Genomic DNA, 288,358 nt, shown 5'->3' with positions numbered 1-288,358 from the left:
TCTTGGAGACCAGCTGACTACAAGAAGCATTCATCTCTCCAGTCTTGGATACCCAGGTAGGCTGCTGGCCTGATTGGGAATGTCTACTTTTGGAATTCACTATTGTTCACATATGCAAACCATATTTCCATCTAGCTGTTCTATCAGTAATTAAAAGATGTCCACTTCAATTTATCCAGATCATCTCAAGACTCAACAACAACAACAACAAAATAGATTGTGTGTATTTATCAGTGTGCATCACCCTCTATCAATTTATTCCGTGAAACCTTACAAAAATCAGGGAAGAAGGACTGGAAAGATGACTTAGTCATTAAAGAACTCACCACACAAATGAGAGGACCTGAGTTCAAATCTCCGGTACCCATATAACAAGCCAAGCATGGCAGCATATACCCATGATTCTAACACTGAGGGGGGACAGAAAAAAGGACCCCTAGAGCTGAGTCAGTGAGCTGGTTCAGAGAGTGGCCCTGTCTCAGAAACAGAGTAGAAAGTTACTGAGGAAGACAGCCAACAACATCAACCTCTGGCCTCTACTCATGTGCACACATGGTCTCCACACATGTGTGTGTACAAATACGTATGTGCATACAAACACACAAATGAAGAAAGGAAAAGATTTGCTATGTGGTTAATGCATGTTGGTGATTTGGAAAAATGTTAAAAGTCAGTTAAATCTAATATTGGACTAACTTCCTATGGTTTACACGTCCATCTTTCTCTGTTTTTGTCTCTCTTACTGTTGCCTGGCTTCGGCTACCGTCTTCTTTCCATATTTACTTTGCTCCACCCTACTCCGTGCAAACGTTTAATTAATTTCCACGTGCCAAACCAAGGATGTAGCGCTCCAAGGTGACTAACGCAGAGCATGGTGGGGGTGGCTAACACACGTCGCTAATGTGTGTTGTATGACTCAGGACACTTCCAGAGGAGCAGGTGGGAAGTGTGGAAATACTTGTGCTCAAGAGTTTTAGGTCAACTTGACACCAGCTGAAGTCATCTGAGAGAAAGGATCCTTGATTAAGAAAATGCCTTCCTAAGATCAGGATGTAGGTGACCCGTAAGGCATTTTCTTCATTGGTGATGGGGACAGGGAGGGGCAGCCCATTACGGCCACCCCTAGGCCAGTGGTCTTGGGTTGTATAAGAAAGCAGGCTGAGCAAGCCGTGAAACGCAAGCCAAGAAGCAATACCCCCTCACTCCTCTATAGTCTCTCTATCAGCTCATGGTCTTCAGCGTCCTGTCCCAACTTCCTCTGATGATGATCTGCGATGTGGAAGAGTAAGGTGAATAAATAAACCCTCTCCAGCCAAGATCACTTTTGCTCATGGCGTTCCTTCACAGCAACAGTGACCCTAAGTCAGAATCCAAGTGTGACGTCTAATCTGGGCAGGGCAAGTCAGAAAAGGCTCCTTAAAGATGTAAGCCCGGAAGCATCTTAAAAAAAAAAAAAAAAAAAACCAGAAAGGACCGGAGAGATGACTGAGAGTTAAGAGCACTAGGTGCTCTTCCTGAGGACCCGGGTCCAGTTCTCAGAACCCACACAGCAGCTCACACATTTGTAACTCCAACCCCAGGGGGTCTGCGTCAAGTAAAACACCTATACACACTAAAATAATAATAATAATAATAATAATAATAATAATAATAATAATAATAAAAATAAATAAATAAAAAGTCTGTACTTTCAGCCAGGCAGTGGTGGTGCACGCCTTTAATCCCAGCACTTGGGAGGCGGTGGCAGGGGTATCTCTGTGAGTTCGAGGCCAACCTAGTCTACAGAGCAAGTTTCAGGACAGGCTCCAAAGCTACACAGAGTAATCCTGCCTCAGAAAAAAAAAAAAAAGAACAGAAAAGTAGCTAAATACATTTGTGAGCTAATTTTCATATTTCATACTTTCTCATTTGTTGCTTTCATCGGTTGTCAGAATCTACTTCTTGTGGCGCGGTAAGCACAAAACCATTTCCGCCTGTGAGTGTCTTTGGAAGCCTTGTGTCCAGCCCGACTGTGGCCCAAAGTAATAAGTGAATTAACACACCAACGACCAACGCAAAGCCAGAAAGTGCAATGTCTTGTTCCTCTGTGGAACCTGGTAGGCATTTCTGAGTGCTTCTTGCAGGTTCCAGAGGAGTTGAGCTTCTGCCGCCTAACACAGAGAGATCTGGAACAACAGTGTCAGTCTACATTAGTCTCTTTTCTTCCTGTCTTACAGTGCTATGCTCAGCTAGAAGATATTCTGTCGGCTCCCTAACCTCCTCCGTGTGCTCTATGTTCAAGAGAACCCGAACAAAAACACCAGGCTGTAGTAAGGAGGTTGCTTGTTCGTTCCCGACTGCTCAGCACCGAAATAACCACACAGATACTGTATTAATTAAATTACTGCTTGGCCCATTAGCTCTAGCTTCTTATTGGCTAACTCTTACTAATTATTAATTTACTAATTACTTATTTAACCCATTTCTATTAATCTATGTATTGCCATGTGGCTATGGCTTACCAGGTAAAGTTCTGTCTGGCTCCAGCGGGGCTACATGGCTTCTCTCTGCCTCTGCCTCTGCCTCTGCCTCCTTTCTCCCAGAATTCAGTTTAGTTTTCCCTGCCTAGCTCTATTTCCTGCGCAGGCCCAAGACAGTTTCTTTATTAACCAGTGGTATTCACAGCATACAGAGGGGAATCCCACATCACCAGGCATCCAGAAATAAAGAGGAATGGGTCCTCTGAATGAGACGTGAATGCTATTACAAACGTGAACCTGTACGTCAATCGTACCAGCTGGAAGTGTCTCAATCATTTCCAATCTCCGTTGACTTTTTGCTTCCTGTATGATTTACAGAATAAAATGAGCAACCTTGTGTTATCGCTCAAGCTTAGAAACTGAGCAAAACCATTGCTTGAAAAACTCATTCTGTGTCCAGCCGCTTCCATCCTCTTAGGGGCATTTTGTGTTGCTTGCTTTATTATAGCAAAGCACTATAGGATAGCAACATAAATATGTCTCTCTAAATGTCTGTAGTTTTGTCTTTTTCTCTTGTTGTTCTCAGCTTGACACGCCGGAAGAGGCGTGGGGGACATGGGACACACAGGAAGCGTGAGGAGCTGCCCCCATTGGTTTGGCCTGTGTTCATGTCTGTCGGGCATTTCTTGATTGCTAATCCATGTAGGAGAGCCAAGTACAGGTTGGGCCATGTCATCCTTGGGCAGGAGGGCTAAGGAAGGTCCGGAAGCTCTGGAAGGTGGCTAAGCCCAAGCCTGGGAACAAGCGAGTAAGCAGTGTTTCCACCGTGGTTTCTGCTTCATGCTCCTGTCTGAATTCCTGCCTGGGCTTCTCCTGGTAAACTGTAATCTGGCTTTGGTCAGTGCTTATCACAGCAACAAAAAGCAAACTTGAACACTGAGCACCGGTGGTCCAATTTCTCTACGGAAGCTTGTTTCCACCGCAGCCTAGTGTAGGAACATAAGACTCTAGCCATTGTATTTTTGAGGCCCATAGAGGCTGCTGGTGTCCGCTACTTTGCAGTTAGAGAGGATGCTATGAGCATCTCTGCTCATCTTGTCCATAGCATGTACAAAAGCTGCACTGCATGGGAATACTGGGTTACCGGTGTGCGTGATCAGCTGTGACTTGTGATACCAAGCCGCTGCACCGACTACCAGCCCCACTGAAACTGTGCTACATCGTCGTTGACATTTGGGGTTATCTGATTCCTTGTTTTGCTAGTACAGGAGAGGTTTAATTTCGTTCCATTGCCATTTTGTTTCCCTTTTCCCTGATGACTGAACAAATTCACTTAAAAATTTACTCAGTCTGTGCTTTTTTGTGTGTGACATTGAGGGTTTTGTTATTCGTAAGCATTGTTTCCCTTTTATTTGGATTTTTGTTCTTTCAACAAAATTGCTCTTCCCACACAGCTTCTATATCTGTTGCCAATAGTTTTTGCTAGGCACTTAGTCTTCTTGGTAAGGTAAACAATGGCTTAAAAATATTTTTTTCTACTTGTTTTTATTACTTGGAAATGCAATTCAACTTTTACACATGAGTTTTTGGAACCAGCAATTTTTTTTAAAAAAAATTCTAAGTCCGAAAGTTTGTCTAGAGATCTAAATTCTCCACACAGAAAACTGCATTGTGTGCAAACCGCTCTTTCTTCTGACCGCTGTTGTTTCTGCTTATCTTCCGTTTCAAATCTTCTCGCACTGTCTCGTATCTCTGCTTAGCACTGTGAGCAACTATGTTGTAAAACAGATGATGCAGCAAATTCCGTGATAGTGTTTGAGTCTTGTTTCTGGTCTTCAAGAGACTTCCCCTTAACTATGTGGTTTGCGAGAGATGGTTTGTAGAAGCATAAAGAAGATTAAGCCAGCCCCTCATAGGCAGAGTTTACAAAGAATTTCCAGAATAGGAAATTAGGTTTTATTTAAAATTGTTCTCCATCTACCTATGCTCCCCTAAACTGTTGGGATAATGTATATATTTGTAATGTTAAAACAATAATAGTATAGATTCCCCCTGAACATATATTTGTAATGTTAAACCAATCTTGTGTTTCAGAGAAAAAAAAAAAGCTTAGTTAGTTAAAACATTGGTAGGCTTCTTCGTTGTTTTTAGAATTTTCCCGTTCATATTTATGGATGAGGATTATTTTTTCATTTTGTGCTTGATTTATTTTTAATCTGGGCATTTCAGTGGCCTTACCCTCTGGAAATGTGTAAGTATTGAACTTATGACCCTTAGATTGTCTTATTACTCTTTGCCTGCTTAGCCTGTTATCTGTTGGAATAATTACAGTTCTTTGATGAGCATTGGATTTTCCCTCTCACTGAGATTAGTGTGTTTCACGTTGTCAGTGAATACGGAACCTGCATGTTTATTCTGCCCTGTTATATTGTGTGTTTTTTTTTTATTTATTGCACTTGAATGCTAAAATATACCAAAAAGGTTTTCTGGGAACAATGTTCTTCTTTTTGGGGGGATAGCTTTTAAATTTTGCTTGACTTTTATTAAGATGGCTGAGCTTTCTCCTCTTCCTTCTTGAGAACATTTATTTCTACCTATTTCGTTTATGTTTCAAGTTTCAGCTATAAAATTGTTCACTAGCTTTGTGGGAGCATGTTAGGAATTGTATGCTTTTTTTTTATGAATCGGCTTTACCTTTTTAAAGTTGTCTTTTTTTATTCTAACTACTTTAAAATGAAAATCTTCGTTTATCCATTCAGTTATTTATTTGGAGGGGGCAGCAGTCATAGTTCGCGGGTGGAAGACAGAGGATGATTCGTGAGGAATTTGTTCTCTCTTTCTATGATGTGCATGTGTCCCAGGGGTTGAATTCAGACACCAGGCTTGGTGGCAAGCACCTTTCCTTACTGAGCCAACGTTCTGGTCTCATACATAAAATTTTTAAACAGCTTTATTGATATATTACGACAGGTGACAAACTGCACAGTTTTAAATTATATAACTCAGTAAATTTTGGCATGTGTGTATATACCCATAAAACTACCACTAAGGTAGCAAACATAGCCATCCCTTGCCAGGTTTTTCTCTGGTTCCCTAAGGGGCCACTTAAGAATTGCCCTGGTGAACTGTGGGTTTCTATATCGGCTGGTGGGATGGCTATTTCTGCCACTTTGTAAACTTGGGGGCATTGCCAATATCCCCTTTTCTGCCCTTGGATTGTTTCTTCACACCATATTCTAGGCGCTCTGTGTAGCTCTGTGGGTTCTGTGCTCTGCTGTGCAAACTCCAGTAGGTTGGTGTGCTTGGATCCCCAGCTCTGTATCCTCAGGGAGAAACAGTTACTCTGCAAGATAGAAGAACCCGCTGGACCCTGCCTTGTTCCCTCTCCCCTCAGCCAAGAGCTGCAGACATGTAAGATGAGGAAGCTTACATGTTTTTGTTATTAATTTTCCACTTCTGAGGAGTCACTGTCTTTCCTTCTGATGCCTGATGTCTTGCAAATTATTATTTCATCTATGTTTGTCTTTAAATAAATGTATTAGTTGTTCTGGGCTTGTCTCATTAATCCTTTCAAGCAACCACTATTTGATGACCTTTTCTATTATATATTTTTGGTTCTATTAATTCATTCTCCCTATTTTTGCATTATTTATTATTAATTCCGTTTTCTAGTAATATAACACCATACCTTCATTTTCCTCTGTAAGCGTTTAAGAAAATAAAAATAAGTTAATCTCTTGGTAACTCTTGAGCTACAGTCAATTAGGTTGTTTTCCATTGTTGATGTTTTAGTAATTTTGAAATTATATCCTGACTTTTTTCTTTGATCCACAAATTTCTAGAAATATTTAATATCTAAGTACATTTCTAGCTTTTATTATTAATCTCTAACTTAGAGAAAAATCATCCTGAAGATATTGTTGTTGGCTCATCAGCCACACACATGCATTGGAAGCTTACAGTCTGTAATTTGTAGTAAAACGCACTACTCATGGGACAATCACTGCAATCAGAATAACAAAGGGACTCATCACCCTCCGATTTCTCACGCCTTTTATCCTCTCCGCCCAATATTTCATCCACTCAGAGGGTTAGCTCATGTCGATAACTGTTCAGATAATGATAATCTGGTAGTAACTGAAAAACTCAGACTCGAAATATATCAGATATGAGAGCAATTTTGTAACTCGCTTAACAAAGACTCTTGAGGGAGATGACTTCAGAGGCACTGGCTTCAGTCCCTCCAAGACTATCGAGGTCTTGGCCGCCGCTCTACCCTGCTGTCTTTCCACCTTCTAGGTTAGTTGCTCCTCTAGTTGTAGGGAAGCTACCCTTTCTCCCAGTTTCCATGAGATAAGAAGCCACCCAACAGCGAAAGATGCCACTCACCTGTGTGCTCTTAAGAGCAGGGGCAGATTTTATGAATGTCCCCAGTAGATGAGAGGTCATCTTATTTAAGCCCACTAGGCTTGTGTCTTACCCTTACACCACGCCATTCAAGACTAAGAAATATCAGCTCCACTTCTCCTCTCCCAGAGCTGGAGTTGGGGAGATCATGTTATGAAAGAAAAGGTTCAGGTCACAGAGGAAGAAGGAAAGGATGAGATATTTGCAGTATGAAAGCCATTCAAAATAACACTATTCAAAGAAGAGCCATAAAAAAAAAAACCCTCCAGCCCTGAGATCGCATAGCTTATTGTATGTGCTGGGGGGGTCTTTGTAGGGTCACTTATATAATGGAACCATATGAAAGCTTGTCTTTTTAAGTGATGGGTTCCAGAGTTACCAAGGGCAAGAATTAGCATCTCCCTAAAAACCCGACAGCATTTAAACTCATCTTCAACATGATATGTTCAAGGGAAATTATTAGCCAAGTCATTACTCAACTTTAAGTACACCCTCTAACAGAAGAGAGCTGAGAGTGGTCATTTATTTCAGCTTTATTGAAATATTAGCCTCCTCCCAAATTAATTATCTTTATTGAGTTTTTAGATAGTAAAAAATTGCATTCCATTCCATCAGCCAGCTCCAGCCTTTTATCAAATTAAAGGGCAGAGATGCCTTACTTCTCTTGAAACATTTTGTGCACCGTGTTATAACTGTGAGAGACTGCATAATATTGCGATTGCAAAGTAATTAATCCACTCTGGGAACCTCTGGAGCTATCTTTCTCCCTCTCTAGTAGACACTGGAGGGGACACTCTGGGGTTAAACATTTCCATAAAGGCAATGTATAGCCTTATACTTCTGCCTATAAATCATCTGCCAGGGGGTGAAGTGGTTTCCATGGCAAGTAGAGAAGAGGAAAACGGCAGGATATTGCCTTGGCTTTCTTCCTAAGATTCAGATTTTAAAAGACAATGGAAAAAACTTGATGGATAAATGGGCGGCCCAAAAGTAGCAGAGATAGATGCTGAGCGGCCCAAAGGGATGCCTGTTCTACTTCCAATATGCTTAGTGCTGTGCTAAACCCTCTGTAAATGTCTCTCTTCCAATAACCCTTGTGGACTGACAATATTACCCCAGTTTCACAGATGAAGAACACAGTTTCAATGAAGGGTGGAGAAAGGTTTAGTCACTTGGCCAGAAGTATACTATTAGAAAGTGAGGCTTCCTGATGGGATGGTATCTCAGGTTTGGTCTGAAGCTTACACCTTAACGCAAGCATGATGGGTCATATCTACCCAAATTTAAGCAACTTTTCCATGTCTCTTCTACAGTTCTTGACTTGGTATTTCTTCCTTACATACTTGAAAAGCTCAAAAGTTGCAGAACCTTTGCTTTAAATCTCATATCCACTTATGAGTGAGCAGATGTCGTGTTTGTCTTTCTGGGTCTGGGTTGTCTCACTCAGGATGATTTTTTTTCAAGTCCCATCCATTTGCCTGCAAATTTCATGATGTCATTGTTTTCTTCCACCGAGAAACAACACTCCACTGTGTAAAGGCACCACATTTTCTTTATCCGTTCTTCAGCTGAGGGGCATCTAGGTTGTTTCCAGGTTCTGGCTATTACAAATAATGCTGCCATGCAAAAAGCTGAACAAATGTCCTTGTGGTATGATTGAGCATCCTTTGGGTATATATCCAAGAGTGGTATCATTGGGTCTTGAGCTAGATTGATTCCCAAATTCCTGAGAAACCACCATACTGATTTCCAAAGTGGCTGTACAAGCTTGCATTCCCACCAGCAGTGGAGGAGTGTTCCCCTTTCTCCACATTCTCTCCAACATAGGCTGTCATTACAATTTTTGATCTTAGTCATTCTGAGAGGTGTAAGATGATATCTTGGAGTCATTTTGATTTGCATTTCCCTGATAGCTAAGGATGTTAAACACTTCTTTAAGTGTACCTTCGCCATTCGAGATTCTTCTGTTTAGACTTCTCTGTTTAAATCTGTGGACATTAGACAGCAAAGGATAACCAGATTGTAATTCTCAGCCCCAGAGAAGCTAGGTAACAAGGAGGACCCTAAAAGAGATGTATGAATCTCCCTGGGAAGAGGAAATAGATGAGATAGATATCCTGGGTAAAGTGGAGGTAGGGAGAAGTAGAGGGAAGGGGATGGGAATATAAGGAATTAGGATGGTCGAGTTGGGGGTGACGCAGAGGGAGAGAATAATGAAAGAGATATCTTGATAGAGGGAACCATTATGGGGTTAGAGAGAAACCTGGCGCCAGGGAAACTCCCAAGAATCCACAAGGATGACCCCAGCTAAGACTCCTAGCAATAGTGGAGAGGGTGCCTGAACTGGCCTTCCCCTGTAATCAGACTGATGACTACCCTAATTCATTATGGATTCATCCAGTACCTGATAGAAGCAGATGCAGATATTCATAGTCAAGCACTGGGCCATGTTCTGGGAGTCCAGTTGAAGAAAGGGATGAGGGATCATATGAGCAAGTGGAGGAGCGGTCAAGATCATGATGGGGAACCAGAGACAGCTGACCTGAGCTTGTGGGAGCTCATGGGCTTTGGACCAACAGCTAGGGAGCCGACATGGGGTTGACCTAAGCCCTCTGCATCTGGGTGACAGTTGTGTAGCTTGGTCTTTCGTGGGCTCCCCTGGCAGTGGGACCAGGACCTGTCCCTGATGAATAAGCTGGCTCTTTGGAGCCTATTCCTTATGGTGGGATGCCTTGTTAGGACTTGATGCTGGCGGGGGGCGGGGGGTTGGTCCTGCCTCAACTTGATGTGCCATGCTTTGTTGATTCCCATGGGAACCCTTACCCCCCTCTGAATGGAGATGGGGAAGAGTGGATGGGGGAGTGGGATGGAAGGAAGGGGAGGGGAGGGAGTTGAAAACTGTGGTTGGTATGTAAAATAAATAAAAAATGATGAATTAAAAAATTTTCAGAATCAATCATTAACACCTCTTGCCTTCTTAATTCTAGAGCTGTGGCTCTCACCATGTTATCTTCAAACCAGTAGTGACAGCATCACCAGGAAACTCGCTAGGAATGCAAGGGTCTTATTTTACCCAAGACCTTCTGCAGAGGAAACCCCTGTAAGGGACCAGATCTCTATCATAAAGCTCTCCAGGTGGTTCTGGTAAAAGACTGTTCTAGCAGGCACGTCTAACCATCTTGAGCTTGTCACACGACACTGTCACCTACAAAGTTCATGCTGGAGAACTGCACTATCAAGTCACACGTGCACGAAATCCCACCAGAAATTCTCAGAATGTTTTTAACTATGTTTGTGGTTTTATATTGGGTCACATTCAGAGCTGCCCTTAGCCATACACATCCCATGAGCTCTGGATTGGATACGCTCAGAGCCGAGCATCGGGATTGGATACGCTTAGAGCTGAGCATCGGGATTGGATACGCTCAGAGCCGAGCATCGGGATTGGATACGCTCAGAGCCGAGCATCTGGATTGGACAATGCCCACAGCAGAGCATCCGGAGGACAATGCTCACAGCAGAGCATCTGTCTGTAGTGCAGCCCTCAGGGTAGCTATGGCCTACGCCTCAGTCACCTCTGAGCCTTGTTTGGCTTCTTTTGAGTGAGTTTCAGAGCCCTTGTTGCTACGCCTGTTGCTGCAGACCCAAGGATTTCTGCAGTCAACAGTTATTGCGACCATTTCTTCTCTCATTTCCATTTTTGCATAGCTTCTGGTTTTCGGCCCTTGTTCTATTTTTTTCCTCTTTCTTTTTTTGAATTTTCCCTGTGCACACCGTGCTGTGCATGACACATTGTCCTAATGCCTTTTCCTTCCCTGCACACTCTCTATTAATTACTCCTCCAGAAAATGTCGTTTTGGCCACAACGACAACAAAAAAGTACTAGCTTCTTGGCGGTATCAAAAGGAAGATTCTTCCATTAAAAACAATTCCTAAAAATCACAAAAACTATCTTTTTTTAAAAATATGTTTTCTTTCCTAAAATCAAGAATCACTGGATTTCTCAATAAAAATGCCTTGAGGATGGATCACATACAGTGAATGTGTAGCCAGTATAAAAGTGATGCTCCCCCCGAGGTCCTCACCCACTTTTCAAATCTTGTAGTAGATTTTTAGTGGCATTTAATACATTCACCTAGTGATGCAACTGTCACTATCTGCCATCTCCACATCTCTCCTCAACTTGTAGAACTAAAACTTCGACCTCATTAAGTCATAACTCTCTCTTTCCTCCTCCCCAGTTCCTTTGGAACCACGGTCCGGGAATGGAGTTGAAATCCCCAGCGGCACCTACCTGCTGAAGTTTTCCAGGTTCCAAGCGTTGTGCCAAGAGCACAGTAGTAGAAATAGGGAGGGTTTATAGAGAAAGACACTGTCTAGAACGGGAGCGGGTAGTGAGGTAGAAGGGAGGCCCAGGAAGTTTTGTAGGTTGCTTTCATAGAACCTGCTTCTCCAGGGTCTTTGGGGCTTCTCCTTGCTTGCTGTGCTTGCTGTAAGAAGCCCAGGTGGGGAAGAGCCTCCCTCCAATCATCTCTCTCAGCCAACTGGCTGCTTTCATATGCTAATCTTGCTGCTCTCTCCAGTCCCTACTTAGACACAATGCTTTCTTGTCTTATAAATACACTCTGTGTACCTCACCCTGCAATTTTGTCCTCTCTGGGGTTTTCTTTTTTTTGCCACTTTGCATATTCATTAGGGTTCAAGCGTGTAGAATGTGTCGGAATTTCCTTCCTGTCTGTGCACATTTGTGTGGGTGTTTAGGTACCCGCTTTCCTTAGCTCTTCGTACTCAGAACGGATTCATACGCAAAGCCAACTCCTGGTCACTTGGGTCACATACCTTCTGCCTGTTGTAGTTGTGCTGTGGTGAACCCGGATGTAAGATATTTTTGTGAGGCTCGTCATTTAGTTTTACGTGTCTTTTAGCACTGTCAACTAGGGAGCACTTAGATTAGAGAGCTACAGATAAGGACAGGGAACGGGCTGGTGCAAGGAGCATGTGGGTGTGTAATAGCCCCACTTCCTGTCAGCGCATGGCCAGCTCCTCTGATCCTGGAGTTCTGCGGTTATTTTCATGTTGTTCCTTAGGCTCAGCTTCTCTTTCTTCCATCCAGACTTGGCATCTCTGCTTGTTGGGTTTTGCTCCTCTTTCTGCTTTCCTTGACTCAATTTTGACAATGTTGTACCCAGATTGCGGAGTCTCTCCAAAACCAACGAGGAGACCGAGTCCTTTATGGAAAAGCAAAGAGCCTTTATTCCTACACGGGTTTGCAAATTTGTCTCTCCATGGTGGGAGAGCTCTGAGCTCAGTTGGGGTTGGGGTCTTATAGTAGCCAAGATGAGGGTGAGGGATTTCTAAGGTTCAGGACCCCCGGATTGGCTGACATTTGTCTAGGAGTGTCCTGGTGGGAAGTGATGGGTGTGTGCTGGCAGGGATCCTATCTACAACAATTAGAATGTTAGAAATTTCCTTTGCCTGGGTGGTCTCAGTTTGTGGTCTTTATTGGAACCAGGTATTGCCTCAGGGTAAACTAGAGACTCGGGCCTCTGCTGAGTTTGTCATGGCTGGGTCCTACAGACAACTTGTTCCCTCTTCAAATCATGGCACCTGTTGTATCCTTACTTTTGTATTCTCTCCACTAACTGTTTGAAGGGATTCATCTCAACACTAATTACATGAAGAGGAAGAAGAGAAAAGAAAGAAAAGAGAAGGATCTGTAGGAGCCAGCCATGATAAGCTAAATAAAAACAGACCACCCAAAGGAAGTTCTTTACTTCCAACCATTATCACCTGCCAGAGTAGGACTCAGCCATCAATAAATTTAATGGAGAGCCGGGCGGTGGTGGCGCACGCCTTTAATCCCAGCACTCGGGAGGCAGAGGCAGGCGGATCTCTGTGAGTTCGAGACCAGCCTGGTCTACAAGAGCTAGTTCCAGGACAGGCTCCAAAGCCACAGAGAAACCCTGTCTCGAAAAACCAAAAAAAAAAAAAAAAAATAAAAAAAAAAATAAATTTAATGGAGGCCTGAGTCTCTGTAGTTTACCCTGAAGCAATACCTGGTTGCAGGAAGAACCATAAACTAAGATTACTGGAGCACCACCCAAGAATGGACCATCCAAAGAAAATGCCTAACGTTCCAACCACTATAGATAGGATCACCTGCCAACACACACTCACCAGGACACCCCTAGACACATGTCAGCCAATCAGGGGTCCTGAACCTCAGAAACCCCTCACCCCCACCTTTATTACTCTAACTGAGCTCGGGGCTCTCCGTTTATTCCAATACGTTGGGCATGCGGAGAGACTGAGTTTGTAAACTTGCATAAAATAAAGGCTGTTTGCTTTTACATACAGCACACAGTCTCCTTGTTGGCTTTTGGGGGACTTCGTGGATTTGGGCATAAGAGATCCATCGCCATTCTTCTAGATAGTCATTATCTAGAACACAGAAGTTGGAAATCCTAGAACGGAACTAGCAGACATAAGCACCAACCTGCACGTACCTTTTGCCTAAGCCTCTCTCATGGGATCCACCCACAAGATGCAGGAAAAGAAATAACAGATTGAAAAATCAGGCTAACCCCTCCCTAGCGAGACTCCCTGCTGGCTCCTCTCTCCTCAAGGACAAATGGTTATTAGTCACGAAAGTCTCCAGAAGGAGTTCTTGGAGCCTTTCTGGTGTGACTCATTGAATTCAGGTTCTAAAGAACAGATCCAAAAACCGGGGTGCGCCTTCTGTGTGCTCTGCCCTTTGTAATGCTCCATGGAATCTCCATGGCTTTCAGGTCTCGGAGGCTTTGAAGCAGAACCCTGGCGGCAGGCAAGGGCTGAGCCATGAAGCTTGTACATGTTCAAGAACAGCTGTGGTTTCTGTCTGACGCAGGCCTCTCAGTAGCAGAAAGAAAAAGCAGCCACCAAACAGAAGTGCTCAGGACAGCTACATTTTTTTGGTCCTTGGCCCAATGAGTTCAAGACTTGTAGAAACTGTGGGCTTTGTCAAAATATGCTTCCCTCATGCACTGGCCCTTAGAAGTAACTGCACTAGCTGCCTAGTACTCCGATGGAGAGAAAATATACTCCTATCTCCTCTCAGACGTCACATGTTAAATCAAAATTTTTGAATATCAGTTTCATGCAACAACCAGGCTTTGCCCGAAAGATGATACCCTTTGTGCCAGTGAGATTCTTGATTTGTCCTTTCTCTTCTGGTACCGGAACAATGGCTTTTGCATTCTAGTGACAAGCACTAGTCTTCCTAAATAGGCCAATGCCATGATGTCATGAATGACGCTCAGCTCTGTTTTTTCTTAGAGTATATGCATATGGGGGTTGTATGTTCATGTGGGTGCATATGTGTATCTGGGCACATGCATGTGTGTGTGTAGGTCAGAGGTCAATCTCGGGTTATTTTTTTTAGGAACCGTCCACCTTGCTTTGTGAGACAGAGGTTTTCATTGGCCTGTTAGGATAGCCTGACTGTCAGGAAGTGCCAGGACCCCCCTGTGTCTGTCTGCCCAGGGCTAGAAACACAAAAGCACTACTTGCCAAGTTTTTTTATTTTATTTTATTTTATTTTATTTTTATTATGTGGATTTTCATAGTAACAAGAAGTATTTTTTGAGGGGGGTGGTCACTATAATATAGCCAGTATTTTACACAGAGCTCTGTAATCGTTTAAACAACCCATGATATGATTTTTCTTCCAATTGTGTGGATTAAGAAATTGAGGTTGGAAGTGATTGACTCCCCAAATCATAAAAATAGAACATCAGCCATAATGACAGAGCCAGGCCTCCTCCCATCACAGTTAGATGTAAACAATCATTTGGAAGTCTGAATTTCTTGGAAAGCCCCTCTGCTTCTGACAGGACAGAAGGAACCAGCATTAGGAAGCTCGTCAGGAAATTGTCTCCTCCTACTTTCTCTTTTATCGGATTCCACAGATCTGAATTTATGCTGAGGTCTTTGATCCACTTGGACTTGAGTTTTGTGCAGGGCGATAGATATGGATCTATTTGCGTTCTTCTACAAGTTAACATCCAGTTATGCCAGCACCATTTGTTGAAGATGCTTTCTTTTTTCCATTGAATAATTTTGGCTTCTTTGTCAAAAACCAGGTGTTCATGGGTGTGTGGATTTATATCTGGGTCTTTTATTTGATTCCATTGATGCACCTGTCTGTTTTTATGCTAACACCATGGTGTTTTTATTAGTAGAGCTCTGTAGCAGAACTTGAGATCAGGAATGGCGGCACCTCCAGCAGTTCTTTTATTGTATGGGATTGTTTCAGCTATCCTTGTTTTTTTTTTGTTTTTTTTTTTTTTTTTTTTTTTCTGTATGAAGTTAAGTATTGTTCTTTCAAGATCTGTAAGGAATTGTGTTGGAATTTTGATAGGGATTGTGTTGAATCTGCCGATTGCTTTTGGTAAGATGGTTATTTTTACTATGTTCATCCTGCTGATCCGTGAGCGTGGGAGATATGTCCATCTGATGATATCTTTTCCTATTCCTTTCTTCAGAGACTTGACGTTCTTCTCATACAGGTCTTTCACTTGCTTGATTAGAGGTACCCCAAGATACATTGCCTGTGGCTATTGTGAAGGTTTTTGTTTCCCTTATTTCTTTCTTTGCCCTCTTATTGTTTGTATATAAAAGAGATAACAATTTTTTTTAGTTAATCATGTATCCAGCCACTACCCTAAAGGTGTTTATCAGCTATAGTGGTTCCCTGGTAGAAGTTTTGGGGGTCGCTTATGTATACTATCATGTAATCTTCAAATAGCTTTCATCCAGCAAGCAGTGGGGACAGATGTGGAGACCCAGAGTCAAACATTTGGCTGACTCGGGGAATCTGCTAAAGAGAGGGAGGAAGAACTATAGGAGCCAGAGGGACCAAGGACATCACAAGAAAACCCACAGAAACAATAACCTGGCTCATAGGAACTCAGAGTCTGAACCAACAACCAGGGAGCCTGCATGGAACTGACCTAGGCCCTCAACACACGTGTGACAGTTGTGGAGCTTGGTCTACTTCTGGGACTCCGAACAGCGGAGCAGGGGCTAACACGCTGGCTGACTCTTGAGAACCTATTCTTTATACTGGGTTGCCTTGTCCAGCCTGAATACAAGGGGAGATGCTTAGTCTTTCTGCAGCTGGATGTAGCTTGCTTTGTTGATACCCATGGGAAAGCCTGCCCCTTTCTGAGCAGAAACAGAGGAGGAGTAGATGAGGGGGCTGCAGAGAGGAGGGGTGGAAGTGGGAGAGGAGGCGGGAAGGGCAAATGTGGTTGGGATGTTTTATATATATATATATATATATATATATATATATACACACACACACACACACACACACACACACACACACACACACACACACACACATATATATATATGGTGACTAATCAGTGAAACAGCAATCTTTCTTACACGAGATAATTTGCTTTCAACCTTCTCAAAGTTGTGGCTCAAGCAGACATATATCCTTCAAGGGTAAAGAAAAATCTTTAATAACACTGTAATTTTAAAGTATATTTCCCCCTCTGTGGAGTCAGCACTTAAGAGATGCTGTACTTGAAGAATTTCGTAGGTGAGACATTTCGGCTTTCAATTCAGCGCAAGATTAGCTCTCTGGGGCTATTGTGTGACTACTAATGGCCGCCACTATGGTCTTGGCCCTCTAAGAGGTACCAAGACTGAAAATGAATTTAATGCATTTATATTGCCTTAAATTTCCATAGAGGGAGTTTTTATACCCACACGTGTTTTACTATGTGTCATAAGCACATTATATAATTATTTATAGTGGGTCTATGAATAAAGTTAGTCATAATATAACATCAAACAGTATCATGATATTTCATTTATTCTCAGTGATATATAGGACTTGGATTAAATTCACCACATTTAGCCAAACTTTGAATTATAAGCCTAAAATTTTGTTGCAAATATCCCTGCTGGTCAGGTTCCTTAATATAAATTCATATTGGCTAAAATTAACAGTGATAGAAAAAATATTGACTCCAGAAGGCTGAATTATTTATTTCCCGGTTCAGGGGCTAACAATCATGACCAATTTTTGCAAACCTAATCCATGCATATTTCTGTAAATAGAATTATATCGGATCACAGTTACCTCAGTCAGTTGTGATGTATTGTTCTCTTTACGCTATAATGGCAGAGAAGATTATCTGTTAATAAAAAAAAGTATGACTCACATGGCCAGAAATATTTACTACCTGCCCCTGTATGGGTACTGCTGATCTCTGACTTAGTTCACCTCGGTGAGACTAGAGGTAAGTTCCCAAGTCTGGATTCTTCAACATCACTTCCATAGACTTCAAGTTCAGTGCTTTGCTGGAATATGTGAACATATGCTTTAACCCAATCTCACATCCTGCATGCCTTCTCCCTCTCGGGGCAAGAACATGCTTGTTCCATACACTGTTAGTGTCCCCTTGTAACACAACCATATGTTAGCGGTACTCTTTTTAATGCCAAGTCTTTGATGTTAGCTAAGCTAATTTTCTCAACTCATATTCTGTTCCCAAGTCTTTTTCAAAAACTTTAAGTACTGAGAGTTGTGTATAATATATCATTTATCTTGGCTAAGAAGCTATTTTTTTAAATATTACAAATCTTTACACTTTGTTGCGGGAGCACCTTCTGCTCCTTCAGCCAATAGCCGCTGAGATACCAGCCCATTGGGGCGTGGTCTCTCTTTTTAAAAATGCAGCCGCTTCCCTCCGCTCACTCTCTGGCTTCCGGCTCCGCCTCTGATGACTAGGCTCCCTTCCTGATTGTGCAGAGGGCTGTTGTCTGGGACGGTGATCTGTAAGTTTTTTCCCCTTTAAATAAATAACCATTCGATTAATCATAATTCCAAACTGGTGTGGGATTGTTTGTGATTTACGCCATCAACACTTCATAGCAAGAGGCTCCAAAATCTAGGGAAAGCCTTTAATGAAACTATAGAGGGTTACCTAAGTAAATTAAGAGATTAATTCGATATACTTGTGGAACATTTCCAATTACTTTCTTTACTGGGGCTTAGGTATAAAAAATGACCAGGTTTCTCATATAGCACAGGCCTTTGCAAAGCTTGGATTGTTTGGAGGGAACACATACATAAACAAATATAGATACACAAAAGGCAACAAATCAGGATTGCCTTCATTCTTTCCCACTAGGGATATACCTGAATTCCATTATTTTTATCTGATATTAAAACCTCTTCAATTTTATTTCCATTAAACATGTTTCTATTGTGTATGCCACGGCCCACAAAAACCTCCGGTTTCACTTAAAAATTTTTTTTAATAGAGGAATACTGCTGTATAAAATACATAACAATCCTGGATAATGAAACTATGCTAAACCAGGCTTTTGACAATGACAAAATCTATTTTTGGCATCGTAATTTTTAGCCATGGTAGGTATGCATCTGTGGAACAAGGGTGATGTTGTAATAGTATTTTGCCCATGTGAACAGAAATCTAATTATTTTTTTGGTTCAGTGTTTCTCCTTTTTCCTCATCTCTTTAAACATTTCGTATCAGGAGTTTTTTTAATCCTTTTATTATAAATTCCCATGGCTTTCTTATATTATTCCCAAGAAATATGAATTTTGAGATTAAACAGTGCATGCATTGGATGGGGGTGAGAGCACACAGTTACGTCAGGCTTTCTGCTCACGGGTTCCTCTTCCCACTCAGGGAGTCTAGCTCTCCCTACAAGCAAACCAAGCTGCCACCCCAAAGATTCTATTGATTTGCCCCCCTTTCGCTGCGAGAGGCAGCATGGACAGAGCTGAGTGTTGGTTCCCAAGGCTCGGGATGAGCCGCCTTGAATTGTGTGGCACCAGGGCTGCACGGGCGGAGGAGGGTAATCAGCTTGAAAAGCCTTATTTTGTTTTTGATGGTCTCCTCTCTGTTTCCATGGAAACCAAGCGGGCAGCCACAGAGTTGCCAGCATTTTCTTGTTTTCTTTAAAGCTCTAAAGAATCAAAGGAAAGGTGAGGTTCTGTGGTTATAACTGTGCAACATGACTTCTTTTCAAATAAATTTTAGACAAATATATGTTGGTCGCCTTCTGCATAGGAGGTTTGGGGGTGGGGCGTGAATTATGAGTGGCGGGCAGGAGAACGCTTTAACCCAACTGAGTAGACTACGGTGAGTTTCTAAGACCTGGTCTCTTGTACAGTGGATTCCTTTTTCATTTAAGAAATTGAGAAATAAAGCTGATCTTTAAAGCCTGTAATAAAGCGTTAAAGCTAGCATAATTTAGTGAGACAAATTTGAGGAACGATTCGATTTCCACACCAGGCAGGATTCCCTTTCTCTTCCTGAGCATAAAGTGAGAGAGCCATGGGGGGCTGCCTTGTGCTGAGGGGTCTGTCTTTGCCTCCTGCTCATAAGAGTAAAAAGGGCTTTCGAACCCAAGAGGTTTTCTAAGAACTTGATGTACCGATAAATTTAATAAGTATCGTATTTGGGGGTGACTGTTGAATGATTACAATGTGATCTCCTTTCTTATGGAAATTCACATTAATAGAAGCTTAAAGGCTTTAGCAGGGGCTGAGGCTGAAGCTCAGTCAGTCCTGGTCAATGCAGTACTCGAAGCTCTGGGCTCTGGCAGCTGCACCTCTTAAAATGGAGTAGGGTGGCCTACGCCTGTGGTCCCTGTACTCAGGAGGTGTGAGAGTCATGAGTTCAAGTCATCCTTGGAGCTCAAGGTTAGCCTGAAACACGGAGACCCAGTCTCAAACGGAAACAGACAAAATAAGAAAAAATAAGAAACAAAATAAAAAATAAGAAAAAATATCCCAACTTGAATACATTTAAAACATGTCCAATAAGCTTTTAGAAATAATTGATCGGATTAATGTTACCCAGAAGAAGGGGAGAACGCATGCACCAGAATGGAAAGTTCTAGAACTCCAGTCTCTGATCCTGTGCTCCTGATGTGTCTGCTAAGACAGCAGATGAAGAAACTTCATAACTCTGACCAGCTCGTCGCTTATTGCAACCCAGGCTGCACACTGAAAGACACCAACACTGGAAGGCCATTCATGCCCGCGAAGGGGGCTCGGATGACCACACCTGAGGAGACTGGAAAGCAACCACGCATCTCCCTTTCAGAAAAATCGTCAGAACTAAGCATCTTCTGAGAACGGTTTTCGCAGTCTCCCGCTAGGCTGAACTGGGGGAAACTCATTTATCTTGAGCCGCAGCCACCTCGCTACCCATGAACTCAGTCCCTCGGCGATTCAGTGAGCACGCCTTCAGCCCGACCATAGCGCTGTGTACGGACCACGTTCTTCTCTGGGATCCGCTTTCCTCACCTCAGTTAAATATTTCCTCTTCTGAGCTCCAGTGCTCCGTGTTCATGTCTATAATACTTGACCGTGGCGGTGGTGGTAAGGTGGGTGTGAGCGTGTGTGTGTGTGTGTGTGTGTGTGTGTGTGTGTGTGTGTGAGAGAGAGCTTGTGTGCGCATGCGCATATGCTGGGCAGAAGTTGACTTAAGGTGCCTTCCTCGGTTGCTCTCCACCTTTCTTTTGAGATGAGGTTTTCATTGAGCCCGAGTTTCCACAACCAGCTGGACCGCCGGACCACCAAGGCCCAGGGATTCTCCTGTCTCTGCCTCCCCAGTGCAGGGATTACAGGTGTGCTCTACTGTACCCCAGGCCCCACCCCAATAACATTGGTGCTGGGGATCCAAACTTGGGTAGTCATGCTTGCGTAGCAAGTATTCTACTTCCCGAGTCACTTTGGGGGTTTGCTTCGTTATAATAATGACTCTTTCTTATTTATCTCTTATCTCGGTCCCCATTACAAAGGTTGGCACAAATAGTCCATTAAATGTTTTGTGATCGCATAGACTCTACTTTTGTTTTTGCCTTGATGAAAGGCATACTGCAAACCAAGAAATCTATCTTAGCTGGGGAGCAATAGAGCAGAACATTACTGTTGAGGTCTTCACTATTGATCAGGTCTTTATTCATTACAGTTCATTGTTCAAAGCAGTCAGAGTATTTTATCACAGCAACAAAATTAAATAAGACGACGCCCATGGTGCCGTCCAGTCTCCTTATAACCAGGAAATTCACCTCTCAAATGTCAATAGGATCAAGTTTCACGAGGTACCAGCAGAGATTAGTGCGCCGCAAAACACATATGCCCATAAACTTCTAATACGATACAGCACATTACAGAGAACATATCAATAGATGCCATGAACCAGTTTTAACGTATGTGTAATGTAAATTTGGTTATATTGATAATAGTGATAAGAGATTTTTGTTTATTTTGTTTTTTCAATGTTGAGAATCAAATCCTAAGACTAAAATATCCTGGGCAAAGGGCTGGAGAAATGGCTCAGAGGTTAAGAGCATTGCCTGCTCTTCCAAAGGTCCTGAGTTCAATTCCCAGCAACCACATGGTGGCTCACAACCATCTGTAATGAGGTCTGGTGCCCTCTACTGGCCTGCAGGCATACATGTAGGCAGACTATTGTATACATAATAAATAAATAAATATTAAAAAAATACCCTGGGCAAGTGTTCTACAACTAAGTCACACCCCCAGTCCTAAAATGGTTTTAATTTTTAAAAGTTAATAATTTTCGAAAGTAGGGAAACATAAAAATAAACCTTAGACCAATATTCATTTGCCACTTCTGCTCCTACCAAGAAGTAAACAATGTTATTCTTATATTCCTTGAAGACATTTTATGCCTTTTTACAGTTGGAAACGTACTATAATTTTGTTTCTTACCTTTCTGCTTAGCGTTGTCCACGATCAAATCCTTTAAAGCATCCTTTTAACAGCTGCATAATATTTCCAGAGTGTAAATGTAGCAGGCTCACTATCATTAGATCTGCATGTGTGGTACTTTGAATGTTTTCTATATCGTAAAGCTGAGGTTTTGGATTATTCCCTGAGGAGAGATTCCCAGACCAGTGGCTTTCGTGCTACCAAATCTGTGCGGTGTGTCTCAGGCCCTTTGTGGTCTCTGATCCTGAGGGCTGACTATGGTTTCCCAGCTTCCTGGAACAGTGCTCTGCAGCTCCTTCTTCCTCTCTGCCAGCCTTCTATTGTGTTCCTGAAGTGAAGACTTCAGTCTCTGTGTAAACTCCACAGATGCTAGCTGAACCTCGAAGCCTCAATTGCTACCCAGAAGTTCTTCGGATGCTTTGCCAAAGGTTCTGAGGACTTGAACTCTGTTCCTATGAGACTCATTGCTTTCTGAAAAGGCCAATTAAAATTACTCACAAAACAGCCTGTTTCCCCCCTGAACGGCCTTGCTTCTGATTTTCCTATTTCTGTATATGGTACTGAGTGTTTCTAGGGCTCATCCATGGAGTCATCTCTAATTTTCCCCACCTGGTGTAACAGTGATCTATTGAATCAATAATTCTCCAGATTTCTTCTACTTTGTCCCATTTTAAAAGTATGTTTTCAATATCATCTTTGCATGGGGTATTGTTACTTTTCTTGAAAGGAAAACAAATTAAGGTATTTTAAAATTATTATGAAAATATCAATTTTAGAAAAAAGTGGCAGATGTATAAAAACTGACACATTAAAAATAGTTAAATATTTTCTTTTGTGCTGCTCTTAAGTTGGTGGTCTGTTCTCTACCTACAAGATATGGGCTACATCACCTTTTTTTTTGCTTTTTTTTTTTTTTTTTTTCGAGACAGGGTTTCCCTGAAGTTTTGGAGCCTGTCCTGGAACTAGCTCTTGTAGACCAGGCTGGTCTCGAACTCAGAGATCCACCTGCCTCTGCCTCCCGAGTGCTGGGATTAAAGGCGTGCGCCACCACCGCCCGGCACCACCTTTTTATCTTTTACATTTTTATTGTTTTTTATTCTCTTGTACTGAAAACTATTAATTCTCAATAGCAATTTATTTATTTATTTATTTATTTATTTATTTATTTTGGTTTTTTCGAGACAGGGTTTCTCTGCAGCTTTTTTGGAGCCTGTCCTGGAGCTAGCTCTTGTAGACCAGGCTGTCAATAGCAATTTATTATATTTGTTTTATCCTATAATATAAAGAGAATAATCCTCAAATAACAAAACAAATTTGTTTTTCCTTTTGTCTTTAGACTGTATAGCACTAATGTAATGATATACATTACAATCATTTGTAATCTGTGTCTGCAATCATTTGAGATAAATGTGTTTTGGGTACATACGTTTGGAAAGAGGTATGCTTTAGCTATAAACTTTAGGGAGTTGGGTTAATTGCCTCAATTAACTATTAAATTGTATGTTTGCTTTTGAATTATTTTATTTTTGCACCTAGCAAGGCAGCTCCATGGTTGACGGCACTTGTTCCTCTATCGGAGGACCCTAGTTTTGTTCCTAGTGCTCACATGGTGGCTCACATCTATCTCTCACTCTCCTTCCAGATGATTTAATTCCTTTGTCTGACACCTACAGGCCCCAGGCATGCGTGTGGTACACATGCACGCATGCAGAAAAACACTCATCCATAGAAAATAAATACATTTAAAGTTTTTTTTTTTAAAAAAAATATTTTACCACACATTGTACTTGTGTAAAACGGGTTGTTTACGTTATCTGATCCAGTTGGTAATATTTCTGAAAATCTAGCATATTCTATTCTCAACAACACCATTTAAAAGAAATTCCCAAGTTGATGGTTAATCTTGCTTACTTGTTGAGACTTAGAATTACCTTGGAGTCAAATATCTGTGATGTATTTTCTAGACTCAGTTAACTGTAGATGGGGAGCCCATCATAACATCCAGCTCAAAGAAAAAGGAGAAAGGGGACTGATCACCGGCCGTTGTCTCTCTGCTTACGGACTGTGGATGCAGCAAGATTAGCTGCTTCAAGCTCTTGTTGCTATGACTTCCAAGCCATAACAGACTGTACCTTGGAACTGTGAGGCAAAATAACCCTCTCCCTTTAAAAAGCTGCCTTTGTTAGGGTATTTCTGTCGTAATGACAACTAATATAGAAGACTGGTACCAGGAGTGGGGGGGGTTGCAGCTGTCGTAACATGATAACATGAACATGTGGTTCTTAGGACTTTGGAAAGGAGAGATTTGTCAGAGAAATGTGTAAGAGTTTGGAACTGCCGGGCGGCGGTGGCGCACGCCTTTAATCCCAGCACTCGGGAGGCAGAGGCAGGCGGATCTCTGTGAGTTCGAGACCAGCCTGGTCTACAAGAGCTAGTTCCAGGACAGGCTCCAAAGCCACAGAGAAACCCTGTCTCGAAAAACCAAAAAAAAAAAAAAAAAAAAAAAAGAGTTTGGAACTTTGGGTTAGGAAGGACTCTTTGATGAGGCAAAAAGAACTTAATGGGCCATTGTGGTGGGAGTTAGAAGGCCACAGGGAGAAAGATGGGGCTAGTGGAGTTCTGACTTCTGAGGCATCAGAGGACATCAGGAACTCTGTTGGAAACAAGGGTAGCAGACGTTCATGTTAGACAAAGAACATAGATGCATTCTGCGTGTGTCCCAAGGAAGTCCAGTGAAGTGGAATATAAACATAATTGATTAGCCAGGCATGCTGGAATTCACCTTGAATCTTAGCACTCAGAAAGCAAAGGCAGGCAGATCTCTAGGAGTTCAAGGGCAGCCTGGTCTATACAGCAAGTTCCAGTCCAATCAGGGTTGCAGAGTGACACCCTGTCTCAAAACAATAACAATAACAACCCCCAAACCACCAGCATCACTAGCAAAGCAAAGCAACAAATTTTTTAATTTGTTTGGCAGAGGAAATTTCAAGGCAGTTTAGCATTCAGCCTGTTATCACATTTACCTAGGTCAACAGTTAAAAAAAAAAAAAGAGCAACAGGTGGGAAGAATTTTTTTAATGCATAATTTGTAAAGAGAGAGAGAGAGAGAGAGAGAGAGAGAGAGAGAGAGAGAGAGAGAGAGAGAGAGAGAGAGAGATTGGGCAAGTTTAAGTTGTAGTAAGACAAACACTAAAAACAAGGCTTAATTGTCCAAGAGAAATCATATGCTCTTCGCTTGGACAATAGACAAACGCCACGAGGGCCAGGCTCCCCCCATCTTAGGCTCCATCCAGCTTTTGATGCAAAGCAAAATTTCATTTGAAAGCAGAGCCTAAGCTGAGAATGCCACTGGAGGGGGTCCTCGCTTCTGGAAAGCAACTACCTAAGGAGGCCCTATGGTTAGCAAGAATAGGCTGCTCTAGCTGCGGTCCAAGAAGGGAAGTCTCCACCTTGAGCTGGCAGTAGAACTTAGAAATGTTATCTATATGGCACTATATGGGTAGGCATGTAAGAGGCAAGATTAAGGAGATCATGGACTCTCATACCATACTTTCAGAGAGCAACTGAGCCTAGGCAATACTGCAGGGTTGGAGGTATTGGGACCATTTGGAGTCCTGGCCTTCAGCTGCTCTTCCCTGCTAGAGATCTTTACTTTCCTTCTGATTTGAGTTACTGAAAGCTGTGTCAAAGTTGTTTACCAGCTCTGCTTCACGAGCACGTGTTGCCTTGGCCTTGAGGATCAGAGGATAAGGTTTCCACCTGTTGGCCCACCTGACTGTTGGGTATATAAGCCTCCATGGGGGCTATTGAATAAAGGGCTTCTTACCAGTGACTAAAGGTCCGAGTCTCTGTCTCTCTGTCTCTGTGTGTCTTTGTGTGTTTCAACCTGCAGCCCCTTGCCCGAAGCTCATGAACTGTATGGTAGCACATGGAGCGCAGACAGGCGTTGTGTGCTGCAGGAGGTCCTGAGACGCTGTTGTCTGAAACTATGAAAGTGAAGTCCAAGCTGCAGCGGAGACCCTAGGATGTGGGAGATGCCGGAATCATGGAAGTCTGTCGAAGACGCCGGGTGTGGAGTGGAGCTGATGAGAGAGGTTGTGAGGCTGGAGAGATGGCTCCGAGCTTAAGAGCATTTTCTTCTCTTGCAGAGGACCTGGGTTCAGTTCCCAGCACCTCTGTGACAATTGACAACTGTCTGTAACTCCAAAGGAGCTCCACTTCTGGAGGATCCCGTGTCTTCTGGTCTCCGGCACTACATGCGTATATGCAGGCAAAACATTCATACACAAAATTAAGAGAGAAAACTTCTAAAGGGACTCTTTGTGTTCTGCAGGCAGCACAGTGGAAGGGGCAGGATACCTGGGCCCTTTAGAGCCCAGATGATTTCACTATGAGCTCCAGATGCCTGACACGGAGGTGCAAAATAAGACCTTTGCTCTGTGGGGATTTGGTCTGCTTTGGTATGATCTTTCCTTGTTCTCCCTTTTGGAAAGAGGATGTTCACTCTGTGCCATTGTAAGTAACAAAGTTTCTGTTTTATAGGGGTTCACAGCTAAGGGATTGCCCTAGTCTCAGAAAAGACACTTTTGAGTAGTATTGGGGCTGTCAAAGATTATGGGGACGTTTGAAGTTGAACTAAACACACCTACATTATGAGATGGCCGGGATCTTATGGGAATGCGAGGTGGAAGGTACTTGTTTTAAAGTCTAATTGTCGAGGTGTCAAGCTGACAAGGAGTGGCGTTGTGAAGGTTAATTTTGCCACCTGGCTGGAATTTAGAATCACCTTGGAGACACATCTTTGGACACATCTAGGAGTGGTTTTCTAGATTAAGTTATCTAAAGTGGGAAAACCCACAGTAACTTCCCAACTGGTTAAAAAACGAAAAAGGGAGCTGGGCTCTAGTGTTCATCTCTCTTTGCTTCTTGTCTGTAGATGCAATCTGTCAATCCCCTGCCTCAGGTCCTGCTGCCATAAATCCCCCGCCATGACAGGCCATGAAACTGTGAACTAAATCAAACCCTTTAAGTTCCTTGTGCAAGGATACTGTCACACTGTAAGACAAGTATCTACTACACTGAGTGTGCACAGCACACCATCAGAAACATACATGGCATGCCTTAAATTCGTATTAGTTAACCATTAACCCCGCTAGTTAATATTACCCAGGGTTCCCTCACATGTTATTCTGGCCCTTTCAAATCTACCTCCGTGTGTCAAAACAGCTTACCTGTCCATTTCCCCGTTCCTTTCTTCGCAAATATCCCATATCCTGTAGCTAACGGTATTTGCCTGGCCTTGTGAGTGTCTCTGTGTACGGTAAAAAAATATCTAGCCTATCATTTTTAACTTTGATCATAGCTTCTTAGTGTGAATAGGAGGGTTTTGTTTAAGATAAACAATAAGCTGCTTTTCAGTGATAAAATTCTTTGATTTCATGTATCATAGACTGATTTTCTAGCATATATTCTAAGAAAATTGGCTAAGTAAAATGAAATTGAGTCAACGCCAAAAATTATTCTAAGTAAAATCCTGAAGTTAGCAACACACACACACACACACAGCGTTTTGAAGCTGTTATAGGTATTGCAAACGGGTTTGTCCTGCCTTTAAAAAACCCCCTCCTTTGTGTAAAAACAAAGTGAAATCCTTCAAAATGAATTGTCAGGAGAGAGAGAGAGAAAGCTTGGATAAAATCTCCTTCTAACGCCAATATAGAACCGATCCCCCAGAGACATGGGGGATCCAGAGGGCTCCAGTTAGTGTCAACCTCATCCTGCAGAAACCAGCTGGGACGTCCATGCTGGTGGGCATTTTCGTAGTGTCTTTTAAAGACCACCCCTCGCGTGACTTAGACTTCCACCAAGAACAGGGTTTCCTCTGGGTCTTGGTTTAATGAGCCGGTGCTTTCAAGTGTTATTACCTAACGGGGCCCCAAGTTGGTGGTCTAAAAGGCCGGGTGAAAGCGATTTGTCTCCTCCCGAGTCAAGCTAACTGGTCCAAGAAGGCTTGGGATGAGACGGCGGAGACCCGAGGCGGTTCGAAATTGAACAGGAAAGGATTTTTTAAAAAACTGTTTCAGGGAAAGATGTCTGCGATGTGACAGCCACTGGACAAGCTTTTAATGTGCTGCCCGCCTGCCTTGGCCAGTCAACACTGGGTCATAAACATTCTCTGCACTCCGGGGCGTTATCCTTGGCCCTGGCCAATGGCTTTGATACCCACCCGGTCCATCCCCCTCCTGCCTCTGGGATCCCGCGCTCCCACCCTCCCTCCCTCCCTTCCTCCCTCCCTCCCTCCCTCCCCACCCCATTTCCCTTTTCCCTCGCCCCCTCCCGTTTCTCTCCAGCCCAGCCCACCCCGCTTTCCCACTCCATCTCTCCGGGCGCACGTTCGCGCTCCCGCTGCAAACGCCTCCTCCGTGGGCGGCGCCGCGGGCTGGCGGCGCGCAGGCGCGCTGAGCGGCGGGCGAAGGGGAGGGGCTGCTGGCGCGCTCCGCGCAGGCGCGTGCAGCTCTGCTGGGCACGGCTTGGCACGGACGGCTTTTCCCTGGCTGGGTCTGGGCGGCTGGGCTTGGACGGCCGTGGAGGCGCTCAGCTGCACCATGTTCCTGCACTCAGTCAACCTCTGGAACCTGACGTTCTATGTCTTCATGGTGCTTCTGGCCACCCTGGGGCTGTGGGATGTCTTCTTCGACTTCGAGGAGAACAAGTGCAGCATGAGCTACATGTTTGAGTACCCCGAGTACCAGGTACGGCCCTCCCTCACCTGCTCCTCGCCCGCTCCCCTCGGGCTCAGCCCGAACGATCCCGGGTCGGAGCCCTCCGGGCACTTGCAGCCAGTCTCCTGTCTCGTGCCGGGTAGGGCGTCCTGTGCTCGCCTCTGGGGCCCCTCGCCCCCCATTCCTGCTCTCCCAGACCCGGGACCCCGACTTCTGACCCGCTGGACAGTGCATCTCTCTCATCCCCGGAGAGCCATCCCCGGTCCTCCTCCTATACTGTCCCTAAACCCAATCCTCCGATACTCCTTTGCTTGCATGGAGATGAATTCTCTTCGCGCCCAGTGATGGACATGTCAGATTTTGCTTTTCTGGAAAGAAACCCCGTGTCTGCAGAGTTGCCAGGGCTGATCTAAAAAGAGGCTCCAGGGTTTTACCTCTGGGTGAAGTGAAAGGCTGCCCTGATGAATAATTAAACTGAACACTGTTTAGTTCCCTCCTGTGGAGATTTTTGCGGATCCACCTGTTCTGTAGGTTCTGAGTCCGTGGGTGTGTGTACCTGTTTTCGCAAGCCTCTGAACAGCCGGTGACTTGCACTGTCTATTAAGATACCTGTTAAAATCAGTTGCATGCGCACTCAATTTCGTGCTGCTATTTTGCTTTCTCACTGGGTTTAACAGGCTCTGCCTCCCCTCTCACCGCCCCCACCTCTTCCGTTTCAATTTGAATGCTTTCAATTAATTGCTTCATTTGTTCTGTGTAGTAGAATCTAGAATTTCATTCATGACCAGCTGTAGAAAGAGATGACAGATTACACAGCTGCTGGGGTGGGGGATTTCCCTCCGATGATATTTTGTTAAGGTTTCTAAACGAACCTCTTAATTTTGGAATATCTATTATAAAACTCCTATAAAATATACACAATAGATTTTGATAACGTGCGTTCTTAGTATACTTCTAAGATGATTGAAGATTTTCCTGTAGGATGAAGAATGAACATCAGGATTGCTTCTGTGTTTAGGTCCTTACAGAGGCCTGTTTGATACCTCTCTTATTTACATTTAGAAGGTGAGGTTTAATTTGCCGAGGATCATCCTTTTCCATGGATATTTTCTAGGAAGAGAGTTCTTACCTTGATTTTGCATCCGTGGCTATGAGGGAATGAGAACACTGGATTTCAGATGCTCTTGGAGATTTTAACAAGTTAGTGCTAATTCCAAAGCCAATAAACTGATATGTTGGTTTCTGTGCATTCGTATCTTAGTAGTTAAATTTCATTTTATTGCCTAGCCTTTAATAATTTGGAAACTCTCAGTAGACTGAAGTAGGTCACTTTAGTCCCTGTATTAAATGCAGACTTTGGTTAAAATGCAATTATTTTGGAACAAGAGCCTTCCATTTATTATTGACTCTATTTTAATATTTTCAGTAGTAGAAACGCCTTCCTTCCTGTTGGGCACAAAGCATATGGACCTCACAGATGCATCGCCTGCCTCGTGAAATTGACTAGAAAGAGAAAATTAGTGTCTCTCACACACACGAGCTGTTGGGCCTTTGGTTGAGTACTGAGTATTTCGTTCGTTTGGTTTGATTGCCTTTTCCGAGTCTGACACATTAATTTCTGAGTGCAGTAATCCCAGTGGCACACATTTTTAGCAGACGATTGTTTTTTTCCTTTTCCTTTGAATGAGTTGAATTATTTTACAAACAGAATTAAGAAGTACCTATAGAAATGAGCCCTTTGGAATAAATAATGAAATTTTTTAAGATAATCGAGCTCATTCAGTTAACAGCCAAATGGTTTTCATAGGATAGCTTATATGTCGCCAGTAGTTTATAGATTGCCTTTTGAAGCAGCGTTTTCTGCACCTTTCTGATTGTTCACGGTTGGTGTCCCTTGGTGGGCATGTCCTCCTCATTGCGTTTTCGTCTTTCTTGAGGCCTTTTCTTTCTTTTAAAAACATTGCTTATTTGTATCTTTCTTCGTCATCGGAAAATGATCAGTGGCATTCCTTCTTTCCTTCAAGTGAGAGAGGAATTTGGAACTCTGCAAAAAATGAACTTTTGAGTTTAACATTGTTCATTATCTATACAGAGAAACTCTGTCTCAAAAAAGGAAAAAAAAAATGGTTTCTTTCCTGTAATTTCCTGGGTGCTCTGATTTGGAGTTCCTCGGTCAGAGCTTAAGTCTACCACGTCACTTAAAGCTTCCTGCCTTATAATGCCAGCAGGGCCACACTGTTGTCTGGCTGTACGTAATTTTAGGCTAACTGTAGAATTTGAGAAGAAACAGCCGAGTTCTTTTCTCTCACTGGGCTCTGTTTGTGGATGCGACCTAATGATTGCTCTCTGAAAGGAAATGCTGATGCGGAAAACATAAATCACATTTAAAAATAACACGTGCTGGTGTTTAGACAGTCATTTATTGAATGACTGGGTATACTTGGCATGAGGGAATTTGTGATAGAAGCCCCTATCCCTGTCATGTTTATATTTTAACAAAAAGAAGAGACAGGAATCTAAAAACGAGTTATAAATGTAACAAGAGTCTATGTACGAGACTCTTTGGAGAAGAGAGAGTATCCTTGTTTGTACTGGGTTTTCAAAGGCTTTTGAAAAGATGAGAATTGAGGGGCTGAAGAGATGGCTCAGAGGCGAGGCCCTTGCGGCTCTTGCAGAGAGCCCGGGAATAGTTCCTAGAACCCACATGATGTCTTACAACCATACTTAGCTCCAGTTCCCGGGGGTGCGACACCCTCTTCTGGCTCCATGGTACCATGCAGGCAAAACGTAAAATATGAAAACTAAATGAATTGGTGGCAGGCTATGAATTTGGTCATATAGGTCTATGGTTAGGATACAGTGGAAGGAAGGCAGGCATCAGAACATATTATCTGGTCAACATTTATAATACTACTGATGTTGAGGGGAGAAAATAATCTATAAACATATTCGCCTGGGGGGCTGGAGAGATGGCTCAGCGGTTAAGAGCATTGCCTGCTCTTCCAAAAGTCCTGAGTTCAATTCCCAGCAACCACATGGTGGCTTACAATCATCTGCAATGAGGTCTGGTGCCCTCTTCTGGCCTGCAGGCATACACACAGACAGAATATTGTATACATAATAAATAAATATTTAAAAAATATTCACCTGTATGTATCCAAAATATTTGGCAGTACACATAAGTTGATTAACGTTGGTTGTCGTCTGGGATGGGGGAACTGGATAGCTGCAGGGCATTGAGTAAGAGACATTCTTTTTATTGCCTGTCCTTTCAAAATTGAAAAAAAAAAAACAAATATATTAAACCCAAATTTTAAAACATGGCCTGTATAAGTTATAAGAATGAGGCAGATGTCAGAATCAAATTTTAAAAGCTCCCTCCTCTGAAGTATTTATGCTTTGTGTGTACAGTATGGAAACACATGGGGTATGTGTTTTATCAAGAAATTTTGGTAGCAGTATGGACTGGATTGTAGTGGAGAGATTCTGACAAGAAGAAAGGCCTGTCTGAAAGGTTTTATTATGTCTAGGTGTTTTAGCCCGTTCTTTATCAAACAGGAGTCCCTAGTACTGCTCTTAGGAGTAGCCACCGCCAAGGGCTGAGAGCGCCTAGGAAGAGCTTCAAAGTTGCATTTATTTTGATACATACTTTTTCCTTTTTGGTTATATCATGACTATCAAACTTTTATCATTTTTCTTTACAGATGAAAGATAGACGCGCGTGCGCGCGCACACACACACTCACACACACACATACACTATAAAATAAGGCCTCTGTCTCCTTAAGGCAGCATCCTTTAGCAGGTGAGGGGTTGTTAGGACGCTTGTCTTTTGGAAGGGGTGTAAGTTGGTGATGCAGACTGTATGTGAGGGGGCAGTAAAGGCACGGCCGACAGCAGGGTCGGCATCCCGGATGTAATACGTCATGTGAAGGGTCGCCGGTCTTCATTAAAGGGCGCTTGTGGGTGAGAGTCTGCTTGTTTTAAACTGTCCATATAAGATGATTTATCCTGGAGCCTTTTAGCTGGTTTCTCTATGCTTCCTTTTTCTCCTCGGCATCCCTTCTGTGGGTTCACACATCGTCAGGCGCTTTCGCTGCCTCTTGTCTTCTGGACACTCACTTGCACTCTGCCTGCCTGATGTCGTTTTGCCATTTGCCTACCGTTCTTGCTTCCCTTTCTGCTCCCCACTGTTGACTCCCCATCTCCCTACCTTCCCCCACCTGTATGTTTTTAATATATAGTTAATTTTTCATATTAATATTTTTATAACAAAATTGCCCTTAAAATAATATGCTGTTAAATATGCCAATATATCTTACCTGCTTTTCGTCTTTATTTCTTTTTAGATATATTTGGTAGTTTCTTGTTTTCTGAATTAATATTCAGCTTAACTCAAACTTTGTCTTGTAGATGGAGCGGTGGGCTGCGTCCGGCCACCCGGCTAGCTTTACCCAAATAATTACACGGAAACTGTATTCATTTAAACACTGCCTGGCCCATTAGTTTCAGCCTCTTATTGGTTAATTCTCACGTCTTCCTTTAACCCATATTTAGTAATCTGTGTAGCACCACGAGGTGGTCGCTTACCAGGAGAGATCTTAACCTGCCTCTGTCTTGGAGAGGAGAAGCATGGCGACTCACTATGGCGACTGCCTGAAGCGTCTGCCTCACTGCCTTCTTCCCAGCATCCTGTTCTGTTTACTCCGCCTACCTAATTTTCTGTCCTGTTAAAGGGCCAATGCAGTTTCTTTATTAACCAATGAAAGTAACACATAGACAGATGACCCACCTACATCATTGTCTACTAAACTAGAAAGTAATGATCTATTATGCATGTGCCATTGCATCAAATTGTGTCCTTATTTGGGAGCAGTTCAGGAATTATTTCTTCATTCTGTTATATTTTCTTTTTGCTTGGTTTGTATGCCATTAAATAAAATAGCGCATCATTTTGTTTTTACTTGCACTCTGCATAAATTATTGGAACTAATTTGACTTCAAGTACCAGTGTGCTTATACAGCAAATAGCGTTGGCTTTTCTGTATTTGGTGTGTTGGAGAAGGCAATTGAAAGTGCTCATCCCTTAAGTAATAGGCACATAGCAGTCCTGTAGATGCCTCTGGGGTGTGGTTGGCCCAGATTATGGTAATATCCTCAAAGGAATAGTCTGGCATCTACACAAGTGATTAGATTTCTTTTTTGGAATTTTTCAGCAGCAGTATTAACATTTACAGGTTTTGAAATTTATATGGTAAAATAGTTCATCAAGTTACGTATATGTTTGACATTGCTAGATTATTGATGTATTGATACTGCTTAAATCTATGATTCAGTATAATTGTTGTTTTTGAAAGTGGCACACTTTTTTAAACTTTATTTTCATTGTATGTGCACTGGTGTTTTGCCTGCATGTCTGTGTGAGGATGACAGATCTCCTGGAACTGGAGTTACAGACAGTTGCAAGCTGCCATGTGGGTGCTGGGAATTGAACCTGGGTCCTCTGGAAGAGCAGTCAGTGCTCTTAACCGCGGAGCCATCTCTCCAGCGCCTAATGACTTGTTGTTAATAATTTCTGTTATTAAAAAGAGAAAGAAAGGAAACACCAGGTAGGATGATGTACGCCTGTCATTCCCAACACTCGCTAGGGAACACGGGGGTAGCACGGTAGCGAGTCAGGACAGCTGAGCCTACGTAGTGATAACCAGCCTCAAAGGGGGGTGGGATCAGAAGAGCTTACACTTTGCAACATCTTTGATGAACAGTCTTCTGGAAGAGATGCTAATTCAGTGGTCAGAGGACTGTTCATCTCTTGATCAAGACTTCGTTGTCAGGTTCAGGTAATTTTGTTAAAACGCTGAGAGGTTTCATTGTCAAGTCAACTTCCTGGGGCTGTGGAAATGGTTGCTCAGATGAAGGGCTTGCCTTGCCATCACGAGGGAGGCTGGAGCTCATCCACAGCACAGATACATAGCTGGACGGGGTCGTCTGTGTTTGTAATCCCAGCGCCGGGGAAGCAGAGGTAGGCCAGGCAGTCTAGCTGAATCTGTGACCTCCAGGTTCAGGTGGAGAACAGTTGAGGAAGATACCCGATGTTGACCTCTGGCTTCCACGCGCACGTGCACACACACAAGAATGAATGTGCAGTACGTAGGGGCCTGAGTAAAAGGAGATACTTTAGAAAGGAGTATAAAATTACAAAATGAATTGATTTGATCGTGGAAAGCGTTTACCATCTTTTTTTGGGGGGGGGGGGAGTTTGAGACAGGGTTTCTCTGGCTTTGGAGCCTGTCCTGGAACTAGCTCTTGTAGACCAGGCTGGCCTCGAACTCACAGAGATCCGTCTGCCCCTGCCTCCTGAGTGCTGGGATTAAAGGCGTGTGCCACCGCCGCCCGGCCTTATACCATCGTTTTAAAGTATAATTAATAACTGACTCTAAATAACATGCATTCCCAATTATGCTTATGTGAAACTTTCTGACGTATACCAGTGACATATAGCCATTGTCAGGCATTGTTTAGACTGATGGGCATGTGCTAGAATGTCAACCATACGTGTTTGAAGTTTACACCATTCAAGATCCACATAATTTAAGAGAAATCTCCTGCTTGAAACACGGCAAGGAGAACTTGCTTTGTGCATCGAGTGTGCTTAATATTGTTGCTAATCTTTTTCTGTCGCACGATTTCAAAATTCTGTAGTTTACGTTTGCATTGAATCTGAGTTGTATTAACAAAAGTGATTAAAGTGGACTTATTTATTACTTCCTTTCTGTAGAAAATCGAACTGCCGAAGAAGCTGACAAAACGCTATCCATCCTACGAGCTCTATCTGTATGGAGAAGGGTCGTACGCCGAAGAGCACAAAGTCCTCCCTTTGACAGGAATTCCTGTTCTCTTCCTTCCTGGTAATGCTGGCAGCTACAAGCAAGGTAGGTGCTGGAAGAGCAGAGTTAACACTGTGAAATTCAGACTTCGGAGGGTGTGTGTCCTGCCTGAATCAAGCAGGGATAGAGAAAAAGCTTGTCCCGATACCTCCTGGGAGAGCCACTGGAAAACACACAGTGAAATACAAAGACAAGAAGAGATGAAGACCGCTTAGGATGAGAAGAGGCAGATGGGACCAGGCAGGGTGCATAGATTAGCCAGGTATTCAGGACGAGCAGAAGAAAGGCTCACATTGGAAAAGAAGTTACAGAGAGTGGAACCTGAAACATTCAGTAGGGAGAACAGTACCTTACATTGCGCTGAATGAGCCTAGATCAGTGTCTTTCCCAGGGTGGAGGCCTGTCGCAGTATGGAGGGGTTACAGAATGGCGGGGAGAAAGAAGTGATGTGTTCAGGCTCCAAATTCAGCGTTGGCTTAGAGAATGTCAGGAGTTTCTGACCTAACAGGCAGACATCCCAATCTGTAAGTCATTACACACAGAGTCTGTGTTGGTTCTTACGAACATTCCAGGAATTGTTAAATAATGAACCCACAATCGTTTCAGCATGTATAGCGATTCCTTATTTTTTTTTTTTTTATATACAAAACACTTGTGGCCTATTGGTCCTGAGCCAGGGAGTATTCTAGGTATTGATGGTCCCAAGTAGAACAAGACAGCAAGTCCCTCCATCTTCTTAAGGGAAGACAGCCACCAGTGGAGGTTTCAGTAATATTATTAAAAGCTACAAGAAATAAATCCATAAATCACTGAAGGTGGCAGACGGTACGTAATAGGAAGGAGACCTGTTTAGATGAGGGGGTTCAGGAAAGGCTGTGGCGGGGAGATGGTGTTTGAGGGGAGCTTGAGCAGTACTGTTTGTGGGGAAGTTCCTGATGCAAGAATATGTCCGGTGCCCTGAAGGTCACAGGACTAGAGAAGAACGGGACGAGTTGGGGAGGTCGCTATGACCTGTATAAGATCTGCAAAGACTGAATGTTTATTTGAGAGGGGTGTGAAACAGGTGCTTTGGGTAAGAAACGATGTGATCTGATTTTTGTTGTTAGCTGTCACGCTTGAAGTGATGCACTTTAAGTTATTACAAAGTGAACTTACAGAGGACTAAAGCCTCAGCGGAGAAGTGGAAACTTGCCAGCAGCACCCTGCAAACCCTGTGTGTTCCTTCATGACTAAAGCTTTCCCCTTACACACACACACGCACACACACACCACGCACACACACACCACGCACACACACACCACGCACACACACACCACGCACACACACACCACGCACACACACACCACGCACACACACACTACGCACACACACACCACGCACACACACCACGCACACACACACACCACGCACACACACACACCACGCACACACACACACCACGCACATACACACCACGCACATACACACCACGCACACACACACCACGCACACACACACGCACACACACTTCCACAATTCTGGTTTTAAGGTAGCAATTTTCATAAACTTTCTTTATAGTCTTAATCCCTAAGTGTGAATCCCTAGTATACTCTATTGGTTTGCAGGTGTTCTTAATCTTTATAATATATAATCTGAGCTATTGAGAAGCTTTAAATAAATAACCCTATCATGAATAAAAACAACTTACTTCAGTGTGGTACACAGTAACCATATTACCTTAGAAGCTCAGCTGCTAACTGTTAGCATTTCCTGTATGAAGACCCTGATCTCAGATCCCAGTAAACCCCCACCTCGCCCCAAAAGCTCAGCCTTTAATCCCAACAGCGGCAGGCAGATCTGAGTTCGAGGCCAGCCTGGTCTACAGAGCGAGTTCTGGGACAGCCAGGGCCACACTGAAAAACCCTGTCTCGGAGACAAAAAACAACAAAGCAAAACAAAGTAAAGCCTCTCAGAACAAGGTGGGAGGAATTCGGGGTATCTCGTACAGTGAGCTCTCTCCTCCCCGCTCCGCTCCAGTCCGCTCCATCGGCTCCATTGCGCTGAGAAAAGCGGAGGACATTGACTTCAAGTACCACTTCGACTTCTTCAGTGTGAACTTCAACGAGGAGCTGGTGGCACTGTACGGCGGGAGTCTTCAGAAGCAGACCAAGTTCGTGCATGAATGCATCAAAACAATCCTCAAACTGTACAAGGTAGGCGATAGAGATGCAGATCAGCAGTGTAGTCTTCTTCTTTTAGGGATGCATTTGATTTTAAATAGTGTATTTGTTTATATTGTGGAAGGTGAAGCAATACAAAAATGGCAGTACTTTTTTTTTTTTTTAAATGTGGTGTCTTCAATCCAGTGCTACTTTAAAGATCTAAGTTGAATTTACAGTTTCCTGGTTTATTGAGAGATAAGCTGGAGGGCCAGTGAGGCGACTTAGGGGGTAAAGGCCCCGGCTGCCCAGCATGATGGCCTCTCTTCAGTCCCTGGAGCCCACATGTTTGAAGACAAGAAACTGCCCCCTCCCCAGGTTGTCCCCTGAGTCACATGTGTGCACATACCACACAACGAATCGAAAACTAGAATGACTACATTACTATCTGTTCAATAAATATTAGGGAAAGGCATTTCATCAGGGGTCAATGTAGACGTTTTTAGAGACTTTGAGTTTCATCTTCAGGTCCTGGCCCTACAAAAAGACATTTCATAACTGTAAAAGGGCCGATGCATCCAGGAAACAAAGCAATCACTTGTATGCCTCCAATCCTTCCGGATTCACAAAGCCAAATCCAGTAGAACCAAGGAAAGAAATTATCATTATTAGCACAGTTAGTATGAGTGATTTCACCACGAATTCTCCCAATTTCTGATAGAAGAGTTCTGTAAAACTCTGGATTTGAACACTTCACCACCTTGGCTGCATGTTTATTAGTAATAATAGAATGCTGTGCTCAGCAACTATAGAAACATTCTCTTTCAGGGCACAGTGACCATTTACTAAGGTGTCTTCTGTGCCAGGCCATATATGGGTCACGGGTATTAATAATCCTCAAAGTACTAAAACTATGCAATGTAGTATATTTTCTGAAAATAGCAAGTTAAATTAAAAGTAAAAAAAAAAAAGTCTAAAAAAATTCTTCTAGCCAGGTGATGGCGCACACCTTTAATCTCAGTACTCAGAAGGCAAAGGCAGGGGGTTCTCTGTGAGTCTGAGGTCAGCCTGGTCTACAAAGCAAGTTCCAGGATAGCCATGGCCGTTATACAGAGAAACCCTGTCTTGAAAAACCAAATTAAAAAAACAAAAAAAAACTTCTATTACTGCTAGATTACCCAACATTTCAAAAAAGGTGAAATTTGAAGATACTATGAGATGAACTAAAATGAAAATACATATCAGAATTTATAACATTTTTATGTGCACAAAATCGTCAAATAATAAAAAAGAATTTATAAGATTGGGTAATTGTGGGGCTGGAGAGATGGTTCAGTGGTTAAGAGCATTGCCTGCTCTTCCGAAGGTCCTGAGTTCAATTCCCAGCAACCACATGGTGACTCACAACCCTCTGTAATGAGGTCTGGTGCCCTCTTCTAGCCTGCAGAAGAATATTGTATACATAATAAAAAATATATTTTTTAAAAAAAATGATTGGGTAATTGTTAAAAAGAAATACTGCTTTTGAATGCTTCTAAAGTAAGGTTTCAAGTCCGTGACTGAAGGCTGTAGCCTTTGTAAGCCAGAGAGAAAAGAAAGTTACCAAAGCAGGTAGAGTAAGGAGTCATGATGAAAGTGAAAATTAAAGAAATATAAAACAAGCCGGGCGGTGGTGGCGCATGCCTTTAATCCCAGCACTTGGGAGGCAGAGGCAGGCGGATCTCTGTGAGTTCGAGACCAACCTGGTCTACAAGAGCTAGTTCCAGGACAGTCTCTAAAGCTGCAGAGAAACCCTGTCTCAAAAAACCAAAAAATAAATAAATAAATAAATAAAACAACAGAAAAACTCACTTCTGCCAATGGTTGATTCTTCAGAAAGATCAACAGCTTGGTAAATTATGGCTAGACTGACTTGAAAAATGAGAAAACAAAATGAGAAAAAAATGAAAAATGCTTTCAGGAACTAGTGATGGTGTGTTTCTACAGGGTCTACCCCTGCAAAGAGGACAGTGAAGGGATATGCACACTTTGATGACTGTAAATAACATAAATTAAGAAGCTGACATAAGAAGAAACAGAAAATCTGGTTAGCCCTGTATCTGTCAGGTGTGTGTGTTTCTAATGGAAAATCTTGCCACTAAGAAAAACCTAGGGCAAAATGACTTTCAGTGAAATTCTAGTCCTTATTTAAGAAATAACAATTATTGATCTCAAAACAACAGCAAAATCAGCTTTCAGAAGAATAGAGGAAGAAACAGACTCATTGAACGGATAAAGTACAGGTATGGAAAGACTATTCTGGGCAGAGAAAACCTCATTAATCACAAGAGTCTAAGTAAATATATCCATGTAGAAAACAAAAATGTGGCTGGGGTGGTCAGATAGATTGTAAAGACACGTAGACAATTTTAATGTTTCCCCCCTTTTATCTAGGGTGGTAAAACCACTGGGCAGTGACACGTTCTTACTTCAATTTTAGTAGGACGATTTCATTCTGGTTATTTTCAAGGATAAACTAGAGGGAAATAAGGGTGGAGACAGGGAGACCAGAGAGAATCCTTGTTGCAGTCTCTCACACAAGGGCTAATAGTGCTTTAAATTTACTGGGGAGTTAGGCAGATGGGTACAGTATCAGAGGTGGAGGCAGCAAACTTGTCTGGCAGATTGCAGGTGAAATTTCCGTATGAAGGAGAAAGAAGAGTTAATGATTCCAAGTTTTTTGTTTGGCTAACTGGAGGGACTGAATTGCCTTGGACAGGAAGAAGGAAAAGGCTTGGGGGTGATAAAGTCTAATTTAAGATAGACTGAGTGTGAGATCCATGAGATATTACCAGTACAGCAATTACACAACAGGAGTTCAAGGCGAGGACTCCAGTGGAGATTAGCTAGCTGGTGGGTGGTTAACTGAAGGTAGATGTATTTACAGCCAGGGGAGTAGATCACATTAGTGTGGCCAATGAGAGAGAGAGAGAGAAGAGAGAGAGAGAGAGAGAGAGAGAGAGAGAGAATCTCAAAGAACCGATCACAAGCCATTAAGAGGTGGGGAAAGAGAAAGGAGGGCAGCACCGAAGACTGAAAGTGACCACCTGGTGCAGAGGTAGGTCAGCCCTCAGCATGAAGAACACTAGGAACCCCAAAGCCATCCCCAGGCAGGCTGGCTTGCTAGTGGGGTTCACAGGACCTCAGCTTACAGCAGACTTGGGACTGTCACACAGGGAAGGGACACAGAACGCATGAGGAAAAGCTCACAGGAAGAAATCGGAAGAAGACAGGTGGGAGCGACGGGGCAGGGGACACAGTCAGACTTCATTCCTCCATCAACAGAAAGAGTGAGAAAGGTTGCCTAGGACGGGCGCAGTCAGAGACGCAGTGCCCCAAGGTTTTATCGAGAGCTAATTTTGGATCTGTCTGCTTAACACAGACCAGAGTTCTATCTAGCCTGGAGGACAACAGGTGTTCATCATAAGCTGTATTGCTTGCATCGTGGGCACTGTGAACTGTCTAAAGAGTGACAAGAGTCCTCCCGAAATATAAGGTCCCAGGAGGATAGCAACACCAGGCCTTCCAGGTCAGCTCTGTTTCGTGCAGCGACTGAAGGAAAGACAGATGTGGAGGACCAGTGTTGCGGGAGACATGTCTACAGCTTAGTAGGAAGATTAAGGAGCGCGGCTGACATGAGCTTGTTTGTCTTTGTGATGGTCTCGCTATGTAGTTCTGGCTGGCCTCGAACTCACTAAGTAGACCAGGCTGGCCTCGAACTCACAGAGATCCGCTTGCCTCTGCCTCCTGAGTGCTTGAATTAAAGATGTGTACCACCACACCTGATAATAAAGATGATATTGCTTTTTAAAAGTAATTAACTTTAGGTATGTGGATTTTTTTATCTGCTTGTATGTCTGTGTAGCATGTGTGTGCCTGGTGCCTCTGCAGGCCAGAAGGAGGGCACTGGATCCCCTAGGACTAGAGTTACAGACTGTTGTCTTCATCCACCATGTGGGCGATGACAGCTGAACCCCAGTCCTCTGAAGAACCAGTGAGAGTAACCTCTGAGACATCTCTCCAACCCCAGCAAAGATTATTTGTAAGGCGATACTTTTTAAAAGAGTTACATAACCCGTGGATAAATGTTTAAGGCGCTGCTTTATTTTTTAAATTCAAGTGCACTGTAGAGAAATAATTTAAAGAGACCCATATGATGGTGTATTGCTTCAACAGCTATAATTGTCTTTTAAAACTATTTTCAGTTTCATTTATTTCTTATACATTATATATTCCTTATATATCCTTATATATTATATATATATTCCTTATATAAAACAATATTCTATTCTATACTAAATATACTTCAGATTGTATGCTACCTAGCAAATGAATACAAACGCGATTCACTAAATCAAGAACTCCAGTTTCAGTTCAGAAAAATCATAACTAAAAGTATAACTGTTAAAAGTAATACAACCCAAAAGAGGATTTGCTTGTTGTTTAGAACTGTGTGAAGACAGATTTTTCTGTCTTTTGAGGGATATTCCTCTGGTTTATGGTTGCTACTATACTGCTCACACGCAAGTGGAAGTACTAAGTAGTTTTCCTATGATACTAAGAATTCTATCAGGGCTGGAGAGATGGCTCAGTGGTTAAGAGCATTGCCTGCTCTTCCAAAGGTCCTGAGTTCAATTCCCGGTAACCACATGGTGACTCACAACCATCTGTAATGGGGTCTGGTGCCCTCTTCTGGCCTGCAGGCATGCACCAGACAGAATATTGTATACATAATAAATAAATAAATAAATATTTAAAAAAATTCTATCATGGTGATTTTTTTTTCTTTCTCCCTTCCTTTCCTTTTTCAAATAGGGTCAAGAATTTGCTCCCACAAGTGTGACAATCATTGGTCATTCTATGGGTGGCCTCGTTGCCAGAGCATTGCTTACGCTGAAAAACTTTAAGCAAGATCTGATCAATCTTCTGGTCACCCAGGCCACCCCTCACGTGGCCCCCGTGATGCCCTTAGACCGTTTCATCACGGGTGAGTACGAGCACCTTCAAACCTCCCTCCTCCTGTCAGGGTGAAGCTAGTTCCTGAGAGTTTAATCCATGTGCAAGGCTGTCCAGTTACACACCAGCATTTCCGTTCTCAGTGTCGCTCATGTCTTTCAATCTAGGCTTATTATTGAGGATGGCATTGATTTCTCTTTCCGGCCGGTTAATGTGTGTTTGCTAAGCCCTAGGTTCTAGAACTCCTACTTTGTTTTTCTTGGGAACGATTCTTTTTTTTTTTTTTTTAAGAGTTACTTGTTTGAAACTTGCCGTATCAGATTCTCACGGTAATAAAATTAAGAGATTTGTGATTAAAATTGTTTAAATCCTTGTGCTGCTGCTACTAATGTTGACTGAGTATCCATTTAGGGAAAGAATCAAAAACTGAAAGTCAGGTTTGTTGCTACCCTTTCTGTTGCACTTTGCAATAGAGATGAGCCGTGTAGTTAAGTTAAAAATGATTCCAGATACACTTAAAATAGTAAGTCAGCAGGAGTCAGTTTGATATTATGTCATTTAGCAGCAGATTAGTAGGCAGTCCCTTAGGGACTGTGACCTACCTATCTAGCCGTAGGTTTTCCAGCCCAGTAATAGTATAAAGTACGGCTTTCATCTTGTGGAGCAGGATTTAAAATTTTATCAATAAGTTATTGGTTACTCCCATGGTGTCCCTGCCACTATTGTACCAGTGAGCCTGTCTTTCCAGGGCCATCATCTCTATAGCTTTCAGGGGTCATAGCTGGGGGTGGTTGATAATGACTTTCTCCTCTGAGAGTTTGTATAGCATCTTGTAGCTTTATTAGAGACAGCCAGCAGGGACAAAGCTTCCAGGTGTGTATCAGCTTGATTTCCCCATGTTCTATGACTGAATAGTGTGGCCTCTTCAGCAGTAGGACCTTTAAAAAATTTTAAGTTCTTCTCTCATATTTTACATCCCCTCTCCCCAGTTTCTCCATCTTACCTCCCCTCTCCCACAGATCCACACCTGCTCTGCCTCCCCTCAGGAAAGAGGAGGCCCCCAGGGACATCAACCAAGTACCACATAACATTCTCGAATAAGACCAGATACAGACGATCCCATCAAGGCAGGATACGGCAACCTAGGAGGAGGAAATAGGTCCCATAAGTAGAGAGAGGAGTCAGAGACAGCCATGCTTCTACTGTTAGGAATCCTACAAGAACACCAAGCTACTCAGCTATAACATATATGCAGAGGACCTAGGTCAGATCCTATAGGCTCCCCGATCTCTGCAGTGAGTCCCTGTCAGTTGATTCTGTGGGCCATGTTCTTGTGATGTCCCTGACCCCTCTGGCTCCTCCTATCCTTCCTCCCCCTCCTCCACAGGACTCCCCATGCTTTGCCTAATGTTTGGCTGTGGGACTCTACATCTGTTCCATCAGTTGATGCTGAAGTGGTTCTGATCTCTTTGATGAGGGTTCTGCTAGGCTCTGGTCCCAGAACACTCTGCAGGCGGTACAAACTGTAGATCAAAGGTTTTGTCGCTGGGCTTATATTCCAAATCCTCCACTTGAGGTCTTGCCTGTTACAGAAGATGGCCAGTTCAGACTCTGTTTCCCATTGCCAGGAGGCTTTGATAGAGTTACTCGAAGATTCCATGGAGTTTTTCATTGCGCTTACTTTCCATGTTGCTTCCCAGATGCTACCCAATTCTAGTCATTTCTCCCAGTATTTTCTGCCTCTCAGTAGTAGGCTATTGATGGCAAATGGAGCCTTGTATTTGCTTACACACCAGCACTTGGGAAGCAGATGCAGTTGAATCTCTGTGAGTTCAAGGCCAGCCTGCTCTACAGAGCGAGTTCCAGGACAGCCAGGGCTGTTAGAGAACCCTGTCTCAAAAAAAAGAAAACCCAAAACCTAAACAAAAGCAAAAACAAGCAAACAAACAAACAAAATCACACCCTTGAACTATATCTGCATCCCCCGAAGAAGAAATGTATTTTCAGTACTGTCAGGCTTGAATCATTGATAACAATGATCACCTTTGAAAGGGATTCCTAAGCTTAGGATGCTTTTCCTGAGTTAGAGGAAGCCCAGTCTCTTTCAACTTTCTGGTTTCTTATTTCTTTAAATCAGAATTAGAATGGAAAAAGTATTTAAGTAGTGAAGGGTTTCATGTTTTTGAGAGGTACATATGACTTCCAGAAACAGACGGCCCCTTTTATACTTGGTAGAAATACTACCTTTAAACGCAAAAGTGGTCCTGCCCTGGGCCTGCTCTTCCAGGGTCATCTCTGACCACACCCCCTCCTCACAGGGACGGGATGCACACACCAAACAGCCTTTCTCCTCGTGGCTCATGCTCCTATGCTCAGATCATGATTCCGGAAATGAAACCTCTTGGTTGACCGTTTATTTTCTTTTGGAGAGTGTTCATGTAGCCCCCTTACAATCCTGATCTTCCTGCCTCCTCATGGCTGGGTTTACCAGTTTGCAGCACCATGCCCGGCTCCTGTGTGCCAAGCTCTTTCCAGGGCCGGCGTTGGCCTCTTACATGTCTTTATTGTAAGAGCGGTGCACACGAGCCCACAGTGAACTATGACAACATGTGGGTCTTTGGTGGAGCTCGGATATTCGTACAAGGTTCTTGAGATGTCAGATAGAATTAGCTTGGGAAGAGAGAGAGAAGGTACCACAGCAGTGGGACCCATGGTCTGCTTTTGTGTGTTCTCACAATCTAGGGCTAACTTTGAAGACTCTGAGAATCCTTAATTTAACTCCACATGATGTCATCTCAATGGTCTGTCAAGGAAAGCATAGAAAATACTTCATGTAGTGGCTTCATAACTGTTTTTGGTTTTAATATTTAGACTTTAATACTTAGTTTCATTGATATTTTCCCAGGTCCTCTAGATGTCAGAGTTCAGTAGACTTGGTGATGTCTCAGATAAATACTGTTGAGATCTTTAATGAGGAGGGCTTTACGTACCAAATGTTTGAAGGCATGAATGGGATCTGATGGAGTTTGATGCGGAGAAAAAGAAATTAGGGCTCTGTTTCCTGATTTCAGTTTAGTGATCCACAGACTTCCTAGCTTTAGTAGATACAGTGAAAATCTGCCTGGAAGCCCCTCACTTTAAATTTGCTGCTAACTTTAACAGGTGGAACCCTAAGCCTGAGATTTTCTTCAGAAGTGGGATCCTAAAATTCATATGTCGCTGTTATGATAGGTTGTATCATAGGAGCTTACATAGTGATGTGGGGTGACGCTTGTCCAACACAGGGTTGCTAAGCCTTGAAAGACTGGGCACTTCTGTGACCAGGAGAAGTGAATGTCTTCTTTTTTTGAAGACTACTTTATTGAGGGTAATTCGTATGCAGAATGCACATATTTAATGTATACAGTATGGTGGGAGTGAACAGGGCTTCTATCATGGCTCTAGTGTCGTGGATGTCTACAACTCTTCTTTGAAGGAACTCAAGGGTTTCTTTGTTATGGTGTTGGATGGTGCCCGTCTTGTTGGCTGCAGAGACGTGTTTGCATGTGAACTTACTGAAAACTGGTTCAGTGTGGCCTTTCTCTTTACTGACACCTTCGGTAACTCTCGGTATGTGCACTTCAACTCATTGCAGATGTGGATTTTTATGCTCTGACTTGTACGCAAAGCTAATAATTTTTTTCCTCCAAATATGGGAATGTGAATAATATCATTTATAGACCAAACAGCTTAAACAAAAATTCAGATAAAATGTTAGTATTGTGAGTATGGCTGCATGAAATGGCTTAGTTTTCAGTGTTCCCCTTTCATTTCCTTCCAGAGTTCTATATGACTGTAAACAACTATTGGATTTTAAATGCTCGGCATATAAATCTGACTACGCTTTCCATAGCTGGAGGATTCCGGGATTACCAAGTTCGTTCAGGACTGACTTTTCTGCCAAAATTAAGCCATCAGACCAGTGCCTTATCTGTCGTGGTAACTATCTTAAAGGTTCTATCTAGTAATATAGTAGACACAGTGGAACGTCAGAAGGGAAGCAGTGTATCCATGCTCGTAAAGGGGCGCCAGGTGGGTGGAGCAAGTGTGCACGGCGCGCACATGAGCGGATGTGGGAGGAAATTCGAATGAAGATGGAGGTGTTGAAAAGCAGACGCATGGATGCTTCTGCCCGAGAAAGTAAAAAGGACGTGAGAAACCTTGAAAATCAATGAAAGTAATAGGCTCCAAAGTAAGACCCTATCCATTAATCAGAGGTGTAACCGTAAGAATGTATGGACCAAACACAGGGGACTCCAGTTACGTCTGTGTGATGTAACTGTATTGCTAATAGAATGGCCGACACATCCCATCCTCCTAATGCTAGCTTTGAGTAAAGATTTACCAACTGCCAGTAAAAGAACGCTCTTGGATAGTTGACGTACAAATAGAACCCCGATTAACTTGCTGATTATTAATTACCCTTCCCTGCCAGGCCGTTGAGTGCTTGATCTTTAATTAGGATACTTAACCTTTGGAATGTGGGCTGAAGTTTCCTTCAGCACTTCTTAGACATGTAAGCATGACGTCGGCGGTGAAGATCTGCACTGCAGAGGCACGCACAGCCTCTCTAGAGGGGCCGCCTGTCCCCCGTGCTTTGGGGCGATGGTGGTAGGAAGTCTCGTCTCTGAGTTGTTCTGTGTAACTTCCCTGCTGTTGTCTTGCTGTTTGTCCGTTAGTGAGCTGCTAACCGAATCCTTCGTTGCCTTATCCAGAGGAGGAATTAGGATGCAGGTCTATCCTTATCATTTTCTTCTAACTGGAAACATTAGGATCCAGCCAGGATAGTTGTCGTGGTAATCAATCATTCTCTCAGACGTCATTATTAGTGGCGCGATTCTTGGTTTTGATGTCTGAGTATTTCAGACAGATGTTTGCCGGGACTCCTCAGAATACCCAGTGTCGCTCCTCGGTAAACGTGTGATGAAGTCTTATGAAATCAGACATATCTTCCTCGCCATCGTTGACCCACAGCATGGCGTTAGCACGCTGCACGCTGATGCTTGTCTGTGGAAGAACGTTGCTCATTTGATCCCGCATGCGTCCGCTGACGTATGAGTGTGTGTCCCTGTCTGCTCTAATCTCTTTAATAATGTGTGGCTGTCGCTCTTTCTGTATTCTCTGATGAAAAGATTTTACTAACAGATTTCCCCACAGGTGTCTGTCTGTAGAACTCTTTTATTTTTTAACTCTCAAATGCGTCGTAATTTCTCACATGTTTACAAGTCTGATATTAAAGTCAATTAAGGAGTGACAGTTTCTCAGTGCTTGTCACAGGAGTGGTCGAGTTACTTTATAGTCATGGACTACAAAAATGATAAGAAGTTAAGACTGATTGTGTTCCGTTGCTATAATATATTATAGATAATAGTATCATCAATACAAATGGCCTTTTGCTGCATAGAGCAGTGTGTGTTTTCTGATTCAGGGACCTAGGCTTATGCCAGACACCCCATCTGCAATGCTTTACTTCCCAGTTTTCGTTAGTCATCACTGGTCAACCAGAGAGAGAGGAATCAGCACAGGGAAGGGCGCCCGTGGCTTCTCCCGCCCGTGGCTTCTCCCGCCCGTGGCTTCTCCCGCCCGTGGCTTCTCCCGCCCGTGGCTTCTCCCGCCCGTGGCTTCTCCCGCCCGTGGCTTCTCCCGCCCGTGGCTTCTCCCGCCCGTGGCTTCTCCCGCCCGTGGCTTCTCCCGCCCGTGGCTTCTCCCGCCCGTGGCTTCTCCCGCCCGTGGCTTCTCCCGCCCGTGGCTTCTCCCGCCCGTGGCTTCTCCCGCCCGTGGCTTCTCCCGCCCGTGGCTTCTCCCGCCCGTGGCTTCTCCCGCCCGTGGCTTCTCCCGCCCGTGGCTTCTCCCGCCCGTGGCTTCTCCCGCCCGTGGCTTCTGTTCACCATGAAAGGAAATGCTATTGTGTCTTAAAAAAGAGAGGCCGAGGGATTAAGCCATGTTATTTGCTGTAGAGCAGAATAAATGCCTTTTAGTGTACAATTAATGGTTCCATGAGCAACCACCCTTATAAAATGCCTGCATTTTTTATTAATTTCATTCATTAACAGTTTCATAAGTGAATATGATGTATTCTGATGACTCCCCTGGCCTCTTATCGCCCTCCCACTCCTACCGACCTCCTTCCCCACAAATCTCTACCCCATATTCATGCCTTGTGTGTGATTTGTGCCCCACAAGGGCTGTCTGTGTGACCACAAGTCTGAGTCTATCCATTGGAGCCCAGTGGTCTTCCTGTAGGCACACAACGGAATGCCTCGTCCAGAATCTGTCAGTAGTCAATGACTAAGCAGTAGGGCTAGGGCCCCGTGAGCTTCTTCTCCATCCATAGCTGACTGTCAGCAGGGCTGGTCTTGTCAGTAGCCACAGCTTGCACTGGCTGTGTCCTGCCTAGAAGGTGGCTTTTCACAGATGTTCCCCCTGAGTGGGGCTCCCGTGTTCTTCCTGCCCTTCTTCTGCAGTGTTCTCTGGGCCTGAGAGGGATGTTTGTGGTGCCTTTACCAAGCCAAACAAAATTGTAGGAGGAGGCCACTAGTTTGTTGCGGATGCTTAGCCCCGAAATAATCGCACAGAAACTGTATTGATTGAATCACTGCTTGGCCCATAGCTCTAGCTTCTTACTGGCTCTTACATATTAATTTAACCCATTTCTATTTATCTGTGTATCACTACGTGGCAGTGGCTTACTGGGTAAAATTCCTTCCAGCTCTGGCAGGGCTTACATGGCTTCTCTCTGAATCACCACCTCCTTCCTCCCAGCATTCAATTTAGTTTTCCCCACCTACCTCTATTCTACCCCATCAGGCCAAGCCAGTTTTCTTGATTCATTAATGGTAATCACAGCATATAGAGGGGAATTCCACATCAGAAGATAAAGCACATTTATTCACTTGATAATGGTAAATGCTACCTACCAGGTTGAGCTATTATTCTGCTCAGTGGCCAGTAAAATCTTAGAACCACAGAGCACTCTGGTGTCAGATTTTTTAGTAATTTATGAGCAGTAGTTCCTAAATATATAAAGTGTCTATAAACCCATCAATAAGAGGGGTGGGATGATTAAGAGTTATAGAGTATGAAAATGATGAATCTCTTATGCAAATGTGGAAATGTCATAATCAAACTCCTTACTTGTAGTTAATCCATATAATAAATTATACATATATGCATATGTAGTTAATACATATAATAAATACTACATGCTAATATTTTTCAGCACACCCCTGCTTATCAAGCCATATCTCAGAGCCCCCCAAGTAGCAGTTCAGTCAAAACTAAAACCCTGAACTATCTATTGGAACATCTACATTCATGTAAAAGTAAAAATTTTACTTAATAACTTTAATAAGATTCTTTATTAAAGGAATATTAAGCTCAAGTTTTTAATTGTGCCTTTAAAATGTTAGATATTAAAACCTCAATATAGGCTCTTTGGATATATTAATTTTTAAAAGGTAATATAAGTTTGAGAACCAGAAATAACATATACGGGGTGATATTATGCATGGAATAATATATTAGGATCACCTTTTATAAAAAAAATAGATCATTTTAATTAAAGACGTATAGTGAAACTTTTAACACATGTTTCTAAATATTAGTGTATGAGAGATCCAGCGAATTGTAATGTACTTGAATTTCTTTTCTTTTCCTTTTAGAGCTCAGCAGTGCCTAAGACCTGGGTCTCCACAGACCATCTCTCCATCGTGTGGTACGTTATAACTTACACTGGTGGTTTGTCGTATTCCTTCGTTCTCACTAATGCAGTCTTTGGTTTATTTTTTTGACCCATAATTAAGTCCCAGAGTGAAAAGATTAATAGAGGTTCGAGCTCAACACTCGGCTCTTGCTTGTTGGACCTGACAATCCGTAACATCGTCTTCTGAAACACAATTAACATCACTCCCAATGGCACCAACATCAAATACTAAACTTTAGGGTTTGTCTTAGCTTGGCAGAGTCAGATGTCCCCCCGAGAGGACAGTCAGAGCTCCCAGACAATCACTGCGCTCTGATACAGTTTTGTGATGGCTGCTGTGGAGAACAATGGAAACCAACCAGAAATCAGATCTCTCCCTAATAGTAGAAACGTAAGAGGTTACATGTGGGTCTCTAGCTCCTTGCGCTCTGGCCGTCAGATTCTCTTCTGTCCTCCTCTGTCTGGACGAGCCGCAGTCTTCCAGGGTCCACACAGGGCAGGCGTTGTAGGGTGGCGCAGGCCTCATGTGTGCCTGGAGCTGGAAGTCACGTGGGCAGGGCAGCAAAAGGCCGTTTTCCTGTCAGGCATCCAGAAAGATTTCATTTGCTTTGCTTCTATAGGTTAACCTTGATATATACACACTTAGTAGGAGTGACTTGTTGCGTGCCTTCTTAGTGCACAGCATTAAAGCAATAGAACATAATCCATTAATTGATAGAATTGTGCGTACTTGCATCAAGACTGGCAGTTGGTGGCTTCTGGGAGAGGGAGAGTCGCTTGTCTTTGGCGGTAGGGTGACCAGTAGAATTCCCGTTCCCTTAGGGTTTACCCGTCCTAATGCATGGGTGGGTGGGACTGATTGGGTTTAGGGAGTTAAAAGAAATGAATTAAATTTAAGAAGAGGACATGAAGTTGAGATGGAGAGATGATGTGGGGGGTTGTAGGGAGAACTGGGGAGGAAACAAGGGGTAGATATGACCAAAGGTATAAAATTCTCACAAAAGAAGATTCAATAATTTCTAACATAGATTTTGTCTTCCGCTGTGCCACCTCAGTAGCACTGAGATAAGGCCAGTGTTTTATGAACATTGTATCCGTAACACTTCCTTTCCGTTCTAGGTGTAAGCAGTTACAGTTGACCACAATCCGAGCCTTCTTCGATCTCATCGATGCCGATACCAAGCAAGTAGGTGTTTTGAAACTGAAAGCGTGTTTTAGCGAAGTGAAAGCTTTAGTTAGCGCTCACAGATTCCATCCATTTTAGCATGGATACTAACAGAATCCTTGTATCAAGCGAATTAGTTCTGAAATAGAAATGTCTTTATTCCTTCTGATGTAATGCATAGACCATTCATTCAGGAAATGGTGAAAATAAAGACCAGAACGGCAGCTGACTCCTCTTAGCTCTATGCACAGGTCAGAAGTTGGATGTGTCTCACTCCAGCTCCCATTTCTAATTTAAGAGAAATATTTATGACAGACTAATGGGTTTTCTTAGTAACATGTGAGAGCATCCTAATCTATCCTATTAGGTACTCTTGAATGCCTTTTAAAGTTATCTTCGGCGTATTGGTAAGATCAGAATGCATGCCGTTCTCAGTAACTCACTCACCAGAGAATCAGCTGTGTACTGGCCCGGGTCAAGCCATTTCTGTCCTGAGATCTCCGTTCCACCCAGGTTTCAGAGAATCAGCTGTGTACGGCCCCAAGTTGAGCCATTTGTCCTGAGATCTCCATTCCACCGAGGTTTCAGAGAATCAGCTGTGTACGGCCCCAGGTTGAGCCATTTCTGTCCTGAGATCTCCGTTCCACCGAGGTTTCCGAGTTATCCAGTTAACAGAGCCCGGGGATCACCCGCCGAACCCTGTACAGGAAATCGTGTCGACTTCAGCGTGATTAAGGGCCTTGGGTTCACCAGCTTCAGTTTCTGCTGTGAGCTGGGAAGAAGCTGGGGCTTCTCATCTTCAGCTGCCTTCCCCTGGGTCATTTTACAGTAAATACCTGTTCTGTGGGAATGGTTTTGAGAGCCACGGCTCTGGCTTCATCCTCCTTCTGGAGAAAACATGAGCTTTTGAGGTCTGTTTGATTGTGACAGAGCATTGTAGCCCCAAATCTTAATAACTGTGTGACTTTAGGAAAATGTCTATTTTTCTGTGCCTTGGTTTCTTACAAAAAGGCAGCTAAGTACTGTCAGCGTTTTTGTGAGGATGAGTGTTGATGCCATGCTGTTTTAGGACAGTGCCTGGTCCAGAGGAGAGTAAATGCTGCCTCTTCATTACTTGAAGCCGTGCTTCACCAAACCATCCTGCTGTAAACGATGCAGACTATGTTAATGTTCTTTCTAGATAACTCAGAAACCTAAGAAGAAGTTGTCGGTGTTGAATCACCACTTCATAAGACACCCAGCGAAGCAGTTTGAGGAAAAGCCATCCATAATTTCTGACCTCACAGGTTTGTGATGGTGACTTTTAACGTGGATCTTTTCACTGTTGTTTCCGATACGCGTGCTGTTATGCACAGCTGTTAGTATTTGGGAAACTGGGATGCTTCAAGTATCCTGGTCCTATTATTTACCAATTTTTCTCTGTCGTGGTACTAGCAAGTTCTTGGTTTGAAAGGGAAACATAAGGAAGCAAATTGTTAAGATACTGATTAAAATTTGCGCTGGAAATAAGTTGATAAATTAAAGGTTTTAGAGTTGCACGCCCTTGTTTTCCGGATAGTCACCAAAAGCAAGAGCTGTGCTATTTATAACGTATTTGTTTCTCAGTATCGTTTACTACCCAGCCTTCTGAGTTACCAGCACTTCATTTGCTTGGCAAATGTGCTCATGTTCTTCTCACTCCAGCAGTTTCCTTGGGGAAAGCGATCCTCATTTCCTTCTGTTGAGAGGTCAAAGTCAAAGACTCTGATAGGAATGCTTGTTCGTGTTAAGCACAAAGAACATGTTTCTGGATCTCATCTTTCAAAGTAGCCGATATTCAGGGAACCACGTGTTTGTTATTGCTAATAAGTATTTATCAGAATTCAAAAAAAGAACAATTTTAATGTGGAAGTAATTTCATATGCAAGTAACTACATTTTCTTTCCATTAAGGGTCACCCACGTGGGTTCCAGTGAAAGCAGCCAAATGGTCCTACGTGGCTCATAATGTAGGTATTCTGTCATTGTTTCTGTCCAGACTGATTCTTAGATTTATCTTTAAAATTTAAAATTTTTTTTTAAATTGCATTTTCCCACGATTTACTAAGAATACCTTAATAATACCAAATCTGTTCAAGTTCCCTATTTTATCATAAATTTGGACCCGTTTTTCTTTGTTTTTCAATTTATTTAGCTAAGCACCTAATGAGGCGCTATATCACTGTTGTTTGATATGTTTGATATTCCTCTTCAGTATATTTTCCACTCCTTTATTTTCTTTGGAATTTATTAATAAGGTTTCTGTTACTTCTTATGATGGGATTTCATCCTGGCTTGATTTTGCTGACTACATTTCTGTTGTCATTCAATATATTCCTCCCAGCCCTTCATAAGGTTTAGTAATTGGATCTAAATGTTTGATATATTCCATTTTTTTTATTAGAACTGTTTTGCTTTTCCTAGGCTCTCTTTTGGAGATCTGAGCAGTTGGTAGGGAATGTCTGAACTAATTACTGTAGGAGGATACAGAATCGACGATATCCTGTTTCTCTTCCGTTTATTGATTAGGACACTGATCAGAGAAGTTTCCCTTTACTAAACTTTTCGAAAGTAAGACAAACCCCACAGGAAAGAACGATCCGTGCCTGACTTTTGGCTTCTACCTTGTGTGCGCTGACTGTTAGTCTAGTGGTTGCCCTGTTAGCATTCCTCGTGGGTGACCGAGGCTAGCACACGCATGTAAATATGCTTGCATTCGTTCAGTTTATTGATTTTAAAGTTGTTCTTTGCCTGACAAGCTGAAGCCATTTCAGGTATGGCTCTTTATCTTTTCAGTACAGCTACTTAGAGGTACTTTCTGTTAGCGCCCTCGTTCCCCAGTGTGGCAGAATGTTTCAGCTCAGTTTTTGCCTCTCCCCTTCTGGGGCTTGAATTTGGTGTTTATTTAAGGAATTGTTTTATATAGGAAACAGTACCTGCAGACCGTGGCCTGGCTTTTGGTTCCTAGGTTGTTACTTATGGACCTTTTCAGTAACCAGAATGATTGAGGATTCAAATATCACAGCCATGCATGTGGTGCACGCAACACCCTTAATCCCAGGGAGGCAGAGGCAGGAGAATTACTGAAAGTCTGAGGCCAGCATGATTCACATGGCAAATCAAATCCTGGACCAGCCATTGGTATAAAAATGAAACCCTGTCTCAAAAACAAGACAACATAAACAGTAAACAAAAGGTAAATCATCACACACACACACACACACACACACACACACACACACACAGGAATGCATTAACCCTGGTGCTTCCCTGACAGTTCTGGACTACTAAGTTTTTACTTAATCTTTTCCCTCCTTATTCTTTACCTCCCATTCCCAACCAATGGGTTCTTAGTAATAGCAATAATATATAATTTATTCCCATTACCATAAGTTCTTGAATGATGAAATTATTTGCTCACTGTAGTTATTGTTTTCTCTCATTTTCAGAACTCTGATAAGATTTATTTTGCATTTCCTCTCGCGAATCACAGGAAGAGCCACACTCATGCCTACTGCCAGAGTACCATGTTGGTAAGATGCTTGGTACCGTCCTCCTTTCGTTTCCAGCTAGGAGGTGTGTTAGTTATCTCCGTTGTCACCGTGATAAAGTACCTGAGAGAGGCAGCTTAATAAGGAAGAGTTTGTATTTGCCTATGGTTTCAGTGGGTACCATCCATCATATTGTGGAAGGCGAGGCAGCCCATGGCAGTAGAAGGTAATGAGATCCCCTCCTATCCCAGCAAACTAGGATCAGAACTGGGAGCAGAAATGAGGCTGGACTGTAGCTCTCAATGCCTGCCCCACACCATCCTGCCTCTTCCAGCCAGGCCTCACCTCCTAAGATTCCACAAAGTGTTCAAATACAAGCCTCTAGGGAACGGCTCATACTCCAGCCATAGCTGGAGGTCAGCATTATGTCAAGGAAAATGCTTGTCAGATTGCAGCTCACACATCTGAGTGGTTAGGGGGTTGTTTTCTGTATTTTAGTGTCTACGGGTGTGTTGGCTTAACTGAGAATAGCCCCTGTAGATGCATATATTTGAATACTTTGTCCCCAGTTGGTAGAACTGTTTGGGAAGGATGAGGAGGCGTGGCCCTGTTGGAGAAGATATGTCATGGGGTGGACTTTGAGTTTTTAAAAACTCATGCCATTCCCAGTTGGTGCTTTCTACCTGGGCGTGTAGATGGAGCTGTGAGCTCTTGGCTACTGTTCCAGCATCTTGCCTGCCTGCCATGGTCCCCTCCATGGTGGTCACGGGCGCTAGCACTCGGGAACCGTGACCCCCACGTGAAACGCTTTCTTCCATAAGTTGCTTTGGTCATGGTGTTGTCACATCAGTAGAAAAGTAACTAGGTTGATTATTAATTACCATAAGATAATATGTAATTTAAACCTTTATTTTATTTGTTTTTTGTAGAACTTGTAAGCCTATATAAAAGTAGGGAGAAAATATGATAAAGAATTATTTTGTAAGAAGAACACAATTTGGGGCAATTACCAGTTCTGCCATTCTGACTTTATTTATTCCTGACTTCTAAGTGCTGGGATCGTGAACCGACCTGCAGCTCTGGCCTGTCCTCCTGCTTCCGAATGTCTGTCTCTGGTTCATGCTTGCTTTTGTTAGGGTGTAGATTACCGTGTGTAACTACAGCATGGATACTGTGAGACTGGACATTGGGGGCAGCGGTTAGGAACACTTAGGTCATGGGCTGCATAGATGCCCGAGGCCAGCTTGCTCATCTGCTCGATCCAAGTTAGTTGCCAACTCTTGGCCTACCCTCGACCTGTGTGTCTTTTAAAAGCACATTGGATGCTTCTTAGTCATAAACCACTACTTTGTTTTCCATGATCCTAACCATTGATGTTCCTATATGTTATATATATATATCGGTGTGTATTTGAGATGCTTGTTTTATAGCATTGTTTTCTATTATTAACCAACAGGACACAAATAGTTGGATTTTTGGCTGTATAAACAGCACATCCATGTGGTAAGTTTTTGGACCACTTGTTCATTTTTTTCTCAACACAAACAGTGCTCAGAAATTACAGTTTCAGAAAAGGTATATGTGTGTGTGTATACATGCGTGCATATATGCACGTGTACACACACACACACACACACTATTTTTTCTCTTTGATTTTTGAGATAAGGTCCCATTCTGTAGCCCAGGCTATCCTGGAACTTATTCTGGCTGACTGTTATTCTCCTGCAACAGCTTCCCCAGTGCTGAGATTATAGACATGAACCACAGCAAATGGCACTTGATATGCTCATTATATGATCGTTTTTGCTGCTGTATCAAATTGTAATTTTTATATTTTAAATTTTGATGATAGTATGTGTTCATGTGTTATATATCTCATGTGTGTGCATATATGATGTGTGTGTTTGTGCTCTGGGCGTGTGCGTATGCACTTGTGTGTATGCAGTGTGTGCTCGTGCATGTGTGTACTGCGTGCATGTGTATATATGTGTGTTCATGTGCTCTGTGTGTGCAAATGTGTGTGCGCGTGTGCATGAGTACACACGCCATGGCATATGTATAAAGTTCAGGCTGTCAAGCTCGCCCTGCAAGTGCTTTTTCCCACTGACTCATCTCCCTGGTTTGTTTTGTTTTTTTGCTAAGGGAGCTTTATGAACTTGTATACAGACTCTACACTCATTGCAACCACACAGTCTCTCACTTCCAGGGCTGCAGATCTTTTTGTCTTTGCTCTGAAGTTTCTTTACAAATTATAATACCTGAATATTTGCCCTCTAACTATACCTTCATATTTATTTCAAAGCCGGCAAGGGGTTGATTTATCATGGAAAGCTGAACTGCTGCCAACAATCAAGGTAAATGATAGCCTTAGAATTTTATATTTTGGTTAAAAAAAATTAGTTGGTAGACCTTTTAGAATTGGCTCTTTAAAGAAGTCATAGGAGTCCTTTCTTTGGAACTGTATCTGATGAGGCGTGGCAAACAATTAGCTATGTTTTGTTTATCTTTCTTGATTAAAAACTGTAAATTGAGAACTTGCTGAACCGGTTGTAATGTCATTTACTGAAGGAGTCAGACAATTTTAAATTCCTTTTTTTTTTTTATTGAGAATATGCTTAAACAGTTTTTTCTTAAACTATAAACCGGTCAGTGCGTTCTATTAAGAATTCATGTGGGTGTAAGGACCTTGCAATGGGCGGTGAGATTTCAAAGAGACACGGAATAATTTTCTAGAGTGCACCACATTGTGGTCAGGTGGCTGGGTAACTCTTGTATCTAGTTCTCCAGGGTGACAAATCACAGCCTGGATTTACTTCATCGTTGTTAGTGATTTCCTTAAGTGACTTCAGTTAGCAAGTCTTTTTATTTTTCTTCTTCTTCCTCTTTAACAAATACTAATTTTTTATATTCTCAAAATAAATTGCAGGAAACACAAAATAAACCTGTAATTTGATGAATAATGTCAGCTCTAATTTCCAAACTGTTTATTATAATTTACAGTCTTGTCTGGGTTTGGTGGATTCAGTTTTCACATAAATCCACACCTTAAAATAAAATACACTCTTCTAATGAACTCGGACTTGAAACAGAGACATCTAGCTGCTCCCAGCCTTCTCTCATTGATTCCAATTGAATTTTTTTTTTCTCACAGATACTCATTGAGGGAGCAGGACTAGGGACTGTCCTCCAGTCGTGTCCTCTCCATCCCTGAGCCACATCCTCAGCCTTTTGCTTTTTATTTTTGAGATGGGGGAGGGGTCTCACTGAGTGTACTTGCTGACCACACACACACACACACACACACACACACACACATATCCCACATAGGCATTGAACACATGGTCCTCCTGTCTCAGTCGCCCAAGTGGCTGGAATATTAATTTGTATAAACAATTTACCCTGTGTTAATTGTATTATTAGAAACTTTACAAGATGAATAATGTAGGAAGAATAATCTCTTAAAAAAACTTTTGTTTTTTTGGGAGGGGGGTTGCTTTGTTCACTCTGTTTATTTGGAAACAGTTAACAATTGTATTTGTAAAATGAATGTATAAAGAAGCAATTTTACTCAATAACATCTTTAAAAAAATCTATCCTTGAGTCTTTTCCTAACCTTCTAGGCAAAAACAGACAGAAGCATTAAGATAGATCTAATTGTAGAATCATCTCTCATTCTCTTACGTTTCCAACTTGGAAATCCTATCCGTTTTATAATTTCCAAAAGAAACGGATACCTGAAGGCCTTATGAAACACAGTCTGCCCCTGCATTTTAAAAGCACCGCTGAGCTGGGTGTGGTGTGCACCTGTAACCCAGTCTCAAGCAGTGGAGCCGAGCAGGGAGCCGAGCGTGGTAGAGGCTGCCGAGTGAGGACTTGTCTCTGTGTCTTGAGAAGTCTTCTCATACAGTTTAAATTTCATAAGGAAATACTGTTTCTATAATTCTACAGAGACCGAAAAGTGTGTTTACCAAAGGGTAGGCCCCTTAAGTTCTTAAGTTAGGGATTTCATGTCTGGATAGCCAGAAGACAAGATGTTCCAGCTACCTGCTCTTAACCGTGATCGCTGGAAGAGCACATTACCATATTCTTCAGGCTTAGGTCTTCTAAGTTTATGATAACACTAAACACAAACAAACTTTCCCATTATGCGAACAAATTTGATATAATGTGTTTGTGACTTTTAAGGTAGCCCAGTTTTCTTTTAAGCTATAAAAATGAAGGAACAAAGCAAAGTATGATGGCCAATGGTATGTGTGTTACACAGTAAGTTCAAGGCCAGCTTAGTACACGGAACCCTGATTGCAAAAGTGACTGATAAATAGCAAACAAGCGTAGGCCATCCTGAAGGCAAGGATACTGCTTAAAGGAGAAAACAGTGGGGGCTGGAGAGATGGCTCAGCGGTTAAGAGCATTGCCTGCTCTTTCAAAGGTCCTGAGTTCAATTCCCAGCAACCACATGGTGGCTCACAACCATCTGTAATGAGGTCTGGTGCCCTCTTCTGGCCTGCAGGAATACATGTAGACAAAATATTGTATACATAATAAATAATAAAATATTTTTTTAAAAAAAGGAGAAAACAGTGTTTGCTGAGACTTAACAAAGATCTTAAACCTTCTTCTAAGTTTTTGCCCAAATACAAATGCTCTTAATGTTCTCAGGCTGCCACTGTTTGCTTAGTTTCCCCCACGTGACCAGCCTTGTAAGTGTGACTTTTCTCCTTGATTAGGACAACGTGATGTATTCACACCTTTCTCTCCATCACGGGTGTACAAATGGAGAAACGTGATGAAATGATTAAGTGAAAATATTTCGTAGGTTTTATGCATATTAATGTCACCGGAGCAGAAGTAATGCCATGAGAATCATCAGCCTGAGGCGCCTCTGCTGACTGTACTTTAATAAATGGGCGGAGTCCTCCAGTAAATCGCCACAGATTCTCAGTGGTCTTGAGAATCCGTGTTGAGGAGCCCTTAGAGCCGATTGCCACACGGAACAACTCAGTTCTTCCTGATCGATTTATCGTTCATGCTCTCTCCTCAGCGTCTGTAGCTGTAATTTACGTGGTACCTTGAACACTCTTTGGTTTCCATGAGGACTTAGGAGTTTGTTGCTTAGTTGGGCGTCTCGTCAGGCCTTTGGAGAGATGCTCTCAGGTTTTCAGCCTCTGCGCTTATGTCTGGCTGCCCACATCGGTGTTTCTGAGAGTGAGGAAAGCCAACATCTGTAGAAACTTCTTAATGTGCACATTTTTTATTCATTGCAATGCTACATCCATATCCGGAAATCAAGGGTTGGAACCTTGGCAATTGTTAAAGAGGCTAGTCTCCAACTTGTCCATTCCCCAAATGCGGACTATAAAATCTGGTCTTCATTTTTCTGTGGTAGAACCAGTTGGTTGTTATTTGGTGAGACACATCATTAGCTGTGTGTCTTTGCCATGTACTGAATGAATTTTATTGAATGGTGTTTATGTATTTAGCCTGTGACTCTTTGCTATTTCAGCTCAGTCAGAGTCCGTGGAGATTACGTTGCTAAGTTTTCCCTCATGTTTAGAATGTTCTGTGTCATTTACTACCATAAATGTAGAAACAATACCATAACGTTCTCTGCAACAGATAGCCAAATTACAATTAATACACCACACTTGGAAATGATTATGCAAAATGATTAGCTTTAACGTTAAACATCCTTTGTTCTATGTGAAGAGATATTCAAGGAATATTTTGGGTGGTTTATATTTAATAGTAGTTCCTGTGAATTTGTCTTTTGTAGGATTATTGTCGGGAGTGTAAATGTAGATATAAACCTGATTTGTGTGTATTTTGTGGGGGGAATGTGGGGATAAGCTGAAAGCTAAATTCAGGGCCTCGTGCATATTAAGTGAGTGCTTTAAGAGATGATTTTTAAAAATAACTCATCAAGAAATAAGTTTTTATAATTTTTCTTTGACATGCATTCTTCTCTGCCTCAGAAGTAAAAGGCTCTGTATCTTCACTACTGTCTTTCAGTCTCTGATGCTAAGGCTCCAAGACTACCCGTTTCTGTCTCATATTGTTATCTACGTCCCGCCTGTCCACGGAAGCAAGGTAACAGACCTGTTAGGGTTCTGTGGGCACGCACGGGGGCCGTCTGTCCACGGGAGTAAGGTAGCAGACCTGTTAAGGTTTCTGTGGGCACGCACGGGGGCCGTCTGTCCACGGGAGTAAGGTAACAGACATGTTAAGGTTTCTGTGGGCATGCACGGAGGATGCTCATGCAAAACTATTTCTTGATGATTTCTGAACAGGTACAGGATTATCTAAAGTGATGGCCAGGGTGGTGAGCCCCCTGGTGTTGTCATTAGAATATCCCCTCCCTGTGAACTATGCAGAATAAATGCAGATCCTTAGCAGCTTTATGATTTGGGAACTGCAGTGTGGAATTTAGCTGCATTTCCCTGTGATCACAAACCAGCAGCAAGCCCAGAAACCAACTTCAGATATTTTAGAGAGATACCTTTGGGTTCTGCCTTTCTTGGTTCAGGATCTGTTTCACTACGCAAAGCTAAGAGCACAGCCAAGTTTTAAAGTAATAAAAAAAAGATTCTAGTATTTGAATACCTTCAGGTACAATGGCTGGAATTGCTTTTGCAAGCCACTTCACCATCTTACGATCCACCCAAACGTACTTCGTAAAATACGAATGATCCTGTTCACTAAGTGGTCTTTAGTCTTGGAGTGGCTGTTTTCTGTAGTGGGAGGATTTCTTGTTTGGCTTGTGAGAAGGAATGAAAGCAAAGTCCTTAGCATGGTGGTTTTGTTTCTCAGCTCCACACATGTGGACAAGTCTAGTGGAAGTCCTCCCCCACCTCTTTTCCAAATTCAGAAGCAACCGACCATTCGTCTGTGGGCAGAGGAATTATTATAGCTGAGATACCTAAGGTGGAGTTGTCACGAAAGCCTAGGGTGGACTCTGGTGGCGTCCATTCTCTTGAGACAGAAAACTGTCTTCTAACTATCGTGAGAGTTGTATTCATTTTTTTCATCACCTCCTACTGACTAAAATAATTCTGTGGCATTGTGATTCTTTACATCTTTGTGCCTTTCAGGAGCACAAAGAAAAAATTCCTTCTGCAGAATGCTAAAACAGTCTCCCTACACATGTCTAGAAATGTTGCTAAAAAAGAGAATGTTGTCAAAATAAAAATTGTAGTGGCATGCCACATTCGAGATTTCCATTTGTGGAAAAAAAGCACATGTATTCATAAGTGAGAACTCATTTTTTCCATTTTCTGTAACAGCTGGCTCATCTGTAATACTCTCATAAACAGCAGTAGCTATAAATGAGTGACTACAGATGCCTTTTACAACCTGATTAAACTGTATATACTTAAAGTTGGCAGTATTTAATAAAAAAATCATAAGTAGCAAAGTGACACTCCCCTTTTGACTAGGAAAGTACTCAGAGACATATTATCTAAACTCTTAATTAATCTTAAATTATTTTGCATCTCAGTGCTTTGATCTACTCTTTAATAAACCCCCGATGTTAGAATAAAACTTTGCAATGACTTTGTTATAAAATGACCTTCAGATAATTTAATATATTCGATTGAGAAACTGCTTAGCTAGTCTTCTCAGCATCGGCTTGAGGGGTTCTTGCCAGGGCTACAGTATAACCCGTGGTGCTTTCTCCAAAGCTAAGGTGTTTTTTTTTTTCCTTCTCACACAAAGGTCAAGTTTTTTTGCTAAGTTGAATTCTGTATTTTCTAATAAATTAATGTTATATCTCAGTTTTTCATAGACTGTGAATTCTTTAAAAAAGAAACAAGATCCATAAAGCTTCCTGTAACTCATCTTTTTTCTTTCGGTAAGTATTTCATTTTTGAAGCGTAAGCATCGTTTTAGCAGTGCCAATTTATTTTGCCAGCCACTAATATTAAATATTAGTATGTTTCAACTATAGTTCTTAGGAAAGTATGTAGTCAGGTTCAGTGGTCTGATCCTCGCTAAATGCTGGGCCAGCAGTCAGCTCCCGAGAAGTGAACTCAGATCGTCTGTTTCTTTGTTGCTTTTTTGTTTGTTTGTTTGTTTGTTTTTCGAGACAGGATTTCTCTGTAGCTATTTTAGAGCCTGTCCTGGAACTAGCTCTTGTAGACCAGGCTGGTCTCGAACTCACAGAGATCCGCCTGCCCCTGCCTCCCGAGTGCTGGGATTAAAGGCGTGTGCCACCACCGCCCGGCTTTACGTTGCTTTTCTATTGCTGTGATAAGATACTATGACCAAGGCAGCTTAGAAAGCAAAGTCTCCAAGTAGAAGACGTAACGGCAAAGCAGAGGCCTGGAGCCCGGAACAGCCGAGAGCTTACATCTTGATTCCAAAGAAGGAGGGAGGCAAAGAAGAGACTGGAAATCACAGCTGGCTTTTGGCTTTTGAAACCTCAAAGCCCACCTACCTGACATACTTCTTCAAACAAGGCCACACCTCCTATCCTTTCTAAATTGGTCCTCTCACTGGGGACAAAGTATTCAAACACACGTGCCCATGGGGGCCATTCTCATTCCAAATCGCCCCTGCATTTTCCCATGGTTTATATAAACTTGCAGTAACCAAGCGCTTCTGTATGTGTAGAGTATCATGTGAAATTTTTACCAAACCTGGCGCATTTTGTAATTTTTTTCACGGAACTAGCTTTGATTTTTACTGCGCAGACGAGTCTCGTTTATTTCTCTTCCTGATTCTGTGCCTTGTGGTTTCAGCACGGTCATCCTGACTTTTCTGCTTATCAGCAGGAAATCACACTTGGTTCTGTCATGCGCACACAGTATATCTAGATTGTTGTCTGTCTTGTTGAGGATTCACGACTATATGTTATTAGTTTTTATGTGTATGGGTGTTTTGGCTGCATGTATGTATGTATGTATGTGTGCCGTGTGTGTGTAGGACCTATGGAGGCCAGAAGAGGGAATTGGAGCTGGACTTACAGGTGGTTGTGAGCCACTGTGTGGTTGCTGGGAACTGATTGGGCTTGAGTCTTCTGGAAGAGCAGGCAGTATTCTTAGCCACTGAGCCATCTCTCCAGCCCCCAATTAAATGTTTCTATAAGCTTTATTTTGAAAGAATTTTAGACCCATAGTTGTTATGAAAGAGTACAGATTTCTTTTATAACTTTTACTAATCTTCCTGATGTTGACCTCTTACTTAAAATACAATCCTTTGTTTTGTTTTGTTGTTAACAATGGCTTGATATGTGGCTCAGGCAGGCTACCCTTAAAACTTGTAAGTCTCCTGCCTCAATCTCCTGAGGGCTAGGATAGAGCCTTCTCCGCCATGTTTGTCTAACACAACCTTTTTAAAATTTTTTTTTAAATTATCTCTGTGTGTATCTGTATCTAGGCATGAGTACATGAATGTAGGTGCCTGCTGAGGCTAAAGGTGTCACATCCCCTGGAGGTGGAATTAGTTGTGATGTGGTTTCTGGGAATCAAACCCAGCTGTTCTCAGCCCCACAATATAGTTTTGAACCTAAATTAGTATTGTTATGATATTTAATAACCTAAGCAGGTTTTATTTATTGCCAGTTCTTGCTTCTGGTCCTCCTCTAGGGTCCTGCATTGGGTTTGTGTTTCCTGTAACTCAAGTTTATCAATTTGAAGCATTTCAAGAGTACTCAGTGACTTGTATAACATCCCTTCATTTGGATTTGTTTGCTACTGTGACATTTTCAGGTTGAGCTTAAGTATTTTTGCCAAGAACAACACAGAATTAATGTGCCTTCCGCATGTGTCAGGATGCACAATGTTAATAAATCTAATTACTGTGGTGTTAATTTTTACCTTTGGTTAATTAAGGTGATATCTACTAACTTTTATATTATGCAGTTACTGTCTTACCTTTGCCATTAATAAATATCTTGGAGGAAAAAATTTGAAAAAAATGTTCAGCTCACTAATTTTAGCATACAATGGGTCTCTTATTCTTTAGCAAGTAATTACTATTGCATTCTCCATTTGTTGAAATCCTGCCTGAGATAGAGTAGCTTCATCTGTCTTATTTATTCATTTATTTTTTAAGACAGTATGGATAGGTGAATATATATTCTGGGTGGGGGCCTAGCTTCAGTGGTGGAGTGCTTACTTAACATGGATATTTTATTCATGGGTTATAACAGTGTTAGATGTGCTCTTGCTTTTGTTGTTCCAGCTTTGGCGTTTAGGGGCTCTTTTAGCTTGGATATTGTACCTTTTAGTATGCTACATCCTTCATACATGCACACACACACACATGCATACACATGTGTGTGTATCCCTTTCATGAAAGGGATAGGAAACTTCCTTTAAGGTTTTTATCCACTTCCCCCACCTGGTCCCTGTTTGGGGTACAAAATGCTCATGAAAATACAAAGGTAAAGACTCTGAATTTCTTGTTTCAGTTAAATAGCGTGCTTCAGAAAACATTTCTTCCTAAAATTGGAAATAAGTACTTTAAAAAAAAATACCTTCAGCATCAGAAAGTCATTATAAGTACTGTTTTATTCATCATTTTCTGCATGAGAATTTATTTTTTTTGCTTCCTTTATATCAGCAGTGAAGGCCTGTTAACTTCTGTTTTAGACAGTCTCCATTGTAGCCCAGGTGGCTTCAAAAGCTCATCACCCCTGCTCATACACAACCACACTGCACCACATTCTAATAAATTTTCTCCTAATTTCAAAATTCTGTTGTTAATTTTCAATGCTTTTTAAGCAATCAATTTTTGAAAATTCTCCAGCTTCTAAATAATGCAGTACTTTCCATTCAACAGGATTGTCTTCAAGGAAGGTGATATTAAACCTGAGTGGCCTTTACTACAATATAGAGCTTCTGAACTTTGGACAGGTAATTCTCTTGAGTAGAGCAGGAAGGATTTCATCTTCATTTGCTATTTCATTTAAACAAATCAACTTTTGGTTTTTGTCTTTGTCAAACTTTATCAGATATACCAAGCTTTTAAAGTCAACGTGGTGAGCAAGTGCCCCAGAGGCAAAAGTAAGTATGTAGCGCTACATGTGAGGAGCCAGCGAGTTGCTTCGAAGTCTCTAGACTGCTTATTTCATCTTTTTTCTTTCATTTATTTTATATAGAGTAAAATCAAATATATGATCCTGGGGACATGTTTCTATTTTCAAGGGATTTATCCTAGACTCTTTCTTCATAGTAAGCCACATTCACGTGTTTAAAAGTTCTGTGTATTTGGGGATGGGTGAGAAAGCTCAGCAGTTAAAGACCTGCTCTCAGTTCCTAGAACCCATGTAAAGGTGGAAGAAATGAATGACCCCCAAGAAGTAGCTCTGACCTCCAGACAACCACATGCATTCACATGCAAGCCTCATACACAAACATAATAGTAATCATATTTTTTTTTAAAAAAAGTTAAAGTACTGTAGATCTTTTTTTTACAGCAGCAGGTTCAGATTTAGCTCTTGAATTTTGTTTTAGATTTTTAGTACTACTCATTTGCTTTAGTATTTTTTATGAGTCTGATATTCAGTAATCCTCCTTCATGTGCTATGACCCACCTTTTTGTAAAATGGGAGTTTATATATAGCAGTCTTATAGTTTGCAAGTTAAGATACATACACATTAAGGTAACACTCAAGAGTAATGCTTCTCCCCTTTGTTTCTTAACAGAAGAAATAACCAGTATCTATAAGCTTCATATTCCCTGGTCTTATGAAGATTCTCTAACCATCGCACAGTAAGTACATGAAAGAATTTTACTTTAAACTTCCGTGTCTTAAAGTGGAACCTGTGCCTTGTTTATTTAAGTCATATGCATTATGAAAATTCTTTTTAGGACAGTGTATGCATTCTTTCATGTCATGCCCTTTAACATATATGTGCAGTAATCTATTTGAAGAACCGAGTACTTACGTCTTGCTTGAACATGAGTGTCTTACCTTTATCCCCACCACTCCACACATGCTAGAGGGGACAGCCAAATAACTGTATTGTTCTTGGAGGTGTCCACATGTGATAATGCCTCTGTCGTTCCCATTCCTCTACATTAGTTCATTACATTGTGCTGAGCATTGGCTGGACCATGGCTGTTTTCCAGAGTTTTATATTTGAGGACTGATATTTCCATAATCTCTTCAGGGTTCCATCTTCCACAGAAATTTCTCTAAAACTTCACGTTGCTCAGCCAGAAAACGACAGCCATGTGGCGTTGTTAAAAATGTACACGTCACCAAGCTGTCAATATGAGGTAAGACATACGTTTGCGTCATTAAGTATGGTTTAGTTATAGTCAGACAAAGGTCTTTTTTTTCTATTAGCTGGTGTAGAAGCCCATAAATATGAGAAATGAAACTGCTAAATATTTTCCACTTTGTTTCTTTACCATATTTTAGTATTTCTGTAAGTAGACTGTATATGAGCATGTGAGCATCATATAAAAGAAGAGGAAGCTTATTAGTCTAAATAATTAGAATATTATTCCAAACTTTAAATTAATGAAAAAGTTATTCTAAATTTTAAAGCCAAGAATCAAGAATCTTTCATAAATTGAAGAGCTTCATTTAATTAGCTGTCATACTTTACCATAGTAACTGTCATGGTGCATACTGGTTTATACCAGTACTGGTTTAGTTTAAGGCCCTTGTATTTTCCTAAAGATCTGTATGCTTTTCAGTGGTGGCTTATGTGAAATATCTTATTCCTTGTTGGCATACATCAGTAATTCTGTAACGGGAGTAACTTCTTTAGGGCGGGACAGGAGCTAGCAGACTGGCGGGATCTGTTTCAGGTGCACCTCTGTAGAGAACTCATTTGCATCTCATGGACTTCACGGATGGTGTTTTGTAGGGAAACTGAAATCTGGGTTTTTAAGAAATTCAAGTTTTTACTGTTGAGAGCAAGTATATTGCAAAATGTACAGGATGATAAACTGTTCTTTAGACAGTTAATATGGTTTGGGACATTCTTTTGAAGATCTCTTGTTCAATTGTTCAGAAATCACCATACTTAAAAGATATGCAGATGCATTCAAATTAATAAAACATGAAATGCATTTAGGAAAATTAATCTCTTTTTTTTAAACAATTATTTTATACTAGGTGACAATTAAGACTTCCTTTCCACAAATACTTGGACAGGTAAGAGACATTACTGCAAGTTGGTTGATTATTTATTGCTTTGTGATTTGAAAGGGATTTCAGGTTTTTTTTTCTGGAAACTAGTAGTTTTTTTAAGTAAGGCCACAGATTTTAGACTTTATTATTAGAACTTACGGAATTGTACAATATTAAGACAGAGAAATTAATAGAAATTAATGCAAAATTTTATTTCTGCTGATTTTTTTTGAACTTCGTATTTTGTGTCTCAGACACACTACTTTCTTGAGTCATAAGATAATTAGTTAATATTGATGATTTTGTACTTGGTCATGATTGTAATTCAATCATGGAAACATTTTTGTAGGCATTATCTCATTTGAACCTTACAACAACCTTTTGAGATTTAGATTTTAATTATTGTAAAGTTTGTAACATAATAAAATTCAGTTTATGTATAATTTTTTATAAATCATGAAGAAACAAGCGAATTTTAGTTTGAGTTATAAAATAGCATCATAAATACTTAAAAATTCAGAGAGTTAAGGAACCAATTAAAAATTATTTTCTGTAATATAAAATGAGTCCTGCTCTCATGTTTTCAAAGTATGCAAAAAAAAACTTGTCACTTGCTTTAGAGTGAAGGTGGATATCGGCTCTTGTCCATAGCCCCGTGGCCCATATTTCAGATTAGTGATGAGAAAACTCAAGTTACCATAGTATGCGATGATCAAAGACGATCATACCAAACAAGAGGACAGAGTAATATTCATGTTTGGATACATTAACCTTTCTGAAAAGTCAGATTGTATTAGCGTCACAAGAGCAAAGGTCTGTGCTTTCTTAAATGTCAGATAAAGAACTTGTGTTAATTAAGTCCATAGTTACAAAATGGGAAATCGCACGTTCTTCCTTCATCCTTGGTTGCTTGGCTTGTGGATCCAGGAGAATGAGTTCCTGTGTAACATAGCTAACTATTTGGTATATGTCTATTTTTAGATTTATTGCTTAAATTAGCACACACAGTATTATTAGATGTCACTGCGACATTTCGAACTGTTTTGGTAAATTCTTCTCCCCCATTCAACCCCCTCTGCCCTCCCCACCTTAAGTCTCCTATCTCCTTTCCATTGTTGAAGAGAGGGATCTCTGCAAACACCAGAGCCAGCAGAGTGTAGGTGGAGACCGCTTGCTTGCTTCCTGACTGCTCAGATCCGAATAATCACACAGAAACTATATTAATTATGACTCTGCTTGACCTATCAGCTCAGGCTTCTTATTAACTAACTCTTACATCTTAAATTAACCCATTTCTATTAATCTGTATATCGCCATGAGGCTGTGGCCTACCGGTAAAGGTTCTGGCGTGTCTTTCTTCTTCGGCAGCTATATGGTGTCTCCTTAGCTCCACCTACTCTCTCTTTATATCTCTGTTCGGATTTCCCGCCTGGCTTTATTCTGTCCTGCCATAGACCAAAACAGCTTTATTTATTATCCAAGAAAAGCAACACATATGCAGAAGGACATCCCACATCAGCAGAGTTAACTCTCCCCCTGTCTCCTTCCATTGATGGGTTTGGAGTCTCTGCAAACATCGTGGCCAGCAGAATGAGGAAAAGGAAGTCTGGGTCACCATAACTCAGTGGACAGTTAGGGTTTAAATTACTAGAGTCTGACATCGGGTAGTTTATTTTACAATTATCTAAGCACAGCAGAATTCGGAGAAAAGTTTCCTGTGATAATTAACTCAGTCCCGTGTGTCCAACAAAAGCTTAAGACAAAATTCTTGTAAAGGCACAAGTAGCGTCTTCCATAAAGACAGGTTCTCTGGATTAATTGAGGAAACAGGCTCAAGGTAAACAATGCTCCTGATAAGGATCTGGGGAGGGCAGAACTCTAGGTTGACTGAAAAACATCCAGGTCTGGGGAGGAGAGAGCTCTAGATTGACAAACGTCTGGATCTGTGGGAGGAGAGAGCTCTAGATTTACTGAGATAAACATCTGTGTCTGGGGAGGAGAGAGCTCTAGATTGACTGAGATAAACATCTGTGTCTGGGGAGGAGAGAGCTCTAGATTGACTGAGATAAACATCTGTGTCTGGGGAGGAGCGAGCTCTAGATTGACTGAGATAAACATCTGTGTCTGGGGAGGAGAGAGCTCTAGATTGACTGAGATAAACATCAGGGTCTGGGGAGGAGAGAGCTCTAGATTGACTGAGATAAACATAAGAGTGGGGGTGGGGGATAGGTCTCTAGTTTGACTTATTATAAACATCCGGGTCTCTGGGAGGCAGTGTGGCCTGACTGCACAGACAGTGCAGAGGTCACCAGGCTGTTAACCACCTCTTTCCCAGCCTTCTGGACAGAAAGAAGTTGTACATCCTCTACCTTCAACAAGACCACGCTCCGTGTCTAACACCCCTGGTTTCCTGGTGCTCATCTGTGAGCACAGTGACCTCCGTGTCTTCTGCACATTTTCATGGCACGCGTGCCCTCACACCTGTGAGCACAGTGACCTCCGTGTCTTCTGCACATTTTCATGGCACGCGTGCCCTCACGCCTGTGAGCACAGTGACCTCCGTGTCTTCTGCACATTTTCATGGCACGCGTGCCCTTACTCCCTCTCCCTCCTCATCACCTGTTTCTCCGTCTTGGTTTCCTTTTTCATCTTTTCCAGTTCCCACCCATCTATGTGCATGATGTATGTGCATGATCACAAGCTAGAGGGTCTACACGGGAGAAGACATGCGCTCTTATTTTGAATCTTTTTGAGTTTGCGTCACCTTTTGATATCTCTAGATCCATACGTTTTCCTGCAGATTTCATAATTTCCCCTGTTTACAGTCGGATAGAATTCTGTATTCTGTATGTAATCTATGTATGTAATCTATGTATGTAGTGAGCCTCTTCCATTACCCACTTATCCGTTCACGAGCTTGCTCTGCCCCCTTGTGACTGTGGGTGGAGCAGCAGTGAGCTCATTCTTTTCCTACTTTTTTCATGAATTAAATCTGTTCTTGGACCGTTTTCTGATTACTCCCTTCCCACAGTTACTTACTAACCACCCACGTCTTCCCTACAAACCTCTTCCTCACCCTTCTGTTTTAGTTTGTGTGACCCACGTCGTTGAACTAGGGCCATCTGTACGTCTTGGGTTTGGAGCTGCCCATTAGAACCTGTTGGGGTTACCAGTAGTTACCAGTTGAGTTAGCCAGTAGCTCAGCAGTAAGACACGGGGCCCCAGGATCCCTCTCCCCGACCGGCAGGACCAGTCTTGCACGGGCCGAGGCCAAGCCCAGTTCTCACCGCTGCCGTGAGCTCACGCTTGCAGTCCTTGTGTCACGTCTGGACGACGGTGTGACCTTCCCACTTCTTCCTGCCTTTCCGCGCCTACATCCCTACTCCCTCCCCCTTCTGCAGTGTTCCCTGGGCCTTATAAGGCGCAACACAGGTGATCTGTTTAAGGCTGGGCCCTCAGTTATTGCTTATTTCCCTATCTTGGACAGTTACCAACTCTGCCATCACTGCCGTTCACTGGACTTTCTGATGGAAGCCGGGAGTGGCTTCTGTCCTTGGTGTCAACATAGGGATTTAGAAGGCAGTTTGATACTATGCCAACTTCATTAAATAACAGTACTGAGCTCTCCTTTGGGCCTCTGACCTTCCCAGGCATGGTTTGTCTACTGCTTTTATAGTACCAGGCATTAATTCCCTTCCATAGAGTGGGCCTCAAATCCAGTCAGAGGGCCGCCGGCTGACCCCTCCCTAACGACCATGCCACTATGTCTGAGATGAGCATGTCTTGCCAGCAGGGTCGGTTTGTAGTTAATAGACTTTCCAGCTCGATAAGACCACTGGTGCCCTTCCTGGATGCTGGCATCCCATCTTCTGGTACCGAAAAGTCAGCCAGCAGAGAGACGTTTCCTGCCCCGTTCCAGCCTGCTGCCTCTGTGCCTCACAAGCAAGATGTGTGATATCTTTAGCAGTAGAGTTTATCTCTAGTTCTGGTGGCTAGCAAGAGAACTGATAAGATCCTTTTATTGGGGGTCCTCTGGGACCTCCTGTGGAGGTGTCCCTCACCCAGCACTGGGCACTGTGACACACTGCTTCTAGGAGGAGCATCATCTAGCCAGGCAGTGTGTCTCCTTGTGGTCTCTTTTGTGTGTATGTTTTAGTGGCATTCACAAGATAGGAAGTGTCTATATGATTGTTTCTGGCCTGCTTCATTTTGGTTAGTTCCCTCCCCCTCTCCCACCAGATTCCCCTTACCCCCTTAAACCTTCCCACCCCGGAATTCTCCCTACTTTCCTCTTTACCTGGGTTCTGCTGTTCCTCTTCCTTTATGGCATCATGCCTACCAATGCCCCTTCCTAGTTTTGTGTATACACACACACACACACACACACACACACCTACTAAAATGAAAGAAAAAGAAATGGTGAAGGTGAATTAAGAATAACCATGAGAGAATTTTGATTTTTTTTTTCAAAAAATTATTTTTTTCTGAGAAAGAAAAGATTGCATCTTTAGCATGTTCCCCCAAGAGAGGACAGACAGCAGCGGACAAATTCCTTCAGCTGCAGTCACTACAGGAAGGAAATCCAGTGTTACTTGAAATCTGGGTTTTAAGAACTTCAAGCTTTTACTGTTGACATACACTTCCAATTCTTGAAGCTAAATTAATTTTAGCATTATGAGAAGTACTTAGTGTGCCTATATAAAAATATCACAACCGAGCCTCTCATTTTGCTTAATTACCATATGCCAATGGAGCCATTTACTTAACATCACTTTAAATACTGTCTACCCGTAAGCAGGGTATATATGTCCTCTTGAAGCCCTGGAACATACGGTTGTGAGCTTAGGCTGCATTAAATTCAAGTGTCGTGAGATTTCCGCATTTAGAGAAGGTTCATAATGGCCACTGTGGATTTCTGATGGCTTATCTTGAGAGAGTTGGCATTCTAACTGCTCTAACCAGGGGCTGTACTTTATAACCACCTGTAAGCCCTGGTATTGTCCCCATTTTATTGATAAGCAGCAGATGAAGTAAGTTAACCATTAAAACATTTGTAGTGGTACAAGGTATGGGGCTCCCCATACCTGAATTCTTCTGCACTTAAAATAGGGATGAAAACCACTTAAGGGTTGTTTTTGATAGCCTGGAATAATGCATACAAAGTGTCAGGCATCTTCACTGAACCCTGGGTGCTCAGTAAGGATGCCATGAAAAGTACCATGTGGCGTGGGAATTCATCTATGCCTCTGCTGAGAAACTCAGCTGTTTCTATGATGCTATTCATTATTAATATTTGTTTACTTAGAGTTTTGATGCTCCTTACTAGAAATAAGGGTGTGGCCCAGCCAAGGAAAGTGCAAAGTAAAGAATAACCTTTTTATTCTGTGTGAAAGTTTCATCAGCTCCATGTTCTGTAGCTGACGTTGGTCTGCCTGTTTTCTAGGTAGTTAGATTTCACGGTGGAGCTTTTCCCGCCTACGTGGTGTCTAGCATCCTGCTTGCTTATGGAGGACAGTTATATTCTCTCTTCTCAACAGGTAAAAGTACCGACGCCGTCCAAGTTAGTTTTGTTTTCAATTTTAAAGTAGAGCCACTGTTAGTTCCGTGGCATTTTCCCTGTGGATTTTGTTTGTTTTTGCTTTTTCCGGTACTGGAGATCAAAACTAAGTCTTGTGTGTTCTAAGAACTGCCACTCGGCTTTATTCCCAAGGACATATATATATATATATATATATATATATATTTATGTTATGCTGAATTGGAAGGCATAATAAGAAAGTTCTTAGGATTAGCCACTACCACCGTCCCTGGAAACTCCAGGATAGCGCATGTCTTTGTGACCAGTCTTCAGGTCTTTACAGCGTTTTCAGTACTTTTATCTTATAAAAGGAACAAAAAATTCCCATATACATAAAGATGGCCCACAAAAAAAACAAGGAAGAGGGGGAAGAAAGTGAGACAGCAAGAGGGAAGACGAGGGAAAGGAAGTAGGAAAGAACCAGAAGGAATGGAGGCGGCAAGACAGAGAGAAGGGTTGGTAGCGACCTGCCCAGTGATGTTAACGGCTTTCACACTCTAAGGTGAGATCCACAGACTGCTTTGTCCTTCAGTTTGATCGCTGAATGTAGTAGCCACACTTCCCCCCAATCCCGCCACACCTCCTGGTAATTGATTGGAAACGTCTTGTTCTTTTGTGGTTTTCCCAATTGAGATTTTGGGGATCATATCCCCGGGATGGAGTTGAGCGTGTTCCTCTGTCCTCTCGTTTTCTAAAGCGTGGATTAGCAATTAGAGCTGTGGACTTGGGGTTCTCTCCTCGTCCATACCCTCCCCCTTTGCTGCTGCAGCAGCCGAGACACTTGTGTTGCATGAGCTTGCAGTAGTGTGCCTGCACTCGCCTCCTGGTTTATTCCCAGCCTTCCTCCCCGTCCTTGCCTCCCATTTCTCCCCTTCCTTCTCCTCCCTCCCCTTCCTCTCCCCCTTCCCTCCCTTTCCTCCCTCCCCTTCCTTTTCTCTCCCCCCTCCCCTTCCTCTCTTCCCTCCCCTCCCCTTCCTCTCTTCCCTCCCCTCCCCTTCCTCTCTTCCCTCCCCTCCCCTTCCTCTCTTCCCTCCCCTCCCCTTCCTCTCTTCTCCTCCCTCCCCTTCCTCTCCTCCCTCCCCTTCCTTTCCTCTCTTCCCTCATTCCCTAGCCTTTTTTTGTCCTAAATTTTAAGCCAATGCTTCATTACCAAACACTTTAAAACTCTTGCACATGGCTGAAGAAGACAGAAGAAGCAGTCACTGCTGCCTGGCCTCGCAGGGGAAGGTGGGGGAGAGCTTAGCCTCACTTCTTCCTGCTCTCCCGTTCACTAATCTCGCCCAGAGGCGTTTGTCCACAGATGTCAGCCTCCAGAGCCAGCAAAGCGAAGGGCAGAGCGGCTCTGAAGAGATGCAGAATAGGGTTCCCAAGAGGCTAAGCCCTGGAGAGTCTCGCAGGAGAGGGGAGAGGGAGAAGAGTGAGGCCAAGCTATAGAAGCCAGGAATCCTCCCCGCCATGTCTGTGTGCCAGACCTTCTGACTACTCCCTTCTTGTAATGCCCTTCACGAAACTTTCAGTGGCCTTCAGTGGCCTTTGGGAATTTATTGTTCATATTTAATATCTGCTAACCCGTATTCCGCAGAGAGGAAATAGATGCGGTCTGCCCCAGAACCAGCCATTTTCCTAACAAAAAAAAAAAAAAAACTGGTGTTTTGCCTGCATGTATGTCTGTGTGAGGGTGTCCGCTCCCCTGGAACTGGAGTTATCGAGATAGTTGTGAGCTGCCATGTGGGTGCTGGGAATTGAACCCGGATCCTCTGGAAGAGCAGCTTATGCGCCTAATGACTGAGCCATCTCTCCAGCCCCAGAACCAGCCTTAAAAGAAAATACTACACAAAGTATTAAATACCATAATAGTTTTATCAAAGGAAGTATATTATAATTGATTTCCCCCTAGTCCCCCCCTTCCATCCTTTAGGATCCCCTTCGTGTCACGTGACCCAGTACAGTCTCCCCTGTCCCTCAGTGCTTTTCACTCTTGGTCTCCCCTGCATTTTGGGCCTCACTCCCGTTTGCACCCACTTACACGTGTGCGCACACGCGTGCAAACCAGGCTCTTCATAGGGAGCACATGCGACCGCTGTCTTCCGAGTTCCAGACCTAGCCTTGTAATGGCTGGAGCTAGTCTGGAAGCGTGACATCAGCCGGGCCCTTAGGATGCTGGTTGGTCTTGGGAAAGAGACCGTGCTGCTTCGTTGCCGCAGACTGATAGATAATTGGTTCTGAATCGCAGAGAATTCGCTGGGCTGTCTGTGGAGACGCTTGGACGTCGGAAACTAGCTCTTCTAGAGGATTTAAACGTACAAGTAGGTCTCTCAAACAAATGAAGAGAGGCCGTCGTGCACCTAGTGTGCAAATCACAAGTCACCCGCAGACTGGACCGGCTGAAATGAGCCCAGTAAATGCTATCAAGGGAATGGAGAGATTGGAACCGTCATGCAAAACTGTGGGAAACGATCTTGACCGTTCCTGAGCTGACGGACAGAGTTGCCATGTAACCCTGCACCTCTGTTCTCAGGAACACGCCAAGGAGAATTTGAAAGCCTTCATCCACATAAAAACATGCTCACAAGTGTCCACAGTAGTTCAGTTCATAATAGCAAAGCAGTTGCTGAAAAGATGGATTCACCAATAAAAAGAAAGAAGGGCCGAGGGTGTCGCTCAGTGGTAGGGGTGCTTGCCCAACCGCTCTCACTGTGTTTGATCCCTAACACCCCCCAAAATCCATATATATATATATATATATATATATATATATATATATATATATAGTTGAATCTTAACAAGTATTGAATGAAAGCTAATCACAAAGATCACATACCCTATGATTCCATTTATATCACATGCCCAGAAGAGGAATCTCTCTAATGACAGCAGAGAGATTAGTGACTCCCAAATGGTGGATAATTTCAAAGCAGACAGTGTCTTTGGGGTGATGAAAAATGTTCTGAGACTGACTGTATAGTGGATGATGACCAAATATACCAAAAGTCCTTGAACCTGTGGACTTTAAATGGATGGATTCTGTGGCATAGGAATTATATCTTAGTAAAGCTGTTCTTAAAGTCACCCGGTGATGTTTGTAGAAACACACTGTGAAGCCCTGGCCTTGCTTGATGAACTAAATGTGTGGGTTACGGTGACCCTTCCCAAGAGGACTCTCTGTGGTGGAGTGAGAGTCCCTGCAGTTTCTGGTATGCAGTGCTGTTCTTTGTTATATGTTACACTGGCATTCGGAGATAAACTACATTTGTTTAATTACTGTGATTTCCTCATTGCCCACAAATGATTTTCTTTAATCCCCAGGTTATTGCTTAGAATACGCAACCATATTGGATAAAGAAGCAAAACCATACAAAGTGGACCCTTTTGTGATTATGATAAAGTTTTTGTTGGGGTAAGTTTTATTACCTGTGATAGTGATTTTAATTTTGTTCGTAAAAAAATGTTTTTATTTCATAATGTAGTATGGATTTTCATATGTATTTGGCAATTGATTTTTTTTTTATTCAACTGGAACTTTTAGGGAAAAGCCCAATATATCTATTAACATGTATCTTCAGTAATGTAATCATTTCAAAAGTAATTGCAAACTTTTATATATAAGTAATTATATATTATATGTGTCTAAAAATCTAAAGCTTAAACTTTAACTAGGTTAATATCTGTTACTGATTTTTCTCACATTTGGTAATTTTTTTTCTTTTATTCTGTCATTCTAAATAGCTGTTGACTTCCAGACTTTAAACCAGAAAGGCTGTATTGTATTAGTTCATGCTGTGGTTGATAGATTGATAGAAAGGCTGTATTAGTTCCTGCTGTGGTTGATAGGAGTAACATAGCTCCCAGGCCCCTTGACTCGGATACTTAATGGTCAGTAGACTCATTGACTTGTTCAAAAGGATTACGAGCCGAGGCCTCGGAAGTTTACTTGGTGGGTAAAAGTACTTACTGCAGAAACTGTGAAAAAGCAGTTGTGGCTGTGTTTGCTTGTAAAACCCCATTGTTGAGTGGCCAAGGACAGCTGGCTCCCGAGAGCTTGCTGGCTGAAATGGCAAACCACCGGTTTGGTGACAGACCTTAACCTAAGGGAATAAGGCTTAGAGCTGTAGAGGAAGGTGTTCAGTATCCTCCTCTGGCTACCATGCACACAGCACACACTCACACACACACACACACATACACACGCATACGCACATGCACATTGCACACACATGCACACATACACACATGCACACGCGTACACACGCATACACACATGCACACACACGAAAGGGAATGAAGTAAAAGCCACGCGTGCTTGCGCACACCTGTAATCTCAGTACGCAGAAGGTAGAGGCAGGGAGAGCTGCCCTTCAAAGCCGGCCTGAGCTACATAAGCACTTACCTGAAAAATGAAAGATAATTAAGATTTGTTTTCAGTATATTTTGCAAACTATCTTAGCCCTTTAAAGCTTCTAACAGATGGCTGAACATCTCAAATAAAAAGTTAAACACTAGTGTTTGGCATTTTGGTTTGTTTTGCTTCTATTTTATGGTTCCCTTTGTCCATCTGCCAGGTATAAATGGTTTAAGGAGTTATGGGATACGCTGTCACTACCGGAATTAGAGGCCATCGTTCTAACCAGTCAGAGTATGTGTTTCCCTCTGGTGTCCTTGATTCTCTTTCTGCTCGGAACGTGCACCGCGTACTGGAGTGGTCTACTCTCTTCCGCGTCTGTGCAGCTCCTTTCGTCGCTGTGGCTAGCTCTCAAAAGGTAAGGTCGTGCTCAAAGCCTTCTTACTCCTCCTAGCGGAGAAAATATTGGGGCTGGGGTGCAGCCTGGCCGGAAGACCTTGTTCTTAGTGTGTGCTAGGACCTGAACTTGGTCCTCAGCACTGAAAAGTCAGGAAGAGCAGAGAGGAGGGGCAAAGTCCGAAATCATATGTATGTACAGACATATTCCAGTAGGAAACCTTACAAGCTTTAGTTGTCTCTTATTTTGTAAAAACTCTGACTTCTGTTATCAAATTTAATGGCAGGAGATGTCAGTCTCGGCCTTTACCATCTGATGGATTAAGGCCCTAAAAACAGCCTGGTTGTATTATGGGCCCAAAGGCAGTTTGAATTTAAACTTACTAGTGGCTTTTCTGATAAAACCCCAATCTAGTTTTCTTTTGACTCCGCCACGCCGGATGACTGTGGTTGGTTTCCTGTCACACGGGAGGTCGTAGACGCTGCTGCTTCCTTTACCGTTCGGAGCGGGTCTCAGGTTTCTGTCAGTGAGACCCCAGGCTCACAGATGGAAGGACTGGGCATGCCTGACACAGGATCTGTAAATAATCGTCCCGTTCCTTTCCTGGTACAAGTTCCAGGCATAGTACAACTGATCGTGAAAACAGTCATCACACTGTGTAGAGCTGCTTGTCCCCGCTCATCTTTGCTGAGAAACATGTTATGTTTCCTTTGTGTTTGTTTTGGACACAGTTTGTATTCATAGTTTTCTCTGTGTCCCTCATATACTAATAGCCAGCTGAGGAGCTGGTAGAGCCCTCCATCCGAAATCTCCATCCAGAGACGGTGCCAACTTCAAACTTTCTTAAGAGTTTGAAATATTTGCATATACGTTAGGAAGAATCTTGAGGATGGCACCGGGCTCCGAGTACAAAATGCATTTGTTTCACTTTGCTTTATATATGTAACTTGAAGCTTATTTTGCTCAACGCTCCTCTGTTCTGGCTATGGCCTAACATATAAGATCGTGACTTAGAATGCTCCTCTTGTGACGCGCGTGGCCCTTGGCCGGTACATCGTCTCCCTCTTTTGTGAGCTGTTGGATTTCAAAAGAAAACTTTGTTCCTTTTATTCTAGGCCTGCTGAGCTTCCCAAAGATGCCAAGGCGATGCCCTCGAACTTGCCTGTCTTGACAGTTGTCTTTCTCATAGTAAGCTGGACCACCTGTGGTGCCCTCGCCATCCTGCTGTCTTACCTGTACTATGTGTTTAAGGTACATCAGCTCAGTAAAGCCAGAAGGCCCCGGGCTCGTATCCGGCACCTATAGAATGCCCAACATTGTGATGACTCCTGAACACAACCCTCTAGCATGTCAGAAAGTTGGTGTAAAGGGTTTTTTTTTTTTTAATTTTTAATTTTTTTTACATCTTGGTTATTTAACTTATATTTAGTTAAGTATAGAATTGACATAATTGGTCTGAGATGGGTAATAATTAAGTGATGATTTTATTGCATAAACTAACAGCCTCAAAGGGGATCCAGGAGGCGACAGGCTGCATGTGTGGTATATTGATCATGTGGTGGACGGTCACAGCACACTGGATAATTGATCATGTGGTGGACAGTCACACCACACTATTGATCGTGGTGGATGGTCACACCACACTGGATAATTGATCATGTGGTGGACGGTCATAGCACACTGTATTGTTCATGTGGGTGGACGGTCACACCACACTGTATTGATCATGTGGGTGGACAGTCACACAACACTGGATAATTGATCATGTGGGTGGACTGTTATCCCACACTGGATAATTGATCATGTGGGTGGACGGTCACAGCACACTGGATAATTGATCATGTGGTAGACTGTTACCCCACACTGGATATTGTTTTTACTCTTTATCAAGGCTCTGTCTGCCTCTTTTTAAACTAAAACATGCACACTATAGGTTATTTTCAGTTTTTTAAAGGGCACTTTTGTAAATCTGGAAGCCATCTAAGCTACTTCAGTTTATAAATGATATGATTAGGTTCTGTTTCTTTGGCTAGATATTTTTAAAAAACAACTCACTAGACAAAAGTCCCTCAGATATTTAACTTGAGGGAAACAATGAATTTATAAAATTTTCTCAAAGTCTGGTAGGTATTTTACCACTACATATAATTGAACATTTTCATATAATATTGACTGTAATTAAACTTTTGGTCTTTGAGGCATGTAAGATTGCCATAGCAAGCCCGTATTCAAACATAACTTCACAGGATTTGAAATGTCTTTGCCTATTCTGGAAGTTTGTATTGTTTCTATTTTGTGTTTTTCTTTTTAAATCCTTAAGTTAGCAATTGTTATGAGTTATCTTTCTTAGACTACTGTTTTCAAAGGCTTAAATGAAGCCTGGTTGCTCATATTTCTTTGATGTTTTCATTATTGCTTATTTTTATTTTATGGAATATGAGTGTTTTGTCTGCCCTGTGTGTGCAGTGCTCATTAGAACCCATCAGAACTCATCAGAACCCCCAGACGTGGAGTCCTAGTGGCTCGAGCCCTGTGGGGACTTGGAACGAAACTCAGGTCCTGTGCAAGAGCAGTTAGTGCTCTTAACCACTGAGCCATCTCTCCAGCTCCATGTTTATATTTTTTTAAAATTTCCTATTATAATGCTTCTTAGTTTAAAAAAAATCTATTGTTTTGTTCCAAATACATGTGAAGCTAAAGTCATCTTCTCTTCCCAAGGTCGTTCATCTGCAAGCCAGCCTAACGACGTTTAGAAACAGCCAGCCAGTGGTAAGCTTTGTCTCCTAAGCCCTGCACACTGATATAAAAGTCCGTGAGAAAATAGATGTCTGGGATTTTTATTGTTGTGTTTTGTAGTCGTGGGAGGTGGGGGTTAGGATTTTACAGTGTTTAAAAAGAATTGTGATTCTAAGTAACTTTAAAGTCAAGGACTATTAAAGTAAACTTGAACTGTCATGTTTAACTTACTCCTGGGCTACCTTCACCACTTTGCTGTTAAAAAAAAGTACATTTTGAGTTATTACTAGCAATAGAAAGCTAAGTCAGAAACGTAGCTGGACAGGGTTACATATGCACCCGGGAAGCTGAAGCAAGGGGAGATAGCTTGACCCTCCGAGTTTGAGACCAGCCAGGGTAATGTAGCAAGATCCCATCTCAAATAAAACCCAAAAGAATAAACTGTAGTGATAACAATCTTAAGGTATTTCACAGACTAACTTCAGTATTGAATTTATGGTTGGTAATAAGAGATGATGTCGTCAAGTAATGGACTATCATTGATTCTAATCCATATCGTGAACTTGCTTTTTGTTTATTCCTAGCTTGACATTCTCATGTGATTGCTTCCTAGAATCCCAAGCACTCGAGAAGAAGTGAGAAAAAGTCCAACCACTACAAAGACTCGTCAGTGCAGAGTCTCCGCCTGTCTGCACAGGATGCTGAGGACAGTCTGCGCATGCACAGCACCGTGATTAACCTGCTGACCTGGGTGGTGCTGCTCAGCCTGCCCTCGCTGATCTACTGGCTGAAGAACCTTAGGTGTGTGATTTATGGAAGTATTGCTTGTGTGCTTAGACACTAGAGCTCTCTCCGTAGAGCCTTTCCGAATTCCTGATTATAATGGTCTCTAAAAATCAGCCAAAGGAAGTGATGTGCATTTTTTTAACCAACAAAAGTTTTTTTTTTTTTATTTTGAAACTGTTTTTATTATGTGTGGTATACAAAATAATGAGTTTGGTTGCGACATTTTCAGGCATGCCTCTTCCTCGGTGGAGGTCACCTTCTCTTGTCCCGGATTCTCTTTCCCATTGGTCCCCTCCTCTTTCCAACAGGACTGTGTACAAACAGTCTAAAAAAAAAAGGCTCAGTAAAATACCTAGGAATAAACCTAACCAAGGAGGCTAAATGAAACAGTGGTAAAATTTATTTGGAAGTACGATGGATTCCAAATAGCCTATGTGTTCCTGAGCGAAAGGAGGAATCCAGATGTCTGGCTTGCTCTCCATGGCTTGCTCTGCTTGCCTTCCTATATAACCTAGGACCGTCTGCACCGCTCACAGTGAGCTGCACCCTCCTATACCAATCAATAATGTAAAGAAGAGAAACACTATCTATATTCCCCCAACCTGGTGGAGGCAGCCCTCAGCTGAGGTTCGCTCGTTCCACATGACTCTAGTCTTTGTCAAGCCAACAAAAGCTAACCAGAATGCTGGATGTAGTAATCTTATGGCAGTTCAAACTATATGTCGTGGCACACACACACACCTGTAATCCTAGCACTAGAGAGTCTCAAGTGGTGGGTTCAAGGTCAGCCTGAGGCACAAAGCAAGTTCCAGCTCCATCTGGGCTACATAGCGAGATTCTGAGTCCAAAAAAAAAAAAAAAAAAAAGACAAGAAAGAAGCATGTCACCTCAAACTGTCTGACATTCTGTTTCTGCCAAGAGGCATTCTGTCGCTCCCGTAGGTTTTCCTTCAGATGTAACCTGTGTTCTAAACTGGAGAAGCACACAAAAGGCCCAGAGGATCTAGTCAGTAAATTCAGAGTTGGAAATCCAGGGAACCTGGAACACTTACTACACTCAGTACCTTCAGACCCTGTCCAGCAGTGAACCCTCTAGGGGGGAAAAACTGGGAACATCAATGTGTCCTTGGGTCCTGAGCTCAGTGCTGTCAGACTGACCCACAGCAAAACACGGCTGATAGAAGCTCCAGAGGTCTAGCAGGCTCCAAATTCAGAAATTCACAGGCGGTGAGACTCGATCCTCACAGCCGCTGGTGGGCACGCTTGCTCCTGTGTATATTACAGCCTGGCCTCACTGCTCCATATTTATCCGACCCTTCCCACTCTCTCTGTGGCTACACCTTGTGATGATCCCAACCCAGACCTGTGGCTCTGTTTCCCCACACTTCCTGACTTGGACCCGTTCCTTGTTGGAGGAGGCTGCTTGTTGGTTTCCGGCCACCCAGAACCGAAATAATCACACAGAAACTATATTATTTAAAACACTGCTTGGCCCATTAGCTCTAGCTTCTTATTGGATAACTCTTAGATATTAACTTAATCCATTTTTATTAATCTGTGTATCGTCAAGAGGCTGTGGCTTACCAGCTAAAGTTCTGGCTTCTGTCTCCAGCTGGGCTACATGGCTTCTCGTGACTCTGCCTTCTTCTTCCCAGCATTGTTTAGTTTTCCCCACCTACCTCTATTCCCTGCACAGGCCCGAGACAGTTTCTTTGTTAACCAATGTTATTCACAGCATACAGAGGGGAATCCCACATCACTTCCTTGCTTTTGGGTCCTCAGTGTCTCAGTCTTGAACCAGGCACTGTCCCTGGCCTTAGCCCTCTGAGATGCAGGGAGCAAAGCGGTGTCCTGCTGAGGTTGTGGTGATGGTGTTCAGGAATTGCTGTCCTAATGAATCCCCCAGGGCAGCCGAAGCTTGTAAGAAGTGACTTTCTCCTGTGGTTAGGATTGCCCTTCTATTGTCCTAGGCTGCCTGGCTAACCTGTGGTCTGTCTGGTCTGGTCTTGTCTGGTCTGACTGGTCTGGTCTGGTCTGTCTTACACCAAATTAGAAATTCCAGAAGCAAAGTCACTTCAGGAAATGAAATCAAATGTTTATCAGAGGTTGATATCCTTCTGTTGTGTGTATTTTAGTCAAGGTCCAGCATTTTGTCCAAATTTTAGTCAGAATTGAGGAACAAGCCAGATCCTCAAAGGCTGTGGAATTCTTGCTGCTGGTAACTGTGGTTATGGAATTATGAATTTTAAAACAAATGAGAAGTTCCTTTATGTTAGCCGCCATCCCACCTGTGTGGCACAGGGCCGTGTTAGTGTGTTGTAAGTAGTTTGCTTTGAAGAACCATGGGGGTCTTTCCACGCTGGTGTCTTTATCTCCTAGGTGGTGTCTGAGCTTATGCCCACTGTAGAATCCTGAGCGGGAGGGCGGCCGAGAGTGGGAATGGCTGCCAGCGGCGTCACGAGCCGTCTAGAGTGCCCGTGACTATATTGTCTCTGAACGTTTTGAAAATTAATTAATTTGATTCTGATCATTTACAGCTGTCAGTCCTGCCTTATTGATCTGTCTTCTTCTTATTCTAGGTATTATTTTAAACTTAATCCCGACCCGTGCAAACCCCTGGCGTTTCTTCTTATTCCGGCTATAGCGATTCTTGGAAACAGTCACACAGTTTCAGTAAAGTCCAGGTACAGTGGTTTAAGCTACGTCTTCATCTACTGCTGGCCTTAATCATTTTATTTCTCGAAGCATCCTTTTTATTTGTATTAATACAACTCTTCTAAAAGTAAAGCCATGGGTGATAGTGGTTTCTATGCAAGTGTAGTTCATATGCAAATATATTCTGTTTGTTTTCATAATTGTAGGAGTTTTGTTAGGAAATGGGTCAGTTATTTTCTTTTAAAACTTAACTCTTTTTTTAAAAAATTTATTATGTATACAATATTCTGTCTGTGTGCATGCCTGAAGGCCAGAAGAAGGTCTCAGATCTCATTATAGATGGTTGTGAGCCACCATGTGGTTGCTGGGAATTGAACTCAGGACCTTTGGAAGAACAGGCAATGCTCTTTAACCTCTGAGCCATCTCTCCAGCCCTAAAACTTAACTCTTACGTGGTATGATATCTAAGATTTGACTTCCCAAAAGTACAGCAGTAATATACCCAGATGAACCTGTGACTGTATAATGACCATTTGAGTCGTCTAGGTAACGGGCGAGGGCTTTGTGCGCTTGGGCCTTTTATGTGGATGTGTTTGAGGTGCTCATAACAACTCTTGGTATTCTTGGAGCCTTTGCTCTGGGAGGCACTTGCAGCTTTCTGGGATCAGGCCCCTGAGGATTTAAATCCCAGCATGGGAGCAGAAGTGCTGTGGCAAGCCTGGGTCTGAGTGCGTGGGAGGGAAAGCAGGAGGCTCTGCAGCCAGGGCCATCCTCAGCTATTTAGAATTGGTGGCCAGCCTGGGCTACATAGGCCCATGTCTGTAGTAAGGAGGGGTGCTCAAGTTCAAGTTCAAATACACCGCATAAATAAGCAAGAGCGAATCTTGACTTGATCGTGTCGATAGATTTACCTCTAGCCTCAGTTTCTCCATTTTCAGTGTAAAATCCAAGGGGTTTCCCCTGGAACTAGTTTCTCTTTAAATAGTTATTGTTTTGGCTTATATGTTTCCTTTCTTGGGAAAAAGATGTATAGTCTGTTGTGCTATTTTTTGTTTTTTTTTTCTTTCTTTTCATTTAATTTTGTAGCTGTAAGTAGGATTAAATTAAGCATTTAGTAGCTATGTCTTCCAGACTATTGTTTTGTTAGGCTGTATTTTTAGGGTAGATTTGTGGAATGAAATATCAACTGGCATTTTTCTGTTAAGGAATGAGAAAAAATATAGCCGTTCTCTGGATAAAAGTGTGTTTCCTTTTTCTGTTTAAAATGTGGTTTTTGTGGAGCTTTATAAAAGTTTAGACAGTTTTCTTTCAGTTCATTAAAAGCAAGCATATCATTTAAAATCACCTAGAAGCCAGGTGGTTTGGCATGCGCCTGCCGTCCCCGCGTTCAGAAGGCAAGGAGGATCGTGGGTTTCAAAGCCAGCTTGGGTTACAGCATATGCCACAAAGCCTTATCTCAGAAAACCAAAACTCAGATGGCACAAGCGGTGCACAACTTAAATCCCAGCGCTCAGGAGGCAGGGACGGGCAGGTCTCTGTGAGTCTGAGCTGAGGCCAGCATGGTCTACAGAGCAAGTTCCAGGCCAGGTAAGTCTAAGTAGTCAGGACCCATCTCAAAAAGAAGAAAAAAAGAAAAAGGAAAAGAGGATAATCAGAAAACCAAGAAATAAATAAACAGAATGTAAATAATATAAACAAAAGTCACAAGGTTAAGTTTCCAGGGCTGTATAAAATAAAAGAGGAACATATTTCTCTTAGACTCGAATGTAGTTTGTCTAACTGCGTTTCTCTGTCTCTTCCCAGTAAGGTACTGAGGACGGCCTCACAGTTTCCGTTTCCCCTGGCCGTGGGCGTGATCGCTTTCGGCTCCTCCCACTTATACAGGGTCCCGAATTTCGTCATCATCCCGCTTCTGTACCATGCGATATGCAACTTCCTGTAAGACCCGGGCTGAGAGGACGGTAAAAGCGCTTTTATGCCTCGAGGACTGGGTGATGCCCGCGAGCGCAGCCCCACCAGCCGGCACAGCGAGGTCCTTCGGAGAAGACGCGTCTATTTTTACAGTATTGGAAATAGGAAATTAGTTTTGTAACGCGTGAGGAAAGTCGTCCGAGCATGGTTTCATTTCGTGACGTAGCGTCTGTGTTCTCGTCGCGCCTGAGGAATGAGCGAGGGGGACTCGTGTACATACCAACTAGCTTTCATCAGCCATGCTGGGAACCTTCTAGAGACTTAGTAGATGTGGTGGTGTTTGTAGTCTCCTGTGGAACTTCTGGCTTCATCAGACTTTATTTGAAAAGTGGGTTTTATGTTCGCTATAACTGACATATTCAGAATAGGTCTTAAAAGGTTAAAAGTCACAGCTGTTTCGCGGAAGTGAGACAGTCGTGAAGGAGGCTTTGGTCAGTTTTTGGCAACCCTGGGGAGCCAAGTTCTGTCTGTCTTCTTACATCTATGAAAAACAGCCTCAAAAGGAGACTTTTTTGTTAGCTATTAGACTTCAGATTCAAAGCAGTGACTTTTCTTGAGCCTTTAAATACGAATCTTACTGTGCATTCTTGGTGAATATTAAAAGCCAGAAGGAGATCTACCGAGAGGTCTATTATCAAAAGACTTTTCTGGTGGGCACCACATTGGCATATTGAGTTTCTACTCCTGGTTAAGTCAGTGCCCATGGTTGCCAAAAGTGCCTCTGGTAATGATAGGGTATTAAAATAGCTACATTCCAGAGTTGAAATAACTTGGGATTTGCATCATCTCTGGTCTCCTGGGAAGGAGAGATATCAACACAAGTAGAGTATTGCCCTTGATAGGGAAACAGTAGGCAGCCATTGCTCCGTGGTACTGAGAAAGTGAGCCCTGCCTGAGTCGGCTTCCACCCTGCCATTGCTCAGTTAACAGTGGAACCCTGGCAGAGTTCACTCCCCGGGACTACCGTTTGGCCAGAGAGGGTAACATTTTATTTCATTTCCAATTCTTGTTTGTTCTTAGCTACACAAAAACAGAAAGGTGGGGAGCTTGCTGTCTGCCTTCTGTTAGGAGAAACTATCTGAGGAAGTCCGGGTTCACAGAGCCCTTCACCTCAATGTGTGTTCTGTAAATGCCCAAAGCCTCTCCAATGAAGTCCTCGCGTGTCGGTGAGTTCCTGGGTGGACCTGTGAGCTCATGCACTTCTTAGTCCCAGGATGGCACTTCAGGAACCAGTCCCGTTTTATCAGCTCTTGCACCGGGTACTGCATCGGTACCGCACCGGGTACCACAACGTCTCAGCAACCACTGCCAGCCAGAAGGCTCCTCCCACGCCAGTCGCTTTGGCAACTGGCCTCATTTTTGCCTGGGAGTTACTCCTTGGGTCCTTCCTGTTTCAGCATTAGTCAGAGGGTGATGGTATTACCACAGGGGTTCGTTAGTTTATGTGACTCCGTTGCTGTCTTGCCTGGCATCATGCTTGCTAGGTATTCATAGTCTTACTAAGACTCCGAAAGGAAAGCAGTAACTCCAGTTACATTAGATGTGGCGGATGTCTTAGTCTCTTGTTTCAGAAATGTATCAAACAGAATAAACTGCACCATCGTGTTCATTCAGTATCTGAGAGTGAGCTCATCAGATCATACAGTTTTCTCACAGCATAACACACACACACACACACACACACACACACATAAATAGGAACATAGCTGCTTCAATTTTGCCAGGTCTGGGCAGCCTCTGTATCTGTGTTCTTTCACACTGTCAGTGATATTACAGACGTCTCAACATAATGGAAGCTGAGTACTTTGACTTTCTGAATTTGGACGTGCATCTACAAAATCTTTACAGAAATCTGGTGTTAGAGACCTTTTTACAGCCTTTATTATTTGTGATATAATAGCATCTCCGTGGTTAGCCAGCACTACTAAGTAAGATGTAGCAAGTTTGAGTTCTTACTCAAGAGTGGTACATTTGTTATCAAAGCACACTAATTCTTACCTAGAATGTTCTTTGTCTGAAAGTATTTATTCCCAAGCCCCCAAGTCTTATTTATGCCAGCAAAATATTTCAGAGAGTCATGGTCTGGGTCTCTGGTTTTTGTCACTCTACACGATCACACAGGAACATACAAGGACATGCTTTGACAGAATCTTCTTCCAGATACACACTCACACATGAACATACAAGGACATGTTTTTACAGTCTTCTTCCAGATAGATACACACACATGAACATACAAGGACATGCTTGACAGAATCAAGTATTTAGACATAGGTAGCTAGGTAGACTATCTGATCGTGAAAACTGCTGTCCCAAAAGAAAAGGGATTTACTTTATCTCAGCATCTCTTGCCTTTTCCTATCATGTTTACGTGTGTTTTATCACCATAGTTCCAACACCAATGTCACTTGAATTGGCAGTTAAGTTAGAGATTAATACATCAAATTTTGAGTTCCACTGTTGTGGTTTCTTTTTTAGGAAATTGAGTTTTTTAGTAAGTGTTGTGCTTATTAAACAACTGGATTTTTGCTAGTAAATAGATTGGGCATACTTGAGGCTGTTAAGAACATTGAGTACTCATTGAGTTAGTGCTATTATAATTTAGACCTAGTAATTTTTAAAAAAGATTCTCGTGTGTGTGTGTGTGTGTGTGTGTATACACACCTGTGTGTGCAATTGCTCACTGTGGCCAGAAGAGGGCAGTGTATCCCCTACTGCTGGCACTAGAGGTGGTTGTGAGTTGCTGGACAGAGATGCTAGGAACCAAACTCAAATCCTCCAGAACAGCAGCTCTCTTCACCCATATGTCCCTCCAGCTCCGGGACCTGATAAATCTGATAGAAATTATTATTGCAGTTGTGTGTGTATATACATGAGCACACCAGGGACTGAGTCCAGGGCCTGTGTTTCCTAAGTACTTTTCTCTACCATTGAAGAACCCACAGCTAGTCTGGATTCATTTCATGCCGAAATTAAATACATTCTATTCCTTTCTTGGTTACCATGTATTGAAAACTTTCAGAACTGTGATTCTAAAGACACCGTTTATGCTGGGTTAACACTCATCTTTGAGGCTGCCTAATATGTATTGATTAGTCTTTTTAATTCCTTTTATATTATAGTTACATAATTTCAGCTGTCTATAAAGGATAGTTTAGTTGTTGTCTTCTTGAGACAAGGTTTCTTTGGTAGTCTTGGCTGTCCTAGAACTAGCACTGTAGCCTTGAATTCACAGAGACCCGCCTGCCTCTGCCTCCCGAGGACTGGGATTAAAGGCATGTGCCACCACCGCCCAGCAAAGGGATAGCTTTTATTGAGTGAACTATAAGATATTATATACAGTGAGGAAAGAGAAAGGAAAAACTCCAGGAGGCCGGCCTGCTGCACAGTTGCTACTGCATTGCCGTGTGTACGACACGACACATTTCCACAGTGCTCACAATTTGGTACAAGGCAGACCGTCTTACCTACCGCGAAGTCTCTGTACTTTAAAGAAAACTCTTTAGAGTTCTCACGTTGTGACGTGTCCATTTCACCGTGCTCCTTAGCACCTCTGGTGGGAGACGGCGGAGGGAAATCAAGGGACGCAGAACTCGGTTCTCAGGAGCTCCCGCAGGCTGCCGGAGGGAGGTGGGACACAGACCTGGAGAGATGGATGACTCAGACAGTGAAGTGCCTGCTGTTTGGACACGAGGACCCGAGAGCAAATCCCCAGAACCCGCAGGAGGAACTGGCTGACCAATGTGTGTCTAGAATCCCAGGTCTGAGTGGCGGAGACGGATAGATCTTGCTGCTTGCTGGCTGGCCAGCCTGCCTACCCAAACTGGCCTGCTTTGAGCTCAGTAGAAAGACCCTGCCTCAAAAATTAAGGTGGAGAGTCATTGAGGAAGACTCCCAGCATTAACCTTTGTTGTCCCCTGTGCCTCCCCCCCCCCCCCCCCCGCACCTCTCTCTGCACATACACAGACATGTACACACACGAAAACAAAACATTTAAGAGGCGGGGACCCACAAGTACCGTGAGGTAAGCTAGGGCTGCTGGTTCTGGAATCATGGAGTCATCAGTTGGCCTGTATTTCTCTCCTCAGACGTCAGGTCTGAATTAATGCATGGCCTTGTGTTTTTCAGGTTGATGTAGGATTTTAGGATGTTGCCCTTTGACATTTAGGAAGTGGTCTTAAAAAAAATAATCATGGGGCTGGAGAGATGACTCAGCGGTTAAGAGCATCGCCTGCTCTTCCAAAGGTCCTGAGTTCAATTCCCAGCAACCGCATGGTGGCTCACAACCATCTGTAATGAGGTCTGGCGCCCTCTTCTGGCATGCAGACAGAATACTGAGACTACTGTGTAAATAATAAATCTTAAAATCATTTGGGAAAACTCCATCAGTAGGATGAGGCTTTGGGTAGCTGGTTGGTTTTCATCTGTGTGGACAGTTTGTGAGTTTGGATATCGTAGAACAGAGTTTGTGAAGTTTATCGAGGGTCACACACAATCCATCTGGGGAGAATGACACTTGGCAGGAATAAAGGGAGCAAGGGAAACTTCTGTGTTTGCGACATTAGTTCCTGCCAGGAAAGCAGATGAAGAAAATATAGTACTCACTCTAACCGTAAGGTTGAGAGCTGGAATTTTATCATCGCCATCCTTTTGAACAAGAAACATAATTCCGTGATTCTCTATTCTTTCAATATGAGGCTTGCTGAGGCGTGGGGAAATAAGAAAACCCCGGGGACCTCACGTTCCCAACTTTTCATAGGACTGTGGGAAATGGGAGTCAGAGCAGTTCAAAGATGCACCATAAATGCATAAACGTCATTTTTACAACACGTGGTGAATAAAGAAAAGCAGAATTGTACGTGGTTGTAACCTCATTTGAGGATGGAATAGACTGTGGAGGTGGAAACAGGCCTGCTGTTACTGTTAGCACTAGGGACGTAACCGCGGCCAGGTCATGGTGTGCTTCACGGCTGCCAGGGTCTGAGCCACAGCTTCGTCAAACCGTCTGTGACCAGTAATTATAAACCAAGAACCGTTTTCTTCACGTGTTCGGCATGGTATGCTGCCCAAACTCACCTGAAGCCCGAGGAAACCAGTCCATTTCTGACGACTTTGTGTAAAATTGGTATGTTGTGTCAGAAACAACCTATAATCCTTCTGGACATGGTCAGTTTGAACACCAGTGAGAAACTCTTTATCTGTTGCTGTTTGATCCGTTAGTGTAAAGTTATCTATAATCTTCATCTCGGAAACCTACAGGGAGCTGTTTTGGGAACTTCATGTGCTCTTTCAAAAGTTCTTTTGATTTTTAGTGTTCGTAAGGTACCAATGTGACTGTGGCAAGTTTATAGATCTGTGTATCCCTACTGACTGCTCCAGAGCCTAGTGGCCGGTGTGTTTGTAATTCATGTGGTTTGTGCTGTTTCATTTTGGACTGTTTACATCCTTTTATTAGGAAAATAAAGATGCATTTGAATTCTTTTTAGCATAATCTGCATTGGAATCTGTAAGTATCCCCGTGGTTAGCAGAACGTACTTTGCCACCAAAGCTAAATGAAACTGTAAAATACCTCTGGATATGTGTGTCAAGGAACTTTTCTTAGGATATTGGGGTTAAAACAAGAGTCGTCTTTTCCAGTATTTTTCACCTAGACTTACAATAAATGTGTACATCATGAAAACGTACGCCACACTATTTTTTCTTTGAAGCTGTTCAGAACTTTAGAATGGTGTGCTCTCTTTTTGTCTGCTTTCCTGATATTGTTGGGTAGACACTGAATTCGCTGGGTAGTCTTTCAGCAGTTAATTGAAGTCATCCGAATCATCTGGCTGTGGTCTTTGTGCTGCGAAAAGTGAATTTTGTACAGTCCATTTTTTTTTTTTTTTGGTCTAGGCCTCCCCTTTATATACCTGAAAGCTTGCCCTGCGGGCTCTCTTTTGTTTTCTATTTCTGTTCAGTCCCAAGTGTTTGTCCGCTAGACCCTAACAGTCCTTCGAAGCAAACCTTTGGGCAGGTACACCTTGTACCAAACACTGGGGAAAGCCAGACACTGACATCATTTGGTCTTGGTGGAGTAACAGTTATCTAACTGTTGGGGCCTGTGGATAGAAAAGTGGTTTATGAGAGTTGGCTACAGGGTGCGTGTGCCCTCTGGAAGGGGTTTGTCCTCTCTGTGCCATGGCCTTGGCCTAGGTACGAGACGCCTGTCCTTAACATAAGCAGACTCTGTGTGTGGAGAAACAGGTGTTTGTCAGAATTCTCATGCAAGTCTCCCCCTCCCCGATGTGTGGTTGGGAGAGAGATCTTCATTTTTCATTGTGTATAAACTAGGAAGTTGTGTTGCATACTTACATATTTTTTTAAAGATGGGAACTGAGGTGGTATCGTTGTGAAGCGATACTATGGTTTCTTCAACCTAGGACTAACTGTAAATGTAGCAACGTACCCAAGATAAACCAGACCAAAACTGAATATATGTCATCACTGTGACCTTGAACTTATTTGGGATAAAACAGACTGTGCCTTAAAAAAATGACGAAGCAACGCCCTGAGATTTTGTATCTCGATATTTCACTGTGGGCGGCCTTCTCAAATTCATCTCAAATCCTTTTCTTTCAAGTGGCTGAAATTATAAGTCTTCAGTATAGATTGGCCTACACCTCCTTTAGGGTCCGCACAGCCGTTATTCTTGAGACCCCCCTTTAATTTCCAGAGCTGCTTTTTGTTGTTTGATTTTTTAAAAAAAAATGATTTAGTCTTAATATATCTGGGAAATTAGGTTTGGCTGCAGTTTCTGGGAGAAATGTTTTAAGGGATTGTCACGGCCCTCCTGTTTCTAAACTTACTGAATATATAAAAATTAATCATTGAAATGTATTTTTGTCTTATTGGTAATGATCTTATCAAATATGTGAGTTCCTTCTAAGACTTGTGCCCCGTGTTGTGGCAGATTGAGACTTGTGTTTATTTTCTCAAGGAAGGGGTATGAACCCAGTAATGATTTTGCAGTGGCTGAACTTACATCAATGTGTGTTTTTTTTTTTTTAAAACGTTACCATTTCCCTCTCATTTTCTTTTTCCTGCCTAATTATTTTATGGTGTCACAGGGGAATTAGCTCCTCTGTTTTTAATTTAATGTAAAGTCTAGCGTTTATATTGTGTTTATTTAAAAGAAGGCGTATGCTTTTCATTAAAGTCCGAATTACTATATTTACCGTATAAATCACGTTCTTTCCCAAAGGCATCCGGATCCCCGTGTACTGTTTGTTTTCTGCGTGACTTTTGGACATAAACTCAGTGTATTTCTCTTGTCCTACTTCCACCTTCACTACTCCTTTACTACTATGTTCAAGTTTTTATTTAAATAAGAGGCTCTTAAAAACCTGTAGAAATGACAGTATGTCTTTCCGTAAAGCCCGGTAAGACTGACAGGGAGGCTGTTTAGACAGGGGTGTGTGTAATCAAGGGTCTCTCAGCTGACGTCAGTTCTTACCCTTACCGTCAGAGCGCAGACGACTCGCGGCTGCTGACGGAGACTCGGTAGAGTTAGCGTTCATTTTGCACGCCGGTTTTGTGCTCGTCCGTAAACGCTAGTGTGTACTAACAACGCTTAGTGCTAGGACCCTGTCCGAAAGTGTGTACTGGAAACGAGGACCGTCGTGCAGAGCTTCCCGTCCGAACATGTCCGAACATGCATGCTCCTCCCCAGCGCGTCGTGCGGCGTGTAGCGCACCGAACATACGTGCATGTTCTTGTCTGTGTGTTTCTGGTGTGATATAATTAACACTGTTACGTTGAACCAGTTGGGGTTTGGGGGGAAGTGCTGCTTTTGTGTGTTGTAGAGTGTTGTAAACGTTTTTAACCTCTGTTCCCACGTTACGGTGTGGTCTTATTAGGTGAGCCTTTGCCTTCCATCTCCGCTCAGGCATCAACGTGTAGCAATTTGGGGTGCTTCGTTTTTAATTTGTCATATTCTGGTGTTCTGAATGTCCCCAAATAAATTTGGTGAACAAGCACATTTGGTACAAAGATTTCTTACTGCTTTGCATGGTCTGTAATGTTGTTCACGGAAGAAGCTTTAAACAGGCTTCTTTGCAAGTCTGGGACCTTCGTGAACAGAGTACCTATTAGGCACAGGATATGGTTCGGCACAGCCAAGTCCCCGGAGCAGGAAAAGCTGACGTTTTGCAACTTGATAATCTCTATGGCCACTTCATAGGTCACGGTCTGTTTTCAGGAATCGTATATGTTTCCACCAGAGACAATACATTCCCCCTTGCCGTTGCTAACCAGATATAATCCCCAGTGCTCAGTTTCTCAGCGTAAGAAGAATGAGAAGGATTTAGACATTACGCAGATTTATAGGTCACTTTACAGTTACGCAGTTGACTTTTGAGAGTAGAAGCCCAGGGTTCTAGTTAACCAAGTCACCCAGAAGTAATTCTTAAGTTTAGACAATAAAAACTTCCGAGGGCATCTAGAAGCAACCAGAGATTTAGAATTCCAAGTTGACAAATGACACTAGATAGTTTGAGAATTTATCATAAACTCAAACACTGTTGTAAAATTGGATGGAAAGAGTCAAATGAGATGGGATCTTTCTTGGGGACAGGGTTAGGGACAGGCATATTTCTTGTATTATTAACCAACATCATCAAATGTGTAAGTAGACATTCCTTCTCTGTCTCTACAAGTATTGTGTGTATTATTACACAGACCAGAAAAGGTCTGGTTTTAAGAATGAGAGCCAGAATTGACTTACAAGTGTGAAGACTGGAATTTAAACAAAGATACCACACACACACACACACACCACACATACCACACGTACACACCGCACATACCACACGTACACACCGCACATACCACACAGACACACACACCACACATACCACACACACACCACACACACGACACACACACACACGACACCACACACACACAGCACCTAAGATGCTAGGCATTGCATGCATGTCTGAAACCCCAGTGCTGGCAGGTAGGAGACAGAGATGGGATCCACGGAGCCTGTTGGCCAGCCAGCCTACCAAATCAGTGAGATCCAAGTTCAGTGAGAGACCTGGGTCTCAAAATATAAGGTAGAGAGCCAGTGGGGTGGCTCAGTGGGTAGAGAGAGGGACTAGCCGCCAGGCCTGACAACCTGAGATCAATCCCCCAGAACCCACGTGGTACAAGGAGAAAAGCAAGTCCCTCAGGTTATCCACATATATACACGGTGACAAGATCCTTACATGCAATAAACAGAGATGTGAGAGAGAGAGAGACAGAGACAGAGACAGAGAGAGGGAGACTGATCTCCAATAAGCCGGTATCTCCTAATCGCTTCCAAGCAATTTCAGTGACTGGGGACCAAAAAGTGAAACTATTCGACTGGGATAAAATAGAACCAGAGTAGTTTTGATTTGCCTCTTGCCGATGACCAAGGATGTTGAACACTTTTGAAAGTGTTTGTTAGCCATTTGTATTTCTTTTGAGAACTGTTCAGTTCGTCGGCCCACTTACTGATAAGCAGTTTTGAATTTCTGGTGTTTAATTTCTGTGTGTTCTAGATATTGTTCCCTGTTTAAAGCACAGCTGCTGACAATCTTCTCCCATAATCTGGCTGTTTGCTCTGCTGATAGTTTCTCTGCTGGGCAGAAATGTCATAATTTCGTGTGATCCCATTTGCCAGTCCTCGGGGCTGTGTCCTGTGCTATGGGACTTCTGTCCAGAAAAGTTTGACAAGCAACGATCTTGAAATGATTTCTCCATCCGAAATGGTTTTTCTCCAGCAGTTTTGGTATTGCTGGTCTTACACTAAGGTCTCCGATCCATGTTGAATTTTGTGTGGAACTAAAGATATGGGTCTAGTCATCTTCAAAACAAAAATTAGATTTCTAGATAAGGAGCTGTAACATTTAAAGGAACAACGATGTCGTTTCCTCGACTTTCATTTTACAGGCCCTGAATATGCAGAGAGAAATTTCTCTTTGTTTCACATCAGGAAAGGAGCCGACAGTTATGAAATCAGGCAGTTTGTATAAACAATGCTCCTGCCTCCACATCCCGAGGAATTGGTGTTCCCTTGCTACAGTCTTTCTGAGCATGAGTCGACTGATGGCACCGGGCTCTCTTGTCAAATGTCACCACTGTTCTGGTGAAGTCCATTAAAAGAGCTGTGTCACACTGAGCTACAGGCGCTGGTTTCCTCTGTGCCAGAAGCCAAGCCGTGTGGAAACTTGGCTGGGGTCCCCACTTTTGACCAGCCTCCGAGATGCTGCCTCTCTGCACCCTGCCATCCCTGTTGGACGTCTGAGCACCAGATGTTTTAGCATGCTCTCTGAGTAGGCCAGCGCTGCCGGAACCTCAGTTGTGATCTGCTGGGTAAGAGAGGCAGAAATGAAAATGGCAGGCTGCCTTGGGCAAGTTCTTGTGATACCGAAGCTCGTCAAGCCTCCACGAAGCCGGTGTGTGATACGATACGTTTGGCCTGGAACCTGGCCTGATATCTGGGGTGTGGAGAGCTCGCAAACACGGCTCAAATCTCTTTCGGCGCTGCCGGAAGTAGCCTAGCTTATTTTCTAGACTCCGCGAGGTCCTGCATACAAGAGAGGGAATGGAGTTTCTTCCGTCTTGGTGCTGTGCGTCACAGCTTTAAGTTAACGTTTCAAAGAGAAACGTTAATTCAGTGGGTCGGGGTGACCCTGAAATGCCACACCTGAAATCCTAGAAGCTAAGAGAAACCTCGAGAGTTTAAGGCCACCAGGCTACCCAGGGAGACGCTATTGCAGGGGCCGTGGCGGGGGCGGGGAAGCAGATACTGGAGGAGGAGGGAAAAGAGAAAAGTTAATTTTCATGAGACTGTAATGGAGTAAGGGAGAGCTTTGGTACCAAGTGCCACCAGCTGGCCTCCTCCATCTGTGCCTCGGTTTGGAGGAAGAGGAAGGAAATCACAAGAAAACTAAAAGGTGGAAGCTATTTTAGCAAAACCTCCTAGACTACTGCGGCCTCTCTTCAGATTTCTTGCATAGCCGTTTGAGTTTCTTTTATGCTAGAATTCCTGCCGCATACATTCAGCTTCTTGTTCGATTTTAAAAAGAGAAAGGAAGGAAGCTAAAAAGTGTTGGTGGGGGACCTTGCAGAAAAGGAAGTGGGCACAGAGAAATTAAGCAATTTGCTTTGTAGCAGAGCCCAAACCATGCTACCTTTGATTACCCAAGGAAAACGCCCTTGACTTGAGACTGGCAGCGTCTAATAAGTTGACTTCACATTCTCTGCTGAGATCCTTTCTGGCCACACCCATTATTTCTTTTTCACTGGAAAAAGTTTTTCTAATGTTCTACCCAGAGATCTTTCTGCTCTCTCTGTACTGTTTTAGAGATAACATCCAAGCCTGGCTTTAGTATCGTGTTCCTGGTAGATGACTCACCGGGCCAGACAGACTTGTTCACTCAATAAAGAACTGAGTCAGAGTAGTTCATTTAGCCTCAAGTATGTCCTCATCTAAAGACTCCAGCTAGAAATACCTGCTCCCATCCCGGGGTGAGCGTTTAATCTTGCCGTAATGCATCTGGCACAAAGGATGCTCTAGGTAGAAGGTTTTTCTCTTCCAGCCTTTATTGTCCTGCTGCTCTGTTCCGTGACGACTCCAGAGACAGGTGCTGCCGGGCAGCTCAGTTTTCAGTCGGGACAAATCTAGTTCTAGAACCTTCTACCTCATCGCACAGCTTCCGTAAATAGATCGCCCCCAGCGACGACCCTCACCCATGCATATGAACTACTTTGTTAGCTTTGCATTTCCCCTCAATACTGTGTTCTATCTCATTGTGTGTGTGTGAGAGAGAGAGAAAGAGAAACAGAGAAACAGAGTGAGAAACACACACACACACACACACACAGAGAGAGAGAGAGAGAGAGAGAGAGAGAGAGAGAGAGGAGAGAAGAGAGAGAGAGGAGAGATTCTCTCAATCCACCTCACAGGGGATCCAGGACCTAAATTAGGTCCCTAGGCTTGTGCAAGTAACTTTGTTACTGAGCCATCTTTCTGTCCCTTAATTAACTGTCAAACATTTTTAGTAAAATATCATAAAAATGACTCAAAAATCCTGATGCTAAGAATCCAGTTACATCCTTGACAAATGGGCGGTGCTGTTAATTATTGGAGCTGAGTTGTAAAAACAGAGTCTTACATTTCATTTTCTTTATTTTTTGTCTGTGTTTGAGTTTTACATAGTAATTTGTGTTTCCATTAACCAAGCTGGGAAGGAAGGAAAGGATGCTGGGGACCGAGAGAGAGAGCGGTTAATGGGAACAGGGAAAACCTGGTGAGAACAGGGTCCTAATGTTCTTTGGAGCATGGGGTCACTATGGCGGACGACAACTGACTGTCTCATTCAAGAGAGAAGAGTGTTCCCAACACAAACGATAGTGTCATGTCATGGGGTCTGCCTGTGTCTGCTGCCGGCTCAGACTTGGCGCCACCTGCTGCAGCCTCTGACCGTGCTAACTCCTCGGGCTGGAGGAGCAGTAGGTGGAGGCCATGTGGAGTCCACAGAGAAGTCCTGGTTGATGGCAGCGGGGAGGCTGTCACTTAGAAAGGAATCAGATGCTGTTCCCAGGGACGGCATGTGAGGGACAGGGCTCACCTCAGTCCTCAGATTACCCAGCACCCCACATACGACTTCACAGTGCCTGAAGCCACCACCCAGCCTGACTTCCTCTCCCTGCCTCAGCCTGACTGGGGGAAGCACAAGGGAGCCAGAGGGTGCCATTGCTCAGGACTCGCAGGTCTGCTTTTGTGACTGTGTCCCATCCCTGTAGATGGAGGCCGCTTGTTTGTTCCTGGACACCCAGACCTGAAATAACCACACAGAAACTGTATTAATTAAAACACTGCTTGGCCAATTAAGTGTATTGCTAGCTAGCTCTTATATCTTAAATTAACCCATTCCTATTATTTTATATTTTACCATTAGGCTTGTGGTTTACCAGCAAGGTGAAAGGTTCTGGCGTGTCTGTCTCCTGCAGCGGCTACATGGCTTCTCTTTGACTCTGCCTACTGTCTCTGTCTTTTCCAGTCTGGCTATATTCTGTTAAGCCATTGGCTGAAAGAAGCTTCTTCATTAACCAATGGCAATAAAACATATTTACAACTTACAGAGGGGAATCCCACATCACCTTCTCTTTTCTGTTGAAATAAAAAGGAAGATTTTAACATAGCAAGATTACATATAACCAAACAGGTATCAAGCAAGAATTACAGTTACAATATTTATATCTACTTTATCTCTTATCATAACTGAGGAAAACTATAACTATCTATTCTTCAACTCCATCAAAGAAGGATATAATATTACTTAAGTAAACAGGAAGTGCATTGTAAGCAACTACCAAAACTCTAGAATTGACAGGGACATCTCACTACCTGGACAGTCACCCCAAAGTTCTTTTGTAACATTGGGGCACCCATCTTCAGCCTACAGGCCCATATCCAGCAGACTTTTCCATGAAGCAGGAGATTTGAAAGACTTTTTCGCCTCTATTGGCAGTTTATCAGTCATTTTCTTCTGTATCCTGCAGAAAGAATCTGGCAGACTCTTTCATGAAGCAGGAACCCTGAAGGACCATCTCACATTTAGTCAAGTCATTGAACACTGTGGACACGTACTGAAGCATCCCAGGATGCTTCTTACAAAAGCAGGGATGATTTCTGTGTCAATTAAAATATCTTAAATATTGGCCAGGTGGTGGTGGTGCACACCTTTAATCCCAACACTCAGGAGGCAGAGGCAGGTGAGTCTGAGAGTTTGAGGCCAGCCTGATTTACACAGCCAGTTTCAGGACAGGCTTCAAAGCTACATGGATATAGCCTGTCTCAACTCCCCATATATATATATATATATATATATATATATATATATATATATATATATATATATATATATGTGTGTGTGTGTGTGTGTGTGTGTGTGTGTGTATGTATATATACATATATAGATAGATATAGACAAATAGATATGTATCTTAAATATTTCAGAAAATCTTAACAACCCAGAAGTTTCCTCTAGATTAAACAGATGTCAAATTTTAAAAACAGACAGCAGCAGGCACTATTAGAAGAAATATAGACTATCCCTAAGGACATCTAGGTACATCTTAATGTAAGATTCGGGTAACATCATCTCTGTGAGAGAGATTTCTTGTGGACTTTCTCAGAGGCAGACTGAATTTTTGAAAGAGAAGTACACGTTGGCCCCTTGTTCTCTTTGGCTTGCACACTCAGAATGCTGTGGATTCATTAGCACTTGGGAAGGGCTGGTTTGGGATTTGGTTGACTCTTTCCCTTAGGACAAAGACTTACTGGTCCCGTCTCAGCGCTCACAATTGACGAGCACTACAAAGAGACCCATTTTCGCAATTATTTCCCATGCTATCCAAAGAAATACCGGTCTGAACTTGTCCTCATTTTTTCCTTCTCTGAAATGACTCTTTTCATCTTTTAAAATATGTACTTGGAAATTTGAGGTTCTATTTCAAAATGCTATCTATCCCCAAAGACTTAAATAGCTGTACTAATGGGTTAAAATATAGGGCCCATTACAAAATTATGACTCACGAATGCGGACTCATGTAATTTAGTAGCCTGATTTCATCTGTTTTGTATTAAAAAAAAAACTCTTTAAAAAGTACAGGTTTGCCACAGCTCAGGCTCGTGACAGACTTTTCAATCAAAGCCCTTCTCGCCTGGCGGTGGTGGAGCATGCCTTTAATCCCAGCACTCAGGAGGCAGAGGCAGGATGATGTCTGTGAGTTCAAGGCCAACCTGGTCTACAAGAGCGAGTTCCCAGACAGGCTCCAAAGCTACAGAGAAACCCTGTCTTGAAAAGTCAAAAAAAAAAAAAAAAGTACCCCTCACCCCAACCATATGTTGAGTAATAGAAACAGCTCGGCTCCATGAGGAGTCCTAGATCTCCCTGCCTGTGATTCCTGCCATCTCCCCATTCCCAGTCTTCTTTGTCTGTGGTTGTAAAACATTAACAAAATCCAAGAGGCCTAAAACGACAGAAATATACCCCCTCCTTTGTAGAGGAGGAAGTCGGTGATCTGTGTCCGGGAGCACAAATGGAGGCGTGGGCGGGGCCAGGGCCCGTTGGAGACTCTGCCCTTTGCTTACGGCTTCTCTTGCCTTCTGTGACCTGTGCCTGCCTCACTCACGTTTTCAAGGCCAACAGCATCGAATCTCTTGAGAGTCTGTCCCTATCTCCTTTCCTCGAAGTGACTGGAATCTTCCTGTCCCTGTCTTTTGCAAGGACAGATGATCATATTGATGACCCACCTGTGTGACTCGGTATGATCTTATATTTTAACTCGTATCTATAGAGACCCTTTTCACAAGTAAAAGTAGCGTTTCAGGCTTGAGGGCTTGATGGCTTTGGCGTTTTTAACCTATCACACCTCCTAGTAGCTCACACCTTCCACTACCTCAGAATACTTTGGGCGACGTAGAACCTAGGAAGCCTAGATACCTGGATTCTCAGGCTTAAACCTGTTCTTCCCGGTTCCCCTGAAAGCCCTGAATCCTTCATAGAATTTTCACCTGTGTGTTTCCCATTCCTTGGAAAGCTGAGGTGCACCCTCATCCAGGCCCAAACTCCTCAGGAACCGCTGTTGGATTTACACTAAATAACAGGCTGGAGCATCAGTCTTACAAACTTAATCTCTCTTTTAATCTCATCTGAATGTATGAAATGAAAAGGATGTGGTCTATACACATGGTGTATAAGTTAACAATGACATGAGACCTGGTCACCCAGTACACGGCCGATGACAATCGTGTGTTCAATAGATACCACGTTCCCTGTCTTACAACAGAAGGACAAGACATCCTCTTGGTTCGGTGATAAACCAGAAATTAGATGGAAGGCCTATGGAAGGAAGTTTGTCCCAAGCTGCTCTCCGTAGACTTCATAACAGGAAGTCTGAGCAGCAATTCCCAATTGCCTTTCAGTTCCAGGAGAGTTTTTGTGCAGGACGTTCCACGCAGAGCCAGCCTGGAAAAGACACAGAAAGGACCACCCTGCACCTGCAAGGAGGGGAAGCAAGCTGTGCCAAGAATGGCTATCCTGGGCAACTTTAACATGATTTAACTTGGACTTCGTAGGCCCATGTCATGATTGGCCGACTGACATTTTCTTCCCCTACTGTTAAGGCAGGCAAGCGTCTCTGCCACCATTAAAGAACACTCTGGCATTTTTATTGGATGCGTTTTGCATTAGGAGCTGGCCGGGAGCCTATGGAACAATAGGCTGGCAGCTTAAAAGCGACTTGTTTCTGTGGTGAATGGAGGAAGTCCTAAGTGAGTGTGTAAGGAGTGGATGAGACTCTGAGTGGGTGTGTGTTTTGGACGTAAGCTTGGCCATATCTAGGACCCCAATGTGTCAAACCCATGGAAGCTGGAAAGCCTTCGAGACTCAGGGAACTGGCAAAACATTCTTCTGGCTCACATATGAATGTTGACAGTGTCTGTAGTAACTACCAACCACAGTTTCTCCTCTGGGACAGCTGTAGCCTGAGACTGCGCCCTTCTAGAGAACTATAGGAATTACTTTAACCTACTTCCTTGTTACGTCGTAGACCATAAGCCCCCCTCCTCACTCAGCTGTACTGTCTTATGCCTCCTCAATTCAGGCAGCCAAAATAAACACTGAGGTGCAGTCAGTGCCCCCCAGGAGAGCAAGCACAGCCCGCCTGATCCCAGACTTCATGGAAGTGTGTCTTTGTGCCTGCCCATCCCTTTCTTCACTCCCTGTTGCCCCACTTGGGTTTCGAGAACCAAGCCATACTGGGCATAGTTGACAAAGGTTTCTGTCCCACCAGGTCCCAGAGCCGTTTAGTCCCAAATAAACACACAGAGGTCTACATTAATCATAAACCAGTTGGCCTGTTTAGCTGGTAATAAGGCTTCTTATTAACTCTTATAACGTATATTAACTCATAATTTTTGTCTCTATTAGCCACGTGGCTTGGTACCTTTTTTGGTGAGGCAGTCACATCTTGCTTCCTCTGTGTCTGGGTGACAACTGCAGACCAAATCTTTCCTCTTCACAGAATTCCCCTGTTCTCATTGCTCTGCCTCTACTCCCTGCCTGATCACCCCATCTGTACTTCCTGCCTGGCTACTGGCCAATCAGCATCTTATTAAAATACAAGTGACAGGGTACAAGTCATTGTCCCACAGGGCATAGCAAGTTTCAGCGTGAAGTTGGCAAGGGAGGGACTTGTGATAGTCATTATTGTCAGTGTGTCAGGATTTGGAACCACCATGGGAATAAAACTCCAGGCCTCTCTGTGTGGCAATTTCTAGACTGGGCTAATTCAAGTTGGAAGCCTCACCTTAAATGCGGGTGGCATCATTCCATGGGCCGATGTCCCAGACTGAATTAAAAAGAAAAACTTGAGCTGAGTATACCATTCATCTGAATGGATACAGTGTGAGCAGCTGCCTCAAAGGCCTGCACTGTAACCTGGAACTGTGACCTAAAGCCAACTCTTCCTTCTTGAAGTTGCTTTAATTAGATATTTTGTCACAACAACATGCAACATGACTAATAGGCACCGTCTCCTCATTTAGCTCAGATACTGCATCATCTGTATCTCTAGCTCACACTAGTCCACTGAGATAAAAACAACTGAAATTTAATTTATGCCAAGGATGCTCTTTTTCTCTTTAATATGCAAATTTAAAGTTGTATGGGCCCAGCAGCATGCTTCTGCTACATGACTGAATCTCTCCTTTAACAATCTGTAAACAAAGCTAAGGTCAGGGAACAATGGAGCAGGTGCTTCTCAGAGGCACAGGAAGTTCTGAAGGTCAATGCCAACACTGAGGTTTGGATGAGAATGACCCCTGTAGGCTCATGCCCTGGGACAATGGTCTGTACCCTGTCACTTGTATTGCTTTAATAAAATGCCGATTGGCCAGTAGCCAAGCAGGAAGTAGAGGCGGGGCAACAAGAACAGGAGAATTCTGGGAAGAGAAAAGAGTCAGTCTACAGTTGTCACCCAGTCGCAGAGGAAGCAAGATGAGAATCCCTTGCTGATAAAAGGTACCAAGCCACATGGGTGACACAGACAAGAATTATGGGCTAATGTAGGATGTAAGAGTTAGCAGCCTGAGCTAATAGGCCAACCAGTTTATAACTAATGTAGGACTCTGTGTGTTTCTTTGGGACTGAATGGCTGTGGGACCGGGCAGGACAGAAACCTCTGTCAACAGTCTGGTATGTTTGAATGCTTGCTTGGTCACCAATTAGTGGAACTCTTTGAAAAGGATTAGGAAGTATGGCCTTATTTTGAAAACTTTGAGGTTTCAGAAGCCCACAGCAGGTCCAGACTTGCTCACTCTCTCTACCTGCAACTCTCTCTCTCTTGGTCTGCAATTTGTGGGTGAGATGTGAGCTCTCAGCGACTTTGTCTAGCACCATGCTGGTCTGCCTGCCTGCCTGCCTGCCTGCCTACCTGCTGCAGTGCTCCCCACCATAATGATACTGAACTAACCCTCTGAAACTGTAAGTAAGCTTTCTTTTATAAGTTGTTTTGATAATGGCGTTCCTTTATAGAAACAGAACAGTAGCTAAGCCAAATGTCTAACCATATTGTTAACCATCCTCTTTCTCTCTTTCTCTCTCTAATGTATATATACATGTATGTGTGCACATGTTGGTGTCAGAGGTCAGATTTCTTCATTTGTTGTCCACTTTATTTTTTAAGTCAGAGTCTTTGACTGAACCTGGAGTTTACTGGCTAGCCAACAAGCACCAGATTATTCCCTCTCTCTCTCTCTCTCTCTCTCCCCGACTATTGTGATTACAGGTACATAAGACCATAGCCAACATTTTATGTGGGTGCTGGGAACAAGGACTAAAACTTGAAAGGGACTGAGGTGGAAGAAGCCAAGCTCATGCCTGGGTGGGGCCCTGTGCTTGGTTTCCAGCACTGGAAACAAACTAGAAATGAGCTGGTGTAGGCATATTGTTGCCCAGGCTTCATGGGAGACCCTGTCCCAAAGAAGCCATGACTGGGCTGTAACTCAGAGCTGAATTGCTGGATTCCAGAGGTCTTGAGTTCAATTACCAGCAACCACATGGTGGCTGACAACCACTTATAACGAGATCTGGTGCCCTCTTCTGGCCTACAGGCAGGATACTGCATAAATAAATAAATAAATATTTAAAAAATAAACTTGTTTCTATTCATAAATAATTTCTTTTGGCAACCAGGAAAAGCCATGTTAGTTACACTATTGTATATCTCCACTTTTACTTTGAGGGCCTACAAATATTTCTTAGACAGAAAGATCTTAGAACATCGAATGGTGAATCAAATCACTTTTAGCTGAGCATAGAGTGATTTTTATTAAACAAGGCTGGGGGTAAAACGGAGACTAGGTTTGCATTCTCATATACATGGACCAAAATGAGAATTTCTTAGGCCAGGGGTGGGGGGGATCTACATGATCTATTCTTTCTATTTCAAAAGCTCGCTGTCTGTGTATGGGACTGAATTCTGTCAGCACTAGCTGCTAACAGAAGCAATTGCATGAAAGGAAAGGACTTATCCTTGGAAAGTTCTAGCCCTTAATCTTTCCTGACTATGGAACATAAACGTTAATCAGTAGAGCAAAAACTGTTGTTCCGGTTAAAAAATAAAATGTATTTTATTGGAATATTCTTTCTAGAAAGCAACTCACAACTATTATTTTAATATGATAAAATTTAATATAAAGATCTTTATTGTTTGCCGGGGAAGATTCTCTATGCAATTTCAGGGAATGTTTTTTATTGCCCTTGCCTCTTCTCAACAATCCAGAAATTTAACAGGGTTATAACATATTCGATACATTTATTCAGATACTGAAATATTTAAGAAATGGAAACTACGCCTTTGTAAAGTCCAGGAATGTTAGTCTCTGTTTTTTGTTTTTTTTTTTATGGTTTAGACTGCTTTGTGACTCTCTCTTGATAAAAAGTAGGAATCTTTTTTAAAGTGTGAACTGTCCGCGGGGTTATGACTGAGCCTCCTCTGGGTTTCGGATCAGCATATCCATTCCCACATTGCCCGGTGCTGCTGGATCTCCACTCTCCTCAAACTCAACTTGGAATAGTGAACTCACTTCTTCAAGCCGGTTATTGTTGTCTCGGTTTGGCGATGTAACCATGCCTCTGAACAATCCACAGACGCAGGGGTTGGTTTGGAAAGCCCTTGCCCAGGAGCCCCGTTCCCTCACGCTGCCCCCTCTCAAAAGCCGCTCAGCTCCGCCCATCTCCGAGTCTGCCCTGACACACCCTTTTCCGCCTGTGCCATGGCTACTGCTTCTCTGACTTCACAGATTCCTCTCCCCGTGGCAGCTGGAATCTTTTTTCTTTTTATTGCCACTTTGGTTAAGCTGCTTGGCTGTTTAAAACACGCCAGTCACTTCTTAGTGCTTCTTACAGTAGCGATCTTATGCTCCAGTTACCTCTCGTACCGCATCTTCCTCCCCAGACGCCCCCTAAGTCACTTCCTCCTCCAGACGCCCCCTAAGTAAGTTATTTCCTGCTGCCTCAGGGCACCCTCAGCGCAGCTACTCAGCTTGCTTGAAAAGCCACTTCTTCTGCCTTCCAAGGTTGCCTAGGTAACTCATACTCAATTGACTAGATGTAAGGTCACGTTCTCACACAAGCCTTCTCTGACCCTTGAGCATGAACCATACTCCCCTCTTCTACACTTTCTCCTGATGGAAATTGCCATCGACAGCTGGTTATGGCGGTATAAACCTGCAATTCCAGGACTGCAGAGGCTGAGGCAGAAGGATCCCCATCTCAAGGACAGACCTAACATTGCTTCCAAATCACCAAGGCCTGGGGGGGGGGGGCGGGGAATATAGCTCAGTAGTAGGGTGCTTGCCTACTGTGTAAAGGATCTGGGGTTCACTCAACGGCGCCACAAGAAGGTACCGCCGTCTGTCTAAACTGTATGCAGAGTAACGATGGATTGAATGTTGGTCTCCGGCTTTAACTATTGAGGGTAGGGACTTACTTTGCTCTCAAAGCTTAGCGCAATGCCTCACACGTGGTAAAGGCTCGGTAACACGAGCCAGGTGTGGTGGTTCATAGTGTAGTTACTGCACCCATGAGACTGAAGCAGAAAGAGTACCTGTTTGAGGCTAGCCTGGACTACATAGTGAGATCTTATCTCAGAAGAAAGAAAGAGAGAGGGGAGGAGAGAGGGAAGGAGGGAGGGAAGGGGAGAGGGAGAAGGAGAGAGGGGGGGGTGAAAAAAACGACATCTTCTGATTGAACAAAAAATGAACAAAAGAATGTCAAAAGGGGCTGGAGAGATGGCTCAGAGGTTAAGAGCATTGCCTGCTCTTCCAAAGGTCCTGAGTTCAATTCCCAGCAACCACATGGTGGCTCACAACCATCTGTAATGAGGTCTGGTGCCCTCTTCTGGCCTGCAGGCATACACATAGACGGAATATTGTATACATAATAAATAAATAAATATTTTAAAAAAAAAGAATGTCAAAAATTTGCTCACAGACAAGGCCGCAAAGAAAAAAAACAATAGTCAGTTTTTTGTGTGTGTGTTTGAGACAGCATCTCATGTATTCAAGGCTGGTCTCAAATAAAGATGTAGCCTGGGCTGTCCTTAAATGGCTGAACATCCTATTCCTACGTGCCAAGTCCTGAGATGACAGGCGTGCACCACCTCGACAAACCTCGGCAATTACTGTAATTTACAACTCTGATCGCTGGACTTCTGAACAATGAGCTTGTTCTGAGTTCTGTTCATATTCCCCGGAGCCCCAGCAAATTCATCAGCTATCGAGGCCAATTTCTCTGCCGTACCATTTCCTCCAGATGGCTCTTATTTGACAAGGGCATGTGGTAGGTACAGTCATTTTTCATCTTCCTGTGAAGGATATGCTATCTGGTGGCTTCATCTTGAATGGGCTATTATAGCAAACCATGCCACTATTTCTAAGAAGAAGATCCCACATGGAGGTCAAAAAGAGCAATTTTGTCATTTGCAATAGAGTTTCTTGTTTAAAAAAAAATGCTGTTAATTTGAAAACTGATGTCTCTCAAAGTACATCTTATTCGGTGAGGTAGGCATCGCCGTCCCCGGCCTGAACATGAGAAAAGAGAGAGCCTTTGCTGGGTGGAGGTGGCTTGTGTGTTTTATAAAATTTGTGTAATACGGCTAGTGGTTCACGAGGCAGCTGAGGCACTTAAAAGATAAATAGGTCACCCCTGAAGATGCCGAGCGATCTGCTTCTCAAGGGTCTTTGTGCCATGGATGAAAAGGGAATCATTATTTTTGAACTGCCTCCGCTCACGTCAGTGACTCCCTCTTACTGCCTGCACCCCTGGTTATAAGAGCCCAGGAACTGCTGGCAGATCATAGGCAGGGTCAGGCCTCTCCAGCATCCCGGTAAGCTTTATTGCCTCTGTCTGTGTTTCAGCTTCTATGCCCCACCTTGGGACGGAAAACAGTCTCAACTTCTGCTGCTGTGGGATGCGTCTGTCTGTCTGAGATATGTTTGTTGGAACATTTCTCAGTTGAGGGTACTTTAAGTATTCTTTCTGGTTGCTATTTTCAATTCTTCTTCCTTCTCCTCCTCCTCCTAATTCTCCTCCTCTTCCTCATTTTCTCTCGCCCCCTCTCTGTATCTTTTTCTATCCTTTTTTGTAGTACCAGGGATTGAACCCAGGGCTTTGTGAATGCTAAACCATCACTCTACCACAGAGGTATATCCATCCACAGCCAAAGTACTTTCTATTTCTTTGCCATTTCATGTCCATAAAAAAAAATCTGCTGACTTAAGACAAGATTTTTAGACTTAAGATTTATTTTTTAATTTTAAATCTTGTACTGTTTTGGATATATATATATATATATATGTATATATGTATATACTCTTTATATATGTATTATGTATGTATGTATGTATATATGTTATGTGGATTGCGTACTCAGACTTTCTAGGGACAGTCACATGGCTTTGCTCAGCACATTACAGTGTTTCCATTCCTGTGAAGTGTTTTAAGCTAGTCCACTGGATTTCAAGAGTCTCATTTGTAGCCGACCCCCCCCCCCCAAAAAAAAATGGTAATAAAACTTAGGCGAGCCAATATGCTCTTTCTTCTCCTTTATCTGCCTGGATCCTTGTGTTTCTTTCTCTTCTCTCTGACTGTCTTCATGACCATAGTCCCCCTCCCCCACGTTTCATACAGCACCATGTCTAAGGCACTCCTCCTGCTGCTCTGGGCTGCCCTGGTACTGAGCAGCCATGCACACGGAGCCATGATGAGAAAAGAAGACACGTGGAAGCCACTGAGCAACCCCAGAAACAGAGAACTGGTAAGAACACGCTTGGGGAGCAATGGCTGAGGGATGCAGCCAGCACCTCCCGAGAATTATACGGCAGCAGCCAAGGCTTGAGAAGATTCTCATCAGGACAGGACTAGATGTTGCTCCCTAGTAGCTGGCACCCTAATGTTTCTCTAGCTGATTTACATTTGTTTCCATATGCAGAAACAAGTTTATATTAGAAGTCAGTTTATACATACACAGTACATCGCATTTGTAAGTGATCTTATCTATACCCCAGCATCAGAGCATTGGTTTCTAATGTGCATACAATATGAAAAGGGGATGGCGTCTTAGCTTGGGGTTGGAAAGCTTGCCTAGCATGCATGAGGAACCTGGGTTTGGTCCCCGAAGCAGCAGGAAAAGGGGGAGGGGGCAGGGGGAGATGGAGAGCAAGAGAGAATCGCTTTTTGTAAGCCATATACGGCATATATGATAGAACGATTTGCCCCACGACGGCATTTGCAAAGCTTGTTTGCAGAAACTGGACATGGACCCTGGGAAGTTATCAGTTTCAAGCATACAGGTATCTAGAAAACAGAATTCAGGAGATCAGAAGAATACTCTTTTAACAGGATGCCCAGCTCGACAAGCATGTTGACATGACTACTTCAAATGTAGTTTTTCCGAAGTGACGGGAAGCCATCAGGCTGCTAACACAACTTCTAGCCATACCTTTGCTGAAGGGTATCTGAAAACAGACACAGTAGTCCAGGACAGTACCTGGGGTCTCCTCAGGCAGAGAAAGTGGGGTTCAGTTTCATCTCTGACCTTGCTGGTTGGAGATGGTTCACTATAAATCTCGGCCAGAAGTGTGGCTTCATGATTTATGCCTTCCCTGGGTTGCCACCAAGAATGCTGAATTGCCCTGTGAGTGCTGAAATGCCAGAAAGCAGGCAGAAGCTTCAAGCCTCTCTAGATTGTCAACTTCCCACTTCTCTGGCTAATGCTCAGTTCAGGGAGGAGGAAGGCTGGAAACAAACATGGGGCTCTGGGCGTTAGGGTGTTTTGTCTATAAGGCACTGAGCGTTTTCTCTGTCTTTAGTTTTTCAGAAGCCTCCAGGCCTATTTTAAGGGCCGAGGACTCGATCTTGGGAGCCTTCCAATTACCTTCCCCATGGATGAGGACCCCAGACCTCTCCCTTTCCAGGCGGAACGTATCGCTTCTGCATTTGCAGACTACGAAGAGCAGAAAAACTCCCTCCCTAGTTCCCACAAGGGCTGAAAGCTCATTACCTCTGAGCCCAGGTAATGCCGCCCCTTGGGTCCCAGGGTCTGTCCAGGCACACAGTCATGCAGGAGACATTTTGACAGCTTCCGTTGTACCCATCACTATTAAATACTAAGATTTGGCTCAGGCATTTCATAGTCTGTTTTTTTAAAAAATAAATGATTGTAATGTCACTGAAGAGAAGCCCAGTCAAATCATAGAATTGTCACTCCTAGGAGGATTTTCAAATTGATGGATAGCACATAGTCTTACTTCTGCATTTTTTCCCGACCTGGCCATATAGGTAAGTTACGTGGAAAATTACATATAAAGAAGTAGGTTAATGACTTGGACTGAATGGTAAAGTTACAAGAGCAGCTCTTTTGAGGAAAAGCATTGTGCATATCTTTGATCTTGAACTTCCTCACCTAGAAAAACAAATCACAATATTAGCAAAGACAGCATTTTTCTTATATGAAAACATTTAAAATATATTTATAAGATTTATAAGATTTGAATTTCAAGCCGGGCGGTGGTGGCGCATGCCTTTAATCCCAGCACTCGGGAGGCAGAGGCAGGCAGATCTCTGTGAGTTTGAGGCCAGCCTGGTCTACAAGAGCTAGTTCCAGGACAGGCTCTAAAAAAGCTGCAGAGAAACCCTGTCTCGAAAAACAAAAAAAAAAAAAAAAAAGAAAAAAAAAAGAAAAAAGAAAGATTTGAATTTCATTTTTTGCACTCTTATCAAATGAATAGTTATGATTTTAGAAGCAGTAGGCATGCTATTTCAAAATATTATTATTCTATCTTGTTTAGCTGACCAATAAAGGCAATGGTATCATAATTAAAATCTTTTCCCATCCCTCCAAAAGTACTTGGATTTCTTGTGAGTTAGCCATCACTATTCTTTTCTTTCCATGATTATTTCTCTTAAATGTAGCAAGGAATGATTGGTAATTCTAAAAAGATGGGATTGAACTTGTGGAATATGCACTTGAATGCTGCACTAAAAATGAGAAAACAAAACAGGACAAACAATGACATAAAGACCCTTTTTTAGTAATAAGACAAAAATGATAAAGCTGATAATGCTTACAATTGACATTACATAAATCCCATCTAAATTAGATATCCTCTCATTTAATGGTTCCATTTTCAAACTGTCTAGCATTTTATCATACAGAGACACAAATCCCTCCATTATAACATTCCCCCCCCCCATTTTAATGTGGGAAAAACTCTCTAATTCCTCCCTTTAAGAATTCCAAATTGCAAATTGTCTTATCAATTCCACCAACAATATTGATGAAGATGTGAGGCTGATTGCTGCTGCATAGAACAGTAAAAGTCTGATTGGATTTCAAGGCAGCTGCCTAGTTTGGCAGCATCCCAAGAAAGGGGTTTAGGGAGAGCCTGCAACCCACAGGGGGAGAAAGAGAGAGAGAGAGAGAGAGAGGAGAGAGAGAGGAGAGAGAGAGAGAGAGAGAGAGAGAGAGAGAGAGAGAGAGAGAGAGGAGAGAGAGAGAGAGCACAAACAACACAAGCAAGCTGGCTATCTGAAAAATGCACAGGAAATTGTTTGGAAAAAACATGTGTGTTGTGTGTGTGTGGGGGGGGGGTTTCATGAAGGCTACAATAGAAAAGTTCCAAACTTGTCCCGAGGCTTGGGGACAAAAGAAGAGAAAACCCATCTGTGTGGGACACGTGCAGCGCCAGCCTGTGCTGGTGGCTTTTCATGAATTCGTACCCCAAATGTTGGGTGCCAAATGTAGCATGAATAATAAAAACCCAGAGACAGATATTGGGGTTCAAGATGAAGACCAGAAAAACCAAACAGCCAAACCACTAGAAAAGCCTTGCCTTTACCAAGGCTGGGCAACTGTAGTCTGAGCCCAGAGCTTCTGTCTCCTTCTATCTTATATTCCCCTTCAGTGCTTGGATTAAAGGCACATGACTCCCTAGTACTGGCATTAAAGGTGTGAGCCACCACCACCTAGATTTGTTTCTGCAATGATCTTGTAGTCCAGGGTGGCCTTGAACTCCCAGAGATTCATCTGCCTTCCAAATCCTGGGATTAAAGGTGTCTGATGCCGCTGCCTGGCCTCTAGTGGCTTTATTTTACCTTCTGATCTTCAGGCAAGCTTTGCTTATTGAAACATAAATAAAATATCACTATAGCCTTTGCTTGAATGTTGTTACATGCAGACGCTCTAGGGTATGGGATTCTAAGACAAAGAGCAGTTATTTCCATTCTAACGCCCGCTCAGTGTGAGGTGACATCTTCACTGTATCACTGCTAACCTCTAGTTCTCAGGAAACCTCAGAGAAAACAAGAGACAGACTCCTGTGGCCTGGATGAGGGTGTTTCTAAGGGCGGGGACAAAGCACTCAGGAAGAACGATGCTGGTGTAGGGTGTCTCTGGATTAGGAGTGCTTCATTCAGCTATTTCTGGGGTTGATCGGGGGGGGGTGTCTTTGTGTTATCAAAGCTCTTTATTGTCTTGGACTGTAACTCTCTCTTACTTTTTCAGGTTTCACCATGTTGAAGCTGCAGAAAAGCTTTTCAGTAGAAAAATTCAACTGTGGCTGAAGTCTTGTGTGTCTTTTCCCTTCCATATTAGCCGATTTACAGCCATTTTACTCTGCTTTTCCAGATTATACATCTAAACATATGATACTGACATACATATTTCAGGACTATTTCCCCCTTTATGACCATAATCATTGAGTGGAAGATTGCATGTATTTAAGGAGTCATAAAAATACAATAAATGAAATAAAATGATAATTTTCCAAATCAGATATTTTCTTGAAGCATGATTTGAAATCATTTTTATACTTATTACCTATTATTAATCAATATTTTTATTTAAACAAGGTGTTTACTTTTTACTACAGTGTATTATACATAATAGGGACTCAGACCTGTTTACTATCGTTTATAATATATAATAGAGGTTCAGACTTAGGACTTGTCTTTTTTTCTTTCTAAAGTCTAAGAGCTTGTGCTCTTGAAAGATCTCATCACCTACTGGGTGAGGGTGATGCGTATCCCAGTGAAATAGGAAATAAACAGGATTCTAGTTGCTGCAAGGTCTCTGGGAGACGCTTTCATGCTGCCTTTGAAGCTAAAAACTGCCGCATGTCAGATATTCGACCTTCACCCTAGCTTGACTTTAAATATGAGTTACTCAACAAGGACAGCAGTAAGAGGTAAATCCCCTACCCCTCCAACCAAGTCTCTCTCCTACTGAGCTATTCAGATTCCATATTTTCATTTGACATAGCTACTTTCCTTGTGCTTTTATGAACACCGGCAATATTTTTTGTATGATTCAAGCATGGAACATTGTCCCTGAACGCACACAGCATTGCTCTGGTATCATTTGTCTGTGTATTTCAAAACGTCCCACTGTAGCTTTTTGAGAACTGTCAATGCTGAATATTGATATGGGATTCCCCTCTGTGTGCTGTGATTACCATTGATTAATAAAGAAACTGCTTTGGACCTACAGCAAGGCAGAACTTAGCTAGGCGTGAAAAACTCAACTGAATGCTGGGAGAAAGAAGGTGGGGTAAAGGAAGCTGTGTAGCCCCGCTGGAGAGAGATGCCAGAACTTTACCTGGTAAGCCACAGCCACATGGCGATACACAGATTACTACAAATAGGTTAGCCAATAAGAAGCTAGAGCTAATGGGCCAAGCAGTGATTTAATACAGTTTCTGTGTGATTATTTCGGGGCTGAACAATTGGGAACAAACAAGCAGACCCCTTCACTACAGAATATGTAGAATAAAGTACTTGTGCACGAACAAGTTCCGAGTCAGGCTTAGTGCGTTCTACTGTGGTTAGTGGCTTAAGTATTTTTTTTTTTCTGGAGGGTTGTGAGATGTTTGTGAGCAGCAACCATTATGTGACTCATTCGTCTCTCTCCAGAACCTAGCACAGTGTCTGCTGGGTAGCGGTTGTTCAATGAATACTTGTTAAATTCAAGTGTGCCTTGACATCCTTCACACCATCCTAAACGTAAAGCAGAGGACACTTTAGTTAACAAGATTGTTTTCCCACCATTTAAAAAGATAAGCGATTACTACTGTGTTACTCCTCATTCAAGTATAGCAGCTTATTCGGGTGAATGGCTGGGTGAGGTGTTCCTCGCTTCTGTGGAGTTCCTGAGTGGAACTAGAGGCCGTCTTCCCATCCTCAGTACCACCGTTCATCCAGGCGAGGGTTGATTAATTTCAGAGACTCTGAAACCGATGGGCACCCACAGGAGACTCTCTAGGTATGAGCTTGTGAATTGCAGGGCAGAGGTATGTAGCCTTCAGCTTAAAAATTCCTCCCCATAGTATCTGTGTGTCCTGTCCTGGAAAGTACTCAGGAGGTCTGAGTTGAAGGGTTTCCTCTGTCGGAAGCGAATGCACTTCAAGTGCTATAAACTGTCAAGAGTCCCATGGTGCATTTCTGTATAGGTCTATACAGAAATATATATATTTCTGGAATATATACATATACATATATATGTATATATTCCAGAAATATAATATTTCTGGATTTGCTCTTCTTCAGCGAGCATTCCATTTCCAGGATATGGCCCATTATCCCCTGTTCTGGATCTGGCACGGTCAAGAGCTTCGGAGAGTTGAAATTGTTATCCTGCTTGCAAAATATTATCCTTCTATATTTTCCTCCATCCTGGCAGGCGACAAGGTCCCTGAACTGAGACAATTGGTCCAGTGACTCAGGTGTGGCAGGGAGCGTGACTCCTACTCTCACTTAGTCCTGATTTATTGAAGGAGGCGAGGGAACACGGGCCTAGAGGTATACTGGAAATAGGTGTGTCTTCACCAAAGCTGAAGAGCTCAAAATGTAGGAAGATCTCTCACTATGAGCTTGCTATGGGGGTGGGGGTGGGGGTGGGGGTGGGGTGGGGTAAAGGTCCAACTTTTGCCTCAGAGGGAAATAGGATCTTTATCATAGTGATTAGAAAAGATATCTAGGCTGGGTGTGATTTCACACACCTTTAAACCTTTAAACTCTGGAGGCAGAGGCAGGTGAATCTCTTTGAGTTCAAGGGCAGCCTGGTATACACAGAGTTTTTCAGGACAGCCAGGGTTACAGCAGGGAGTACACACACAACACACACACACACACACACACACACACACACACACGAGAGAGAGAGAGAGAGAGAGAGAGAGAGACAGAAAGAGAGAGAGAGAGAGAGAGAGAGAGAGAGAGAGAGAGAGAGAGAGGCCCACCCTGTCTCAAAAAGAAAAAAAGTATGCTCCCTGTCCCAGATGTTTGATCTACAAAGATGGATGCAGGAAAAATAAAGATAAAGATAAAAAAATAAAGATCCACAAACCTTTGCAGAATAGTGAGATGCCTGCGGAACAATGGTTACTTCAGAAGCATCCCAACTTTTCCTGTGTCCTCCCCAACAAGAGAAAGAACAGAGCTGCCTTTCTGTCCTCTTTAATTCAATTGGCACGGCATAAATTCAATGTTCTGCTTCCTTTAGACCTTTCCATTCTGAGTCTCAAAAATCAGTCTGAAAGACCCAGTTGTTTCTTCTTAATATTTTCATTACTGTAATAACAGTTCGGCGCCATCTCTAGGTAATGTGACTGCCTCTGACTCACGCATGGACAAATTACTGAAAGGAAGTAGAAAATGAAAATTGAGCTAAATGTGAAGACATTCTGACCTCAAAAACACTTCCATGACCAGAAGGTGGCCCTGAGCAGAACCTCTCTCTTCCCAGCTCTCTCCACAGCCCCCTTTCTCTTTGCTATGCATCTGCTTCTATTGGTGTGTCCTTCTCATGTCCCAACCAGTCAACAGGAGCCAACCTAAGCATTTATGTGTTGAGAGGTTAGTTACCAGGTGACCATCCCTCTTCACTTTCTGTCTCTTTCCCTTTTAGAGTCAGTCCTGGCCACAGTCCTAACTTCTTCGACACAGTTCCCCAACTGCCTGAAGGCTTCAGGGGAGTAATCCTCGCAGCAGTTTCTGGGGGTTACATTAACACGCTCCATCTGCTCCTGGATGTTTTCACATCTGTGTAGGACACTGAGGATCCTCAAGGACTCTTAACTGAGATCGTTTTCTGTCTTCTGTTAGTCCTGCTCTTGCTGCTCCGGCCCTCGGATTCTGTCGTTTTGTTACGGAGCACCTTCACCTGGATGGTCATAAAGATACTCAGAGATAGGTTCCCTGTAGCTTTTTCTCTGAAGTCCGGAGAGGGCTGAACTCTCAACTCCTTTACCCAAAGTTCCAAAGGTTCTTTTAGTTTCATCCAACCGGATTCACAAATCTGTTTGAGCACATGTTATCAGGTCAGTCAGGTTTATAACGGCACATAGACTAATGTTCTCCTGGAATGTAGGTGGTGCCCTTAGAACAGGACAAAAAAAAATAGCTATAAGTGGCAAAACGCAGGATCTCCTATAAGATGACAATGTCCGCTCCCATCCCCCCACCCGTGTGTGTGTCCCCGTGTGTACATGTTTATAGGCAGTGCCTCTAGAATAGGACAAAGAAATACTTATAATACAAGATAAGATGCAAAACACAGGAGCTCATAGGAATTGAAAAGAATGCCCCTACCCCCCACCCCTTTGACCCTCACCCCACCCCTTCCTCTCCTTGGTGATCCCTCCCCCCAAATCTTTCCACCTCAGGTGTTGCCCTTCTCCCTTTCCTATGCGTTCTATGACCCTCCCCACACCTCTCCCTTACACCGTTTTTCTTCTCTCATAGGTTTCGAAGGATTATTTTGAGAGCTGTATGTAACAGGCAAATGAGTAGTCACCCTAGGTGAGGGATCTCATTCCCTTTAAAAGTCTTGAGTGCTGGGGACAGAAAACTGATTGACGTTAGAGCTAGAAACCCAAGCGAACGCGCTGGCCTGTGCTGCACCCCAGATTAAGGCTCCTTCTGCCGGCAGCTCAAGGGAAAGCAGGCCCTTTCCGATCTTCTCTGCCTGCCGGAAGAGGCCTGGGGCCTAGAGCGCCGGCGGAACCCGAGTGCGCGGCCGCGGCGCGAGCCGGGGAGTTTTCTGGGGCGGACGCGTCTCTCCGTAGCGCCCGGTGGAGCCTGGGTGTTCCAGCTTTCCCGGTCCGCTACCCAGCGTCTTCCCCGCCGACATGTCGGGGTTCAGCCCGGAGCTTATCGACTACCTGGAAGGCAAAATCTCCTTCGAAGAGTTCGAAAGGCGGAGAGAAGAGAGAAAAACCCGGGAGAAGAAGGTGAGTCCCTGGGCCCCCGCTGCTCCTCGGTCTGGTTTCCCCGAAGCGGCCGGCGTGCGGAGCCCGGGGTGGGCGGGCGACTCGGGCTGGTTTCCTCTCCCAGAAACTCCGATTTTCATCCCGCACCCCCGAACTCAGCGCCTCTCAAGACATCCCCCCGGCTCACAAGCTGGCCTCGGTGGGCGCCAGCCTCCCGACTCCTTCGTGTTGTTCAGTGATAGCCCAGTGCTCTGTGGCTAACTGGAGCTGGAGGGGTCTGGAGCCACGGTTGGTCCGAAACCTGGTCTCGCCACTAGGTTGTCACCATGGACGCGGGGCACGTACGCGCCACTGTTCTCTAGGAACCGCACCCTTTGTTTTTGTCATATGTACAGCGGTCTTGGGGACCAAACCTCAAGGCCTCCAGCTTGCTGGACAGAACCCCCCTCCACTGAGCTACGTCCCAGACGTGCCCGTTTTTGATGAGTCTCGGTGGTGCAGTTTTATCTTAAGACATAAAAGTGAACTTAATTGCCTGACAGCAAGAACATCTTTTTGCTTTGCTTTTCAAATTTTAATAAATACCTGAACTTAAAAAATTGCTCTCACTGATTTGAAGGCCAGTCTGTTGACTTTTGAAGTTAGCCCGTGGTTTCTTACTGATTCGTGGCCGCCTAAGCACCCTGTGTTTTATTTATTTAAAGTGTTAGATGAATGAAATTCAAGTATTTTTTTAACTATCCTATACATATTTGCAAATGACTTACATAAGGTTAAGACTTAAGTACTTAGAAATACGCTGAAAGCATTCAAATTTAGATGCCACATCCCACAAGTGGAGGGTCAAGTTTTATAAAGGTAGCACAAATGCCCAGCCCCAGGCCGGGAGAGTTAAATCCGCATACGTTTTTGAACGGTTTAACTAATATTCAATCGCAGAGCCTTCCAGAAAAAGGAAAACCATCACCCCTAGAAAACCCGGAAGTCCCATCGTCATCAGGAATCGACTCTGCCAAATCCCAGGACAAAGATGGCAATGAAGGTGCGTGGAGTTCGTTTGCTGCCAGCTTTACATGCTAAGAGCCCTTAACCAAAGCGCTGCAGGAAAACCATTTGCTTTCACTGTAATGATAGCCTGCTTTTATCACCTGGTTTATCGGTGTTTGGCACATAGTGGCTGCTTAATATTTATTTTTTAAACGGTTGTGTGTCATGATGGATGTTTTGGTATAGTTCCAGTGCTGTGGGGTTTAAAATTGGTGCCCGTGTTTGTTTGGGGTCTTTTCATTGTCATTTGCTAAACTGACCTCAGTGGGAGAGTTCTTCCGGGCCGCAGCAGATTGTGCCGCTGTGCAGACTCCCATGCTTAGATGGCACTTCATATACGTCATCGTTGTTTTGGTGTGCTGCCTCGCTCCAGCAGCCAGACTGGATGCTTTTAGTCAGCACAGACTGGAGTCACCTGGACGGAGGGACCTGTTGGTTAGTAGACATGTCTGTGGGCCATTTTCTTGATTCCTGATTGATGTGGGAGGGCCCAACAGCCCAGCCCACTGTGGGTAGAGCCACTCCTGGCCAGGAGGTGCTGGGTTGTATAAGAAAGCAATCTTAGCAAGCTTTGGAGAGCAAGCCAGTGAGCACTGTCCCTGCATGGTCTCTGCTGCCGTTGTACCTCCAGCTTCTTGACCTCCTGCTCTGGCTTTCCTGGATGATGACCTGTCACCCTTAAACCACGTATGCCCTTTTTTCCTTAAGTTGATATTGGTTACTGTTTTGTCATAGCAACAGAAAGCAAACTAGGGCACAACCCTTAGCTTGTCATATCCAGATATTGTAGTTGGTTAGTACATCTGGACTAATTAAGCCCATCACAGCCTAAATGAGTATCTAAATGAGTGCAGATATTTATGTTTCTATTGATTGATGTATATTTCTACTGATCAGAATGCTGATCGCTGATCATATCCATTTGCCTCTGCCGAAACACTTGGGTGGCTTGTGTCAATTAGAATGTGACTTCATGTTTAGAGACCTGGTTGGTGAGCTAAGCTCAGCTCAACTTTGTGTGGTACTTTTGTCTTTGAACAAGTAAGCTTTTGCATGGAAAAGCTTTATTCCTGAGTTTCTGGACCCTGTTGGAAGAAGAGACAAGAAGACAGTATTGAGCTAGTGTCTCCCAGGCAAGTGGAGTAGGAAGGGGCTGAAGAAGCCCTGGCAGCCTGTGGGTCTTTCTGACCGGTTAGGGAAAGCCAGCTCTTCAGTAGATAGTCTTTGGGGTACACTTAACAGCCATCCTTAGTATTTAAGACCATTAGGCCTTTCATTGGGGAAAGAGGGAGTGGGAATGGGGTCAGCTGAGTCCAATTTTAGTTGATAAGAACTGGCTGGCCTCAGCTGAAGTCATCCCGTCAGTCAATTAGGGCTGATACTCCTCTTCCTCAGGATAGATTGTCCCGACTCTTTGGAGACTCTTGGTAGTGTAAGCATATATTCAGAGTAGATGACAGGTCTCCTTGGACAGGCTCTGGCAGAATCTACAGACTGAAAAGATGAGGTCTCTAGAATCGTGTCTTTTTCCTCTTTGATGTTTCTGAATACCAATTTTTAAGATAATTTCCTACTTACAACACAGACTGGGCATTTTAATTTCACCCGCAGTTCATTGCTGATTTATAAATCGACTGTCCAGTAATCCCAGCTACTAGGGAGACTGTGACAGATGGATCCTAGGTTCAAGACCATTCTGTGCTACAGAATGAATTCAAGGCCAGCTTGAACTTACTGAGACTCTGTCTCAAAAAGAAAAGGGGAGCTGAGGACACAACTCAGTGTGGAGTACTTCTCTGGCAGTGTACGCAAGGCCCTGGGTTCTTCCTTGCAACTTATATGAGTTTTTTTTAAAAGCCTTGTATCTAATAACTTTGCCAGGTAACTGTGTATTTTGGCAATTTGTGTATGTAGAATCTTTTGGATTATATAATATATCATCATGTCTTTTGTGAATAATGATAATTTTATTGCTTTTCTTAAGCATGTGTGCATATGCATGTGTACGTGTGCATGCGTGCCTGTGTGTGGAGGCCGGAGATGGACATTGAGTGTCTCCCTTTAGCACACTCCAGCATGATTTTCGAGATAGTTTCTCACTGTCTCAGCCATTGCTCTGTTGCTGTGAAGAGACACCACGACCACAACAACTTGTACAAAGGAAAGCCTTTAATTGGGGGCTTGCTTACAGTTTCAGGGTTTACTCCGCTATTGTCATGTCAGCAAGCGTGGTGACAGGTGGGGTGCTGAAGAAGTAGCAAGGAGCTGCATCCTGATCCAGAGAGAGAGAGGGAGGGGGAGGGGAAGGGAGAGGGAGGGAGGGGAAGAAGACAAAGGAGGGGAGGGAGGGAAAGGGAAGAGCTGAATCCTGGTCCTGGGGGGGGGGGGGGGGGGAAGGGGGGGGGGGCTGGGCCTAGGTGGGCTTTTGAAACTTCAAAGCCTACCCGCCCCCCCATCCTACCTCCCAAAAGGCCACATCTACTTCAGCAAGGCCACACCTCCTAATCCTTGGCGTAGAGTGCCACTTCCTGGTAATTAGCATTCAAGTCTGTGAGCCTGTGGAGGCCATTCTTATTTAAACCCCTGCACTCCCTAAACCTGGAGCTCACGGATTGGTAGATGAGTTGGCTGACAGGCTCCCACCCTGTTCTCAGCCTCAGGCCTCTCAGGTTTCAGTTGCAGGCTCCCTTCTGTCCTCACCTGTGCCTTGCGATGACGCTGTCTCCTTTCTCTGCTTGTCCCTGTTACTGTGTGTGCTTTTGCTTTTGCTCTTCCTTTGCTTGCATGTCTGGATGAGGCACAGAGGGGGAACCAGCCTTTCCTGCAGAGTGAAAGACGGCTTTGCTATAGCTTTCTTTTCTTTTTTTTTAATATTTATTTATTTATTTGTTTGTTTGTTTATTATGTATACAATATTCTGTCTGTGTGTATGCCTGCACGCCAGAAGAGGGCACCAGACCTCATTACAGATGGTTGTGAGCCACCGTATGGTTGCTGGGAATTGAACTCAGGACCTTTGGAAGAGCAGGCAATGCTCTTAACCTCTGAGCCATCTCTCCAGCCCCAGCTTTCTTTTCTTTTTGGGGCGTGGGGAGGGTGTTCATTGCCATTACTTTCAGGTTTGTTTTTGCTGAGGTTAGGAATTTGTGCTCCATGAACAGGCAATTTTTTAAAAGTTGTTTTACTGATTTCCTACCCCCACAACTTCAATGTACCATTCCTTAGGAGAAACATCCGATGGAGTGAGTAAGTCAGTTCACAAAGTATTTGCTTCCATGCTCGGAGAAACTGAAGATGATGAAGAAGAAGAGGAAGAAGAAGAGGAGGAGGAGGAAACTCCTGAGCAACCCACCGCAGGCGATGTGTTTGTGTTGGAGATGGTTCTCAACCGTGAAACCAAAAAAATGATGAAAGTAAGTTGTTCGTTATTCTAGTCCTTATAAAAATGATGAAAGGAAGTTGTTCATTATTCTAGTTCTTATAAAAATATAAGAAAGTGACACGGCCACTGAGCAGGAAGCTCTCAGTTACACAACAGTCAGAGCAAAGACTGGGGGGAAACTGCCTGTTACTCATTTCTTTCTTTCTAACTTTTAACTTTTATTTCATATATGTGTGTAGTTTCTGCCCACCAGTAGCTCCCAAATAAATACACTGAGGCTCATATTAATTAAAAATGCTTGGTCAGTAGCTCATGTTTATTACTAACTAGCTCTTACAACTTAAATTAACCCATTTCTGTTAATTGTTGTGTTGCTACGTGGCTTGTGGCTCTACCTGTCCTCCAGCTGTCTTGCTCCCTGTGTGTCTCCTGGTGAATCTACTGACTCCGCCCTTTATCCTCCCAGCATTCTCAGCTTGGCTGTCCTGCCTATACTTCCTGCCTGGCTACCAGTTCTTTGTTAACCAATGAGTGTAATACATATTGACAGTATACAGAAGGACTCTTCCACAGCATGTATGTGTTGTATTTACATCATTTCCCACCTTGTCTTCTCCTTTCAACCCCTTCCGTATCATCTTTGTGCCCCCTCTAAAGTCACAGCTCTCATTTTTCTTGTTACGTGTGTGTATGTATGTGTGTGTGTGTGTGTGTGTGTGTGGGAGAGAGAGAGAGAGAGAGAGAGAGAGAGAGAGAGAGAGAGAGAGAGAGAGAGAGGAGAGAGAGAGAGAATAAATATATTAGTACAACTTGCTGTGTTCATTTAATGTTGCTCTTGTGTCTGTGTGTTTAGGGCTGACTGCTGACTGCTCGGGAGTGGTAACCTCTCAGGGTTACTAATCTGATTTTCCCTCCCTTTCTCCCTTTCTCAGCAGCACTTATTGCTGTAGCTCTTCATCTAGGGCTGGGGCCCTGTGAGATCCCCCATCCACATTGGCCTGTCAATTGGCACTGTTATAGGGCTGGGACCCTGTAAGATTCCCCCCATCCACATTGGCCTGTCAATTGGCACTGTTATTTTTCAGGTATTACTTAGGTAACCATACACTGCCATATGTAGAAGACACTGTTTCTCAGCAGACATCTGGTTCTCTGGCTTTTAAAACTCTTCCCACTCCCTATCTGCAGTGTTCCCCGAGCCTTAGCTGTAGGAGTTGTGCTGTAGACTGCCGTTTTGACCACCTGTGGCTTTCTGTCATCGTTCCTTATGCTGCAGAAAGAAGCTTTGTTGAGGGTGAGAACTGCACTTACCTGTGCATATAAGCAGGGCTATTTAGAACCTGGAGTTATGCTGGTTTAGGAAAGTAAGCTCTTCTAGATTCCATGGCTCCACCAGCCGTGAGGAGCTGCCCACGTTTACAGAACCAGGCATGCATTCCCTTTGGTTGGATGGGATTAGTCCGGTAAGGTGGCTGCTGTTTGCCCAGAATATATAAGTGCCATTATTGCACTTCCCAGAGTATCTTGCTGTCCTGGTCATAGTCGTGGTTTGTAGGTTGCACACTGAGTATGACTGTTTATTGGATACTATGAGAGCTTGTCTCCATCTGTCAGAAGTGTGGTTTGTCTTCAGCAAGAGAGTCTTACCTTCAATTTCTTGTAGGCAACCAAGGGCCAAGGAAAAAGCCTGTGTTGTTTTGTAGGAGTGGGGTGAGGGTGGGGCCTTTTGTACTTTTCTGACCAACGACTCAAAAGGACACTTCTATATCTGGCATTGGGGTTTTTGTTAGATAAACTATCACTCTTGGGGGGAGCATTATCACCCTTAGTGGGATAACTTCATTAAATACACACACACACACACACACACACACACATACACACACACATGTTTTAAGTAAACGTATCGCTGTGAATCGTATGGCTTTTTCAAGCATCTTTTGTGCCGCCTACCCCTCTTCCCTGGTAAGTCTTCCTCACCTCCTTTTCCCGTTTCCCTTTCATAGCACCTGCGCCCTGCTATTCCCTTTGCTAGGTGTAGTGCCCTTCCTCTCCTGCCCGGTAAACGTTTCACATGTCCGAGTTACTCCAGGCTGTAGACTCACGTCTGAAGACTTGGAGCTGGGATCCATAAATAAGAGAGAACATGTGGCGTTGGTTTTTCTGGGTCTGGGCTACCTGCTCAGCATACTGTCTTCTCGTTTCATCCATCTACCTGCATATGACATGATTTCATTTTCCTTCCTAGCCGAAGGAAACTATAGTGTTCCATAGTGTGCATACACCACATTTGATTTTTAATCCACCTGTTCCAGGCCATTTGCATTATTTCTTGCCTGTTGTTACTAGAGCGTCAGGTACCACGGTGAGGAATTACCTGTAGAGTAGGGTCCCTGGGGTATGTGCCGAGGCGTAGTCTAGCTGAGTTATGTGCTACATGTGTTTTTAGCTTTTTGAGGAGTCTCCACACTGCTTGCCAGAGTGGCTAGGCCAGTTTACCAGCAGTGGCTCCTCCCTGCCCTTGCTCCGCCCCCGTCCTTGACAGTTGCTGTTTTGTTAATTTGTGCCATTCGGATTAGGGTTAGGTAAAATCTCAAAGTTGTCTTTATTTGCATTTTTCTAGTAGATAAGGATGATAAACACTTCTTGAGATATTTCTTAACCACTTTTATTCCTTTTGAGAACTCTGTTCAGATTTCAAACCTATTTCTTTTAATTAAGTCATTTGTTTTCTTTTTTTGAGTTCTTTAATATATTCTGGTTATTAATCCTCTACCAGATGAGTAATTGACAGTCTCCCCCACTCCATTGGTTTCACTTGGTTGATGATTTTCTGTACTATGGCCTTCGGGGTTTTTTTTTTTTTTTTTTTTTTTGGTTTTTCGAGACAGGGTTTCTCTGCAGCTTTAGAGCCTGTCCTGGAGATAGCTCTTGTAGACCAGGCTGGTCTCGAACTCACAGAGATCCGCCTGCCTCTGCCTCCCGAGTGCTGGGATTAAAGGCGTGCGCCACCACCGCCCGGCTGGCCTTCGGGTTTTATGAGGTCCCTGTTTCCTGTATTAAGGCCTCTGGTTTTATGAGGTCCTACTGGTCAGTTGCTGGTCTTAATTCCTCGGGAGATGGATCCTGTTGAGGAAGTCCTTCCCACACTTGCCATGTTTCTTCCGGCAGTCTCAGTTGAGGTCTGATCATCTGGAGTTAGTTTTGTGTGGGTGGGATTTGGGTTAATTTTATTCTATGTGTGGACATCCAGTTTTCTCAGCATCTTTTGTTAAAGATGTTTTTTCTCCAGTGTATGTCTTCTGTGGACTCCTGTTTGGGTGTTGTGTTTGATCAGTTGGTCTGCATGTCTGTCTGTCTGTCAGTGTCATACTGTTCTTGTTATTATAACTCTATAATATATCTTGAAATATAGAAGGGTAACCCTTCAGCATTGGCTTTTTTCTCAGCATTGCTTTGGCTATCCGGGTTTTTGTGTTCATATAAGCTTTAGGATGGTGATGGTGTTGATATTTCCCCCTATTTCTGTGAAGAACCATTAGGGTATTTTGATTGGGATAGCATTGAATCTATAAAATTGCCTTTGGTAGAATGGTTATTTTTACAATATTCTGCCAATCCATAAATTGGAGGTCCTCCTGTCTTAATCTCTTCAGAGGTTTAAAGTGTCATTGTAGAGGTCTTTTACTACCTTAGTTAGGTGTATTTCTAGAGATTTTCTTTTCTTTGAGGCTACTGTGAATTGTTATTTATTTCTTATGCTTCATTTTGGAGAAATTTTATGTAAGACTATTTTGTTCTTATGTCAAATGTTTTGTAGTTTTGCTATTGAAAAACCTATAACTCAGTGGGGTTTTGTTGTTGTTTACTGAGTTTTGTTTCTGATGAATTTCCAAGAAGGACTTTCTAGTAAGTGTTCTGTATGGAATGACACGTGATCTAGTAAGTGTTCTCGTACGGAATGACACGGGATCTAGTAAGTGTTCCCATACAGAATGACACGGGATCTAGTAAGTGTTCTCATACGGAATGACACAGGATCTAGTAACTGTTCTCGTACGGAATGACACAGGATCTAGTAAGTGTTCTCGTACGGAATGACACGGGAACTAGTAACTGTTCTCATCCGGAATGACACAGGATCTAGTAAGTGTTCTTGTATGGAATGACACGGAATCCATTTTATTGCATGATGATACTGTTGTATAGGTCAGCAGCTCACTAATTCCTGGCCATTTGACAGTTTGTATTTAATTGTGCTATGAACTTTCAACTGTAGGAAGGTTTTTGTTTTGTTTCTTTTTGTTTTTATTTACTTATTTTTTTGGTATTCCTCTTTGGAGAATATCAAAATAATTTTGAACTTTCCTGCATTTGAATTTTAGCTTGTTTTGTGTAATTAGACATAAAATAAAGGCAATTAGAATTATAATGACTAAGTGCCTTGTTCTGAGTTTAGAAGATTAGAAGTTTTAGAGTGAAGTTCCCATTATGTTTTCTATGTGGGTTTGGATTGAAATCTCAGCTTTATCTTAATCTCCATGTTGTTTTCCTCTGAACAGGAGAAGAGGCCTCGGAGTAAACTTCCCAGAGCCCTGAGAGGCCTCATGGGTGAAGCCAATATTCGCTTTGCTCGAGGAGAACATGAAGAGGCGATATTGATGTGCATGGAAATCATAAGACAAGGTGTTTTTGGCAGAACTTTATTGATAATAGCTAGTTGATTGATGTTTTTAGCAAGTGGGGAAGCGTTTGATTGTGCTGTTTATGTAAAATCCATTCAGAAGCGAGGGGTGGCTGTGGTAATAGCAGCTGCTGCTTTTCACATGGATAGGAGTTACTGGAAAATGGAAGATCAGTAATGTCTTCTAGATCTTTCTGGCCCCTCCCTCCTTTCAGCTTTTCATTTTAGGTTTTTTAGCCTTTTATAGCATTCTTCTTTTCCTCCTCCTCCTCCTCCTTTTCCTCCTCCTCCTCCTTCTTCCTCCTCCTCCTCCTCTTCCTCCTCCTTCTTCTTCTTTTCCTCCTCCTCCTGTTATTATTATTATTATTATTATTATTATTATTATTATTATTATTATTATTGATTTTTCAAGATGGGGTTTCTCTGTAGCTTTGGAGCCTGTCCTGGAACTAGCTCTTGTAGACCAGGCTGGCCTTGAACTCACAGAGATCCGCCTGCCTCTGCCTCCCGAGTGCTGGGATTAAAGGCGTGCGCCACCACCGCCCGGCTTATTATTTCATCTCATAACTGTTTATTTTGGAAAACACTTTGACTTTACTCTACAACAGTTGTTGAGATTTTTTTTCCATGAATAATATTTTAGGAATATAGATTACCCATCTCATTTGACACCCAAGACTGAGGTGCTGTCTGGTCCCCTATGTGCAGGTCCCCATGTGCAGGTCCGCGTGTGCAGGTCCCCCCGTGTGCGGGTCTCCCCGTGTGCGGGTCCCCCGTGTGCAGGTCACCCCCCCCCCCGTGTGCAGGTCCCCCGTGTGCGGGTCTCCCCGTGTGCGGGCCCCATGTGCACAGGTCCCCCATGTGCGCAGGTCCCCCGTGTGCAGGTCCCCGTGTGCAGGTCCCTGTGTGCATTCTTTCTCATGGTGGAGGAGTTTGCAGCAGTGCAAGTTCAGCCACACCAGTGGATGTGCTGATGCTTCCTGGGTGAAACACCCGAGTTTTTAGGCCATATTTGCCTTGGGAAAAAGAGATTTTCACAAGGAAGGTGTGGCAGAAAGGAGAGTTTTCTTGAAATTGTATTTCGTTAAAAGAAAATAATGCTTTAAAAATGATGCTGGGTCTGATGGTGCTTGCTCTTAGTTTCTAGAACTAGGGAGGCTGGCCGGGTTCTCAGGTGACCAGCCTGATCTATGTAGTAAGGTAGCAAGAGCCCACCTCGAATACAGACGAAGGCTGAGCGTGCTTGAAAGCAAAGTGTAGTATAGCTCCGTGTTTTCAAAGTTGTGGTGAATCGTTTTTATAGTTCTGTTGGAATGATCAGAGCTTAGATAGTGGAAAAAGTCTGCAGTTTGAACGGTAGTGTCCGTACCAGCTTAAGCCTGTTCCATTAGCCAATGAAATTTCTTTTGTTTTTATTCTTTTAGCTCCTTTGGCTTATGAGCCATTCTCCACGCTTGCCATGATATACGAGGACCAAGGTGACATGGAGAAATCGCTACAGTTTGAGTTGATTGCTGCACATTTAAACCCCAGTGACACAGAAGAATGGGTTAGGCTGGCAGAAATGTCTCTGGAACAAGACAATATTAAGCAGGCTATTTTTTGCTATACAAAAGGTAATGCCATTTTTCTTGTGTAGGTGGAAAGAAATTTTTTTTCTGTTTTGTTTCATTAGTTGTTACATGCATTTATTCTCTTGTATGTTGTTACTCCAACCGTATTTCTCTCTTTTTTTTTTCCAAGAACTTTATATATGAGAACTGCATCTGCCTTTCCTCTTCCCTCCTTATGCCGCCCTCCAGATTCATGCTCACCTCTCAGAGAGAGAGTGTGTGTACATAAATGTATAAATACACAAATCCTGCTAAGTCCATTTAGCTTTACTTGTATGGCCATGTGTCCAGGGCTAACCACTTGGGATAGGAAAATACCTCCCTCCTCCCTCAATACCCACTGGTCCCTGTAGATCTTCTAGGGGTGGGGCTGTATGGAATTTTCCTGAGCCATGTGGTCATATCAGCTGCTGCCATTATGCTGGTCTTGCTCATGGGTGCATTTTTCATGTTGTGTCTGGGCTACCGTCTCACAGCGGACACCCTGCCTTCTCTTCTGTGATTTCCCCTGAGGCTTGGGTGTGCAGTGGTGTGCAGGTTGTGCTGCCAGAACTGTTAGGACGTGATAGTTGTTTCTCTCATTTTTTTGAACAATGCTCCACGACCAAGTATATTTGTTCCTCATAGTCTGTTACAGCATCTACCTGGTTCTCAGGTTTATTTGTGACTTGCTTTGTATCGCGTTGACTATAGCATAGAACTTGAGGTTTTCCACTGAGGTCGCTGCTCTCTCAGGCTGTTAGCGTTTATGGCTGACTGACGAAAGGCAGGTGACCGTGGAAAGCCAAGTCTGGATAGATTTATTCCAGAATAATTTTCACGTTTCCAATGGCAAACTGTTTATTACATTTTTGAGGTAAGTCACACATCTTTTCATAAATATGTAACTTTTTATTCCTCTTTTTTTTATAGCTCTTAAATATGAACCTACTAATGTCCGTTACCTGTGGGAGAGATCAAGCCTGTACGAGCAGATGGGTGATCATAAAATGGCCATGGATGGCTATAGGCGTATTTTAAATCTTCTGTCTCCGTCTGACGGAGAACGCTTTATGCAGCTGGCCAGAGATATGGCAAAGTAAGTTTGAAGTGAAATGTATATACATATATGCCTTTATTAGTTGTTTGCAAATCAAGGCTATTTGAAATAGAATATATTTTACATTGAGGTCCAAAGAAAATTTTTGTTTTCTGTGTTTTATATTTGTCCGGTTATAGTGTTGTTTTTTGGTTTCCAAGTTAACTGTGTGATTGCTTAGAAAATTTCTTATGTGAGATTGTATTTCTAGGGCTCAGACACTGGAAAGCGAGGTGTATCTGCAAGGGGATTTAGACTCCAGGGTTCTGTGACTTAGCTGAAGTTGTATGTATTTGCGATTTTTTTTTACAGATGATTTTTTTTTTTATTGCAGTGTGTCAATGAGATCTTTGTGGTCTGCACTGTCTCTGGTCCTCTTGAGTCGGTACTAGAACAGAATGTCTGGTGCTGGCCGTTCCTGTCACAGGCTCTTTCTTTACAACACTGCTACAGCATGTCCTTCTCCCACTGTGCTGCGAAGCAGAACAGAGCAGGATGCGTGTGGCTAAGTGACATTCCCTGCTGTCCTTCTGTTTGAAGACCACGGTGCAAGCATTTCATCCTGGGGTTCACTGTCTTGATTTTGGCATATTAGGATTATCCCGTTAGCTCTGGGCCTTGTGTTCTGATGCTGTTTAGCTGTGAGCTGCCCCTCCCTCCCTCCCTAAGGACAGTAGACAGACATTTCCACGTTAGTCAGGGAAGCAGCTCTGAACTGATGGCTGATGGTGTGTCGTGAGCACGGAAGGTCTGCCTGGATAACCTGCCCGTAAGTTTGCAGCGACTGCAGGGCGTGGTCTAATAGACCCGAGGAGTTCTCAGGTGGCTTGTGATGATCCCCTTGTTTTTCACGTGAATTATATGTGCAGAGGGACAATGGCCAGTTGATTGATAAGGCTTCGCTGTGGTCCTCAGTTACTCTCCAGAAACATTCACTGACTGTGTCTTACATAGGTACTGAACAACTAGGAAAAGTTCTCTGTCCTCACACAGTCGATAGCCCTGTGAGGGGAGATGGGCAGTAGTCAGATAACAGCCAGGTATTACTGTATCACGTGATAGGTGAGGACGGGAGCAGGGAGAGGGGGTAGGAGTACAGGGTATGGAGTGTGCTGTCACAAACAGTGTGGGGGAAGGGAGCCGCTGCTGAGGGAAGAGGCTCCAGCGTGCTGGGGAATAAGAGGGAGGACTGTGCGTTAGGGTAAGCACAGCAGCATAGCAGAGAAGTCTCAGGAGTGAAGCAGCCGGCCCTTTGGGCTCTGGGAAGGACTGGCTTTTACTCTAAATGAGTTCAAAGTTGCTGAAGGGTCTGAGTAGAAAAGTGACATGATTTGACTTTTAAGTGCATCAATTTTGGTTGCTCTTTTGAGCAAAACTTGGAGTGGTAAGGGCAGACAGGATGACAGAAAATTACGGAAATGATGCTTGGGAGGGAAAGTCGTACTTAATCAGGGCAGAAGCAGCAGAAGGCATAAGAGTGATGAGATTCTTGATGAAACTTAAGAGTTCAGCTAGAGATGGATGTGGTAGATATGGGTGTGTGCGTGGGCTCACGTGTACTGGAGGGAAGGAAGGTGGCGATATCGGGTATGTGTGTACATGTGCACAGGCTTGTGTGCGCGCGCTCATGTGTACTGGAGGGAAGGAAGGTGGGGACATTGGGTGTGTGTACATGTGCATGGGCTTGTGTGCGTGTGCTCATGTGTACTGGAGGGAAGGAAGGTAGGGATATCGGTGTGTGTGTACATGTGCACTGGCTTGTGTGCGCGCGCTCACGTTTACAGGAAGAAAGGAGGAGAAGATGGTAAAGAAAGCTCTGAGGAAGGGCTGACTCTGAGTTATTCCAGCCTTTAGACATCAGGGAGAAGAGAACTTAGCCAGCAGATGAAAAGACAATGCCCAGTGCAGGGAAGAAGGGAAGAAGGTGGCGTTCCCGACTCACTGAAGAGAGCATGTCAGTGAGGGCGGGTGTCCTTGTGAAGTAAGGCAGGCAGGTCCCAAGGAGCGAAGACTGAGGTCCGGCGCTGAGGGTTAGCTACCTGGAGATCTTTGGTAATGTTGGCATAGCGGGGCCTGCGTCAGGTGTTTCTAACTTGTCAGTCTCTAATCCAAAGGAATTGATGGCAAGGGAACTTTATTCAAAAGGAAAAACGTGCAGACCAGAAAGAAACTCTGCAGGCCACATGAGTGAGAAAGTATCTAATTGCCCAGGTTTTTCCATTTGGGGTTCAGGAGAAGGAGTTTGGTTGTTTTGGTCGTTAAAGACCATAGTTGGACAGTTCTGTTTTGACTGGTAGATAGGTGATGTATTCACTTTTTACTGCACCTGTCCCTACCGTGATGTATCTGATTTTAACGATATAAGCAGTCCAGTTATGCATAAAGCTAAGCTGGTAAGTAGGGGTTCCTCCAGGACACTTGCTTGACTGCACGTTCACCCAGCTGACTGCAGCAGGCAGAGGTGTTGCACAGGAGGGCCTGTTTGTACAAGAAGTCCTTGTGATACTAAATAATCTGATTTCCAAGCCTTTGAACATTTGCTAAATGTGGAAGACTGGCCTGCCACATGCCAGGCGTTTTTGCTGCAAAGAATGAGAACCCAGCACTGGTGACATTCATAGTTCTTAGCTTTTTTCTGTTAGCAACAATTCATTGTCAAAGGAGCAAAGGAGGAGACCCAGAGATGAAGAAACTGGAGCTGACTCAGGACGCCATGAAGAGATTGACTTTTATTTACTGGAGTGGCAGGGTCACTCCAGTGATTTGAATCCAGTATTTGATGGAGGCTGTACCTGTGTGTTAATTTACTGTCTGGTGTTCCCTACACTACACAGCCTGCTGAAATAAGTAATTCTGTTCTTTGGGCTAGCTCCTTTTTCTCTAATGCCTTTTTAACAAAGCATGGTAAATTGTATTCCTTGTTGCTTGTGTATTTCTGCACTTAAAAATTAGTATTCCTGTCTCGAAAAACAAAAAAAAAAATTAGTATTACTATGCTTTAAGTACCTAGGAACTCTTCCAGGTTCTCCTCACATTGGCTCCACCTCCTATCATTGCTCGGCTGTGCATAACAGAGCTTATAATAAAGGTGGAGGGACAGTGGGGACTGGTGCCATGTTTATTGTAGAAACCTTTCCCTCTCTCTAGCACTTGGTGCCACAGCCTATGACTGACAAGTTTGAAAATGTGTAAGTGTAGTGTATTGCATGTTTTAGAATTCAGAGTAATGCAGACTTTTTTATAATTGAACTTAATACAAAGAACAAGAAAATGAATCTGTTTAAATTTATAAAACATCCCAAGCAAAAGTAAAATTACACAAAGCTAGAGAATATCTTTAATTGCGTGTCACTCACAAAGAGCACTTTTAGTAAGCAACAGAAATCAAGGAAGCACCCCGACTCCATCAGCGATTTAGTTTCCCTGGAAACGGGAAAACAAAAATGCTGCAAGTGTGTCTGTTGCTGGGGGAGGAGGAACGCAGTATTTATTATGTGTGCAGTGTTCTGCCCACATGTACCCCTGCAGGCCAGAAGAGGGCGTCGATCTCATTACTGATGGTTGTGGTTGGTGGGATCTGAACTCAGGACCTCTGGAGAGCAGTCCGTACTCGTAACCTCTGAGCCGGCTCTCCAGCCCAGCTACTGTAATTTTAAAGTCCTTTCTCCCCTAAGTTTCAAGAAACTGAAATCACTTTATTATTGAAGGTCCTAAGCAAGACGTTGAGTTTTCTGGTCAGAGTTAAGCACTCATCGACTTGGCCCTCACTGTTTTAGGAGTTACTATGAAGCCAACGACAGCACTTCAGCTATAAACATCATTGAAGAAGCGTTCTCAAAACACCAAGGCTTAGTGTCCATGGAGGATGTCAACATAGCAGCTGAACTGTATATTTCCAACAAGCAGTATGACAAGGCTTTGGAGGTAGGAACGTTCTCGTGCGTCTCCTCTAGGTTTAAAACCTGTGCTTATGTTGCAGAAATGCTTTGAAATTAGCATCTGTCATTTTAATTATTTATTAAAGTATGCAAAAGTATTAATTAAACTAAGTGGAAATAATAGATTTCTAGATTCCGTATGGAGTATAAAATGTAATTATATGTTAAGTGATATTACTGCTGTACAGCCCAAGAGTGTCTGCGCTCTGTGGTAGTGGGACTCAGTGGAGCGACTCCCGCTGGAGAAAGCAGGTCGGTTTGCTGTCGAACTGGTGCATCTTTGGTTGTAGTCGGTGTGATATGATGTCAGTGTTCTACAGCTAGGATTTCTTATTTCAGAAAGGTTCTTTTTTTATATACCATTTTATATTGTAAGAAGTATTTGAAATATTCACAAAAAGATTTTTTATACATAACTTTTATTTCTCTCTTTTTTAAAAATTTCTTTAGGTAATTACAGATTTTTCTGGAATTATCCTAGAAAAGGAAACTCTGGAAGAAGGCACCTCAGAAGAGAATAAAGGTTGTAGTTAACTTCATGTAGGAGCATGAGCATAACCCTCTTACTAGGTGTGGGTCTCGTTGGTAATGTTCTCAGAGCATGTGCACGGCAGGATTCCGGTTTTCTTATACTGGCTTTTATGGAATCTTTTCTTTCTTCCTTTTTGCAGTGCTAAGGCTAAAACCCAGAGCCTGTGCATGAAGGACAAGCATTCTACACTGAGATAGACTGCTAGTCCTTAGTTTGCAAGCAATTTAAAAAATAACATTTTGAGTTTTTATTTATTAATAGGCTCACTTGAACTTGACATTTCTCTTACTTTTGTTTATTTTGTTCTTTTTTTTTTTTTTTTTTTTGACTCTTTTAGTTAGGATCTTACTCTGTAGCCTAACATGGAGCTTACCATGTAGCTCTGGCTGGCCTCAAACTCATGGCAATCCTCCTGCCTCAGTCTTCAGGTGCTGGGAGTTGTTCATCACCATATTCGGCTCCTATTATTTATCGTTAGAAGAAAAACAAGTTTACAGTCATTCTTTATATTTTTCCTTCCTTTCTTCCCCTTTCTTTTCTTTTTTCTATCTTTTTATAAGACAGGTGCTTGCTATGTAGCTCTTGCTAGCCTCAAACTCAACATCCGCATGCCTCTGCCTTCCAGGTGCCAGAATTGTGTCACCATGCCTAGCTTAGTCATATTTTTTGGTTTAGACTTTTTTCTTCTAAAAATTATATTTTTGGGCTAGGTATGATGTTGCTTACCCATAACTACAGTCTCACAATGGAAACCATGTTCCTATGACTGGGTAACTCAGACTATTAATTTATGGCAAATTCTGTAAAACAGATGAGATTACTTAATTTGCCAGTAACTTACATTTCAGCCTACTATTGAAGGCACATCATTAATATCATGAACAGTTTAGGAAATGGAAGCAAACTGACTTGTAATTTGAAATAAATATAGATTACAATTCCTTTAATTTCCCAGAACTTAAACTTGTCTTGCTATAATAAAGTTTTAGAAAGCAGAAAAGTGACCCCTTCTATAACCTCTCGAGTAAAGTCTAAAGTGAAGCTTTTGAATTCAAGAATTTAAAAAGAGAGGTTTCCTATATCCTGGTCATTTTTTATCTTTCTAATCCTCTGAAGTCTGATAAAAGGTGTGGGAATTTGCTTATGTCTGGGCTAAGTCGATACTAGGAAAAAGGCAGGATGAGTACAAACACAGACAGACTGGAGGAAGCTGCTGACTGTAGTCGAGAGTGAGCACTGACTGGGTCTTCCCCTAGAGCTGTGGGGATTCGCACCTTATGTATACAGGCTGAAGCTGCCTTAGGCAGCTTTCCATGCGAGCTTGCACGTAGGAATGAACGCCTTGTCGGTTGGTTCCCCAGCTGCTGAGACCGTCACCTGTTCTATCCCTGAGAGTGTGCCCATAGACATCACGGTGAAGCTGATGGTCTGCCTGGTGCATCTCAACATCCTCGAGCCACTCAACGTAAGTAGCACGGGGGCCATGCCCACCGCATAAGCACCGTAAGATAATAATAATCCTGTCAAGTCCATGGTCTCCGTCAGATGACTAGAAATTACGAGACCTTAGATTTTCACATTTCTTAGTGATGGGGAGGGCACGGTAAACGTCACATTACTTCCATAAAAAGGACTTATAAAAACAAAGCGTTTTGGAATTGGGCTTGGAATAATTTTCTTTTAAAATGAAAACAAGATCAGAAGTTGTGGTTAGCCCCTAGGCAGTCTATAATTGCCATATCTGCTCTCTGTTTCTGACTTTGGAACAAGTATTTCATAAAAAATGTATTAGACATCTGCTTTGTTGACCTTTGGATAAGGTATTGAGTAAAACAAACCTTCCCTTCTCTGGTAGATCATTTGCTATAAGAGATTAAATACATTCATAAAATATGTAAGTTATCGGGTGGTGAAAAGTGTTCTGAAGGAAAAGAAGTCTACAGAATGGAGGAATGGGAGAAGGCCGTAGGGGATCCCCTGAGAAGGTGCCATCTGAACAACAGCTGAGGGAGTGGCTCTTCAGATTCCTGCAATTGCAGGGAGCCCAAGGCACAGACTTGATTGGCTGTTCAGAGAACGCACTCCCCAGTGAGCTCACTTCCTAGCCACTGGCCCCTTAATAGGACCATACAGCAATGAGTGAATGAATGAATGAGTTTGAATCTTTTTAATGGAAATAGAGAAATGAGCAGAGAAATTACATTAAGCTATTTTTGTTAGTCCTTCCTGCTTTTTTGGCTTTCGTCACGTAGCTGATAAAGATGTGTGATTGTTTACAATGAGTGTTTAACCTCTGGTTTTATTTGGGGTTTAGCCTCTCTTGACAACACTGGTGGAACAGAATCCTGAAGATATGGGTGATCTCTATCTGGATGTGGCTGAAGCTTTCCTGGATGTCGGTGAATATAATTCTGCACTTCCCCTGCTCAGTGCGCTGGTTTGCTCTGAAAGATACAACCTTGCAGTAGTTTGGCTTCGGCATGCAGGTAACGCTTCAGCTGTGGGAGGAAACTGTTTTAGTCTCCACTCCCAACACGGTAGTCATTATAACATAGAATATCCATGCCAGTGGTTCCGGTCTCGTGTAGCTGGGAGACTGGTTTGTACTGCGGTTGTCTTGCTAGATTACCAAGTGTCAGCATCCTTGTCAGCATCCCTGAGCAGTCACTCAAGGGATACTAAGGCCCGCTCCTGACGTGGGCAACATCAAAGCCACAGAGTTCTCTCTAGAGGACAGTAAATTTACCTAATGACGTTGACTTTGCGGGAAACCATGAGGGTGATAACGTAAGAAAGCTGACATGCCCCTTAAACACCTGTCCTTCACTTGCCGTAATCATGCATTTTAGAACTGTGTTATCAGATAGGAACAACATTTTTTTAGAGAGTTTTTATAAATGTATGTTTAATGTTATTTGGAGAGAAAATAGTTGATGTGCTTTTCCATTCTATTTGAGCCCCCGTGCTCAAGATTAACCTATTAATCATTTTATTTTATTGTGGTTAAATCCATAGTAGTCTGAAAATAAGTTATTCAGAGTAGAGAAAGCAACCAGATCTCTTAGACATACAAAAATAGAAGATAATCTGATAGGATGTCATAAGTAAGAAGATTTATTAAGGCTGGGCCTGGTGGTGCACACCTGGGGAAAAAGGCAGGTGGATTTCTCTGAGTTTGAGGCCAGCCTGGTCTACATCCAGTTAACTCTAGGCCATCCAAGGCTACGTTGTGAGACCCTGTCTCAAACAAACAGACAAGCAAAACAAAATCCCCCAAAGAAAAACAAAAAGACATTAACAGAACAGTTTTCATTTAATGTTAGAAAGCTGTACCAAATATTGAGAGAAAGAAGCAAGTCCTCTGTACCTGGAGAAGAAATAGTTGGCATGTTAGAACGTAGCTCACATCACAGGTGGGATCTAGGAAAATTCATCTTGTTATTGTTATTAAGAAAATGTTTTTTGCCGAGCGGTGGTGGTGCACACCTTTAATCCCAGCACTTGGGAGGCAGAGGCAGGCGGATCTCTGTGAGTTCAAGGCCAGCCTGGTCTACAAGAGCTAGTTCCAGGACAGGCTCCAAAGCTACAGAGTAACCCTGTCTCAAAAAACCAAAAACAAGCAAGCAAAAAAAGAGAGCATTTTTCTATTTTGAAGAGTAGACATGAATGTAATAATACCTTTAAACCAAGTCACCTTTGTGGGGTTTGTAAAGGAGTCATGGTGCACTGGGCTGCCCCGTGATTAGCAGTAGACGCTTGGAAATCCTTTCTCATCCTGATCGTGTTTTTCACTGCTTTTTCTATTTGAAGCCATGCAGCTTGAAGTCAGTGAATTGCGTCTGTCAGCTGAGTTGTAGTGGAAATTAAAGCTTCGGTCATCTAAAAATCAGGGAAGCCCATTAGAGGCTTTGATAGCCATGGTGTCGCGTGAACTGACTGTCATGGTGGTCTGGTCGCCGTTCCAATCTGTTCTTGAGATTTAGCCGGCCACGGTGGCCGGGAGACATTTGAGGAACCAGTTCGAGGAGGACATTTCAGAGGTCATCTAAGGAGATGTGGTGGAGATGCTAGGACAGAGGAAGAAAGAGTTCTCAGAGTGCCTCCGAGTTCAGATGATTGAGCGCAGTGGATGGCGAGGGGTTTCCTGCTGAGGACTCCTGTGGAGCAGTGGAGTGGGAGAATGGGAGGCAGTTAATACTGGGGTTTACAAAACCAGGGAACCCAATAACAGTGTGAGTCAAGTGGTTATGGGGGAGCAGAGAGGGAAGAGCTGGGGAGTCACCTCTCCATGGGCTCGTGATGCCGTGTGAGGAGGGAGCTAGCTTACTGTTGCCAGTACCCTGGATTTTATAAAATCCTAATGTAAGTTACATAGACAGTTAATGCTGTCAGCAGTCACTGTGCCATAACAAGCAAGTCTGTGTATCAAGCCGGCTCTCCCAGTCCTGAACTCTCGGCATGTTAACATGTTTCCTGTGGCATGACCGGCGTGTATGTTATTATATCGCATCTGGATGCCAGTGAGGACATGGGGAATGCTTAAAACAGTACCGAGTGAGCAAGGACTCATCCAGTTGACTCTAGACGCTGACTCCATTCTTGTAGCAGTTTAGTTCTGAGGCCAGGCCTGGCGTCCAGCTCACCCCGTAGAGTGCTGGCCTTGTATGCGTGAGGCTCTGGCTTGATCTTTACCCCCAGGGAAGAGAGCAGCAGAATGGCCAGTTGATCGCTCAGTTAACAGAGTAGGAGGGAGGCTATCGTCGGAGTACATTGTTTGAGAGAAGAATACATTTTTTAAAAAGAAAACATAAGTACGAACAATATATATCCATCCCTTTATTGTTACAGTTTCCTTCTGTTGCGCTAACAGTTCTGTAAAGTAGTAAAGTCCTGCCAGCGGAGGAAGTGCTCGGAGGCTGGGCGAGAAGGTTGCAGATTTGAGAGCAGCCTATGCTACATAGTGAGACGCTGTCTCAGAAAGCAAAATAAAAGAAAATTACTAATTAAATTTGAAAAGCAATAGTTTTGTCCAGTTTACAACTTGAGAATTAAACGTCTTTGCTTTACCGTCCTAGAATGTTTGAAGGCCTTGGGCTACATGGAGCGCGCTGCCGAGAGCTATAGCAAAGTGGTGGATCTCGCCCCGCTGCACCTGGATGCAAGAATCTCACTCTCCATCCTTCAGCAGCAGCTGGGGCGTCCCGAGAAAGCCCTGGAAGCTCTGGAGCCGATGTATGACCCAGACACGTTAGCCCAGGATGCGAATGCCGCACAGCAGGTAGGCCACGGCACTGGGTGCTTTCTGCCCAGCGCATACTGCTTGAGAGCCTTTGCCTCGGTTTTTACGGCTACTGCCGAATTTTTTGTTTAGTGTGTTAATTTAGTGGGATTTGTTTTGACATGTGTGTTGTATGTACTAGTAGCATGAGTGTGTGTCTGTTTGGAGATCAGTGGTAGATGAAGTGTGTTGTATGTAGTAGTTAGTGTGTATGTGTGTTGGATGTCAGAGGCAGATAACGTGTGTTGTATAGACTAGTTAGTGTGGATGTGTGCATGTCTGGCGGTCAGGCAGATAGCATGTGTGTTGTATGTAGTAGTTAGTGTGGATGTTGCATGTTTGGAGGTCAGGCAGATGACCTGTGTGTTGTATGTACTAGTTAGTGTGGATGTGTGTGTGTGTGTGTGTTTGGAGGTCAGAGGCAGATGGCATGTGTGTTGTATGTAATAGTTAGTGTGGATGTATGTGTTGTATGTAGTAGTTAATGTGGATGTATGTGTTGTATGTAGTAGTTAGTGTAGATGTTTCGTGTTTGGAGGTCAGAGGCAGGTATCGGGTATCTTTCCTAGGTTTCTCCACAGTCTCTCACTGAACTTGAAGCTCTCATCGCTTTGGCTGGCCAGCGAGCTTCTGTCTCTGTGCCCCGTGCTGGGATGAACCCACTTGCCTGACTTTTTACTGGGTTCTCGGGTCTCCATTTCCCTAGCCTCCAAACTGAGTGGTTTTGAAAAACAATTTCGTCTTAAGTTTTAGTCATTTTTTATTAGGTATAAATTATAGCTTAAAGTGTTAGGTTTTGATCTTAAAACAAATGCTTGTACAGTCTAGTTTCTAAAAAAAAAACCTTATTTCTTCAAGTAAAACCATTCTCATTAGATTCGTCTCAGCAGTCCCGTCATGTGCTTGCTTCTCTAGGAGCTGAAGCTGCTGCTTCACCGGTCTACGCTGTTATTCTCTCAAGGGAAAATGTACGGTTACCTGGACACCTTACTAACCATGCTGGCCATGCTTCTGAAGGTGGGGAGAGACTTTTCTTTAGATTAGCCCTGCTCATTTTAAAAGTGCTTAATTTTTGATTTAAACAGAATGATAGCTTTGTAATCGTGCCTCTGTATTAAACATTTTAAAGGGAAAAGCAGGTAAATATGAGACTTAGAAATTAGTGATATAAGACTAGGAATGCTTTATAACAACAGGGATTTACTCCAGGGCCTTGTATGTATTAGGCAAGTACTCTCCTATTGAGCTATATCCAGCCCTAAGATTGGTAATATAAGCTTGATTGTAGAAAAAGTGAAATAAAATCTTTAAGTCTACTTATCTTGAAATATGGGAACTCAAGAATTACCGATTATTAGCCCCATAGACAGTAGTATGTATGTATGTACTAACTGGGTCATTTTGCAAAATTGTTGTGCATGTTTGCACATCCATTCTGAGTCTGGGTTTTTTTTTGTTGGTTGTTTTTTTGATTTTGTTTTTGAGACAGGGTTTCTCTATAGCTTTGGAGTCTCTCCTAGAACTCACTCTGTAGACCAGGCTGGCCTTGAACTCACAGAGATTGCCTGCCTCTGCCTCCGGAGTACTGGGATTAAAGGTGTGTGAGTCTGTTTTTGCAGGGAAGAGACATGCATTTCCTCTCCCTCTCCTGCTCTGCCTGACAGTGTCCCCTGATAATGTGTCTGTAGTGACAGAAATTCTTTTGATAAGAAAAATAGATCAATTCATTCTACTTGTAGGCACTTAAAATATGGAGTCATTTGCTGAAGCGCTTTCAGCCTGGTGTGGTACTTGTGGGTCGTCGGTCTTACTGTCTAAGTTACTGGCTAAGCAGCAGCTCATAATCTTTTACTCAGGTCGCAATGAATAGAGCCCAAGTTTGTTTGATATCCAGTTCCAAATCTGGAGAAAGGCATCTCTACCTTATTAAAGTGTCAAGAGATAAAATATCAGACAACAATGAGCAGGAAACATCAAATTATGATGCAAAAGGTAATTGCTTCATTTGTTTTACATAAAACTTGACTGAATTGAAAAGGACTGAGGTAATGCCTGATAATAAATGAAAATTATAATCTAAATCTGCCAGGTATAACCAACTCATTGTTAAAAGACAACTGCAAATACTTTTAAAAATTAAAAGCAAAATATCTACTGGATGCTTCTCTGAGAAACAAAGTAAACCAGTTTTGACCTTTTAGGAAGAGGTTAGATGTGCAGCGACTTCGGTCACGCTGGTTCTGCTGTGTTAGAACCCTTTATGACAAAGAAACTCTCTGCAGAAACCCTCCAAGTCACGGGACTTTAAAGACATCTAGCTCGTGCGGGAGAGGGCTGGGTGTTGAGTGCAGTGGTTACTCAGACTGACGAGGCTGGAGACGGCAGTTGCTAGCACAGCACTGATTGACTGTGAGGACCGGCTCTGGAGGCCAAGAAGGTGGAGTCAGGACCTGGGCTCCAGCTGCTCGTGAGCCCAGCTGTCTCCTCAGTTCGTGGATTCTGGGTTTATTCCAGAAGCTTCTCGTGGCATGTAGTTTGGACATGTTTCCCTAAATTATTTTTCTGCATGTAAAACCTACCTTTTTCCTTCCTCATTTCAGGTCTGCTGGCTTTTCTTAGTTTGGTAAGATTACTAATTTCATCTTAGTGGTGACGGCATCCGATTGGATGTCTATGTAACATGCAGCTTTGTAGGGCTGGGGTCAACCCGGGCCTTGCACATGCTGGGCAGGTCCACCCAAAGGTCCTGTCTGTCCTACATGCAGCTCTGCACTCTGTATTTTCACACAGGATTATCTGAGGTTAGTCTGCCCTCTCTATGCTGATGTGGAGAATGTACAGTAGTCCACTGGATAGCAGTCTATAATATACCAGTTATTTCTTTATATTCTGGTGCGTGGATAGTAATGTGGAGTGGGCATCTTCATATACAGGTCTGTCCGTGTTTTCACTATTTAACATAGATTACCGGAAGAATAGTTGGTAGCTCAGGCAGTGCAAATCTGTTTGCCTTTCCTTTCCTCTCCCCTCCCTCTGTTTTTCTGTTTCACTGTCAGGGACTGAACTGAGGGGCCAGAGCAGCTAGGTAGGCCCTCTGCTACTGAGCTGCCGTCACCAGCCAGTCCTTGTCCCTCCCCTCCCTCCTCCCTCCCTGCTCTCCCTGCTCTCCCTGCTCTCCCTCCTCCTAAATTGCTTTGGCTTGTCTTGAACTTGCCGTCAGCTCAGGCTGCCCTTGTTAGCACTCAGGATGATGAAGTGGGAGGGTGCTGAGATTTACAGGTGTGCACCACCATATCTGCCTTGCTATTTTTTAATGTAATTTTTAAAAGGAGACTGATAAATGGACAAATGAAAAAGATGTTAAAGGCAAAGTGAAATTTTAAGGCAGAGAAAATTGAGATTTGAAAAAGACCAATAAAACCCAAATCTGTACAGTGTGGCAGTCACTTTCCAAACATCAGAAGGCTGTGTGCACTATGTGTATTTAGAAGACCGTGGGCATCCATGGAGAAGATGCTCATTCCCCCAAGGGCAGCGTGAGACCAGCAAAGGCACGTGGGGTGAGTGACTGCAGTCATGAGAGTCGACTGCCACACTAGGTTGTGGTCGTTCAGGACTGAAGGACATAGGACTGAAGGACACAGGACTGAAGGAGTCTACACAAGCAGCCACTCTTCTTGTCCCTGTCGGGCCGTCAGCAGGTTAGAACGAGGACTCGGGACTGCTGTGTCTGCAGCTGACGTGTCCCGATTGGTTTCTGTTGTCTCGTTCTAGCAATATTTGCTGTGCTCACAAGCGTCTTGCCCAAAGAGGACTGGTGGAACCTTCTCCTGAAGGCCATCTACACCCTGAGTGACCTGTCCCGGTTCCGGGAAGCCGAGCTGCTCGTGGACACCTCGCTGGAGTACTACTCCTTCTATGACGACAGGCAGAAGCGGAAGGAGCTGGAGTACTTCGGCCTGTCTGCTGCTGTTCTCGACAAAAACTTCAGAAAGGCATATGACTATATCAGGTGACTTTCCAGTCTTAAATCATATTTCAGATATTCGTGTGTGTGTGTGCGCGTGTGCCTGAGTGTATGCATATGTACCACTGTGCAGGGGCTCATGGAGGTCAGAAGAGGGCACCAGATCCCCTGTAGCTGGAGTTACACATGGCTGGCAGCCATCATGTGGGTGCTGGGGACTTGATTCTCGGCCAGGGCGACGGTGCTCTTAACCACTGCGCCCTCTCCACCCCCAGTCGTATTTAACTCTGTTTCCTGGTGGCACTGTGTACTTGGCTTAGGCTCTCACATCAGAAATTAATAAGCTGTTTTGTTCCCAACGCTCCTGTGGCCCGTGGCTCAGTTCACTGCTGATTCTTAGGTAAACTCTAGAGCTGGAGTTCTCAGGTTCGGGCTCCTGACATTCCCTGGTTTGTGACATCAGGCTCCCATTTGTAAAGGGCTCCCACTGTTGTTAGGATTAAGTGGCTTATTGCACAGTGCCCGGAGCGCTGTTCATCAGTCACTGCTTACGGCTCTCTAGCGACAGGAAGCTGGAGGCAGGTACAGCAAGCCAGTAGATGTTTTTCAAAATCAAAAACAAGATAAATGCTAACTTAAGCAGTATTTTCTAGGGAACAAAATCTCTCATTATATAAGAAGCTTTGCTTTTCCTTACTGCGGGATAGCACTAAAGGTTTTTATTCTTAAACTTCCTTATTTCTACATTCTTTGCCTCATTTGCTTTCTGCTGTTGTAGGGTAATGGTAATGGAAAATGTCAATAAGCCCCAGCTGTGGAATATTTTCAATCAAGTCACCATGCACTCCCAAGATGTAAGACATCATCGCTTCTGCCTCCGTCTAATGCTGAAGAACCCAGAAAATCATGCTCTGTGCGTTTTAAATGGACACAATGCATTTGTATCTGGGAGCTTCAAACACGCACTTGGTAAGTGTGCTGACACCTGATTGTTGGTACAGTGGTCAAGGGCTGGGCTTCTGCTCTGGTGCAGAGCAATCCTTAAACAGACGTAAGAACCTATCGTAGAGATTATTTTGAACATTCAATGAGTTAATATAAAGAAATCTTTAAAACAAAGTCTGCTATGTAAGAGTGCTTCTAAGTACAAATAATAATCGTGAGAAAAGTTTTGTTGTCTTTAGAGGTCAGGTAGGTCTAAGGTCAGCAGGTTGTTCCTGCTTAGGGTTAGAAGTCATCAACTGGCAGCCATGTGCACACATGCGCATGCTCACATGAACACCATCACACACCACACACATTCTCCCTTTACTTTGAAAACAGATTTAAGGTCATAAGTACATCATCATACTGCTAAATTATTTTAGAAGTATTCTATGTAGAAATGTCTGTCTTGGCTCAAGGTACTCTATCATCTAGATAACACTTATGAGGATACTTTCTAATAGCATTGTTGTACATTGTTATAAGGTTTAAGCTAATGATATTAGGGTCTTCATATGCATTAAAATCAGTGGTGCTTGGTTTTAAAAATATGAGTGATGAGGAAGTGGGAGCTGTCTTCACGCCATGGTGCCTCTCTCTCTCCAGGGCAGTACGTGCAAAGCCTTCCGTGCCTGCCCCAGTGAGCCTCTGTACAACCTCTGCAATCGGCCTCACCTTCATTCCATTGGCGTCTCATGAAGTATGTGCTCAAGAGACACGCTCTGACTGTGCAGGTAACTCAGTAGACTTCCGAACGTGAACGCGTGTGTGTAATGCCTTTCGAAAAACCCGATTTCAAAAGTAATGCCTGCTTGATAAGTGTTGGGAACGCTCAGCACTGATTCCTGGTGCCCCAGACTCATGGGACTTAGCATAAATGTCACACTGAAGACGAAGGCTGATTTCCAGCAGGTGGTGAGCATGCGCAGTAAGGATCGCAGCAGCTGTAGGAGAATCTGCAGGATTTTGAAGATTAGTCCTTTTATGCTCTTCTGAGGCTCCTAAGGTCCCAAGGACTCATTAATTAGTTTTGGTGTGCCTACTCACGTCTGTGCAGGTGAAGCCACACACATGGGGGAGGGGGTGTAGGAGCCAGTGGTTAAATCGGAGATCTTACAGTCTTTCACCTTCCTCTCCACAATGTTCCCTGCGCCTTGGTAGTGGTTTTATAGATGTTTTCACTGGACTGGGCTCCACTCTTGCATTTTAATTGGTGGAGGTTTCTCTTAGTGGTCTCTGTTGCAAAAAAAAATGCTCCTTGACAAAGTGGGGAAGGACTCCTCATCTGTGTGTAAGAACATCTGTGTGTTGTTAGCAGTCATGCTGGCTTTTAGTAAAGGAGTGGTTGTAGAGTCTCCTCTATAGTCATGGCTTTACTAGCATGAGTAGCTGGCTAGGTTTCCTCTTGTCAGGTGGATCTTAAGTACAGGTAGAGAGCGGGGGTGACCACCAAGGTGTGCCCCTTTAGGGGTTCTCAGCCATGGTGGACACTGATTCGTAGTATCATAGCTGTAGGAATATTGTGGTGGTTGCCTCCCTTTGGAAGCTTGCATGGTGCCTTCTTCTGGTCGCATGAAACCCAGTCCTCAGGGAGGGGACACTCAGGTCTATTCCAGCTCAGGGGATGTCTGGGGCCTGTTTCTCAAGTACATGGTGTCTTCACCAGTAGGGACTGTCCTTCCATTTTGGGGTCAAACTGCGGGCAGCAGCAATAGGCTGTGTGCTTTGGGAATCTCTTGAGCAGTCTAGGCCGACAGCTCAAAAGAGGATTTCTTATCTGATATTGGGGGTTTTTAGTCTTGGGGCTCTTTGAGGACAGACCAGATAAATCCATTAAATTATATATAGAGAGAATTACATGCATTACAGTTGTTTAAAAAGGCAGGTAAGTAGTGTGCTTTCTTGGGCTCTTTCAGACATTCTTTCCTTTCTTCCACTTCTTTCTGTACTTCCCCTCTCAGCCCTAGAGCCCCGTTATTCCATCACCCCCCCCTCAGTTTACTGGTGCCCTGCTGTCCTCCTACCCTCTTCCCTCCTGTATCTCTCTGGTCAGATCCCTGTGCCCTGCTGTTATCCCTCATCTAGCAGTGGTCCCATTTTATTTTCCAATTTCTGTACTTACTCCAGGCCCTGTGCTCATTTCTGAGGATATGGAGTTAGGAGCCTCCGGTACGAGAGAACATGCAACGTTGTATTTGGGTCTGGGTTACCTCACTCAGTAAGATATTTTCTGGGGTCCATACATTGACCTGCAAGGTCCTGGTTCCATTTTCTTTACAAGCCGAATAGCATTCTGTTCGTGTGTATGTATCACGTTTCTTTATCCATTTGGTCGTGTAGGGCATGTAGGTTGTGGCCCATTCCCTAGCTTTTCTGAGCAGCAGTGATCTGTGGCGTAGTCGCTAAGCGCACATGGGAGGTTTATTTTTAGCTTGAATTTATCTACACACTGATTTCTATAGTGGACGTGCAAGTTTCCAGTCCTACCAGTAGTGAATGGAGGGTCTTTTTTCTTGGCATCCTCATCATTTTTGTCAGTTCCATTGATCTTTGCCATTTCGACAAGGGTAAGATGGGTTGTCTCTTGGCCATTCTTTTCCTTTGAGAACTCTCTGTTCAAGTCCTAGACTCAGGTTTTGAATGGGTGAGTGTGTCTTTGACTTTTTTTGTATATTCTAAATGTTAATCTCTGTCAGATGTACAGCTATGCAGAGGCTTTCAGTTTTATGAAGTCCCCCTTGTCTGCAGCAACGATTCCCTGCGTCACGGCACGTGGGTGTGTATAACCAGACTCTGACATGCCTGACTTCTTCAGTGTGCTGCACTTGGGTGGGTAGCGTTTCTAAGGTGAACATGCTCAACCATCCTTTGTCTTTTCGGTAGGGGCTTTTCCTTCCTTAATCGATACCTCAGCATACGTGGGCCTTGCCAGGAATCCTTCTACAGTTGGGCCGTGGCCTCCTCACTGGGACTGACTCACCTTGCAATCCACTTTACCAGAAGGCTCTGGCACCTGCTCCCTCCGCTCGTGTAGAGGTAACGTGCACACGGCTTCCTTTCATCTGTGGAGAAGCACACTCTGCTCTGTAGTCCGAGGGTGTAGACATAGTGTATATTGTAAAAATTTATGTTTGGGGGTCAGGTGGTAGTGATACATATCAACAGTCTCTTGGGAAACCAAAGCGAGATCTCAAGCCAAAGGCCATCTCGGGCCACATAAAGATCTTGTCTCAAGTCTGTTTTTGTTTTTTTTTTTTTTTCCTGTAACTTATTTATATTTAGGCTTAAGCAGCAGGAGACTGTGGCATCCTGGCCTTGTGGTCTGATCAACAACCGTTTGAACCCTGGTGCACATGTGGTTGTGACCTTTAGCAACCTTTCAGTTATGCAGAGGTAGCTTCCGTGTCTTCCTGGTAGGAAGCTGCCGTTGTGAGTCCCGAATATTAGTGTATACTGTTTTAACTCTGAGTTCCACAACAACCTCTTTCATGAGAACCACCAACGACCCTTTTTGTATGTGGGGGTTCATGTGATTGCAGCGTATGTATGCCAGAGCGTGCGTGTGGAGTTGTGTTGTGAGCCGCTGTGCACTGCAGAGGCGAGTCCTGGAGGTCTGAACTCAGGCTGCCACGCTTGCCCAGCCTCCTCATGCAGACAGAGGCCACTGTCAATCTAGTCTTTAAAGTCTGATTGACACTTTAATCCCTCACACACGCTGTGAGCAGGCACCATTTTATTTTGGCCTCCACCAGTGAAAGTGAACTTTGAACACAGCAAGGGAGCTGCTGAGTTCTCAGACCCCTGCTGGGGGACTCTTGACAAGCTCTCAGTGGGGCTCCCGACCCTCTGCCGCCTTGTAGTGACTCAATTTGTCTCTTCTGTGACTGGTAAGACTTTTCATTGCTTAGACATTTGACAAAACCGTGACTATACTGCCTGAATCAGTTAGGTCTGTAGATCCAAGGTACTCTGTTTTTAGTATTACATGATTTAAGTCATTTGGAAAATTACAGAAGCTCATCATAATAGTGTCATGGGTGACAGTTGGAAATAAAATACTCGTCTTTCTCCCAGGGCATAGAAGCTGACCAGTTAGACCTTCGGAGAGACAATTGCCTACAACATGTCTCTCATTTAATCAGAGCAGCGGGAACACAGCGATGGCTCAGAGGCTTCTGTACACCTACTGTGGCATATAAGTCGCGGACTGAGCAGTGGTCTTCTAGTGGGACTTTCCAGATGTGCTGTCACCACTGCCAGCTGTCCTCACGCCGTAAGTGCCTGACTGCTGTATGCACGAGGCCCCAGATTCAAGCCACAAGCCTTTAGAAACCAAAACACTGCTCTCATCTCCAGAATATCTGCAGTTACCTACTGTTCCCGTGAGGATGTGCAGAGTACTCTTACCTCCCTTCAGCATTCTACAGGAAAATTATTCCCAGTGCTGAAACAGACCCAGTCCTCTGAGACAGCTGCAACTGAGCATTATTTTTCCATTTAGTGTCTCCTAAGCTCCTGTGTGGGAGACAGACGGGGGTTGTCCTCGAGGCATTGGCAGAGTACACTTACTGAGAGTCAGCAACCGAGTGCAGCTGTTTTATCTATTTTCTTGTGCTGTCTATCGAACCCGGTCTTGTACCATGCAAGTGCTCTACCACTGAGCTGCATCCTCAGCCTTGCAGTTCTTCAAGTGTGAACATACAGTCTCTGCAGGGAATAGTTCCTGTATTTCTGGACAGTGCCATTGCTGTCCAAATACACAGCAAAGGAGGGAGATTACTAAAGGAGAAGCAAATTTGGATTCTTATGGTGATGTAATTACTTAAGGCCAACACCTAGCACAATTAAGATGCTTTTATGCAGGAAGACAGTTGATTCATTTCATTCATGTGTGAGTACGTTAGTTTTAGAGTGTGAGCTTTGGCACTGCGCTTAATTCGAAGCCCAGCACTCCAAGGAAAAAGTCAGTGCATCCGGCTTCCCAGTGGAGAGAAGCGCGATCTTACCATGTTCACATATAGTAACACGCGGTGCGTCCCAGTAGGTCACCCCAGACAACTAAAGATTGGCGCAAGTTTGACATGTGAAAATAAAGAGCTGATAATGTTTCAAGATATTTTACTTCGTTACATGTTCTTGAATCTCAGATCAAAACATTTGCTAGATATACTGTTTCGATAAAAAGGTTTTGTGGAAATGCTATAATGTATGATTGATTCTAGGACTAGTCCAGTGTTGAGATTGAAGGTCAAATACAATGGGAACTTTTTAGGAGTTCTTACCCTCTTTATAACTGCATATTCAACTTTCCAGTTGAGAAGCAAGATTTGTATATAATTAGGAATGCATCTTGTATTCTGTATGTATCTATATATAAATCCTTTTAAAATTTATGCGTGGTGTTCGCTGGTGTTTTGCCTGCAGGTGTGTCTGTGTAAGGGTGTCAGGTCCTTTGGGAACTGGAAGTTACAGACAGTTGTGAGCTGCCATGCGGGTGCTGGGAATTGAACCTGGGACCACTGGAAGAACAGATAATAATACTCTTAACTGCTGAGCCATCTCTGCCAGCCCCATAAAAAATTCTATTCTAACAATTGAGATTTACCTTCTAAAAAATTTCATTTCATGGCCATTGAGTAATAATGATAAGGCCAACTAATTATGATTGATGAAATTTAGGTCTCGGAATGCTATCTGTGCATTCTGTATTTAGTTTCTCTTATGAACCACATATAGTTCTCTGAACAGTAAACTGGATGGAAGGGAGATTGGGGTTGTCTGTGTCGGAGTTACTACAGCCAAGCTTCTAAACAGAGTTAGACAGAGTATTGGGTAAGGCTGGGGCCGTGGAACTCAGTGGATGGTGTGCCGGTCCATCGTGTGCACGGAGTTCAACAGAATCAGGTGTGGTGGGCACCCATCTGCGATGCTCGGTCTTGGAGGTAGAGTGAGCAGTGTTCAGGGTTCGTGCTTGGCGGCAACAGGGTGAAGTTCGAAAGGCAGCTGGGTTTTCCGTGAGATGCTTGTCTTAAAGGAAATAAAAAGCAGATTGTTGGGGGAACGCCTGGTTTCTCAAATCTGCTAAACAGTATTGGCAGGACAAGGAACAAGTTTCCAAGAAAAAATTCTGTGCTGTGTGTTTATTTAACACTTACAGTCACAGCTAGTGGAGGCCACAAGCAAAGCCCTCAAGCCTGGTGGTAGCGTCTGTCCTATGGTGATGAGGAAGTCAAGGATGAGAAATTGGAGTTTGTGGTCCAGACAGCAACCAGAGAGACCCTGGCTCAACAATGTGGACAGTGAGAACTAATTCCCAAAAGTTGTCCTCTGACATACCTGTGTGCCTGCAAACACACACACACGCACGCACACACTGAATGCTACGGTCCTACTGTCTGCTAAGCATCCTTGAGATGCATGACTTCTGATTTTGTGGAAGGCGGACGTTATTAGTTATCTTTCCTGTTCCAAAGAGGTTAAACATCCTGGCCAAGATTTATCAGCCCTGCCCAGAGTGACTCCTTCAGCGGAAAATCTGTTCCCGTTTAGAGTAGCAAAACTTCTAAGAGTTTACCCTCTGCTATTTTCCTTTCTCTCTCTCTGCACTTCCCATGCCAGCTCTGCCTGCTTCCTTGTAATATATTCACTTCGAGGGTTCTTCCTGCTGCCTGGAGGACTGCTCCTCCCTGGGCCAAAGAATGTCCCTTTCCTTCCCTGGGCATGTGGAGTGGACGCTAGCCCTCCTGAGTGCTGAGACTGCAGCGCTATGTGGCCAGCCAGCCGTTTGCTAGTTTTATTGAGAAAGGAGAGAGGCTTGCACTGTCAAGAGAACTTAAGAAATGGGACTAACCCTAAATTACTGTGGATGGTAGTTTTTTTTTTTTTTTTTTTTTTGGTTCTTTCTTAGGCTAGCCACAGTTCTCCTGAGTTCATTCTGGTGATATTGGTTTTATGGCTGTCTTAATTAGGGTTTTTATTGCTGTGAAGAGACACCACGACCACCGCAACTCTTCTTATAAGGAAAACATTTAATTGGGGCGGCTTACAGTTTCAGAGGTTCCGTCCATTATCATGGTGGGGAGCATGACGGCAAACAGGTAGATGTGGCGCTGGCTACATGCAGGCTACAGGAAGTCAGCTGAGACACTTGGTGTCCCGAGCATAGGCAACCTCAAAGCCCCCCCCCCCCACAGTGACACACTTCCTCCAGCAAAGCCACACCCAATAGTGCCAGCCCATATGAGTTTGTGGAGGCCAGTAACATTCAGACCAACACAGTGGCTTCTACACTAATTCTGACTGTGGCTTGAATTTTTCTGTAGACTGTACCAAAATCTAGCTGATCTCCACCTTTTCATTTAACGCTTGTTATATTTTCACAGGGAGGCATGTTTAGCACCCACAGATGTGAGGATGCACCACTTGATGGTGTCAGTTCAGGGCTGTGTATGGTAGGAGATTACCACAAGGCCCCATATTACTGAAACAGAAAGCTGAGGTGCTTTATTTTGGCCCACAGTTGTGAGGATTTTGGCCCCTGGTCACCTGACTGGTCTCTGGATCCAAAGAGTGGCAAACTAATAACACTCAGACAAGGTAAAAAGCATGAAAAGAAAGGAGTGAAGTCCCGTGACAGGTGAAGGGAGAGAGTAGCTAGAACCGAGAGCTCCCCCAGGCCCAGGGTCCCCAGACCAATTCTTTTTTATAAAACTACAGATTACAATCTGTGAGGTAGTATAGAGAGGAAAAAGTGAAATGTTAAGGTGGGTCTGCAAGCAGCTTGAGGATACGTCCATGGCACGGGACAATGGTCTATATTCTGTTGGTTATATTTTAAAAAACACTGATTGGCCAGTAGCCAGGCAGGAAGTATAGGTGGGACAACCAGACAGGAAGTAGAGGCAGGTCAATGAGAACAGGAGAATTCTGGGAAGAGGAAAGCTTATTCTTTAGTCCTGGCCTAGCCACAAAAGAAGCAAGATGTGACTGCCCTGCTGAATAAGGTACTGAGCCACGTGGCTAACACAGACAAGAATAATGGGCTAATATAAGTTAGAAGAGTTAATAGGAAGCCTGAGCTAATGGGCCAATCCGTTTATAACTAATGTAGAACTCTGTGTGATTTCTTTGGGATTTAATGAACGAGAGGGAGAGAGGAACAGATAAACAAAATATACATACAGAAAATTTAAATGTTTTGTTTACTCTATTGGAGATTTTCTAAGAGACAAAAGAATTTAGGGTTTAAAAATATAGCCCCCAAGTTCGCCCTTTTGTCTGTGGGGTCCTTCAACCTCCAAGAGTCCTGTCCCTGTGCTGAGGATGACCTTTCAGACAGGTGAGTGGGTGCCGGAATGTCCTGGGAAAGGAGCACTGGGCCCCTTCAACTCCTGCTACAGGGGCTTCTTTGTGCCACAAATCCCTGCCCACGCCTCCAAGCCTGCTCTATTGGCTACGAGGTTCTTGGCCCAGGAACAGTGCCTACTCATGCACTGAGGAGATCCACCCAGAGTCAGTCACAGCATAGACTGGACCAAGACAACAAGACTTTCCTGGCTGCATCTGAAGTAAGAGATGGGCAGGTATCAATGCAAGAATTCCTCCAACAACCTGAAAGGCAACATGACAACACCAGATTCTAGGGATTATGCAAGAGAAGACTTGAACACCCTATTCCAGAAGAAATAGAAGAAATCGACGTTAATTGTAATTATGAAAATGATAGAGGACCTTAAACAGGAGGTGAAAAACTGCTGTAAAAAAGTGGAGAAGAGGGCTGGAGAGATGGCTCAGTGGTTAAGAGCATTGCCTGTTCTTCCAAAGGTCCTGAGTTCAATTCCCAGCAACCACATGGTGGCTCACAGCCATCTGTAATGAGATCTGGTGCCCTCTTCTGGTCTGGTGGCATACATGCAGACAGAACACTGTATACATAATAAATAAATAAATCTTTAAAAAAAAAAGAAGTGGAGAAGACAAACAAAAAGGTAGAAGAAATTAATAAATCGCTCAAACATACCAAAGAAAACCACGATAAAGCAATCAAACAGGTAATGAAAACAGTTCAAGGCTTGAAAAATGAAATGGAGGTAATGAAGAAAACACAAACCGAGGGGAAGGCTGGGATATGGGAAAATCTGGGTAATTGATCAGGGAACTACAGAGACAGCATAACCAACAGAATACAAGAGACAGAAGAATCTCAGACACCGAAAGATACTATAGAGGAATAAACTCAATGATTAAAGAAAATAACAAATCCAACAAATTCTTAACACAAAACATCCAGGAAACTGGTACAGAGAAACCGTGAAAAGACCAAACCTAAGAATAATAGGGGTAGAAGAAGGAGAATTACAGCTCAAAGGGCCCAGAAAATAGTATTCAACAAAAATTATAGAAGAAAACTTTCATCCAACCCAAGAAGGGATATTCCTATGAAGGGTACAAGAAGCATACAGAACACCAAATAGACGGATCAAGAAAAAAGCATCTCCTCGCCATATAATATATCAAACACAAAACATACAGAATAAAGAACGAATATTAAGGGTTTCAAGGGAAAAATGTCAAGTAACATATAAAGGGAAACCTATCAGAATTACACCTGACTTCTCTATGGAAACTATGAAAGCCAGAAGGTCTTGGATAGATGTGCTGCAGACACTAAGAGACCATGGATGCAAGCCCAGACTACTATATCCAGCAAAGCTCGCGTTCACCATCAATGGAGAAAACAAGATATTCCAGGACAAAAACAGATTTAAACAATACATAGCCACAAACGCAGCCTTACAGAAAATACTATTAGGAAAACCACAAACCAAAGAAACAAACAACACCCATAACAACACAAGCATCTAACAACCCTCCACCAGCACAACTCAAAGAAGGGAAACACACAAACACTACCACCAGAAAAAATAATCAGAGCTAGCAACCACTGGTCATTAATGTCACTTAATATCAATGGACTCAATTTACCTATAAAAAGGCACAGGTTAAGAGAATGGATACAGAAACAGGATCCAACATTCTGCTGTTTACAAGAAACACATCTCAACCACAAAGACAGACACTACCTCAGAGTAAAGGGTTGGGAAAAGGTTTTCCAATCAAATGGTCCAAAGAAACAAGCGGGTATGGCTATACTAATATCTAACAAAATTGACTTCAAACTAAAATCAATCAGAAGAGATGGAGAAGGACACTTTATTCTCATAATAGAACAATTCATCAGGAGGAAGTCTCAATCCTGAATATCTATGCCCCTAAAATAAAAGCACCCACATATGTAAAAGAAACATTACTAGAACTCAAAACATACATCAAACCCCACACTCTAATAGGAGATTTCAACACTCTGCTCTCACCAATGGACAGGTCAACCAGACAGAAACTTAACAGAGAAATAAGAGAACAGATGTAATGAACCAAATGGATTTAACAGACATCTATAGAACATTCGACCCAAACAGAAAAGAATATACCTTTTCTCAGCATCTCATGGAACCTTATCAAAAATTGATCACGTAATTGGTAACAAAGCAAACATCCATAGATACAAAGAAATTGTAGTAACCACCTGTGTACTAACGGATCACCATGGATAAAGTTAGAATTCAACAGTTCTACCCCCAGAAAGCCTACAAACTCATGGAAACTGAACAGTCAACTACTGAAACACCCCTGGGTCAAGAAAGACATAAAGAAAGAAATTAAAGTCTTCCTTGAATTCAATGAAAATAAAGACACAACATACTCAAACCTATGGGACACTATGAAAGCAGTGCTAAGAGGAAAGTTCACAGCACTAAGTGCCTATATAAAGAAAACGGAGAAAGCACACATTAGAGACTTAATAGCACACCTGAAAGCTCTAGAAAAAAAAGAAGCCGACTTACCCAGGAGGAATAGAAGACTGGAAATAATCAAACTGAGGGCAGAAATCAACAAAATAGAAACACAGAAAACAATCCAAAGAATCAATGAAACAAAAAGCTGGTTCTTGGAGAAAATCAACAAGATTGACAAACCCCTATCCAAACTAATCAAACGGCAGAGAGAGAACACACAAATTAATAAGATCAGAAATGAAAAGGGGGACATAACCACAGACACAGAGGAAATTCAGAGAATCATTAGATCTTACTACAAAAGCCTGTATGCCACAAAATTGGAAAATGTAAAAGAAACAGACATTTTCAAAGATAAGAACCATACACCAAAATTAAATCAAGACCAGGTGAACAGTTTAAATAGACCTGTAAGTCGTGAAGAATTAGAAGCTGTTATCAAAAACTTCCCTACCAAAAACAGCCCAGGACCAGATGGTTTCAATGCAGAATTCTACCAGAACTTCCAAGAAGAGTTAATGCCTATACTCCTCAAAGTATTTCACAAAATAGAAACAGAACAGTCATTGCCAAACTCCTTTTATGAAGCTACAGTTACCCTGATACCAAAACCAAAGACTCAACAACGAAAGAGAATTACAGGCCAATCTCACTCATGAACATCGACACAAAAATTCTCAATAAAATACTGGTAAACTGAATCCAAGAACACATAAAAAATTATACATTATGATCAAGTAGGCTTCATCCCAGAGATGCAGGGCTGGTTCAACATATGCAAATCTATCAATGTAATCCATCATATAAATAAACTGAAAGAAAAAAAAAACCATATGATCATTTCCTTAGATACTGAAAAAGCATTTGACAAAATTCAACACCCCTTTATGATAAAGGTCTTGGAGAGATTAGGGATACAAGGTTTATACCTAAATATAATAAAAAGCTATATACAGCATGCCGACAGCTAACATTAAATTAAATGGAGAGAAACTCAAAGCCATTCCACTAAAATCAGGAACAAGACAAGGCTGTCCACTCTCTCCATACCTCTTCAATATAGTGCTTGAAGTTCTAGCAATAAGATAACATAAGGAGATCAAGGGGATTCGAATTGGAAAGGAAGAAATTAAACTTTTGTTATTTGCAGATGATATGATAGTATACATAAGCAACCCCAAAAACTCTACCAAAGAACTCCTACAGCTGATAAACACCTTTAGTAATGTGGCAGGATACAAGATCAACTCCAAAAAATCAGTTGCCCTCCTAAACACAAAAGATAGAGAAGCAGAGAAGCATCACCGTTCACGATAGCCACAAATAGTATAAAGTATCTTGGATTTAGCCACAAATAGCATAAAGTATCTTGGGGTAACTCTAACCAAGGAAGTGAAAGATCTATTTGACAAGAACTTTAAGTCTTTGAAGAAAGAAACTGAAGAGGATACCAGAAAATGGAAGAATCTCCCTTGCTCTTGGATTGGGAGGATCAACATAGTAAAAATGGCATTCTACCAAAGGCAATCTATAGATTCAATGCAATCCCCATCAAAATCCCAACAAAATTCTTCACAGACCTTGAGAGAATAATAATCAACTTTATATGGAAAAACAAAAAACCCAGGATAGCCAAAACAATCCTATACAATAAAAGTACTTACGGAGGCATTACCATCCCTGACTTCAAACTCTATTACAGAGCTACAGTAATGAAAACAGCTTGGTACTGGCATAAAAACAGAGATGTTGACCAATGGAATCGAATCAAAGACCCAGATATTAATCCACAAACCTATGAACACCTGATTTTCGACAAAGGAGCTAAAATTATACAATGGAAGAAAGAAAGCTATCTTAACAAATGGTGCTGGCATAACTGGATTTCAACATGTAGAAGAATGAAAATAGATCCATACCTATCACCATGCACAAAACTCAAGTCCAAATGGATTAAAGACCTCAACATAAATCTGGCCACGCTGAACCTGATAGAAGTCAAAGTGGGAAGTAGTCTGCACATATGGGCACAGGAGACCACTTCCTACGTATAACCCCAGTAGCACAGACAATAAGAGCAACAATGAATAAATGGGCCCTCCTGAAACTGAGAAGCTTCTGTAATGCAAAGGACACTGTCATTAAGATAAAAAGGCAACCTACTGACTGGGAGAAGATCTCCACCAACCCCACATCAGACACAGGTCTGATTTCAAAAATATATAAAGAATTCAAGAAACTTGACATTAAAACTCTAATTAACCCAATTAAAAAATGGGGTACTGAACTGAACAGAGAATTTTCAACAGAAGAAGTTCAAATGGCCAAAAGACCTTAGGTCATGCTCAACCTTCTTAGCGATCAGGGAAATGCAAATCAAAACAACTTTGAGATACCATCTTACAACCTGTCAGAATGGCTAAAAATCAAACCACCAATGATAGCCTATGCTGGAGAGGATGTGGAGTAAGGGGAACACTCCTCCATTGTTGGTGGGGAATGCAAACTTGTGCAAACCACTTTGGAAATCAGTGTGGCGGTTTTCTCAGGAAACTGGGAGTCAGCCTACCTCAGGATCCAGCAATTACACTCTTGATGAGATGCCCAATCATACTACAAAAGCATTTGTTCAACTATGTTTATAGCAGCACTATTTGTAATAGCCAGAATCCGGAAACAACCTAGATGCCCCTCAATAGAAGAATGGATAAAGAAGGTGTGGCACATATACACTTTAGAGTTCTACTCAGCGGTAAAAAACAATGACATCTCAAATTTTGCATGCAAATGGATGGAAATAGAAAACACTTTACTGAGTGAAATTACCCAGACCCAAAAAGAGGAATATGGTATGTACTCTACTCTAGCCATAACAAAGGACATTGAGCCTATAGTTCGTGATCCTAGAGAAGCTAAATGAGAAGGTGAACCCAAAGAAAAACATATTTATCCTCCTGGATATTGGAAGTTGACACGATCGCCAGGCAAAAAGTTGGGAGCAGGGGGGTGGGGTGGGTTGGGGGAAGGGGAGATGGGGAGAGAGAGGGGAGAAGGTGGAGGAGTTGGGGAGAGAGCTTGGGGGAATGGATAACTGAGATGGAGGAAGGGTGGATATGGGAGCAGGAGGAAAGTTATCCTAACCAAGGGAGCCATGTAGGGTGGTTAGAGTCTTGGCTCTAGAGGGCTTCCAGGTGTCCAAGGGGATTTCCCCAACTAGGTCCGTGGGCAGCTGAGGAGAGCGTGCCTGAACTGGCCTTCTCCCATAGACACACTGATGAATATCTTGCATATCACCATAGATCCTTCATCTGGCAAGGGATGGAAATAGAGACAGAGACCCATACTGGAGCACTGGACTGAGCTCCCAAAGCCCAGATAAAGAGCAGGGGGAGGGAGAACATGAGCAAGGAAGTCACGACTGCGAGGGGTGTGTCCACCCGAAGACGGTGGGACTGATCTAATGGGAGCTCACCAGGCCAGCTGGGTAATGGGACTGAACGAGTCATGTGATCAAATCCGGACTCTCTGAATTGTGAGAATTATGATTGTGGCTGACAATGAGGGCTGCTGAGAAGCCAATGATAATGACACTGGATTTTGATTCTACTGCATTTGTACTAGCTTTTGGGGGGCCTAGTCTGTTGTGAATGTACACCTTCTAGGCCTGGAATGGAGGCGGGGGGGGGGGGGCTTGGATTTCCCACAGGGCAGGGCACCCTGACTTCTCTTAGGACTGGAGAGCCAGGGGGAGGTGGGAGGGGGGGAGTGGGAGGGAAAGGGAGGATGGGAGGAGGTGGAAATGTTAAATAAATTTAAAAAAATAAAAATAAAAAAATAAAGGTAAAATCATATGAGAATTTTGCAGTAGAGGTTTGGGATCAGAAGGAAATTCAACTAGTAAAAGAGGAAATATGCAGTCCATCTTTAAGGAAGGAGAGGTGCGTGGATGAGGGCTGGCAAGCCTGGAAAATGGAATTATGGGGAAAGTCACAGTAATAACCTTGAGGGGGAGACAAAGAAACATTTCCTGGATACTAACCAAATAAAAAGAAATCGCCTACCGTTTCCCTAAAATGTTCAGGAATACAAGTTGCTTATTTCTCCATTGTACCTATTATGGAGCAGAAAATGGTATGGGCAGGAGCCATTCATTAACCATTTGTAAAGACCAGAACAAGAGGCAAAAGGCTTGCTAACCATCAAAAACAAAAGTTCACTAAACAAAGAAAAAATAGGATTTACTTGAAATTTCAACAGAAGAAATTGAAAATGTACATTTAAGTATGTGATTACTACTCAGTAACTTTTATTCCGAGAGCATGATCAATTCATAAGGATCCCTGCTTTTAGAAAACTTATTATCAGTTGAGATAACAGAGTAGAGATAATAATTCAAGACAGTAAGAGTTTAAGAAATTAGTCAGAAATGCCGGAAGAACACAAAACTCAGCGTGCAGAAACTACAACCAAGTAACAAGCAGTCACTAGAGACTAAAATATAACCAATATATATTGTTGGATTACTTATTAATATTTTAGTGAGTGGGGCACATTAAAAAATACTTTTTTGAGCTGCGTGGTGGCCACAATCCTTTATCCCAGCACTCAGGAGGCATGGGCAAGCTGATCTCTGTGAGATTGAGACCAGCCTGGTCTACAGAGCTAGCTCCAGGACAGCAGGGCTATTTATACCAGAGAAACCGTGTATCAAATACCACCAAATAAAAACTTTATCGAGTTATTTGTATCCATTTACCGCAAATTAATTTTTTTCTAAGAGGACAGTTCCCTGTTGTGCATGCACGCCTGTTTTCAAACAAAATGCTTATTATTATTACTAGCAGATCTGATACCAATAAATTTGATATATGCTTTCCAAGAATTTTAACCAGGAAAAATGTAAGGCGGGGTAACAAGATGAAAAACTGTTAGCACTATTAGGAACACTTACAACTTGAGCGGAGAACAAAAGGGAGAAAACCGAAACCCCTGTTAGCCGGAAGTTACTGGCCTTACCCATGTCCACAGCCACAGACCTTAACGGTAGAGCTAAATACCTGGCAAAGGCTGAATGAAATCAGTAATGTCTTAAAGGATGAAGCACGAGTTTGCAGGTGACATAGGAAGCCTTTGGGCAAGTTAAGGACCACAGGCAAAGGCAAGCATTAGACCTGCAACATCTAGGTGCCTAGAAGAGATGGAAATCAAATGCTCGAGAGGGAAGCAGGGGTGAAAGGTGGGGTGCTAAGGCTACGCCCAAAGGTCAAAGTTGGAGGGGGGGGGGTGAAAGATATTTGCAACAGAATTCAAATTTTGTGAGATTTACTCAAAGCAAACTGACCTGGGTTTGAAACAAATACACAACACTAGGTTTGCTTCTGATGGGAGGTAAGTTTGGCAAAGTGAAGCAAGATCAGTGGTGAGTGGCATCTACAATTTGCTTTTTTTTTTAGATTTATTATCATGTATACAGTATTCTCGTACTCTGCCTGCAGGCCAGAAGAGGGCACCAGATCTCACTACAGATGGCTGTGAGCCAACATGCGTTTGCTGGGAATTGAACTCAGGACATTTGGGAAGAGCAGCCAGTGCTCTTACCACTGAGCCATCTCTCCAGCCCCCTACAATTGCTTTTGTAGACGCGGCGCTCGACCGAGTTTTTATCTTGTCATGAGACACACCCACGATCTCGGTCTTCCCGCCCTCCTACCGCTCTATCTTTGAACACTCACAGCTTCCAGGACTTTGTTATTTAATGGAGCAGTAGGCACCAACCAGGTGCCTGCATCTTGCTAATTTCATCATTTACAGAGTATCACTCTCCTCAACTGTGGGCACACCTGGCCCTGCCCTCTACTCTGAAAACACCCCAGAAGCTGTGACGGAAAAAAGGACTTGGCTTAAGGAAGTCAACGAAGGAGGAGACAACTGGCTCTGTCCCTCAACAGTTCTCATTTTTGTCCCCAGTCCTTTACTTAGATCCCATTTGGCATCCCAAATGGCTAGGTCACGCTCCTGTTGCTATTTTTTTTTTTAATTTCTATTTTCTTTCTTCTTAACCTTAATCGATGTATATACAGAGCTACAAAATTAATTCATCAGGTAAGGGAAACAACTGTGCTAAGCTCCTTGCTGAATTTAAAAAATTTTAAAAAAGCTGCTCTATTTAGAATCTGAATGAGCATCATCACATGATGACCTTACTTCTCATTTGGTTTCAATATTTTACTGATTATTTATGTTGTTTCTAAATATCCAACATTATTTTCTCTTCGGACAATTTGTCAGTATAGACCTACCATAAAACTCCCTCCTGTTAGACATTTAATGTTATTTATGACTCTAAAACAGTAATTTAAACTTCTCACCTGCATGCCCGGGGCCCCGGATCGACCCCCGTGTCCAGGACGGGCGACGAGCAGCCCGCGTCCTGGTAGCGCGGCACAGGAAGGAGGCGGCCCCGGTCTCGGTCCTCCTTCTTCGGCAGAAAACCGTGGAAAGGGAAGGGGCTTCCTCGGTCGCGGTGGTGGCCGTGGACGCGCTCCAGAGGAACGGAGGAAGAAGCGAACCGCCCGGCTGCTCGTGGACCCGCGGCGAGGCGAGCCCGTGGGTGTCCACGGCGAGGCGGGGAGGGGGCGGGGCCGTGCCGCCGGGAACCAATCGCGTGCGGGCAGAGCGGCCGAGCCAATGACGTATGCACGGGACCGAAATGGGCTCCTCTAGTCTTCCTAGCCTGCTATCGGCCTCCGGGATTCCTGAAAAATTTCTGCCTACTTTTCTCCATCGATGTTCCTGTTTTCTCCTTCAGGCCCAACACTGTCCTTAAACCATAGTTTGCATTTTTTTCTAGTAGGATACCAGTGACGGTGACCAGCTTCTGCGTTCTGTGGTCCCTGAATGAGCTGGCTGTGCCTATACCTATCAGGGTAATCTTTTTTTTGTTGTTGTTTTGTTTTTGGTTTTTTTTTTTTTTTTTTTTTTTTTTTTCGAGACAGGGTTTCCCTGTAGTTTCTAGAGCCTGACCTGAAACTAGCTCTTGTAGACCAGGCTGGCCTCGAACTCAGAGATCCGCCTGCCTCTGCCTCCCGAGTGCTGGGATTAAAGGCGTGCGCCACCACCGCCCGGCTACCAGGGTAATCTTAATTGCCCCATTGACAATCTTGTAAGACCCTCTCACAGCGATTAAATACAGTTTATGAATTTTTGTTCACATTTTTGTTGACAGCTTCACATGTAAATCATTATGTGTGTGTGCTTTGTTTTGCATTAAATAACAAGAGTCGGCGTCAAGTCTAATAAAATCTTAAAAATAAAGCCTCCCGTGATTTCTAAATCGGAAAGCAAGTGCATGTGACGTTTGAATATGAGGGACAGAGTGGTTGACTTTCAGTGTTTGAGTGTTTTGTAAGTAAAGGATGTTACGCATTGGAACTGCTGACGTAGAAAGTACAGTGAGATAAAGAATACACCAGAAATAATGTCCTTTAGGTCCCTAGTCTCTGACAATGGCAGCAGATGTCACCCTTAAAATTGTAGAAAAAAATTAAAAATTGTGGGAGATGCAGCAAAAAAACTTGAAATTCAGTTTTTTAAAAATCCTGCACTTAGTTTCATAATAAGCAGTTCTAAGCACTCACTGAGCAGGCATTCAAACTCTGATGGTGGGCACAACACGGTAGGGTAGAAAGCACTGCAGCAGACCATGCAACAACTTAGTCTCAGTGGAGAGTTGTTTTGGTAACCCGGGGGCCTCCAGTCATTTCCTCCATGTGAAATGAGTGGTGGCCAAGGCTCCCGTGAAGCTGCACACCAGCTAAACCACACAGATTAGTTTACCTGATAACAAAACAGAGGTATGTAGTAGAAACCATTTCAGAGAGGAAAATAATTTTTTCCTGTGCAATCATGGGCCCTTTGCATTTCCGTGGACTCCAGCGTAAAGAGGCAGATGCATGGAATTCCTTATAGCCACTTTTCAAACCACCGTCCTCCCAGCAACTCCTCGAACTTTGCTCTGGTGTCTGCAGTAATTCCTGCTGATTGTCTTCATTTCTCATTCTTTAAGGCCAGAAGAGTTTGCTCTTGCTGGTGAGGGAGAGGCAGCAAGGTCAGTGTTATCTTCATTCCCAACCATGATTCATTAACCTTTAGGACAGAACTGGAAGCCTGAAGTATCTGAACAGCAGAGGAAGAGAATGACAACTCTCCAGGGACTTTCAGTAACTGAGCATGCCAGTGGCAGAACGAACTGGTGTGCAGCTTCACGGGAGCCTTGGCCACCACTTCATTTCACATGGAGGAAATGACTGGAGGCCCCAGGTTACAAAACAACTCTCCACGTGAGACTAAGTTGTTTGCATGGTCTGCCTGCAGTGCTTTCTACCCTACCGTGTTGTGCCCACCCATCAGAGTATGAATGCCTGCTCAGTGAGTGCTTAAAAAAAACGGCTTTTTATGAAAACTTAGTGCCAGGATTTTAAAAACTGAATTTCACAAGTTTTGTTTTTTTTTGTTGCTGCCTCTCCCATGAGTTTTTTTTTTTTTTTTTTTTTTTTTTTTTTTTTTTTTGGTTTTTTGAGACAAGGGTTTTCTCTGTAGCTTTGGAGCCTGTCCTGGAACTAGCTCTTGTAGACCAGGCTGGTCTCGAACGCACAGAGATTCCGCCTGCCTCTGCCTCCCGAGTGCTGGGATTAAAGGCGTGCGCCACCACCCGCCCGCCCCTCCCATGAGTTTTTAAGTTTTTTCCACAGTTTTAAGGTAACAATGTCAGAGACTAGGAGACCTAAAGGACATTATTTCTGGTGTACGTATGGACTAGCATCTTTATCGCCCTGGTTTCTAGGTAGCCAGTTCAATGCCTAACATCCTTTACTTACAAAACTCTCAAACACTGAAAGTCAACCACTCTGTCCCCATTTGTGCGATTTTATTTTCAATACATACAGAGTTTAATACAGATGTGATTTGGCATTTTTGAAAAATGTGACTTCCATTATAATAAACCCACAATAAAATATTTCTTATAAGTACATAAGATCATAAATGTATTAAGTTATAATTTTAAATAATTTTCTTGGGATCAAAATGTTATTTTCTTTAGGATGGTTACCTTATAATTACAAAGTTGATGAAAACAATACAAATAAATCTTAAGATTAAAACGTGAGGAGAAAAGGATGGGACAGGAGGGAAGGGAGGGAAGACAAGGCAGCTTTACACCAGAGATGTCCGGCAGGACTAAGCCACACTCCCGTTAGTAACAGACTGTTTGAGTGGCAAGCATGAGATGTCCATGTGTATGCGTGTCTCTAGTAAAACCAGAGCCATCAGCTGCTACCTTCTAGGGGGCAAAACCGGGATACAGAAGTATTAGATACCTGCCTCAAAGGTGCCAGGAACAAGATCTGGGAGTACAACTAGTCCCATCCTGTTGAACCAGCCACCCATGACAAATGTCATCTTTGGCTATAACCTTTGCATAAATTGGAGATAAGATGGATGTAATGAAATGTTGAAAATTAAATACAGCCGGGCGGTGGTGGCGCACGCCTTTAATCCCAGCACTCGGGAGGCAGAGGCAGGCGGATCTCTGTGAGTTCGAGACCAGCCTGGTCTACAAGAGCTAGTTCCAGGACAGGCTCCAAAGCCACAGAGAAACCCTGTCTCGAAAAACCAAAAAAAAAAAAAAAAAAAAAAGAAATTAAAAAACAAACACCCTAGAGCACTACATGCTGTGTTTATCCTGACCATCCCCAGCACTTGCTCCACGTAGGAGACCCTGAGTATGTCTGAAAGACTAACATTTATGTAATGTGGTCCCTACGTTATGTAATGTGACACCTACAATACTAGCTCGTAGAAGGTAGAAGCAAAAGGATTTTGAACTGGAGGCCAGCCTAGGCTATACAAACAGACTCTGTTGCAAAAAAAAAAAAAAAAAAAAAAAAACCCTTATTATTGATGTAAATTTTTTTCTATGGTACAGGATATTGGAGTTTCATTTTTCAGTGTTAAAGTATTTCAGTTTGTTCATTCTGTATGCTTCCAAGGTAACAAAAAAACAATATTCAGGATATATGGCTCCCCCATTTAAAAAATGGAAGACCCGGTCATGAAATAGGAGGTGCAAAGGAGAAGAGACATGTCCTTCCATCATAAGCACATTTTCAGGAAGCTAAGTTTAGAAAGTGTTCCAGATGTGAAGCATCTGGAAATTGTGTTAAAACAACCCGTGACTCTGTAATATAGCTTGAAGCCCTCTATTTCATGTAGGGCTGAAGCCACTTTAACTCAACTCAAAACCTATTATTTATCATTTTAAGCCACAGTGTTACACATTTACACACCTTTAGATTTGTTTCCTCCCTTTGGCGCAATGGCATTCCTAGACAGAGGGATATTTTTTATTATATTTTAGGTGTTGAGTTAGTTTGTGCTCCTTGATATTTTGACTGTTGGATATGAAGGTTATAAGTAGAGGATATTTTGGGTGGGTGTGTGGGGGCGACAATGAAAATATAGGTAACCAAAAATAAGATCTAGAAAATTCTAGACTTTTCTGAAAAATTCTAAAGTCTTAAAAGAAGAGATACACTATGTTCCTAACTGGGGAAGCTGCATAAAACTATGCCAATTCTTCCTGAGTATATTTATGAAGATAAAAACAACCCAAATTAATACCCAAGAGGAAAATAAGTAATTAGCACTACAGAGAGACCGTATTTAGGAAATTCACTTCAAATAGTCAATGTCACAGACTATGAAAAGATTGACAAGAGTTTTTATAGTGAAGTACCTCATTTAAGTCCCTTTAATTTACTAACAAGACTTAAGCCTCCAACTTAGTACAGAAAACAAATGGGAGCCTGCTGTCTTCTTTCCTTCCCCCAACAATTATCCAAAAGGGAAGCCAGTATTTTCACTTCATATTGACGTCAGTTCCAGCTCAATTAAAGAGTTGCCCCAACCCTCAAGAATTCTCTCAGGTACTCGGGAGGCAGAGGCAGGCGGATCTCTGTGAGTTCGAGGCCAGCCTGGTCTACAAAAGCTAGTTCCAGGACAGGCTCTAAAAAAGCTGCAGAGAAACCCTGTCTCGAAAAACCAAAAAAAGAAAAAAAAAAAAAAGAATTCTCTCAGGTGGCCATGAAGAGGGCAGGAGACCTCTACTCATCCTTCAGATTTCTTCTAAACCACTTCCTGAATCAATTCCAGACTTTTCTCCTTTTGTTTCTGATAGCCAAGCTCCCCTGGCTTTGTGAATGTTAACGTTTAATTCTCTCGTGCCATCTGCATCAGCCAAAATCTTAACGTGTCTCACTAGATTGCAAAATCATGTTTAAAAACTAAGGGGCTAGAGAGAGAGATCAGTGGTTAAAGTGGGCACTGCCTCTGCAGAGGACTTGAGTACAGCTTCTAGCACCTGTGTCCTCTGCCCTCTATACGCATGTGTATACAATATAACCAACCTAGCCTAACTGGCCATTTCAATGGATTTAGAAAACACACGTGCGCGCACATGTGTGCGCGCGCACACACACACACACACACACACACTTAACTTAAAAGCATTTCCAAAACAGAAACTAAACCATCTCGTTATCAAAACCTTCTCAAAAATTCTATATTCTCTAACCCTAAGCAACCGTTAATCTGCTTCTGTCACTATAGAGTCCTCTAGACTGGACACTTTACAATGGGGATAATTGTTTAAGAGACGGTCTTTTGGGACTAGCTACTTTCATTTAGCACAATGTTTTTAAGTTGTAACATATACCAGTCCCTTTTTAAAAAAAAATGTTTGAATAGTGTTATTGTACAGATGAATAAAATTTATTATTCATCAGCTAATAAACACTTGGATTATTTCTACATTTTGCAGTGTTCAGTTTAGGTCTTGCATGGCAGTAATTGCTTCTTGCTTTTATAGTTGTACATTTTGGATTTCTTTATTGTAAGGTCATAGATTTCTGAACTGTTGTGGATTTTAGTGCACTTAATGTTAGCTTAAGACACTTTTAATCAAAGCAAAATCTATCATAACCAGCATTTATACGTGCAGAGATGATTGCAATATTTAGCATATGAAATATTTTGAATAGACCTTCTGTCAGTGTGAATGTAGTGGCATTTTGTTCATCATATTAGAGCACAGCCGTTCAGATGACCGATGCATGCATACATATGTCAAGTTGTCAGCACGACAGAAGTGACAGATGCTATTTTTGTATTTTTAAAAACCAATCTGTTGTATATAACTGTTTAAAATTTCTTTTGTGCAGATCAGTTTTTAAGCTCACGTAGGTAGGTGGCTTTACACTTGTGACTAAAGAATGTCAGTGTTCAGCTAGGCAGCAGGACGGAGCGGTCAGTTCAGTGGTGGCAGCCCTGAAGGAGACTGTCCACTTCTGCTTTGCTCTGAAAGGGTCATCAATTTGTGGTATGTTAAGTGTCACAGAAATTTTATATTGAGGATAAACCAAAATCAACACATCAGAGTTTCAAAAAGCTGGGAAAGGGTGGGCACACTTGGCTTATCTATAAGCGAACTGATAGTAATTAGTAACTAAACTTCTTTGACCATTATAATAATTAAGATTAAAGTATCAGATGTAATGCCAGAAGATGGTGGATGAGCAGTGCAGGGTAACTCTTATTAAAAGTGTCAGATTGTAATGCTGGCAATGTAGGTGTCTTTGAAAGTATTTCTCGAAAATCATATATTAAATTTCTTTGGAGTATTATAGAATGAAGGCTGTTTGACTTTAAATTTTGGTCAATCAAGTAAATATGGTCTGCCCCTGCATTAAAATTTTGTCTTTTGACTGACCTAATAACCTACTTCTGAATTATAAAGATAAGCTGCTTGACAAGAGTGATAATAGATGTAATGAGTGTTTAATTTCTGCATCGTAAATCAGATATACTAAAGTAATGTTGAGCATCAACAGGTATTTTCACACATTTGACTTTAGTATGCATAGAGCGAAACGGAACAAGTAACTAAATGGGGACTAAAAAATTAGCCTTTACTTTTAAATAATTAGTTACAAATCTTGGCAATAAAAAATAAATTGATTTTTTCTTTTCTTAAAGAGGAGCTGTGTGAGGCTTCTGCCTGCTACGGAGCTTGTTTAAGCTCAAGAACTCTGCAAACTGGGAAGCACAGGAAAGCATATACACGCTAGTACATACTTACACGGGTACCATGGGGACTTGCTAAGAGATATGTGGTGTTCACATCTTATGTGTCATATTTTCGCAGTGGCAATACTGGGCTTTGTGACGGCGCCAGCACCATAGACACTTGGGCATTGTGGGGAGGCAGAGGCAGGATGATCAGGAATTCGAGGTCATTCTTGCCCAACTAGAGAACTGAGACCAGCCTGGGATAAATGAAACACTGTCTCAAAAAAAATTAAAACCCAACAGATAAGAAAACAAAGTTAAAGCTGCATGTATCTGAAAAGGGTAGTCACAAAATTATAGAGAAAATCTTTAAACATATATTTTAAATAAATTATTAAATATATTACACAGTCACTGAAACTGGAACTTTAAACTATGAAATAACACAGGAAGTGCCCAACATAAATCAACTGGAAAAGCGAGACACATAACCATCCACACTGCTACATGCTCAAACAGAGAGGGCAGGTAACAAAGGCAATGGTGAATTTTGGAGAGAAGAAAAACTTATTTTTTTTCTTTCTTATGCCCTCCGATAAAATTTTCTCCAGGAGCAAATTAAGATAAAAATTACACATTTCATTGTCAAAATATAATTATAGAGTATAAATGCAGAAAAAAGTTTACAACCCTGCAATCCTAGCATGCGGTCAACAGTTGTGAATAAAGTCTACACTATACACACCAGCGGAGAAAGACTCAGAGGACCGGAATCCACGGAAAACAACCTACTTTGTCATCCACTGAATTTTAAGATCTCGCAATGCTTCAGTGAACTCTTCTTTCAGATCTTTCTTCTTCCCTGAGTCCTTTTCTTTGTCTTTGCCTCCATTCTTTGTCTTTGTTGGTGGAGGGATTAGATAGTAGTGCACAGGGATCACATCCTAGGAAGGCGAGAGAAAGGCTTAGCTTCATAGGCTTCACTTCCCACACTTCAGAACCCTTGTGATGGGGGTTGTGCCTGAGCTGTAGTACACCGTATTCCAGATCCGAAGGGTCCAAAACCATCCAAAATACCAATCCACAATTACAGCCGTGGACACACAGGAAATAAATAATCTCATACCAGCTAAACCAAAAGAAGGGAAGCCCCACCACCACCACCAACAACAAAATAGCAATAATCAACAATCACTGGTTACGGATATCTCTCAATATCAATGGACTCAATTTACCCAATAAAAAGACACAGGCTAACAGAATGGATATGAAAACAGGATTCATCCTTTTGTATATAAGAAACACACCTCAACACTAAAGACAGACATTACCTCAGAGTAACAGGTTAGAAAAAGGTTTTCCAAGCAAATGGCCCAAAGACACAAGCTGGTTTAAGCCATTCTAACAGCTAACAAAATAGACTTCAAACAGAAATTAATCAAAAGGAACATTTACCAAAGGAAAGATCCATCAAGATGCTCTTTCAATTTTTAGTATCTATACACCCACATTACTAAAGGAAATACCACCAGAGCTTAAATCACACATCAGCCTTCACACATTGACGGGGGAGACCAGCACCCCACTCTCACCAATGGACAGGTCACCCAAACAAAAACTAAACCGAGAGACACTAGCGCTAAGAGATCTCATGAGCCAAATGGACCTAACGGAACATTTCACCCAAACACCAAAGAATGCACTTTCTTCTCAGCACCCCATAGAACCTTCTCCAAAACTGACCACCAACTTGGTCACAAAGCAAGTCTCAACAGATTCAAGAAAACTAAAATAACTCCTGCATTCTATCACACCAGCACAGACTGAAAATGAATATCAACACCAAGAGAAACAACAGAAAGCCTACAAACTCATGGGAAACGGAACAACTCTCTATTAAATGACCGTTGGATCAAGGCAGAAATAAAAGAAAGTGAAGACTTCCTAGAATTCAATGAAAATGAATGCAGGACATACTCAATGTCTCTTGCTACTCTTACGTCTTTGAATGTTTGCTGCTGCCCCTTTCCTCTGCTATCAGGCATGGTGTGAATGAGCAGAGGGAGGTCGCCACTGCCTTTACTGTGGTGGGATTATCTCGTGGAAACACACCATTCTACTGGGCATTTCTACCTGTGGATCATTCTGCAGATGGTTTCCTCTGAAGCTGCACTGTCTAACTGAAGCAATGATTTCATACAGTAACAGTGTTAGTTGAAATAGGATTTTGATTACTGAGAGTCTTTAATAAACATAACGAGGAATTGTGATAGAGGTTAGTTTAGTGGAAAGGTTCTATCGCTAAAAGCGAGATATGGTGTTGCCCCCACCCCTGATAAAGCAGGGGCTGCAGAGGACAGAAAGTAAGAACAAGGAATTATCATACAGCTAGTTTCCCTTGGGGAGCCGCAAATGGATGAAGTTGGAAAAAAAAAATCATCTTGAGTGATGTAACAAAAACAAAGCAAGTTGAAAACAAGAATTCATCTTGCTTTAGGTAAGGGAAAAACCTTATGCACAGAAGTTTATTTTATGAGCATTTGGGATATTTTACAAAACAAAAAACAAAAAACAAAAAAAAAAAAAAAAAAAAAAAAAAAACAGAACGAAAAGGAAAGACAAGGGAAGAGACTGACCACTAGAGGGAGCATGGGATCCACAGAACTTTCCACGGGCGCCCAGATTACCTGTAAGGTGTAGGGGTGGGCTGCATTTTTAAAAAATTATTATTTCTTCTTTTATTTTTGGAGACTATAATAATATAATTAAATCATTTACACCCTTCCATTTCCTTCCTCAGAACCCTTCCATATACCCCTCCTTGCTCCCTCAAAAGTGTTGTTACATACGCAATCGCGCACGCACAGGTGTGTATGACATATTACTACCATCCCAACCAAGAAAGACGACGACATAGTGTCCCTGTGGGTTGCAGATGTTCACACCTATATGGTCTGCATTATGCCAGTCTCACCGAGCTGCAGCTGTGTCTCTGATCTTCATAACTCAATGATATGTTTTGAATAGAAACTAGTTTCATCAATAGGTGTTATACATGATTAGGTAAGCGTACATGCATCTCTTATATACACACTTGGCCGTGGTAAGAGACATTTCTCAATTCCATTGTCTTTTATGAACACTTTTCCCTTATTCATTTAGTGTGTGTACACACGCTATGGAATGCATGCAAAAGATTGATAACTTGCCTGGTCTACAGAGAGAGTTCCAGGACAGGCTCCAAAGCTACAGAGAAACCTTGTATCAAAAAATAAAAAACAAAAAAAATCAAATTGGTTTAATATACAAAAATCCTTTAAACAAGATTAGATACATATAGACAGTGTTGTAACAAATATTACCTAAAATTTGTATCAGAATACAAAAGTCCTTTAAACAAGAGTAAAACCATATATATAGTGTAACAAAATTGACTTTGAATTGTACCCATATACCAAAATCCATGCCAGTGCAAATATCTGAGACCAATAGTTGTCTTTTTATCCTATATTCCCCTAAATATAACAAACACCCATGACCCACAAAATAACCAAAGACCACCCACAGCCTCATTTCTCTTGGGAATGTGGTCATTGTGTTCTCTAGACTGCATCCTGCTGACTGTGGGTGAAGCCATCTTTAGGGTCCCAGAGAGAAAATTAGAGATAACGGCCAAGTCCTGGGGAGACCCGTTATAACCTTTGTTGACAGATATCACCTGTCACGATTCAGGCGGTCTCCCCTCATCAAATCCGATCCAAGTAAAGAAGAGGCCGGAATCAATCCACGGCCTCTTCTTTCCTGTGGGGACAAAAGCAAAACCTCTCCTCCAGAGCATTTGTGATTTCCACTTGACAAATGCCTTTTTTGACTTTTTAAAAGTTAAGGCATTCCTAAAATGTATAGACGATAATTTCTACAGCCCCTCTTTCAATTCTAGGTCTCTTAGCAGCTGCCTTTGCTTTTCAGCAATCAAAAATTCAAAGTCAACACAATAACGTACAGGATCCAGACTCCCTGTGTGTTTCCCGTCTTTAAGTGGCTTTTTTCCTTTATATTACTTTTACTGTCTCTTTAGAGACTTTATTATTTTTAATCTATTTATTCCTTTTTATGACTGCCTATACCCATTTTCTTTCTTTCTTAAGCTTACGCACATTGTAAAACTCAATGGAACCCGTGTAGAGGTTTTTTTTTTTTCCATCTAGACCTCTGCACTAGCAAACTTTAGACTGCTAACCTACACCTGACTCTCCATGTGCTCTATAGGATGGTTCCACCCTCTCTTGGGTTGGTCATGAAAGCCAAGCCTAAAACTTGCGCCCTGGTCGGAGTTTCATCCTGCCAAGAACTGCACTCAAGCTACCTAGAGCTCTGGAATGCTGATGTGTGTGCTTTGACAGGCGCTTTTGCTTCATCTTTTGTTCCTGTTTAATGTGATCAAGGGCTTGCCAGCAGGTAAAAACTCTTTAAAAAGCTGTATACTCCTTCCCACCAGTTTTTTAGTTTTTACTCCAAAGACATTTCATCTATAATGGCTCTGTCCTTCTCTAAATCCAAGCATGTTGTTAAAATAAAAATCCAGAGTTTCTGTCTCATGTCAGGAGCCATGGTATGGGACAGAAAGAAGAAAGAATTTAGAAAAAAATTGCTTTTCTTCATACCTATTTTTGTCTCTATCGTACCTTTCATTGAATATATGCCTGTATAAATAATGTTTAAAGTTTTCCACAATGAACAATGAATTTTCCTGCAGTAACCTTTGAAGTTTCCAGGAAGAAGATGGGGCCCCACAACAACAACTCCACCTGGTTGATAATTACGTCATGATGCTGACAGCACTACTACAAGACCTGTTTTGGGTACCAGCTGCTCAAGATGGTTCCAACTTGGTTAGCTGAAATGGTGCACATTTTTACAATGTTCTGGCCAGAACTCCAAACAGGAACCTCAGAAAAACCCTACCTAATGCTCAGAGACTACTTACAATTATATCAGACAGTAATCTTGGAACTTAACCATCATTTTACTTTCATAGGATCCCATAGAAAGAACATCGCCCCCATGACAGCTGGAAGTAATTCTAGAAGACAACGTCCCCTCTCCCAACAAAGTTTGTCCTCAGGGTTAGGGACATCAATTAGGGTTGATTATAATTGGTATAGAATTGGGGGTTCAGGAGGAAATGTGTAGGCTCAGGGATTTCTTTGAAAAAAAAGGGAAATTGAATGGGATAATAGATTAGTGTGAGCTTACACTAATAATAATAGTGAGTAATAAAGTGAATACTTGTGAGATATTATTTATAGGCAATTTACATTGGTATAGATTCTTGTATATTGATCCAAATTTAAATTATATTGAATGTTTCTATTTTCATATACCATATTTGTATATGTAGGCAAAGTTATTTTGTCATATTGTATACATGCATGCTTCTACCTCTGCTTAAGACATTTTGTATACTGATACAATTTTAGAATATATTTATCATATTGCAATATACATTTCTACCTCTGATCAGGATACTTCATTGTTTACATTTTGAGGTCATTGTTCTCATTTGTTGCACAGTTGTTTAAAGATTAATATTCTAATATGAATCTTAGTCTTTAAGTTATATAGGTTTTAAGAATTATAGGTCAATAGTCATCCATGTTTGTCATACTTATAGTTAGACTAATCAGGTTCTTTAGATACATAGTGATTGTATAGATAGATAATATACAATTATATAGATAGGTAATCTTCAACCACTTCAAAGAGCTGTAGAAATAACTTAGGGTTCTGTTGCCTTGAGACACAATTGCTCCTGGCAGCACTGATCTATTCCTGAGAGAATGTTGGGCCCTGAAGACACTCCACTTGGAGCTTGTTTTCTTCTTGGCAAAACTGGCCTTTGGGCAACGAACTGCCCATGTGTTGACCACTGACAAAATGCATAGTGTCTAGACACGACAAGCAGGATACAAGAAAAAAGACTGTCAAATCCTGTTAAGACAGGATAAGATGTTTTTTTCTCATTTTTTTTATTAAAGATTTCCATCTCCTCCCCTCCTCCTCCCCCTTCCCTCCCCTCCCTTCCACCCATACCCCCACTATTTTCCTGCCTCTGAAAATGGTCTGTCAGTTACTCTAGGCCTTAGCCAAAGTTGTTTGCTCCAGTGTTGCAAATGAGACTTTGGGTGATTGCTCAGGTAGCCAGTTGTCTCTGTCATTTGTTGCACATTTTGGAAGTTGCTTGATTGCATTTCCTGTTTACTCAAGTAATATTATTTCCATTCTTGGGTCTTTGATGGGGTTGAAGACTAGACAGTTGTAGTTACTTTCCTGTTATAATACAAGATTTAGACTCCTTAGGATAATTTTTGAAACATTACATGTTTCTTACTTGATATTGTTTATGCCTGTTGTAATTCTAATTTTTATACTTAATATTCATTCTTATTGTATATAATTTTGTATTAGGCTTAGAATTCTCTTATTTAAACAAAAGGGGGAGGTGCTATAGGAAATCCTTCAGCCTTTAAGTTACAGCCCACTTGGGCATGGCCCCTTATACTATAAATGCCGATGTAAAGAGTGTGCCCGCTCTCTCTCCCAGCTGCTGGGTCATGCTGCTGTTTCCCCATTCAAGCAGAGGACTGTGATCTGTAACAACCCTAAGTAAACAACCCTTTATTGTACTCAGTTCTGAGCTAGTGTGGGATTTTTTCTTAGTGTCTGTCTCCAGGGATGGTCATGCCTCCAGAAGTTCCTTTACTGTACAGACTTGTTTAGGCTATCCATGGTAGCAAACGGTTCTCAGCAGCAACCTCAGCTTGTCCTCCAGGCCAGTTACAGTGCTCTTTAGTATCCCTTCTTTGTTAACCCACCAAGCAATGACAGCTCCATTCTTCCGAAGGCCAGAAAAATAGGAGCGGATTTTGATGACAACCAATGAACAGTCTCATCCAGTAACTAATACAAATATCAACCCATGAAATCCTCTAAAATAACTTGAGCCCCTTGAATTCTATGTGCCCTCAACCCCAATAAAAGACCAGCAGTGTACTTAGGATACAGCCTAAATCATATGGGTCTTCATTCAAACAATAAATTCAGTTTTGCCATTATATATCAGATATTGAGTGCTGGACTCTAACCCTGGGCAGTTTATAGTCACTGGTCTTTGCTTTATCATAACTGCTTACTTATATTGGGTTTTGATAGTATGAACATAAAGTGCTATTACTTTGGGATCAGGTCAGATATTATGCTAATCCTTTATAAATATTAAGTCTAAATTATCCAATCCACTATTTAATATCTTAAATAACAAATATAAAGTTCAATTTGCTACTTACTAGTATAAGGAGCAGAGCAGGCTCCTATATTCATAAGCAGCCAAAAAACATAAATATAGTCTTTGATATGTGTTGCTTATAAGTTTTATTAAATATACTTCTGCAATCACCCAGAAGTATGTATGTATGTATGTATGTATGTATGTTTAGAAGGTTCAGAAGAGTGTCTACTGTTTTATGAGTAATTTCCTTTCCAGAGAGTATCCTTGACTGGTCCAAGAGTAGGGGTATTTACAATTAATTGATCACAACCTGTCACAGTGACTATCCTATAGAATGTGTCTTGAACATCTCATTGACATAAAGCATCATATTATTTAGCGGTCATTTCACTTAACACTTTACTAAATTCTTTCTGAAAAACGGCAAATATCATATGACAGCATCTACTATCATAAAACAAACTAAATTTATTGTGTGGAAGGTAGGAAAAAGGACAAAAAGATGGGGTGTTTCTGCAGTAATATAAGAGTTCATAAAAGATAAGGTTCAAAATCTCGAGTGCACAACACGTTCTTACAACGTAGAAACAGGCCAGCCCCTCTTGCTGGCCAGCAGGATCATGGAGGCATAACTTCTCACAGGAGGCTCCTCTGTCAAGGACACTTCTTCCTCTCTGTGTCAGAATGATACTTCTTGGGTACGATCCCGAGGTTTTGTTTAGTCTCCCATCGATGGAGAACAGATTGGCTGGATGCAACCTCACGCCTCAGATCGTGACTCTGTAGGGAAAAAGATACACCCAACTCTTGTCTGCTGAGAACCAATCGCATTCAAAGCCTGCTGCGCTCCATAATGCATTCTACATTTATATGGGTGGTTTTCATCTAGATAGTTTGGGAAAGGTAAAACTTCTACAAAAACTTAGTCCACTGACTTCCGAACAGTAGTTCACATAAGCCTACAGATGAGTAAGGAGTGGCAGGACGATGAAGAAGGCTTCTGTCGTAGGAAATGGAGAAGAAAAAAACTCCTTCACAACAGCCACGCCCACCTCACCTCTTCTGGCCACTTGTCTTCCCGGGGAAGCCTCTGCAGCCTGTTTTTGGTCAGCTCAAGCTGTAGGCCATCGAACCTGCATTTAAACCAGCGGTGAGCTTCTTCCAGATTAGCTGTTATCTGAACACAGAAAGAGCCACAAGTTCTTTTGTGCACGAGTCTGGGAGGCATATAGCTAGCTAGCAGAAGACTCAGATGCTCGCATGGGCTCCCTGCACTCTGTTTGCATCGTCTACTGAGCAACCAGTAAGCTGAGGGAGCACCCTCTGCGCTAAAGGATGCGCGCAGGCTCCTGCTTCCCATGCATTTTGTCGGTGCTCCCTGCAGAGCCTACTCCTAGGAAGCACTGACCGGGTCTGTCTAATACATGCTCTCGAACACTTTCAGACATGAGCAAGGCCATCTTGTGGGCGCACGGTAGTGTGATAAGAGCACGGGACTCCTTTGCTATGATGTCATTTGACTTTCAAAAGCACAAAAATATTTTCAGGTCTGTTGGAACAACCTGGTAACAGCCACAACTTCATTCTCCAAACCCATCCCAACCAATCCTTCCTCCAAGTGTGTTTTTTTTCCCCCAGAAGTATGGAGAAAGACAGGGAAATAAATTACACCTCCTACTGCATGGCAAATGAGCAGGGACTGACACTGAAACTTACTGAAAAATCTCTTAGAATAAGACAGTAGTGGGTTTAGCTAGTTGAATTATTTTGTAAGCACAGTAATGATCATTCGTAGGAAGTGAGCACGGGCTGAGGAGCTCTTCACTCAGCGGGTAGTATGCCTGCTGTGGAAGAATGAGGCCCTCAATTGACCCCAGAACCCACATCAGAAGATAATCTGGGAGCCGTGGGCTGCACTTGTCTTCCCAGAGCCAGGGAGGAGGAGACAGGCAGATCCCTGGGACTCGCTGGATAGCCGGCCTAGTCCAGCTGCCAAGTTCCAGTCCAATAACAGACTCTGTCTCAAAAAAAAATAAAAGAGTGGATGGTACCTGAGGACACCCAAGGTTGTCCTCTGGCCTCCACATGCATGCTTACACTCATATACATGCACCCCCATAAGGAACATATATGCATGTGCGTACACACACTCAAAAATGAGAGGAAATGTAATTTTGCTAAGGGCACACAGAAAGCATCATAGGTGGCGTCAGACTGGGGTGTCGAGAGTCCTTTTCTTTCTAATACACTAGCTGGCGGTTATACTGCCATCCAGGAACAAAAGATAATGGACAGTTATGTCCTTGTGATACTTTGCATGCTGTCCTTTGCATGCCATTGTAACCCCCACTGACAATCCTGCAGCTCCCAGGGTTCCACCTGGGGAGGAGCAGTGGGTGAATGCCGCAGGGATAACCAACCACTTTCTGATTGGATCTGAGGCCTGCTCTGCGGAAAGAAAACTCGTGTCGGGAACTGTAAAGCTAGCCAAGAATCTGTGGTCAGGGAACCCACAGGGTGCCGAGCACCCTTCCCTTATGTTTAGTGTTGTGTACCGAGACTTTGGATTTCATTAATATTCTAGTATTCGTCATCATCAGGACACAGAGTATTCACCACTTAGTAACCTGTTGGCCCTGCCTGCTGTCTCCTGACTACCATGCCCACAGCAGGCTCCACAGCACTCTAGGCTCCAGGGCTCTGATTTCTGTAAGTGCTTGAGTCCGGCTCACCTGTTCCGACTCCACACTGGCTTCTTTGAGTTTATTCTCTGTTGCTTCTTTACATTTCTTCAGGTGTCTGATAGTTTCCTCCAATTCCTGAAAACACGGGAGATTTAAAAAGCTTCCAGTGTGCCATATAGAACCAAAATGCTTCAAGTTTATAATACGGCAATTAGATCATAAAAATAAGACGGGGACACTTTTGAACTTCCTTTCATATTTTAATACAGTTTAATCTATAGTCTACCCAAAGAGTTTGATTTTGCTTTATGGATTCTGCCAAGAGAAATTAGTTAATGTCCCTGTTTCAGAATTAAGAGACCCTTTCAAGGCTACTGGAAGATGTCTAAAAGCTGGGTTTGGTTGTTACAGTTTCTGTTAGGAATAGCTAAGATTCAACAACAAGCACATTCGTTTTGTAGAGAAGAATCAAGAGCTGTAAAGTTCCTAGAGGATTAGGGAGTCAGCTGCAAAGGCCTAGTGGCTGTATTCTGCTTATACAGGCTCTAGCTCTTCTGTAAAAGCAAACCGAGAATGAAGATTATCTTCCATATTCCCAGCTACCATGACTTCAGCATGAAATGACTTTCAAAAGGCCTTGCCCTGAATGCTGACTCTTTAGTTGCTGGCTTTACTTTGGAAGGCAGCAGAAACTTAGGAAGTGGGGGCTGGCTGGTTCCTGGGGTATTTGAAGTCCCAGTCTCTTCTTCTGTTTCCTGCCCACCATGCGGCGGGCAGTCTCCTTCTGTACATGTTCCTGTTCACGTGATGTCCTGCCTCACCTAGGGCCCAGGAACAACAGAGCCAGGGTCTGCAGACGTTGTGTGTGTCGGGTGTTCATTCACTAGAACGAAGAAAGTGACTAATAATGCACATCTGTTGACATGTGTCTGGTTACACTGCTGTGAGAGGCACCACGGCCATGGCAGCTCTAATAAAGGAAATATTTCATTGGTCCCGGGCTACTGTTTCAGATGGTCCATTGTCATCATGGCAGGGAAACATGGCCACAAGCCAGCAGGCATGTGCAGGGGAAGGAGCTGAGAGTCTGACAGCAGGATCGTGAGGTTGTGTGGCTGTGGGAACTGGCTGGAGCCTCAGCACCCACCCCCACAGGGACGCACTTCCTCCAGCAAGGCCCAACCTACCCCAGCGAGGCCACACCTCCTAACAGTGCATGTTCCTAAGGGCCAAGTATTCTAACACATGATCGTATGTGGGCCATACCTATTAAAACCACCACGACATCTAAACTTTTTTATAGAATGTCTAGGAAAATCTAAGTGCCACTTCACCAGATTGAGGCGCATATACTTGTTAAAAACTGTTGAGAGGAATCTGAAGAATTCTTTACCTCACATCGATTTTCTAGCTCCTGCCTCAGTTTCCGCTCGGCCACTAGTTTGAGCTCCTGCTGCTTATTCCGGGCTGAGGTTTCATACTGGCTTTTGGCCAACAGCTCCATTTCTTTCTGCAGGGTGTTCATTTCGGAGACAAATCTCTGGATACTCAGTGACTAGCAGGGGACAGGAAGGGACACATGGTGAAAGCAAGTTAGACTCTTACCTGAACAGTACACAGAGGTTCGGGGAATCGTATTTTACCTGCTCGTAGTTCTTTTTCTGATATTGATCCTTAATTACCTCCATTTGCCTCAATTCTGTTTCTATTTGCTGAAAGTAAATGATCAAATAACATAAAACAAAAAAATAGTGGCCAGCAGGCTAACTTTAGCTTTTAGGCTGACTGAGTTCTAAGCTTCCCGATTCTGCTGGGTTCTATTTCCTACCTAGCCCACTGACCCCAAAAGAGTCAAGACGGACAGTCTTCTCTATACGGTCTGTACATGAGGACTGCCCGCCTTGGGAAAGATGGGTGGGGAGAAAGACACCCCACAGAAGCACCATGAGACCCACGTTTACACAGCGGTGTCTCCTCCAAAGCAGAGATGGTCCCACAGATGTCACCTGCCCACCTCCTGGAGAACAACGTCCCAGATCCCGCAGCCGCTGGACCCTCCCAACCCACTGAGGTAGCGAGGAGAGGCCTGGCCTCCTACAACCTTCATCCTCTCTATGTTCTGTGCGTTGTGTGCCTTGGCTGACAAGTGCAGTTTTATTTGAGCCTTTTGATTCTTCAGTTTCTCCTTGTTACTGGCCACTACTTTCTCCAGCTCTGTAAGCTTCTGTCGTAGCTCTCGGTTTGTGCGGGACACTTCCACTGACCTGAAGTTGGCTTCATCAAGAGCTTTCTTCAGCTGCAAAGACAAAAGAACAAAAGATCAGGAACTCCTTTTACCTACTGGTCAGCCGGAGAAGCTGCACTGTGTTCCTACATTTACACAGGAGACTGAGGGCCAGGGAGATGGTGAGCAGGTAAAAGCACCACAGAGACCCTGGATTTGGTTCTCAGCACCCACATGGTGGCTCACAGCCATCTGTAACTCCCATTCCAGGGCATCTGATGCCTTCTTCTGACCTCTGAAGGTACCAGGCATGTACACGGAATACAGACCTACATGTAGGCAAAAGACTTATACATATTAAAATCTAACTAAGAAAATGCTAGAATGCATGATGTCTGATTACTAGATTTGTGGAGTAACAAGCGGAGCGATTTTCACCATTTTTACATTTGAGAGTAAACTACTCTTCAGACTGAAGCGTGTGAAGATACAGGCATGAGCTGCACTTGCTGAGCACGGCTGCAGAGAGACCCATGTTCCCATCTCAGGTTCATCACCTACGAGTTAGTAGTGGGTTTGTGTAATTAACGTCCTCAAGCCTCGGGTTCATCAGCTGAAAAAGGAGCGAACAGCCTACTTTAGGGGATACAGTAGAGTTAAGTAAAACAAAGAAAGAAAACAGAACCCAGTTGTTCTAGAATATTACTTTAAGATGTGTTACATTTGTTTATGCCGTGGAACATTTGTTTAATGATGCAAAGATGTGTTGCATTCTTTTATGTTGCATTTGTTTAACTCTGTGAAGCTGTGTTACTTTGCCTGCCTAAAACACCTACTTGGTCTAATAAAGAGCTGATAAGAAGGCAGGAAAAAGAAAGAGGTGGAGCTGGCAGGCAGAGAGAATAAACAGGAAGATAAATCTCTGAGAAGAAGCTGGAGGAACAAGGAAGGGAGGAAAACAACAGCAGGGACCAGCCATCCACTACACGCAAGCCACGGAGTAAGTAGTAAAGAGAGATACACAGAAGCAGAGAAAGGTAAAAGCCCAGAGGCAAAAGATAGACAGGTTAATTTAAGTTGAGAAAAGCTGGCAAGAAACAAGCCAAACTAAGGCCAGGCATTTATAAGTAAGAATAAGCCCCTGTGTGTTTATTTGGGAGTTAAGGGGCGGACCCCCCCCCCCCCCCCAAGAGCAAAGAGTAAGAGCCAGGAGAATAAAAAACAACCAACTCCACCCAGTGCACAGCGCTGCTCAGTGACTGCCACCGTCGTCTTGTGGCTCCCGGATAGTAAGTTCACAGCACTGGCCTGCACTTGGCAGGCGTTCGCTGCTACTGCAGCATTTGGTGGCGCTGCTTCTCGTTCCGAAAGAACTTTAATAATTTTGTCTCCTGGGAAAGTAATATCATGATGACTGATCCTACGCTGTCCTGGTTCTCATAATGTTCCTTTAAATTCCCACTTGAGTTTTAAAGCGGTGGCTGACGGGAAATGAGCAGAGGGCCGTCAGCGCAAGGCCGGGAGGCGTCTGACAACACGTGCCGTCCCGCTTTCCGTCCCCCGACCGCTTTCCGTCCCGCTTTCGCCACAGTTCCGTCTCGGCTGCCACCACGGCCATCGATGACGCGCTCCACTGCTACTCGAGGGAGACAGACACCGGCACTAGCTATGTCTGGCCACACGGCACAGATACTTTCCAATTTAATTCTTTCAACAAACCTGAAAAGTAGTTGCGATGACCTTGATGTATGGCAGAGGAAACGGATTCAGAAGTCAAGCCAATAGAGGCAATGGATACGTAGCAGCCTCGTTCACTTCTGTGCGCTGCAGCAATCCCCCACACGCTCACCATCGCCACAGATGCTTCCTTTAGGCATTTGGGGCTTGACATTTCGGTTTATTTACGTGTCTGACTGTTTTACCTGCCTGTGTGTGTGTAAACCACATGCGCCTCATTTCCAGTAAGGTCAGAGAGGGCACTGGATGCCCTGAAACAGGAATTATGGGGAAGCAATGAGCCGGACGGGTACCAGGATCCCATTTCTGGTTCTGCAAGCCCAACAAGTGCTCCTACCTTCCGAGCCACCTCTTCAGCCCCAGGTTTCAGTTTTCTATGTGTTCTGAGCAATAAGCGCTAATCAACGGTTTGTTTTTACAGTTAGGACACCAATCTGTTTCCCACAGAACTTGCTTTTTTAATAACATATTTACACATTGGTATGCAGGTCACAAAAGTTCTACAAATATCACTAGTTGAAGTTAACTTGTTAACTGTATCCGTCAATTACAATTACTAAATGGATCAAATTTGGTAAAACACAATTCACCTCAAGTCTTGTGTGCGTTCACTACTTTTTAGTAGTTTTTATCACTGAAGACCAGTTTTAAATTCAAACGCATTCTGCCCATACTCACCCCCTCACCCCCGCACTCCAGACCCCTCCCTCTCCTTCCCCACCCGCTCAGTGCACAAACCCTAACACCACAACAAACCCCTCACAATCACCCTCTCCTTCCCCACCCGCTCAGTGCACAAACAAACCCTAACACCACAACAAACCCCTCACAATCAAGAAAACCAAATAAAACCACACCAAAAAGAACAAAATAAAACTCCAAACCGCAAGCAAATAAAACACACAAAAAACTTACACCTTCTTCCCGTCCATGCTCAGAACACGACCGTTAATGCGTTTGTTCCTCTATTAAAATAGCCCTTGATTATCTGCTTCCTTGTCCAGCAGGACCGGTGGACTCGGCGCTGGTCATCAGGAGGTATTATGCTTTTCTCTGCCCCCATCTCGTTTCTCCTTATTCCCCCGCCTCCTCCTGCCACGACACTAACTGAGCATTGCTCCCAGAGTGCTCAGGTTCCACCTGACAGTTCGTATCCAGTGACCTAGAAGCCAAGGCCATGGGGTCCGGAAGCGCATCGAAGACAACTTGCCGTTCCCTGATTTCCATTGCTGTAGCTCAGCTTTGCCCAGGCCCTCATCTCTGTGAGGCCCAGAGCCACGTGTTCACTGTTTGCTGCCTTCTGGCCCTCAACCAGCATAGAATACACTTTCTCCTGCTTTGAATTCCTTCAGAGCTGTCCACTGCCCGCAGCTACCCAGGGAAAGCTCTGATGTCACTATTTTCTCATGTCCAGAATGGCAATCACAACTCAACACGCGTCACGCAAATAACATGTGTCACGTCTGTTACAGCTGTTGTTTGTTTTACACAGGTAGTCGAGGCTGGCCTTGAACTCAATTTGTAGCTGAGGATAACCTTGAACTTCTGACTCTCCTATCTTTGGTTCCCAGTGTTGGGGTTGCAAGCGTGTACCACAGTGACTGGATTGTGTGCAGCTGAGCAAGCATCCAACAGACTACGCTGCATCCCCAGCCCTGGCGCTGCTGCTGTGTGCGCCCCTCTGGAGACACCCAGTGGCTGGGGAGGCACTTGGACCGACCGCTACAGGCGCCACCCAGGCTCCAGGGGCTGCCCTCCTCGGAGCTGCCTCCTCACCTCAGCCAGCTCCCTCTGTGCGGCTTTCTTGGCAGTCTCTCTCTCGGCTTGAAACTGCTTTCTCAGGGCTTCAATGCGCTCCGCATGCAACTCCGCTTCTACTTTGGCCTCCTCTGCCATCCGCTCTCTGTTTTGAAGGAAACATGATAAATTCATTTTCAAAATCATCTTCAGAGTCAGGAAAGGTTTTCAGGGGAATGTGTAACTCTCTCACAGATGTGTGATTTACAAAAGAGCAGCCGCTCAGAACCAAGAGAAAGGGGTGTGATTACCTGTGGCGTGAAACCAAACCTCCCTCTGGATGAAGGGATTCAGCCCAAAGTGGAAAACATTCATAAAAACAGCAGAGGGTACAATCAGAATGAGAGGATTTCTCTCTTGTGTCATGTCTGATGTCAGCCATCTGCTCTCTGGGCCAGCGGTCCTCAACCTTCCTAAGGCTGTGACCCTTTAACACAGCTCCTCATGTTGTGCTGGTCCCAGGCGTGAAATTAGTTTCACTGCTACCACACGCTGCTCATGAGAAGGTCAGAGGACAGTCTGCAGGCGTCTGTCTTGTCTGCTACCATGTGGATCCCAAGGACTGAACTCTGGATGTCAAGCTTGGCAGTGAGACTCTTTACCTTTTGGGTCAGCTCATCTGTCCTCAAGTTAATTTTAATGTCATTCTTCCCTCCAGGTTCCCATTTCTGCTGACCCTTATGTAGATATGAGCATCACTGCTTTTCTTCTTATTGTAGAAGGACCCCTCAATGTGACATCTGTTCAAACAGAGGCTTGCACACATGGGGCAGTGCTGTTAACTAAGGGCCTCATGGAATAAACGTCTTTAGGACTTATGTGAATCCTGTTCTTGTTTTCTTCATTGGACCATCCTCTGTTGGTTCCTGAAACAGTTTTCTGGTTTCAGGGAAATATACTCGCCTCATCTCAAACTCTGCAACAACCCTTCCGCTCTGGAATCTCTCAGGGTCCAGTGGCGCTTCTCTACCCTCCAATCAGAGAGCTTGAGCTCTCTCTGCTAGACCCGGGAAGGAGAGCAGCAGAAGCTCTTCTTCATACACAGCCCTGAGCCTCCATCCTCAGTGTCCTCCTGCCTGCCTCTCCTCACCGGCTGAGTTTTGCTTCCTGATGATCAGAAGTTTTCCAGATCTAGAAGATTCTTATTCTGTGTAATTTTCTAAGGCTACTGAAATGGGCCACCTGAGGATGCTCAGCAGACAGCAGCTGTTAGTTCAATGGTTCCTGCTCCGGCCTCGTCCTTCACAGTGCCGCGGCCGCCCGCTGGCCTCCGCTCTACCTCTACTGCCCCAGAGGACAGGGCACTTCAAGACTTTAGCGCTCGTCTTTGTGGAGATGGTTCCAACTGTGGCCTCTTCTCAGAGCTCGCTGCACTTCCCCATCTCCTCAGAACTCTATCTCAGAACCAATGTGTCTACACCAGCCTCCCGCAGTCGATCTTCCTTCTTAAGCGTGGACACAGATTGATTCAGGAGGGTGGCAAGTCTCAAGTGAGGTGGCTTCTTTGGGTGGGAGTTGTAAGTGGTATAGGTAGGGACACATTTGGAAGTGGGCACTGCAGGGCCTGTGAGTCTCCCCTTACTCTTTCCCTATTATTGACCTTGCAATAATCATTCTAGCAGTGAGAGGGATTAGGCTTGTCTTCTTAAAGTGAACGTAGATTTTTTTTCATATGATTTACTCTGGTTATGGTTCCCCTCCCTCACCTCTTCCAGATCACCCCACTTCCCCACTCACCCAAATCTACATCCTTTCTTGCTCTCTCTTATTAGAAAACAAACAGGAAGAAAAATAATTGTAAAATAAGAGAGAATCAAAGCAAACACGCCTGAATAGGACAAAACAAACAAATGAGCAGAACACCGTGCCTGCAGCGTTTCAGGGTATTTGGGATGGCAATGACTTACTAGGTAAACAAACAACTTCTCTGACTTTGACGGCTTTTTAGATGATTCCACCAGCTACTATACACAGTGTTATTTTACCCAATACTGCACAGCCTTGTGGCAGTAACATCTCACCAGAAAATCAGCTTTGCACAGATTTCGTGTATGGAAAACACCTGCTTTAGCTTCTGCCCTGACCTGCACTGACACGTAAATCAGCGACAGGAATGAGGTTCTATATGTGTTTCCCTACGCAGAAACGCCCATAGAATGCTGTTAGTGTCCAAACTATATTTACCAACATACTGTCTGTAACAAAACTTGCATGCTTTCATAGAATCAATTTCAGGAAAAAATTAACATAATGGGCTATCATCTGCTTAGATGGAGTCATTCCATTCCTGGATGGGTAGATCCATTCAGACTACCGTGATTCCTTGTATTATTTATTTTGGTTTCCTTGATTTTTATTTATGTGTCTGTGTGTCTGTACATGCACGTGTGCGCGTGCACACACATCAGAGGACAACTCCTGGAGCTGGTCCTTCCCTTGCTCGCAGCACTGGGCTGGATCTCAGGACGGCAGGGCCACACAAGGGCTCCACCCACTGAGCCATCTCCAGCCCTAATTTTGTTTTTTTTTTTTTTTAGACAGGATCTTACTATATATACAGCTCAGGCTGGCTTCAAGCCCATGATCCTCCTGCCTCAGCCTTCGAAGTGCTGGAACTATCACTGTGAGCCTCCACACCTGGCTCAGATAATGCTTTAAAAAGATGGCTTATGCTTGGCAGAAACATGTGAGTGTCCCCTACAGGAGTCTTTAAATTTTGGTTTAACTTCATAAAGAATCAGCTTGATGATGCATGAGGAAGAACCCACACAGGCATGCTCCAGCCGGCTATTACCTGCTGCTGTTCAGTTATGCCTGCTTCTCACCACGAAAGAAAAGGGGCTTCAATATTATCTAAAGCAGCCACTTACTCCTCCAGAGGCTCTTCCCCAATTGCACTGTGAATACACAGCCCTTACTTGAAGGCTTCTAAATTCTGCCGCTCAAGTTCTTTGCTTTCCAGTTTTTCCTGGGTGTGATCTAGCTTAGACTGCAGATGGCCGTTTGTCTGGAGAGCTTGCTCTAGGCTCATGGCCAGTTTCCTGTTGTCCTCTCTAGTTACATCTAGAGACTTCTGCAGCGGCTCCATCTGGAAGGGAGAAGAGCACCTGTCAGTTCAACACACTCTCTCTAAGTGCCATGGCAATAACCAGCTGGAACCAGAAACCAGTACTCTAGGTAAAGTATATACTATACACACACAACAGCTTACTAGGGATATGGCTTAAGAGCCCCTAGGAGGCAACTCCGCCGGAGATCAAAGAGTGCTGGAAAACGGAGCTGGCTTACACTGTCTTGATTTTCTTGTTTTCATCTAATTTTCTTTTTTTATTGATTTTTATTGAGCTCTACATTTTTCTCTGCTCCCCTCCCTGCCTCTCCCCTCCAACCCTCCCCAAAGTTCCCCATGCTCCCAATTTACCCAGGAGATCTTGTCTTTTTCTACTTCCCATGTAGATTAGATCTATGTAAGTCTCTCTTAGTGTCCTCATTGTTGTCTAAGTTCTCTGGGATTGTGGTTTGTAGGCTGGCTTTCTTTGCTTTATGTTTAAAAACCACCTATGAGTGAGTACATGTGATAATTGTCTTTCTGTGTCTGGGTTACCTCACTCAAAATAATGTTTTATAGCTCCATCCATTTTCCTGCAAAATTCAAGATGTCATTATTTTTTTCTGCTGTGTAGTACTCCATTGTGTAAATGGACCACATTTTCCATTCTTTGGTCGAGGGGCATTTAGGTTGTTTCCAGGTTCTGGCTATGCACTGTCTCGAATTTCAAGAGTTTAACCAGTTGAACTGTTCTCTTTCTGATCCCATCACCTTCTGGTCTCATTCTCCAGGCGATTAAAACTGTCAATACGCCTTGTGTCTTCTTCCCAAACCAGCTCCTTAAGGGCTGCTGGGATGGCTCAGCAGAAGACGCCTGCCACCCAGCTAGTGCCAACAAGAGAGAATATGACCTCTGCACATGACACATGTGTGCTGACCTCCAAATCAGCAAATGTTAAAAGGCTTGTTCACATCTGTCACATAGAAGCATGTGTGGCTACACGGATATACACTTAGTGGGCACACTTGTGCACATGTCTGCTCATAACGGTGTCAGCAGCTAGCTGTGAGGTTATGGGTCGTTTTCAAAGGCACTGAACTCCTGAAATAACCTGTACATTGAAAAATGAGAAGAATGTGGACAATGTGAGAGGAAAAGCCAGTCAAACCGCTGATTTATTACCTACTTCCTACTCATAAATATGTCACTGTCTCAGACTCTTAACTGGATGAGAAGGAACTTTCTCTTTTGTTTCAAAGTCCTAAAATGGCAATGTCACAGGAAAGCCGAGCAGATCGGCGTGGCCAGCTCTGAAGGCCGTCCGCTACCTCGCTGCTGTGCTGGGCCTCCACAATCAGCATCCGGGCCTGCCACTGGTCCACTTCGGTTTCAAGCTTCTGTACTCTTTGTTGATTAAGAGACCTAAAGGTAGAAAGCATAGGAAACGATTGTAAAGACGGGGACAGGAACGATGACAGCACCCGAGAGCACAGGACATCGTTCTCTCGGAAGTTCAGACTGCATTGGTAGCCTGCTCAAAATATCAGCGTTGAAAAATAATGGTGGCAGCTTCAGCTTCTGGGCAAGAAAGAAAGGCTCATGAGGCTTAAAAATCCTGTCCCATGTGCACTCAATCAGGCTTAAACATTGGGCTATGAATCCACATTTCTGACTGACTCCTGGGATAGCAATTTAGCTAGCATATTGCTTTACCAGGTGGGTGAGGGGTGGCCTCTGTTGAAACTTTTGCTTCTAAATATAACAGCTACTTTTAAATGTATTGAGACAAGTAAACAATATTTTATATGCTATTCTCTTGCCCGCTTCAGAATTTAAGTTCATATACTGACACTCATATAATACGCAGACATAGCAAGCCCAGCGAGGAACACACAGCTCACTTGTTTTCTCGTAACGCAGAAGCCATACGAAACAGTAAAACACATAATGCATTCAAGGGGCACTTTCCGCCTCAGACCACTTTTCCTTGGCACAAAAGAAATATTAAATGCATTTTTTTAACGATTGGTTGTCATTTTATGTAATTTTGAAACATTGAATCAAGTTCACTAATAAACACAGCTAGAAGTACTTCTCAGGATGAGTAACCTAAAATAATTATTAACCTTGAAATAAGACAGTAATGAATGAATAATAAGCTGCTTAGCTTCAAGTTTGAATGTGCGTGTGTGTGAGTGTGTGTGCGTGTGCGTGTGTGTGTGTGTGTGTGTGTGTATGGTGAGCGACTGAGTATGGGTCTAGCACATGCTGCACAAGTGTCTACCCCCTGAGGCTGATCTCTAGGTCTCTAGAATCAGTTATCTTGACAATTAATGTTCTGAAGAGCCAAGGTCAGAATTAGGCTTAAATGATGAAGAGAGCAGCCAGGCTAAGAAAGAACATGAAGCGCAAGGACACACGCTCCTTCACCCCACTCTGAGATGGGCAACTCAGACGTTTTAGGAAGCTTTAGCCTGCAGGGTTAGCCCCTAGCCTGCTGGTTCTTTAGACACCATTTTAACAGTTTTCAAGAGGCTTCATATCCTTCCTAGTCATGGCGGAAACATAAACGTGGTACCTTTCCTTCTTGAGGCCGGCGATCTCCGAATCCCTCCGCCCGAGCTCGATCTGGACCTTCTCCAGAGCTCCCTGCATCTTGCTGTGAGAAGCCAGCACGTTTTCCAGCATGATTGTCACTTTGCAGTTGTCTTCTTTGGCCTCTGCTAACTGCCGCTGAAAGTTCCCCACCTGAAAGAAAACGAAACGGGATAGAATAGGGGAGAGGATATCACATGCTTGTGTCTTAAGTCACGGTGCTTCCAGAAAGAAAGAAGCAGATCCTACAGTCTGTGGGAATGCGGCCACCTCCTGATTATGGCTGCAGCACAGCCTACAGTTCGATGGACACATGGGGCCAACAACTTCTTATTCGGAAGTGATCTTGGGCAAGTCTGCTCAGCTGTCTTCTGACATCTGACAGGCTCAGAAAAGGGGCGCACATCTGAGATGATCTGACGGTAGAGACTGGGAGAGAAAGCGGGAACCGCTAAAGGACGATAGGACCCGCAGGTCGCGCTCTCCAAGGGCACATAACACTTAATCGCCGGCTGTCAAGAAGCTTGAGACGGGCTAGCAAAATGGTTCAGAGTATAACGTACTGGCTACTAAGCCTGGTGACCTGAGTTCCCTCTCTGGTCATGGAAGGGGAGAGCTGACTTCTGCAATTTTCCTCTGACCTCCACAGTGCATACACACACAGCCACACGGAAACAAATATATTATATACATTAAATATATTATTTATATAAAATATATGTGTATATCTGAAATGTGGATAAGAGATAAAATGATACACATACACAATGGAATATTATCCACACGTAAGAATAATAATTTTGTCATTTGTAGTAACACGGATAGAAGTGGCAGACATCAGATTGGATTTAAATAACTCAGGCATAGAAAGGTATGTATTATACATGCTTACTGGAATGTGGAAGCAAAAATCTGACCTCAGAGAAGCAGAAACTCGTGGTTGCTGGAGCCCAGGAAAGGTGGTGGAGGACAGACAGAGGGTGTTAGCCAGGACAGAGGTGCTACTGGACAGGAGGACCCCTAATGCTTTTTAGTGTAAAGTAAGGTATCTGCCAGGAACTGTTGACTGTATCACAGACAAACAGGAGAAGCAGCTAGTCAGGGGTCTACCAAGTGTTCCGGACACAAAGGAAGGATAAACATTCGAGGTGACAGGCATGTTGAGTATCCTGGCATGGTGTTTCAATACAGATGTATGGAAATGTCATAGACTATCCTAAACACACACAGTTACAATGTCAGAATGAGAAAAGTGAAACGTGGTTTTGAAAGCTGTTTGGGAGATGACTTCTGCGAAGTCACACAGGAGCACGCGCATGTCAAGGAGAAGCATCACAGGGATGCCATACCACACTAAACACAAAGAGGAGGCTGGGCAGAATGGGTCAGGGATGAGAGGAACTAAGACAGGATAGAAAGCCTCAGACCAGTGTGGGCTACATGGTCAGACCCTGTAAATCAAAAATCCAAATAAATTAGCTAAGTAAAAGCCCAACAGAAGGTGATGACTACCAAAACCAGGCAGGATTTAATAAAAAAAAAAATCAGTTTTTCTTGTAGTCATAGTGCATCGTTATGGGAAAAAAATAAAACTATTTCAGCCCTTCGCTGACGACAGCTCCCCTTTCATGGGTGGAAAGGAAGTTGGGGGTGGCTTGTCAGGCTTCTCCTGGTCCCCGTCAGAGACGACGCCTTGCCTTCTTGTTCTCCCTGTCTTCCAGAGCCTCCAGGTCCCCTCTCAGCTTCTGGCTCTCCTTCAGGGCAGCATCTCGACACTTCACAGCCTGGGCCAGCTCTTCCTCATTTTTCCCAAGAATAGATTTCATCTTGGAAAGGAAAAAAGAGATAAGTCATAACTTTCTAAAACACAACACGTCACTGATTGTAATAAGGCACAGAAATTCAGAGACAAAACGTGAATAATTAAGTATGCGTATCCACTTGAATAAATAACCCCACATGGGCTTATTTCCGGAACAGTTCAGTGAAAACACAGGCACACACAGTAAGACTACGGAGCTGAAAGTTTTACAGCTTTTGGAAATGCAAACGTTTCCAGACGAAGACAGACATGAGAAGCTGCTTCGGTGAGCCTGGGCAAACGAGAAGACTCGGGACAGCAGAGGTAAAGGTTGGAAGAGGAGGGGACAACAGGAAGGAGCAAGCAGCACAGGCCTTCAGTCCGGCTCCCTCACGAGCACAGCGGAAACAGAAGCAGAGGCCCTGCATTCTAAGCAGGGGACAAGCCTCTGACCCACTGGGCCACCTGGTGAGTCAGTGACTGCCTCTGTGTTGCTGCTCCCTCTCAGAACACAGTCTAAGACAGGAGCTGTTGGAGGGTGCCGCAGACAGGAGTGAGCTGGCTGCTACTTGTTTATGTGCCTCTATGGGAGACATGCTTTTGACACGTGTGGCTGACTCACAAGATTCTCAACCCTCGGAGTACAAATTGTCTGATGCTGACTTAAGTTGGCTATTCCATGAGACTTAAGTCTGTCTCATTTTTAGACCCTGCTCTCTGGGCTTCAGGCCACCAACTAGATGGGTAAACAGTTCCTCAAACCTCAGAGTGTCCTGGCTACGTGCCACTTAGAGAGGGAAACTATTGGTTAAGACTGTGCTACTCCCTCCCCTCAGGGCCCAATAAAAGGACCAATCAGAAGTTAAGAAACCTGGAGAGGAGTTCAAGTAACAGGAGACCCCACTTGGGCAGTGAAGGTACAATGAATAACGGTGTTGGGTGCAGGGACCTCAGTCCACCACCTGAACTTGGTATCAAGGGGGATTCATCCTCTGGAGTCATTTGTCTGAGTTGGGGGTCCACTGTTGGCAGTACTGCCTGCTCCGAAGCTCAGTGGAGTCCTATGCTTCTTCAGCCTCACCCCTCCAGCTGGGGGGTGACCCTAAGTAGGGTTTCAAAAGCACAAGAGTGGTCCCTGTGCAGACCTCAGTGCTTGGTTCACTTGCCGCACCCTGCAAACTGCTCAGCAGCCGGCCTTTGGCTGCAGCAGTAGCTACCCACAGACAGATGAACTCAGGAGTCTTTGGCATCTAGGGAAATCTGCTGGGACTGGACTCAAAGAGAACGGTGGCCAGCACAGGCTCTGAAACGCAGGAAGTGAGGACAACTCTGTCTGATGATCAGCCTAACTGATCCCGGTTCAACGCTGTCCTAGGTGGTAGGAGAGCCAGACTTCACCTGGTCGCCACTTTCTACCTGGCAGACAGTTCTAGAAGATCCATTAACAAGTTGTTTCAATACTTCATTTTTTTCTGCCATGTGTATTCCCCTATTCAAAAAAGTATTTTAGTGGTATTTTCACTTTGTTTTGTTTGTAAAAAAGTATTTATCATTATATTATTATTATCATTATTGTGTGTGTGACAGGCAATGTATGCTGTGTGGCTGTGTGTCACAGCACACTGCGGAGGTCGAGAGGACATCTTGATTGAGGCAATTCTCTCCTTTCGTCTTTGCGAGGGTCATCAGGCTGGCGTGGCAAGAGCCTCTAATGCTAAGCCATCTTCTCTACTCCGCTCACTTATTACTTCTACTTTTACCACCCATTTTCACTTTGTGGTATTCTCGCGATGACTTTGCCATCTCCACGGTCACTGCTACTGTATCGATTTCCAGTGTGTGGTTCGGTTTTGAGTTGCTTTGTGTAGTGAGTGTCACTCTAAGTGTTGCTGGGAACTGAGAGTTGGGTTGGTTACTAAGAAGAGTCTCAAATGAAACAGAAACAGGCATTCAGTCTTAAGATGCAGAAATGGCAACACAAAAATACAAGATACTCCCAAAGAGCATGGCTCATCAGTTAGTGCGTCCTAAGAGGCTGGCATGGTTTAAATGCCAAAGAATCCCAGATCCTACTTAGAAAAGGATAATGGCGTCAAAGAAAAACACAAGCACGTGAAAGAAATAAGGGAATTGATTCAGAACATGGATTTAAAAAGTCAGTAGGCCAGCGACATGGTTGAGAAATATAGCAAGGAAATTGATATTTGAAAAAAGAAGAAAAAGAACAGAATGCTAGAAAAGAAAAACTCAAAAACCACCAAAGAAAGCATAAGCCATAGAGTTGATCAAACAATTGAAAGAATATTAGTGGCCCGGAGAGAGAACTCTCACATCTTAATTTAAGCCATCTCTATTTTAATCTGAGTATTACCACGAGGCTGTGGTTTACCCAGTAAAGTTCCAGCGTCTGTGGGTGGGTGGGGGAGGCTACATGGCTTCTCCCTGACTCTGCCTTTTTTTCTCCCAGCATTCAGGATAGTTTCCTGGTCTAACTCTGTTCTACAGTATCACAGGCCCAAAACAGCTTCTTTATTAACCAATGGTGTTCACAGCGTACAGAGGGGAATCCCACATCGCGTGGGAGTGAGGTAGAGAGTAACAGAGGAAGATGCTTGATGGCCTCCTCTGGCTTCTGCATGTGCAGACATGGGCACGCACATGTTCTCACATGCATGCGTGCACGCACACACACACATACTATACCACACATGTAACATACATGACAACAAACAAAAGAAAGAAGAATATTAGTGGTGGAAGGTGAAGAAACACTACGTCCAGACTCCATAAATAAGCATGACCACAGCTTTCAAGAGCGCTTTGACGTGATCACAAGATCAGATGTAGGAATCTAGTGGATTAAAAGAAGGAGCTGGATTAACACTAACAGCACAGAAAGTCTATTTAAAAACTCCAGCTGATCCGATGGAGGTCACGGGGTACACCAACCACATAGCCGGGCAGGCCCCATGTCCAGGGGGAGCTGCTCAACACAAGATTAACCATATGGGGTTTTCTGTTTCATTCAGCTTTGTTTTGAGATTTTTTTTTTGTCTTATGGGATTTTTTTTTAATTTTCTTTTTTTTTGTAATTTTTTTAAAGCTAGAAAGAATGTAAAATTGAGTAGGTATGGCAGTGTGGAGGATCTGGGACAGGTTGGGGAAGGGTAAAAACATGATTAAAATATATTGTATGAAATAAAATTCTAATTAAGAAAGGAAAAAGGCGTTTTGGGATTTTCCCCAAATTAAAGATAATAAAAATAAAAATTACAGCTGAAGTGTTTCAAATCTAGGGAAACAATGAATATCCAAGCACAAATAGACAGAGCCAGGTAAGGAGAGCCGTTAGGGTCCAGCCCCAAGACCCTCTCAGGGCTCAGAAAAGAGGCATCAGCAAGCAAAGGACCTTAGGATTTCTGAGGGTGAATGAGTCTCTCATTACGTGATTTTCCAAATCAGTCTCTTTGTTCTTCTCCCATTCTGCAAAGTTTCCAGTTTATACACACACACATACACACACACACACACACACACACACACACACACACACTCAGCAGTCCTCTGACAACAGCAAGGTTCCAAGGCTTGATGTTCTCAGGGCCATAAAACAGGTAAGAGAGCTGCACAAAGCAGCACCGTCAGCCTACTTTAGGGCTCAAGGGAGGCCTGGCTTCTAAAACGCCTGGGCCACTCACAGCGGCGAAAAGGTCAACTGAGAGAGCTTTCCATTCTAAGAAGGAAGGGGGGGGAATCGTGTGCCACATTCCTTGGTGTTACTAATCAGACTAGAAGGGTGCTGTGACCGGCACTCTCCTGGCTCGCTGGAGTTGTGGCACCTGGGAACAGCTTCAGGGTAGCCATGGCAACCAGAGTAAACTGCAGAAGGAGATGCAAGGAGCCTGTCTGCTCTAGCACTGTTTTCCAATGTTAGCTGGCTAGAGGGGACCTCTCAGATCTAGGATTACATCTTTCACCCTAAGTGGTTGGAAGCCGGGGAAATCTACGGTTATATAGCACAAAACTGGGGGCCTGACAGTTTCCAGCTGCTGGGCCAAACAGTGGCATTTGCTTCCATGGTGTCGGTTAAACCATCAAAAGCTTTCTCCTGTTATCTCTCAGAGTTAAGACACAGTCGCTCATTTCCTAGACTAATGCCTTATATGGATGAACCGAGGTGGGCATCGGTGCAGGGTGTTAGCAGTCTGGTAAAGCTAGAGCACGGTTAACTGCAGCCGCACTTTCCCATGCCGGCTGTGGGTGAACTCAGGACTCCCAGTCCTTACCTGTGAGGGCCATGAGTCAGCAGACCCAGCCATGCGTTCTTTCCTCCTACCGCCTACCTGTGAAGGTTCCAAACGCAATCTATTCGCAAGACTCCTCTTATGGCCAAATGTCTTGTCATAAAGATAACTATGGGGAGCTGGCTTCTAAGTTTCTCTCAGGGAAGGGAGCAGAGATTTGACTGTGTGACTAACTTTCTCACCAGGGTCCCACAGTGTGGAAAAAGGCTCCCAATATACCAGTACACGGGGAAGCTGTGCCCAATAATGAACACACGGCTCAAGCCTTCAGGATGCATCCCTCTGTGGAGAGCGAGCGCGCATCATCACAGGTACCACGGCAGGGACAGCCACTACTCACAGGGAGTGCTCCCAGAGCCCTGCACCTGAGCTGGTCTCCCGCAGGGACAGCCACTACTCATAGGACAGTGTTCCCAGAGCCCTGCACCTGAGCTGGTCTCCCTCAGAAGGCATTCTCTGGTGGGCTGATCTGATTTGTCAGCTGAAATCTCACTGTATAATCCTGCCGACAGCAGCAGCCAGGGAACATCCAGGGAAACAATGAATATCTGAGCACAAATAGACATGGCCAGGGAACAAACTCCCCATGCCACATTATATGCCAAAAGTACAAAGCAAAGAATATTAAAAGTTGTAACACAAAACACCAAATCATTTACAAAGGTAAATGTAAGGATACAATAAGACCTCTCAACAGAAATTCTAAAGAAATTTCCTCTGGAATGCAAGAAATAATATATTTCAGGCCTTGACAGTATGTAATTGCCAACCAAGACTGCTATATCCAATAAAGCTATATTTTAAAATTTATGAAGGAAATAGAGATATTCCAAGACAAGATCAAAGGAAAACAATTCACGTCCACCAAACCAGCAATGCAAACAGTATCTAAAGGAATCATAACCATAGAGGATTTGAGGGGGAAAAAGTCTCAATCACAATAGCACAAGAAAGAATAAATTCAATAGAGGAATAAGCAAAGATAAAACAAAAAAGAATCACCCATGTCTAAATCAATATGCCAGCAACATTCTAAGATGAACAGGGAAGAAAGAATAAACAATAATCAGAACCAACTAGAAAAACACCTCACAACATCATAGTGATCAGTAAGCCTCTCAAAAATAAATACAAGATAAATGCAAGTCATGTTTACTCTACAGTTAAAATGTGTGGCCCAGCTGACTGAATACAAATTAGACACAAGCACTTATTGTAAATAAGAGACACATCTACTGGGAAGACACGGAGACCAACAATAGAACAAGGGAAGTCGGCGCACCAAGTAAATCGAAGTGAAAGTAAGCTGGGGTAGCTATTCTAATATAAAGTAGAAATAAAAGCCAAAAATCAAAGAAAGTCTGGAGATATCAATACCAGAACGAAGCCATCAAGAAGATGTAACAATGATAAACATACATGTATCAAACATTGAAACAAATTCATAAAAACACCTCTGAACATAAAGGGACAGATAACTCCAGACCGTAATATCTCACTTTCACCAATATATAGATCATGTAAACTGAAATAAAAAACCCAGAGTCAAAATGAACCATAGATGTTCATGCTTAACAGACATCTACAGAATATTCCCTTCATCAGTAGTATAACGCACATTCGTACCAGCAGCTGGTGCATGGCTTTTCCTGGGGAGATCTGTACAAACATCCATTAGCTCTAGATAGAAAACCAATGGAAAACCAAAGCAATTACCCTACCTAAGTCCAACTTGGACTCACTGAGTTTGGTGAGCTTACAGGAGCAGAGGTGAGGTATTGCTTTAAGCTGAACAGATGACTCTAAACATCTGTCCATATCACTGAGAGTCCTATCTTGGTATGATACTAACCTCACTGAATTAGCAGAGTTCTGTCTTTGGTTACTCCTCCATCTCCCATGTCCTCTAGTCTAGATCCTTCCCAAGATCATGTGCACTTGGGAGGCAGAAAGGAGCAGGGGCCGTGTTAACAGGTGTGTGTCTGATGACGCTCTCTGCCTCTTCTCCTGAACCACAGGAATAGCTCCACTCTCATATCCACAGAGCCGGCTGTCCCTGGAATTTTTTGCTTGTTTTATTGGTATGACTACCAGGAAAATGCATCTTTATCCAGAATGGGAATGGGATAGTTGTGTTTTGTGCCAAGGAAAGATTTATACTATGACAGAATCCTGTGCAACCCTCTCCAAAATCAGTGACATCGTAGGTGATAATGCAAGGCTTAACAACAAAAATATCAAAATAAATTCTGTACCTTATCATGTTGGAATAAAACTAGAAATCAATAGCCAGCGAAGCTACAGAAACTCCAAATACAGAGACTGAACAATCACCTTTGGATAACCAGGAGGCCATTAAAGACACCAGGGAGGAAAGTTTTTTAAACCCAAGAGTCACATAAAATGAAAAACAATCTATCTAAACAAAAAAAGAGTTAAGGTAGCTGCATTTATACATGAACTTATAGCGTGGGTGCTGCAGTAGGAAATCAGAGAGCGTGGGTGCTGCAGTAGGAAATCAGAGTGCATGGGTGCTGCAGTAGAAATCAGAGCGCATGGGTGCTGCAGAGGAAATCAGAGAGCGTGGGTGCTGCAGTAGGAAATCAGAGAGCGTGGGTGCTGCAGAGGAAATCAGAGAGCGTGGGTGCTGCAGTAGAAATCAGAGTGCATGGGTGCTGCAGTGGAAATCAGAGAGCGTGGGTGCTGCAGTAGAAATCAGAGTGCATGGGTGCTGCAGAGGAAATCAGAGAGCGTGGGTGCTGCAGAGGAAATCAGAGAGCGTGGGTGCTGCAGAGGAAATCAGAGAGCGTGGGTGCTGCAGTAGAAATCAGAGCGCATGGGTGCTGCAGTGGAAATCAGAGAGCGTGGGTGCTGCAGTAGAAATCAGAGTGCATGGGTGCTGCAGAGGAAATCAGAGAGCGTGGGTGCTGCAGAGGAAATCAGAGAGCGTGGGTGCTGCAGAGGAAATCAGAGAGCGTGGGTGCTGCAGAGGAAATCAGAGAGCGTGGGTGCTGCAGAGGAAATCAGAGCGCTACCCAACAGTCTAACAACGCACCCCACGTCTTATCAACACAAAGATGAGCCGAGCCCAGACGCAACAGAGGGAAAGGAGCAATACATGAACTAAATGGGACACTAACTAAAGAACAATGCAGAGAACCAACGAAACAGAGTTGGTTCTTAGCAAAAGATAAAATGTACAAGCCCTTAATCAAAAGCCAAAATTAATAAAATAAGGGGTTAAAAGGGAGCTATTACAATCGATATCAATAAAATACTAAGGACTGTCAGAGAATATTTGGGAAATTTACATTTCAAAAAGTTGCATAAAGAATCAAGGATGAGTCAGGCAGCAGTGGCAGAAGCCTTTAATCCTAGTACCCGGGAGGCAGAGGCAGGCGGATCTCTGTGGATTCAAGGCCAGACTGGTCTACAAAGTGAGTTCCAGGGCAGCCAGGGTTATCCAGAGAAATCCTGTCTCAACAACAACAAAAACAAATCAATAAATCAGGGATAAACAAATCGATCCTAGAACTTTATCTAGAAACATATAAATTAATTCAAGATGACATGAAAAAAATTAAGTAGATCTCTAATGGACAAGGAGGTTGAAGCAGCAATAAAGACTCTCCTAACAAAGAAGAAACACAGAAGGGAAGGACTACTGCCAAATCCCACCACACCTTCAACAAGAAACAATATGCTGACGTCACAAAGACAGACAGATCAGTGAAATAAACCAGAGCACCGAGAAATTAACACAGATTATCCTCTGATTTTTGACAAAGGTGGCAGACACACACACTGATGAACATACAAGAGTCTTCAATCAATGAAAGCAGGATCAACACACACTAAGGAAAGAGTAGATCCAGACAGCTCCATCTATACACAGATCCACTCAAAGGGCTTTAGCTTAACACTGATGCTTTGAAACCGCTCGAGAAAAAGCGCCTCAAGACAGCTGACTCCCAGTGGCTGATGAGCTCATGGGCCCTAGAGAGAAAACACCACAGAATTTCATTACCCAGAATAGTTTCCGATTATATTCTAAATAGTTATCGCCCAGCTAAGTGCGGACCTCTCCTCTCATCAAGAGATATTATCTTTACAGCAGACAGAGACCGCGACAGAAACCCACATCTGGTCAAAGCGCAGACGACAGTTGACTGTGGGGTGCCAACCCCAAGTGCACATCTGTAACACAACTCCCATAGCAAACGCTCCAGGAGTGTCACAGAGGAGGCAGAAGAGCCCAAGAGCCACAGCACCTGCTGCGGGTCCACAGCGCCTTCTAAACACGAGGCTGGACCTGGACCGTGGGGTCACCTGAAGAGCAACTGCACAATGTCAACACTGGTTGACGTGCCAAAGTGCATGGGGGGGGGATCTCACAAAGCTCCACTCCTAGATGAAGATAGAGCCAATTAATGGCTATTGAGAAAGAGAGAATCGGTCTTCTCCAGAGTAGAACCCCTTGAAAAGTTAGACAATACTAAGCAGTCAGTGCTAAACACACATACACACAGCAACACTAAATGGACTCACGAGGCCATGTTTATGCAAGCATGTGTAATGATGATAGTCAAAGAAGAGGTCATGAACTTGGAGGAAGTGGTAATGGAGGCACAGGAGGAGTTGGCAGGAAAGAGGGAAGGGTAAAAACAATGTAAACAGTACTCAGCACACATTTTCAAAACAATTATATTTAAATAAAATAAAGACTAACAAGTGCATGTACATGTGTGCACATATCACGTGCGCACGCGCGAGCACACACACACACACACACACACACACACGGCATGGGGATAGGGCTGGCAAGCTGGCTCAGCAGGAAAAAGTACTAACAAGCCTTTGGACCTGTATTGGGCCCTAGGCAGGACCCACAGGATATACGAGAACCTTCTCCTGCAATTTGTCCTCTGACCTTCATGTGTGTATCACGGCCATGTACTCTCTTCCCCCCTGCCCCACACAATAAAAAATATCACCACAGGACTCACTCCAATAGCTCAGAAATAATCCCAAGAGCTGGCACACGGGGCTGTGAGCCATCAAAATGCTTCTGTACAGCACAGGAACCACCCTGGAGTGACGTGACAGCACACAACATGAGAGAAAAGCCTTCCAACTATAGCAATGACAGGGCCTTAATAGTTAGAATTCATAGGGATTCAAAACAATTAAATAATAAAACCCAAATCATTTGATGACTATATGGTCAAATGCATTGAACACACAGTTCTTCAAAGAAGAAATAAAAATGGGAACAAGTATGTGAAAAACTATTCAACACCCTCAGTCAGCAGAGAAAGGCAAGCTGAAGCTTCCATAAGATTGCGTCTCCCCCAGTCAGAATGGCCGTCACCAGGAGAAATGGTAGCGAGCACTAGGTGAGGATGTGGCACCATGAAACCCTTCCCTGCTAGTGGGGATGGAAACCCGTGCACCCACTGCGGAAAGCAGCATGGATGCTCTACCGCTCCTATGGAGCAAGCCTTTTCTTTTGGTCCACAATCAGCTCCTAAATCATGAGATGGAAACTTATTTTTGGTTATGAATGCTCATCCTTATTTTATGCTTGTTTCTTGATAATTCTTATAACTTAGCCTGTTTCTCTTCATCTACATTTTGCCTTGGGATTTTTTAACTTTCTTGCTGTATATCTTACTTTCCTGCCGTCTCGTGTCTGGCTGACTGGTGGCTGCCTGGCTTCTGGCCCCAGGAATGTCCCTCTCTTTCTCCTTTCTTCTCTCTTCGTTCTTCTTTCTCAATCCTACATTTCTCCTCCTACTTATTATCTCTGCCTGCCAGCTCCACCTGTCCTTTCTCTGACTGGCTATTGGCCATTCAGCTCTTTATTAAACCAAAAAGGCGCCTTAGGCAGACGGGCTGAAACATCAACACATCTTTACACAGTTAACAAATGCAGCCGAAACAAAAGTAACTCACCTTCACATAGTTAAAGTAATTTTCTACAGCATAAACAAATGTAAAAGAATTATTTTCACTTTGCTCAGTTCAAATAATATTTCACAACACTCCTGACTGCATACATGAAGAAATCTAAGCAAGCAACAGAGATACATGCACATCCCATCAACAATACTGAAGCAGTATTCATGATAGCAAGATGTGGAACCAGCCCACATTCCCATAACAGATGAATGGGTAAAGAAAATGTGATGTGTGTGTGTGTGTGTGTGTGTGTGTGTGTGTATTTGTGCTAAATATTTATACTACTGTGCTATTTGTACTAAAACAGATGGGAGTGGATATCATCATATGAAGTGAGATTATCCACACTGAGAAAAGAATATATTATACTTCCTGTGATAAATGAAATCTAAACCTAAATACATGTAAAATTAATATATAAATAGTAGTATATAATAATAGTAGTAGTATATAATATATAAATATATATATAGAAGGAAAGGGTCTAAAAATGGGAAGGTGAAAGAAGAAAGGATAAGTCAGAAAAGAAAAATTTTAAAAAATGGATAATTGATGTAATAAAATCCAAGAAGCATAAACTAGAACTTTGCAAGTATTAGACAGTTTTCATAGATCTGCACAGTAAGTCCAGATAAGGACGCTATTTTACATGCTACTCTTTCCAAAACATTATCTCAGGATAACTATAGGTTCCCAGAATGTTGCACGGCATCACAGAGATGTGCTGTGGGTAATGCTCTTGTGCCCTGTAAAGATTTGTCCCTCCTACTGGTTTAATAAACGCTGACTGGCCAGTAGCCAGACAGGAAGTACAGGCAGGCCAGCCAGACTAGGAGAATTCTGGGAAGAGGAAAGACAAAGATACAGTCGTCATCCAGAAGCAGAGGAAGCAAGATGAGAATGACTTATTGAGAAAAGGTACTGAGCCATGTGGCTAAACACAGACAGGAATTATGCATTAATTTAAGTTGCAGGGGGTAATTAGTAATAAGCCTGAACAATAGGCCAAAGAGTTTATAATCAACATAAGCCTCTGTGTGTTCATTTGGGACTGAATGGTTCGGGACAGAAACTTCTGTGTATTAAGGTCAGTGCTGCGCCCAACAGGGAACTGTCACATGACTACCACCCAGGTCACAGAACTGGTTTCTTTCCAACCTTCATTCATGTGTGTGTTCGGGGGCTGCATACAGAGTTCTGTGTGGTTTGATCCCAGGCGAGCACGTGTGTGTCCTGGGTGAGCAGCCTGCAGAGCTGCCCCACCAGCATTTAAACCCTTTTACAGTTACTACCCCCAGTCCCAGCCATTCCCTGACAACGCTCATCCACTGCCTTCCTGATTCTTTCCTTTCAAAGATGGTGAACATCTCACTTACTATCGTAATGATTCACGTAATTCTTTCTACAGCAAACGTCATAAAGTGTACAAGCTGGAGATTCTGACATTTGCATGAACCGTTAAACCACTATCAAAACTGAACATTCCTAATGGGTGTTCTCCAAAGGTATTTGCAAATGGTCAATATATTGAGATATATTATATTAGATATATTATATTAATAGTATATATTAAATAATTATATTTCTATATTAATAGCAGTTTAACAAGCAGTTCAATTCAAATTTCATGAATATGCATAAATTCTGAATTCTAAAATATCAAAGTTTGATTTGGAAAAGGCAGTTATTATTAAACCATTTTTTTTTGACCCAAACAAAATTATTGACAGTTTTTATTATTGGTAAAATATCAAATTTCCCTGTTACTCTAATCAATGTGTCTAGATTGATCCTGTGCTCTAAGTTATTAAATAAGCCTGAAATCTCCTTAAGGTTCAATGTGTGCTCTTCACTTACCGAATCGCATTTAAGAAGACTTGACGACTCCTCACTGAGTAAGGGTCTTGAGGCGAGAATGTCTATTTTGCCTTCTAGCCTTCCTTCCATGGTTTTAATAGCATTTAAAAGAGTCTTCAGAGAGATTCTGGTGTCTCCAATCTCCTGAGACATTCTCATAGAAGGCAAGGTAGGTGCAAAACTCACTCGACGTGTTGGGTTCTGGTTGACATTGGGCAGAGCAACTGCCGGAGCTCGTTCCTTTACATTATTGACGTAATGCCGCGAGCCTTCCAGGGACTTAGAAGACGTGGGTCTCTCTGGGGATTTCCTTCTTCTTGGAGGCATCACCAGTTACAAGTAACAGAATCAAGTAAACCTAAGACCTAGTTCTCAAGGAGTACCCACTCAGTAAGGAAAATGGCAGAATGTCCCAGAAGAACCTGGAACTCTTCTTTTGCGTGGAGGATGAAAAGACCACACTCGTGTTTAGGATCCGGTGAAGACGCGGGCCATAGCCCGAGCTTCCTAAGAGGACATCTACTGAGGGCCTCTTCACAACTTTGTGATCTCACCATTCATCAGTACATCAGTTGGTTAGAAGCCCTGGGCATTCCATCTGGACATTCTAACACCATGGTTATCGGGGGTATGGGTACACAAAAGTCACAGACATGGAACGTTCTGTCTATACTGAGAGTTAAAGACTTTTACATTGATCTAAGTTACACATGTAGTAGATTTGTAATCACTGAACCGATTACTTTCTCTCAGTAAGATGTTCATGGGTTCAGTTCTTTACTAAACACATTCTATATTTTGCTTGCTTAACTCTTTTATGTGACCTACAACAGGCACCATGCTGACAAGCAAGCCCCTCCACTGCCAATACCTCTTTGAGGTGAGCTTCTGTCTGTTGCAGGTATGCCTTGCTGGCACTCAGTTCTGAGTTTGCCTACAATTCAAAAAACAAAGACAACCTGTCCTCACATTTGCCAAAAGATGTTAAGGATTGAACTACAAAACGTATGAGCTTATGGAACCCATGAACGTATTTCACAGCAATGCTGCCTCTTATGAGTGGCCATGCAACAACCTATTTTCTTCTCAGAGGCATACCTTTCTATTCTGCAATAAATTTCAACAAATGCTACATTCATAAACCCCAAGCACGCTGAGCATCCTAGTTCTGCGGGAGGCATCTCTATGGACCCTCTCTGTCTCACTTGGCATCCTTAAGCTGAGTGAGAAAAAGCGTTCTCCTTCCCAGGACTGTTTCCGGGGAGATGGAGGAAGGCACAGGCCACACCATCCCCACTGCAGCATGGAGCGCACCTGAAGACAGCGCGCTCTGCAGATGCATCATACCTGAATGTGTTTGACCTCTAGAGCCTTGTTCCATTTGTGCAGACGGTCGTTCTGCAGTCTGGTCTCTGCCAAAGAGTGCAGCTGTTCTTCCAGCTGTTTGACTTTTATCTACAAGGAAAATAGGAGAACAATGAGGAAAGCCTGCTCTCCAAGGGAAGGAGAAGATGCCACAAATTTAAAAAAATTAGAAAACACTCGAAACTTGAAAACAAAATCCTACGCTTTTCTAATCTTGCAAACAGTTCTTTCTGAACTCGCTGCTGCAAGCAGGCTACAGCTGTGGAAACGTGCCAAGACGACACATCTGGTTTCCATGGCCGAAGGGAAACCCAGGCGGACGTGATTCTGAACAAAACAGCGAGAGTCCTGTAGATGAATCCCAGTTCTCATCTGAGTTGTGGTACCTGGCATTCAAAACCTTTTCTGAATGTGGACAATTAGAAGTGTCAATCTACAAAAAAATAAATGATAGCCTTTTGTTTTGCTCAAAGAAAACTAGAAAAGTTGAATAAGTAAAATTCTCACACGCTAAGCTGAATTTAAAATGAACTCCCAATGCCAGGCACGATGGTACAGACCTGTTATCTCGGTCCTTAGAAAGCAGTGGCAGAGGACTGTTATGAATTCTTGAATAAAATGACTATTTTATGGGATAAAAACAGTTTAGACTCCGTCCTTAGGGCTTGTCGTACTGTAGCCACCGAGAAACAGTGACGTGTCCTGAACCTACTGGTGGAATACCGCCATCAAAGGCACTTTATCTTCTGAGTTTCTCATTTGGTGGAAAGTCTTAGAATATTTAAAATTGGAAAGAACACAGAACCTGCTCCCTCAGGCCTGGTGACTGTGTGAGCCTTAAAACCATTCGATGACCAGGTGATCAGGAAATCTGGGGACATCAGGACCCTAGCCTATGCAGACGCTCACATTGTTTCAGTTGGTCAATATACTAAATAATACTGTTAATACTATATAAATTATGAGACAGACAAAAAATTAAGTGTCCTCTTTTAACGTGTTTACACTGTAACAAATGTTCATTCATCACATTCCCCAGATGTTTGTGGCAGACATCATAAAACTGCACTAACGTGGGACTTATCTATGGTGGTGGCTCATTCACAGCAGTGGCCAGTGTTTGATTCCCCATGGGCTTGTGGCACCGAGAACGGAAGCCAGGACACACAGCGAGTACCATCCAGCCTGCCTCCCAGCCCTGGGCCTCAAGTCTGCTAACTTCAGTATGAAGAGGGGGTGAGCGCTGACGGCTGGCACACCTAGAGCGAGACTGCTCAACACAGCAGCTGCCCAGCCCTAAGCCCAGGGCCTCATTTCTTACTGTCTAGTCCAGCTGGCCTTGTGTACAGCTGCACGAGCCATCTGGGGAGCATCGTGACTGCTGAGAGAGGATCTGATAGCTCAGGCTGGCCTCACCATCTGCCTACCTCTTCCCCGTGAGCGCTTGGACTATAGGGGTACTTGATCATGTCTGGCGTCAACTGGGGAGCTTTACAAAGTATTAACTCGGTGACTTAAATTCTGATCTAATTCCTTTTGCTGGGATTACAGTCATAGGGAATTTTTCTTCTTATGTATCATGGAAAGATTTAAGCATGCAGAAAACTTGAAAGATCTTTCTGTGAATATGACCCTGTCTACCACTCTAAGGCCTACCATTATTATTACTGATATTATTATTGTTATTACTTATCACATATCCTTCTCTCCTATGGGTCCTCTAATCTACTTTTTCCAATTGGATATTTTTCGAAAGGGATGGTAACTACACATCTCCCATTGCTGGGATTTTTTAAAAAATCCCATCAGATTCTAATGTGTAAGTAAGACTTAGAACTCACAAATCAGCGGTTAGAGTTTCCACTGGTGCTGGTCTAAGGGAGGCCCAGCATCACCAGAGGCAGGCTTCCTGCTGTGTGGGCACCATGGTGACAGCGCTGGCTGGACCACAGCTCAGTGCTGTGGCCACAAGGCCAGCTTCCGTCACTGTCAGAGACCGGGCTACAGACACTGCCAAAGCCCACAGGGCCCAGCTCTCTCCGTCCTCACAGAACGGCCACACACAAACGGTGGCACTAAGGCTGCAGACAGTCACAGGACAGGCTGTGGCTCCATCATCACACGGCCGGTCTGTGGACAGCAGTCATTTGGGTGCTAATGAGGAAACAAACGTAGGGCGGTTCAGAGGCTACAGAGATGGTAGACGACAGAGCGACATTTTCTAAAGTTCGACAAAATTTAATCCAACAATTACTATTTTAAACATCTGACAAAAATCTAAAGATAGGTAATTCTCATACCTGGAGTTTCCCCTTTTCGTAGGCCAGTTTGTTCTTACTCTCAGTAATTCTTTCCAAGGCCTTTTCCACTTTCTGTTGAGCAAACTGATAAAGCAAATACATACATAGTTACCTTTTACCTACAGAGTGATTCCCAGTCCCCTTTAAAACAGGTTATTAACCCCCTCGCCATTTCTACAGAAACAGCATCACATTTACGTGCAGCTTACTCCGCCCCTAAGGCCGCCCCTGGACAACACATCATTTTGCCGACAGGTACCACGCACAGAGCCGCTGATGAGATTAGATACGAAGCCTTAAGAGTCCCAGAGTGTGCTGCTGTTTGTGCGGCAATCTTTGCTGCTTTTTTCTGATTTGCCGGTTAATCCTGGGTAGATATGTCCCAATCCAGATCTGGCGAGCTATGATAGTGACTGTGGGTCACTTGGAGAGGAACAAGCAGTTTTTAAGAACAATGACCACACCTCTTCGCCTTTAGCTACCAAAGCTTAAAAAGGGCTCTCAGACGCTGAACATAAATGCCTGTTGCTGAAGACACCACATACTTCGGACACACAACTGGAATAATTTGAGCTGGATCTACATGGGAAAGCTTCCTACAGTTTAGCTTTATGAGAGTATCATAAAGTACAATATAAGCTGCCAAGAAGGGGAAGCAATAAACACTCATACCCACATGTGAAGCCTATGAACTATAATAATGAACATCGTGGCAAAATAGCCCTAACGGTATAAGAGTGGCACCCATATCATGGTAGCAACCAACAACAGTCTACTGGATTTACAGCCCACTAATGGGGAAAATCATGCCTGGAAACCCAGACAGCCAACAGACCTAGAGGATTCATGGATTCTAGAAGCATTACTACCAGTTTACTAGACCAGCATAATTCCTAACCAAATTCCAAAACATCATTATAGCAACAAATGAGCCTAGTTCTCAACCCTCATTAACGAAGCTTCTCCTTACAGCAAACAGAGACTGTTACAGAGAGCTACAACTGGCTGTAAGCAGAGGCCAATGGATGTGGGGGATTCCAGACACAATGGATACATCTACAACACAACTCCTATACCTTCAGGCTCAGAGAACATCACAGAAGAGGGGGCACAACGGTTGTAAGAGCCAGAGTACATGATAGTCTGTTTGAAGATTATGTTTCCTGGAAATGACATGGAAGCTGTACCCATAACACCTCAGCAACATGGCTGCCTAAATAAGACCTCAACAATGCCAGTATCAATAGAGATGTTAACTTGGAAGGGGGTTCTCATGGGCCCCATCCATAAACAAAGAACTGCAGACACTAATGACTACTGAGAAAGGGACAATTACCAGGAATATGTTCCCCAAGTGGTCACCAACTGATGCAGGGTCAGTCCCGAAACCAAATGCAGACACAATAAAAAGATGCAGTGGGTTATGTTGTGTGTGTATGTATACACACACACACACACACACACACACAAACATAAACAATAAAAGAAAAAAGTCATCCATTTGAGAGGGTGTGAGGATGGAATGGGAAGGGTTTGATGGGAAGAAAGGGAAGGGAAGGAATGATGTCATTATATTTTAATTTTTAAAAAGTTACTAAAAAGTTTAGGTGCTTATTTAAACTTCTGCTTACAGGTTATTAGGTAGTCCATGTGCTCTAAATAATGGAAGAACAGAGATTAACATCACTCAAAATAAATCAACACCTGATTTGTGGGGACCGCAAATGAGATCAGTGTTCGCTGAGATAACCTTGGCGTTATCATAGAGACTATTAACGACAGAGATCAAAACAAAAACTGGAGAATTACTTAACAAAGAGCATACAAAGAAGAAGATAGCATCTGTTAGAATATATTTTTTTTTACTCACAAAAGTTTTAGTTTTTAATCTGTTAGAACATATAGTTTTGGCACACAGAAACAACAGTACTTAGAGAATCAGGAAGGAACCATAAAAATATTACCTTAAGAACGAGAAGTTAGCAAGGATGAACAGTACCATAGCTCAGATCTGAAATGCGCCCCACAAAGGCTGTGTTTAGGGCATGGTTACCAGCCCGGGGCACCACTGGGGGGCAGCAGAATCTTGAAGAGGTGAGGCCAGGTGGGAGAATGTTAGTCCATTGATTTGTGCACCCTGTGAACAAGGTCCTGGGGCCTCTCTGTCTCTATTCAGAGGGGAGCAGTTCCTCTGCCACACATACCCACAAAAATGTTCTGCCTTACAAGGTCCAAAAACACCAATCCAACTAACCATGGATGGAAACAGTCTAATTATGAACCCAAATAACTCTTTAGGTTGACAATGATGGAAAGCTGAGATAAATACCCAGAAATTGTTTTCTAAGGTATTTTCCTGCAGTTTTAGAAACTAAACCTAGATCCTTGTACATGCTAGAAAGTTAATAAAAGCTGTTAGAAGAATAAACAAACCCAGCTAGATATTACACTCTTGTAAAGTTACTTTGTAAGTCTACATTTACTTAAAACATGATACAGATTGGAAATAAAACACCAGATTGACTTAACTTCTACACAAAGTTATACACGGGCTGGAAAGCATCCTTGAAGCCTCCCCTGAAGCAGGTGGAAACAAAGGCAGAGACCCACAGATACACGGTATAGAGACCTTGGAACACTCAGCGCCGAATGGGATGTCTTCACCAAATCTCTCCCCAGAGATCAGGGGATCCTGCAGCAGAGGAGGTGGTGGAGACAGAGGAAGAGCCAGGGGGGATGGAGGACATCAAGAAATCAAGGCCCTATAAATCAACACGATCAAAGCCCATATGAGCTCACGGAGACTGCAGCAGCATGCACCAGGTCCTCTGAGTATATCATTATTCCACTTTAATGTTTTTATGGAATTCCTAAGTGTAAAAACAAGTAGGTCTCTGATTCTTCTCTTGGGATCTTTTTCCTTCTGCTGATTTGTCCAACTTTGATGTGATAATTTTGTTTTATCTTATTATGTTTTATTTTAATATTATCTCTTAGAAGTTTGATTTTTTTTCTAATTAAAGACAGAAAGGGAGTGGATCCAGCTGGGAGGGCAGACGGGGAGGAACTGGAAGGAGAGGGAGGGAACCATAATCAGGATATATATTTTGTGAGGAAAGAATTGATTTCAATTAAAGGTTAAAAAATGAAGAAGGTGTATTTAAGGTAATTATTTATTTTTATCTTATCAAAGTCCTAATGCATAGGTAATTTTATTTATATTAGGCGTCTCTATTTAGAAATGTATGGGAAAAACTCAAATGGAAACGGGAAGATAAGTCATTCAACCTGGGCTCAGGAGGGGTGGCCTTCCTACCTGTGGCCCTTCTTACTGGGCCCACAGCAGTTGGCCAATTCTGTGCTGCTGAAAACTGAGCTGGCAGAAACAAGCCTCTGTGATGGCTGGTTTTCTGTCAGCTTGACACGAGATAAGGTCATCTATGAAGAGAAAACCTCACTTGAGAAAATGCTTCTGTATGCTGGGCTGTAGTCAAGTCTGTAGCACATCTTCTTCACTAACGATTGCTGCGGGAGCTCAGTCCGTGGGGGGCAGCGCCACTCCGGAGCATGTGGTCCTTAGTTAGATAAGAGACCTAACTGAGCAAGCCAGCAAACAGGATTCCTCCTTGGCCTCTGCTTCAGTCTCTGCCTCGGGGTTTCTGCCTTGAGTTCCCGACCTGACATCCTTTCATGATGGAAGTATAAGCTGTTAACATAAATAAACCCTCTCCTCCTCCAGTTGCTTTAGTTCATAGTGTTTATAACTGTTTATTATATGTTTATATCTATTATTATATCTGCTATATGCTTTATCACTATCACGGCAATAGAAAAGAAAACTAGGGAACGAGGGGAAATAACAGTAATGTTTATTCATGCACACTGCATGCCAAGCTTTGTGGTAGGCACTTGACAGTCCTACAACCCTAGGAGCCTGACCTTGATGGGTCTTGTTACCACAACAGGCACTGACAGACAGGAGCCCAGAATTTAAAATATGCTAAAACTATCTGCTACACGCTTCACATGCATTAACTTAATCCTAGCACCTTTTGTAGTGATGGTGTTATTATTCTCATTCTGATAGGTCACGAGGCTGAGGCTCTGAGGGATTAAATATCATCTTGGGCATAGGCAAAACTGAAAGCAAGGCTCAAAAGTCATAAAAACATGAAAAGATTTAGGTTTAGTCCATGTAATTTTTCAGAGTGGAAGTAATAAGAAGTTTAATCTTAGGCTGAAAAGGACATTACAGTATTCTGTAAAAATCTAAGAACCGTTTTGTATGCTCTCAAACAGTATTAATCATACTCCAGAAAGTCAAATACATAAGAAAAGTATTAGCTTCTTAGCAGAATCTCTGTAAGTCCTCTTCACCTGGAGATGCTGTAAGAGCTAACAGCATTTATTTGTAGTACACTGACCTAATCCAACAGCTTTTAGAAATCACGCTTATTACTGACTGCTTAATGGAGGGAAAGAACAGGTGGAAAAAGTACAAATTCCTTATAATTTATGTAAAAGGGTGTATTTTAATACATCAGGTAGATTTGTGCTTGTCAGTACTTCGGATCACTGTGACAATCATTACAGCTGTCTCATTTCCTCCTATAGACTGACCTTTTTATACCCACCCCATGGTAGTCAGCCGCGACTCTCTGATGCTCCAGGGAAGCCATTTTGTCTGTCAGCTGCTTATTCTCTTCCACCAGAGTCTGTAGGTTTTGGTTCAATACATTTATGTCTGCCTTTGAAAACAAAAGGAGAAAAAACTATTTTAAATGAAAAAATTTATTTTAGAATAACAGTTGAGCTGGAAATTGGGAGGCAGCCTCTGCTTGTGTTTCCCTTTTCAAAGAGTAGGGCTTTGATGAGTCTGATAGCTCTGGGATGTTTAAAACAAGTTATTTTCTTTCAACTGTTTTTATTGAAAAAAATTCTTATATCTTATATTCTGATCATGCTTTTCCCCTCCCCCAACTTCTTCCAGATCTTCCCCACCCACCCATCTCCATTCACTTTCTCTCTTTAAAGAACAAAACCCAAGAAACACACACACAAGTGCCCACAAAAACACAAGTGAAAATAAGCAAGCAGAAGATCAATAGACAATAAATGCCCAAACAATGCATAAAGAGGCAAAAAGCCTACAAAATACCACTGAGTGTTCTGTGCAGGCCATCTGCTCCTGGGCATGCCCCCCCACCCCGCATCCTGCATATGCTCCTGGGCATGCCCCCCCAACCCCGCATCCTGCAGAGCGGTGAGTGCACCCAGTGAGACTGCTTTGGAGAAAACGGATTTTGCCTTTGCCAGAAGATATGGATTGCACATGGCTTCTTGGCTAAGGGTGGGAGCCCATGTCCGCTTGCCCCCTCAGGGCTGGGACCCCATTGGGCTTGAACCTGTGCAGGTCTGCACATGCTGCCAGTCTCTGTGAGATCCTTCCTCTGGCTCTTACTGTCTACCTGTCACTCCTCTCATTGTTATTGGGAGAACTAAGTAATTCGGTAATTTAACTAGTAGTTATGCCCTTTCTAGTATCTGGTATTTATCAGTTTCAGCTTGTGTACAGAGATGCAAAAATCTTCGACAAAATATTGTCAAAATTAACTAACATAGGAATATACAAAATGGAAATAAGAGGTAAGTGAAGTTTATTTTGGTAGTATATACTATTAACTACCAGTTTAATTTACCAAATCAATAGATTATACTGGATAAACCATATGACCATGTCAATAAAAATATTCATTTTAAAAACTCAACATTTATCTATGACTTTAAAAAGCTCACATAAAAGTTATAGACACATACAAGTGAGTGACTGCCGAAGAAGCAGGCCAGAGCCTGAGACCTATGCTGGTCCAGGCGCCAGTCTGGAACCCCCGAGGGAGCAGGCCTGAACCAGAGATCTCTGGGACTGGGTGTAAATCAGCAATATCTGAGGTAGCAGGTCTGAGCCAGCGACCTCTGCCAGTGCAGGTCCAAGGCAGCAACCTCAGCAGAAACAGTCTTAAGCAAGCAACCTCCGTGGGAGCATGCCCAAACTACTCTGGTATTGCAGAGCCATCCCAGGGAGCGCTGAGCGACCTCCAGGAACACCGAGTAACCAACAGGATGACTGGAACCGTGGCCCTGACTGCACCACAAAGATCAACCATCTGAGCCTTGGCTCCACTGGCACCTGAAAGAGTGATCACCAGAGACACAGACAGCCCCAACTACACCAATCAGAGGAAATGATGGGTAGACAAGGTAAGAACACATGCAACACCACAAAGAACAACACAAAACCAGTAAAAACTAGTGGCCTTACAACAGCAAGACTTGAACAACCACATTTGCATGATGAAGAAGAAATATTCTCCTAAAAAATAACTTTAGGAGAATATTTGAGGACCTCAAAGAGGAAATTAAAAACTCCCTCAAAGAAAAGGAGGAAAGGACAAATAAAAAATTGGAAGAAATCAACAAATCCCTTTAAGAAAACCAAGAAAAAGCAATCAAACATATGAAAGAAACTATTCAAGACTTGACAACTGAAATAGAGACAATAAATAGAACACAGAGGAAATTATAGAAACAGAAATTATGAGAAAATGACCAGGAACCACAAATGCAGCATAAGCAGCAGAACAAGAGATGGAAAAGAGTCTCAAGCGCTGAAGATACAACAGAGGAAACAGACTCATTGGTCAAAGAAAACATTAAGTCTAACAAAAGCTTAACACAAAATATCCAGAAAATATGGGACACCATGAAAAGACCAAACCTAAGAATAACAGGGACAGAAGAAGGAGAAGTCCAACTGAAAAGCACAGAAAATTTATTTAACAAAATCATAGAAGAAAACTTTGCCAACCTAAAGAAAGATATGCCTATGAAGATACATGAAGCTTGCAGAACACTAAATAGACTGGATCAAAGAAAATCCCCTTGCAACATAATAATCAAAACACTAAACATACAGAATAAAAAAAGAATATTAAGAGCTGCAAAGGAAAAAGGCAAGTAACATATAAAGGCAGACCTATCAGAATTACACCTGACTTCTCAATGGAAACAATGAAAGCCAGAAGGTCCTGGTCAAGCATTATGCAGACATTAAGAGACCATGGATGCCAGCCCAGACTTCTATACCTAGCAAAACTTGTGATCACCATAGATGGACAGAACAAGATATTCCATGACAGAACCAGATTCAACCAATACCTAGCCACAAAGCCAGCCATACACAAAGTACTAGAAGGAAAACTCCAACCCAAGGAAGTTGGTTACATCAACAAAAACACAAAAAATAGATGATCTCACAGCAGCAAATCCCAAAGAAGGGGAAAACACACACAATAACATCACCAACAACAATAACTAAAATAACAGGAGCCGGCAATCACTGGTCATTAATATCCTTTAATATAAATGAACTCGACTCACTTATAAAAAGACAAAGTCTAACAGATTGGATTTTAAAAAAAAAGCAACAGAATCTATCCTGTTGCTACAGCAGCTTGAATTTTGCAGGCAAATGAATGGATCTAGAAAACATCACACTGAGTGAGGTAACCCAGACCCTGAAAGACAAATAACATATGTAGTCACGTGTAAGGAGCTTTTAGACATAAAGCAAAAGAAACAGCCAACAATTCACAACCCCAGAAAACTCAGACAACTCTAAGAGAGACACACATGGATCTAATCTACATGGGAAGTAGAAAAAGACAAGATCTTCTGACTAAATTGGGGACCATGGGAGAAGGTTGAAAGGGAGAGTAGAGGCAGGCAGGGAGCAGAGAAAAATGTATAGCTCAATAAAAATCAATAAAAAATTTAAAAAGTTATAGAAACAACCACCTCTATCTGATATAACTGTACCTACAACCACTTCTATCTGGTACAATTGTGCCCACAAAATTCCCGCAGGTGGCTAATTTCCCAGTGTGAAGCTGTGAAGCCGGAGCTTGCATGTCTCTATCGCACCTTGAAATTACTGTACCATACGAGCTGTCGCTGTAGCTCACTGGTAGTTCAGCTAGGAGAGAGCTGGGTGCTTCCCTCCCTTGGAAGCCTGCATGGCACCTTCTGGTATCATGACAGCTTCTGTAACTAAGGAAAGCTGAAAGTGGGGGAAATCATCTTCTACTGGGAAGACCCGCCCCCATTAGTTCTCCAATACCATGGGGGTGAGCCTTGAAATTATATACATACCTGTAGCAGCATATGAACTGATCAGGTTGTGTTCATAGATTTATGTAAGCCAATACTTACACATACATGTAACAACAATTAGAAAGGTCACGCATTTGAGAGAGAGCAAGGGGAGCTTTATGGGAGAGGTTGAAGGTAAGAAAGGGAGGGGAGAAGTGTCATTATATTTTAACTTCAAAAATAAAAAAATATTAATGAAAAATATCCTAAAGCTAATAGGGAGCCTATTTAATTGTAAGAGTTTAATTATAAGCCCAGAGTTTCAAAGTGGCAAAAAGAAGATACATAACCAAGGAAACATATCAGGAAGTCTACAACGAGATATAAACATCTATGACCAAATACATTTTCAATAGGAGTACCAACACAGTTCAAAGGAAAAAGTGGAGTTTATCATAAAGATGCGAGCAGAGGTGATACCAGTGGTGTTGGGGAAGCAAACCCTCACAGAACTGTCCCAGAACTGTCACGGTGGGCTTCAAGCCAACAGGGGCAACCCATGCAATGCTTGTTAGAGAAAACAGCTGAAGCTAGGACAGCGAGGCTCGTGTTGTTTCTATTTGCCCCGTTCCTACCTTCCTGAAGTCTCAGGGGACTTTGAGGTGAATGGAAATGAAGAACCAGCACAACTGAACTTAGGCAGTGAAGCCAGTTTAGAGAGGGGGATTCACTCCTGGAAACATCTAGACTGTTAACAAGGAGCATCTCTTGGTTGTGGGTCTGGTCTTTCGTGGCCGAGCCGTCACTCCAGTCCAAAAGGAATGTTTCTTAAATCAATATCCCAAGCTTATCTTAAACTAGAAATCAAAGAACAAGCTGAACACAAAGCAAACAGCAGGCCAGAACAAATACTGGTGCACAAATGAAATAAAGTACAGGAAAACCACAGAAGACAAAAGCAGGTGGCTGGACTAGCCAAGGACAGAGAAGACACAAACCACCAGACAGTCGAGAACAGAGACCATCACTTCTGTTCTTATGGAGATAAAGGCACAGGAACACTCCAGACAATTGTGTGCCAGCAAGTTCAACACCCCAGTCTGAATGGGCACACTCCTAGAAAGAACCAATCTGTTGAAACTGATTCCAAAGAAAAACAAAATTAAAAGCCCCAAAAAGGAAATGAGAAAGGAGTCAGAAATTCAGAAAAGACCTTTTACAGGAGGTGGAGTCAGTGATAATGTCCCACAAAGCAAGAGAGCTTCACTAGTTAGTACAACAAGGACGCTCAGGGAAGAACTGATAGGAGCCCCTCAAAAAACATTTAGCCAAAAATGTGAAGAGAAGAAACAGTTACAAATTATTTTTAAGAGGTTAATATTATCTTGACACCAAAACCAAAGTTAACACAAGAAAAATAAAATCATAGTACAATATCTCTTGTGAACAGATTTTAAAAATCTCGGTAAACAAGGCCAACAACATCCAAAAGCTGTGTATAAATTCCTTAGGTGAAATTTACCTAAGGAATGTAAGACAACTTTTGAAAAAAAAAAGGCACTTGAAATCACTGAACACAATATATAATAGCAAAATAAAGTGCACAGTCCCTAAGATCGTAACACTTGACAAAATTCAGAATATTTCAGAATAACAAAATTTCACAAGAGAAATTTACCAGAATCCTCCAGTTCACAAAAAACAACGTTCACAAACTAACGGAACAGGGACATCTGTCGTCACCATTTCTAGTCAACACGACAGCACAAGTTCTCGTCAGCTTCTACAAGACAGAGAAAGACAGAAACCACAACCCACACGTCGCATATATACATATCACATTAAAATTGTAACACTCCTCAAACTAATGCATAGCATTAGTGTACAGCCTATCAAAATTAGTGCCCCTTCTTACAAAACTGGAAAAGCTGATCCTACAAGTTCACATGGGAACACACAGACACAAAACACCCAAAATCATCTAAAAATTAGGCTCATTCGTCCCGATGTACAAACAGAAGTATCACAAGAATAGGCAAGCAGATCCATGCAAGTCATAATGTTAACTGAAATAAGCCAGACACAAGCCACTTGTTCTCACTCGTTCATAAAGCTAGAGTCAGTTTCATAGAAGAACTCATTGGAACCATGATCGTTAATGACTCAAGGGCAATGGGAAGCAGCAATGGGATGAAGGTAAATAAGAGTTACCAGACCACAGGTAGGAGGGGTTATCCTGGTTTTGACAGCACAGCGGGGTAACCATTGGTTAATAGGATCTGTGATGGTCTGCAAACTGAAGAGGGAGAAATCTATAATCCACAAAAATACATTAATGTGAGGATGTGGACACACGTTGCATGCATGCATCAAATGACCATAAAGATGTGCAAATATAAAACGTATCAAGTAAGGAAAACTGTAAGGATAACTCAAAGATAAACTGGTATGTACTCACAGGTTGTGTGTGTGTGTGTGTGTGTGTGCGTGTGTGTGTGTGTGTGCAATCACCCCTTTGCCTTCTCCAGGCCCAATAGCTAATTCAGTGTCGGGGACTTCCGGCTGAAGTACGCAGTGAACTCTAGGGCCAGAGCAGTGATGGCTTACAGAGGCAGACCCCAAATGCTCAACAGGCAACACCCCTACAAAGCACTAGAAGGCCCTAAGTGACATTGACTTTGTGCTCCCATCTTGATAATCAGTACCATCATCCTCCTCGTTAAATACACTGATATAGTAGGCGGCAATACACAAAGGATCAAAAGAAAATGGAAACATCAAAAATAAAACCGAAATACCTTGCTTTTAGCTAATTCCTTTTCCAAACTGCATTTTTCTTTGGCTACTTCCTTTTCTGTTTTGTTGACCTGCCCAGGTAAGAAAAAGAAATGGATAGACGTTTAGAAGACATAGGTCCTAGAAATGACAACATCCTACAGGTCAGTTAGTAATACACCACAGAGGTAGCACGTCCTCTCAGAAAGGCATCAAAGGCATGTCTAGGAGGTGGGGCGGACTTCAGGAGGGACAGGTCTGCATGCCAGATCCTGCAGCTTTCCACCCAACTAGAAGACAGTCTGGGACTGTTACTCTCACCCTCCTGTTTCCTTCAGAGAAATGGGTTTTTAAAGTTTGACCCCATAACCCACAGGAGGATCGTGAGCTATCAGTTAACACTATTGCTGTTGGAAGAGTACACTGTAGTGTTTGACAAAGGCTACTTTACATACTGAAGAATGTATATGCTTTAGTGGGCAACTCAGAGCATTGGAGCTCAGCTTGACTCCTGTTCTCTCTTAGGCAGTAGATACAGCTGTGAATCATCATTCTATACCCTGCCCAGGAGGAGAGTTGGCTCCCCTCCTCCTGCTGCTCCTCACCTAGGGGGGAGTCTGCTCCCCTCCTCCCTCTGTACCTCACCTAGGGGAGGAGTCTGCTCCCCACCTCCTGCTGAAACCTTTCATTCTTCTCTAGCAGAGACTTCTTCTCTCGCACTGATGCTTCCAACTCGCCCCGCAGTCTTGCAATAGTTGATTCCAGAAGTTCTTTCTGTATCGTTGTCCTTTTCTCGGCCTCCTTTGCTTTCTGGAGACACTGACCGTGCTCAAGGATCAAATGGTCTCTGGAAGAAGAGAACGAAGGGCCATCAAGTCCTGCTGGCCCAGAGGATAAATCTCCTTAGGGGAACATGACCCCTGCCTGCCAACAGTTACCACAGTGTTCTAGCAGACTAGCTCCTCAGAGTTGGTTCAGAGAGGTGAGCTTAGATATTCCCGCTAAGGACAAGAAGCAGAAACGAGGACCGAAAGGTGCACGTGGCGCTGGCTGGCTTACAGGTGTATCTGGAGCTGGGCTTTATCCTTCTGGACGGTTTGGAGTTCGCCGGTGATGCTGGCGTGGGCTGCGTCTAAAAGCAGATTTTGCTCCTGAAATGTCTCTGTGATCATCTTCTGCTCCACCTGAGAGAGTAGTAAAAGCGGAGATGCCATTCGACCGGTAACGTTCAGAGTCGCAGTCCAAAGACACTGTGCCCACTCCAAGACTTGCTTCTTTTCACAAACGAAGCCTTTGATAAGATAGTTTGAGAACCCAGCCCTCTCTTTGGCTACAGTTCTGTTATTTTACGGGTCTACCAAACAAAGATGAAGACATATTTACCAGCCCTGAAAATACGTTGTCAAACTATAAATGTCAATATAGTTTCAAAAATGAAATCTACATTAAAATACTTCAGTATCTTAAAATTTTTTCTTACTTTAAAATATGAAACAATATAAACACATATACATATCAGATGAAAGATCTTTCCATCTGTATCTTCTCCCCCCTCCCCCCCCCCCCCATAGCGTCAATTTGTTGGGAAAACTGTTTTGGGCAGTTGGTGTGAACTCTCTGAGGCTAGCTCTTGTGTTGCACTAAAGTGTGGCACTAATGAGAATAGTAGTTACTTGGTACCTTTCTCTGGTTTACCATTTTCTAATTAGCAACACTTCTATTTACAATCTACAATAGTTTTGCAAGCCTAGAATACATTAGTAATTACTTTAATTATTTTTATTTAAGCTTTTATTGGAAAAATAAAGATTAAGATGTAGCAGCTAGCTGGGCGGCGGTGGCGCACGCCTTTAATCCCAGCACTCGGGAGGCAGAGGCAGGCGGATCTCTGTGAGTTCGAGACCAGCCTGGTCTACAAGAGCTAGTTCTAGGACAGGCTCCAAAGCTACAGAGAAACCCTGTCTCGAAAAACCAAAAAAAAAAAAAAAAAAAAAAGAAAAAAGAAAAAAAAAAGATGTAGCAGCTATAATGATCAGGGACTGTAACATATGTAAAATCCTTAATATCATACTTGTATATGTAAAGAAAGTAAGCAAACCAACATAAACATTCTCTCTCTCTCTCTCTTTCTCTCTCTCTCTCTCTCTCTCTCTCTCTCTCTCTCTCTCTCTCTCTCTCTCACACACACACACACACAGACAGACACACACACACAAGCTACTACTACTTAGCATCCAAGAATCAGAATTTGAAAATTTTGTGTTTTGAATAGGATGACCAAGTTTCATGGTGAAAGGCAATCCTAACAAAGAAGCAGAATTTCATATAGCTGGGGTCAATGTCAAGAGTGTTCTTGGAATACTATAAGCAAAATGGAACGTCATCAATGTTTAGGGGAAAATAAGCACTTGAGAGTCAGTTTTAAAGGTACACTATCCTTAGGAGCTGTAGGGATGGCTAAGTGATTAAGAGGACCCGGATGTAGTTCCCAGACACCTACACAGCGGCTCACTACCATCCACAACTCCAGTGTGAGGGGATCTAATGCTCTCTGCTGAAATCTTCAGCCACTGGGCATGCACATGGTGCACATACAGACACACATGCAAGCCAAATACACACATAAAATAGTCTAAAAACTTATTTTTCTTTTTTCTTTTTTTTTTTTTTTTTTGGTTTTTCGAGACAGGGTTTCTCTACAGCTTTTTTAGAGCCTGTCCTGGAACTAGCTCTTGTAGACCAGGCTGGCCTCAAACTCACAGAGATCCGCCTGCCTCTGCCTCCCGAGTGCTGGGATTAAAGGCGTGCGCCACCACCGCCCGGCTCCTAAAAACTTTTTTAAAACCTACACATCATTATTACGTAAATATTAGAACAGATAATGTCTTTTCCTAAAATCATGGACTTTCAGGAATAAAGCATTAAACACCACGGAGCTGCAAGGCCTTTGCAAATCAAAGGAAGAAACTACTAATCAAAGAATAACAACTGGGCCATAATGGCAGCCTGCAACCCCAGAACTCTGTAGCCTGAGGCAGAAGGATTGTAAACTCTAGAGCAGCCTGATGGGCTCACACTAAGATCCTGCTGGAACCATCAATCAGACAAAACAAGGGAAGGAAAGGATTGTTGGCGTCAGCCTGTATTTCTGGCATCCTGGAGGTAGAACCAGCAGGATCACAAGGCAAGGTCTTCTTAGCTCAGACTGAACTTGAGGCCAGATAAGTGAGACCTCTTTTGAGTGTCGGAAGGATACCTGCAGAATAGCATGGTGTTCAGCAACAATCCTGGCATTTTCAAGTTTTACAATCTGAAGCATGCTGGATAGCTCTGAACACTTTCTGGAAAGCTGGTCATTCAAAACCTAAGACAGAAAATACAGCAAGTCATAAGCCTTTCTAATACTTCACTTATATATTCTCTTTAATGATTTCACAGTAACCCACTAAACCTAATTTAGCTAACACATCATCAATTAATATTTCATTAATTACTTAGTTTTTAAAACTACTTTCAAATACATCCCTATGCATTACCGATCATGGAAGACCCAGAGACAACCAGAACAACACCAGCTATTGCCTCTATTCTTTGATGCCCACCATAACAAAACAATAAGAGCCTATTGCTAAAGACACTGCTCACTTTGGACGTAGAACACAGCAAAATCAACCGTGAACTGAACAGGAAACTCTCTCCCTGCTAGCTGGCTTTCATAGTGCCAGAAGGGGCTAAGCAGCCAGCTAGGAAAGCAAAGGTCAATGGCTTTCCCAGCACTGAATCGAATGCTACAATAACGGACCTGCTATCAGGATCTGCCCACTGATGCAACAGGGCCACAGCTGCCACACAAGTGACCGACTGTTTCCTGATTGCTCTAGGTGGGGAAGGACTTCGGGCCTGGAACTATAAGCCTGGTTTAAAGTTCCTGACTGGGGAAATAATGGGCCCAGGAGGAAACCTACTGTACAAGTGACTGCGAACGCTATGCTGTCAACCTCTATTGACCTCCCACCGCCCACAGCTCACAGACCTCTGCGGAAGAGGGAAGGGACGAACGTAAGGGCCGGCCGCGGACGCGAAGGAAAAGGTGTGAGGTGCTGACCTCAGCACACGGCGTGGCTGCTGCCCAGCTCAGCAGAGGTGCCATAGCATCTGCACATCCGCTGCTCAAGATGGAGCCAGTCGGGAGCCACTGAGAGTCGGTGGCTACCGGAGGAGGGCCATCAGCCCTTTGCGGGTGTGGCTGCTGCTAGACGGGGTGGGAGCACAGGGAGAGCTGGTGGGAGGGACTGGTAGGGGCGGGGCCAGGAGGAGGAGCGGTCCTTGCCAAGAGACTGACTTTAGTCCCGCACTCCTGAGGCTTTTGGCGGTTCACTGAGCTCACAATTCTGAGTACAAGTCAAAGAGAGCATTCTAAAGAATGGGCTCTCAGTGCCAGTGTCCAGCTGACAACACAGAAAAATCATCCCCAGAATTTTATCATCAGCCCTGAGAATTACTTATAACACAAAATATCCATGTGCTCTCACTACCAATGATAGTATTTACAAAAGCAAAACACAGATTTTTTAATCTCACAAGATTAATCCTTCAGAACAAAACAACCCCCCTGCATCCTACCAGGATGACTCTCTTACATCAAAGTTTACATATTATTTTTTCAGGGTCTGGATTAGTCTTGGGGACTTCAAGTACGTAAATGACTTGCCCCACACTGTGCTATACCTCTGCCCTCAGTTCCAGACACCCAGATTCTCCTGACTGTAGAGTATGGGCTCACAGGTGAGCGCCGCCATATCTGGCTGCGGATTGTGTGCGCCAGGAAAAAAATCTCACCGCGGATAAGGACACATCGCTGAAAAAAAAAAAAATCGCTAATGTGTTCATAACCAAATTCCCTAAACCCAAGCAAAACAAAGAACAAGAAGGAAAAACCTCCTCTGCCACTTTGCTGGCTGAGTTAGCAGACCTATCTGGGTGCCGGCTTCCTTAGCTTCCAGTGATGAGTCCCAGTTGCTAGGCCATAGTGCACTGGCGAGGGTTATAATGCTAGGAGTGCACGGTGCTTAGAACTGTGCCCAGAACATGAAAGGGCTTCAGCGAGAATTCTCTTGAGTCTAGAAACAGTAGTGACTGTTTTATAGAGGGATATTCTTCTCATCCTATTCCATTTTACTATAAGGCACAGGGGCACAGTGCCCCTGACGCCATGGAATCAAATTGTGCCAACAGGAAAGTGATTTCAGTTGCTTAGCGGTCCACCGGGCTCTGTGAGATACAGCGCCTGTGTGTCGTCAACATTCGCTCACGTATGGATACAAAGCATAAGTGAAATTTAGATGCAACACATTACAGAAAACAATCAAACATGCACAAATCCCAACCCCAAATCCAACAAGCATTTTTATGTTCCTACTGTCCTAAGTGATACGGATCATAAGGAAAAACTTTACAGTCCCTGTTATGGAGGTCCTTAGACCTGCACTGGGGAGGGACGGGAAATCCCACGGCTCATCTTGTCCGGATGTTTAGGGTCCCCATGGAAACAGACCTCCACACGTGTCTGTGGGAGATCTTCTAGATGAAGTTAACTGAGACCCATATTAGGTGTGGCTGACATCACTGCAGGGGCTGAGGTTCCAGAGTGGATAAAAGGGGAAGGCAAACCGAGGACAAGCATTTCTCAGTGTCCTCTCGGATGCAGAAGCAATGTGAGCACCCTCAACTGTGAGCTGCGATAGAACCTCCTCCCTGAATCGCTTCTGTCAGGGATTTTACCACGGGGCGAGGGGGATAGTGACTAAATTAGAAAATGCAGTGTGATTTGTGATTGTCCCAGTCATCTGCTTTGTGCACCAGTTTCAAAGGGATTTGGTGAGGGAAGCCCAAAATGTAGCTAATTTTATAATAGTTCACAGATGAAGCTGATTTTACAGAAACAGAAAGCTAAGGGAAAGAGCTGAAAGAGCTGATATGAATTTATATAACCAAGATTTGTCTTGGTTCCTTAATAAAACAATTTAACCTCTTGGGGGGGGGGGAGGCCAAGATTCACCTGTGCTTTTTCTGACGCATCTCGAAGGGACAGCATCTCGGACTTCAAGTGTGTGTTCTCGTCACGCTCCTTCTTCAGACACACTTGTGTGCTCTGTGGACGAACAAAAGGGTTGTTCTCTTGTACACACGGGCAGGATACTGTGCACATCGCTGTGTGCGCACAGGTGTGCAGAGATGTACCAACAACCAAGGTGTCCTTCAGAATCTTGCTCAACTCAAACTGCCTAATTTTCACGGCTCGGGTATTTTTATTTTTGTGTATTTCAGAACATTAAAGCTGTTGCTTTCTAGCCTGCATAACACAGATTAAAGGAATGTTTACTTCCCCAAGTGAAACTGATCATGAAATAAATACATAATTCCACAGAAAATGTATGAGAAGAAAAATTACTCTATTAAAGAAACTATCCTTTGTTTCTTAAAATTATTTTTTATTCTTTGACATTATAATTACATCATTTCCCCTTACCTTTCCCTTCCCCCAAACCTGCCCAAATACCCTTCCTTGTTCATTTTCAAATTTATGGTCTCTTTTTAAATTAATTGTTACATATATATGTATATGTTGATATACATATATCCTTTTGTGTTAAAACCTCTGTGTTACGTTAACAAACGGTGGTACATACAGATAATGTAATATTATTTAACACTAAAATTAAGCTATCAAGACATAAAAACATACAAAGGAAATTTAAATATTTATTAAGAGGAAGAAGCCAATCTAAAATCTTATATTTATAATCCCAGTTATATGATATTCTGAGGAGGGTAGATCAATGGTTAATATGGTTGGAAGAAGAGGATTGAATATGTCTGCAATTCAGAGGACTTCAGGGAAGTGACTCACTCCATAAATCACTAATGTAGATTCATCTAGAGCAATCCTGTTGTTACAGTGGGAGATGCTGACGAGAGAGGTTGTACACATGTGAAGGAGTAGTGGGCTGGAGAGATGGCTCAGTGGTTAAGAGCACTGCCTGCCCTTCCAAAGGTCCTGAGTTCAGTTCCCAGCAACCACATGGTGGCTCACAGCCATCTGTAATGAGGTCTGGTGCCCTCTTCTGGCCTGCAGGCATACATGCACACAGAATACTGAGAATACTGTATACATAATAAATAAATAGATTTTTTAAAAAAGAAGTAGGGGGTACATAGGAAATCTTTATGTTCTGTGTGGTGGGGAGTGTAAAATTGCTGTAAAAGCTACGGTTTATTTTTAAAGACTTCATTAAATAGAATTTTGTATTAGGATTCTGACTAGAAAAAAATGACTAAACCCATTCCCTAACTACTCACTTATATTCTCATATCAAGCAGGTTCTCTCCAAGAATACTTACATCATATACACATTTTTATCACCAGTAAGACTTTGTGATTCCAGAGCAGCACATTCAAATAATTTTAAAAGTTGAGATGTTTTCACTGATAACCTCAGGGTGGAGAAGGGGAGCACCTGCGCTGATAAACAGAACTAGTTCTCTCTGAAAGTGGGGAAGGGGGAGAGAGGGGAGGGGGTGATTGGAGATCCCTAAGAGCTGCTTGGTAGAAGAGGGAAGGGCAGGGTGTAGCTTCTTTGTCTCCTGAGATAACTGCTTCTTGATTTTTCAGAAGTGGGAAGATGACCATTGCCCAACATGGGGTGGGAGAGCAACAGAAAACCTCTCCCAAATGGGAGCAAAGACTACCTCAAAATCTCACAAGATATAAAGGTATTTTTTTGTCTAAATTTAGGTAAAATGAAGTTCACTATGCTGTCCGACTTTGAGTGTGTGGGTCAGTAGTATTCGATGCACTCACAGGGCTGTGCAACCACCAACTAAAACACTGTATTTATTATAGTTCATGACACTGTTTAGAAGTTAATTTGCAGTTGGCAAAATCCACAAAAGCCTCATTATTTTATCTTTTGAAAACAAGATAACGTGCATAAGAGGACCATGTAGTTCTTACTGCACAGTACTGCCTGAATACACAGCTTATTTAAAGGACCCCTTTTCCTAAAGCTCTTTGAAGAACCAGAAGCCTATTTCCTAGCACTAGTGAAGGACCATGGCTTGATAAAGAGAGACCGTCACCTCCGTCTCCTGCCATGGGAACACATACCTTATTTTCTTCAACCAACTTGCAGATGAGGTTATCTCTGGAAACTGAAAACAAAGTCCACATGGTGAGATGAAGACGCAGCCCTGGAAACAGCACAGCATCCTCCCTACGAGCTCTGCTCGCTCTCCTCCGTGTTTGCAGAGACAGTAATAACACATGCATTTGATCGTAATCTCATAGGCTAGGGGCTAAAATACACAGTTGTCAACACAGCACTCCTGTAATCTCAGCATCTGAGAGACTGAGGCAGGGGATCATGAATTCAGGGCCAGCCTGTGCTACATGCCAAACTTGTCTTTAAAGAGCTAAAATTAATTGGGCAATAAGTAAATTTAAAAAGAACCTGGTCCACAGTTAGTTCTAATGATAAATAAGGTTATATTTTATTCAATGCATGAATTATTCTGGGCGGGATATAACCCAAACATTTTTGTTAAATTACTTCACTCAAGATTTAATAAAATGAGGGACATACACATAAAACAGTAAGAACTATTTCCCTCCCGGCAATGGCAGTGAAAACAGAGAAGAAAGACAGACTAATGGAAAAGAAAGAGAAGAGACTGCGAGACCGGGGTGAGTGTGCGGAGTGCAGACAAGGCCAGCAGGGGAGATGCTGGACTTCAGCTACGTAACTGCATGGCAAGGAGCAGATGTGGGAGCCAGAGCAAAAAGAACGAATGGGCACGGACATATTTCCTGGAGCTCTGACGTGTGCCGGCAGCCGACTACAGGTGCTGGGCTGACTGCAGGACGGTGGCCCAGAGCTCCGGAGGGGACTTCAGGGTTGGATGGGGAACCATTCACAGGGTGTAACTGGAGACAGGGGAGCAGACAGCTGAGACGCCATGTTAAAGCACTTGCCACACGATTGGGGGAAGGAAAATGGGGCAACGGTTTGGCACTGCATATCAGCAACAAAAAAAAATACATTTGACATTAATGTTTTGACTTTACAGAAAATTTTAGAGCTACATTAGTGCTGTTATATTTAAATTTTAGAGCCAGGCAATTACAAAGCATGCTTAAAACTCCTACTTTACATAGGATATATCTTACAGAAACTGTTTTCTAAAAATGTGAATCCATGACTCACTAAGTTCTAATTTAAAATGTGTGAAAAATGAAGAGAGATAAATGTGATCAGTTCTGAGGATATGCCCCAAGTCTGACCCTGGGGGGAATGTCTATCTTCAGAGGACAGTTATTTGTTATATGTTGTTATATGTTGTGTGTGATCAGTTCTGAGGATATGCCCCAAGTCTGAACCCGGGGGGATGTCTATCTTCAGAGGACAGTTATTTGTTATATGTTGTTTACTGTTAATGTGCTTTTCTATTTTTAATATGTTGAAGAAAATAGTTAGAGGCATCTCTTTTCCTTAACCTGGCCATAAACTAGCTGTACCTTCAAGTGGTAAAACCGCATAGAGTCAATATACTGAACACACTTGGTATTCCTTCACGCTATCCTGACTTTCTGGGTTTAATCTTCATCTAATGGGCTTCCACATATGCTTTATAGAATCCAAAAAATAAATAAACCATTAATCTAAGCAACCGAAAAACCTACTGAAGAGAGAGCTCAAACAGAAGGACCTGCACTTCAGCTCCTGCTACTTTGTGAGGAGTGGGTCTGTCAGCGCTGTCTCCAGAGCGTTTTACTGTGAGTAACAGGGATATTTTCCTACTCGCTAACAAAGCTGTTGTAAAGTGAAAATGAGATCCCGGGGAAGAACATGAAATGTAACACAAATATGTGCAGGTTTGCAATCAGAAGACAGAGGTCATCTCGGGCACTGCCAGCGATAACAGTGGTTCGCTCGGCAGCCCTAAGGAAAGGTGGCTAGCAGCTGTAGGAAGGCCTTGTCAGGTCTACTCTTCTGATGGAGCTTTCTGTCTCACACAGATAGCAAACCAGAGGAAATGCTCAGCTAACGATGAGAAGACACGGGATTAAGCTTTTCTTCTCTAGCTGACCTGAGGCCATGGGGGCTCAAGGACTCTAGACCAGTGGGGAGCCTGCATGGGACCAAACTAAGCCCTCTGCATGTGGGTGGCAGTTGTGTAGCTTGGTCTCTTTTAGGGGCCCCTGGCAGTGGAACCAGGATCTATCCCTGGTGCATGAGCTGGCTTTTTGGAACCTATTCCCTATGGTGGGATGCCTTGCTCAGCTTTGATGCAGGGAGGAGGGGCTTGGTCCTGCCTCAACTAAATGTGCCAGGCTTTGTTAATTCCCCATGGGAAGCCTTACCCTTTCTGAGGAGTGGAGGGGGCACAGACCTATAATCTTAGGATGTGTAAGGCTTAGACAAGACGCTAGTACATCTAACGTAAACCTGGGTAACTTAACGAAATGCTATCTCAGCAAACACACATGCAAACAGACCAAACCAAAGAGGGGCCAAAGAGGAGCAATGTCAAAGAAAGAGTTTGCTTAGTACAAGTGAGGCCCTACCCAATCTCGTACCACATACACAGAAAATTAAGATCAGAAAGGAGCCCAGCAACATTTCACTCTGTATTGTAGGAAGCACCACCAAGCAACCCTGGCCAGATACAGAATTCAGGCTCCTAGGAGTCTTGGCATACTTAGATCGGACTTGAGCTGCGAGGCGGCTGTCTCCAACTCTCCGTTCTTGCTCTGCTCCTGCGCCAGCACTTCCTGGGTGGTCTGTACTGAGCTGCGGAGGGCGGAGCAGCTCTGCTGCAAACTGTGCACCTGAAGTTGTGTAAGAAAAACTATTTCTGTAAAGCAACGCACGACCCAGTACCACATGGGAAGGGAGACGCTTCAACCTAGCATCATGGAGAGGAACTGGACGTGCCTGTGTGTCCCAGCCCAAATCTCCACAGACCACGGCTTCTTACTTTGAGTGCCGGCCAATAGAGCATCCTATGTCCACTTAGACACAGTGCTGCTAGCCATAGGGTGCTCAGAGCAAGAGAAGAATGGCACCTTTAGCTCTATCTACAATGAACTAATTTTGACTTGGATGGGCTCTTTCATAAATTTCTTCAGTGAACAGACTCATTTCTATGCTTCAGCTGTGAAGTACGGTTATTGGTAAAAATAAAAAAGATTATGCATTCAAATAATAAATACTAAAATGTGAATTTAAAGTATCTTCAACACAAAGGTACTTGGAATAAGTACAGTGAAGGCAAAAAATATCATGTTAATATGAATCTGATAACTGAAAGGAGAAACATAAATATGTTCCTGTTATTTTACTTATTTGTTTCAAAGGTTAGTTCCGTTTAGGCTTTCCTTTCTAACCAGGTCAGACACAGACAGCATTAGCTAAGAACAGCTTCCACAACCAATGCCCATAGCAGAGACTGCATGGTAGAGAAGGCTACTGTAGCAATAGAATTCACTGCTATAAAACCTGAGACAGACTCGCGTCTCTGGGCCTTGGCTTTCCCACTCACGAATTAAGACTGTGCAGAGCCTTTCTTATCTTAAAGACTGCAGTAAGGCCACCAGGTTACTAAGGAAAAGGCCCTACCACTCCAGAGGAAATAGACAACCCATGAGCTCAGGGGAAGAAGCCCAGCCATCCCTTCTGGGTTTCAGTTCTCTCACAAGCAAGGAAAGCAAACCCTTACCTGCTTCCGCTCTGCCTCCACCGCGGACCCCATTTCTTGGATTTTGAGTAGCATGGATGATGCAGACTTCTCAAGAGACTCCCGGAAGTGCTTCTCCTGAGCCAGTTGTCTCCTTAGCTAAAGGGCAACAGTGCAGTAAGGAAGACCGACGGACTCCACTCCAGCAAACACAGATGCAACCACCACCACAGTTTACCAGATACGCTCCCATCCCCACGCCTGCACATCGCTTTGAAACATGCTCGTCCCTCCCTAAAAATGAAGCCGAGTCTGTTGGCCTCATCTTCCTGCTGCTGAAGTCTGTTAAACAAACTGGGGGTCAAGGCCCACTAGAAACTTTTCAAGAAAATGGGTGGAACTGGAGATAATCATATTAAACAAAACACACCAGAAGAAAGTCAAATATCCCATTTTTCTCTCATGCCATGACCAATTTTTATCTGAGTTCTGAGACTTTTAACTCATTTCTCAAGTTTGCTCAGCAAGTGTTTTGACCCAGTAAGCTACCTTTTATTTCTTACTTGGTGCTTTTCTATTTTTATTTTTAGCATTTTTAATTATTATTAAATTTATTTTTTGAAACCATCTTTTCTCATTTTACATACCTACCCTGGTTCCCACTCCCTCCTCTCCTCCCCCTCCCCTCACCATCCCTGAACCCCAGCCAGTGTCATGGCAGCTTTAACACATGAGAGTATCTTTAAGCAACTGAAGGCAGATACATTTGCATGTGGCATGTTTTAAGTGTTCATACAATGATATTTCTGTTTTCAAAGGGTTCTTTTCATTCTCTGCACTTTATTGATTTCCCCTTGCAATCCCAACACCTGTTCAACATCTCTGTCTTTTCTCTTACCTCTTGAATTTTAAGGTTCATTTTACGCTTTGTGGTCTTTAGCTCCTCCTCAATAACAGCTGCGTTCTTCTACAAAGAGGAGAAGGAAAGATCAATACCTGAGATGACAGGAAGAAACTGTCTCTAGTGTATCGAGTCAAATTCAGCCTTTTTTCACCCGGTAGCTTACAAGTGCTATTTTTTATTTTATTGCATGTGTGTGCAAAAATAAAACATTTGTGTACATGTGTATGAGTGTATGTGTACACGTGTATGTATATATATGCATGTGGAGGCCAGAAGAGACAATGGGTGTCTGTTGGATTACACTCTGCCCCATGCAGTAAGTAAGGGCCTCTCACCCGAACTCAGCCATCCTTGAGTCTGCTAGCCTGGTCAGCTTGCTCCTGGGATCTTGCTCCTGCCTTCTCAATGTCAGGGCTGCCTGGAATTCTTGCTTGGGATTCATGTAGGTCCTGGGGATTCAAACTCCAGTCACAACAACCGGACAGCCCTATGTCTATGTTTTTAAGATTTATTCTATGAGTATTCTGCCTGTATGCACATATGTGTACCATGTACATATCTGATGGCCACAGAGGCCAGAAGAGGGTGTTGTATCCCCTAGAACTGGAGTTACAGACATTTGTGAGCTGCCATGTGGGTGCTAGGAACCAAACCTGAGTCCTCTGCAAAAGCAAAACGTGCCCTTAACCGTGTGTGTGTGTGTGTGTGTGTGTGTGTGTGTGAGAGAGAGAGAGAGAGAGAGAGAGAGAGAGACAGAGAGAGACAGAGAGACAGAGAGAGACAGAGACAGAGAGAGGCAGAGACAGAGAGACAGAGAGGCAGAGACAGAGAGAGGCAGAGACAGAGACAGAGAGACAGAGAGAGGCAGAGACAGAGACAGAGAGAGGCAGAGAGTGACAGAGACAGAGAGACTGTCACTATGTAGACCAGGCTGGCTTTGAACTCAGAGCTTTTTGCGTCTGGGATGTATTTAAAAAGGTATATACCACCACTACCAGTTTCAAATATGATTCATGCTTAGGAGTTGAAAAATGAATGAAAAACACAATATTCTAATTATTATTAATAGTACCATAATCCTAAAGACTCAAGTTGTGGTTTTCTCCTTTCCTGCCTTCGGTTTCTATCCTATATCCAAATCTAGAATATTTTTCATAAAATATCTCTTTTTCCTTTCAAAATGCCACAGTTCTAGTTCTGACCTCTGTAGACTCAAGTCCGCTCACAAACACACAGATAGCCCCTAACTGTTTCTCCACTGTCAATCTCCTCAGTGCACAGCAGCATCGAGTTAGTTTCCTCTTGTCATCACATGGATCTTTGCGTCAAAAATTCTTTATTTTGTTAAAAAAGAAAACTATATATATATTTTTTAGTTTACATACCAGTCCCGGCTCCCACTCCCCTCCTCTCACTCCTTCTACCTTTTCTCCCCAGCCCCCATCCCGTCAGACTGATGACTATCTTAAATGTCACTATAAAACCCTCATCCAGCAACTGATGGAGACAGAGGCAGAGACCCGCAGTGCAGCACTGGGCTGAGCTCCCAAAGTCCAGCTGAAGGGTGGGGGGACGGAGAACCCAAGCGAGGAGGTGGAGACCATGGTGGGGACCCACTGAGACAGCGGGCCTGTGCCAAAATTCTTACTCACTCCCCACCGGTCATCAAAAGTATTAATTCTTCTTGATTTTGAGATGCCCTGCAATGTGGAATTAGTTGGTACTCAGCTTACTTCCCGCAGATTCTCACTCTGGTAAAGCTGGAGTTTACACATTTTAACCCAATGGTACCCAGCAGAAAGATCTGAGTTACAGAAAGAGGACAAGAACATGATGATTGTCATTAAGAGACCTCTCTCAGCCTTACTACTTTTATTAAAATAGACTGGTAAAATAAAATGCTACTTCTGAAGGCCTTTCAAAATAATTTGATTATCTATCAGCCTGTCTAGCTCATGGGAGCAGGACAACACTATTGGTTTCCTTTCTGAACAGAAGTCCTCTTTGCCGCCTGTGAGCGTGCCCCGTGAGATGCCCTGAGCACTCTGCCGTCAGATGGAGTGTATCACTCCTGAAGCTGACCTGATCTATACTGGCCAAGACTCTCCTTCTCTGAAACATGCCTGAATGCTTGTTCCTGCACATGCTCACTCAGGGTTCTGGTTTCTACTTTGACTTTTTCCTATTCAGTCTGTCATGTTAATGCCTTACCCTCCCAACTACTATCAGCTCTTAAAGAGGACAGAATCTAGATGGTCACTGTCTTTTATACACAGAAAGGGGTCTAGGGGCAACCACAGACAAGACTCACTAATGGACCTTAGCCATGCAGATAAATCTCAAATGTCAAGAACCAAACATTACTATCGCCCATTGGTAACACAGCTTTGTGGCGCTGTTGCCTCTGCCGGGGAAGCTGCACTGGAGGACACTGAATACAAACCTTTGTCTCAATGGCCGTTTCCAGAGTGCCAGTCAATCTCTGGACTTCATCTTGTGCCGTGTCCTCTTCCTCCTTGACATCTTCCAGCTGCTGGTGCAGATTCAACACTTCCAGGTGCAGCAGCTTCAGGTCCGCGGAGTGCTCCTCCTGGATCGTGTTCAGCTGATCCTTCAGAAAGGCTGGGCGGGCACAGGGGGCAGAGCGGAAAGGTGAACAGAGGCGCGGAAGCGCAAAACCAGCAAGCGCCGCACAGCGCCAAGTTCCCTGCAACCCTCTTCTAGCCGTACCTGTTTTCTGCGGATTCAATTCCTTTTCAGTTTGTAGACGAAAGATGTTCCTCTTCAAGGACTCGATGAGGTTTTCCAAATGGCACATTCGATTCACCAGGAACTGACAGTTCTTCCATAAAAGACTTGTTTTTTCTGGACGAGTCACTTCACGCGGGATAGGACAAATGCCTTTCTGGCTGGCAGGGTCTTCGAAAGAGTTTGAAGTTTTTAACTGACCTCTGAAAAAGCACCCCAAGAGAATATTACATGATGCAGTTTCCACTGTGGTAAGACCAGTCATCTGAGCCAATGGACCCTTTCTAATTAGAATGGCAGTGGCCCCGCAGCATGGGAGAGTGTGAGGTTCCTGCCTCCTTCAGACAGGAGTGCAGCCATTGAGCACCTGCAGGCTGATTGGCTCTTTCTGAGAGAGTGTCAGGAATAAGACAAGACCCTCTCATGCTAGGCAGTGATAACTACCCACCCTGGATGGATAGAGAAGTTGGAGTCACCACTAGCTGCAGCCCCACCCAAGGCGTGCACTGGACAACCAGGGCAAATCTCTGACTTCCCAGTTTCCCTAAAGGCAGAGGACAGAAGCAGTAGGGAGACGTCACCCTAACTCTTCCGTTCCCAAAGGGCTGGGCCCTGAATCCTCCTGGCCGCATGAACAAAGGGATTAAGGATGTGCTGTCTCTAGACCACGGAACAAAACGCCAGCTCTATAAATATGCACACTTCCAAGGACTTGATTCCCCAGGAAGATTCTAAAAGGGGTTTCCCAGAGTCCTCTCCTGGTGCTGTTGACAAGTGGGTTAAGAAGACTAAGAAACGGGGTTCTAGGGCCTAAAAGGGTCAGCACTTCCCAGTCTTCTCTCCAGTTTCTCCTACAACTACCATCTTAGCTAAGGAGGAGCTAGTCAGCAGCTGAATGCCCTGTGAAGGATGGCACCCCAATTCTCCTAGCTCTCTCAGTGAGAAGGGAAGGAGCACTGGAGAGTGTAGGTCTCTCCACCAACAGTCTGTTGTAACCAGGAGTGCAAGAACATCCAGAGTCTCCACTTCTAGGTATCCTAGCTGACCAGGGGCTAGAACACATAGCTCCTTGACGTGGGATTCCCCTCTGTATGCTGTGAATATGTTTTACTACCACTGGTTAATAAAAGAGGCGGCTTTGGGTCTATGGCAGCACGGAGTAGGGCAAGGCGGGAATTCCAAGCAGATAAGGAGGAGAGAGTAGGTGGAGTCAAAGAGAAGCCATGCAGCCGCTGCAGGAGACAGATGCCTGACACTGGACGGAACCTTACATGTAGGCCGCAACCACATGGTGATACATATATTAATAGAAATGGGCTAATTTAAGATATAAGAGCTAGCCAATAAGAAGCATGAGCTAATAGGCCAAGCCGTGTTGTAATAACACACTTTCTGTGTGGTTATTTCGGGTATAGGAAACTAATGAGCAGTCTCTCCCTACAGCTCCTAGTTTCTGCACTGAAGGGATGTCTCTGCACACACCTCGGTGACCTGGCTTCTAGCTAACTTGCATGGGGAAGTGCAGTGGTTTTTATAGGTATGGCTCCCATAGACTCACGTGTTTGAATGCTTGGCCTAGAGGGAGTGGTACTATCAGGGGTGTGGCCTTGTTGGAGGAAGTGCGTCACTGTGGAGGAAGCAGGGAGGTCTCAAACGCTCAAGCTGCACCCAGTGTGGGAGTCAGATCCAGATGCGGAACTCTTGGCTCCTCCTGCACCATCCCCACCACGATGATAATGGACTAAACTTCTGAAACTGTAAGCCAGTACCAATGAAATGTTTTCCTTTGTAAGAGTCACAGTGGCCATGCTGTCTCCTCACAGCCCCGACTCAGACAGAAGTTGGTACCAGGGACTGGGCAATTGCTGTGATAGGCCTGACTGCTTTTGTTTGGAAGCATGAGGACCTTGGGAGTTTGGATTGGATAAGCAGTCAAACACTTCAGTGGGGCTTGATGGGCCTCCTAGTAGAAACACGGGAGACAGTGGTACTGAGGATGGGGGTGGGGGTAGCTCAAGAGGTTTCAGAGGAGAAGAATTTTAGTATGTTGCCTAGAGAGCTTCTTGTGATGTTTTGGTGAAGAATGTGTCTGCCTGTTGCCCTTGTTAGAAGACTCTTCCTGGGGCTGAAGTGAAGAGATTTGGATTAATTCGTTGGCAGGGGAAATCTCAAAACAGACTAGACTCTGTTGTGTGGTTAATAACTAATGGGTTAACCCTAATGAGGATTTATAATGAGAAAAGCGGGCTGAGCAAGTTAAAATACAAAACGTACAGACAAAGAAAAGGGTCAGCGGGAAGCAGAATGAAGCTAAGTCCTGTGTTCAAGGAGGAACACAGACTAAGAAACGGAATACAAAGAGCAGCTTAGATCTGGTGTGATGGTGCACACCTGTAATCCCATTGCTCAGAAGGCAGAGGCTGGCCTGGGTCTCGGGCAGCCTTGTCTACAGAGAAGTTTCAAGAGGGCCTAGTTTAGGCAGAGAAGGAAACCAGCAAAAACAAAAAGCTGGTGAGGATGTCATTGAGCAAGGAGACCATGTTCCAGCCCCAGCGAGCAGCAGAACCTGGCAGCTTTGGCCTTGTGGTTCTGGCTTTAGAGTTAAGGGTAGAAGAAAGGGGCCATGGAATCTTCTTCCTCATCTCAGGAAGGCTGCTGAGGCCAGGCATGTCAGGGGTATCCCTGCATGGAGGCCGTGAGAGGCCCCTGTGTGGAGCGGTAACGGAAACCTGGATTGGCTGCACAAACATGCGTAGGCCTTACTATTAGAAAGTCAGATAACTTTAAAACAACAGCAAAACAGTCTAGCAATACGGGGCAGGAGGGAGGAGAGTTCTGTAATAGTTTCTCATTCTAAGGCATGGAACAGTTAAGGATTTCAAGCACATCTTTTAATTAATTAATTAATTAATTTTATGGTCTTTTGAGACAGGATTTCTCTGTATTTTTTTTTTTTAAGCCGGTTGTGGTGGCGCACGCTGGTAGGATTTGCTGAAGGAGGCAGAGGAAGGAGGATCACGAGTTGGAGGCCAGCCTGGGCTATGCATTTTTAAAATGGGCCTACAGTGGTGCACACCTTTAATCCCAGCACTCGGGAGGCAGAGGCAGGTGGATCTCTGTGAGTTTGAGGCCAGTCTGGTCTACAAGAGCTAGTCCCAGGACAAGATCCAAAGCTAAAGAGAAACCCTATCTTGAAAAAACAAAAACAAAACAAAAACCCAAAACACCATCTTTTAATTTATACTGTGATAAAAAAAATGAAGACCAGCCGGGTGGTGGTGACGCACACCTTTAATCCCAGCACTAAGGAGGCAGAGGCAGGCGGATCTCTGTGAGTTCAAACCAGCTTGGCCTACAAGAGCTAGTTCCAGGACAGGTTCCAAAGGTACAGAGAAACTCTGTCTTGAAAAACCAAAGGAAAAAAAAAAGAAGAAAAGAAAAAAAATGAAGACCAAATTAATGGCATGAATTATTTCAGTTTTTCTTTTAACCATTTTCAAATAAGATCTAAACCAGTGTTTGTGGCTGCATGTTATAGTTTGTATATAAAGTGCTCCCCATGGGCTCAAATGTTAAAGCACAGTGGTCCAGCCAGTAGACCCCACCATGGGTAGATAACAGAACAGAGAGTTAACACAGATGAGTTCACATTGAAGATGCCATTAGGTGCTGTGGTCTGCTGAAGAAACTCCGTGTCTTTCCCCACTCTCCAAGCCCTACCCTTTCTGGCTGCCGAGAGGGACTAGGTCTGCTCTGCTATGTCTTCTTTCCCATGATGCCTTGCCTCTCCCCAGACCCACAGTGACAGGCTCAAGCACTAAGAACACAAATGTCTGAAATGGTAAGCCAAAAGCAAACCCTCCTTCCCTCAAGATGTCCTCACGGGTAGTTTGTCATAGCACCAGAGATCTGATTGACATACGGTGGTGCTCTGAATGAGACTTGCCCCTAAGTCTCCAGCACCTGCAGACCAGATCCCCAGGGGAGAGCCCTGCTTGGGGAGGGCTCGGAGGTGTGGACTTGTTGGAGGAAGGAAGTCACTGAGGGTGGACTTTGAGGTCTCCAAAGGCTCCTGCCATTCCCGTAACTGCTCTGTTTCCCAGTTGTTGCTCAAGAAGTGAGTTCCCTGCTGCTGCCCCAGCTGCCTGATGTTTTCTCCCCCCCAGTCCACCATGGACTCGTGGCCCTGAGGAACCATAGCTCCGAATAAGCCACCTTCCTCCATAAGGTGCCTTGGTCCAGGTGTTTTATAACCACGGAAAAGTAACAAAGACACGTACTCTATCACAGACCGGCAACTCTACCTAACGTCATGTTTGTGTGAAAGTTCACACGGAAACATTTTCCAGAAGCGTCTACCTCCTCTGCCTTTCAGTCTAGCTAATCTTCCCGTTACCGTTTGTCGCCGTAGCCCAGCATGATCAGGTCATCCCTCAGAGAGCTGGTCTGTTCCTCAACAATTCTCATCTTCTGCTGAAGCACCGTGAACGTCTCTGAAGCCGTGGCGTTGATGTGGGTTGGAGACAGGACTGGTCGGCACACTGTGGTTTCCATACGCACCTAAGGTCACAGGGTCACGAGAGAGCATGGGAGGTTCTCTCGCTGTGGGAAACAGTCACAGGCCCTTCCTTGAGAGGATCGTACTGTCGGTCTTATTTACTAGGGAATGGGTGTGGGTCCTGTTTGGCTCAAATGTGAAGAGAAGCTTTAAGAGACAACTTCTCATTCGCCGTCTGTTTTCTCCTCCCTCGTAAGATAAACAGCATCCCAGATAGATCTGCTCCGTGGGTCAGGGTCCCAGAGTGACGATGGCATGAAGCATCCGTGGCATGCGGTGAGTGGACAGTGAGACCTGTGTGGCTGTGCTAAGTCGCTGAGACTGCTGAGGGCTTGGCTGTCGTGTTATAATCTATTCCACCCCATTTGCTTTAGTCACTGAGACTGCTGAGTGCTTGGCTGTCGTGTTATAATCTATTCCACCCCATTTGCTTTACTGGTCACATACTCGGGACCTGAGACTTCCGAGGGAGCTTTCTCTATCATTACCACTTGTCCCCATTATAACACCATAGCTTAGTAAGTGTCCTCCAAGAGACTGATGCTGGAGCCTTGGTACTGCATATGAGCAGCATCTGAGAACTTACACCACGAGGCAGAGACAGCAAGCTAACTGGGGATGGTGCTAGCTTTTGAAATCTTAGTGACACACCTCCTCAAATAAGGCCACACCTCCTGGTCCTTCCCAAACAGTTCCACCAATTGAGAAGCAACCATTCAAATACATGAGCCTATGAGAACCATTCCCATTCAAACCACAACCAACATTGTTGAAAGGAAAATAAAAACACCCATAGGCTATGGAGATTCCTGTTCACGCTACTACATTAGCCAGGATGGTGTTTCCTATGTAGCAGGAAGGAAGGCCCTTGAAGGAACCCTACAGAACTGGTTCTGCTGTCAAAAACGGGTCTCTCATAGTCTAAGTCACATGGAGAAAGATGGGGCAGCGCACTGGAGAAATAACACAGCTACTGCCACACTATTTTCTGTCAACTGCTAATCTTATGTGTGTTTACAAAGGTGGCTGTAGGGAGAGAAAAAGCAGAGGAAGGGTGTCTAATGAGGCTTGCACAGATACCACTGACCCTTTATCTTCTCTCCAAAAGACACTAGAGCGAGCGACTACATGCCCAGCACCCTCTGAGGCTGGCACAGCCAGTGCACACCAGCCAGCGAGACTTCAAGCAGAAACGAATAAAGGAGATTTGGGAGAGACCTGGTTTTCTGATGTAAAAGAACAGAAATTACAGTCCCCTCTCCCCTTCCCCCCTCATTTCTTTCTCCCATATGAGGCCGAGTTTTTAAAGCTCCCCTACAGTCAGCCATTGTGGTGGTTTGAATGAGAATGGCCCCCATAGGCTCATAAGTTTGAATGCTTGCTTCCCAGCTGGTGGAACTATTTAGAAAATACTAGGAGGCGTAGCCTTGCTAGACGAGCTGTGTCACTGGGGTGGGCCTTGAGGTTTCACAATCTTTCCCAGTTAGTTTTCTCTGTCTCCTGCCTGTAGTCGGCTATGTGAGCTCCCAGCTACTGCCCCAGCATCATGCTTGCCTGCCTCTCAAGTTCTCCAACATAATGGTGGGGGATTCTAACTCCCAAATTAACTAGTCTCCGTTCCTGCCATTATGATAAAACAGTCTGACGCAATCAGTTTAGGAGGGACGGGGTTTACTTTCTTCCCTAGTACAAGGTACAAGTCACTGTGGCAGGGAAGTCCAGACAGGAGGAGCTCAGAACAGCTGGTAACAGCGTATCCACAATTCACAGAGAAAAAAACCTGGTGATAACTAAGTCCACTTCCCCATTTTATAGAGTTCAAATCTCCTGTCAGGGATTGGTGACACTCAGTCTTAATTTAGAAAATGACCCATGAACACAGCTCAGAGGCACATCTTCTAGGTTATTCTAGATTCTGTCAAGTTAGTAACACTAACCATTATAATTCCATTCCTTGTCAACTTGTCAAAACATCATTTGTAAGCCATAACCTTCTAACTCTCATCTCCAAAGGTTTGTGACCATTTTATAGCATAAAATTAATTCAGTATAACTTTAAAAGTCCAAAGTCTCTTAACTGAGAGTTCTTATAATGTAGACGGAGGCTGCTTGTTTGTTTCTCAGCCACCCAGACCTGAATAATCACACAAAAACAATATTAATTACAATACTGCTTGGCCAATAGCTTAGGCTTCTTACCAAGTAACTCTTACATCTTAAATCAACTCATTTCTATTAATCTGTGTATCACTCTGTGGCTGTGGCCTACCAGTAAGGTTGGTGTCTGTTTCCTTCAGCAGCTTATGTCTCCTTGACTCCACCTACTTTCTCTCTATATCTCTGTTTGGATTTCCAACCTGGCTTTATTCTGCCCTGCCACAGGACAAAGAAGATTCTTTATTAACTAATGATAATAAAACATATTCACAGCATACAGAGGGGAATCTAAAATCACTGTAACATCAAAAAAGTTGTACACTTCAAACATGGAATGGTGAAGAGTAAATATTCCTATTCCAAAATGGGGAAAACTGGGGTATGCCAAAAAACAATTAGACCAGAGTAAAGCCAAAACTGGAGACAAATGTACTAAACCACATCAATGGACTTAGAAACAAAATCACATGACCTCAATAGAGGCAGAAAAGTCTTTGACAAAATCCAAAATACTGTCATGACAAAAGTTCTAGAGAGTGTAGAGCTAGGGAGAACATATATATCTCAACACAATAAAAGCTACATGCAAGAACCACAGCCAACATCATCCTAAATGGAGAAAATCTTGAAGAAATCACGCTGAAGTCAGGAACGAGACAGAGATGTCCACTATCCCCATACTACGTTCAAAGTACCAACTTGAGCAACAAGGCAAGAGGAAGCAATTAAAGGAAGACAAACAGGAGAGAAGTACTCAAACCATCCCTATTTGCAGATGATATGATACTATAGGGATCCCAACAATTCTATTGGGAAGCTATAAAACAATAAATAAAATCAGAAACATGGCAGGAAAAAGGATCAACTTCCACAGATGAATAACCTTTCTATATGTCACTAACACACAGAGAAGATCATGTGCACAGTCCCATTCATAATATACTCAAAATAAAACACCTAGGAACAACCCTCACCAAGGAAGTCAAGGACCTCTACAATCAAACTATAAACCTCCGAAGAAAGCAGCAGAGACACTAAAAACTGGAAAGACGTTCCATGCTCGTGGATCAGAATTAACATTGTGAAAATGGCCAATTTACCCAAAGCTATTTAGAGATTCAATAAAATCCCAATCAAAATTCCCATCTCATTCTTCACAGAAAAAGAAAAAAAAAGCTACCTTTCTGAGACCTCAGAAAACAGGGAAGCTTACCAGTAAGGGTCTGCTAAGGTAAAGATGACTACATTTCATTAAGGCAGTTAGTTAGCTAGTTAGTTAGTTAGGCTTGTAGGTAGAGTCTTGAGTTGTCCAAGCTGCCCTCAAACCCACTGTGCACGGAGGATGACTTTGAGCTTCTTATCCTCAGGTCTCAGCCTCCCAATGCTAGAACTGCAGGCACATACCACTGAATGGGCTTGGGAAGCACCCCACTGTGCTGCACCCCCAGTTCCTACCACCTTGAGTCTTGTGTATCTCTTTCAGCCTTCTGGCTCAAGGTTCTTCTCTTCAGGTTGCAAAAAATTCCCTTCTGAGTACCGGAGGTCTAACGGGGCTTGTGCAGATGAAGCTCCTACTGTCCCCATCAAACCATGAACTGAGTCACTACAAAGGGGCTGCCATGGTATCTGAAGCATTGACACCACATTTGTGTTCATGTCTCAGAAGGGTTTCCAGATATGGGAAACTATCGGCTCTGTGCATCAGAAAGGATATTACGGAACAGGAGCGTGCAGTTTTTATCAGTGGAAACTAACAGATGTGTGTTAGGTCCTAAATAGTGCCTGGAGCCAGTGGGTGGTGGTGCACGCCTTTAATACCTGCACTCCCAGGCAGAGGCAGGTGGATCTCTGAATTCTAGGCCATCCTGTTCTACAGAGCGAGTTCCAGGACAGCCATGGTTACACAGAGAAACCCTGTCTCAAAAAAAACCAAAATACTACCACAGATAGTGCTTTGAAGACAGCTGAGTGGAAGTGCCCCTGACCCTCTTTCTCCCTGCCTATCATTCCCTATCCCTGGGGTAATCCACGAAAAACCAACAGTCTGTGTGTGTGTTCCATGTTGATTAGCATGTCTTCAAGTAGGACGACAGTCATTAGGTTTCTGTGCTTTTTTTGTTTGTTTGTTTTGTTTTTTTGTTAGCTGGTTGTTTTGTAGAGCCTCGTACCATAGTGCCTTGGCTGCTGTTGGGGGCCAAACAAACACCACAATAAGTATTTAACAAGATCTATTCCGGCACGGGCATGAAACAATGCACAAATGAAAATTCCTCTTGTCTCGGAAGCAAGCCTGGGAGGCTAACCAGGGGTAGAAAACCAAACGTCAATGCTGAAAAAACTGTCTATTTAAAGGGGAGAACGGTGGCTAAGGAGGAGGTCTCAGCCACCGGCCACCCTCCTGCCGCTAGGGTCCAAGCAAAGCCTTTTTAGCCTGAGGTGGTTTTCACACCCAGCAAGAATGCTGGAGCCTGGATCCACCCAGGCCCTCGAGGTCTGGAGGGCGGGACTGGACTCGGCCTGGGAGGGAAAGGGACCGATGGCCTTGGTCCGGGGCGTGCTCTCTCCCCTGCGCCGCCCACTTCGTTTTCCCGACTAGCCCGGCAGCCTCACCCCTAATCCATCCACCAGCCTGTAGCTCCTTCCCCTGGCCAGCAGGTCTGTTTCCATGGGACTAAACCAGCGCTTTAAACCAACCCGCTCGCCAGCAGGGTTGCTCCCGTACGCAGGCGCACCCGAGGTGAGGCATGCCGGGAATTGTAGTTTTCCCGGCCCAGCAGGGCCCTCCGCCTGGGGAGGGACCCTAGCCGGAATCCCTCAGCGCGCGGGGAAACGCGACGCCACGTGACCAGGATGACGACACGCTCCATTGTGCTCCCAGCAGGGCATGCTGGGAAACGTAGTTGCTGCCCTCTCCCTCCGTGAGCGAGTCCTGGGTCGGCTTTCCCTGGAACTGGGCTTGCTCTGCAGATAGCAAGAGTCTAAGGTCAGATGTTTTCAGTTGTAGGAGGGTCAAAGGAGCAAATATCTTCTAAACGAAGGGAAATTAACGGCCTTTTGCTAAGGAGAATAAAAATGGAAAAAAGCTGCTTGTTCTTGTAAAAGGGAATCCAACTCGGCCCTCTTTCGTGATGGTTAGGTGAACAATACGGCACACAAAAACTATTGTCTAATTTTCTGTCTTTTCAGCGTAAGTTATGACACCCTGTTGACAGTAAATGAAGAGAGAAGAGGGGAAGGAGGAAGGAAGGGAGAGGGAGGAGAAAAGAGAGATAGGGAATGGGAATAAAAATCATGTTTCTCAGTTTTGCCGTGAAAGTGTTTACACTCTATGAAAAAAAAAACCTTCTATAGTGAAAATGTGGTATTCACTTAAGTTTTGATGTACAGGACCAAACATGGTACCACCCACAGGGCAATTAGGTCCCTTCTTCTTCCTGGCTGAGGGCTGAGTGTAGCACGATTAATAAAAACCCAGAGATAGAAATTGGGGGTTCAACCTGGAGGTCAGAAAAGCAAAACTGTCAGCCACGGGCTCTCACCTCTACCTCAGTCCGAAATGGCCCTCCTGCCTCTAGAAATCTCAGAATAAGGCTGTGTCCGAGAGCTGTCTCCTCCCATTTTGTATTTCTCTCAAGGGCTGGGATGAAAGGCGTGCACCACTACTGCCCGTTTCTATGGCAAGCTAGTGTGGCTACTGGGATTAAAGGTGTGTGTCACCACTGCCTGGTCTGTAAGGCTGACCAGTGCAATTGTTTTACTCTCTGAACTTCAAGCAAGTTGTAATTATTAAGATACAAAGGAAATATCACTGCTGAGGGCAGTTTTCTAATAAACGTAGTCAAATCCAGGGTACATTCTCCTTTATTGAGCAGGTGTCTTGACGGGATCGATTCTGCCATTCTGATTCCTGTGATGACAGTTTTCACTGCTCAGGACCGGTCCCTTGACGTGCTCCAGCAGATCATGGATGGGGTGGATGTTAGGATGGGCCCACCCGAGGCCCAGGATGTAGGTATGGATGGTAGCTGAGCTGCGTGGTCTGGACCAATGGGCAGCTCTCCTAGGCCTGTGGTGAGAGCCTAGGGGGTCATGGGGGAGCTCTCCTGCTGCAGTGTCCAGTGACGGGGAGCATCAGCTACCCCAGGGCCGGTGTCGGGTGGGACTGGCTCAGTGTGGCCTTTGGATTTCACTATACATAGACCAGCCATGCGTCAGCAGTAGCTCGGGCCTGGACTTCATGACTGGCCAAAATGGTCTGCCACGAAAACATGCGTACAGGTAACGTACATACTGAACAGGCTGTATTTATGTATCTAGGAATATATAAGCACCTGCATATACATATATACATGTAATGATAATTAGTGGGAAAGGAGGCTATGAGTTTGAAAGAGAGCAGGGGGTGTTTAAAGGGAGGAAAGGGAAGGGAGAAATAATGTAATTATATTAAAATCTCAAAGAAGTAAGGAAAAAAACATTTAAAATATATAATGAATAATAGAAAACGGCAGTGCTGTGTTTCTCCTCAGACACTGTGCAGTTCATGATTTATTCTCCCCCACCCCCCGTCATACATGAGGGTAAAATAAGGAAGAACTACAAGTTTAGGTTCAAGATCTGCCCTTTCTTTCAAAGCTGCGTTCTGCTTCCCAGGTGGCCTGCTTCTTCCTCCACAGGCAGAGCCGTAGGCAAAAGCCTAATCCCACATTTGTTGGCTAGGTAAGGCACTCCTCCTGTAGCCGATGAGTCTCTGGTTTCTTAGCGTTGGTTTCTCCGATGTGCTGTTTCTCAGCTTTGCCTTAGATGTGGTGGCAGATGCTGTGATCTGGGCACGATCGGCACCGAGTCTAAGTCCTCTTCAGTTGCATAGTGATTTGGGCCGTCCCCCCGGTGACATGAGACCCCACCTCAACGAAACAAACCAAAGCAAAATTTTCATTCTGTTATTTTTAGTAATTTCCCTTTTTCGTTTGATAACATCGAACGCTCTCGTCTGTCTGAGAATGTCTACCTTTATCTCATGGAGTGTGGCTATCATTGCTGATTTATAGGTTTTCAGAAATTAGATGAGAAACTGAAAGCTTATGAGACAAATCCAACCTGCTGTCAGTTTTCATATAGCTTGTATTTATTTTTTAAAAAAAGAATTTCCCCACCGTTGAAGTAGCTGGGGAAAAGTTGACTATTTTGTGATGCATGAATTTCTTAATTTTGTTTTTATATATTTTATTAAAATATAACCATGGTTCTTTATTTCCATGCAATCTATGACATTTTGAACCACAGTAACAGCTAAGTTATTGTGAGAGAGAACATGTGTCCCCCATACCCTAAAATATTCCTTCCATTTGGCTGTTTACAGAAACGTCTTTCTCTGCATCTGGGTTATCTCAGATTTCCTCTCTGTTGGGTGCCTTTTGCCTTAAGAACTGGTCATGTTTCTCTGGTGGTTTGTGTGTTGACTAATTTTGGATTTATCTATGGCATATTGGATATTAGTTGATGGGACTTTGGGACCTGTTAAAGCCATGTCAGAAATGCGGGCCAATTTTGTTTTAACAATAAACCAGAAGTAGGTTCACACCGACTGCTGTATCTAGACTCCACGAGAAGGTTCTAGAGCTTCAGTTGTCAGCAAGCTTCCCTATGCTGGTTTACATTTATCCCAGGTACGCATCACTCGGAAGTGAGCCTGGGACAGTGTTAGAGATGTGCTGGCCAGTGCCCATTGTCAATACCCGTGGAATCAGCGAGGGGATGAGCCTCTAGACAGATCTGTGACCCGCTATTTCACTTCTGGGCATGCCACTCTTCAGCTCTCACGTCCCAAGGCCATCTCTCCTACCTGCCACAGGTCGCAAGGGGTGGGGGAGGACATCTTTCCCTCATCCATGCCAGCGCATGACAGACGGGAGGTGGGGGGACTAGGGTCAGCTCTCCTGCTCACACACCCTCAGGGCTGGCTCACCCGCGCCCTGTCAAACGGGGTTAGTTCTACTGTGCCGCCTGGGTTAGGTGCAGGGCCCGCTCAGGCCCCGCCCTCCCCACGGCTGCAGCTGGTGAGGCCTGCGCAGGATCAGCTCTCCCATTCTTGTGACCCTGGGACCAACATTCCTGCCTCACTTGCAGTAGGTAGCAAGGGTTGAGGGGAAAGGGGGTTATTTCTCCCTCACCCATGCCACCATGAGACAGTGGGTCTAGCTCTCCCAGTCTCATGCCTTCAGGGTCAGCTCACCTGCACCCCTGCCCATGGGGTCAGCTCTACTGTGCTAGCCAGGTGAGCTGCAGGGCCTGCTCTCCCAAGTGCTGTGTTTAGTAAGGAGCAGGGCCAGTTCTCCCTCGTACTGCAGCCACTGAGGTGCAGGGCTAACTCTGCGAAGCTCTATTCTCACTGTGGCAACAGGGACCACAGACATCAATACAGACCGTAGCTGCAGCCGGGCTATGGACATAGACATGGCTCTTGGCAGCAACCCAGGACCAGATGATGCCATGGCCCTGGGTGGCAGCGCAGGCCACTCAGATCCGTATGGCCCTGGCAGCAATACAGCCCTTAGACACTTGGACAATCCTAGGTGGCAGCCTAGATCCATGGCATCCACGTAGCCCTTGGTGGCAACACAGGCCATGGATATCAACAGAGGCTACAGCTGTGGTAGGACCACGGACCCAGACATGGTCCTTGGCAGCAACCTGGACCCAGATGTCATCTGACTCCAGTTCTGTAATTGGCATCACAAGTTACTTAGGTCAGCATGGCCCTACTGGCACTGTGGCACTTGAACACCATGTCCCAGGGAACAGCCATCCAGGATGGCAAATGCTCTTCAGACCTCTTGTTGCTTGGGGTGAGCCAGTTTCCAAGGCTGTCCAACACCATTACTTCCTTTCCATGGTAAAAGTCTTGTTGACCTAAGAAGAGATTTGTCCTAAAGGAATGCACTTTTAAAATTGAACTCTAATTAGCTGGGAAGGACACAGTGTGTCATTTCATCAGTTACCAGGGAAGACAACCTCTGTCTGGGTAGTGGTAGCAGAGCAGAGGTATCAAGATGTAACAATAACAGCTTTAGCTAACAAAGGGGAAAATGTATTTGTCATTGGGTTTCAAAGAGTAGATCAGAGACTCTTTAGTTGCATTAGAAAGCTTAGCACTAAAAGCCTGATTGTTATGAATACAATGGTTGCAAAGGGGATATTTGGACAATCTTAATCATACTGCAATTTTCTAATTTTGTAATGTTGACACTAAGTGTTTTGGGAAGTTTTGTGTGTTGAAGATCCATGAAAGAAATCATAATAGCTAGAATTCTTCCTTAAAAGAAGAAATCTACAGTGTTTCTGTTTCATGTGGTAGCTAGGTCATGATAGAAATCTTGTTTACCATAAACAAAGTAAACCAAAGCAATCAAAGGCCTAAGCTAATAGACTCAGGTCATCATCAGAAACAATTGCATGATACTACCTGGAGAAAATAGTTTCCTTCAGAAGAGTTAAAGCAAAATAGAATATAAGTCCCCTTCCCGCCCCAGTTCTTTATTGCATGGCTTCTTTAGTGCTCATTAGTGATGTAGCTGAGTGCCATTTAAACAAAGTCTCTCTGGCATGGCAACTGTTGCCAAGTAAGGATCAGCCTCCTAAGGCATTCACAGGGAAGCTGTGCTGGCTCAACAAGCTGAGGTACCCTGTGTGGCCCGTGGGGAGAGCATATAAGCTTGGTTTCATGGTCTCTATTCAGACACAGTAAATAAGGACCAATAAGGAACTCGATGAACTACATCTCCAAATGCAGAAATAAAGGAAACATTAACCCTGCATTGGGGGTGACTAGCATCTCCAAGCATCATGCTTTTTGGAAGGTTTTGTGTTTGATTTTGCGTTCTTTACTTAATAGCATGTATCTTCAGCTTATTTTTTATATAAAAAGGTGAATAAGACTTCAGAAAACATATTTTTCCCATCTTAATCATTTTCAGACATTCACAGTGGTACACAATCCATTTTCAGAATCTTTTTATCTCAACAATTTGAAACTCAGTTCTGGTTAACCAACAGCTTTCATGCCCCCCTCCCCAGCAGCTATGGAAACCACTATTCCATTTATTATCTTTGACTCTGATTACCCAAAGGACCTCATATTTGTTTTGCTGTGCCTGCTTTATTTCAGCCTAATGTCTTCAAGGTCTTCCTTTTAAAGACTGTGTTATATTCACCACAATTATATACCATATTTACTTATCTGCTTCATTGTTTACAGAAGTGTTTTACGCATTTCAGCTATTGTGAATAAAGATGCCATGCCCCTGGTGCATGTGTCTGTTTAAAGTGGGTACGGACATGGTCCCAAAATTTGGAAGCCAAGATGTGAGCAGACTCTTTTAGCCTGTTTGGACTGTTATAACAAATTACCATAAACTGTGTAGCTGATAGACAACATAGATTTAGTTTTCATATTTCTGGAGGCTGAAAAGTTCAAGATGAAGATGCCAGTAGACTGGGTGTCTGGGAAAGACTGTCTCCCTCATAGAGACTGCCTTTTACTGCATCTTCACAGAGTGAAAAGGCAGGCAAGCTTCTCAAGGCTATTTTTTTTTTTTAAAAAAAAAAAAAGATCCTTCACTCATGCTCCGATTGCCTCTGCAGGCCGGCTTTCTAATATTACACCCTGGGAATCAGGATTCAACATCTTAATGGAGAAGGCACAAACACTGACATTACAGCAGAAGTTCCACATCTCACGAGGTAAATGGAGAAGGAAACTCCAAAACGCAAGCATAGATCCAGTTACAAATCACTGCACTGATCTACCAAGAAGGAAATGGGGTTTTAAAAAAAATGTTTAAAAGACATCAATGGGATTTTTTTTTTTTTTTAGAATGAAATGATTTCTCAGCATTTACTTTGAATGGAGGCAGAGTACCATTATTCGAGAGTGTTGTATTTCATCTGGAAAGCATCCAACAAGTCTAAGAGCTGATGGGAAGCTGCTGTGATGTGGGACCTTTGTGCTTGAGATGATATCATGTAAGCTTTGGGGATTGTTGTCTGGTACCCAGTTTGAGAGATATAGGGGAGTGGCAATTGGCCAGTGGGTCCACATCATTAGGAGCAAGCGCTGACATTTTCAGAACGTTTTGTTTGAGTATAATATAAGCACAAAACCCACACCCTATTATAACGTACTCCAACAAGTTTGCACAAAAGGATCCCCTTCTATAGCTAGCACTCAGCTTAAGGAAGAGATCATTAGTGTCCAGGAAGCCCCTCATGGCCACTGTTTGATCCATAACCTCTATCCAAAGTAACCACTATTCTGACTTCTGCTTGACATTTATTGACTTTCCGTTTTTGTTGTTGTTGTTGAACCATATAGTACATGCTTTTTTTTTTGTTGAACCATTTAGTATATGATTTTATTCTTTGTTGAATCATATAGTATATGCTTTTTTTAGAGTCCTATGTATTTTAGATTATAACTAATGATGATTTTGAACTTCTGGTCCTCCTGAGTGTTGACTGAGGTTTCTGTCCCACCAGGTCCCACATATGTTTAGTCCCAAATAAACACACAGATGCCTACATTAATTATAAACCGATTGGTCTATTAGCTCAGACTTTTTATTAACTCTTATAACTTATATTAGCCCATCATTCTTGTCTGTATTAGCCACATGGCTTGGTACCTTTTTCGGCGAGGCAGTCACATCTTGCTTCCTCTGTGTCTGGATGACAACTGCAGACTGAGTCTTTCTTCTTCCCAGAATTCTCCTCTTCTCCTCACCCCGCCTATACTTCCTGCCTGGCTACTGGCCAGTCAGCGTTTTATTAAAAATAATACAAGTGACAGGGTAAACAACCATGTCCCCCAGCACCCGAGGGTGGACTTGCTGGTCTGTGTGGTGCTGGGGATCTAGCCGGGGTTCTGTGCATGCTTGGGAAGCCCATTACCAACCCAATGACATCCCAAGCTTGGCAGATGTCCTCTTGCATGTGTGGTCGGTATTTCACGCACCTCTTGCTTGTAGCCATTACCGATATTGCTTCTTAGTTGTAATTTGCTTATTCTCACCATTTATGTGGCGATTTCTGTACTTATTAAAGTAAGTGATTGATTGCGTGTGTGCTTTGCATGTTGTAGCGTGTGTGCTTTGCATGTTGTAGCACGTGTATGTGGAGGTCAGAGCATGGCTCACGCGAACACTTTCACTCCTTTCACCACGGAGGCTCTGGGGATCGAACTCAGTTCCTCGAGTGCCTTTACCCACCGAGCCATCTAAGTCTTTCTTGCTCTGTTTTTTTAATAAAAAACATAAACATATACCCAAAGAACACAAAAGCAAATCGTGCAAAAGAAAGGTCCTTAAAATGTCCCGTGTTTGTAGTTCTGAGTGTGATACCTCAATAACTTGGAACAAGCATCGGGTCTGTAGAACTTTCTTTGTTTTTTCTACCTGATGGCAGAGCCTCGAACTAAGGGCCCCAAAGTTCTAACAGCAAAAGTTCTTTTCATCTATAGGCCAATAAGTGAAAATGTGGATCTCCTATTCAGCATCAAAACAGGTAAACACTCAATGACGCTAGAGCTCAGATTTCCTGATGGCAATTGATTCAGGTTCCATTGATCTGAAATCTATTGATCTGAACTGAAAATACACTTCTGTGACTCCACCATCTCTCAAAGTGTGAATATCCTAAAAACACGGCTGCCCGAATACCCTGCACACAATAGAAGGCCTGTTGGGCTTGGATACTGTGGGGGAACGTCATGAAAAGTCCCTTCACGGGGGCCTGGGCGGAGTTAAAACAAGGACTCCTGAGACACCCGAGGAGCAAGGGAAAGCTGCTGCTATCCACAAACAAAGAGGACTAGGGCAAAGTATGTCCCTGGAGCCCAGAAGGGGCTGGAGCAGGGGAAGGTGAACTGCTGGGGTGGGAATAAAGGAGGGATGCGTGTGAGGGACGCTCTGACCTCTGGTCCAGCGACTGAAGGAGCCACTGTGTAGCCCACATGGGTAAGCCTCCCAGGACACAAGGAAGGGCAGAGAGTGCTGTGACCCACGTTCCGAGGAGTGGCTTGACATACAGAGGAAACCAGGGTCAAAGGGTATATTGGATATAGTGTCACACTGGCCTCAGGGCATCAGTGAGGGACACCACTTAAAAGGGCACCACAATCAAACTTCTTACATTTGACGTGATTCCACTTTTGCTTTTCGTTTCACAGTGGTACTTCCTGTGTTCCTAGGCCACTTTAATTCTTCCTGGATTAATTGCTGTGTCACCTACGTGGGACCTTGAACCAAGGCTCGCCACCAACTTCTTGGCACCGCTGTTAGTAATGACACAGTTTCTGGGAAAAGTGTCTTGTCTTTGGCCAAAAGCTACACCCACAGTCTTCTCAGTCAACAGAGTCGTGTCTTGGGTTAGAATTTTAAACCAAGTTTCGAACTGGTGATGTGTTGGTCCACCAACAGGAAAATATGCAAATTATAGTAGACATGCTATATTTTCAAATCATGCATGGTGTTTTTTTTTTTTTTTAGATAGATAATAAAGCCGTTTCTTTTTGGGGGATAACTTTCCATATCTTAATTTCTTCTGCTTTTAATCTTCAGAAATTGTGGAAATATAATCCATCAGTCAATAAAGAATTTGGGGGTCTCTTCCTCTATGACTGAAACTGTTATAAAGGGGCCTCAGGGTGGCTGTTCCTGTGAGGAACACCATAACCAAAGCAACTTGTGGAGGAGAGGGTTGATTGGGCTCACACTTCCACATGGTTGTTCATCATTAACGAGGTCAGGACAGGAACTAACACAGAGCAGGAACCTGGACGGAGGAGCTGATGCAGAAGCCATGGAGGGAACTGCTTACTGTCTTGCTCATGATGGCTTTCTCAGACTGCTTTCCTAGAGAATCCAGGGCCATCAACCCAAGGGTGGCCCCACTCACAGAGGCCCGCACCTTCCTCTGTTTATCGCTAATTAAGAAAACGCCCTTCAGTTTTGCTAACAGCTGGATCTTATGAAGGCATTTTCTCAACTGAGGCTACCTCCTCTCTTTACCTGGCATTAAAACCAGCCACTACAAAGGGCTAGCAGAAAGAAGCTGAGAACAAGAACTCTTGAGACTAAGAGGGGGGGAAATGTTTTAAAATTTTAGACAAGGTCTTGCTATGTAATCCACCCTAGCACAGAATTCCAATCCTCCTGCTTCAGATTCTCAAGGCTGGGACCTGTGCTACCAGAACTGGCCAAAGGAAACTACTTAACCAAGTGCAAGAGAAATCCCAGTGTGACTGACCTGAACTAGAGTGGGGCTGATGTTAGTTGTCTTAAGGCTGTACAACCTAGAAAGCAATTTAATAACGATCTTATTTTAAGAGAGAGAAAATACCGTGATGGGAAACACACTGAAGATGTGGTGGTTTGAAGTGGAATAGGCTCTTATATTTGAATCTTAGTCATCTGGGAAGTGACGCTGTCTGAGAAGGAACAGGAGTTGGAGGAAGTATAATACTGGGGGTGAGTGTTGAGGTTTCAAAAACCCATACCAGTCCCTGTCTCTCTCTTAATCTGCAGGTTAAGATGTAGCTCTCTGTTTGTGTTCCAGTGTTAGGAGTGGTGGCCTGTTCCCGCCATGCTCCTTGCCATGATAATGGGGCTAAATGAACCTCTGAAACTTCAAGACCAGCACACAATTAAAAGTGGGGCTTCTTCGGCGGGATGATTCGGAGGCGTAGGAGGGAGTTCGGCGAGGGGAGGCGTGAGGCGGCATCTTTTCGAGGTGTCGGATGTCATTATATTCTTCTCATCGCCTCTCTCGGATCATCTCCCTCTCCTCAGCCACTTCAGATCGTCCTCTCCCTCATCTTCCTCTCTTCTTTTTCTCCTCTTTCTCATCCTATTCTCCTTTTTCTCTCTTCTCTTCCTTTTCTTCATATTTTGTTTTTTCAAGGACAGGATTTCTCTGTGTAGCCCTGGCCATACGAGAACTCTCTCTCTGTAGACCAGGCTGGCCTTGAACTCACAGAGATCCACCTGCCTCTGCCTCCCGAGTGCTGGGGTTAAAGGTGTGCTTCACCACCGCCCAGCTGTGAAGCTAGTTCTTTAAATGAGAAATTATATATTGAACTTATTGAGAAATTCGTATATATTTAGTCAGTTATACAAGGATGGCATTTTTTAAAAGCTCTTCTAATCTTGTCTCCTTTGAGAGCACCTTAGATCTTAGTTCTACTACAACACTGGGGAGCCCAAAGGCTCTGCTGCAAGCCAGAGGAAGATGCAGGAAGATAGGAGGAAGAGAAAGGAACAGTATCCCTGATAGTTATAGCAGGTCATAGAAAAAGAAGGCAGGCAGAAGCAGAAGAGGACCCTAATGTCACAGATGTGGTCCTCAAAATATATGCCCTTTGTTCAGTTTGGTGCGGAAGGGCGGCTGGGTATGCTAAAGCAGGGACTCTCGCATTGGTTATATTTAAATATTAGTAAGGGGTGCTGCAGATTGCACAGGCATAGTCCCAAGGTCGGCCGCCTCAAGGCAAATCCAAGAGGTACACGGATGAGAACCCCTGTGTCTAGATTTGCTGAGCTACCGAACTACAGAGCTCGAACATAGCCCACACGAGTGGCGTTTGGAGGAGTCTGGTGCAGCAGGGGCTGTCAATTGAGAGGAGCCCAGACTAGCCAGGAGCAACGCTGAGCATCCTGCAAGCTGGGACCTCTGAGGATGAATCTCGACAGCCACAGGCTCCACAAAGCAAACCCCAGCTGAATGTCCAGAGGTGGAACCAGCAGATGGTTTCCAGTTTAGGTGGCCCAGGAGGCCAGCCCCATGGAGGAGGTGTGCTGGAGGTGACCAGGACCATCTGGGCATAGCAACACAGCTGCTGCCTCATGATCTCAGCGGCCACCATGGTTAGCTTGGTGTCGGGAGAAAATGCGGAAGTCTGAACTTTTTTTTAAAGGAAAAGAATTGAGAATTAATTTAAAAAAATCTCTGTATCGAATTTATTTGACTAATTTGGCTTTTCTTTTAGATTAAAAAATGGTCTACAAGAAGGATAGTTCGAATTAGAATCAGGAACAACACAAAGTACCACACCCACAGAAGCATTGATGGTACTGATGTCTCCGCAACGGAATAACAAATTTATCCACGCTGCACTCATGTCTTTGAGGGAGTCTCTGAAATGCTCAACTTGTTTGCATAAAAAAGAAAGAATGAAGTTTGTAAAAATAATACATTAAAAACAGAACAGTCTTCAGATAAGGAAAATTACCTTTGAAATAGCATAGGAGGAGGGGAGGAGGCACACATGAACAATCTGAGCCCTCAGAAGGCTGAGGCAGGAGGATTAATCCAAATTTGAGACTGATTTCAAAAATCCAGCCAGCTGACTAGCAGAGTTACTGGGGCCCGAAGCTGTAGTTTAGGAGACAAACCACTCACATCTACAGCCTCTTTCATCACTGGCATCTGTGAATCGTGGCATGGTAAGTTAATCACAGCCACTGTGACAAAAGCAGGGACATCAGGAATCCCTCGGGAAATCAACTGGGAAATGGGAGACAGAGACAGGAGAATCCCCAGAAGGCCCTGGGCCACCTACCTGAAGTATGGGAAAGTCAGACCTTGTCTCAAACAAAGTAGAAAGTAAGTAGAGAAACCAGAGCTTAGCTGAGCACTCAGGAGTCAGTACCAACAGATCTCTGTGGGTTTGAGCCCAGCTTGGTTTATGTAGTTAGTCCCAGGCTAGGGAGGCCTATGAAGTAAGACCCTGTCTCATAAAGTAGCAAACATGTGTACACGCACACATACAAGTGCATGTGAGAGTACACACACACAAAACACATGTGTACACACACACACACACACACACATAAACACACATCCCAAACCTACTGTCAATATTTCGGGATGGAAAGATGGATCAATGGTTAAGAGTGGTTACTGCTCTTGCAGAGTCCTGTGTCCAGTACCCAGCACTCACATCAAGAAGCTCACAGTCACCTGTAACTCTAGTTCCAGGGGATCCTGCTGTCCTCTGTCCTCATGGCACCTGCGAGATAAGGGCACACACACACATACACACACTTACAAAGGCACACAGACATACACACACACACTTACAAAGGCACACAGACACACACACACACTTACAAAGGCACACATACATACACACACACAAAGGCACACAGACACACACACACAAAGGCACACAGACACATACACACACAAAGGCACACAGACACACACACAAAGGCACACAGACACACACACACTTACAAATGCACACAGACACAGATACACACACTTACAAAGGCACACATACACACACACACTTACAAAGGCACACAAGACATACACATACACACACACACGCACTTACAAAGGCACACAGACATACACACACACTTACAAAGGCACACAGACATACACACACACACACACACACAAAGGCACATAGACACACACACACATTTACAAAGGCACATAGACACACACTTACAAAGGCACGCAGGCATACACATACACACACACACTTACAAAGGCACACAGACATACACACACACACACACACACACACACAAAGACATACAGATTTATACACATGCATCTTTTAAACAATAACAACCACCACCACAACAAAAAACCAGGGCTGTCCTCTGATCTTCACGCGTGATACAACCCATGTAGGTGTGAACACATATGTGCTCATGATACAGATGTGCACAGGCCTTTAAATGGGTATTGTTTGGCCCCCCGATTCCCTAGCTACGGCTCTCTGTTTACTTTCTTCTTAGAGATGATGGACGAACTGCTATAGATCTGTGTGTTCCAAGGCCATCTTCTGCTCAGGACATTAATTTCTGTCATTTCTTTCTACCCTTCGAGTGCTTTGATTTGAAAAGTGTGTGCACTCCCTTCGAGATGTGAAGAGTGAAGGTGTAGGGGTGTATCAGGGACCACACCCATTTGCTGAACTGAAGGAAAGCGCCTCCCTTGCCATCAGAGCCCTGAAATGCTTCCAAACTACTACAGTTCTGCCAGACACAAGAAGAATTCTGATAAAGGGGAAGAGAGAACAAAGAGAGACAAGGCTTGAATCAGCACGGACTGCGTAGACTGGTGGATTAAACACAACAAACTCATTTTCCATGGCTCCAAAGAGAGGAAGTTCAAGAGCAAGCGGTTAGCACGGTTGGGCCTGGGTGAGCCTAACTCTGGGTCGCAAAATGTTATTTCTATTCTGGCATGACAGAGGGGGATGAGACAGCTTCCAGGGTCTTAGTCCCAGCATTTTTTCCTAGTCCTACTTATTAGGAATGCCTTCACGATTTATGGCTCGTCCAAAGCCCTTACCCCTCGTCACACCTCATAACGGGGTTGAAGTTTTCCAGCCTCTGAATTATGGGAGTCCCTAAACATTCATTCTACAACATATTTCTTGAGACAAAAGTATCTTACTTTTGAAGTGTTATAAATGTATAAAACCACACAGACACGTCTCTAGGGCCACCTCTATGGACCTGGGAGGCCTCTGCAGGTTAAATGTCTTAAAATAGGCTTTTGGGTTTCACTCTGGATAAGAGGTCAGGATAAACACCTACAGACTTGATCATCTCCACAGAAAAAAAGGAGATAACGGGGAAAATCAGGACGCTACCACATGGGTGATGCTAAGGGCCACATAAAAACGCTGAGAAAGTGACTGCTAAATGCTCAGAGTCTTGCGAGGCAGGAAAAGTATTTAAATTACAAATGTTACAAAGGAACATTTTTGAATATTAAGCTAGTTGACTAGTTAAGCATTTTCTTGGAATGAGAGGGACAAGAAAAGGCTGGGACCCAGTCAGGGGCCTGATCAGGGGCAACTTACACGGATGGTGGTGGCAGTCAGGCGTTGAAGTCTTACAATTTTAGGATGATTTTGCTATAAAAATGCATAGCCAAGTAAGTTTTGTCACTTCAGTCACCGTGGTCCATATATTTGGAAGTTTTAGACAGCTGAGATTGCTTTCTAAGGATAACAATACCTCAAAACAAAAATAAAAACAAAAACAAAACCCCAAGCCCAAACAATGACAACCCAGGAACCCAGGACATCTGCTTTGCCTGTGTTCATTTCTGTCCTTTTTAGTCAAAAGAAAGGTCGTGACCGTGGTCAGTCAGTAGGGGATGCTGACCCCGAGTCAATAGGACTGGAATTGGACCTTTAGTGGACGGCCGGTCCATCAGTGATGCCTGCCATGACACATCTAAGGACAAGCGCAGCATGGCTTTTCTTGTGACAGAACGTAAATTAAACTGATTGACTGGACACTTTTTTTTTGTTTGTTTTGTTTTTTGAGATAGGGTTTCCCTGTAGTTTCTAGAGCCTGTCCTGGAACTAGCTCTTGTAGACCAGGCTGGCCCCGAACTCAGAGATCCGCCTGCCTCTGCCTCCCGAGTGCTGCGATTAAAGGCGTGCGCCACCACTGCCCGGCTTGACTGGAAACGTTTGACCCCTTCCGGGACCAGGCACCCTCATCTTTATCTCAACCTCTCTTCCCACGTTGACTTCCTGTCAGACTCTAGTGGTCCTTGTTGCCGGAGTTAGAGCTTCCAGTTTTAGTGATACTCGTTTGAATAGTTTTACGTTTTTCTGAACAGATCCGAAGAAAGCCTCACACTGAATTTTTTAACGAATATGTTCACCCCCTAGCCAAACACTGTGGTCCAGAAGATGATGCCTGGCTTGTCTTGGGGTCTGCCAGTATCTGGGAACCTCAAAAACTCATTGTGGGTGAGAGACCCATATGGACCACTGTTACTAAGAAAATGAGCGTTGGGAGACACACAATTACTGAGCACCCACATTCAAAAAGTATACACATCCATAATTCGGGGTGAAGAAGTATTGTTTTCTTCCTGCATAAATATAGTTAATCTACAAACCAAGTAGCTCTCCCATGTCTATATAGGCACCATGTAAGTACTGTGGGGGCATAGTCTTACATTTCAACCTTACATTATTATTTTTTTTTCTAAAAGGAGATTCAAAGAAGATGCTGCAGAAGAAACAAATGGGAAGTGCCAAGTATCTGCACAGCAAAATTTAGTTTTTAGTGTCCTCTCTAGGCCAAATGTGATTTTAATAATACATTTTTCATCTTAACCCCACCCCGTGTGTGTGACATGTGTGTTAACTGTCTTGTTCTTACAGATGGGGAAACTGAGGCATGACTCCCCTGACTCAGCTTTCGGGAGGAATTTAGGAAGAGATTTGTCTCCATGACCTCAGCGGGTCCCTTTCATCCTTCGCGAAGGCTCTAGGAAGGCTCACGTCCTTCGCTCTGCAGCAGCACCCGCCCCGCTCTGCTCTGGAGCGCCGTCCTGAGGGAGGTTCCCGCGGGCCGGCTCTGGCCGCTTCTCCCGGGCTCCGCTCGATCAGGCTCCCGGGTCCCCGACGTGCAGGCGTCTCCCCCCCCCCCACCCTGCGCCCCCAGCGCGGTGCGAGCCGATGCCGCCCGGGCGTTCAGCGGACACGGCGGCAGCGCGGCTGGAGGTGAGCAAGTGAGCAAGCCGGCCGGGGACCCGGGGCGACGCGGGGAGGGGCGGGCGACAGCGAGGGGCCGCGGGCGGCTGGTGCGCGGCTCTCGGGCGACGCCTGGAGAGCGAGAGGAACGGGCGCCCGGGGCCCCCGAGCGCGGGGAGACATGGCTCCGCGCGTCCCCGCCGCCCGCCGCCGCCGCCGCTGACTCGACACAATTGGCGGCTCGCGCGGCGTAACCGCGGGTGGGCGGCGGCGCAGAGTCACCTCCGGAGCGCCGAGGGTCGCGGCCGTGCGGGGATGCCGGCGCCAAGGCGAGCCGAGGACGGCCGCTGAGACGCTCGCCGGCCCCGGGAGCCGAGTGGGCTCGGTGGCTGCGGCCGCCGCCGCAGCCCCAAGCTGCAAGCTCGCCCGCCCGCCCGGCTGGCCGGCCGCCTTCTCCGCGGCGCGCACTGGCGGCTGGCGGCTGGCGGCGACTGCGGGGCGCGCTCCCGCCTCGGCCCGGTCCCCACCCGCAGCCCGCCCTCCCGCCCTCCCGCCTTCCCGCCCTCCCGCCTTCCCGCCCAGGTGAGTGCGCGGCCCGGGCCCCGCGCTCGCGCCGCAGGTAGCGGGCGGCGGCTTTGTCTCGTTCCCTCGCGCCCTGGAGCGGTCATTCATTTGACATTCTGCTCCCGAAGCACCCGGGGACCGGCCGCGGCGGACGCTCCTGCTGATTCGGTGATCCCGGGGAGCTGGGACTTGGGAGCTCCTGTGAGAGGGAGAGGAGGCTTCATTTGCCTTCGGTTTGGAATGTGTGGTGAGCATCCTCGGCTGGAGCTTGGGGCCTGGAGGAAACCCGGGCTGCAGATTTAGACGTAGACGTTTGGGAGGACGTGCAGCTGCAGAGGTCTGGCTCCCTATGCCTGGTCTTCTCCCGTTAGCGGCGCTCAGCTGCTTATTATGATTAATTTTAGGAACACCGTCACCGGCCCAGTTATTCCTTTTCCAGTTGGGAGTCGTTGGAGTCAGCACAGGGAGCTCACGAGTAGAGTGATAAGGGTTCAGTCAATAATAAACTTGGAAAAGGACAGCTTCGATGATCGTATGGACAGAGGTGGACAAGAGTCAAACTTCACCGCGGCCTTTAGCCTTTGTGGATAAGATTTCTGCTTTGGTCTTCTAGAGTCATGGCAACTTGGAATTCTTGTACGTATGCCTTTGCCGAAGTGTGTAACTTGGTTTTTTTTTTCTTTTTTCTTTTTCTTAAATAGTTTGTGTGTCTGTGTGTTCTTTGTCATTTAGAAGAAAAATGAGTAATTTTAGTAGTCTTTTATTAGACATTGTGAAATTTGATGTATTTGTTTGTCTTGTAAATATGATTTTCTTTTTACTGCTTCTCCTATCCCCTGAAGGGCTCATTTCTTCTATTGCCCTAGAGAGTCAGTCCGCCTCTCTCTCTTCCTTCCCCCTCCCCCAACAGATGGCTTTATGTGCCAAGAGGTCATCTTTAAAATGTCACCCCCATCGCTGACAAACAAGGCAAGCTTAGTTCTGAAGTTTTGTCTCTAGAGTTCCGGGTGCAAGCGTCCTAATCTGATGAGAGTGTTCTTAATGGTGTCAAGATCTGGATGCTGCTAATCTGTTTGGTCCTCAGAAGATCCCTGCAGAGATTGTTTTTATAGTGCAGGACAGATGGTGTCCCTAGCTGACAAGAGGAGCCAGGCAGAAAGGGGCATTGTACACTTCAGAGAGTGTCTGCTGGATTATTGGGAGGCGGAACCAAGTGGGGTGAAAGGCGATAAAGACATAATTGTGACCTCTTAAAGGGGACATTTGTTAGCCAACAATCTACATAATTTTGTTCTTTTCAACGTTTAGCAACTCATCACTGAATTGTTTGTTTTACTACTAGATTGGCATAGGTAAGACAATTTAAACAATTACAGCAACACAGTTGCCTTTGAACTTCAAAGTATCTTACCACTTATGAAGGGAGATAGTTCCACTCCTCTTGATCTTTGCAGATCTTTGCTACCTTGGACTCTTGATGTCCCCAAGCCTCAAGGACTTTAGTTTCATCTGCATCTGCTTGAATTAGTTTTTTTTTCTTTCTCCTTGGCAGTTTGCTGACCTCCAGCCTTTGCCCCCAAACTCTCAACTATGGATATTACCTGTCCCTAGATATTTGTTTCACTGTGACACCCAGCAGAGGTGGGGGGGTGGGGGTGGGTGCCGTGCCTCTAGGCAGTGGATCTTCCTGAAGCATGGTGCTGCCAGAGAGGAACTCCAAGTCCTGTGAACGTTTGATAGTCTAGCTGTAGGTTTTCTTATTCTGAAGATTTCTTGCTCTAGATTGCAACTGGATCAAACGTCGGTTCTTCCTTGTTATGCACGTGAGGGGAAATATTTTAGCAAATATTTAGCAAAGACTAAATGTAATGGTCAAGTGGTGTTTGACTGAGCTGAAGAAGGGGCTTGACATAAAGAGCTTGACTCTGAAGAACTTGGGCAGTGTGCTCTAAGGAGGGAAACATTCGTTCTTACTCCTTTCAGAATCTTTTGCAGCACTGCCGCTGACCTCAGCAAATGAAAAAGAAACCCAGCTTGTTACTGTATTTGAGTACGGATACAATGGCATTCTTTCTTGGGGACTGTTTTGTAGGAGGGATGACTTTGGGCCTCTGCCTGCTGTTGAATGTACTCTATTATCAATGTTATCTGTTATCAATCTGATATCTTAAATCCTTGATATTCAGTTTGTGTCATCATGTGGTGGGCATCTCTGTTGTGAATTGCTTTTTTTAAAAAAAAAGTGCTCCTGGCACGGGCTTGCCCTGGACCTGGCTTGTTGTAGTGCTCAGTAGTGAATTGCTACCTGCTTAATGAGGAGATGGGGGTAGGGGGATGGGATGAGAGTGGGGGTGGGGGGTATGGGATTGTTATGCATAGTTTGTTGGACAGGGACTAACAGCCTAGGATACTTTGTTGTTGCTAGGCCTGGGCATGAAGTTTAGTGGCTCCAGCAGGGGCAGGGCTGCTTCTTCAGGCCCAGGAGGCTGCATCAGGATGTGAAGGATATGAAGGCAAGGTTAGAAGAGTGACCAGACCTTCTGGTTTGCTGTGACGGTACCATGTTTTCGCTACCAACTTTTCTCTACTTTTAAAAATTTGGGTGATAAAATTATGGGATTATCTGGAAATTAGGGTGTCTTCTCCTGACCCCAGCTTCCCTTTCCTTTTCCTTCCTCCCTCCCTCCCTCCCTCCCTCCCTCCCTCCCTTCCTTCCTTCTTTTCTTCTTTCCTTTCTGACAGGGTCTTGATATAGCCTAGGCTGGCCTTGAATTCAGGGCCCTCTTGTTTTAGCCTCCCAAACACTGTGTATCACCATACCTAGCTGACACCAGGTTTTGAGCTTCCTTAATGTCGGTCTTTTTACTTCTTAAATATTCAGTAAGAAAATAAGAAGGCGTTGGAACCTGGAAAAGACAAAGGAAAAAGACAAAGGGGGGAAGACTAAAGACTGGGGTCTATTTACACACGTAGAGAGAAGGTGTGCTAAGTCGTGAGGTGTCTGTCGTGCTTCTAAGTCCCGAGTACTGTCTTCAGACAACAAGAATTACGTCTTGTCCTTTATTTGAGGCTGACACACATTGGGGTGACCCCTGTGATTTGGAAGGGCAGTTGCTCCAAAACTCGCTAGTAGATTGAATGTGTACGTGCCCCGCACACACTTGAATGCCCATTTTCACCACCCAATCTTAGACACAGTCCTTGGATGTTTCCTCAGAGTCCAGAACACAGATGCTTCCGTTTAGTCTCGATCCCACATTCTTGTAGTCCCCCAGAACAATAGGGGAGCTCTTGTTTTCTGTCTCTTCTGTCTCCAGTTGGATTTCGGTCTCAGCTTTTCACAGGGAGCCCATAAGAAAATATTTGATGCATCAATACATCCCAAGCAAAGTTTCATTGTGCAAGTAACCCGATGAGGGTTTGGGCCTTTTATGTGTGAAGTCTGTGGCTCCTGCTCCCATGGCTTCGGCTGAAGAACGTGTCTGTCTGGAACAGCTCGCTTGCAGTGCTGGCCAGCAAGTATTAATTATGGTTCTCTTCTTCCCAGCACTCAGTCCACCAAAGTCCTTAAGAGCTTGGCCAGCATGTCTGAATAAGAATGAAATTTATTTATCTCCTTTATAAATATGATGACTAAGTGATTTTTTTTTCCAGCCAAGGACATTTTTGTGAGTAAAATGTGGTACTAACTGGAAAGAACATCAAGGCAACCAACTGGACTCGTTCACATTTCTGAGTTACATTTCTTGTTGCTATGATCAAATATCTGACTTAAGGAAGGAGTGGTCTATTAGGTTTCTAGTTAAAGGGAATATAGTCCATCCTGGTGGGGAAGGTGGACTTTCTGAGATAGTGGGTTACATTGTATTCACAGCCAGGAATCAGAGAGTAATGAATAGTCCTGTCCTTCTAACTTTCTCCTTTATGTTCTCTGGACCCGGACCCCAGCCCATGGACTTGTTCATCTGTATTTAGGGTGAGTTTTCCCGCATCACAAACCCGTCTAGAAACTCCCTTCCAGGTGTGACCCGAGGTTCATTTCCATGGTGATTTAAAATTCCAGTAAGTTGACAGCCAAGATTAAACATTATTTCAGGGAAACCAGCATGAACTTGGGGAGCTGGGGAGATGGCTCAACAGTTGCGTGCCTGCTGTTCTTGCGGAAGACTTAGTGTTTGTCCCCAGCACCCAATCAGGTGGCTCACTGGTTCCAGGGGATCCAGCATCATCTTATGGCCTCTACAGGCAAATTCATAATGTGGTGCATACAAACCCAGGAAAGCACACACACACACACACACACACACACACACAAAAAGAATAGCTAAATCTAAAAAAAAATGTGAACTTGAGTCTTTTATGTGACATTGGTTGGCCTGGAACTTGAAGTCCTCCAGGTGCTAGGATTATAGACACACACTGCCACACCTGGAGTCCAGATTGCTGGCTTTTATATGAAGAACAGTTGCCTGATGGAAAAATACCCTTAGTTACTTCTGGATTTGTTCAGCTTGTATGTCTTTGGGTGTGCTTGCATCTATTGGCAGAATATATGTAAATATATCTATTGTATGGATAAAACAAATCACTAAGAAAGTGTGGTCATTAGAAAATTGTGTATTTAATTTCTTTCATGGATTGGCTTTTAAAGTAACTCTCTGTAATTAGTCTCGCCAAACTTTAAATCAGCTCCTGACCTTGTCTGGCTTTAACGCTGTTTGTGACTATAATGTTTTCACTTAAAATTTTGATAGCTTGCGATTTTCCGTTTGAGTCTTAAAGATCTGTACACAGATTGGTGGCTACAGAGGGAAAGAAAGAATTTCATTTGTTCATTTATTCATTCAAATGGGTTTTTATGAGTTGGTGTCTGATGTTGGTGCTGGCTATCTGCCAGAGAACAAAACAACGGGTGCCAACCATGTGGAGTTTTTGTTCTGTTGAAGACCAGGATACTAAGTCAAATAAAAAGAAAATGGTGTAGAATAGTAGAATGGGCAGACATGGCCGAGTGTGTCTCATGGAGAAAGTGACCTCAAGCGGAGACTTTGACGGAAGTAAAAGTAGTTGCTTATGTGCACAGACAACGGCGAGAATTGCAGGCAGAGGGAGCGGCCTGTACTCGTCTGGTCTGTAGGGTGGTCTGCGTTTGGATGTGTTCAGGGACCACAAGGAGAACAGTATGATCCTCTGCAGATACCCGGGAGGAGGGGTAGAGATCAGCAGTGAGGTTGCAGATACAGTAACATGGGCTGGTAGGGCTTCTGTAGGGCCTTGAGATAGGAGAGCGATTATGACTTCACCGGGCATTCTGTCATATCTTTTATTTATTTATTTATTTATTTTGTTTTTTTTTTCGAGACAGGGTTTCCCTGTAGTTTCTAGAGCCTGTCCTGGAACTAGCTCTTGTAGACTAGGCTGGCCTCGAACTCAGAGATCCGCCTGCCTCTGCCTCCCGAGTGCTGGGATTAAAGGCGTGCGCCACCACCACCCGGCTGTCATATCTTTTAAAAACATTATTAGCACTTTTTTTTTTTTACTGTGTGTGTATGGATCTTTTGCCTGCATGTATGTCTGTGCACCACGTGTGTGCTGCGTCTGTGGAAGCCAGGAGAGGGGATCAGATCCCCTAAGACTGGAGTTATAGATGGTTGTCTGACACTATGTGGGTGTTGGGAATCGAACCCAGGTCCTCTGGAAGATCAACCGGGGCTCTTGACTGTGGAGTCCTCTCTCCAGTCCCCTATTGTATTTTTGTAAAACCCCCTCATAATATAAAGAAGAATACAAATCAGTATTTTGTTAATGGTCTACTTTGTGTTTAATATGCACTCTATAGTATTTGTTTAGTTTTTTATTGTTAAAGTGTGTTTCAATATTTCTGTCTCTTCCACTTCCATGAGTGTGTGTGTGTGTGTGTGCGCGCACGCATGCGTGTGTGCATGTGTAGCTAGAAACAGAACTCAGGACTTCATGGAAGTGGAATCTCTATGCATTAGAAGGGACTCTGTGTAGTGCATATGGGAAAATGACAAACTCAAAGCAATTATCTGTGGGTTTAACCATCCATTCATTCCTGATCTCTTTTGGGAGCAAATCCTTAATCAATTCCTGTTTTGAAACTCTGTCCAATAGTGGCGTGAAGCCATGGATGTTCTTGTGCCATTTTCAAACAAAGGACAGTGGCTTCTCTGTTACGCCATTGAGTTTTTCCAGGACAGGTCATAATAATGCTTCTCTAACAAATTCCGTGTGTTATGTTACTAAGGGCCGGTCGGGGACCATAGCCCTACTAAGTCTCACTAAAGCACTCTTGTGGTGGGAACAAATATGGGCATCTTCTTGAAGAGACACTTGGACGATCAGCTGGGAAGTTAAAGACAGACATTCTCCTTAGAAACCAGACGTTTTTAACCAAATTTGTTTGTGGAACGTTGTGGTCGGCCGCTGGACCACACTGCTGGAAGTGTGTGGAAGAGTGGGGTCAAGTATGTGATAGCAGACGTTTGTTTCATTTGATGCTCGGGCGAAGCATTGTGCCCTGTGGGAATGAATCAGCTTTTGGCATTAGTTCTGGGAGGAGTGCCTGGTGCGGCTTTGTTACTTACGCTTCAAGGGACGAGATTTCCCTTCTGGTTAGCCACCACATATGGAATTAGAAAAGACACTTTGGAGGGGACCAGCAGAGCCCTGGTTTAGATACATACAAGAATGTGGCGGTGGCGGCAGTGGTGGTGTATGTGTATGTGGTGTGTGTGTGTGTGTGTGTGTGTGTGTTCACCATGGTGCACACGTGGAGGTCATTGTGGCATGAGCTTTCTCCTGTCACCTTTCTCTGGATCCCAGAGAGCAAACTCAGGTTGCCGTGTTTGAAGGCATGGCAAGCGTCTTTCCATCTTTACCTTCTAACCTGCCTTGCTGACCAAAGAATGTGGAGGCCTTATGAACGGTAGCTAGAAGCCAGCCATGCGCTACCAGTTTCCAAGGGGAATGCAGGACTTCCTCATCTCGAGGAAACATTGAAACCAAGAGTGAAGATCGTGGTGGCAGCCAAATTGTGTTCTCCAAACTGAGGATGTACTGTGACCACTGACGGCTAGGGATATAGCTACTTCTCCATGTTGATGTGCACTGTCTGAACAGGGGCTTGGCTGATAGTTTATCATCTGCGGACTAATGTACGTGTGGCTCTCCAGTCCTTATCATGATGCTGTCGCAAACTGACTCCTGTTCTCTCTAGTGTCTTATCTCAGTGGTTCGCTCGGCTCACAGCAAACCACGGCAAGGGTAGGAATCGCTCACGACTAAAGACCGGGGAATCGCTAACAATTAAACCAGCACACCGCAAGCTTCGATGTGGATTTCTTTTCCTAGCGTTGAAGGTCCGAGTGACCCAAAAGGATTAGGGAAGTAATATTTTCAGCCATGGATAGTCTTTCAAGCAATGCATAGTATTTTTCAGTGAGTCAATAGAAGAGTAGGTGCTCCAAAGAACAGAATTGGCAGATTGTGGCCATGAAAAGACAGAAAAGAGGATAGTGCGTGTTTGAGAGCATGTAGGGAGGTGTGTGTGTGGGGGGGCTTACTAGGTGGGAACAGAGGCAGGTGGGAGGTAGGGTGTGTGTGTGACAAACAAGAGTATCTTCCTTATACTCTTGCCTTATCGTATTGCTTCGGAGGAATGGACTTGGTGCCCACTAGTGCAGGACGCGGTCTGTGTTGTTCTAAGCCTTACCTACGTACAAACGATGAACGGTCCCCAGTGGTCTTGCTACGGTCCTAGGTCTTCTGTGTGTCTGCCTCCTCCCTTTCTCCATTCTCAAGCATCATTCCCCTCCCCCTCCCCCTCCCCCTCCGTTAAGCCCAGAAGTTGGAGTCGGCATCTTTCAGCTAGAAAAGGCATTTCTAACTCATACCCTGTATTACCAGGTTTGGCAGGTGCTGTCCAGGGCAAGACAGCCAAGTCTAGAAAGGGAAGTCGGGTGCTTTTCTCAGCTCACTGTTTCAGCCAACAGGTAACCGCGCATGCTTATATTTAACCCCGCTCTTAGGAAGGTACATTTCCCCCCTTTCCTCTTCGGACTGTGGTAAGGATGGAGTCATTGCCCTTGGTCTAATGACTTTTTTGTAGTGATGGTTATTGTTTAATGCTAGGCCAGAACTCTTAGCTTTTCTTTGTTGACCAATCACTGAGACTCTTATGGGCGAGGCTCTGTGCTATGTGTGAACTAGGAAGTGGGGACAAGACTAGGCAAACACGCACTCATAATGCACGTGTGGTGAAATGCTGAACGTTCGTTCAGTCTGGTTTTCATATATGGTTACTGCCATGCGAACTTCTGAATCATAAAGACTTTTGAATATATGTTTGAAATATTTCATAAGAAAAAGAAGAGAAACTGGTGGCGGCGTGATGTGTGCTTTGGAAGAGGTCTTGGTAGAGAATAAAGCACAGCCAAGACCTCTTAGATGGAGTGGGTGGGTCAACCTGAGGTCTTACCCATCATCCACCACATGAGAAGGGGGAGGTAGCTTTGACGGGCTTCAGAGAAGACTCGCAGAGATGATTGGAGCCAGAACGACAATAAGATCCGTGAGAGCCGAGGACCAGGGATGCTGAGGTCAGCAGAGCGCCCTGTCCAAGGGAGGGAGGAGTAGGCGTTTCCTTGTGTTGGTCTACACAGGGCTTTGACACAGCCACAGTCTTCCCATATGCTAGAAGAGAACTGGCGTTTCAGTCTGGCGGTTGAGAAAAAGCCGGGAAGGGCCCAAGAGACAACCCGCTCAGCGTTTCTGCAGAGAAATGCCTCACAGTGTCCCTAAGGGTGTTTACCAGGTTCTCGGGAGATTGGTCCCATGCTCCCTTTGCACAGGACTCTTGAGGGGTTGGGGGATGTCTTTCTTCTCCTCCTGAACACGCAGTTCTTGCTCAGTACTTCTGCCACAGGACGGATTTGGAATGCCTGTCAGTTCTGCGTACTCCCACGTCTCCGACTGCCTTTTGGTAGGCAATTGAAAACTAATGGTCCTCATCACCCCACCCACTCCCCCATTCTGGGCAAGCTCGCTCTCCCTTTCCTGAAGACATTCCTAGAAGTCAAGGTAGCTTCTTCTGTCCATGATTGACAGGAGGGCGGGGTGAGATGAGTATCCATGTCTTCTGAGAAAGGATGGAGGGGAGTGAGTTTAGTTTGACATTTTCCTCTTTGATACTGATATTTTCCTTCTTGGTTCCATTGCTTCCTATTCATTTATTCGCATTTAAGATTTAGTCCTCTTGCTGTTTTGGAGAGTTGTTTCCCATTTGTAGAGTCTGTTTTCTAGATCTGTAATCGTTGTGAACACCTGGAAGTCTCGCCAATGCTCTGTATATCGATCACATGGAGACTATACAATAACTCAATGTCTAATAGCTAAAGGAACCATCAGTTTCTTCCTGGTAGATCTTTATGAAAGGCAACTATTTATGTAGATCGGATGTTAAGTTGGCACAGAATGCTAAAAGGTGAGCACTTTTGTCTTTTAAAAAAAAAAAAAAACAGAATGTGACTCGGAGGTCTAAGTCATTTACATAACTCTCTCTCAGAAGCCTTCTGTCAACGGTCTCTTGGCTCTTTGCTGTCAAAAGAGGCTTACAGCTAGCAGTGTCTGCGTCATTCTCGGGCTTTCTGCCAGACCTACTGAATCAGGACCTGCTCCTTATGCATATTCCATATTTCCTTTACTTATTAAATATTCTTGTTTATATATTGAATATATAATGTCTATAATGCACAGTTGTATGTACCACGGGTTAATGTGTCTTGGTAAGTAGAGTCAAACACACCTATTTCCTCAAACATTTATCTCTTTGAAAGTTTCTAAAAAGTCATGCTTTGAGAATTTTATACATAAATACACTGTGCCCACAACGTTCCCACCTCTCTTGTCTCCCCTTCTAGTTCTTCTCTTGTTCCCATGCCACGTTCTCTTCCAGAATTCATGACTTCTTCTATAATTACAGACAGACACACAGACAGACAGACACACAGTGTGCCTGAAGCCTACTGAGTTCACTTAATGCTGTCAGTATGTCTGTGGCTTTAGAGCTGACCACTTAGACACAGGTGACTTACTGGGGAGATCATCCCTAAAGGAAACCGACTCTCCCCACTAAGCAGCTATTGACTGCTTCTAGCTCTTCAGTCTTGTGAGTCTTTCCCCTAGCTGTGTTGCTATAACAACGTGTGCGCGTGTACTGGCACAGGTCTTGTGCAGGCAACCGTGTTCTTGAGAGTGCATGGATGCACCATCCCTGTCATATCCAGAAAGCGCCATCTTGCCGCGGTCCTCGGCATCCTTTGGTTCTTGCTGTCTTTCCAGTGACATCTTCTGCAGTGGCCCCGAGCCTTCACCATAGGGAATATGTCACAAATGTCCCATGGAGGTTATAACTTCCACAGTCATTTGACTTCTGTGTTTTGACCAGTGTGGTTCTCTTTGATTGGGGAGGGAAATAGCTGGTTATCTGGGAATATAAACATTAAGTATTTAGAAGGTTAGAAAATGTGTTAATTTAGTACAATCACAGTAGTGAGTTCTCTTTTAAAGTCTAGGATGTCTCTAGCGATGAGTTCTTGCCTAGGTTTACAGTAGTAGGCAGAAATTCCCTCCCACTGAGTGGTTCTTACGTCTGATTGGACAGCCGTGGTGCCACTGTTAACGCGGTTGCCGTTGAGGTTATCTTTCTAGGCAAGTCTTGTAGTTTACAGGATTCATAGAGAGATAAGACCATCGATGGTGTTTCTTCCCTAGCACACACATGGCACCTTCTGACAGTCCTGATGGAGGAGGCTTCCCAGTTGGTACCAGCCTCATCTCTCTAGGTTCTGTTTCCGAAATGTGCAGTGTCTTCCACAACAGGGTTTTGCCCTCAAGTTCTGGCCGACACCCCACCGTCGTGTAGTGAGCCCACCGCTTACTAGTACACCAGACCTAACTCCAGCTCAACCGCAGCTGACTATGGGTCCATCCCTCTCTCCCCATCTCTTCCTGTCCCCTACCCAGCATCTGATGACTGTCATCTTACATGCGACTCCTGTGGAAGTCGGCTCTTCTAGAGTCTCCCTGTGAGTAAGAGCATCCAGTCCCTGTCTTTCTAGACTTAGCCTACCTTACTGCACGCAGTGGTTTGCAGCTCCATCTATGTTGCCACATGATGCTGTTTCATGCTCTCTGTAGCCACAAAGTGCTTCTTGACTAGGTACCACATTTTCTTCATCCATTCATCGGTTCATGAACACTTACGTTGTTTCTATTTCTTGGCCTTGTCCACATTGATGCAATGAACTTGGGGGTTACTTTGGATGCATACACAGTATTAGAATTTCTGGATCATTGGTAGCTCTTTTTGTAGTTTTTATACAAGTCTTCGTATGGCTTTTCTTGCGAAAGGGTTCCCCCTTTTAACACACCGTTACCAGCACCTGTTATCTTCAAAAATGGTTTTTTACATACAATATATTTTAATTATGTTCTTGCCTTTCTCAATTCCTTCAAGATCCTTCTCTCCTACTTACCAGCCAACCTCTCTGTCTCTGTCTCTGTCTCTGTCTCTGTCTCTGTCTCTCTCTCTCTCTCTCTCTCTCTTTCTCTCTCTCTCTCTGTGTGTGTGTTTCTGTATGTACCTATGCATGGATGTGGAGGCCATAGTCTTTTTGGAGACTGTCTACTTAATTCTTTGGGTTCCCTTCAAAGTTGTTGAGTTGTATCTTCTGCTATTTAGTTGTTTGAGTAGTTTATGTATTTTGGGCATTAATCTTTTGTCAAATACATGCTTGTTTTTCCGCTCTGTTGCCGTTCCTTGCGGAAGCTTTGATTTGATGCCACCCATTTGTCTAATTGTAACTGTTGGGTGTGCTTTGGTGTCCGGTCTGAGAGGCCGTTCCCAGATGAGTGTTCAGAGGGTTTCCCCTCTGCCTCTTGCAGTAGGTTCTATCCTAAGTCTTGACTCTTCTTTGAGTTGATTTGTATGTGATGTGAGGTAAGGGTCTGTGTGTGAGCATCCGGTTTTCCCAGCGCCATTCTTTGACGAGTCTGTCATGGCCACATTGTCTTCGTCAGTTTCAACGGCTCTCCATTCTGATACTTTGGTCTACATGTCTGTTTTATGAAGGAACCATACTGTTTTGACCACCGTGGCTTTGTAATGTGTCTTGAATTCAGGAATTATGATCCCTGTATGTAAAACCTTCCAATTGGTTTTTGTGCTTGGCACTGCTGTGATTGTTCCCAGTCTTCTGTGGTTCAGTCTGAATTTTAGGGTTCTTTTCTCTTTCTGTAAAGAATGCTCCTGGGAGCGGGGCGTGGTGGCTCCTGCCTGTGTATGAGCATGTGGGATTCTGATGAAAGAGATCAAGACCATGCTGTGCTACATCAGAGAGTTCCAAGCTGGCCTAGGAGAAAGAGTGAGACCTTGCCTCAGAACCAAGCAGAAACAAAAGTACAAATGCTACTGGAATTTTCAGAATTTTACAGAATTGATGGGAGTACTTCGCTAGTGTGGACATTTAACCAATATTAATTCTTCTCATCTGTGATTGGGAGGTGTCTTTGAAACTTGTCTTCAGTTTTCCTCTTTAATTTTTTTATGATTGTCAGTGTGGAAGTCCTTTATCTTGTCAATTTATTCCTAAAACTTTTACACTTTTGTTCTTACTGTAAAGTGTGTGTGAGTGTATGTAAAATCTGTGCGATTATATGTAAGTGAGTGTATGTAAGGTCTGTGTGAGTGTATGTAAAGTGTGAGTGTATGTAAAGTGTGTGTGAGTGTATGTAAGGTCTGTGTGAGTGTATGTAAGGTCTGTGTGAGTGTATGTAAAGTGTGTGTGAGTGTATGTAAGGTCTGTGTGAGTGTATGTGAAGTCTGTGTGAGTCTATGTAAGGTCTGTGTGAGTATGTGAAGTCTGTGAACATATGTAATCATGTCCTCTGCAAACAATTTTGCACTCATTTCTGCATTGCATCCCCTTCCCCTCCCCCTCCTGCCTTCCCTTTTTTCTTCCTGCCTCTAATTGAGTTTATTCTATGCTAAATTGGTTTCCATGCTGTAAGTTTTTTTATTCTTCTGCGCTGTCTCCTCTTCTGGTTTAAGACTAGCCTGCTCTTTTTCTCTGAGGACCATCTCGCTGTGGCAGGGGAGCTTATGGGTTAATCTCATGCAGCATCTGGGCTCTTTCCTTCACCTGGATCTATCTCCTGGATAGAAAACTTAAATCCAAACCCTCTGTCCAGCCTTACTTGGCACTTTTAGTTCTGTGATGCAGACATTCGCCACTTTTCCTGTGTCCCTGATGCTGTGCCCTGTCCTGCCCCCAGGTCTGGACAGGGCACACCCACCAACCCCACCATTATCCTGCCAGAATGACACGTATTCCTCCTCTAAGGTGACCCTTTCAGATCCTTGGGGATTTTTCACTTATGCGTAAGTTTGGTGGCCCGGGCAGTTTCCCCAGTGTTCTTAAAGTGTACCCAAGATCTGAACCTTTGATTTCTGTGATGATTTCTTCGTCTGGACGAAGGAACTGGTGAGCCACTTCCCCAGGTCACCACAGGCCACTTATTGGAGAGAAACTATCTCCTTTTGTTGTTGTTGTTTTGCTGCTCTCCTTTGCCCGTCTCTTGTTTGCCACAGCTGGTACTGCTGCTCCAGGCACACAGTGTTAGGCAGCTGCATGACTTTTTAGATCTGTACGGGAAGCACTTTCCCACGGAGTGGGCATCGCGGCCCATTTAATAAAGACGAGTCTTGAGAGTAGGTCTTTTCCAGATGACCGCCAGGTCAAATAACGGCGATTCCCAGTGATACCCAGTCTCTTTGAGAAGCTGCAAGCCTCTTCTCGCTCAGGTAGCTGCCCGAGCGCTGGCCTCCGAAGCTGCCATGGCTGTCACATCTTGGCTCCAAGGGTGCCATGACATTGTGGACTGGAAGCTGGAAACAGACAGATCATTAAAAGCCATAAAACACTGTCCGAAGACACAGCCATTTTTTTTTCTTGAATAAAATGTCCCCCTGCTGTCAGCTTCCAGAGCTTTGGAGTGCTGCTTTGGGTGAGGCTTTTGACGGGTGTTCTAGGTGTCTACACTCCTGTAGGTCATTACTGGTTATCTCAGAAGTATCCTTCCTTACCCCAAACTTTAAAGTAGCCATGACTGGATTTTTTTTTTCTTTTCTAGATCTTGAAGCAAGGCATTTTATTTCTCGCCAGGTTTTGCACGTCCGTCTCCTCTTCTTGTCCATGCCCTAACTGGTCTCCATGTACAAAGACATCCATGTGTGGGCGGATGGTTTGGGGACAGCATGTTACGTTGCTCAGGCTGCTCTCCAACTCCCAGGCTCCAGGAAGCCCCTTCCACATGCCCCTGCCCCTCCTAGCTCTCTGAGTAGCTGGGACTGTGGGGGCACGCCTCTGTGCTCAGGAGAAAACGTGGGTTGTGATGGAACACGTGGGCCTGGGTTTCTCATGTGTTTCTCATCATTCTGGAACCTGGAAGGCCAAGGTTAGGGTGCCAGGTGTTGGGGTGGTTAGCGTATCAGTTCTCAGTTACAAGCAGGTGTCTTCCTGCAGTGTCTTTGATTGGCTGAAAGGGAACTAGTTAGCCCTATAATTTTATTCATGAATCATTTATCCTTATGATCTAGTTACCTCCAAGAGGCCCACCTACCAGTGCTAACGCAACGGGACAATGAGAGTAGAATTTCCATATATAGAGCCACAAACATTCAAAATGTACTGCAACACCTAATGTAAATATTGCCACATTATCTTTTTTCCCCCTCTCACTCCTAGCTGGCCTGGAACTAGCTGTGTAGATCAGGCTGGCCTCGAATTCACAGTTATCTGCCTGCTTCTGCCCCTGAGATACTTAGATTAGAGGTGTGAGCCACCACTCCTGGCTCTCTGGCCCATCTTTAAAAGTACAGTGCCCTAAGTTAAAATTAAAATGTTTCCTATCGTGCGGAACCAGTCACTAGACTTCGTATCTGGTCAAACCGAAACTCTGTTTCCTTTAAAAAGCATACCAATTTCCCTTCTTTGAGTTTTTAGTAACTTTGGTTCTTGTCTTTTGGTGTGTGTGTGTGTGTGTGTGTGTGTGTGTGTGTGTGTATGTATGCATGCCTATAGTCTGGAGGGGTTTTCACCTTGACTGTTGAGACAGGACTTCTTATAGGCTTGGAGCTTACCCTTGACTTTTGACACAGGATTTCTTATTGGCTTAGAGCTTACTTGCTAACTAGTGAGCCCCTGGGATCATCTTGTCCTTATGCCCTCGGGAGGGAGATAACAAACTGCACCCCATGCCTGGCTTCATTTCATGGGTGCTGGGGCTAGGACTCAGGTCCTCATGCTCACGTGACATGTGCTTTCCTGGTTGAGCTGTCTCTGTCCCCTACTCCCCTTTCCGAGAGAGAGTCTCCTATATCCTACACTGGCCTGGAGCTCACTGTGTAATGACCTAGAATTCCTGATTCTCCTGCCTCTTCCACCCAGGTTCTAGGATGGCAGGCATGTGTGTGTGTTCCCCCCCCCCCCAGTTCCGTTTTCTGTGTTTATGAGTTTGTATAGTTGATCTAAGTGCAGGTGTACAGTATCTTATCATTTTGTGAGTAGCTTTTTTCATTTAGCGCAGCCCTTTCCAATGTTCCCGTGTGTCGTGGCATGTGTCGTGGCGTGTGTCGTGGCGTGTGTCGTGACGTGTGTCGTGGCGTGTGTCGTGGCGTGTGTCGTGGCGTGTGTCGTCGGTCTCCATCTTTTAAAGCTGTCATTTAAGAGGTTGAACCTGGCCTTGTGTGTGGAAGTCCGGTGCTCTCCTCTAAGCTGCATTCCTGGCCCCGGCCCCTCATCTTAAGGACTGAATACGGCTCCACTGTGTGTTCAGGACATTGTGTTTGTCCACATGTCCAGTTTGAGACACAGGTCGCTTCCACCTTCAGTCTTCGTATGCACGGGGATTGCACACACACCTTTGAGGCTCCGCTTGGAATAGTTTGGAGTACACGATTGACTTTTTAGCTTTGTATGGGAGCAGAAATGCCCAGTTTGACTTCTTTTAATAGGCTGATAAATGCATTTGTCTAGTTTTAATGTGGAGGAATACGTCTCTCAGTAGACGTGACTAACCACCCTTTTCTGGTTGTTTCCAGCTGTTAGACATTACCTCACTTGTGCTGGGTTTTTTTTTTTCAGTTAAACTTTATGTGATAAAGTTCGTTGGGGTTAGCAGCTGAGTAAATCCCAGAGCTAAATGCAGTCTGACCTCGAATTCCTGGTTAAATAAAGTGCTGTCTTTGTATTACTTTGATGAAATAAGGAGACTAAGGGTACACGTTAAAGGGTGTTCTTTTCCATGAGCAGCTAACAGCATTTCCTAGCGTAAACTTCATTGATGCATTAGCAGGTTGTCAGGAACCGTGTTGCTGGAGGGGTTGCTGCTGTAGTCATGGGCAGAGATGAAATGTGTGGCTGTGCAGTCATTGTATTTCCGGGATGTACGCATGGAGCCCACATCATGTAGAGAAGTAACATAGATTTGTGGGGTACGCTGGGCGAGAGGCTCGCAAGTTGGGCTCACAGATGTCTACTTCTTGTTGCTTCAGATTATTGTCCTAGAATGCGAGATATGCCCTTTCTCCAGGAAAATTCAGAAATAGCAATTATTCCAAGTCACCTTCTTTAAAGAGAGGGCAAATCACTTGAAATTTTTTTGGACATTTAGTTTTCTGCCCAAGTAAGTTTGTAAGCTGCATTTGTAGTTCTCACAGAACTCAAGAAGTTTTTGAGTTCAGAGCTGCTCGTTTGATAGATACAACATGAATTAACATGGTAATCTGATAAACTGAACTAAGATTTTTTTTTCTGTAAAATAATTTCTCGTGTTGGAAAGGACTATAAGCCTCCCTCACTCTCTCCATTTTTTCCTCTGAGTTAATAAACCAGGATTTTGAACAGCGACGTGACTTTCTGTCTCGTATCCACTAAGATCTTGGTGGGATGTAAAACAAGTAGAAGGGTGATTGTCCCAGCTCCTCTGGCTGTGACTTAACCAAGGGCCTCGGGATCCGTAGATAAGTGCTCTGCTAAGGCGCTCTCCAGCTCTCTTCAGTATTTCCTGGGCTTTTTTTTTTTTTTTTTTTATTGTGGGATATGTTTACATGGTACTTTTCCATGCATTTTCCAATGTTATCTCCTGGGGTCATCACACTCACCAATTATAGACAGTTTCATTCAGTGAAACTCAGAAGAAACTGAGTTCCGAAGAAGTTCACGGCTTCACGCCACACAGCTGGCTACCAAGAGGTAGTGTGTCCATTATAATTTCTCTTACAGCTTGGGACACAATTGGGAGTAATAATTACATTGTGGCACCAGGCGTCATTGGAGTGGTCTCAGGCTGGGACGTAAGGTCTGGCTAGTGACAGGAAAGATATTGGTTCCCTTCCTAAAAACCTTTACCATCATAGGCCTGTGATAAAATACAGGCTTCTCAAGGGGGACATATGTGTGTGCTGAAGAGACCGGACCGGTGACATGAGGGATGGGGGAAAGTTACTCGAACGGTTTTCTTGGAGAATTGTTGGTGTTTATTTATGGGGAAGTTGGCATTTGTGACGGCTTTTATTTCTGTACTGTTTCTTAGATTCCTCCCCTGAGTGCTTTGTGAAGCTCTTTGTTTTCTTCCATCGACTTCTACTCAGAATTCTAGCCTCTATTCTGGGATAGGTGGGAGTGAGGAACATGGCATGGTTAGGTTTACAGGTTGGCAGCGTGGCTCTAGAATTTTCAGACACTACTGGCTTATGTAACTCGAGCGCAGAAATAACTACCACAGCAGAGAGAATGTTCCTGTAGGGATGTGTGCCCTATTGATGTCCCCCCCCCCCGTTCTGAAGAGACACGCACATACAACTTGACCTTGGATGAAATTTTAATGGATTCTTAGCTAAATCTGGAAAGGAAAAAAAAAAGATAATAAGAAAGAACAAACCTAGCAAACTATGCAAAACCTGTGATTAAAACAATCCAGTGTTTCTAAAGGAAACATGGTTGACATGCAGTCTATCAAGTGCTTTATTTTTAGATATGCATGGCATTAAAGTAAAATAGATTTTCTGGGTGCCTGCGATATGTAGGACTAAAACAGAACCTTGCCTAGGAATGTAGCTTGGTAGTGGGGTGCCTCCCTCGTCTCTTAGCTACTCTTGGGTAGCGTTGACCAGAATACTTGGAAGATTATTGTGCTCGAGGTTTCGGAGGGTTCACGCTGTGATTACTCGGTCCCACGTGCTTTGGAAGACCACCCTGGTGTCAGGAGTATCTGACAGGGAGGAGTCTTACCTTAAGATGGCCAGGAAGCAGTGAGGAATGGGAAGTGGCAGGGGACCTTCAAAGGCAGGCTCCCTTAAATCCCTTCTTTCACTTAGTCCCTACCTCTAAACCTCCTACCACTCCCCCAGATAGTGCCTTCATTTGAGGAAGCCCATGAAGGACATTTCCTGTCTGGCCCTCAGCACCCCGCGTATGCAAAATCCTGGTACTGATCTCTAGGGTGGAAAAAGAAAACAGTTTTCATCACAACTTTAAAGCCATAAAGTATTTTATTCTCAATTTCCAACAAGGGACTTTTCTAGTATTTTTGTTTAATTCTCATTTAGGGAGAAGCAAAATAAATCTAGAAACATACCCACTAAGATATTCTACTATTGATATTTCATTGTATAAAAGCAAGAACATAGTTATGGTCAGGGTTTGTCTCTGACCCATATCAATGTTTGGTCATTTTGATTCAACACTTAGAATTACAGAGGTTTCTTCCAGAATTTTCTGAGTGCTTTCTTTGCAGGTTTCTTTGTACTGTCCGCTTTCTGGCTGAGAGGAGACCGATTTGCCAGCTATTTCACTGACAAACAAGGGTCTATTTTGTGATCCCTTCTAGTTAGCAGCATCTGTTAGCAGGAAGCTAGCAGTTGAGCCAGTGACTTGTACTTCATACACATGTGAGTTCACCCCACTTCTGGTACCAGTTCCTGTGATGGCTGGGGTGAGCTAAGGTACTGTGACGGACGGCAGAGAAACCCAATATGGAGGGAAGCTTAATGGTTCTGTCTCTCTCGAGCACTTATGTTTCTTTAGGCCAGGGTGGAGAGGTGGATGGGGTGGATAGTCCCGTGGAGCACCGCTGAGGTCTTCTGTTGCTCTGCCCCTCCCCTGGCTGTGATGATGTCACCCGTGCAGTGGAAGCTGCCTCCCCTCCATACTGCACACATGTGCCTTTCTCATGAGCCTCAGTCTGATGACGCCTCTAGACGGAATGAGAGCTGGCACACGTGTCTGCCTGCTGCCAGATGTGGGCCCAGCGAAAACTTAGTAACTAGAAAAGGAGAGATTTGATTTGGGGTGAGACTCTAAGGTCTTGCATTCTGTCACAGTGATGCAGCATCTCAGGACCTTAGTTTCTTCCCCTTTAAAATGTCATGGTAACTACATCTGTTTCAGAATGGTGTCTTGAGGGTGAAGGAAAAGGGTACATAGAAGTTACTTATAGCTTTTACCAAGGACGGTAGCCTTGATCAGTGTAGTCTCTTAATTATGAAGTTATTTTTCTAATGGTAAGGATCACTTTTTATTTTTATGATAATCCAGTGAGTTTAATTGGGATTGTTTCCAGGAACATGGGTGACTTCTCTTTCTTGCTTTTAATATTTATTGAACTTATTATGAATTCTTATTTTACTTCAGGAAAATTAGACTGTTTTAAGCAGTAAAAAAGATGCTGAATTAAATAATGGAGACTATGAATATTATAGGATGATAACATGTAGGTTTGCCAAGCAGTGTTATTAATGGAACAACCTTTCACACTGTTTCTTAGAATGGTTTTTAATGTAGAGAAAACATAAGTAGGTTTTGGGGTAAGTAGTCCATTAGAGTAATTTAATTTCACTTGCAAAAAATTTTTTAGTTAGTTTTTTTTTTTTTCTCTTTTAAATGGGTCATCGCTGAAAGCAATTCCTTTACTTGGCAGGCTGTTCTTAGCATACGGATTTACTGCAGAACCGAGAATTCTAAGATGCCCTTGTGAACCTAAGGTTGCTCCTTGGTGTTTGCCTGATGGGTATACATTAGAAACCCCCCTTTCAAACTTAAAATGAAACAGAAGTTCCACCATACACAGAACAGGAGAGGATGTGCTAATATTTCAAACTTCTCAACCCTCACAGTAGGGAAAGGAGCCTCGTATTATGACTAGCTGAGCTGCCCACAGCAAGATCCAATGCTTAAATCAATAGCAAAATATTCTTGAACCATACTATTACTTTGAATAGAGGGCCAACTGTATTTTGGGTTTTGTTTCCTTAGTAATCTTAGCCTCCCAGTTGTTAAAGATCATTCATTACATATTTCTTTTCCTGAGACTGGGTCACTCTCTCTTTCTAGCCTATGCTGGCCTGAAATTTCCCGTGTGGCTAAAGTTAATCTTGAGCTGTTCTTTCTGCCTTAGCTGCTGCATGCTGAGGCTGCAGACATGCACCGTCATGCCCAGCTCACTGCTGTCTATAAAGGAAGCTAGCGCTTTGTTTAGAGATAAAGATGGAAAGTGACTTGGGTTCATGGATTTTCAACAGTTTTGTGGAAACTCTATGTTAGGATGGTTAATGCAGATCCTGCATCCATTGGAAAGGCAACTTTTAAGAAAATTCAAGATGAGCTTGTGGGATGGTTCAGTAGGTAAAGCCCTTGCGGAACAGGCCTGATGGCCCGAGTTCAATTCCTAGAACCATGTGAAGGGGGAAGGAGAGAACCAACTTCAGAAAGCTGTTCTCTGATTTTCATACACATGCAATGACGTATGTGTGTGCATACACACAGCTATCTCTTGTTCTCTCTCTTTCTTGCTTTCTCTTTCTTTTACACACACACACACGCACACACAATAAAACAGACAAACATTATTTTTAAATGTACAAAATTACCTTTAAATCTATTTGTTTGTTAATCCCATTCTCTATGAGAAGAACACGGGATAAGGGACAGTGTGGCAGGTCAGGTGTGTTGAATTGAATGAGACGTCCCCCATATTCTTGAGCATTTGAAAACTTGTTCCCCAGTTGGGAACTCTGCTTGGACAAGCTTAGAAAGTATGGTTTTGCTGGAGGAAGTCGTTTACGTGGGCTTTGAGTTTTAAAAGCATCCCACTATCCCTAGTTCATCTCTCATTTGCTGTCTGACTTCCAGGATGTGAGGTCTCAGCTGTTTCTGCCGCCATGGCTGCCTGCTGCAGCCACACGTCCTCACCGTGATGGCCATGGACTCTTATCCCTCCGGAACTGGAAGCCCCAAATAAACTCTTCTGTAAGCTGCCTTGGCTTGGTGCTTTATCTCAGCAACGGAATCCTAACTAAGACAGAAACTGGTACCAGGGTTAGGTATTGCTGTTGTCTTGGTTAGGGTTTCTATTGCTGTGAAGAGACACCATGACCACAGCAGCCCTTATAAAGGAAAAACATTTTTTTAGTCTTTTAAATTTTTTGATATACTTTATTTTATTTTTAAAAAGAAAACAAAGTATCTTTTTTCATTTTACATACCAATCGCAGTTCCCACTCCCTCCCCTCCTCCCATTCCCTTCACCTTACCCTCGATCCTCACCACCCCCCCATCCACTCCTCAGAGAATGAAAGGCACATTGCTTTGGGGAGGGTCCAAGGCATTCCCTACTACATCTAGGCTGAGCATAGATCTAAAGAGAATGGGTTCCCAATAAGCCAGTACAAACAGTACGGATAAATTCTGAGGCCACTGCCAGTGGCCTGGAAGTCTGCCCCAGCCATGCAACTGTCACCCACATTCAGAGGGTCTAGTTTGGTCCTATGCTTGTTCCTTCCCTGTCCTGCTGGAGTTGGTGAGCTCCCATTAGCTCCGGTAAACTGTTTTAGTGGGTGTCCCCAACATGGTCTTGACTTCTTTGCTCATATTCTCATTCCTCCCACTCTTCAATGGAAGAGGAAGAAGAGGGGAGAAGAGGAGAAGGGAGAAGAACTTGAGGGAACGGGACAAATGAGATGGAGGAAGGACAGAGATGAGAGCAAGGAAAGAGATATTTTTTTTTTGAGGGAACCATTATGAGGCTAGCAAGAAACCCTGCACTAGAGAAATTCCCAGGAATCCACAAGGATGACCCTAGCTAAGACCCTAAGCAATAAAGGAAAGGATGCCCATATTGACTTTGCCCTGTAGTCAGATTGATGAATATCTTAAATATCACCATCCAGCAACTGATGGAAACAGAGGCAGAGACCCGCAGTGGAGCACTGGGATGAGCTCCCAAAGTCCCTTTGAAGGAAAAACATTGAAGTGTGGCTTTCAGTTTCAGAGGTTCAGTCCATTATCATCATGGCAGGGAACATGGCAGCATGCAGGCAGGTATAGTGCTGGAGGAATAGCCGACAGTCCATCTTGCGGGCAACAAGAAGGTTGACTCAGTGTCATACCGAGGGAAGCTTGAGCAAAAGAGACTTCAAAGCCTGTCCCCACCGTGATACCCTTCTTCCAGCAAAGCCACACCTCTCAATAATGCCACACCTCATGAGCTTGTGGTGGCCGGTTACATTCAAACTGTCACAGCTGTCAAGTGTCTGACTGTGTTGGATTTTGGAAGAATTTGGACAATTTGGGAACTTCGGACTAGAAACACAGTTGAATTCTGTAAGCAGGGCTTAGAAGGCCGTCCTGAGAGCCTGGAAGACAGCAAAAGGCAAAACAGACCCTCGATGCCCATCATAGAGGTTCTGTAGGGAAGCAAGAACCTTAGCAGCAGCTGGGCTTGAGCCCATTCCTGTGATTCTTTGGCAAAGACTCTCATTGCTTTCTGCTGTGTACTAAGAGTTAACTGCGGCTACCTTAAAAAGCAGTGTATTAATTTCTTTGGTGGAGGCAATTTCAAGGTAGCATTAACATTGACTCTGGGATGTGTTTATTATTAATGACTCTCTTGCAGATCTACAATGAAAAAAGAGAAACTGGGGCAGAAAGACATCTAAAATGTGGAGGTTTTTTTTTTTTTTTTTTTTTTTTTTTTTTGGTTTTTCGAGACAGGGTTTCCTTGTAGTTTTTAGAGCCTGTCCTGGAACTAGCTCTTGTAGACCAGGCTGGCCTTGAACTCAGAGATCTGCCTGCCTCTGCCTCCCGAGTGCTGGGATTAAGGGTGTGCGCCACCACCGCCAGGCATTAAAATGTGGAGTTTGAAGAGAAAGAGTCCAGAAGGCTTGTGCTATCGCTGCCCGCCAAGTTCCCCGTGAAGTCCTACTTATGAGGCTGGTAGCTGCCATCAGCGTCACCCTGTGTTACTACACTTTGTCTAAAAGATTTAGCAAATCAAGGAAGGATCAAAATAAGAGAGTACTTGTACCTTCTAAGCTTCCCCACAGAGCGTCATCAACTAGGGATCAAGAGTTCAAGTCCCCAAGAATATGGGAGAGATCTTATTCAAACCAGCACACTCAGCAAGTAAAGGTTGCCTGCAGCCAAGCCTGGCTGGGAATCTGAGTTTGATCTCAGGGGTCCACAGGCGGAAGGAGAGAGCTGATTTCCCCGAGTTGTCTTATGACCTTGACAGGCATATCATGGTGTGTGTGAACGTCCCCCCTCCCCGCCCCAGGCACACACACATATGTACATACTTACAAAACAAATATGTAACAAAAGTTAAAGGAAAAGAACATATTAATTTAAACTTGTGAAGTTAGAAATTTTGTTTTCTAAATTTAGCGTCTCTAAAGCTTCACTTGTTACATAAGAATCTTTCCTTGGTTTGCAATTTTTTTTTTTTTTTTTTTTTTGGACAAAATGCTGAAAGAGAATCTGTGCACCATCTGCTTTGTCATCAGCAACTTTAGATTGAATTTCCCGAATTTAGACTGAGTTCTTACCAACCTGCAAGCTTCTGGTACTTCCCCCCTTGACCTCCGGAATGACTCCTGGCTGTCTTTGTGGGTTGCCATGAGGCCATCTTGAAACTTGGAGAGACAGAGTCAGGGTGGCTCCAGCCAGTAGCCTTTTCATCCGGTTGGACTTTATTGTGGATTTGGTGGGTGGTGACAATAGTCATCCAAAGTCAGCTTTGAATTAGGGAGAAAATTCAAGGCACAAACCCAGAAATGACCACCTACTGTGTCCTGGAAATGTCTGGACAAGGCAAGACCATACCACCTAGCCTTCGGTGCACAGCAAGCCTTTAGTGATGTCCAATTTCATGTTTAAAGGTATTTTATTATGGTCTGAATACATATGGACCCCTGAATGCACAGTGTAGAACTTCCCATAATTGCTACCAAGCTCCAAGGAGAAGTTAAACCAGATCCAGAACTGGCAGGGTATAAGAATTAAAAACCACAAATAGAAATTTGTGTATTTAATTATTTTTAATGAAAAATTTACATGTGTTTGTTTAGGGGGTGTGTGTGTGTTCACATGCATGTGCGTGTACGTGTGTGTCCATCTGTTTGTCTGTGGGCACTTGTGGAGGTCATAGGACAGTCAAGTGAGTCATTTTTTTTCCTTCACCATGTGTGCAACAAGTGCTTTTCTGCCCATTGAACCATCTCATCCTCCCTGTGTCCCCTAGAATACAAATATTTACAGAAAAAATAAGGCTAAGAAGAAATAAGCAAAAATATTATGAGTGTTTTCAATTAAAACCTTTTCTCTTCCCTGAACTTATCCTCTTGTAGACCAACCAGGCTTCAGTAACTTATCACTAATTCTTTCTCTATGTAGGTATAGTTTCTGAACATTTAAAGCATAAATTGGACGTATTCTGAAACATTACTTCAAATACTTTTACATTTTCCAAGAACAAAATTATTATCCCACCATTCCCAATATTATTATTACTGTTGTTGGGCCTTAATCCAATTAATCATACTTTTATAATGTCATCATATATATATATATATATATTCTATATTAGATTGACTTTAACATAGTTTAGATTCAAAGGTTGTGCATTGAATTTATTATCTTCTCTCTTACTGTCTTCTAAAATATTCTTATTTTGCTTTTGATTTAATTAATTTTAATTTTTGTTGTAAATAGTTAATGTACGAGGTGTTACGTTACCCAAGGACATTTCACGCAAGCCTCTAATGCACACTGGAATATTCCACCCCAACCACCTTCCCTCTGACCCCTCCTCTTTCTCTTTGTTGTTCCCTTTTGGTTTTCTAGGGTATTTTGCTTTACGATGATCTGCGAGATGAGTTTAGAGCAGTTGTGAAATATTTTAGGTGTGTCTGCATTTCCTGGGTTTTGGCAGGAAGGCAGTGGAGGTAATAACGTGTGCTGCGTGCCACGAGAAAGTGGCCATGCAGCGGGATCGCAAGCTTGAGTAGCAACGCTGAAGTTCATCACAAAGATGCCCATTTGTCCTTCCCCGGTTTGCGGAAGGGAGCTGGAGGGCTCGCTCGTGAGTCTCCTGCTCTGTTTCATCTTTCCTAGGTACTTTCGGCTTTCCTGGGTGGTTCCTGCCCAGGCCCACCAAAGTACGACTTGCCAGAGGTTATTTTCTAATGTTTTCAGTCATTTTCCATCCAATAGATGGCATTCTGCAAGGTTTCCTCATGACCTCCCTCCTGTCTTAATATGGATTCGTGAAGTTTATAATCAAACGTGTCAAATTTGAGTATCAATACCCTTTCAAATTAGCTCCCATATATAACTCCTGTAGTTGTTGAAAAGTCCTTGCTTTTAGAAGTCAACTTCTGTGACTGCAATAAAATCCTAGTGTTTCTTCAAATAGTGAGAGAGATGGAGTCCCAGCTGGTTATCTCCTGTCATCAAGCCAATCTTTCAGTCCTGTGACTGGCTTGCATCCAGTTAAGTTTTGGCCAAAGGTGTCCCATTGAAATCCCTAAAAAAACCAGCCAAGGTAACAGGCTGCTCTTCACAAACTGTCAGTAGAGTTCCATTCCTAAGAAAACACCCACACAGCTCGCTGAATATGGAGAAGTTGAGCTGATACTTACACAGAACCTTCACCCCCTGTATTCCAGTGTCTTTGGTATGGGAAGGTATTCTGCAGGCTACCAAAAGAGAAATGCAATCACCAACCCAGCCACAAATTTCGACGTACAACCAGTCTTGCCTGCAAAATATGCTAGGGAAATGGTGGCACAGAGCTTGTGGGGGTAACCAGCTGCTTTAGTTAGGGTTACAATTGCTCTGGTGAGGAGAGGGTTTGTTTCACCCACAATTCCATAGACTAGTCCATCACCAAAATCAGTGGGGGGAGAAAATCAAGCAGGAGAGGAGCCTGGAGGCCAGGGAGGGCGCTGCTTCCTGCTTCACTCCTCGTAGCTCCTTCAGCCTGCTTTCTTATAGAACCCAGGACCACCTGCCCAGGGTGGCCCCACCCACAATGGGCTGGGCCCTTGCCCATCAATCACTAATTAAGAAAATGGCCTGTAGCTGGATCTGATGGAGACATCTTCTCAATTGAGGTTCCCTCCTTTCAGGTAACTCCCGCGTATTTCGAGTTGACATCAAACTATCCAGCCAATGTCTGATTTGACTTAAGGGATGTTTCGTGAGATGGAACCCATAGCTGACACTGCTTGGGTGACCAAGGACTGGAGGCTCAGAGATCTTGGATAAAAGTGAATACTACCGGTCCTTTAAAAATAAGTAGTGATAAAATGAATCCTAATGATATTCTGCTATACTCATAGATCAGTGCATTACCCATCACAGAAGCTTCCTCCTGTAGAGGGAGGGAAACCGAGATCAAGATATATTGTATGATAGATTTTCAAAGAAGATCTATTCAATATTCCTCAAATTGTTCCACACATTAAAAACAGAAGGAACATAACCAAACTCTTTTTATGATGCTATAATTACCATGATACCCAAACCTAACAAAGACATTACTAAGAAAGAGAATTACAGACCAATATCACTCATAAATATTGACGTAAAAATACTCAATAAAATACTGGCAAACTGAATCCAAGAACACATCAAAAAATTCATCCACCACGACCAAGTAGGCTTCATCCCAGAGAGATGCCAGGATGCTTCAACATAAAAAAATCTGTCAATGTAATGCACCATATAAACAAACTGAAAAAAAAAAAACCACACGATCATCTCATTAGATGTTGAAAAAGCCTTTGACGAAACGCAACACCCTCTTCATGATAAAGGTTTTGGAGAAACCAGGAACACAAGGAACATACCTAAAAATAATAAAGGCAATATACAGAAAGCCAACAGCCAACATCAAACTAATAGAAACTCAAAGTGATCCTACTGATATCAGCAACAAGACAAAGCTGTCCACTCTCTCCAAATCTAATCAGTAAGGTACTTGAGGTTCTAGCTAGAGCAAGAAGATCAAGGGGATACAAATCGGAAGTTCAACTTCCAAAGGTATGATAGTTTACATAAGTGATCCCAAAAATTCTACCAAGGAACTCCTACAGCTCATAAATACTTTAATATTGTAGCAGGATATAAGATTAACAACAACAAAATATGTGTAGCTCTCCTTTATACAGATGATAAATGGGCTGAGAAAGAAATCAGAGGAACATCACCTTCACAATAGCCACAAATAACATAAAATATCTTGGAGTAACTCTAACCAAGCAAGCAGAAGACCTGTATGACAAGAATTTTAAATCTTTGAAGAAAGAAATTGAAGAAGACACCAGAATACGGAAAGATCTCCCATGCTTTTGGGTAGATAGAATTAACATAGTAAAAATGACAAGCTTTCTAAAAGCAATCTACAGATTCAATGCATTGCCCATCAAAATCCCAGCTAAATTCCTCATAGACCTCGAAAGAACAATACGCAGCTTCATACGAAAAAGCAAAAAACTCAGGATAGCCAAAACATCCTGTACAATAAAGGAACTTGTGGAGTCATCACCATCCCTGACTTCAAACTCCACTACAGAGCTGCAGTACTGCAAACAGTTAAGTATTGACATAAAAACAGACCAATGGAATTGAATAGAAGATTCAGCTATTAATCCACACACCTATGAACACCTGATTTTTTTACAAAGAAGCAAAAAATATAAAATGGAAAAAATAAAGCATATTCAACAAGTGTTTCTGGCATAACTGAATATCAATATGTAGAAGAATGAAAATAGATCCATGCCTATTGCCATGCACAAAACTCAAGTCCAGATGGATTAAAGATCTCAACATAAAACCAACCACATTGAACCTCATAGAAGAGAAAGTGGGAAATACACTTGAATGCATTGGCATAGGAGACCACTTCCTAAATATAACCCCAGTAGCTCAGACACTGAGAGAGCAACAGTTAATAAACAAGAACTTCTAAAACTGAGAAGCTTCTATAAAGCAAAGGACATGGTCAACAAAACAAAATGGCAGTCTACAGAATAGAAACAAATCTTCACCAACCTCACATTGGACAGAGGGCTGATCTCCAAAATATACAAAGAACTCAAGAAAATGAACAAATAATGAAACTATTTGAAACAATAAATAAATGAAATTAAATGAACAAATAATCCAATTA

The 288,358-nt window shown here is 43.6% G+C and overlaps 4 protein-coding genes across 8 annotated transcripts; 3 read left to right on the top strand and 1 right to left on the bottom strand.

The window, feature by feature from the left end:
- The first annotated feature begins 28,180 nt into the window (after window positions 1–28,180).
- Pgap1 (post-GPI attachment to proteins inositol deacylase 1) lies at window positions 28,181–93,359 on the top strand. 2 transcript variants are annotated; one of them, XM_038315496.1, is made up of 27 exons: window positions 28,181–28,397; window positions 35,145–35,298; window positions 37,271–37,446; window positions 42,247–42,418; window positions 46,208–46,365; window positions 50,088–50,140; window positions 51,248–51,314; window positions 52,474–52,579; window positions 53,225–53,280; window positions 54,760–54,843; window positions 56,258–56,304; window positions 57,104–57,155; window positions 60,811–60,888; window positions 62,575–62,650; window positions 65,584–65,657; window positions 65,756–65,807; window positions 66,450–66,516; window positions 66,918–67,026; window positions 67,877–67,915; window positions 73,335–73,428; window positions 76,776–76,866; window positions 78,029–78,226; window positions 79,321–79,456; window positions 80,924–80,974; window positions 81,555–81,742; window positions 84,306–84,410; window positions 86,185–93,359. In XM_038315496.1, exons 1-27 carry the CDS (start codon window positions 28,251–28,253, stop codon window positions 86,321–86,323), a joined length of 2,769 nt encoding a protein of 922 aa, XP_038171424.1. In that variant the 5' UTR covers window positions 28,181–28,250; the 3' UTR covers window positions 86,324–93,359. The 2 variants fall into 2 exon arrangements, with proteins under 2 accessions (XP_038171424.1, XP_038171425.1); XM_038315497.1 differs by lacking the exons at window positions 28,181–28,397; window positions 35,145–35,298; window positions 37,271–37,446; window positions 42,247–42,418 and adding an exon at window positions 45,879–45,996.
- A 16,271-nt stretch (window positions 93,360–109,630) lies between these two features.
- On the top strand, window positions 109,631–110,987 carry C18H2orf66 (chromosome 18 C2orf66 homolog). Its single transcript, XM_038315181.1, has 2 exons — window positions 109,631–109,753; window positions 110,808–110,987. The coding sequence occupies exons 1-2, from the start codon at window positions 109,631–109,633 to the stop codon at window positions 110,985–110,987; spliced, it is 303 nt and encodes a 100-aa protein (XP_038171109.1).
- Window positions 110,988–118,049: 7,062 nt separating this feature from the next.
- On the top strand, window positions 118,050–147,937 carry Gtf3c3 (general transcription factor IIIC subunit 3). Of its 2 annotated transcripts, none has more exons than XM_038315432.1 (16): window positions 118,050–118,223; window positions 119,142–119,244; window positions 122,475–122,662; window positions 127,194–127,317; window positions 128,740–128,919; window positions 129,829–130,006; window positions 133,783–133,930; window positions 134,395–134,467; window positions 135,838–135,941; window positions 136,791–136,962; window positions 139,552–139,754; window positions 140,670–140,771; window positions 141,611–141,746; window positions 143,529–143,766; window positions 144,500–144,690; window positions 145,312–147,937. In XM_038315432.1, the coding sequence occupies exons 1-16, from the start codon at window positions 118,122–118,124 to the stop codon at window positions 145,347–145,349; spliced, it is 2,280 nt and encodes a 759-aa protein (XP_038171360.1). In that variant the 5' UTR covers window positions 118,050–118,121; the 3' UTR covers window positions 145,350–147,937. The 2 variants fall into 2 exon arrangements, with proteins under 2 accessions (XP_038171360.1, XP_038171359.1); XM_038315431.1 differs by having other exon boundaries at window positions 128,740–128,931; window positions 129,841–130,006; window positions 145,312–147,936.
- A 28,482-nt stretch (window positions 147,938–176,419) lies between these two features.
- Ccdc150 (coiled-coil domain containing 150) lies at window positions 176,420–243,374 on the bottom strand. Of its 3 annotated transcripts, XM_038315298.1 has the most exons (28): window positions 243,286–243,374; window positions 238,357–238,520; window positions 233,943–234,163; window positions 233,656–233,834; window positions 231,207–231,275; window positions 230,351–230,467; window positions 229,331–229,460; window positions 226,740–226,783; window positions 224,631–224,723; window positions 221,829–221,936; window positions 219,632–219,756; window positions 219,242–219,419; window positions 218,596–218,664; window positions 212,284–212,397; window positions 207,650–207,733; window positions 205,332–205,439; window positions 204,856–204,918; window positions 191,759–191,887; window positions 190,045–190,214; window positions 188,795–188,888; window positions 187,335–187,504; window positions 184,396–184,522; window positions 180,760–180,954; window positions 180,302–180,370; window positions 180,052–180,213; window positions 178,707–178,793; window positions 177,032–177,151; window positions 176,420–176,754 (listed from the first exon to the last, which is right to left on the bottom strand). In XM_038315298.1, exons 1-28 carry the CDS (start codon window positions 243,340–243,342, stop codon window positions 176,629–176,631), a joined length of 3,372 nt encoding a protein of 1,123 aa, XP_038171226.1. In that variant the 5' UTR covers window positions 243,343–243,374; the 3' UTR covers window positions 176,420–176,628. The 3 variants fall into 3 exon arrangements, with proteins under 3 accessions (XP_038171226.1, XP_038171224.1, XP_038171225.1); XM_038315296.1 differs by lacking the exons at window positions 204,856–204,918; window positions 224,631–224,723; window positions 226,740–226,783; ... (5 more) ...; window positions 238,357–238,520; window positions 243,286–243,374 and adding an exon at window positions 222,606–222,837; XM_038315297.1 differs by lacking the exons at window positions 204,856–204,918; window positions 205,332–205,439; window positions 207,650–207,733; ... (12 more) ...; window positions 238,357–238,520; window positions 243,286–243,374 and adding an exon at window positions 203,985–204,277.
- Between the last annotated feature and the right edge of the window lie 44,984 nt (window positions 243,375–288,358).

The sequence above is a fragment of the Arvicola amphibius genome, chromosome 18, assembly GCF_903992535.2.
Source record: "Arvicola amphibius chromosome 18, mArvAmp1.2, whole genome shotgun sequence".
Classification (NCBI taxonomy): domain Eukaryota; kingdom Metazoa; phylum Chordata; class Mammalia; order Rodentia; family Cricetidae; genus Arvicola; species Arvicola amphibius.
This window is presented reverse-complemented; position numbering and strand designations above follow the sequence as displayed.

Excerpts from the sequence above, each read along its gene's own strand:
- Pgap1 (XM_038315496.1), top strand. The coding sequence starts at position 28,251 with ATGTTCCTGCACTCAGTCAACCTCTGGAACCTGACGTTCTATGTCTTC. Across the intron at positions 52,580-53,224 it reads CATAATTTCTGACCTCACAG|GGTCACCCACGTGGGTTCCA; the intron begins GTTTGTGATGGT and ends CTTTCCATTAAG. Across the intron at positions 53,281-54,759 it reads GGTCCTACGTGGCTCATAAT|AACTCTGATAAGATTTATTT; the intron begins GTAGGTATTCTG and ends TCTCATTTTCAG.
- C18H2orf66 (XM_038315181.1), top strand. The coding sequence starts at position 109,631 with ATGTCTAAGGCACTCCTCCTGCTGCTCTGGGCTGCCCTGGTACTGAGC. Across the intron at positions 109,754-110,807 it reads ACCCCAGAAACAGAGAACTG|TTTTTCAGAAGCCTCCAGGC; the intron begins GTAAGAACACGC and ends CTCTGTCTTTAG.
- Gtf3c3 (XM_038315432.1), top strand. The coding sequence starts at position 118,122 with ATGTCGGGGTTCAGCCCGGAGCTTATCGACTACCTGGAAGGCAAAATC. Across the intron at positions 136,963-139,551 it reads AGTTTGGCTTCGGCATGCAG|AATGTTTGAAGGCCTTGGGC; the intron begins GTAACGCTTCAG and ends TTACCGTCCTAG. Across the intron at positions 140,772-141,610 it reads TGCTGGCCATGCTTCTGAAG|GTCGCAATGAATAGAGCCCA; the intron begins GTGGGGAGAGAC and ends TCTTTTACTCAG.
- Ccdc150 (XM_038315298.1), bottom strand. The coding sequence starts at position 243,342 with ATGGAAACAGACCTGCTGGCCAGGGGAAGGAGCTACAGGCTGGTGGAT. Across the intron at positions 207,734-212,283 it reads TCGCGGCTGACTACCATGGG|TTTGCTCAACAGAAAGTGGA; the intron begins GTGGGTATAAAA and ends TTGCTTTATCAG. Across the intron at positions 190,215-191,758 it reads AAGACAGGGAGAACAAGAAG|GTGGGGAACTTTCAGCGGCA; the intron begins GCAAGGCGTCGT and ends GTTTTCTTTCAG.